Here is a 288,358-nt window from a genome sequence, read left to right on the forward strand (position 1 = left end):
CAAAATACAGGGATATACAATGTAATACTGACATATAATCACACACATAGGTTGGACTTGATGGACTACTATGTAACTATGTATGAATGGTTTTGTTTTTTCATATATAGTACGTAAAAGTGGACTTACATTCTAAAGATATAAAAAGTATTCACAAAAAATGTATATTATTTTAAATGTCATATGTCATAAAAAATGCATAAGATGACATATTTAATAGTTAATCCCAACGAAGCTCAGTTTTTGTACATAACATGTAAGTTTTCATTTTCATGGCAGCCTTTTTCAACCAGGGTGCCATGGCACCTTGGGGTGTCGCCTGGGTTGGTCAGGGGTGGTATCAAATGACAGCACCCTTGCTGTTGGCATAACATAAATGTGGCATCAAGAAAGTGGGCTTTTTGCCCTGACATTGCATATATGCGGCATGTGTTTGTGCTGGGAACATGCTTAGTCACACACTCCCAGCATTGAGAATGAGCTGTCATGCCGCGTACGCACGACCGGACTTTCCAGCAGACTAGGTCCGATGGAATCAGTCCGTCGGACAATCCGATCGTGTGTGGGCTAGTCCGGTCGTTTTTCATCTTAAAAATCCAACGGACCTAGAAATAGAACATGTTTCAAATCTGTCCGACGGACTCAATTCCTATTGGGAAAACCGCTCGTCTATATACTGGTCCGACGGACCAAATACGACGCTAGGGAAGCTATTGGCTACTGGTTATTAAACGTCCTTTTTTAGTCCCATCTTACGTCATCACGTTAAAAACGAACGGACTTTCGAACGGACTTAGTCCATTTGTGTGTGGCCAAGTCAGTTCATTCGGAAAGTCCGTCGGAATTCTGCCAAAAGTCCGTTGGGAAGACCGTCGGACCTAGTCTGCTGGAAAGTCCGGTTGTGTGTACGTGGCATAAGAGACACCTACTGATCTCAGAGTATCGATCAAAAGATGGTAAGACCAGCTCTTTGTCATGTGATTACTGTGATAGCCAATTACACTGAGCTCTAGTGTTCACTAGTGTTAGAACCCACACCTGTACTGCTTCTCCTCTATGGAGGAGAAAAATATGTAATGAGGGGAATTGATCAAAACTGGAACAACTGAAATCTGGAGCACCTGTGCAACCAATTACCTTTTCTTTCATTTTTAATGCGTAAAGAGGAATTAAACCCATCAATGTAACTGTTTTCCAAGACAGTTACATCCAGGCATGTTGTGAATCATAACTGTAATGCTGCGTACACAGGATCGGAATTTTGGCCAGCAAAAGACTGATGAGAGCTTTTGGTCGGAAAATGTGATCGTGTGTATGCTCCATCGGACTTGAGAGCATGTTGAAAGATTGACAGCATGTTCTCAATTTTTTCGGTCGGAAAAAGTTCCTATCTGAAAATCCGTTTGTGTGTATGCAATTCGGACGCGCAAAAACTCACGCATGCTCAGATTCAACTACGAGATGGAAGCTATTGAACTTCCTTTTTCTAGTCCCGTCGTACATGTTGTACGTCACCGTGTTCTTGACGGTTGGAATTTGGTGTGACCGTGTGTACACAAGACAGCTTGAGCAAAATCCCGTCGGAATTCCGTCAGGAAAACCACCAGAGCTTTTTCCAACCAAAATGACGATTGTGTGTACACGGCATTAAAGTTACTTCTGATCTCAACCACACTGTCAAATCATCAAATGACTGTTGTCATAGCTGATCACATGTGCAGCAACATGGCAGCTGCAGATCAAACAGAGGTTATGATGGCAGCTACCTGGGCTGCAAAGACAAGAGATGCTTAGCCAAATTAAACTTGCTTATACCTAACAGCCAAGAAAGCTGCCATCTTAGACTCTGATCTGCAGTTGTCATTGTACTGCATATGTGATCAGTTATGATACCAGCCATTTGATGGCTTGGCAGTTCAGTAAGGCCTCATGCACACTGATCACTTGCTCAGCTCTCCTGAACGCCTTTTCTCTTGTAATCTTTACTCCAAGCACTCCTACACCCTCCCTCCCCCCTCCCCCCTCTGTGCTCCGCACACTTTTAAGCCCTGCACTTTGTGCTCCACACACTTTTAAGCCCTGCACTTTGTGCACCGCACACTCCTGAACCCTGCAATCTGTACTCTGCGCACTCCTAAACCCTGCACTCCATACTTTGCACACTCCTAAACACTGCATTTTGTACACCGCACACTCCTAAACTATGCCATCTGTACACTGCACTCTCCTCCTGATCACTGCACGATTTACTCCACGCACTCCTAAACCCTCTCTCATCCCTCCAACCTCCCTCTCTCCTTCCCCCTCCCTCTCATTCTCCCCCTTCTCCCCCTTTCTCTCTCCCCCTCTCTCTCTGTGCTGTGGTGGGACCCCTCTCCCACTCTCTTTCCTCTATGGATGTGGAATTACTCAGTGACGCCCCATCCCCACTCTCCCAAGGCACAGGGGGAATTCCTAGAAGGGTTGTCACCTTGCTGGATTCTAGATGTTGTATTGGCTGCATATGTCTGATGGGTGAGGATGGTGCCCTGGAAGTGGTGCTGATTACCTGTGTGCTAGGTCCGTGCATCTTTCTGCAGCCATTTTTCTTGTTTGAAATTTTTCTTTCCCATTATGGGTGTGAGTGGGGTCTCATGTCTAAATTTTGCCTTAGACCTCACAAAGTCTAGAGCCGCCTCTGCTCCCAGGATGTTGCTATGTACTCCCAGGATGTCACTGCTCACCTCCACCATCACAGAAGTGAGCTCTTTCTCTGATTCAACCCCCCTCCCATGCTCTTTCTCTCCTTCATGGAGTAGCTCTTAGCTCAGTGTTTGATCCTGTGTCCTGGGAGTACTTAGCAACATCCTGGGAGTATTCCAGCCAGGCTTCATAAGGTATGTAAATTGCCCACACCTATATCAAGGGCTTTATTCATCTTTAGTCAGAGCTGCACAGTTTGTTTTTATCTACAAATGCCCCTTATTTGCATATGCCTTTAACCACTTCCCACCCGGCACTCTCTCCTTCTGAGTGGACGTTCAAGAACATCCCTCAGAAGGAGGGGGATTGCGCGCGCGCGTGCCCGCGCAGCGGCACGATCCCGATGCGCTCGTGTCACGCGGCGCATATCCGATCGGCAGGAGGGCTCTGTGATTGGCCCTTCTGATCACATGATGGCTGTGTCCAATCACAGCCATCATGTGATGTAAACACAGAGCCAGTTGCTAGGCAATCGGCTCTCCTCTCCTCACACAGTAGTTGTCGGTGAGGAGAGGAGAGGGGAGGGGATCGCTGCAGCCAGCTGGTGATCAGCGAGAATGAGCTGTTTTTTACAGCTTTTTACTCAATGATCACCAGTCTAGTGTCACCACACAACATGTTACCACACAGTGTAAACACACATGTCCCCACACAATGTCCCCAAAACACAATGTTCCCAAATAAAAAAACACCTGTCCCCCACATATGTCCCACTAAAATCACATGTCCCAATGATTATCTGCAGACATATGTCCACGATCACCTGCGCACATCTGTACATGATCATTTGCGTACATATGTCTGTGATCACATAAACCAATTATTATACACTTACCAAAAACATGTAGCAGAATACATTTTGGCTTAAATTTATGACAAAATTAAATTTTATTAGATTTCTTTTAAAATAGAAAAAAGAAAATATATATATATTTTTTTTCCAAATTTCTGCTCTTTCTTCTCTTATATCGCAAACAATTAAAAATGGAGTCATGAATAAATAACACCAAAAGAAAGCTCTATTTGTGCGAATGATATAAATTTAATTTGGGTACAGCGTAGCATGACTGCGCAATTGTCATTGAAATTGAGCGCTGAAAACTGAAAATTGGTCTGGGAAGGAAGGGGGAAAAAGTGGCCAGTATTGTAGTGGTTAAGGATGCGGCAGCCAGCTTCCTATTAGTATTTCGTTACTATTTCACAAAATTCACTAGATTTAGTATATTCATTACAATTTCATTACAATTTCATTACAATTTCATTTGGAAATTCGGATACATCGAATATCTGAATAACCAAAAATTCAACCAAATTGATAGTCAGACCAAAATAAATTGCACATGTCTAATCAGGGCTTTAAAGTGGAGTTCCACCCAAAAATGGAACTTCCACTTTTCAGATCCCCGCCCTACAGTGTCATATTTGCCACCTTTCGGGGGGGAGGGGGGAGCAGAAATCTGTATAATACAGGTATCTGCTCCTACGTCGGGCATAGATCGCCACAGGATCTCCGCCACGTCCGGCCCCTCCCCTGTTCGCCCCCCCCCCGCTGTCTTCTGGGAGACACACAGGTCCCAGAAGACAGCAGGGATCAAAGAGATTGCGCCGCAAGGCTTCACTTCCTGATTCCTTTACCGAAGATACCAGTGCCTCCACCCGGATCATGAGGGACAGATCGGCTTTGGGTGAGGACATCACGTAGGCCCTGGGCAGGTAAATGTCCTAATATTAAAAGTCAGCAGCTGCAGTATTTGTAGCTGCTGACTTAATTTTTTTTTTTTGCCGGTGGAACTGCAGGTAGAAATTTGGTGTTATCACTCTGACTCTCATACTGGTCACTGAAAGTTCAACATGGCACCTCATGGCAAAGAACTCTCTCAGGATCCGAAAAAAGAATTGTTGCTCTACATAAATATGGTCTAGGCCAGGGGTAATTAATTAAAATTCAAGGAGGTCCGGTCGCCAAAATTTTCTTTGGGCCAAGGCCCGAATCTCAAGTCTGCGCTATGACTCAGAAAGATTGTAGTCACTGCATATCTATCAAAAACATGAGAAATGTACAATTTCCTTAGCATTTCAACAATATTTATTGTCAAGTTTCAGTTACAATATTAAACATGTGGACAGTTGGAACTAGGATAGCTTTACATTTGCTCTTTACATCAGGTGTCCCCATCACAGTGTCCCTTTACATCGGGTGTCCCCATCACAGTGTCCCTTTACACCGGGTGTCCCCATCACAGTGTCCCTTTACACCGGGTGTCCCCATCACAGTGCCCCTTTACATCGGGTGTCCCCATCACAGTGTCCCTTTACACCGGGTGTCCCCATCACAGTGTCCCTTTACACCGGGTGTCCCCATCACAGTGCCCCTTTACATCGGGTGTCCCCATCACAGTGCCCCTTTACATCGGGTGTCCCCATCACAGTGCCCCTTTACATCGGGTTTCCCTATCACAGTGCCCCTTTACATCGGACCTTCCTGTCAGAGTGTCCCCATACATCAGATGTCCCCATCAGGGTGTCCCTTAACATAAAATAAGGGTCACGCTGATGGGTAAATTTTATGTTAAGGGTCATGCTGATGGGTAAATTTTATGTTAAGGGTCACGCTGATGGGCACATTTTATATTAAGGGGCACTCTGATGGACACAACAAAATGTGTCCCTTAACTTAAAATTTGCCCATCAAAGTGCCCCTTTAATATAAAATGTACCCATCAGTGTTAATCAGTGCTCTTAAAATAAAATGTGCCCATGAGTGTGCCCCTTTACATCAGGTGTGCCCATCACAGTGCCCATTTACATCAGGTGTCCCCATCACAGTGTCCATTTACATCAGGTGTCCCCATCACAGTGCCCCTTTACATCTGGTGCCCCCATCACAGTGCATTTTTAAATCTGGTGCCCCTTTACATCAGACATTCCTGTCAGTGTCCCCTTACATAAGATGTACCCATCAGAGTCCCCCTTAACATAAAATGTGCACATCAGGGTGCCCCTTAACATAAAATAAGGGTCATGCTGATGGGCACATTTTATATTAAGGGGCACTCTGATGGACAACAAAATGTGCCCCTTAACTTAAAATTTGCCCATCAGAGTGCCCCTTTTAATATAAAATAAAATATGCCCATCAGCGTGCCCCTTAACATGAAATAAGGGTCACACTGATGGGCGCCTATTATGTTAGGAGGCACTCTGATGGACAAATTTTATTTTAAGGGGCATGCTGGTGGGTATAGTTTTAATGTGCACATCAATGGGCACATTTTGTAGGGCACATTTTTTGTGCCCATCATCGTGCCCCTTAACAAAATATGCCCACCGATGTGCACATTAAAAATATACCCATCAGCGTGCCCCGTAAAATTAAATTTCTCCATCAGAGTACCCCTTAACATAAAAGGTGCCCATCAGCGTGACCCTTATTTTATGCTAAAGGGCACTCTGATGGACACATTTTATTTTAAGGGGCATGCTGATGGGTATATTTTTTAAGTGCACACTGATGGGCATTTTTTGTTAAGGTGCACCTTAACAAAACATGCAAATCAGTGTGCATATAAAAAATATACCCATCAGCATGCCCCTTACAAAAAAAGCCCAGCATTGTGCAAATTACAAATATACTTCTCAGTGTGCCCCTTAAAATATGCCCAACAGTGTGCATGATCACTTATGTGCCCACATACCTCAACTGCAGGAGGAAGGGCACAACTGAAGCTGCCTCAAGGAGAGCCAGGACCCGGGAATTGGGAACCGCGGGCAGCATGGGGGCGGGGCGCGCACGTGACGTCACACCCCCTACTGCCTGTGAGCGTGAGTGTCTTCAGCTCCGAGAGACGCGGCCAGGAGCAGGGGGCGGGCGCATGCGCACAGCGTCACTGGTTGCTAGGGAAACCCACGGTCCCAGCAAACCAGTGATTGCTGTAATTTACAATGCAGGCGGCATAGCGGTCCGGGCAGAAGCCCCGCTCGGTCCGGACTCGGACCGCGGGCCGCCATTTAATGACGGCTGGTCTAGGCCATAAGAATATTTTTGTAAAATTCTCCTTTAAGGGGGAGTAGCAAGGGGTGTGTCCTATGCCTGCATACTTTTGCTGATAGGTGTCCCTCATTCCCATCTCAAAAAGTTGGGAGGTATAGATACTGTACAGAGATGCTTGCATAAGCAGCTTTTATAAAAGATCCACAGTGTTAAATTGTAACCAATAGATAATAAATAATCATTATGGTGTAGATACAGCACTATAAAGCTTTGCTCTTATAGTGGGTCCTCCGCCTTGTCCATTAACAAATGTCTTGAAATCGTTTTTAATACAAGATTATCTGTGAATGGAAAATGTGTGGATGGTTGTCACAACCACACACACACACACACACACACACACACCTCTCCTCCTATCAGAGACCTTCTTTAATGAAAAGAATACAAGGTATTCTGTGAATGGAGGAGGTAGAGAATGAGCGGCCCGCTATCAAAGTTGTACTACAAGTGGACTTGTAAGCCCGGTGCTGAATATTTTACAGTACTTTACAGGCTGAATAAAAGTAAGAGTTTTCCTGAACACATCAACAGCCAGATATGACACAGGCATCAGCAGAGGTCATTCATATTTACATAGCAAATGTACAAAAATGTGTAGTAGGCAGAGTTCAGCTTTAAGCACAGATGCACATGTCTGCTGGTACAGATGTGTGGTCAAGTTTGCACACATGAATGGGGGAGATTTATCAAAACAGGTGCACACAGAATCTGGTGCAGCTGGTCATGGTAACCAATCATCTTCAGCTTGTTCAATTAAGCTTTGACCATGAACCTAGAAGCTGATTGATTACTATGCACAACTGCACCAGATTCTGTGCGCACCAGTTTTGGTAACTCTCCCCCATGATGTCATATACATAGGAGCTGTAAACTGCCGTAACCACTAACAACCAGGGTGACAGGTGCTGGATCCAGAACATACTGTATCTACTCTAGCTGGTGATTGCCACCTGAATAAGAAGGCAGTGTCTTTATTGTGGTGATTGTGGTGTTGTGACATGCAGTGCTGTGCATTGCACTGTGAAAAAATTCAGACCTGCTGAATTTGTATGCAGTGCATCATAACACAGTCGATGTGCCTTTGCATCGAGCTACGCAAATCAACGCATGTGAATGTGAACGGTGTGAATGAGCCCTTACAACATCTGCCTCCTTATGGCCATTGGACCCCATTCACATCTGCGTATTTCTGGAATACGTTCAAAACCTTGTACTTGTGTGCGGTGCCATTAATTGTTAGTCCCCATTCATACCTGCTAGGCACACTAAAGTGCTTTTTTTTTTTTTTTTGTGCAAAAGCACGGGGCAACCCATTTACTTGAATATAATTTCCTACGCATGACAAGCATGCCACAAAAGGTTACTGCTCCTTTTCACCTGGTAAGCTTTGCAAGCTTTTTTTTTACCAGGTTCTGGCGCATTTGTCTTTTGTTTCCTAGCCATATATGGGGTGCCATTAAAAGAGAAGTAAAGGAATTTTTTTTTTAGGGATCGTACTTCGTTGCATGCAGCATTGGTCCGATGCGGCATCTGTCCCCCAGCGCCTCTAACCAGTGGCGTCACTAGAGGGTGGCTTTTGGAGGGTATAGCCCCGAATCTGGGGACCCTGATGCAAGTGGGGGGCTCTCTGGGGATCCTGATAAAAGAGGGAGGCTTTTTGGGGACCCTGATTTTAAGGGAGAGGCTCGCTGAGGACCCTGATCTAAGGGGGAGGCTCTCTGGGGACCTTAATGTAAAGGGCACTCTCTGGGGACCCAGATGTAAGGAGGGCTCTCTGGGTACCCTGATGTAAGGGGGAGGCTCTCTGGGATATATACACACACGTATATATTACTGTATATACGTGTATGTCTGCCCAAGCGTATGACTTTTTTTACTACGATGCTATGGGCTCTAGCCCCAGATCTTTTGTAGACCTAGCAATGCCCCTGCCTCTAATGCCGCATACACACGGTCGAACTGTTTGACGTACTTAGTCAGTTGAAACACATTTCAGCGGACAATCCGCTCGTGTGTGGGCTTCAGCGGACTTTTTCAGCGTGCAGTCCGGAGTACTAAGAATTTCGGTTTTTCCAAAAATCTTTCCGTCGTACTTTGGTTTCAGCGGACAATACAGTCGTCAGTATGCTAGTCTGACGGACTAAGAATGGTGCATGCCCAGAAAGGATTTACAGGGCTTTGCTGTGTCTTGGACTTCCTATTTCTAGTCCCGTCGTACGTGCTGTACGTCATCGCGCAAGCTTTCGTCGGACTGTTTGTGTATCCGTGTGTGGTCAAGTCCGTTCAGTGGAAAGTACGCCAGATTGTCCGTCGGATTGTATGACGGACTAAGTACGTCAAACAGTTTGACCGTGTGTACGCGGCATAACACTGAGAACAGAGCGATTGAACATCACCAATTGCTTGGTTTTCAGAGCTCCATGAGCAGATAGGTGTAGACTCACCGGCTCTCTGATTTGCTCTGAGAGGCTGAGTCTGGTGTCAGTCTGAGCACCTGGCGGATCCAGACTTTACTGTCGGGATGACGCCGTGCCTGGACTGATATCCCTGACATCAGCAGAGAGCGCACTTCAGACCACTCTCTCTGAAAACGGGTCACAGAAATGCAAAACAGACTGCACTCCTGTGATCCATAAGAGAAGCCCAGCCAAACAAGCTTTGACTGTACTTCTTAAACAATTAATAGCCCTGCGAGCACGATGCACAGTTTTTGCGCTTTTTCTTCACATTCCAGGAAAGCGCAGGTATAAATGGGGCCTCAATGGCACCAAAATGCAGCTAGAAAATGTGCGTTTTTGTTGCCAAGATCTTTCGGTAACATAAGCACACAAAGCTCACCATCCAAAAAGGTGCAGAGATTTTTTTGGCACATTTGTCGTATGCTGCCATATGAAAAACGCACGAAAAAGATCACGTGGCACGCAGGTGTGAACGGAACCTTACTGCTTTGTGTACGTCTGGGTATTAAAAATAAAAATATTTAATGCCTTGTGAATTTTATTGCTCCAAAATCACAAATCCCCCCCCATGATGAAAGGATTGATCACCTGTCATAGTGTGCGAAGTGGACATAGAGATAGGAGTTGATGGAAGGTAACAGCAGAATATGAATCCTCCTGCTGAGTGATGGTGATCGGGATATGAATACATATTACACCTCCTATTATAGTACACAGCATGCTCGCAGTGTTGTCAGACCAATATTAGAACACACCTCACAGCTCCGGAAGTTTTACTTCTCGGTAACACCAAACGCTAATTCTTCTGTCTACCCCTAGAGCCGCCACCTCCCCCCATAGACCGATCGCATACCTTCCTCTGTCCTGGCAGCAGCACCGATCACCGGAGCAGCGGCGGCTGACATCACCATGGCAACCCCGGAAAACATAGTCGCCCGAAGCCCCGCCCACATAGCACAGTGACTTCCCAACTCTGCCCCATCTGAACGATCCAGATCTCTGTCCTCATTCCTCATCAATCTTCTATCTCTGGACACACATCTGTAGAAAGAAACGTTGTATTGCAATGCTAGAACTTGCATATGTTGCACTGTTCGACCATCCTGCAGATTAGTGCATTGTTTCAAAGGAAAATGCCATGCCAACCTATGCCAAAGAACAATACTGTATATGAACTTGTACCGAGAAGGAAAAAAAGTGCATTTACATACCGCCCAACTTTTTGAGATATGTATGAGGGACACCTATCAGCAAAAAGTATGCAGCCATAGGACACACCGCTGCCACACCCCCTTAAAGGAGAATTGTACAAAAAAAAACAAGATTGGTTATACCCACAAGTGCTTTTTTACCACTTCTATTTCTTTATATTGGCTTTTGGAATTTACAAATTCAGCAATTTAGAAATCGGATGTAAGGTTTAGCGCTGGAACATACTTTTTGAGAGATAAAAAGTGCATTTTCTATACATCTATATAGATCAGACCAAAATGAGGGATAAATGAGGAGGAGAGAGGGACAGAGGGACATTGCTCCAAATCAGGGACAGTCCCTCGAAATCAGGGACAGTTGGGAGTTATGCATTTATTACATTTTTTTGCGTTGCTTGGATGTGGGGGGTACAATGCTCAGGCTACTGTTGTCTATCCTCCAGTCAAGTGGCGGTTGGTGGTAAAAAATTTTTTTGGGGGGGTGCAAACCAGTGGCAGGTGGTGCTTCATTTTGAGGGGGGGCAGCGAACAAACCATCTGTCACCCCCCCGGTTGATCAATCAGTCAACCACACCACACACACACCCACCCTCCCTCTCTCGTTTATTAGGTCGCCCACCAGCCCCAAACTTACCCCATCTAGGTCACAGGCAGCATCAGCTCCTTCCTGCGTCTCCTCCTCTATAGCAGCTTACCCTACGTCTCCTAATCAGCGGCCAATACAACCGCTTCTCCTCTCGGCCAATTGGGTCTTCAGACCGGCTTCCTGGTTGGCTGAGAGGAGAATCAGGAAGACAATAGCAAATATCATTTCGCTATTGTCACGCAGCTGGGTGGGCTGAGGGCGCAGTGCGCCCCAAGCTCACCCTTTTTTTAAATCATACACTTAAAAAAAAAAAAAACATTGAAATCCATGCGTTCAGCACCTTGCATGTAGATTAGGGGGGTGGCGCCCCTGTGCCCCCTTATGGACGGGCCGCCACTGGTGCCAACAAACCCCTCCAGGTCCTCACTCACCAGAGCTGTCACGGCTCCTCTGATACCCGGCCGCTTCTGTGTTAACTCAGTCTTCTTTCTGGGTTCCAGATCAACCTCCTGATTGGCCTGGGACGAGAAGACGGTAAGCGGAAGTGACCCAATGGCGAATATTGATTTGCTCAAATCAAAAGTTGGAGAGTTTGGGGTGCAGAGGACAACCTAAGACAAGCTTAGAGCCTCAGGCTTTAATCACATGCTTGTCAAAAATTTACAGATCTAATAGACAGCCTCTAGTCCGGCGCCCCGCAAAGTGCACACACATAGAACTATTTCTTTTTAAATAAGTGATAGTGTGACTAACATTTTTTTACTTTAAAGAGGATAATTTGTAATAAAAACATCTTTACCATTCTGAAGCTTCCCTCCAACCACTTTGCATATTATTTTATATATACTACGATTCTGTACTTGCCAAATATGCTTCAGAAATCTCCCTCCACTGAGTCTGGCTGCAGGCATTTTACCTGTGGGCAGCTGAAGCTGCTGCCTGTTCACTTCCTGGATTTACTCAGACATACAGCGGCACACCTCCAGCATCATCTTTACCTCCAAGATTGTCTGAGACCAGCCATCTGGACAGCTGCTGCAACAATCGGTTTGAATAACCAAATAATTTCTGCACAAACTGTCAGAATCCATCTCAGGGAAGCTCATCTACATGCTCGTCGTCCTCATTGGGGTCTTGACCTGACTGCAGTTCATTGTCATAACCGACTTGAGTGGGCAAATGCTCACATTCGATGGCTGCCACTTTGGAGAGATGTCCTCTTCACAGATGAATATGTGAACAATATTTGAGAGAAATAGGCCTTTTGTGTGCATAGAAAAAGTCGTAGGCCTTTAAAGTAGTTTTAAATCCTTACAAAAAAAAACTGCAAGACAAAGGCATAATGAGCTAGTATGCATAGCATACTAGCTCATTATGTATTACTTACCTTACATCAAAGCCCCGCAACCATCCTCGACCCTCACTCCGGCCGTGGACATCTCTCCCGGAGCTTACTTCCAGGTATCGCAGCTCTGGCGCTGTAATTGGCCAGAGCCACGATGACATCACTCCCGCGAATGCGCGTGGGAGCCAGCGGTAACGGCAGATCTAACTGAAGCAACAGCACGACATGCCATTGCATCAGTGCGCATGTGCCGATCACTTCGGAACATGCAGACACAGGGAGATATCTCTTAAGCCCCGTACACACGAGAGGACTTATGTCTGACAGACTTCCGAAGGAGTTCCGTCGGAGTTCTGCTGAAGTTCTGACGGACTTTTCGGCTGAGCGGACTTGGCCACACACAATCACACTAAACTCCGACGGATTCGAACGTGATGACGTACGACTGGATTCGAATAAGGAAGTTCATAGCCAGTAGCCAATAGCTGCCCTAGCGTCGGTTTTAGTCCGTCGGAATAGCATACACACGAGCAAATTTTTCGAAGGGACCGGGTCCAGCGGAGTTCCTTCGGAAAAATTTGAAGCATGTTCCATATTCTAAAGTCCTTCGGACTTTGGCGAGTCAAAAGTCCGTTGCAGCCCACACACGATCGAATAGTCTGACGGACTCAGTCCGTCGGACTTTGGATGTTGAAAAGTCCGCTCGTGTGTACGGGGCTTTAAACAGTACAGGTTTAGGAGATATCCAAGGTAGCTACAGGTAAGCCTTAACATAGGCTTACCTGTAACATAAAGTTATAAAAAGGGGTTTACAACCACTTTAAGTTCAACAGAAACTGATATTGTGAATTTTGGGATTCTTTTCTGCTGCTTACAGTTGAAAAAAGGATTGCCTGGTTTACCCTGACCTGCTCTAACTCATATGCCCATTCTCTTCTTACCTCTCTCATAAATCAGGAGTTCCCAACTGTAATACATCCTGATGGCCACTGCCTCATTCCTTTCCCATGTAAACTCTAGAGACTGGTGTACATGAGAATCCCAGCAGATCAGCAATGACAGAAATACTCAAACCAGCCCATCTGGCACCAACATTCACGCCACTGTCTTACTACTGATATCACATTTTCCCCTATTCTGGTGTTTGTGAATATTGCTTAAAGCGGGAGTCCACCGGGACTCCGCGTTTTTTTTTTTTTTTTTTAAAAGCCAGCAGCTACAAATACTGCAGCTGCTGACTTTTAAATAGTGACACTTACCTGTCCAGCGCGCCCGCGATGTCGGCACCCGAAGCCGATCGCTCGCTCGGCTGCCGGGTCCCGCCGCCATCTTGGGTATGGGAATCAGGAAATGGAGCCTTTCGGCTTCATTTCCCGGTTCCCTACTGCGCATGCGCGAGCCGCGCGGCGCAATCCGGACGGTCCCCGCTGCCTCTGGGAGCTGTGTGTTTCCCAGCAGGCAGCGGGGCACTTGCTGAAGGGGGCGGGCGCTTGCGGAACGGGGGCGTAACCTACGCTCGTTCCGCAGAGAGCTAGCCCGGAAGTGGGTGCAGTTACCTGGATTATCCAGGTAACTGCACCCCCCTACCCCCTGAAAGGTGCCGATTGTGGCGCCGGAGGGGGGGGGATTCCGATGAGCGGAGGTCCATTTTAGGGTGGACCTCCGCTTTAATGTAATTGTCATACATGTAGGCCATTTGTGTAACCCTGCAAAGCCTTGCCCTTGGTATCACAGGAGAAAGCACCCTCCCAAGCTCAAAAGCTATGCATGCAGACTTGGGAATGCAAACAATGGAAGTTTTTCTGCTAGACGTAGGGGGTGCAGCAAATGGCCCACATGTATGGCAAATTTTTCAAAACTGCAATGGATATTAACCTACTGGGGCCCTTTGGCAGTATATTCTATTTTACTGACTAACCCTTTAAGTGTTCTGTGAGCTGTCATTTAAGGGCAGCTGAAAAATTGTGTAATTCAAGGTAGAGATAAGATAATGATTCTTAAAAAAAAAAAAATGAAACAAATAAGAAATAAAGCCCTTTAGAAAGTTTTGTAATGTGTAAAGAAATTCCACACTTGTGCACTATTTATTGATGTAAACTGAACATTCAGTTAAGAATATTAAATGTACTAAACCAGCAACTGGAGCAGACTTTATGCCATTTTCTGATTTTAACCCCAGAATTCACCCTGCTGAGCCTTCTAGGAGTTTACTGAGCAGAGAACAGCGATGAAATCATCTCCCACCTATGCCTGTAAAAGGTTCTCAAGCTATCCTGGCCATGGTATATCTAGTATCAGTTAGTCACATTCAACTGGGCTTGTTTGGTCATTTTCAAGATATTTTGTATCTTTTCCACACCACATCTGCAGCTCTGAAGAGTGGCAGGCAAATATTCCAGCATTTATAACCACGCAGCTAGCAATGGCACCTCAGTCCAATCACCATGGAAAGGAAAATGTCTAAGAGCAGGATGGGAGGTGTGAAAATTGTGGAACCACTCTTTACATTAACTGGAAATAGCAGAATGCCCCAAGGGATAATACGGGCAAGAGACCATGACCAGGATATTCAGAAAAATACAAAAGTATAAAAATATATACATTTATTGAGTATATAACAATATGGACATCTAAAAGCATAAAGTGGAACTGAGATATCAATATAGAAATACAGTTTGCTCAATACTGCAGTGCATAAATGGAATTTAAATAAAAATAATTATTACACTGTAAATAATGCAGAAAAAACCCTACATGTTTCGGAAACCAGAAAATAGATTATTTCCTTTTTGTAGCATATCTGCAGCGCCAGTGCAGCCACACAAGTAGTGGCCGAATCCACCCCACTTCAACCATCTGTTATACCGAAAATTCCAGTGATATTTTTTCCCAAAAAACAAGGGAATCCCATTGCATCTCCACATCCTATTCCTCCATAGAGTCATCACTTCCCTCCTCACAATTAAATGTCATTAATCTCTTGGCATACATTCTCACTCCAGAGCAAATTACAGTTCTTTCTAAAGGTCTTACCTTCTGCCCAAATAATAAATTGGACAAGTTTGTAGCGATTAAAGAGCTACATCTACCTTATTTATCGGCGTATAACACACACTTTTTCCCCCCTAAAATTAGGGGGAAATTTGGGGTGCGTGTTATACGCCGATCCCCCGCCCTTCCTAATCTTTTCTGCCGCTCTCGGCAGCTTTCAGGTATCTTCTCTGCTATTTTCGGCCATTCTCAGCTATTTTTGGCGGCTTTCGGAAAGCCGAAAGCCGACAAGAACGGCCGAGTATGGCCAAAAATAGGCGAGAAGGACCAAAAATAGCCGTATGAAAATAGTGTACGATTTAAAATGGCAAGGAGACAAGCCTGCAAGGCTGCAATGCAAGGCTGCAATGGAATGCAAGGCTGCAAATGACTGACAAGGCTTCAAATGACTGACAAGGTTGCAATGCAAGGCTGCAAATGACACTGACAAGGCTGCATTGATGGGCATTAAAATGTAAGTTTTTTTCCTTAAACTTCCCTCCTAAAAGTTTTTTACTTTTACATTCCCTCCTAAACTTGGGGTGCGTGTTATACGCTGATAAATATGGTATATGCCCACAAATTACTACTTAAATGTATGTTTGAGAAGCATAAAGCTGGTACTGAAGGCTGTCGTACATTTAGCGAATGACAGGCCTTAGACAATCTAAATTCCCTCTTGGAGGAGAGTGAGCCAAGAGACCCTATTGACATTATTGATTTAGAATCTCTTCTGGATTTAAAACAAGATACTTCATCCATTACACCAGTTGCCAAATCTTCTTTGAAAAAAACATCTTCCATGTATCCAGCCCCAAGCTCCAATCACGGTGTCATGACTTTCTTTAAAATGGCCTCCTAGGAGATCAAATGCCTAGACTGTAAACTACCCCATTCTGGAAATTTATCTAAAAGTGAAAAATTTGCTTTACAGAATCTTTCCAAAAACCATACTATCACGATTAAACCAAGTGACAAAGGAGGCAACATTGTCCTTTTGGACAATGACCAGTATAGGAAAATGTGTGCCAATATCTTGAGTAATCGTGATTGGTACCGTCCACTGGGCTCTGATATTGTTGAGGCATTTAAAAAAAAGTTTTACTTGTTTGTGGATGAGGCTTTCTCCAATAAGATCATTTCAAAACAAACCTGGGACTTTATTTGCACCCCCTATCCAAAATTTGCGACTTTCTACACATTACCAAAAATTCACTAAAATACGACTGATCCGCCAGGCAGGCCAATTCTGTTGGACAATGGTTCAATTACTGAAAATGTATCCAAGCTTGTAGACGAACACATTAGACCTTTCGTCCTCACAATACGTTTGTACATTTATGACACCATCCACCTTTTACAAATTATAGAGGATGTACAAGTACCAGAGAAATGCGTCCTTGCCACTGTTGATGTGGAAGCCCTATATAGTTCGATGCCACACTCCAGTGGGCTGGCGTGCATCTGTAAGGTGCTGTCACAGATTAGTCATCACAAAACTCCATTTAACGAATTTATACTTTTTTCTTTGGATTACATTTTGAACCATAATATTTTTTCCTTTGATGGTAAACTATTCCTCCAGTTACAGGGACTGGCCATGGACACTTTCTGTGCCCCTGGCTACGCCAATCTGTACCTGAGGGAATGGGAAAATGAGATTTTTAGCAACTAGGATCTCTCTATGTACCTGTGCCACATTGTTATGTGGCACAGGTACATAGATGACATCTTCGTCGTTTTGGATGGTCCCCAATCCCTTCTGGATGAGTGTTTGACTGTGTTAAACACTAATGAATTTAATCTGAAATTCACAATGAGTTCTGATACCAACATTACTTTTTTGGATGTCAAAATTTACAAAAATGAAATTAACCTATTTTTCTGTAAATTATTCAGGAAGTCCACCGCAGGGAACACAGTCCTTCACTCATCCAGCTTTCACCTTAGATCACTCATTAATTCAATCCCATACGGACAATACTTGCGCATCAAACACAATTGTTCTAACCATCTTGACTTCAAACATGAAGCCAAGAATCTCAAGAAATGCCTTTTGGAATGGGGTTATAGTCAAAAATGCCTCAAAAAGGCCTCAAAAACGGATGCCAACAACAGGCATGAATTATTAGTCCCAAGAAAGGTGAAAACCTCCAATAAAAGCCATAGAATAATTACCACATATATGAATGATCATGAAAAACTCATGCAAATTTGCAAGAAGTATTGGCATTTGCTAACATCAGACCCCACAATAGGCCCCTTTGTGCCCCCTACTCCGATAATCACCTACAGACTGGCGACCTCTGTGGGTTATATGTTGGTCCAAAGTGAGTTTCAGGGCTCTAAGAGAGGCGATCCATGCAAAACGCTGGGAACTTTCCCATGTGGATCATGCCCTACTGTAAATATATGGATACCAGAAAAAAACATTTATTTACCTAATGGCATGCACGTCATCCCAGACATTATTCAAATTGTCAGACCATGGGGGTGGTCTACCTAATTTTGTGCATCTGCAACTGCTTTTATGTAGAGAAAACTGTACAAAAATTATGGTAGAGACTATATCGCATATCAGGGCTATGCAAACTGCCAACCCTGATCTCACATTAGGCAGACATGTTGCCCAGACACATGGTGGGGTATGCCCAAATTTGTCTGTTCTAGTACTGGACTGAGTACACCCAAGCCCCTGCGGCGGAGATTTAGATAAATATCTCCTGCAGCGAGAGCTTTGTGGATATCTAATTTAAACGGTACTTTTCCGTTTTTGTATCATGGGTTTTTTTTCCTCCTCTTTCTCTTCTCTTATTAATTTTTTCTTACTCTCATATTATATCTTTTTCGATGTTACCCTTGGTCTGGTTAAAACAGACAATACCATATTGATTGACAATTTTTTGCTTCTATAATGGTAATGTTGTTCTGTTGTTACAATATTGCCCACGTTCATGGCTTTCCATGTTCTAATGTTATTTCTGTTCCTTTTTTTCTTTGCAGATTTTGTTGCTATTCCTAAATTGCACAAAATATATGGATGGTGATCCCATGTCCTTCCCATCCAGCATCAGATGTTGTATTATAGCTTGCTATTTAGTTATACAGTCTGTCCATTTTTAAATATGTTTTGGGGGGCCAGATTGTGTTTATCCTCTTTCCCCCCATGATGTGGCTCATCGGAGCTCCCCGGCACAAAGGGGCCCCAATACCGCATTATCTTGTGGGTTGGAGGCATTCCCCTTGTTGTGGAGCATGACACTTGTGAAATTGAAAGGACATTTTATGTCCCGCACATGCGCACTGGCCTCTCTCTTCCATCTGCTAGTAGGTGCCGCCCACTTGACGTGTCGGCGGCCTGTGTTGATGTCATCGCATTACCAACGCGGTGACACCGGACGCCGTGCCGGCCGAGGGGTCACTGTTGGAGGGTCTTGTGTAGGAATATATGGACAGCAATATGACACCAATGTGCGGGCATTATCTCTGCACATTTGGTGCATTGTCTTATTACACCTGCTAACCCTTTAGGCGCCCTTTATCTTTTATGAGCTGCAATTGGCTGCCATCCTTTGTCCATCTTCACTCCCTAGCTATTTAATTCTTACAAGTGCAGTACATGATTGCTGCACAGCCTAGGTGGTCATTTCAACTGCATGAATTTGAGAGTAACAATACCAAAGGTGAGAGACAAGCCATGTGTTTGTCTGCCCTGTATATATGCTTTATATACTCCACCACTCTCTTTGTTTGAAACTCCAGCTTTTTGCTATATAGTTTTGAAGTCTCTCAATCGCTTTTCTGCTTTCAAGCTAGGAGATGATTCCTGCACAGCCCATTTCTGAGCACCTCATTAGATATATATATATATATATGCACATATTTATGCAATGTGTATATATACTATTTTTTTTTATTTGCTAGATCTGTGCTTTCCATACATGCTTCCCCCCTTTTTCTTGGTGGTTCCTGTGAGCTCTGACTTGCCATCCTGCGGGAGTGGAATCCGGCCTCCAATTCAGATCCATTTAATACTAAATTCTTGATATGCTTTAGTCAGTAGCACAATCCTAGTGATTAGGGTAGCATTCTATCTGCCCCTACCCCATGCTATACGACCTAGTGGAGCAATGATGCTGTGTATCATCTCTTTTTAAAAAAAGGAACATGTGATTTGTGAGTAAGGATGAGCCAAACACCCCCCTGTTCGGTTCGCACCAGAACCTGCGAACTTCGTGTGAACTTTAGAACCCTTTTAAAGTCTATGGGACTCGAACGTTCACAATCTAAATTGCTAATTTTAAAGGTTATTATGCAAGTTACTGTCCTAAAAAGTGTTTGGGGACCTGGGTCCTGCCCCGGGGGACATGGATCAATGCAAAAAAAGTTTTAAAAACGTCTGTTTTTTCAGGAGCAGTGATTTTAATAATGATTAAAGTGAAACAATAAAAGTGTAATATTCCTTTAAATTTCATACCTGGGGGGTGTCTATAGTATGCCTGTGAAGGGGCGCATGTTTCCCATGCTTAGAACTGTCCCTGCACAAAGTGTCATTTTGCAAGGAAAAAATCACTTTCCACTGTCGGCTCCCGTAATACAGAGAACACTCAATGAGTGTTCTCTGTATTAGCCGGCAATTCATTCATTGATTAAAAAAAAAAAAAAAAAAAGCGTGGGGGTTCCCCTAAATTCAATTACCAGGCACTGGTATGGATATTCAGGGGAACCCCGTGTCAAATAAAAAAAAAAATTGACGTGGGGGTCCCCCTAAAAATCCATACCAGACCCTTTATCTGAGCACGCAACCTGGCAGGCCGCAGGAAAAGAGGGGGGACGAGAGAGCGCCCCCCCCTCCTGAACCGTACTAGGCCACATGCCCTCAACATTGGGAGGATGCTTTGGGGGTCTGTGACCCCTCAAAGCACCATGTCCCCATGTTGATGTGGACAAGGGCCTCATCCCCACAACCCTGGCCGGTGGTTGTGGGGGTCTGCGGGCGGGGGCTTATCAGAATCTAGAAGCCCCCTTTAACAAGGGGACCCCCAGATCCCGGCCCCCCCCTGTTTGAAATGGTAAGGGGGTACAAAAGTACCCCTACCATTTCACAAAGAAAGTGTAAAAATGGTTAAATAAGACAAACACACTTTTGAAAAATTCCTTTATTAAAAAAAAAAAAAGATTCCAGCGGTGGTAATCCACTCTTTCTATCCAGCGATGGATGATCATCTCTCCGGGGTCCAGCGATGGCTGATCTGATCCAGCGACGGGTGATTTTCAGTCCAGCGCTGTCCATGTATGCATCCGTCTTCTGTCTCCACTGCGGGGATCCCAGCGCTGACGTTTCTTATATTAGGAGGGCGGGGCCACCCGTCACCTGACCCCGCCCCCTCTGACGCTGATGAGGGAAGCCATGGGGTTTCATAGTGACGTATGGGTGACCTCGCCCCCCTCTGATGTAACGCACCGGTCTCTTTAAGGTTCTTTCCACCAGGTTAAAGCTTCTCCTTTCTAGTATCTTTGGAACTCCAGGGGGCCGCAATAAATAAATATAAGAAATGTCAGCGCTGGGATCCCCGCAGTGTCTCCGCAATGGAGACAGAAGACGGATGCATACATGGACAGCGCTGGACTGAAAATCACCCGTCGCTGGATCAGATATCGCTGGACCCCGGAGAGATGATCATCCATCGCTGGATAGCAAGAGTGGATTACCACAGCTGGAATCTTTTTTTTATTTTTAATAAAGGAATTTTTCAAAAGTGTGTTTGTCTTATTTAACCATTTTTACACTTTCTTTGTGAAATGGTAGGGGTACTTTTGTACCCCCTTACCATTTCAACAGGGGGGGTCGGGATCTGGGGTCCCCTTGTTAAAGGGGGCTTCCAGATTCTGATAAGCCCCCTGCCCGCAGACCCCCACAACCACTGGCCAGGGTTGTGGGGATGAGGCCCTTGTCCACATCAACATGGGGACATGGTGCTTTGAGGGGTCACAGACCCCCAAAGCATCCTCCCAATGTTGAGGGCATGTGGCCTGGTACGGCTCAGGAGGGGGGGCGCTCTCTCATCCCCCCCTCTTTTCCTGCGGCCTGCCAGGTTGCATGCACGGATAAAGGGTCTGGTATGGATTTTTAGGGGGACCCCCACTGCAAATTTTTTTTTTTATTTGATGCGGGGTTCCCCTTAATATCCATACCAGACCTGAAGGGTCTGGTATGGATATTTAGGGGGACCCCCACGTCGATTTTTTTTTATTTGACACGGGGTTCCCCTTAATATCCATACCAGACCTGAAGGGCCTGGTAATTGAATTTAGGGGAAACCCCACGCTTTTTATTTTTTATCAATGAATGAATTGTCGGCTAATACAGAGAACACTCATTGAGTGTTCTTTGTATTACAGGAGCCGACAATGGAAAGTGATTTTAAAAGACTTTTTTTCCTTGCGAAATGACACTTTGTGCAGGGACAGTTCTAAGCACGGGAAACATGCGCCCCTTCACAGGCATACTATAGACACCCCCCAGGTACGAAATTTAAAGGAATATTACACTTTTATTGTTTCACTTTAACCACTTGGGATCCGCGCTATTGCCGAATGACGGCATTAGCGCGGACCTAGATTGCCGGGACTACGTCTATTGACGTAGTCCCGGTTACGAGCGGCCTGCGCGCCCCCTGAGGGGCGCGCGCGGCGCGCTCTGTGATCGGCGAGTCCGTGAGACTCGCCTGATCACCGATCCGTGTAAGGGGTCGATCCCGACCCCTTATCACGTGATCAGCTGTCAGCCAATGACAGCTGATCATGTGATAAAACGGAGCCGGTAATCGGCTAGTATTCCTCCTCGCGCTGACAGCGCGAGGAGAAAAAAAAAAAGCCGATCGCCGGCGGCCGTGTTCGGGACATCAGTCCCGATCGCCGGCGGCCGTGTTCGGGACATCAGTCCCGATCACGGCCAGCAATTCAACGGACACCTGCCCCCTGCCAGTGCCCACCTGCCACCCGCAGTGCCATCCTGAAATAAAGTAAGTGCCCCCCTGTCAGTGCCACCCAGCAGTGCCCATAGTGCCCACAGTGCCACCCAGCAGTGCCCACAGTGCCACCCAGCAGTGCCCACAGTGCCACCCACAGTGCCACCCACAGTGCCACCCAAAATCTGCCTCAAAGGTGCTGCACCCCAGTGCCGCCCATCAGTGCCCAGCAGTGCCACCCATCAGTGCCGCCCATCAGTGCCCAGCAGTGCCACCTATCAGTGCCCATCAGTCCCATCTATCTGTGGTACCTATCAGTGCCCATCCGTGCCACTTATCCGTGCCACCCATCCGTGCCATCTTATCTGTGCCCATCTTTGCCCATCAGTGCCGCCTTATCTGTGCCCATCGGTGCCGCCTTATCTGTGCCTATTAGTGCCGCCTTAACTATGCCTATCAGTGCCCACCAGTGCAGCCTATCAGTGCCCACCAATGCAGCCCATCAGTGCCCACCAATGCAGCCCATCAGTGCCCACCAATGCAGCCTATCAGTGCCGCCTAATCAGCGCACTTCAATGAAGGAGAAAAATGACCCGTTTGCAAAATTTTATAACAAACTATTAAAACATGATTTTTTTTTTTTTTTTTTTTGCATCTTTTTTTGTTTGTTTAGCAAAAAATAAAACTCCGAGCTGTAACTAAATACCACCAAAAGAAAGCTCTATTTGTGGGAAAAAAATGATAAAAATTTCATTTGGGTACAGTGTTGTATGACCGCGTAATTGTCATTCAAAGTGCATCAGCGCTGAAAGCTGAAAATTGGTCTGGGACTGAGGGGGGTTTAAGTGCCCAGTAAGCAAGTGGTTAATCATTATTAAAATCACTGCTCCTGAAAAAACTGCAGTTTTTAAAACTTTTTTTTGCATTGATCCATGTCCCCTGTGGCAAGACCCAGGTCCCCAAACACTTTTTAGGACAGTAACTTGCATATTAGCCTTTAAAATTTGCATTTTAGATTTCTCCCATAGACTTGTACAGGGTGTTCCGGCTTTTCGAATTTGCTGCAAACAGCCCAAATTGTTCACTGTTCGCTGAACAGGCGAACAGGCAATGTTCGAGTCGAACATGAGTTTGACTCGAACTCGAAGCTCATCCCTATTTGTGAGTATTTATTTGTATCAATACTACATGGATCTGCCTTTCTGAAAACAATTGTTACATGTTATATTACTGTTCAAGTATTGCCTGTTTATTTATACAAATATACTTCTCTTGATAGAAATATATCAGCAAGCTCTTATCCAACCCCTGAAGAAGGAAGTAGATATTCTACAAAAAGGAAAAAAAACTTTTTTGTGGTTTCCGAAACATGTAGGGTTATTTCTGCATTATTTACAGTGTAATAATTCTTTTGATTTAAAGTCCATTTATGCACTGTACACTGCAGTATTGAGCAAACTGTATTTCTATATTGATATCTCAGTTTCACTTTATGCTTTTAGATGTCCATATTGTTATATACTCAATAAATTTATATATTTTTATACTTTTGTATTTTTCTGACTATCCTGTTCATGGTCTCTTGTCCGTATTATCCCTTGGGGCATTCTCCTATTTCCAAATATTTTTCTGGGATGTGGCGAGGACCTTCAGGATCAACCTCTAGATAGTTTCTTTAGTATTATTGTTCACTCTTTACAATCCCATGCTTGCTGTCAGGAAGGCTTCATTGGTATTAACCCTTCACTTTACATGGCTGAGTTCTGGTTTACACCGAATACAACTTTTAAATCGCATTACTTCACTTGAAACGGCATTATTTCAAAGCCACATGTCAGTGCGACCATGATCCCTGGTATGCGATAAATAGGCCCAACACCATAGTATGATGCTTGCCCTACTATGCTTCACTGTCTTCATATTATACTGTGGCTTGAATTCAGTGTTTGGGGGTCGTCTGACAAACTGTCTGCGGCCCCTAGACCCAAAAAGAACAATCTTGCTTTCATCAGTCCACAAAATGTTCTGCCATTTCTCTTTAGTCCAATGTGTTCTTTGGCAAATTGTAACCTCCCCAGCACGTCATTTTTTTCAACAATGGGACTTTGTGGAGGCTTCTTGCCGATACCTTGGCTTCACATAGGCGTCTTCTAATTGTTACATTACTCACAGGTAACTTTAGACCTTCTTTGATCAACCTGGAGCTGATCGTTGCCATTTTGGCTATTCTTTGATCCATTCGAATGGTCATTTTTTTATTTTCTTCCACATCTTTCTGGTTTTGGTTGCTATCTTAAAGCATTTGATATAATTTTAGCCTTAGCAGCCTATCAGTTTCTGCACTTCTTTATATGTTTTCTACTTTCCAATCAACTTTTTAATCAAAGTACGCTGTTCTTCTGAACAATGTCTGGAACAACCCATTTTACTCAGATTTTTTAGAAAGAAATGCACTATGCTCGGCATGTACAACATTTGCTGCCTTCGCCTTAAACAAGGGCCACCTGTTAGACACTAGTTTTTTCACAGACAGAATTAATGATTCAATTACAGCGGGGCAAAAAAGTATTTAGACAGCAACCAATTGTGCAAGTTCTCCCAGGTATACCTCAACTATGAGAGACAAAATGTGGAAACAAATCCAGACAATCACATTGTCTGATTTTTTAAAGAATTTGGTTCTGGGATTTTTGCTCACCGTTCTTGTGATCATTTTGACCCCACGGGGTGAGATCTTGCGTGGAGCTCCAGATCGAGGGAGATTATCAGTGGTCTTGTATGTCTTCTATTTTCTAATTATTGCTCCCACAGTTGACTTCTTCACACCAAGCTGCTTGCCTATTGCAGATTCAGTCTTCCCAGGTTGTTGCAGGTCTACAATTTTGTTTATGGTGTCCTTCACCATAGTGGAGTTTGGAGTGTGACTATTTGAGGTTGTGGACAGGCTTCTTTTATACCGATAACAAGTTCAAACAGGTGCCATTAATACAGGTAATGAGTGGAGGGCAGAGGAGCCTCTTAAAGAAGAAAATACAGGTCTGTGAGAGACAGAAATGTTGCTTGTTTGTAGGTGACCAAATACTTATTTTCCACCATAATTTGCAAATAAATTCTTTCCAAATCAGACAATGCGATTGTCTGGATTTGTTTCCACATTTTGTCTCTCATAGTTGAGGTATACCTATGATGACAATTACAGGCCTCTCTCATCTTTTTAAGTGGGAGAGCTTGCACAATTGGTGGCTGACTAAATACTTTATTGCCCCACTGTATACGAAATCAGCTGCATGCATATCATGACTGTTGACTTTCTATTACTCTACTACACCTACTAGTACGTTATTTGCCATGTAGAAATTTCACCCAAAACAGTGATTGATCTGGTTAGTGATGTTAGACTGCTATTATTTTGAACACAACCATAATTGTTCCATCTGTAAATCTAGAGCATGTGCTAGCCAAAGCTGGCTTAAAGTTAGCATCTTCTGCTTCCCAAGACCCCTTTTAAGAAATCTTCTGCTTTCCAATCCACTGGGGTTTTTAAAGTCTCAAGTCTTTGAAAGACAGGTCTGTTTTCTTAGACACCATAGAGAGCGAAGCATTCAACCTTGAACACGTGTCCTAGAAATTGGCATATTCTTCCTTTAAAGGGGAACTAATCTTGAACTTGATTTTTTGGGGTCTGCCCATTTTGCAGCAATAGTTTCCTCCAATGGCTGATGTCCTGTAAACTGAACTTCCCATGAGCTTCTCTACCGTGCCATGTTTCTTGCTGATGATTACAGGGTAGCTACTAAAGTTGATAAATCTGAAAAAGTGTCTTGAATGGGGTGGTAGAGTCCTATGGGATTTTAGCCCGTAAGACTTTGGCCTAAAACACACAATGGGTTTTATTTACTAAAGTTGGAGAGTGCAAAATCAGGCTAATTTCTGCATAGAAACCAATCAACTCCCAGGTTTTATTGCCAAAGCATAATTAACTGCTTGTCACCCGCCCACCGTCAAATGACGGCAGGGTGGTGTGGCTCTCATTCTGAGATGCTGTCATATGACGCCGTCCCAGAACGGGCGTGCAGTGCGGCAATCGCCGCCATGCCATGTTGCTGGGACATGGCGCAACCCCGATCTCTGGAAAGAGCCGCGGCTCTTTAACCATGTGATCGGCTGTTTCCAATAACAGCTGGTCACATGTAAACAAGGAAGTGCCCGTAATCGGCGCTTCTCGCCTCACACTGACAGAGTGTGTGGCAAGGAGAGCCGATGAGCAGCATCTCCACATAGGGGGACATCCAGGAATGTAATCAGAGCACTGATCATCAGTGCCCTGATTACAATATTGCAAAATAGTGTTAAAAATAATTGCCCAACATTGCCCACCAATGCCAGCTATCAGTGCCCACCAGTGGCAGCAATCAGTGCCCACCACTGCCACCAATCAGTGCCCATTAGCGATACCAGTCAATGCTGGCAATCAGTGCCCAACAGTAATGCCCAGTGTCGCCCATCTGTGCCACCCATCAATGCCCATCAGTACCGCTTATCCCTGCCCACCAGTGCCACCTATCAGTGCCCATAAATGCGGCATATTAGTGCCTCCTCATCAGTGCCACCTAATCAGTGCCCACAAGTGCCGCCTCATCAGTGCCCACCAGTTCAGCCTATAAGTGCTGCCTCATCAGTGAAGGCAAAAACTGATTTAGTTATAAAATTTGCTGACAGAAAAAAAAAGTAAGAAACATTTATTTTTCAAATGTTTTGGTCTTTTTTTTTTTTTTATAAAAAACCCAGCAATGATTAAATACCACCAAAAGAAATTTGTGTGAAGAAAATGATTAACCTGCCTGTCGGTATTCCCGAGTCTGGCTCGGGGAGGAATTTCAGTACCACGAGCGGTAACCCCAAGCCATACTCGGGATCGCATTGCAGGATACAGGGAGACTTATTTACCTTGTCCGCTGGATCGTGCGATGTCCCCCCGCTGTGTGAGCGAGCCGTCCTCTGCTCGATTCACACAGTGCCCGAGTGCCGTTGAGCTCCGTTCCCTGCGACGTTACGATGCACGGGAGCGGAGATCGGTGCCAAATTCAAAAAAGTAAAAACACAAAACACATACAGTATACTGTTATCTGTAAGATTACAGTACTGTATAAAAAAAAATACACATCCCCTTTGTCCCTAGTGGTCTGTCCAGTGCCCTGCATGCACTTTTATATTATAAATACTGTTTTTTTCTGCCTGGAATTTGGAGATTGTCCATAGCAACCAAAAAGTGTCCCTTTATGTAAAAAGTGATTTTAGACCAACTAGAAAACAGCGATAATAAATTATAATCACTCGCAGAATTGAGCGATAGAGATTTGTGGGGAGATCCGTCATCAAACACTAAATCTAATGACAGCGACAATTCTGCAAATGAGCAAATTTCAGTGTTTTTTGGATTTGATTACATTATTGAATAATTTTTATTATTATTTGTTATCATTATTTATAGTTATTTATTATATTATAAACTTTATCATACCCGGGATGTCTACTAGACTCATTGAACAGATTTAAGAGAGTTATTCCTAAGAATTGCAGGCCTACAATATAAAACTCCAAATTTCCATTGTACCACTTTCAGCACCTAAAATCAGAAATAATCATACCGTCAGGGAGGTTAAAATTTTTTGGGTACAGTATAGCACAACTGCACAATTGTCATTCAAAATGCGACAGCGCTGAAAGCTGAAAAATGACTTGGGCAGGAAGGGGGTGTAAGTGCCCGGTAGGCATGTGGTTAAACAAGCTGAGGTTAGAAGCTGATTGGTTTCTATACTGAAGTGAGCCTGGTTTTGAACTCTCTAGCCTTAGTAAATACACCCCAAAGTGTAGCACCCTGTTATACATTATTAACCACATGTTTACTGGGCACTTAAACCCCCCCTCCTGCCCAGACCAATTTTCAGCTTTCAGCGCTGATGCACTTTTAATGACAATTGCGCGGTCATACAACACTCTACCCAAATAAAATTTTTATCATTTTTTTCCCCACAAATAGAGCTTTCTTTTGGTGGTATTTAATTCCAGCTGGGAGTTTTATTTTTTGCTAAACAAATAAAAAAAGATGCAAAATAAAAAATAAATAAAAAATCATGTTTAATAGTTTGTTATAAAATGTTGCAAACAGGTCATTTTTCGCCTTCATTGAAGTGCGCTGATGAGGCGGCACTGATGGGCACTGATAGGCATAGTTAAGGCGGCACTAATAGGCACAGATAAGGTGGCACCGATAAGGCGGCACTGATGGGCACAGATAAGATGGCACGGATGGGTGGCACTAATAGGTACCACTGATAGATGGGACTGATGGGCACTGATAGGTGGCACTGCTGGGCACTGGTAGATGACACTGATGGGCACGGATATGTGGCACTGGGGTGCAGCACCGTTGTTGAGGCAGATTGTGGGTGGCACTGTGGGCACTGCTGGGTGGCACTGTGGGCACTGCTGGGTGGCACTTATTTATTCCTGAGGGGGGCAGGTGGGCACTGGTAAGCTGGCCGTGATCGGGACTGATGTCCCGATCACGGCCGCCGGTGATCGGCTCTTTTTTTTCAGCGCGACAGACAGCGTGAGGAGGAATAATAGCCGATTACCGGCTCCGTTGTATCACATGATCAGCTGTCATTGGCTGACAGCTGATCACGTGGTAAGGGGTCGGGATCGACCCCTTGCTCGGATCCGTGATCAGGCGAGTCTCATAGACTCGCCGATCACAGAGCGCGCCGCGCACGCCCCTCAGGGGGCACGCAGGCCGCTCGTGCACGGGCCGACGTCAATAGACGAAGTCCCGGCAAAGGAGGTCCGCGCTGTAGCCGTCATTTGGCTATAGCGCGGATCTCTAGTGGTTAAGGGAGGACTACACCCAGTCTTCTTGCACTCAGGCATCACAGCACAGAGGACATCGGAATCACAATATTGGTTGAAATGGGGGGGTCCCATTTGGCCATGACTCAGCTCGGTTTTTGCTTATAAGTGATTGAACACACTTGTGTGCATGGCCGCACCACCATTGCATGCCTCTTCTGAAATTAGGCCCCTTTTACACACGCAGATCGTTTGTCTGTTTTTCATCCATCCGTTGGTGGATAAAAAATGGACAACAATGCATCTTTATGGAAAAAAGGATGATCATCCATTTGCATCTGCTTCCATCAACATCCGTTTTTTGGAAGGGATCAAAGCCCCTTTCGTCCGTTAAAAATGTATCAGATGAAAAACGAATGTAAACGGGCAAACGGAAGGTTTTGCATGAAAAAAAAAAGACTCTGGACTCTAGCTGGCGGATGTAAAAAACTGATTTAATAACGGATGACAAACTGATGTAAACTTCAATCGACAGCTGTTTTAAGTCCCCACCCTTCCCCTTGATCCTCAGTTTGTAGAGAAGTGACTCCTGAACCCGGTTCACAAGGGAAATCATTCCTCATAGGCACTCATCTTCTAGTGCTTTACAATTTTCCCTCCTCCAACGGGCGGGAAGTAGGCCTGCCATCCTGGAAGATTTCCCAGAAAGACAGCTAACGGTAAGTAACTGGTACCTTTCTCAAGTCCTCTTCCAGGACGGCACACCTTAGAGCATAAACAAGTACTTCAGGCCCACCTTAGGGTGGGGCCACAGCAAGACCCTCTTAGCGAACCTTGGTTCTGCAGTGAGCTTTACCTCCACTCCATATGCTTGATGAATGTATCTTAGCTGGATCATGCTGCTGATCTGCAGGTCTGTGTAGGGAGAAACACAATCAAAAACTGAGGATCAAGGGGAAGGGTGGGGACTTAAAACAGATGTTGATTGATTGTGTTCCTGTAGGGAGGAGCCTCTTATCTCTCAGGTGTGCTGTCCTGGAAGATGACTTGAGAAAAAGTCCTGCAAGCAGCATCTTTGCAGTGCTCAATGGGCAGCGCCGCCAAACCGCCACTGCAGCGACACTTTGTGGGCGGTTTCAACCCTTTTTCTGCTGCTAGTGGGGGTTAAAAGCGCCCCAACGGCTGAATAGTGCAGCTAAAACGACGGTAAAGCACTGCTATCAAGCTTTCAAATGACTGGTGCGGTAGCTGATCATGTATACGCCGAGTACACAGTGCGGGGGTACTCCACGTACACAGCGCGGGGGGCACTCCACGTACACAGCGCGGGGGGCACTCCACGTACACAGCGCGGGGGGCACTCCACGTACACAGCGCGGGGGGCACTCCACGTACACAGCGCGGGGGGCACTCCACGTACACAGCGCGGGGGGCACTCCACGTACACAGCGCGGGGGGCACTCCACGTACACAGCGCGGGGGCACTCCACGTACACAGCGCGGGGGCACTCCACGTACACAGCGCGGGGGCACTCCACGTACACAGCGCGGGGGTACTCGACGTACACAGTGCCGGAGTGCGCCACGAAAAGTGAGGGCATACGCTTCCTACAGTACAAAGTGTGCTCCTGCACTCTGTACGTAGCATACCCTGCACTGAGGTTAACTAAAGGCAAATATACTTCAAACTAGAAGTGCAGTTGCTCTAGATATGAAAGCTCTGCTTATTTCTATCATCCAATTATGTGCAAGCAAAAATGCAGTTTTTTAATTTTCCTTGTTCCACTTAGAACTAGAGCAGCTGCACTTGCCGTGAACAGACCATTTACCTTTAGTAAATCACCCCCTGTACGTACAGTAGCATTCCCCCGTACTCTGTACAAAGTGGACCCCCGCACTCTGTACACAGTGAATCCCTGCACTCTGGGGTTGATTTGCTTAGGGCAAATCCACTCTGCGCTACAAGTGCAGTCACTGTAGATCTGAAATGAGGGGAAGCTCTATTGATTTTTTTTTTTCATCCAATCATGTGCAAGTTTTTTATTTTCCTTGCATGTTCCCCTGGGATCTACCTTTGTAAAGAGTTCAGGAGTATGCTATGTACAGAGTGCAGAGGTTCGCTCTGAAGAGTGGAGGTTTTAGGGTGCCGTGCAGGGAGATCGCTCTCTATCTGGAGATCTTCTGTGAGGGTGTGCAGGGATCTGCTACATCCAGGAATCACTGAGAGCAAAGCTGTCCCTTGTAAAGTGACAGCAGGGAGAGGGAGCGGAGGGTGAGAGCCAGAGGCGGCAGAGTGGAGTTCTGCCATGTTCCAAAACTGGTTGCGAGGGCCACATGATCAGGCTCACAGGCCTTGCGTTTGACATACAGTATGTGTTCTAGTTGGTCTCAATGGTTGGCTTGTAGGCGGTGGGTCCCAGGAGAGCGATATCACAGACTCTGCACACATAGCCATGTGTAGGAAGCCATGATCACAGGACTTGGTCTGGGGGGAATATTGGGGTGTATTTACTAAAGCTAGAGAGTGCATAATCAGGCTGACTCCTGCATGGAAACCAATCATCTTCCAGGTTTTCTCCAAGGTTCACGCGGAGCGTTGGAATGATATTGTGTGAGTTCAGCTGAATTTGCACCATTTCAGTCCCGATTTCGGGGACGATTTCAGACATCTATGCGGGTTTCTGCACAGATGTCAATGGAAATGGCATCTCGAATCACCAAAAGTGGTACAGAATCTACTTCTGGAAATCGGTGTGGTGCTGAGAACGGGTGCCGATTGGACGATCCCTGGCGATCTGACGTGACAAATCACACCAATGTGAAGCAGGACTTGTGGAAGTTTAATTGAACATGCCGAGGTTGGAAGCTGATTGGCTCCCGTGCACAGCTGCACCAGTTTTAGTAAATCTCCCCCCAATGTCAAATCAACCCCCCCACCTCATTCCTTCCCCGTGTTCCCCCCGAGCTCCTCAGGTCAGTAAGCGGGCAGCCCAGAGCACCGCTCTCCATACTGGAGATGGAGTCACACCTCCTTCCATTCACTGAGCCTGACCACACAGGAGAACGGCAGCCAATTCCAGGGACCGGGCCGCTCTCCTTCAGGGGTTCCTAGTGTTGTGTGGTGGCGGAGGAGAGGAAGGAGCGAGTGTCCGGCTGGATCCGGCCAAGGACTGGGAAGGGGGGTGGGGGGGAGGAGATGCGCGCAGGGAAACCCCGGCCCCGCTCACTGGAATTCCAGGCGCTGCTTGACCACGGGGATCTCGCGAGATTTGCCCGCCTCTGCCTCCGCTGCCGCTTCTCTCCTCGCGAGATCACCGGGTCGCCATTCGTAGTGACGTCAGTGTGTATTGTTGTGAGGGGGAACGGGAGCATCCCAGAGCTGTCAGCTGAGTAGTGTCGCTGCCTCCTGAGCCAGAGCCGCGGCGGCCCTTCTGCTCTTCTTGTCACGCCGAGCCATTGTCTGCTGTGCCCGTGGATTCCCCACGTCACCAGAACCATCAATGAGATGCCAACATGAAAGACAAGAGGAAGAAGAAGGACCGCACCTGGGCCGAGGCTGCCCGCCTGGTAGGTCCTCTCCTTCCCGTCCTCCTCTCTGTAGCCGGATATGGGCTTTGTTATCATAGAGGGTGAGGGGTGCACTGCCAGGAGCCTGACCCCTCCATACACTTCTATCACCATACTGACCACTCTGTACACCCCTATCACTATACTGACCACCCCATACACCATTATCACTATACTGACCACTCTATACATCCATATCACTGTACTGACCCCTCCATACAGTTCTATCACCATACTGACCACTCTGTACACCCCTATCACTATACCGACCACCCCATACACCATTATCACTATACTGACCACTCTATACATCCCTATCACTGTACTGACCCTTCCATACACTTCTATCACCATACTGACCACTCTGTACACCCCTATCACTATACCGACCACCCCATACACCATTATCACTATACTGACCACTCTATACATCCCTATCACTGTACTGACCCCTCCATACACTTCTATCACTATACTGACCACTCTGTACACCCTTATCACTGTACTGACCCCTCCATACACCTCTATCACCATGTTGACCATTCTGTACACCCCTATCACTATACTGACCACCCCATACACCATTATCACTATACTGACCACTCTATACATCCCTATCACTGTACTGACCCCTCCATACACTTCTATCACTATACTGACCACTCTGTACACCCTTATCACTGTACTGACCCCTCCATACACTTCTATCACTATACTGACCATTCTGTACACATCTATCACTATACTGACCACTCTATACATCCCTATCACTGTACTGACCCCACCCATACACTTCTATCACCATACTGACCACTCTATACACCCTTATCACTATACTGACCACTCTATACATCCCTATATCTGTACTGACCGCTCTATACATTCCTATCACCATACTGACCGCTCTATACATTCCTATCACCAGACTGACCCTGCTATACATTCCTATCACCAGACTGACCCTGCTATACATTCCTATCACCAGACTGACCCTGCTATACATTCCTATCACCAGACTGACCCTGCTATACATTCCTATCACCAGACTGACCCTGCTATACATTCCTATCACCAGGCTGACCCTGCTATACATTCCTATCACCAGACTGACCCTGCTATACATTCCAATCTCCAGGCTGACCCTGCTATACATTCCTATCACCACACTGACCCCCTCCTTACACTTCTCTCGTCAGCATGACTGACCCCTCTATACATTCCTCTCATCACACTGACTAACCTCTCTATACACTCCTATTATCAGAATGACTGACCCCTCTTTACGCTGCTCTCGTCAGCATGACTGACTCCTCTATACACTCCCCTCGTCACACTGACTGACCCCTCTATACACTTTTATTATCAGAATGACTGACCCCTCTATACACTCCTATTATCAGAATGACTGACCTCTCTATGCAGTTTTATTATCAGAATGACTGACCTCTCTATGCACTTCTCTCATCACACTCACTGACCCCTCTGTGCACGCCTCTCCTCACACTGACTGACCCCTCTGTGCACGCCTCTCCTCACACTGACTGACCCCTCTGTGCACGCCTCTCCTCACACTGACTGACCCCTCTGTGCACGCCTCTCCTCACACTGACTGACCCCTCTGTGCACGCCTCTCCTCACACTGACTGACCCCTCTGTGCACGCCTCTCCTCACACTGACTGACCCCTCTGTGCACGCCTCTCCTCACACTGACTGACCCCTCTGTGCACGCCTCTCCTCACACTGACTGACCCCTCTGTGCACGCCTCTCCTCACACTGACTGACCCCTCTGTGCACGCCTCTCCTCACACTGACTGACCCCTCTGTGCACTCCTCTCCTCACACTCACTGACCCCTCTGTGCACGCCTCTCCTCACACTCACTGACCCCTCTGTGCACGCCTCTCCTCACACTCACTGACCCCTCTGTGCACGCCTCTCCTCACACTCACTGACCCCTCTGAGCACTCCTCTCCTCACACTCACTGACCCCTCTGAGCACTCCTCTCCTCACACTCACTGACCCCTCTGAGCACTCCTCTCCTCACACTCACTGACCCCTCTGTGCACTCCTCTCCTCACACTCACTGACCCCTCTGTGCACTCCTCTCCTCACACTCACTGACCCCTCTGTGCACTCCTCTCCTCACATTCACTGACCACTCTGTGCACTCCTCTCCTCACACTGACTGACCCCTCTGTGCACTCCTCTCCTCACACTGACTGACCCCTCTGTGCACGCCTCTCCTCACACTGACTGACCCCTCTGTGCACGCCTCTCCTCACACTGACTGACCCCTCTGTGCACGCCTCTCCTCACACTGACTGACCCCTCTGTGCACGCCTCTCCTCACACTGACTGACCCCTCTGTGCACGCCTCTCCTCACACTGACTGACCCCTCTGTGCACGCCTCTCCTCACACTGACTGACCCCTCTGTGCACGCCTCTCCTCACACTGACTGACCCCTCTGTGCACGCCTCTCCTCACACTGACTGACCCCTCTGTGCACGCCTCTCCTCACACTGACTGACCCCTCTGTGCACGCCTCTCCTCACACTGACTGACCCCTCTGTGCACGCCTCTCCTCACACTGACTGACCCCTCTGTGCACGCCTCTCCTCACACTGACTGACCCCTCTGTGCACGCCTCTCCTCACACTGACTGACCCCTCTGTGCACGCCTCTCCTCACACTGACTGACCCCTCTGTGCACGCCTCTCCTCACACTGACTGACCCCTCTGTGCACGCCTCTCCTCACACTGACTGACCCCTCTGTGCACTCCTCTCCTCACACTGACTGACCCCTCTGTGCACTCCTCTCCTCACACTCACTGACCCCCTCTGTGCACTCCTCTCCTCACACTCACTGACCCCCTCTGTGCACTCCTCTCCTCACACTCACTGACCCCCTCTGTGCACTCCTCTCCTCACACTCACTGACCCCCTCTGTGCACTCCTCTCCTCACACTCACTGACCCCCTCTGTGCACTCCTCTCCTCACACTCACTGACCCCCTCTGTGCACTCCTCTCCTCACACTCACTGACCCCCTCTGTGCACTCCTCTCCTCACACTCACTGACCCCCTCTGTGCACTCCTCTCCTCACACTCACTGACCCCCTCTGTGCACTCCTCTCCTCACACTCACTGACCCCCTCTGTGCACTCCTCTCCTCACACTCACTGACCCCCTCTGTGCACTCCTCTCCTCACACTCACTGACCCCCTCTGTGCACTCCTCTCCTCACACTCACTGACCCCCTCTGTGCACTCCTCTCCTCACACTCACTGACCCCCTCTGTGCACTCCTCTCCTCACACTCACTGACCCCCTCTGTGCACTCCTCTCCTCACACTCACTGACCCCCTCTGTGCACTCCTCTCACCACACTGACTGCCATTGATGACCACACATAGGCTACAATGACACAGTGCCTACCATACACCACCGCTGTACAAACTGCACTCCATGTATGTATATCCTCTCTCCCTTCATGTACAGGGTTATTCGAAAAGATTGAGCAAATTTCACCTTTTTATTTCAGAAACTTTAAGGGGTAGAAGCACATTCTGCACATCACTGGATAGAGGAAAGTTCAAAGTTCCAAAAAAAAAAGTTCAAAGCCCGCCCAGAAGTTCCATTCAGTCACACACAGCCCTGTATCATGTTCTTAAAAACTGTCTGCATGTGGAGCTGTACAAGTTGCAGGCATTGCATCCAGGCCGACCATAACAGAAGGTTTGAATTTTGCACTTTCATTCCGCTGGATGCGGAAGAGGATAATTTTTCTAAACAACTAATGGGATGAGTCAATATTTCATCTCTCTGGTAAGGTTAATTGCTACAATGTTAGAATTTGTGGCAGTGAAAATCCTTGCATAGTCATAGAACAGGAAAAAACTCACAGAAGCTGAACGTGCTTTCAGCCATTTCTGTAAGCAAAAGTTTACAGACCATTCTTTTTTGCAGAGCGATCTGAGATAGGAATTTCATATCTGGACAATCTACAAAACTGGTTGTTTCCCCAACTTCAAGAAGATTTGAATGACTTCATTTGGCGCCTTGCCTCACTTCCACCTGGAGGTTTGGCGTCATGTGACCCGCATCATTCCAGGATGAGGGATTGGAAGAGGCGGATAACAAGATCTTACTCGTTGTCTGTGGCCTTTCAGGTCACCAGACTTTCTCCCCTGCGATGTTTATATGTGAGGGTACATAAAAGAAAGGGTGTCTGTCCCATCTATGCCCGCTTCTCTTCCAGATCTTAGACATCAAATTGGTGAAGCTGTGAATTCAATAGCTAGAGACCAGTTGATTCATGTTTGGCAAGAAATGGTCTACTGTTTAGATGCATTTCATGTAACACATGGAGCTCATGTTGAGTGCATACAACCTCAAGGACCATAAAACTCAGAACTTTCCTCTATCCAGTGGTGTATGGAATGTGCTTCTATCACTCATAGCTTGTATGAAATAAAAAGTTGAAATCTGCTCCATCTTTTTGAATAATATCTTCTACAACCTGCACTCCCTTCATATGTATATCATCTATAGCCTGCTCTCCATGCATCTATACCAGTGATGGTGAACCTTGGCACCCTAAATGTTTTTGAACTACATTTCCCATGATGCTCAACAACACTGCAGAGTGCATGAGCATCATGGGAAATGTAGTTCCAAAACACCTGGAGTGCCAAGGTTCACCATCACTGATCTATACCATCTACAGCCTGCACTACATTCGTATATATACTCTACAACCTGTACTCCATTCATATACATGGGCATCTCATCAAATTAGAAAATCATCAAAAAGTTAACTTAATTCATAAAGTGAAATGCATATATTTGTATATACAGTAGATGCGTTACACACAGAGGGATATATTTCAAGCATTTCTTCCTTTTTAATTGTGATGATTATGGCTTACAACTAGTGAAAATCCAAAATTCATTATCTCAGAAAATTTGAATATTACATAAAACCAAAAAAAATGAATTTTTAATAAAGAAATGTTGGCTTACTGAAAAGAATGGCCATGTACAGTACATTATGCGCTCAATACTTAGTCAGGGCTCCTTTTGCATGGAGGCGATCAGCCTGTGGCACTGCTGAGGTGTTATGGTAGCCCAGGTTGCTTTGATAGCGGCTTTCAGCTTGTCTGCATTGTTGGGTCTGGTGTCTCTCATCTTCCTCTTGATGCCCCACAGATTTTCTTTGGGGTTTAGGTCAGGTGAGTTTGCTGGCCAATCAAGCACATTGATACCATGATCATTAAACCAGGTATTGGCAGTGTGGGCAGGTGCCGAGTCCTGCTGGAAAATGAAATCAACATCTCCATAAAGCTGGTCAGCAGAGGAAAGCATGAAATTCTCTAGAATTTCTTGGTAGAGGACTGCGCTGACTTGGACTTGACAAAACACACCAGCAAATTACATGGCTCCCCAAATCATCACTGACTGTGGAAACTTCACACTGGTCTTCATGCAACTTGGATTCTGTACCTTTCCACTCTTCCTCCAGACTCTGGGACCTTGATTTCCAAATGAAATGCAACATTTTCCACAGTCCGTTTATGAAAGTAGCATTTTGTTGCGCAGGGTCGTAATGGGGGCACCCAAGTAGGCACCCTCCTGAGCTGCTGATCTGCGTGTCCATTCTCACACAGAGCCATGGCTCAGCCTCACCCTCTATTTCTCCTCATTGGCTCACTGGCTGCTATTTCTCAGCCAATGATGAGGGAGAGACCCAGCTCCCATGCACAGTGCTAGAGAAGGATATGGCTCAGGTAGGTGTTGTGGGGCTGCTGCAAAGAGAAGAAATTTTTTCCTTCATGCATAGAATACATGAAGATAAAATACCTCAAGCCTTTAGAATCACTTTAAGGCAGAGTGAAGCCCTAATTTAAAGCAAATTCATACTAGAATGGACAGCTGTCAGAGGGCTTTACCTCTTTGGCAGCTATCCATTCCCAACTGTGGTAGGAGGTGCTGTACAGTGCCATGTGGTTCTGTACAGTGTGCTGCGATAACATGCAATGTGTTACATTGTGAATGGGACACACAGAAAACAATTGTTTTTGCAGTGACGTATTTTACTATGCAATATGTGAATTCACCTTAAAATTGCAGATCCCCCATCCCTTCAAGTGACATTGACAAGGATTGCAATATGCACAGAGTCAGCCCATATGCATTGTCTCTACGAACACCAGCTGTCTACAAATGCATCGGTGACAGCCAGGTTAAAGTGATACTAAAGTCTCTTTTTTATTTATTTATTTTTTCCTATAAAAATAACAAACATGTTATATAGGGCTAAAACAACTAATCAATTTATCGATTATGAAAATAGCAATCGATTCATTTCATAATTGATAAATCGGCCAGTAACATAAAGGGGTTAAAAAAAACTAAAATGATCCCTTTATAGTACAAAAAGAGCAAATAGTCACTACTGTAAATATTACTTTCACAGTTCTACAGTAGAAAAATAACCCCTTACAGTTGTGATTATCTGTGTTTTTTTTTTTTTTGTTTTTTTTTTTTTTGTACTATAAAGGGATCATTTTAGTTTAACCCCATTATGTTACTAAACATCTTAGACCTGGTTCTCAGCTATGTGTTTTTTGGTGCTTTTTGCAGAAACGCACTACAGTTCATTTACATGGTTTCCTATGGGACACGTTCACATCTGTGCTTTTTTCAGCCACTGTGTATTTGGGAAGAAGGGTCAGGGACTTTTTAATTTTTTTTTTTTTTACTGCAAAACAGTGATTTTTTTTTTTTTTGATTTTTTTTTTTTGTTCAATATACTTCAATGGAGAAGCTGCAGAAAAGCATGTAATGTGTTTTTGCAGCAATTTGTCTGTTTTTTTTAATCTGCCCAACAACAAATTGGCCAAAAAAAAAGCAAAAACGCAAAGTGCAGCAAAATCACGTGCACAAAAATCAAAATGCACAGCTAAAAGCACTGCAGAAACAGATCAAAAGCAAACTGCATAGGTGTGTACCGAGCCTCTTAAGCTGGCCACACGGATCAATTTTCAGCTGAAAAATATTTATGCATTCGCTGAATGAAAGAATGTTTGAAATTTTCACTTGTTTTCAACATTCTGTTTTTTAAAATGAATGTAATTTCTGAACGAAAACCACATACATTGTCGGAAAATTCCTTTTGATGAAGACATTTTCTATTTCCGAATTTTCCTATCACTGTAGTTGAAAATGAACGTCGATTTGACCCCACTAACTATTAGAAAATCAAACAAACATTCTTAAAATTACACTGAAGACATTGTTTTTTAAATAAAATAAAAAAAATTGATCTTTAAGTCTGATAATATTTACCAGATTCACCCTTTAATAGTATATACAGTATATAACTCCTCTAATAGTATATATCTCTTCTGTCTGTTATTCTCAGAGTGGATTAGATATTTTGCTCCCTAACCATATAGCTGATTATTTATATTTACCACTGCATAGAGATATTTAAGAATAAAATTGATTTAAAAAAAAAAAAAAACTTTGCATATTAACTAAATTATGCACCACACTTTTTTTTTAAGGTTATTAACCGGTTAATCAAAACAATCAGCCAACTAATCGATTCTGAAAATAATCGTTAGTTGCAGCCAAAATGTTATACTTCTCTGCTCTGTTGCAGTGGATTTGCAGAGGGCAGCCTAGATCCTCCTCTTCTCGGGTCCCTCCTCTGTGATTCTGGCCCCTTCTCTTCTGTTGAGTGCCCCCACAACAATGGGGGCTCCCGAGCCGCAGCTCCCTGTGTCCGTTCAGACACAGAGCCACGACCCGGTCCATTTTCTCTCATTGGCTGACCAACTTTCACAGCAGCGGGAGCCAATAGCGCCGTGCTGCTGTCTCAGCCCATGAGGAGGGGAGTCCCGAGCAGCTGAGACACTCCTACAACATCGCTGGATCTAGATGGGCTCAGGTAATTATTTGGGGGGGGGGGTGGCTGCTGCACACAGAAGGTTTTTCATGTTAATGCATAGAATGTAGTAAGATTAAAAAAAAAAAAACTTCTGCCCTTACAATCACATTAATGATTGTGCTATTATCCTGGTTTACTAAAGGAGAATGAAGGTTGTAGCTGTGCCCCTGGACATTCTGTAGGTTATAGGCTCCTGCCTAGCTTGCCCTATAGATCATCTGATTGCGGGGTGTGATAGGTGTACGTTCAGTAACAATAAATTTTTTTACCAATACCTTATGCTAGCAACTTACATCATCTATGACTAGTGTTTGATCATATTTTTCCATATGCACATTCCCATGCATTATCTCCCACCAGTGTACAGCCAGCACTCATATTTCTAGATTGTTTTCTATAAAGACATAATGATACCCACATGCATCATTTGGGACCAGTGTACAGCCAGTACTTTGTTTAAACATTCATTTTTCTGTATGTATATAATTACATTTTCATGCATCATGTATGGCCAGGTAGTGCATTATTCATACATTTATTGTTTACCCACATTACACTGATATTGAAACCAATCGGCTTCCAGGATTTATGTCAAAGCTTAATTGAGCAAGGTGAAATCAAAAGCTGATTGGTTTCTATGTAGAGCTGCACCACACTTTTCACTCTCCAGTTTTAGTAAATCTCCCCCATTGCATCATGTATGGTTAGCTAATACACCACACAGTTATTGTGCACATACATTGAACTCACTTTTATTGTGTAGGCCATTACTTATTCATATATTTCATTTTATTTACACAGTTATTACAAATATCCTATATGACCAGTACACGGCACACAAGTGACTTATTTTATACACATATTGTGTTATCGGTCATCAGTTATTTTCAAATCCTATTGTCTCATGTACCATGTGTACTCTCATTAACACACATACATGTATAGGGGCAGAGTTTGCATCCTCTTAGTTGAATGCATGACTCTGCATTCATTTTCTGTATTATGTGCCCACTTGCATAATTTAAGTTGCTACATAAATATTTAATCTGCCATGACAATATAAACAAAGCCTAGTTCCCATTAACTAAGTTCTGGGATAGCCGGCTTTTGTTTTCACTACCTTGCATTTGGTGTGTGTGTGTATATAAATAGAACATTTATTGGCTATTACTATACTTTTATATCATATTTGTGCAGTTGTTTGTGTTGAATTATATTCCAATATTCCCATACATATCATTCTGTATGGAAATATACAACATGTGCAATCTAATCATGATGATGATTACACACAAAACACTAAACAATATCACATTTGTGAAATTTCTTACGTTTAAGATATATGACAGTTTTCAGGAAGTCAGTTTTCAGATTTAAAAAATGCTTCATCTTTTCTGCCAGGGAGGATCCCTTATGCCCCGTACACACGTTCCGATTATTGGACCACAAAAGTCGCTTTCGGACAGATCGTTCGATAATCTGATCGTTAGTACGCAGCTTTCGACAGCCGATCACGACAGTCCGTCCAACCAAATCCGAAGGGACAAACAGGAAAACTTTGCTTGGATGACAGCCCATCGTACGACAATCGTGTAGCCAGTACAGTATGCGTCCGATAAAAGTCATTCGACAAACGCCACGCATGATCGGAAACATGAAAATAAACCAGAAGGACACACAGGTCACACGTATTTGACATTTAAAATACGTAGCTACGCACAACGGAAGATTTTTCCAGAATCGTACGACAAAAATCTTACACACATTTTGCACTGTTGTATTCGATCTTAGTTGTATACAACAAAATGTGACCGATCTGTCTTACAATAATCGGAACGTGTGTACGGGGCATTAGAACAGTGATTGCATCATATCCTCTTCTCCCTCTCTAACTGTAATTGGCCTACATTTCCCATGAATCCTTGGGATGGGAGTGAATGTGGGAGGTACACTAGGCTTGTACGTGTAAATGTGAACTCGCCCACTTCAACATAAGTCACACCCCTCATTCTGCAGCCAGCAAGCCATATATAACACACGGTATGATAAGTTACAGCCTTATAAATGCAAAGCATTTTAATCTAAATGCAAACCAGTGCAACGTGTCGGGACCACCACCAGAGCTGAATGTCGGGGACCAGCAGTGTAGAGTGGGGATTATTATTAGAAATCACTTGTATGACACAGCAGGGGCAGTGAATGGGCAGATTGGTGGCAGGGAGGAGGAGGAGGGAGGGGAGAGAAGGACACCTCCTCCATGTCTGCTTACTCCATGCTAGGACTACAACGGGGCGTGTCAGACCGCTGGCTGAGCTTAGGAGAGGGCTAGAAGTCAGCGGTCTTACAAACTGGATGTCAGCAGGCAATAATGTTTTTTTCAGCAAGTTCAGCAGCCTATTACAGAGGAACTACAGAGCTCAGAAGAACATGGGTGGCAAAGTTGGTGAAGGTAGATTGGCAACAAGAATGTGTAAAGAAAAAAAAAAATTGTCGAGTTCTGCTTTAAAAACCAGGGTCAGTCTGGCATCCTTAAAACCCTCAGTTTTCTGGGCGTTTGCTCTTTTCCTCCCTATCCATTTCTCCCGATCCTAATTTTTTGGTTGGTGAAATCGAGCTTCAGGCTCTGAGTGGACTTGGATGTGACTTGTTTCTCTGCAAAGTCGGACCCACTGTTGCATGTAAAACATTCAGGTGTGGCCCTCAAAGTTGGATCAAAGTAGCGTTTGAACTACTCTGAAGTTGTTGCGACTTTAATGGGCAGGTTACAATGTGACCCCATCATTTTAATACCCCATACTGCTTTACAGAAAACATTGAATGGCTTATTAGGGCCTATGGCAGTGATGGCAAACCTTGGCACTCCAGATGTTTTGGAACTACATTTCCCATGATGCTCTGGTACCTTGCATTGTAGTGGAGCATCATGGGAAATGTAGTTCCAAAACATCTGGGGTGCCAAGGTTCGCCATCACTGGCCTATGGTAACAGAATATTCCCTTAGCATAATTTAAAGAGTCTTAAACTGTAGGTTTTAGATGTTGTCCCATCCCAACAAACAAAAAGAAAAAAAAATGTTGTTAGGGTAACATTAAGATGAGATCAATTCATATTTCAGTGAACAAAAATCATCATTCATGATGGTAACATTTTCACAGGTTTGCATTTATTATAATTTGGAAGGACATTGAGTTGGATTACACAGCTGTTCAATGCTCACACAATAAAAGCAAATGTCATCGCGAGCATCCAACATATTTGTTGGGAAACAGGTGTATAGGCACTGCAAACTTTCTACAATATTTGTTGAGACACGAGAATTCATTGTTTTTTGTGATTAATTTTATTAATCAATGTATGTTTTTTAGTTTGCAATGATCACTTGCTACAAGGAGATACAGAACAGAGGTGATCAGCTCTGTCCTATCTTGTGATGACAGCCACACTTGAAATGCCAATGATGTCATAAATGTTGTCATGTAATTTCTGCTTTAATACAAAGCAGAAGTATTGAGGTGTTTTTTTTTTTTTTTTTTTTTTATATTAGTATTCTTTTATGGAATACCGTGTTGCAGGAACTCCAGTCTAGGAGGTAATTATTTCAACTCCTGGACATAGTGCTGAATTTCTGCTGTAATTGACAGCCAGCAGTTCCAGCTCTAAAGCCCATTGGAAGGCCCAGAACTCATTGTTCAGCTGTCTGGAGCACAACAGGCTACTTTTTGAGGAGCGGAGGACTTTTTAAGGCCCATAGGCCACGTTAGGCACCAAAGATAGAGGCACATCTAATGTCAGTTTTATCTCGGGGAAAAAGTAGCAGTTGGCCAAATTCTAGTAGTCCAACTGTTCTTGATAACAATCAGCTGTGAGTATACATTGATACGGATAGTCATAATAGTTATCACAATTAGACACCTAATCTACTGATCATCTAATGGCCCGTACACATTATCCGAAAATCGGACGAAAAATACTGCTTTTAACGCGTTAGTACAATAACCGGATCGTTAGTACACCGTTTTCGAGAGCCAATCACGACAGTTCATCCGATATTATTCGATCAGACGAGCACAAAAATTTTCCTCGTACGATACCAGAGCGTACAATTTTCGTTTAGTCGGTACAGTTGTCGTCTGAAAATACACTACAATACATGACATCACTTCCGATGTCAGCAGTGACATGTCTGCTGACTTTATCCAATTCTGTCCGTGATATCCAGATGGATAGAAACCTATTTTCTATCTGTCTGGAGGATGCGATCAGATGAAAACGGACAGGTGATCCATTCTCATCCGATCTCCCATAGAGGAGAGCAGGGCTCACAGTGAGTGGAGACGGACCTGTCATCTGTCTGCTCAGTGGGGATCAGTGCCTTGATCCGTCGCTGAGCAAGCGGATTCCGTGTAACAGACAAGCCCGGGTGAAGGGACCCTTAGGAAAAAATCCCCTGCAGGTCACCCGAATAATCAGCAATCCTGTATGTGCTGTTTGTTTTTTTTAGATACCAAGATAAACTATTTAATGTGGACCTTTTCCGTTAGAAATTACTATTAACTCTTTGTTAAGCTGAGTACACACAAATGGTCGGTTCAGCACGAAACTGGCTGAATTTCAGCCCGTGTGTATAGCTGTCTGTTCTACAGAAAAGGTCTTACGACCAGCCTCTGTTGAACTGGCATTCGTCCAGAATCTGATCAGCACTGGCAGCCAACTGACTGCGAGTGCTGATAAGTGTTCTGGCGGGGGCAGTCTCCCTGTCGAGAGACACAGGCACAGCTGGGGAAATCCATTTACCAAACATTGCTTGTGTGAGTACAGCGATATCTCAGTTTTTTTTTTTAATTATTATTTTTTTTTTCATTCAGCCCACTTGGGTTAAAGTAGTTGAAAACCCTTTACTACCACTTTTACCTACAGGTAAGCCTATAATAAGGCTTACCTGTAGGTACCGTAAATATCTCCTAAACTTGCACCATTTAGGAGATATTTACTATATCCGCCTATCCGTACTGAAGAAACATCTCACTCGTGCCGCTTCTTCAGTAGCTGTGCCATGACTGGCGGCACCTGGAGCCAAGTGAGGGAAAGATGGCCCCCACTGGTCTCTATAGCATTGGATGGCAGAAGCGACGTCCCAGTGTTCTTAAAGGGAACATTTTTTTTATTTGACATTTCAATTTTATTTTTTTCTTGCATCTAAATTGTAAATATGAGATCTGAGGTCTTTGACCCCAGATATCATATGTAAGAGGTCCTGTCATGCTTTTTTTTTCTATTACTAGGGATGTTTACATTCCTTGTAATAGGAATAAAAGTGACACCATTTTATTTATTTATTTATTTTTTAACCACTTGCCTACTGGCCACTTTAACCCCCTTCCTGCCCAGACCAATTTTCAGCTTTCAGCGCTGTCGCTTTTTGAATGGCAATTGTGTAGTCATGCTACAGGTTACCCAAATGAAAATGTTATGATTGTTTTCGCACAGATAGAGCTTTCTTTTGGTGGTATTTAATTACTGCTGGGCTTTATTTAGCAAAAAATAAAAAACAGAAAAGTGTCAAATTTCGAGAGAGAAAAAACAAAACCGCGTTCATAGTTTGTTATAAAATTTTGAAAATGGGTAATTTTTCTCCTTCACTGATGTGCGCTGATGAGACTGCACTGGTAGGTGACACTGGTAGGCAAATAAAATGCAGTCATGGCTTTCTGTGTGAGGGACCGATGTCCCTCTGACAGAAGCCAGCGATCGGCTTTTTTTCGTCTCATGCTGACAGCGTGAGCAAAAAAAAACCTACTGATTACCGAGCTTCTGTTTACATCATGTGATCAGCCATCATTGGCTGATAGCTGATCACGTGGTAAGGGGCTGGGATGGACCCCTTACTCAGATCTGTGATCAGCCGAGTCTCATAGACTCGGTGATCACAAGGCGAGCCACACGCGAACCTAGACAGCGCTTGCTAGGGAGGATGTCCAAGGCCCGCTCTGTAGCAGTCTTTCAGCTATAGTGCGGATGGCAAGTAGTTAAAAGAACAGTGTAAAAATAAAAGGTAAAATGAGAAAAAAAAACTTTTATTTTTTAATCGCACCTGTTCCGCCAAGTTCGCGTGCAGGAACGAATGCATACGCGAGTAGCGTCCGTATGTGAAAACTGTGTTCAAACCACACATGTGAGGTATTGCCACAATTGGTAGAGTGAGAGCAATAATTCTAGCCCTGGACCTCCTCTGTAACTCAAAACATGCTACCTGTAGAATTTTTTAAACATTGCCTATGGAAATTTTTAGGAGTAAAGGTTTGTCGCCATTCCACGAGCGGGTACAATTTTGAAGCGTGACATGTTGGGTATCAGTTTACTCGGTGTAACATAATCTTTCGCAATATGAAAAAAATTGGGCTAACTTTACTGTTGTCTTATTTTTTTTAGTTAAAAAAAAAAGTTCTTTTTTTTTTAAAGTGCGCTTGTAAGACTGCTGTGCAAATACGGTGTGACAGGAAGTATTGCAATGAATGGAATTTCTGATGTCAAGCGACTTGGGGTGACTTGAGGTCTGACAATCGGATCCCAAGTCACGGTAGTGTGAACCTGCACTCAGGGTTAGAGCTCTCATGGTTACACTCTCTCTGTGTAATCTCATGACTGAGCTATCTGCCTGCTTGGTCTTGCTCTGTGTTAATTTATAAATAAAAACTACTGTTGCTTTTATTTATGAATTACTTTGTGTAAAAAATAAAAAAAATCTTTATTATGAACTGACGTTGACATATATGTAGAAGCAGAAGGCATGTAGACAATGATAAGACATCATAATGCGTTTTAATCAAAATGCCAACTTTGCCATCAAAAAGTCATCTTTGTACACAGGGTTTGTGGGTAGCACATAGAGTCTCTCTGCCTTGCTTCTGGGACCCCTCTCTAATTGCATCGCTTTTGGTCATGTCGGTCAAATGATAACAATGTAAACAACATGCCATGAATGGCTTTCCATTTATGAACTGTTTGCTTTGGCTACTTTCACACTGAGCTTTGCAGGCATTTTAATGCTAAAAATAGCGCCTGAAAAACGCCTCTCATGCCTCCCCAGTGTGAAAGCCCGAGTGATTTCACACTGGGGCGGTGCGCTTGCAGGACGAGAAAAAAAGGTCCTGAAAGCCGCATGCCCCCCCCCCCTTTTTTTTTTTTTTTAATTATTTTTTTGTGAGTGGGAAAGCCTGCTGACAGCTAATGATCATCAGTTGTTAAGGACGCGGTCCCCGGCTTCCTGGCCCACATCTTAGCAACCAGCTTAATGTGGTAAATTGCCGCATTAATTCAGTATTTAAGTTATTTTACCACATACGATTAGCCGTTATTTAAAGTGATTGTAAAGTTTTTTTTTTTTTTTTCCCTCGAGTGCCCCCACGGAGAGCCGCATTCCATGGGGGCACGTGTGTGGGTGCGCTCCGGAGTCCTGATGCTGTGCCCATTGATACAGACAGCAGGACACGGCCATGCCCCTTGCTCCCATGTCACTGGCCAATGGCTCCATCTGCTATCAAGCTATCCAATGAGGACCCAAGACAGCAGCTGGCACTGCTGTGCTTTTCCCCATCGCTAGAACAATCGGGTTCAGGTAAGAAAAAGGGGGGGGGGGGGTTCTGCAATACAAAAGGTATGGTATGAGTCAGCTTGCATTGCAATAGATTCAGTGAGTCAGTGAAACGGGGAGAAGGTGTGGGTGAAAAAGCCCATGCAGACGTGATGGGCAGCTCTCTCCCTTTTTTGAGCTGGAAACACTTTCACACTGGGGCACTTGGCTGGCAGGGTGTCACAAAAAGTCCTGCAAGCAGCTTCTTTGCAGCGCTATAGGAGCGGCGAAATCAATGGGCAGCGCCGCCGTGCCACTGGCAAACCGCCGCTGCAGAGGCGTTCTGCAGGCGGTTAAAACCACCCCGCTAACGGCCAAATAGCGCAGCTAAAACAACGGTAAATCTGCACTAAAAATATCGCTGCTTTACTGCCCGGGCCCCGGCAGTGTGAAAGCACTCTTAGTGAATCTACCCCATTGTTCTCATGACGCTTATATGGGCTTTGATAATTTTTTTTTTATCAGCCTGTAAAAGCACCTGTAGGGACTTGGCCTCTCATAAGGTCTCATGCTACTTATACTGGCTTTGATCGTGTGTTTTTTTTTTTTTTTCATCAGCCTGTTAAAGCACCGCTGTGTAAGCCTGTGTGTCCATGGACCCATAGGCATTTATAGACGTAGTAGAAGAGGGGTGTTTACAAGCAGAAAAAAAAAAAAACATTAAAGCGGAGGTCCACCCTAAAATGGACCTCCGCTCATCTGATCCCTCCCCCCCTCCGGCGCCACAATCGGCACCTTTCAGGGGGGAGGGGGGTGCAGTTACCTGGATAATCCAGGTAACTGCACCCACTTCCGGGCTAGCTGTCTGCGGAACGAGCGTAGGTTACGCCCCCGTTCCGCAATGCCCCGCCCCCTTCAGCAAGTGCCCCGCTGCCTGCTGGGAAACACACAGCTCCCAGAGGCAGCGGGGACCGTCCGGATTGCGCCGCGCGGCTCACGCATGCGCAGTAGGGAACCGGGAAATGAAGCCGAAAGGCTCCATTTCCTGATTCCCATACCCAAGATGGCGGCGGGACCCGGCAGCCGAGCGAGCGATCGGCTTCGGGTGCCGACATCGCGGGCGCGCTGGACAGGTAAGTGTCACTATTTAAAAGTCAGCAGCTGCAGTATTTGTAGCTGCTGGCTTTTAAAAAAAAAAAAAAAAACGCGGAGTCCCGGTGGACTCCCGCTTTAAGGCCTCATGCACACTGGACGTTATAAAAATGGCAGTAGCATTAACTGTAGAATGAGTTTTGCAGTAATGTTTTTTTTTTAGTGTGGTTTATTTTTATTTTTATTTCTATTTTTTTTTCAAGCAAAACTACACTCCCACGAAAGCTTATGGCTCAAAAATGGTGATAAACTCCAAATAGCCAAGTTTATAAGCTTTTATCAGAGTTAGAGCGTTACTTTATTACAGCTGAAAAACTCCTCTTAAAACCCACTAGTTTTGTGGGGTTTTTTCCAGCCAGAAAACAACCATACCAAAAACTGCTGAAAACAGCCTATGTGTGCATGGATACATAGGATAACATGCTGGGGAGTTTACTGGCTGTAGAAAAAAACATCTGAAGCCAAAAACAGCAGCTGTAAAAACGTCCAGTGTGCATGAAGCCTAAGCCCTGGTTCACATTGGAGCGATTTGGCATGCGATTTGAAATGTCAAATCGGCGGCAAGTGCCGGGAATGGCAGCGTCCGAATCTGTTCGATGCCGCACAGAAAGATTCCCAAAAGTGGTTTCTGTACTGCTTTTGGTGATTTTTTTTTTCCATTTAATTTCCACATATCAGTCCTTTTCAGAGATATTCTATGTGGGTTGCAGCACAGGTGTCTCTGAACTCGCCCCCAAAGTCGGGACTGACGTGTGGGAATGAAATCATCTAAACATGATGTATAAAGGAGTATACAGATTAATGCATTTCAGTGGTCAAAATAAATATTCTGGCCTATAGAATGCATTTACACTCGGATGCTGTACATGCCTAAATGCGTGTGCAATATACAGTGCCTTGCGAAAGTATTCGGCCCCCTTGAACTTTTCAACCTTTTGCCACATTTCAGGCTTCAAACATAAAGATATAACATTTTAATTTTTTGCGAAGAATCACCAACAAGTGGGACACAATTGTGAAGTGGAATGAAATCTATTGGATATTTTAAACTTTTTTTTAGCAAATAAAAAACTGAAAAGTGGTGCGTGCAAAATTATTCGGCCCCTTTACTTTCAGTGCAGCAAACTCACTCCAGAAGTTAAGCGAGGATCTCTGAATGATCCAATGTTGTCCTAAATGACTGATGGTGATAAATAGAATCCACCTGTGTGTAATCAAGTCTCTGTATAAATGCACCTGCTCTGTGATAGTCTCAGGGTTCTGTTGAAAGCGCAGAGAGCATCATGAAGACCAAGGAACACACCAGGCAGGTCCGTAATACTGTTGTGGAGAAGTTTAAAGCCGGATTTGGATACAAAAAGATTTCCCAAGCTTTAAACATCCCAAGGAGCACTGTGCAAGTGATCATTTTGAAATGGAAGGAGTATCAGACCACTGCAAATCTACCAAGTCCTGGCCGTCCCTCTAAACTTTCAGCTCAGACAAGGAGAAGACTGATTATAGATGCAGCCAAGAGGCCCATGATCACTCTGGATGAACTTCAGAGAACTACAGCTGAGGTGGGAGAGTCTGTCCATAGGACAACAATCAGTCGTACACTGCACAAATCTGGCCTTTATGGAAGAGTGGCAAGAAGAAAGCCATTTCTCAAAGATATCCATAAAAAGTCTTGTCTAAAGTTTGCCACAAGCCACCTGGGAGACACACCAAACATGTGGAAGAAGGTGCTCTGGTCAGATGAAACCAAAATCTAACTTTTTGCCCACAATGCAAAACGATATGTTTGGCGTAAAAGCAACACAGCTCATCACCCTCAACACACCATCCCCACTGTCAAACATGGTGGTGGCAGCATCATGGTTTGGGCCTGCTTTTCTTCAGCAGGGACAGGGAAGATGGTTAAAATTGAGGGGAAGATGGATGCAGCCAAATACAGGACCATTCTGGATGAAAACCTGTTGGAGTCTGCAAAAGACCTGAAACTGGGACGGAGATTTATTTTCCAACAAGACAATGATCCCAAACATACAGCAAAATCTACAAAGGAATGGTTCACAAATAAACGTATCCAGGTGTTAGAATGGCCAAGTCAAAGTCCAGACCTGAATCCAATCGAGAATCTGTGGAAAGAGCTGAAAACTGCTGTTCACAAACGCTCTCCATCCAACCTCACTGAGCTCGAGCTGTTTTGTAAGGAAGAATGGGCAAGAATTTCAGTCTCTCGATGTGCAAAACTGATAGAGACATACCCCAAGCAACTTGCAGCTGTAATCGCAGCAAAAGGTGGCTCTACAAAGTATTAACGCAAGGGGACCGAATAATTTTGCACGCCCCACTTTTCATTTTTTTATTAGTTAAAGTTTAAATTATCCAATAGATTTCGTTCCACTTCACAATTGTGTCCGACTTGTTGGTGATTCTTCACAAAAAAATAAAAATTTTATATCTTTATGTTTGAAGCCTGAAATGTGGCAAAAAGTTGAAAAGTTCAAGGGGGCCGAATACTTTGGCAAGGCACTGTATGGCTTTTTATGCATTATTTTCATGCCAGGAGTTCTGACATTTAGAGGGGCTTTTACAAATGCCCCATGTGCATGAGGCCTAAAACATATTTTCAGAAACCAGATTTCTGTCCACCTTATTTTCAGCTGTGAGTTGACTAACAAGAAATAGAGCACAGGATATTCATAAAGGAATTATATACCAACATGTGAGAAGTGTATACTGGTAATTTGCCTCAACAACCAGGAGATCAGCCAAGGGTTTGGCAGTAAAGACCCATATCTGGGTCCAGTCTACCACTGTAATAGGCTTTGTTTATGGCTTTCCTCAGAGGGCTGAGGCTGGGGAAGGCCAGGAAATCAGAACAATTTCAGGTGTTTGGAGGTACGGTATATATATATACGCCTGACTTAGCTGACTTATATTAAGCTCAGGTGCAGGTAATGAGGTAAGTCGGGTACAAAGGGGACCTGCTAGGAGCACACAATGTGGTGTGTATACTACACTATTCATGCAGGCTTGAATTGTGCAATGAAAGGAAGATTCACAAAAAAGAATTCTAGTGGAATATGTATATATTGTTTATGGAATGGGCTCACTAATTTCTGATTGATAAATTGAACATCACCGTCAGGTGGTGTTCGATATCACATGCTTGAGGTGATACTGGTCACTGGGTGAAATATATTATTTAGATTAATTGCTGCACTGTCTTAATATACTGCTAATATACTTAATATATACCACTTTAACATAACACTAACTAGACGATTCTGACTAAAATAAGAATCTCAACTTTTTTGCTTAGAATAAAGAAAACAGGGGATCTGTTAAAGCAGGGCTTGACAAATTTGCTTGGAATCTAGGAGCCAGCTAAAAAAGTTAGGAGCCAGGTCGGTAACGGCAATCCGGACCTGTCCCTGGCCTGACATGGAGACGAGTGAGGGGAAGATAGAGCGGGCCCCCCCACCTGTCTCCAAGTCATTGCCCATAGCTCTTAGAGGGACATTTTTATTTATTTTTATTTTTTTCAAATGACAATTTTTAAAAAAAAAATTTAAATTGCATTTTAGTGTAAATATGAGATGTGAGGTCTCTCTGACCCCCAGATCTCATATTTAAAAGGACCTGTCATGCTTTTTTCTATTACAAGGGATTTTTACATTCCTTGTAATAGGAAGAAAAGTGACATTTTTTTTTTTTTTAAAGAACTGTGAAAAAATAAAAAGTTAAAATAAGAAAAAATATTTTTTTTTAAATGCGCCCTGTCCCGCCAAGCTTGCGTGTAGAAGCTAACGCATACGTGAGTAGCGCCCGCATAGGAAAGCGTTGTTCAAACCACACGTGAGGTATCGCTGCGTTCGGTAGAGCGAGAGCAATAATTCTAGCCCTAGACCTCCTCTGTAACCCAAAACGTGCAACCTGTAGAATTTTTTAAACGTCGCGTATGGAGATTTTAAAGGATAAAAGTTTGTCGCCATTCCATGAGCGGACGCAATTTTGAAGCGTGACATGTTGGGTATCAATTTACTCGGCATAACATTATTTTTCACAATATAAAAAAAATTGGGCTAACTTTACTGTTGTCTTATTTTTTTTTAATTAAATAAATATTTTTTCCCCAAAAATGCGCTTGTAAGTCCGCTGCACAAATACGGTGTGACAGACAGTATTGCAACGACCACCATTTTATTCTCTAGGTTGTTAGAACTCCTAAACATTATATATATTTTTTATTCTAAGTAAAGGTGAGGAGATGGGCGGGCAGTGAAAGCTCCATTAACATTGCTGGCTGTCATACCAACAGCCACCACTAGATGGCGCCAGATTACAGAAGGAAACATAGGACCGCAGAAGGCCTCAAAGCCGCGGCCTCAATTACCGGCTGGCGGCGGCGTGGCCAGACACGATCACGCCGTGGGGGGGGAGAAAACAGGATACCCCCCGCTGTGCTGCCCCAGGTCGCTAATTCTAGTCGCAAATGCGACCTGGCACCCGGGGTTTGTCGAGCCCTGTGTTAAAGGGGGCAATACACTGTATTAAGAACTGGGGTATGTAAACTTTTTATCAGGGTCATTTGGGCAGTTTCTGTTGTCATTATGATTTTGAAAGAGTTAACACAGTTGATTGATAATAAATGGCTTCAGCCAAACGCTAACCATGAGTGAAAGAAAAAACGTGTTATCATTCATATTCTCTGAAAAATGGCCAAGAAATCATAAAATCTGCCAGGGTGTGTAAACTTATGAGCACAACTGTATATCTAAAGTGCATGTTATTAGACATTTGGACAAACTCATGTAAGAATACATTATTTCAAATGGTACACATTGTGATGGCCTTATGTTTAAAGTGGATGTAAACCTGATTTTTTTTTTTTTTTGGTCATCATAATGTAGAGTATAAGATTTCCTATCATTTGAGCCCAGTCTTGCCACAAAGAGTTATTCCATCTCTGAGCAATCATCTTTTATTGTTCAGGGATTTAAATCTTGACAAACAGAGAAAAACTTTGTCAAATCCTCCCCCTTGCTGTGAGTGACAGGTGATTTATATATCTCGTGCACTAGCCTAACAGACATGCATTATTTTTTTTAATTCCCTCCCCCACGCCTTTCTTCTGCTGCTCTGCCAGGATTGGATGTTCCCCACCTCAGCATGATTTGGCATGCTGAAGTCATGTGGTTACTTTCCTGTCTTTTCACTGGATGTTAGAGATCATAGCAGAAGTTCAGTGTAAGAAATACACAGGAGAAATGCATATTAAGGGCAGTGTAGAGGTGGGCGGGGAGTCTACTGACATCACGACTCCACCCACCGAGCTCCAGACAATAGACCCGCCCACAGAATATGCAGTTTTTCGGGTCTCATAGCAGACAGAGGTGAAACATTTGACTGACAGGTAAAGATACATGCAGGAGGCATGTATATCCTTCTAGATAACCCCTATGGCAGTAGTTTAGAAAGGATGACATTGGGTTTACATCCACTTTAATAAAACCCTACATTTGTAAAAAATAATGCATTTAAGTAGTTTAGTGTACAGTATATAGAAAAGGGGTTAAAGCAGATAAAATGGAACTGATATTTAATAAAAAAATAAATATATAGATTGCTGAGATGAATATTTTGAAGAACTAACTAATATAATATCAAATATTGAAAATGGGTAACTGTTTTTTGGTACAGAAGCAGAATTGGAAGTGCTATGGCTCTAGAAGCAGAAACCACTATTAAACAACTGAAAAAGGATAACACTTCAGGGTAATATACTATAGGTTCAGAATTAGTAAAAACAACTTCCTTAATTCACATGTATTTTTTAAGGAAGTGTATATATGAACCAATGATTAAGCTACAGGGGGCAAAAATACATCCAGCCCATTTTGACAATTGACGAAACATATCGGGCCTGGTCCAGATAATGTATGGCTTTGTTAACTCTCTGTCCTGTTTTGGCAATGCAGCTTTTTAAAGTAATTTGATTTGTCTTAAACAAACATAATTGCAATCTCTACTGAATACAGTGTGTTTAAATAGGAAAAATGTCCCGCAGTAAAATTTTATCTTGAATATCTTTTATGCTGTAGGTGAAGAAATCTATACCTGACGACAAACTTGAAAATTGTTATTAAAAGGAAATGCACAACTCTGCTCCAATGCTGCCAGATTTTCGACTAGGGATCGAACTTGAGCTTTCCACCCATTACATTATACAGCAGTGACAAGGAGGTCAGCAGGTGGAACCTGTGAGGGCCGCGGTCCCTTCCTAGTTTGAATGTAATAAAATTAGGTCCTCCATGAAAGCTTGGAGAACAGCCCACTTAAAACGATGCCACAGGGAAGTTTCTAGTCTTAGCGAGATTAGTAAAGGACATTTTCAAAAATGTATTAATACATATCAGTTCCTTTAGTCTGTAATGGTGGCATCAAAATAGCTGCAATTATTTTACAGTATATCTGTACAAGGAGCAGTAACATCAGTGTCTCTCCTACTCTTATGGAGGTAAATTGACAGCATAGTACCAGCTGGTGGACCATATTTTTCTTTACTATTTCTAAACCATTTTGTCTGGCCCACAATCTTTTTTACATGACTGCCAGTACAATGTATCTTGGCCACACATTACCGTTGCACCGATACTGATTTTAATGGTATAAGTGTCGATACTAAGGATTAACACGTGTAAAATACTTTTACTCGTGTAAATGCTCTGATACTAAAACGTATACTTTTAAGTCCACAGATTGTAACTGCCACCTTTAACCACTTGCTTAGAGGGCACTTAAACCCCCCTCCTATCCAGACCAATTTTCAGCTTTCAGCGCTGTCGCACTTTGAATGACAATTGCGCGGTCATACAACACTGTACCCAAATGAAATTTTTATATTCCCCCCCCCCCCCCCAAATAGAGCTTTCTTTTGGTGGCATTTGATAACCTGCGCAATTTTTTTTTTTTAAACACCGAATAAAAAAAATAAAACAATTTATTTTGTTTTTAAAATGTTATTAACGGGTAATTTTTGTCCATTATTGATGGGCACTGATCAGTTACTGATAGGCAGCACTTCTAGGTGGCATTGATAGGTGGCACTTTTGGGCATCAATAGGTGGCACTTTTGGGCACTGTTACTGTTTTATAAATGAGGCATAATTGCCTCTTCCTTTTCGGGACCGATGTCCCTTTAAGATAAGCCGGTGATCGGCTTTTTTTTTTCTCCTCCGCTTTTCTCCTCCGCTGTCAGCGTGAGGAGAATAAAAAAATGTTCACGAGCTTTTGTTTACATCATGTGATCATCAGCTGACAGCTGATCACATGGTAAGGGGCCGGGACCGGATCAGTGATCACCCCAGTCTCCGGGAGCGTGCACAGTGGAGGCCATCACTAAATGCAATGCGGCTAAGATCAGCACAGTAAGGATGCGTTGAGCTTTACAGATTGCACGGTTTCCTTTTTATTTACTTTGTTTTTCTTTATTTATTTAAAAAAAAAAAAATCTTGAAATATCACACTGAATCAGTTCAATTGCTGAATATGTAGTGCAAGGCAGTGGGTTGCCTCACACTGTGCTTCACTGAAAAAAAGACTGTATTCAGTACTTTTTTTTTTTTTTTTCCTAACGCATCATGCCTACCACACCATTGGTTTGAACCTAGCACATAGGGGACAAGGCATTTTGCTTAGTCCATGCAGAGGGACTGTGTTGGTGTAGCCACCCAATGCAGTCCCACCGCATCAAGTGTGAGGTAGCTTTATCTGTAACTGCCATTAACTGGCACCTATACTGCCACTAACACTGCCACTTAATAAACTAGGTCAAGTACTAAACTATTTAATCCTTTTTTTTTTTTTTTATTACATATTTTTTTAATTTTTTTTATTTCTCTTCCAGAAAGGAGGAATATATACAATGTATCTTTTCCTTCTCCCTAGCAGGAATTCTGTTTTTCTCCTATTCACATGAGACAACACAGGGAAGGGCTGTAGAATGATTGATCACTTTGACAGCCAATCGGAGGTACAGCAATCATGTGATTGGGATTCAGTTCGCCCGGGTCCATCTTTGTTAGAAGACTAAAGCCCCATACACACTCTGATTTTTGGCTGATTTTTGTCTTCAGATTTACCAGTTACTTATTGCTATTTTTTTTTTTTTTTTTTTTTACCATATGTAGAATACATATCGGCCTAAACTGAGGAACATTTTTTTTTTTTTTTAAACTTGGCATATTTATTATAGCAAAAAGTAAAAAATATATATATATTTTTTCAAAATATTTCTTTCTTTATTTTTTGTTTATAGCACAAAAAAATAAAAAACACAGAGGTGATCAAATACCACCAAAAGAAAGCTCTATTTGTGGGGAAACAAAAATTATAAAAATGTAATTTGGGTAGTGTTAGGTAGCCCGACTTTTCCTTGTGGCCTAGGCTCTTGGAGATGGCTCAGTGGAAGTCCTCGCCGGCGAGATAACCAATGACTCATACACAATTGTGATGCTGAAATGGTTACAATCTTTAATTCTGGTTTTGCCGTTTTTATACTATTTTTACAAGACTCTGCCCCAATTTTTGGGGACCAATCAAAATTATACACATTAGCTCACATTATTCATTAGCTCATTATTCTGTAATGTCTTGTGACCTTAACCTTAACCTCTGTATTTCAAAGCTTATCCCAGTTCAATATTTCCTTACTTTTTGTCACCGTCTGCTGATCAGCCACAACTTCCTAAAAACCAAATCTAGCCTCAGTAACAGTGTACAGAGAGGAAAACCACAAACAGATGCTTTAAGATGAAGACATTTTAACAGAAATAGATCATGAGATAATTCAGTATTAAGCAATACTATCATGAGATAACTTCTTGAATTGTATTAAGAAAAGTTTCTTTAAAATCACTTAAGCAGACAAGCATAAAAGCAATAATCAGAATCAACAATCAATAATGCAATGTATTATGGAATCTCCTTACAATCCTCCCTTTGACCATTCGATATTATCGAAATGGTCATTCTCTACCTTTCTGTTTTTAGGCCTCATGAATTCATATCCTCCGGCCTCATGTTCCTGACTCTCGTACCATACAGTGGGATCTCTGGGAATGGGAGTCAGCTTCATGGTTTCAGAACGTGCTTCGCTACCCTTCCTGCAGAGGCATTTGAGTAACATGAAGCATGCATACAAGAACAATAGGGGGTGTTCCATTCAGGAAAGGAGTGATGTTTAAGGGAATGGCCATTAATGGGATTCTGGCTGTACTAGGGTGGAGTTTGCTGCATATCCAACATTTCTTAAAACCAGACTTTTGTGCATAACTGTACTTAAACTTTAACAACAACATTCTGTCGGTGAAACCTGAAGGGGGTTCAGTGGGGTGTATACTTCTTTTATATTTTAAACTAGGTGGTGCATTGGCTGTCTGCGCTTTCCCACATATGCCTTCTAGTAGCCCTGAATCTTCTGGATGGTACACACAATTTGCTATCAACCAAACAGGTATGAATACTATCAGAATCAGACATGTCCAGAAGCATAATGTTTTTCCTGACACAAAAGTGGAAATCATTTTTGTCAGGTACTGTGTACAAAGTTCTGCTACTCGTTTCTTCCTGTGGGTGAGGGATTTGTCTCGTCGTTCAGAGAGATTTGCTTTATGCCTTCTTGAACGTCCTTCAAGTCTGGTTGCTGTTCCTGGTCAGAGGAGTCCTGGGGTGCTGGAGGCGGGTCTGGGGTCTGGGGTTGCTGTGGACACTTCTTTAGCCGGCTGGCGTGGATCCAGGTGTTTCCTAGATCGGTCAGTACAGCAGTTCTTCTCTATCTTCCAAGGTCCAGAGTAGATTGGTCCGATCCTCTTTTTGTGGGCCAGTTGCTTGACTAGCACTTGATCTCCTGGGATGAAGGGGTGTGTCGGCTCTGTGGAAAGAGGAGAAAAGGTGACAGAGACATGTTCGTTCATTTCCTGTAGCATACTTACCAGATTTTTCACGTACATTTCCTGTTGGGAATAGATGTTAATGTCAGTGTTTTGATCTAAGTTGTTTGTACAGAAAGACTTTGTGTATATGTTTGTTAGGGCGGTGGTACCTATATGTCCTGGACCATGGAGATAGGAAAGTATGAGAACACTGCTTGCTTCTGGTATGCCCAATATCTTCCCCTCTTTTGACCAAAGACCTTCTTGGTCCTTGGTCAAGCCATCCTTGACCCAAAAAGAAACATCCTCCCCTGTAGCTAATCCCTGTATTTGTGCCACAATGGTTTTAAAATTGGGTGATGTAAAATGTTCTTTGAAGAACATTGTTGTGGGGGCTGGCTGACCAATGTATTGGGCAGCGGCCTTTTTTGCTTCCCTGTCTGCCAGCGCGTTTCCTTTGGAAATTCTGCTGTTATTTGATGAATGTGCCTTTACCTTGATGACCGCTATCCGCTTTGGGAGAAGAATCGCCTGCAAGAGTGCTTTAATTTGCGTAGAGTTAGCAATTGGCTTGTTGTCAGCAGTTCTAAATCCTCTATTTGCCCATATTACGCCATAGTCATGCGTGACCCCAAAAGCGTACCTACTATCTGTGTAGATGTTTACCTCCTGATCTGAGAAAAGTATGCAAGCTCTTGTGAGCGCCTCCAATTCTGCTACCTGTGCCGAGGAAGGTGGTAAAGCTTTTGCTTCCAACACCACATCAGGAAGTTGGACAATGGCGTACCCTGTCAGGAATGTTGCATCAGAGGGGCGGGAGCAGCTGCCATCTATGAAAACGTCCTGTACTCCTGGTAGGGGAATGTCAGTGAGATCTGGGCGAGGGCTGGTTATTGCTGCAACTTGTTCAACACAATTGTGCTTTTGATCAGGGTCTCGTGGCAGCCTAAGCAAAGAATGCAAAAGGCGGACAGTGGGATTACTTGGTGGTGCATGTTTGAGAGTGAGGTTATCAGTATTCAGAAGTGTGATCTCATACCCACTAAGCCTTTGTGTTGTCATATGCTGCGTGTTCATGTTTTGCAGGAGGTAAGTCACTGAATGAGTAGTGTAGAGAGTCAGCTCATGGCCTAATACTGATTTGTTAGCTTCTTGAACTGCCATTGCACAAGCAGCAAGGTTTTGTAAACAAGATGGCATCCCTTGTACTTGGGTAGGCAACTTTTTTGAGAGATAGGAGACTGGTCGGTACCCGGTTCCATGTTGCTGTGTTAAAACTGCAGCAAAGGAATTTCCCGACACCACACAGTATAATTGAAAAGGTTTGCCATATTCTACCAATCCCAGGGCGGGGGCCTGAGTCAGACTTTTTAACAAGGCCTGAAAAGCATGGAGCCTTTCTGTTGTCCAATCTATTGTCTTTGGGGCGGTGGATAAGGTAGCCTCCCTCAGAATGCCATCATAATATGAACAATCTGGGATCCATTGGCGGCAATATACGATTGCGCCCAAGAATGACAGCAAGGTTGCTTTGTCTCTCGGAGGACTGAGAGCCTGCAGGGCTGCGGCACGTTTGGGGGATACTAGCCTGGTTCCCTCCTTCAAAATGCATCCCAGGTATTCTACCTGACTTTGACACCATTGTATCTTCTTCCGCGATGCTAGGTGGCCAGACCTGGCCAGGTGATGTAACAGAGATGTGGAATCGACCGCACAATCTTCAGCAGATCGACTGCACAGGAGCAAGTCGTCCACATACTGTATTAGTACCGACCCGCGCTCAGCAGTCCATGACTTAACTGTCTCATTAAGGACCATGGAGAAGGCTGCCGGACTGTCCACATACCCCTGCGGTAATCTTGACCAGGTCAACTGCTGAGCCTTTTTTCCCCATTGCCATGAGAACGAGAACATGGGCAATACCCCTTCATCGATCGGGATGCTAAAAAATGCATTTGCCAGATCCACTACTGTGTAGCAAAGGGAATCAGCAGGTATTTTCAAAAAGATGAAAGAAATATCTGCTACCAACGGTGGCAGAGGTATAACCTGCTTGTTGACGGCCCTTAGGTCCTGTACAAGCCTCCACTCCCCATTCGCCTTTTTCACAGGGTAGATTGGTGTATTCCAGGGGCTTATAATGTGTTTCAGAATCCCTTTTGCTATGTAATCATCAATTAATGGTGTGATGCCTTCAATTTTTTCGAGTGGCAGGGGGTATTGCTTGTGATATTGTACTTTGGCGTCTGGACGCATTTGTGGTGTGTAAGGTGTACAGTTAATAAAACCCACACTCCCTTTGTTTTCTGCCCATATGGCATGTGTTTCTAGAGTGGGTGGTAATGATGCAAAGAGTCCCCTGTAAGTGTGTCTCTTTGGAGCATGTAAATCGCAAAATGGTGAGCTGGCAGTGAGGGAGCCCCCTCTGTCAAATTTAATGGTGATATTCAGTTTTGAGAGTAGGTCCCTCCCCATTAAAGATACTGGACAATCCACAAGGACAGCGAAACTCTGGGTACATAGTTCCTGCCCTTCTGGAGTAGCCACGGGCAATGGTGGAGTGATGGGGTGGGTAATTGATGTCCCATTTATACCAATAGAGTTTCCCTCAGTACAGTGCGGTGTGTCATATATGGCATCATTCAAACTACTGAATGTAGCCCCTGAATCTAATAATAGACATATCAGGTGTTTGTCTACCCGCAATAGTACCTGCGGAAGACTTTTCCACGATGGATTATAACACACAAGGCTGAGGGACGGGACATTCTCTTGGCATCCCTATTGTGGGGTCCGCCGAGCGGATGGCCACTGCATCGGGATGCGTGGGGGTGGTCTATGAGGCTGAGGCTGGTATTGGGGTTGTGGTGGGTGAGGATACTTGATATCCTGAAGGCGATGTGGGGTGGTGTTTAGATTCCTACCTCTTCCTCTCTGAGCGTTTGTTCTAATTCTGTAGGGACATTGGGACTTCCAGTGTCCCAGTTCCCCACAGTTAAAGCATCCCTGGTCTGGTGGGTAAGCCTGATCTGGGGGATAAGATTGCATTGGTGGATAAGGTTGCATTGTCATTATGTGGGTGGGCGGAGTCTGGGTTGGTGTCAGGGAGGGAAAAATGCCACCCTTCTGCTCAAATACCCCTGATGTTTCTCGTGATCTAGTATCCTTTCGTATGCCTCTAAATCTTCCCTTTTCCTCTGTATCCTTTCTTCCTCTACCTGCTGTCTCTTATTAAATTCTTCCTGTTTCTCCTCCCATTCCTTTTCCCTGGGGCTCAACTTCCCGACTCCTTCCTCTTCCCCCTCTTTCAGGGTCTTTCCATCCCTTTCTTCCTTAGTTATCGCAGAATATTCTCTCATCTCACCTTCCCTCTTATCCAGCTCTCTTTTATACTCTTCCAGCTCTTTCTCCCTCCTAGACATTTTCTGCTCTAATTCCTCCTTTCTTTCTCTAAGCTCTTTTAACTTCTCTTCTAATTCCCTTTCCATTTTTCTAATCCTCTCTTCTTCCCTACTTTCTATACCTTCTGTCCGGACTTCCTCTTTCCTGCTTCTACTTTCGTTTTCCCATCGTGTAACTTGTGCCTGATCAGCTGCCCCATACACTATGGTGGCCAACACTGCTGAGTCTAAAGATGGATACAGCTGAAGACATGGACCCAATGTTCCATCTTCCTGTTTAACCATCACATAAGGGGGGGGGGTGGTGGTGCCTCAGGTTGCTGAGATAGGGCGGGTGAGTTTACAGGCTTTACTGTGGGGACTTTAGTTACATACTTTGTTTTATACTTGGCTAAGCATTTATTCCATGTTTTGTAACAATCTTTCATGTACTGGGTGTCTTCCCATTTCCCAGGTGGATAAGAGTGCTTGTGTACCTGACACACCTTGCCCACCTCTTTCCATTCATCCTCTGAACAGGGACCTAGTGGTCCTGGGTCATGTATTCCTAGCTGTTGGCACCGTTCTCTGACTTGTGTCCAAAAAGGTTCTACCTGTGGTCCCGGTAGTGTGTTTTTAACATACTCATAGGGGGATGGGTTGGCCGTGGTCTGGGTTGCTGCAGAATTCCCCATCTAATAACCTTGGTAGGGTGTGTCTAGTACAGGGACAGAGATGAAAGCAACCTGTTTGTGCTATAATCTGTTCCCTGACTTGTGAATATGTCCCCTCGTCTGTTATTGCTGTGGGGCTGATATAGCTATGAAGGTTAACCCTCAGTACTCGGTATAGGAAACCCCTCCTCGTGGTAGGATATACTCCCCTTGCACCAAGTCGGTATGAGAACCCAGTTGGTCTAGTAGTTAGCAGGATCCACGTCCTGTCAACACTAAGGAACAGTAAACCAAAGGTGCAACGTGGGCAGGCGGGCGCTATCTCACTACAATCGGGTTCCTGATTTATGTTGTTCATTTAGTGCATATATGTGTAATGCCTTAATTAAACCCTTCAAATCAATACAATACTTTACATTCAGTTGTCATACATATATATATACCATACACTTATCTCTAATTCTCTATACACCCTAAATACTTACGGTGGTACCTAAAAGAAAAACAAGCAAAATCTTATATATATATACAATGGCCAAATAAAGTTCATTACATCAACATGTCATTATAAGTGCACAATATTTCCCCCAAAAAAAAAATTGGGCGTCCACTCAGCCACTCCTTATACTGCGGGCGTATCCTATACTTCCCGAGTTTAAAACACACTTATTATATATACCTCTACCTCTACCTAACATACTCAATACAATACAGTCAGACCAGCCTAGTCAGACTACTCAAAAAACCCAAAATACCTGCGAGCCCCTCTAACCTTCCAAGGGGCCAGCCTAGCCCGTTGCGAAGGCACAGTTATGTAAGTGGGTGGATATACAAGGTTATTTGAACAAGGTAAGCACCAACACCAGTTACCAAAAAATAGGTAAAAAGGAGCAGAATGTGCCTTACCTGTTCAAACAAACGCAAGACCCCACTTTCCTGGTACCAAAACTGTTAGGTAGCCCGACTTTTCCTTGTGGCCTAGGCTCTTGGAGATGGCTCAGTGGAAGTCCTCGCCGGCGAGATAACCAATGACTCATACACAATTGTGATGCTGAAATGGTTACAATCTTTAATTCTGGTTTTGCCGTTTTTATACTATTTTTACAAGACTCTGCCCCAATTTTTGGGGACCAATCAAAATTATACACATTAGCTCACATTATTCATTAGCTCATTATTCTGTAATGTCTTGTGACCTTAACCTTAACCTCTGTATTTCAAAGCTTATCCCAGTTCAATATTTCCTTACTTTTTGTCACCGTCTGCTGATCAGCCACAACTTCCTAAAAACCAAATCTAGCCTCAGTAACAGTGTACAGAGAGGAAAACCACAAACAGATGCTTTAAGATGAAGACATTTTAACAGAAATAGATCATGAGATAATTCAGTATTAAGCAATACTATCATGAGATAACTTCTTGAATTGTATTAAGAAAAGTTTCTTTAAAATCACTTAAGCAGACAAGCATAAAAGCAATAATCAGAATCAACAATCAATAATGCAATGTATTATGGAATCTCCTTACAGGTAGAGTGTTGCATGACTGCGCAATTGTCATTCAAAATGTTGCAGCACTAAAAGCCGAAAATTAGCCTGGTCAGGAAGGGGTCGAAGTGGTTAAGGTCTGCATTTAGATTGGAGACATCCTGGAAGGATGTTTCCCACTAAATAGCTTGGTGTTATCTGCAGAAACAGACATGGTTCCCCTTAATCCCAAACTCATTTATAAATACTGTAGGGTAAAAAGTAAGGGTCCCAACACTGAACCTTGGGATACACCACTAATAACCTTAGACCATTCAGAGTATGAATCATTAATCACTACTTTCTGAATATGGTCTTTTAGGCAGTTTGTTTTCCCTTTTTTAAACTGATTTTTTTTTTCCCCCAAGCCTATAGACTAGTGATGGCGAACCTTGGCACTTCAGATGTTTTGGAACTACATTTCCCATGATGCTCAACTACACTGCAGAGTGCATGAGCATCATGGGAAATGTAATCCCAAAACATCTGGGGTGCCAAGGTTCACCATCACTGCTATAGACTTTAACTTGCAAATGCGAGGAACTGTAGAAAACACATTCACAAAGTCCAAATATACTTATCTATAGCTATTTCAATTTCAAATTTTTTTGCTTACTTTATCAAAAGAAAGCAAATTTGAAGCAAATTTGTTTGACAACGTTGCAGTCATTTTATTTCTAAAGCCCCATACACACTATCAGATTTTCTGCCGAGTTTTTCCTTCAGATTTACCAAAACCTTAGGAGTTTCAAAACTCGGCACAAAATCTGATAGTGTGTATGGGGCTTAACCAAAACACTTGTATGTGTTTTTTTTATCAAACTGACAAGTATCTTCCCTATAGATTTTAAACTATCAGGTCTTTATTTGCTTGGTAAAGTTTGTTTTTTTTGATCCCTAAAATAGTCTCTAAAAATTAGAAACCAGGGCTTTATAATTACAGAACTCATCTTTATGAGGAAATCTGGTCCTGGTTCTTTATCCACCTTTTATTTTCTCTAAATGTTTCTAGACCATATTCGTTTTGAACCATGGTGTGAGCTATTCTGTAGTAGTGACTGTCAATACTAATCCCCATTATGGACTTGAGCGTCCTCATTTTTCCTCCCATTCACAGGGATGAAGAAGGCATAAAATAAATATGCCTTCTCTCTGTGCCCAATCAACAGCCAACTGTGAGTTCTCTTGTTAAGGGCCCATTTGCTCAAATCTAACCTTCTTTTTTACTATTTATTTATAAAGGGTAATTGCATTTTATCTTTTAGAATTTTCTACACTGGGAATCATTTGTGTCAATGGGTCGCTAAGACCCCAAATTACAGTGTATCATTCAGTGCATGTGCGTGGGTTGGGTGTCTCAGCATAAACTATTCAAAAGTTGAAGTAAAAAGACTGAACATTTTGAATAAAAACATTTTTTCTTAGTTTCTGTTATAAAACTTTGCAAATAAATAACCTTTTCTTCATAAATTTTAGGCTAAAATATGACTAGTGTGGTGGCAATCGAGGTGACAAGTATTTTGTACATCCCTGTGCAGGCAGTCCTACTGATGTCTATTGGATTGCAACAGCCACAAGGACGCAGCTGCTGCATCTCAACAGACATCAATGGGACCACCTACACGTTTATTTCTGTGCACCTGTACCCATCAATAAGCCCCATGTGAATGAGGCCTTATGGTGACACTGGGATTAGTGTGACAGTTATCAGGGACATGTGATTGGTTGCACTAGCATACAGTGTCATTACCCCCTTCAATAACAGGCACTTAAACACCTTCCTGCCCAGACCAATTTTGAGCTTTTAGCGCTGTCGCACTTTGAATGACAATTGCGCGGTCATGCTACACTGTACCCAAATGAAATTTTTATCATTTTTTTCCCCACAAATAGAGCTTTCTTTTGGTAGTATTTGATCACCTCTACAGTTTTTATTTTTTGCTAAACAAATAAAAAAAGACCAAAAATTTTGAAATTTTTTGTTTCAGTTTCAAAACTTTGTAAATACAGTGGTGTGAAAAAGTGTTTGCCCCCTTCCTCATTTCCTGTTCCTTTGCATGTTTGTCACACTTAAGTGTTTCGGAACATCAAACCAATTTAAACAATAGTCAAGGACAACACAAGTAAACACAAAATGCAATTTGTAAATGAAGGTGTTTATTATTAAAGGTGAAAAAAAAATCCAAACCATCATGGCCCTGTGTGAAAAAGTGATTGCCCCCCTTGTTAAAACATACTATAACTGTGGTTGTCCACACCTGAGTTCAATTTCTCTAGCCACACCCAGGCCTGATTATTGCCACACCTGTTCACAATCAAGGCATCGCTTAAATAGGAGCTGCTTGACACAGTAAGGTCCACCAGAAGATCCTTAAAAGCTACACATCATGCCGAGACCCAAAGAAATTCAGGAACAATTGAGAAAGAAAGTAATTGAGATCTATCAGTCTGGAAAGGGTTATAAAGCCATTTCCAAAGCTTTGGGAATCCAGCGAACCACAGTGAGAGCCATTATCCACAAATGGCGAAGACATGGAACAGTGGTGAACCTTCCCAGGAGTGGCCGGCCGCCCAAAATTACCCCAAGAGCGCAGCGACGACTCATCCAAGAGGTCACAAAAGACCCCACAACAACGTCCAAGGAACTGCAGGCCTCGCCTCAGTTAAGGTCAGCGTTCATGCCTCCACCATCAGGAAAAGACTGGGCAAAAATGGCCTGCATGGCAGAGTTCCAAGGAGAAAACCACTGCTGAGCAAAAAGAACATCAAAGCTCGTCTCAATTTCTCCACAACACATCTTGATGATCCCCAAGACTTTTGGGACAACATTCTGTGGACCGATGAGACAAAAGTGGAACTCTTTGGAAGGTGTGTGTCCAAGTATATCTGGCGTAGAAGGAACACTGCATTTCATAAAAAGAACATTATACCAACAGTAAAATATGGTGGTGGTAGTGTGATGGTCTGGGGCTGTTTTGCTGCTTCAGGACCTGGAAGACTTGCCGTGATAAAAGGAACTATGAATTCTGCTGTCTACCAAGAGATCCTGAAGGAGAATGTCCGACCATCTTTTCGTGTACTCAAGCTGAAACGAACTTGGGTTCTGCAGCAGGACAATGATCCTAAACACACCAGCAAGTCCACAACCGAATGGCTGAAGAAAAACAAAATGAAGACTTTGGAGTGGCCTAGCCAAAGTCCTGACCTGAATCCTATTGAGATGTTGTGGTATGACCTTAAAAAGGCCGTTCATGCTCGAAAACCCTCTAATGTAACTGAATTAGGACAATTCTGCAAAGATGAGTGGGCCAAAATTCCTCCAGGATGCTGTAAAAGCCTCATTGCACGTTATCGCAAACGCTTGGTTGCAGTTGTTGCTGCTAAGGGTGGCCCAACCAGTTATTAGGTTTAGGGGGCAATCACTTTTTCACACAGGGCCATGATGGTTTGGATTTTTTTTCACCTTTTAATAATAAACACCTTCATTTACAAATTGCATTTTGTGTTTACTTGTGTTGTCCTTGACTATTGTTTAAATTGGTTTGATGTTCCGAAACACTTAAGTGTGACAAACATGCAAAGGAACAGGAAATGAGGAAGGGGGCAAACACTTTTTCACACCACTGTAAGTATGCTTTCTGCTTCACTGATGGACACCGATGGGGCTGCACTGACGGGCACTGATGGGCACTGATGAGGTGGCACCAATGAAGTGGCACTGATGGTGGCATTGATGGGCACTGATAGGTGGCACTGGGTGACACGGATGGACACTGATAGGTGGCACAAATTGGCACTGATAGCTGGCAGGGATTGGCATGGATAGGTGGCACGGATAGGCAGCACAGATGGGCACTGATAGGCGGCATTGTATTGTTTTGTACTGATGGATGCCAATCAGTGATACCTATTGTGGACACTGGCATCCATTGTGGGTACTGGCATCCATTGTGGGCACTGACTGGCATCCCTGGTGGCCTAGGGTGGCATACCTGGTGCTGGGCATCCCTGGTGGTCTGGTGGCTTCTCTGGTGGTGTCCAGAGTGGGCATCCTCGGGGGGGCTGCGCTGATAATCAATCAGCACAGACCCCCCCCTGTCAGAGGAGCAGCTGATTGGCTCTCCTCTACTCGCGTCTGACAGACACGAGTGAGGAAAAGCCGATCAACGGCTCTTCCTATTTACACTGTGATTGGACGCGGCTGATAACGTGGTAAAGAGTCTCCGTCGGAGACTCTTTACCGAGATCGTAGTTGCGGGGGGTCAGACTGATACACCACAACAACGATCGCGGCGATGCGCGCCTCAAAATCCTGAGGACGTCATATGACACCTAGTCAGGATTTTGAAACCACTTTGCAGCCGTCATTCGCCTATAGGGCGGGCGGCAAGTGGATAAAGCAGCAAGCCAGTGCCTCTGATCCCTAGCAATGCCCTCATAGTCGCATTACATTGCTCTGCTCACTGTGACTCTTTTTTTTTTTTTTTTTTTTTTTTTTTTTTTTTTTTTTTTTACATTCTGCTGAGCACTGCAGTAAAATTCTCTCACATCTGATTGCTGTGGGAGGAAATGTTTCAAAGTTTGCAACATGCAGCCTTTGTTTACAGATGTGATCGCTGTGAGTGATCATTTTATTGGCCCTATACCCGGATCTGTGATCCGCTGTGTCCTAACACTACAATCACTGGGCATGCTGCAGTGTTGTTGGTTGGTTGTTGGTCAGTGTTATACCTTTTTATATGATCTTAACTGTTTAACTGAATACATTTGGATTGATTTTGCACAGTTTATTCTTTTCACAGCAATGCTTGTTGTATGGATTATTGATGTTCAGATTTATGAACCTTTATTGATCTTATAGCATTTTTGTCTATATTTTATTTTTATATATTTATTGAAGCGTTGATGTACTGATTTAATGCACTTTTTATTTGTATAGAATATTTGTTATGATTTTTTATTTTATTTTTTTGAGTAGTGCTGTATGTTTGTGTGTAAAGTGTTTGATATCAACCAGATATTTATACAGCAGCTGTAAGATGGTTTAGGGTAAGCACAGATTTTTTTATTTTATTTTTTTGCATTCAGTTTCTTTTGTCCGTATTGGCTTGAAATATTCGTTATGAGCTTTAGAACTATTAATATTCTGTACTTCTTTACATATAATTTTTATTATAAGTGTATAGATTTTACTGAAATGTAAATACAATGCCTTTTTAGTGTGTGCCTTTTTTTTTTTTAATAACTTATACTTTTGGAAAAGACATTATGGAGATTCTATACAGGGACTCTAAAAATGCATAAAAATTTCAGACACTTACTGGCAGATTTGTTTTGAGGAATATGTTTTGTACATTTTAAATATCAAGTGATTTAGCTATCTCTCAAACTATTCTTCAAGTTCAAGGGCTATAACTCACGAAACAAGCTGCTCCCTCTATGAAAGCAGATACCTCAGGATATTCAGTGAGTGGTATAATGTAAAACTGTCTTTTTTTTTTTTTTTTTTTTTTTTTTTTTTACAAATTTTATTGGAATGTTGCTTTAAAAAATGTACATTTCTTTACCCAAGTTGTCTGTTTATAGCAGCCTTTCTCAACCTTTTCATCACAGAGGAACCCTTGAAATAATTCTTCGGTCTCAAGGAACTCCTGCTAAAAAATTAGAAATCCACAACTGATGATACAATAGTGTGATGGTCAGTGGGAAGAATGGTCCTTACACTTGTGGTTATTGGGAAGAATTACCACCTTACAGATAGCTAAAAAGATCAGTGGTGTGAGTGGGAACTTATCTAAGAGGCAGAAATTGCCCAATGCTGAAGGAACCCCTAGCAACCTCTGGAGGAACCCTGGTTAAGAATCACTAGTTTATAGGTTTATTTTATACACATCAATATGGGAAAAATCCAAAGTTTTATTTTGAGATTATTTGACCCCCAGATCCCAGCCCCCAACCCTATGTGTTCGAGTATGGGGTACATTGTACCCCTACCCATTCGCCTAAAAAAAAAAAAAAAAGCGTCAACAATAAAACCCATTACACATGTTTTTAAAGTAATTTATTAAGCAGCTCCAGCATCTTTTCCAATCTCCTCCTCTTCCCTCTCTGGCTCTTCTGTCTCCTCTGCTAACGTCTTCTGCCTCTGTTGGTTCTTCTCCTCTCTCCAGGTCTTCTCCGCTGTCTTCTCTCTCTTTTGCCTGCTGACTTCTCCCTCTGTTCTTCTTCCGATGTTTGACTCAAAGCTCTCTCCTGCTCTAATGCTGGGTGTGCCACTACTCATATAGGCATGGGGCGGGGTCATCGTGATGTCATCTGGAGGCCCCACCCCTTTTGACATCACTGCCCATGGCATCATGGGCGGTAACGTCATAAGAGGCATCCCGTCGGTGACCCTGCCTCATGCCAATATAAGTAGTGGCACACCGCGCACCCGGCATTAGAGCAGGGGAGTGTTAAGTCGACAGGGGAGAAGACCCAACAAAAGAGCCTCTTTATGATTTTGCATATGGGCAATGACATAATAAGAGGCAGGGCCATCTGGTGACCCCACACCTTTGTCTACATTAGTGGCGGGAGAAGCGGCACTTTCATTCGACCGTACCGCTAAAATAAGCAAGGGGGTCACTGATCACATCAGGGTGGTTTTTGAATAAAGTATTTTAGTTGATTTAGAATATAGTTAAATTGTTGTCTTTTTGGTAATAAATTGGTATTCAACCAAAAATTTCATATATTGCAGCTTAGCAATCATTAGATGTGGTGGCTGCATTGGTTCTCTTATTTTTATTTTTTATTATTTTTTTGGCTTGTTTTCCTCAGTTTTTTTACAGAGGTGATCTGGGCAGTAACACGTCTCCTGCATTTGCATACTTGCACTTTGGATGAAGGAGTAAAAGACACATTTGACAGCAGCAATGTTAATCTGGGGGGAAGGGGTATTAAATGCACTTGCAGATTTAGATACACTAATGCCATGTACACACAGTCGGAGTTTCCGGAGGAAAATGTGCGATCGGACCTTGGTGTCGGAAAATTTGATCGTGTGTGGGCTCCATCTGACTTTTTCCATCGGAATTTCCGACACACAAAGTTTGAGATCTGGATCTAAAATTCTCCCGACAACAAAATCCAATCGTTTAAATTCTGATCGTGTGTATACAATTCCGACGGACAAAGTGCCACACATGCTCAGCATAAATTACGAGACAAAAGCTATTGGTTACTGCCCTCTTTATAGTCCCGTCGTGCTTGTTCTACATCACCGCGTTCTGAACTAACTGATTTTCTGACAGCTTTTGTGCAACTGTGTGTATGCAAGACAAGTTTGGGCCAAAATCCATCTGAAAAAATCAGACGGATTTTGTCGTCGGAATGTCTGACCATGTGTACAGGGCATTACATATTGATACCAAATTCAAGCTAATGAATATATGCAGTTACAGCAAGAGTTTTTTTATTCCTTTTGGGATAAATGTTTTAGATAGATGAATAACCGCTGACTATTGTCAGGACCCCTGTAAGTGGTAAATGGTTTGTTTCAATCCTCTGACTGCTACATCTGCAGGATGACGTGCTTTGTTGAAAAACAATAGACTTACTGGCAGGCTCACCAGGTGAAAAAAAAACAACAAAAAGACCCTATAGAAGAAAATGAATGCAGCCGTCACATCTAACAACTAGTTACTAGTAAGCTGCAATATATTCCATGTTTGCTTTTGAGTTTAACACCGCTTTAATTGTGAATGTTCTTATTGTTTTAATATTTCACTTATGGCAGACTTGTCTAGTGGTTATGCAGAGTAAAAAAATTATAATATTATCTTGCCATTGCTTACCCATCTGGGTAATTTCCTAAAATACAATTCAAGATCTATAAATAAACTGTTAATATTCATAACATTAATTTGTATTGTGAAGTAATTTAGTTTTTACTGGGAAACCAAACCATGTAACCTCCAAAGACAAAATCTATAATTGCAGGCTGTAAAGATTTAGTTTGAAATAGAGAAATAATAACATCCATAAATTGCTTTCTTGAGGTTAAAACGTATTAGTGCTCTGCTTGTGCATTTCCTGCTCCTAATACTGGCATATACTGTATCAGTCCCACAGTTTGCACTGATGGGCAAATGAAGCTTGCTTTCAGATGCATTAAGTTTTTTTTTTAGGCTGCATTTATGCCTGAGCGTAGCAATTTACACTCAGTGACTTGCAGCTGCATCACGTTGCGAGGCTTATGGTCTAGGGCAGTGATGGCGAACCTTGGCACCCCAGATGTTTTGGAACTACATTTCCCATGATGCTCATGCACACTGCAGTGTAGTAGAGCATCATGGGAAATGTAGTTCCAAAACATCTGGAGTGCCAAGGTTCGCCATCACTGGTCTAGGGTCAAGGTCTGCTGGTGTTGCCCAGACTCTGAAGACCCCATTAGGGATAAACCTGACCTTGGAAAGGCAAAGATTAAGCTGGGACCCAGAAATAGTTCTGCACCTGAAAGACATCTGACTGGTAATTACCCCAGACTGCCCATTCTAATGTGCTATTGCTCCTGTTTTGTGGGGTATAGAGGTGTATTGACCATGGTTAGGGCTATGCTGCCACCAGTGTTTCACTTCCACTGTTGCAGAAAGGGAGGGGCAGGGCCTCTGCATCATGTATACAAACCCACCTAGCGGGTCATTCTGCACATGCACACGCCATTTTGGATTCTTCCTTCCGGGCTTCTGATCAGCACAGACACCATGCAGCTCTACCAGACTTCAGCAGCATATAACATAGGTTTTTTGGGGTAATTCTGGGCTCTGTAGACTTCACGTGTTTGAGCACAGCAAGACTTCCCTCTTCTCCATGTACTTGGGTCTAGGTCATGAGTAACCTTTTGGGGGGACACCTACATTGCAGAACACAACATTCAGGATAAAGAAGAGGAAATATTGAGATTCCCTTCGGTGTATTTTCCCATAGTATGTAACAGTTTGGAATTTCATGACCAAATATGGCTGCCCCACATACAAATATAATTTACGTATATAAGCAGACATTTTTACACATTAACCGCTTGATAGCACCATTCACTTTAATCTGAGGACAATTACATTAAAAAATATACATCTTGCTGCATTCCTTAATCTCTTCAGTTTTTTTTCTATTTTACACAGCGATCACTACAACTTCTTTGGCCAGTCACTGAGGCCTCATACAAACTGAGCATTTTTAACACTGCTGTTAGGGGTGTCTGCCTCTAAACGCCCCTACGTTAGCCTATATGTCCATGCAAGAGGAGTTTAGAGGCAGGAAAAAAAGCCACTGCCTGTGCATTCAGGAGAAGCAGCATTTTAGCAAAAGAAATGCTTGACACAAGTAAGGTGTGTTTAGCACGTAAGCGTTCATTCATTTCACTGGCCAGAATAAATTATTGTTCTGGCCAATCAAATGAATTAATGTCCAAGCGCTTGATGCGCCTAAAGGCGGTACACGCATTTACACGTGTCAAGCGTTTTTTCTGCCAAAACGCTGTTGCCAGGAGGAAAGGCATCTAGGAGAGATGGCCAAATGCCAGTGTGCATGAGACCTTAGCAAAAAATATTAACAAAATTAGGAAATAGGGACTTTGTCACATCGGCTGTGCTTTGCTGCATTATTTTTCTATAAATACATTTTTCATACCATATGTTGATATGCATACAAAGTAAACATTTTGCTAAAATGTTTACAAGACATTTTTTCCTTTTCACCGCATGGGTGATTGAATTCTGTTAAGGTACCTATAGAAATGAGTCTGTCTGTAAAGCACCCGCTACTACAGTTAGAGCACAGAAATATAGGGGGTTATATAGAGCAACAATACCAAGTTGATATGTATTAAAGCATTTTCCACCTTCATCAAGAATGTAGAATACTGCAGTCACGATGGTGGGGGGGGGGGGGGGGGGGCGTAAAATGCTAAAGGAGTTCTTAGACTTGCTAAATGAGCTGGCAGGGGAGCTGCTTGGTGTTTTTCAGCTTGTTGTAGTTTCCAGTCTCACAAATCTACTGAAATAATGGGTGTTCTGGTATGAAACTGGGTTGTGCCAAGAAGGCCAAGCAGCTCCTCATCTTTGGGAAGACTCAAAGCTGCTCTTGATCTTCACTTAAAATAGTAGATAAGTAGGATGGTGACCCCTTTTGTGTGTCATAATCATCCTACTGAAATGTATTTTCTTTTTCTTTCCAGAATGTTGCAAGCCCCTCTACAGTAAGACCTCAGAAAATGTATTGTAGCTGTTATAATACATTTAGGTATTCAATTCCACCTCTCTGGCTTAATAAAGTGTTACGCTGATGGTAGTTTACCTTTTATCATAAAGAGCCTCGGGTGCTTTTTTAGAAAACAAAAACCCCTTTTAACTCCTATATATTTGTTTCCTACTGTTTTCTTCCACACGGACCAAAAAAAGCAATTTTCAAATCTTTTTAAATAAACATAAAATGGCAAAAATAATGTCCAAATAATTTGTATTCAAATGATATCCTCCTTTTATTAATCTCTTTATTAATATCTCATTGCATTATAGCTTCTGGCTTTGCCTCTGGCGTCCACTCCTCCAGTAGCAGCATAAATGTTGTTAATTTGCTCCCCGCTTGTGACTGTTAATTTAATATTTTCTCTTCCCACTTTTTTTTTTTTACATTTCTAATTCAGGAGGTAGCATCTGCTGCCCTGTGGCTAAAGCAAAACTAAAACTTGTGTTATAATTAATTTCTTGGATGCTGTGATATTATTTAAATTGCAGAAGGTCCCCTAAAGCTTGAAGTCAATACTTCCTTTTTTTTTTTTTTTTTTTTTTTTTACAAATGTTTGTAACTATCTTTGCGTTACCTATAAAAAAAATGTTAAAATAGTTCACCTGAAACCTGTTTTAGAAAATAACAGAACCTCTCAGTTTAAAGGGTTAGTTAATCTTCAGTGACTTTTGCAAAAACATCCCTGTGCCTCACAGGGTCCACAGTACATTATTATACTGAGCTCTGTTTTGTAATAGAATGCTTATTTTAACCCTTTTGCTGCCAGAACAGGATTTGCATTTTTTGCACACATTCTTAAAAAATTGTTTTAGGCCTAAAGATGACATAACCCCCCCCCCAAAAAAAAAAACATTATATGTTTTCTGAAAGCAGACACCCAAGAGCAGGGATATGCAATTAGCAGACCTCCAGCTATTCCATAACTACAAGTCCCATCATGCCTCTGCATCTGGGTGTCCTGCTTGTGGCTCTCAGGCTTGCTATGCCTCATGGGACTTGTCGTTCTGCAACAGCTGGAAGTCCACTAGTTGCATGTCCCTGCCCTAGAGAATAAAATAGTGATCCATTTTTTTATGTCACACAATATCGCAAAGGTCTAGAAAAGGCAACATTTCAGTAAAGAATACACTAAAGTTAGGGCACACAGACACAATAAATCACCCAATTGTTTGGTAAAATATAAAAGATGAGGTTGCACAGAGTAAATAGAGACCCAACATGTCAAACCTTAGATTTGCATGTGTCCGTGGAATGGTGGCAAACTTGAGTACCCTATATTTGCTATAGGCGACACTTTAAAAGCTCCCTTTGGGTCATGAATTTAGTGTTGCGTAGGAGGTCTGGTGCTGGAAATATTGCTCTCACTCCGACATGCGCAGCGACATGTAACGTGTATTGCAATTGGTGTTGCGTATATGTGGGGGTGGGGAGGCCTCAAATTTTTTTGGGGGGGGGGGGGTTTATGTGCTTGGGTGTATGATTTTTTTTTTTTTTTTTTTTTGGTGACAAGCTCTCTTTAATGAGACATCCAGGGTCTAAAAGACCCTGGATGTCTCCCCTGTGCTCCACTGAATGTAATGCAATGCCGTTCCTACCACTATATCTATGTATGTATCTATCTATCTATAAGTGAAAATCTATTTCTTTTTTAGTGAAGCATATTTTTGCTAGAGGATAATGGGACTATTTTACAAAGAAGAGATGACGGTGACCTGGTTATGCCATGGACCGCATAGCTTGCAAATGTTTAGTGCTGTGTGTTTTGGCTATTTGTTTGGAAAGCTCAGTTGTATGTCTGTAGGACACTGTCATAGGAGATAACTATATCTAGTGAAGCGATACTAAGTGTAAAGGCATGTATGTCTTGATTTGTTTATTCCCAGGAATACTGTTGACAATCATTCCACACATTCTTTTATAAATGGGACATCTGAGTACCCGTTTACAAAATTTGCCCTATAGAATAAAGGATGGAACATGACCTTTCTGCTTTTGCGTCTTCTAAATATACTGAGATTAGTATTGAATTGTATATTTTCTATTTGTTTACCATATCAGTTGACTAGAAATAGTAATTTTACTGTGACATAATTATACTGGATAACAAATGTGTAAACTCTGACTTGAAACGTGACTTTATCCTAGAATGACTATTCTGGGAAAAAAATGGAATCTATGTTAATTTTTACACCTTTCTGTGATGTTTCATAATGCATTGTGAAATAATAACACATTTGCAGTATTCTACAGTTGATCATATGTGTAAATATTACCCTATTTGATCTGTTCAATAAATATATTTAAGTGATTGTAAACCTATTTTTGTCATACTTGCCTGCTCCGTGCAATTGATTTGCACAGAGCAGCCCTGATCCCCCTATTCTGCGGTGGTCCGCCTGCCAGCGCTCCTACCCCCAGCCAGGTGCCCCATAGTGAGCCACTCGCAATGGGGCACTTGAGCGGACTCGATCCTGAGCTGCACTGTGTGTGTCCATAGACTTGCAGCACCATTCAGCCCTGCCCCCCACTCTCCTCGCAGTCTGTGATTGACATCATCAGGAGCCAATGGCTGCTGCCTCTTTGTTTAGTGCAGAGAGAGATTCTGTTCTTGTGCGCAGCACTGGATCGAAATCGGGCTCAGGTAAACTTGAGGGGTGGCTGGAGGAGGGAGCTGCCCAGCATGCAGAGAATACATTTAGGTAAAAAAACCTTTTACCTTTACAGCCACTTTAACTGTAAAAATGTTACTTGTGAGTGGCATGTCTGAATAGAAATCATAATGTTCCACCGTTTGTTATCTGAAGCTTGAATCTGATTGTCTGCACCAGATCATCAATCTACTAACTGTGGCTAATCATTTTTTTTTATTTGCCTTTCTAAAATAAAAATAAAAATTAAATGGTCTATTTATCTTGATCGTACATACTAGGCTGACTATTCATAGACCTTGGGTTATAGGCTTATTCCTTCAGGTGATTAGTCACTGGCAAAGCTTTGAGGACATGCCTCAAGGGTGCCTCCCCTATAACTCTACTCCACTCCGTGAGTCCTCAGTTTTTTCATAGTGGCCTAAGGTGATGGATATTTTCCTTTTATAAAGAAACCACTCTTAGCTTAACTAGTTTATTATTTTATCTTTGGATTGTTCAATCAACTCATTCACTGTTCTCTAATGCCACAAGCTGTGCCTCCTGGTTCAGTGATGCTTCAGGCACTGGATGTTGCAAAAGAGGCCACCTCTGCGTTTTGTGCAATGGCTGTAGTCAGCCACAGGGTGCTGTTACAGGTCCAGGGCCGTGGTCCATTCCTATGGAACCCAGAACCTGAAATACTATTTAGAGGTAAGCCCACTGTGAAGGGTGAAGCCTGGACTCTATATAGGGCCCAGCATTGTGGCCATATAAGACAGGCTTACTCTGTATCTTTGACTGTCGCTATAAAAACCAGGACAATCTTTGGAATGTATTCACTTTACAGCGTAAACTTTTCAAACTTGGTTCTAAAACTCAACCACTTGGAACTTAGTCAAGCAGCCTTGAAGGAAGCAAAGTAAGCATGTCATAAACAGAGAGTCACTGCTTAGAGATCTCTGCGGTCCACATCTTAGGAGTGTACGAATGAAAAGTGGATTACCTCAGCCACCACCACCTAGATCAAGGGTAAGAGACCCTTCACCCTTATATATAAGAGATGGGGGCCCCAGAAATTATGGCCTTCACCTTTTAACATCAAACTACTCTTGTTAGTGGCCAGGACCCTCTAGAGCTGGCATCTGATACTTCGATAATCCTCTGGTTTCATTTCAGGCTAATCTATACCCCCATCTCAGGGCCCTCAATTCCATCCTGTTTCTCAGTCACAGGCTTTAGCGACATGGCTGTTGAAGCCCAGGTCTTAAGAGATGGGGGGGGGGTCAGTCTGTAATTTCCGCCTTCCTAAAAGCAAAAAAAGCCACTTTCAAAAAGATCTACTATTGTATATTGAAATACTGCTTTGCTTGGTGTGGACACAGCCACTTCAATCCGAGCCATGCAACAGGCTGCACGAGCACGGGAGGACACCATGTGATGGCCTCTCAGGAAAATGCTACCAAGCTGTAGTCGTCATTTGACTATATCACGGTCGCAAAGGGGTTAAGGAGCTGTTACTCGTTCTTACAGTAACAAGGTCGTTTTATGCCAAAGACCATCCTTTCTTCCTAAGGTGATATCCGTCTTCCACCTTATTGGAGACACAGCCCTGACATCCTTATGCCCTGCTCCAAAGCATCCAAAGAAATCACTCATTCATTGCCTGAATGTAGTCCGATTCATTAGAGTCTACCTCAAAGCAACAGCTCCAATCAGGAAGATGGATTCCTTATTTGTCCTATTTACGGGACCTCACAAGGGGTATCCTGCTTCCAAATCCACCATCGCACAATGCAGAACATGTCTGATCGTTAGAGCTTACACTCTCATGGAGAGATCTCCTGTGCTTTTACATTCCCACCAAGCCGGTGGGAGTTTCCTGGGAATTCCAGCAACAGGACCCTGTAGCCCAGCTTCGTAAGGCCAACACTTGGTTCTCTGTTTATACCTTTTCAAAGTTCTACCCGGTGGACATCTAGTCTTCTGCAGATGCAGCTTTCTTTTGCAGGGTTCTTGCATCTACAATCTGAAAGTTAGGCCTGTTGACCCTTGCTGTTGTTGGGCCTGTTGGCGCAAATAGAGCTTTTTTTTGGTGGTATTTGATGACCTCTGGGGTTTTTATTTTTTGCTAAAAAAAAAAAAGTAAAAAAGACCGAAATTTTTGAAAAAATAATAATTTTTTTCTTCGTTTTTTATTATAAAAAAATTATTTTCTCCTTCACTGATGGGCACTGGTGAGGCAACACTAATATGCAGCACTGATAGGCGGCACAAATGGAAAGTAAAAAAAGTTTTGAAAAAAAAAAAAAAAGTCTTTGTTGTAAAATTTTGTTTTCTCCTTCAATGACGCCCACTGATAGGTGAAAATAGGTGGCACTGATGGGCACTAATAGGCAGCCCTGATGAGGAGGCACTTGCAGCCATTACTGATGGGCACTGACAGGTGTTACTGATGGGCACTGGCATTTTCATGGGCACTGACTGGCATCTGATTGGCAGATGTGGTGGGCACCTCTGATGGGAGCTGAGCTGATAATGCACTGTTCAATGCGCTGTTCAATGCGCAGACTACCCCCTCTGACAGGAGAGCCGCCGATCGGCTCTCCCTGTCAGCGCAAACCGAGGAAAGCTGTTTACCGGCACTTCCTGGTTACAGCTATGATTGGTCACAGCTGATCACGCGGTAAAGCGCCTATCTCATAGGCATAGAGCCAGTCATTTTTATTGCTATCTGTGCCAATTTAAGGGGATTCACCCTCCTCTATTTGTCCTGTTTACCATTATCGGCAAGTAAGTAAAGGAAAATCCCAAATTTTGGGTTGCCCCCAGAAAAGTACTAGAGGGGAAATATTTTAATGTAGTCACTAGCTCTGGTGACCTGGAGATCCCCCAAGAGACTCCCTGAATTTGTAAAGATTTCCTCTCACTGTTTTGGCTATGGGACAGGAAGTGAAGGGACATTTCCCCAATGGGACACAGAAGGCAAAAAAATAAACTGACAGAAGTTTTGACCCTTCATTACTCAATCTAAAACCTGCTTTCTTAGATAAGACCTTTATGTGGCATTAACTTCTTACTGTTCAAATTTAAAGTGAGACACAACCGTAAGAATTTCAGGTATTCATTGAGCTCACAGTATATCCATTAGTATTCAGTCTTCTCTGAAGGGTTTCTGAAACTTGGAGGAATGAGAAGTTTTAAGTGCCTACAGCAGTTTCATCCCAAACAGACATTCCTTCTCCTACTCCAAGATGGTGGCTTTTGAATGATGTCTTGCAGGAGAATTGGAATCCGCTGTATTGAGTGCCAATCCTTTGTTAACTAGTATTGTCCTTGCTACCCTTTTTATATTTCTGTGTTTTCTAAGGGTACTATCTAGATGTTTTTCATATTCTTGTGAACATTTCCTCCCTATGGTGTTACAAGTGTATGGACATGCTTATCATCTTTATCTTGTGGAGGAGATTTCGTCCTTTGGGTTAATTTTTTCCTTCCTGAAAACCATGTTATCTGCTAAATCAATGTGCAAAATGTAATAGCCATGTCCCTAGTTTTATAAAACCTGTGAGCATAGTATTGGGTGCTGGGGACAATTGGATGGACTAAGTGCTCTCTTTAAAGCGGTTGTAAACCTCATACATGAAATATGAACAAAGCATATTCCTCTATAGTGTGTACTTCTCTCAATCCAGAGCACGAAGTGTAATTTCTGTCTGCTGGCTTGTTCAGAATGAGTCACTTCTGACAAGTTTTCCTGACACCAAGAGAAAAAAGGGGACAAGGGAGGGACCTTCAGCAGACTGACAGCCTCAGCTCTGTTACTGTGTGCTGTGTGGAAGGAGGTGTGTCTCTTCACTCCAATCAGCTCTCAGAGCTCTCCTCATTCATGTAACTTCAGTTTTCCACCCCCTGCTTTTCAGAGCTGAGATATCCTGCGTAAATTCTGCATTTTGAATGGCTATAGGGGAAACACGGCTGTAAATGATCAGGTATAAGTTACATAGGAGAATTTGTTTCATCTCTGTATTGCATAAGGTATCACGTCATTGGGTATACATGAGAGTTTACAACCACTTAGTAACAAATTAAGCCCTGTATGCCCTCATGTTGTAAAACGCTGCACAAACCATTAGAACAATATAAATCTTGTATAATTATAATAATGTATATGTTGAGGTTGCACTTGGCAAATACCTAATTAATTGCTTTAATTTTTCAATTTTTTATTTTCGTTTTCCAACCTGATCCAAAAAATGATAGCTGGAATTTTTGTTAATGTAACCAGTACTTCCTAATTTCTCCATTTATGTTTACACACCAACCCCATGATACAAGAAAGGGTCGTATCCAGTAGCTTATATCAGAAGCCAGATATAATTAGTCTATATGGCTAATTAATAAAAATTAGCAATGGCTAGTTATTAGAGTATAGAGTATACCAGACATTGCCTTAGGGGGATTAATAATGTATAAAACATGTTACTCGAGTTGTTGCATATTATGGCAGTATGGTGGCTTAGAAATAAGCACTGTAGCCCTGGAAATCGGGGACTCTGACCTCCATTCCAAAGAAGACACCATCTACTTGGAGATCATATGATCTTTACACATTTATGTAAGTTCCAGCCCATAATCCAAAAACACATGTTAATTGGCATCTTTCTTACAAAATTTGTTATAGAATGTAATGCGTCTGTGCGGCTGCGATTGAGACATGCTTCTGTAAAATCACATTGTTAGGTTAACTGACTTTTATCCAAAATTGGCCTTTCTGGTGTCTGGCTGCTGTAGAAATGCGTGGATTAAATTAAAATAAATATTAGCTGGAAAGTGAGTTCACAAAGTCTGAACTCAGTAAAGCCCTGTACGCTTTGAATTATTTTGCCATTTTTCAGAAGTGACAGAAGCAGCTACCAGCAGATACAAAGGAATGCTTTTAAAATAATGCAACAAAGCGTTTTTGTAAATGAAGAAACTTTCCAGAAAGTGCAATAAATAGAACAAAGATAAATGAAAACAATATATGCCTTATCCACTTAGGGACCGATTTTTATTTTTTATTTTTTTTTAACTAGAAATCTACTTGGAGATAGATATATATATATATATATATATATATATATCTATCCATCTAATATAAATTTTCAGAAACCCTACAGAATAAAATGATGGTCATTGCAATACTTTGTCACAGCAGGAATGTAAACATCCCTTGTAAAATTAAAAAAATCATGACAGGACCTCTTTAATGTTAGATCTGGGGTCAAAAAGACCTCAGATCTAACATTTACATTTTAAAAGCAAAAAAAAAAAAAAAAAAAAAAAATATATATATATATAATGTAAAAAAAAATTCAATTAAGAAAAAAAAATTGTCCCTTTTTTAAATCTCCTCCCTCGACTTCCTGCTCATCAGGGAAAAGCATCAGATCGTCTCCACTATTACCGACGGCTCCAGTAAGCAGAGGCGACCGAGACGTGGCGGGAAGGGACACCTCTCCTGTCCCCTATAAAAGTGATCTCGCGGCAAATCCGCCACAGAGACCACTTTAATCTTAAAGTGGACCGCCCGCCGCTGAAAAAAATACCAGGGTTTTTAATTATGATTTTTAATGTAAATTAGCGATGTATATCGTCAGAGGGCGGTCCGCAAGTGGTTAAAGGGTAACTCCACTTTGGTGTTAAAAAAATATATAATAGAAAATATACAATGGTGACACAAGTCGTATTGAATGGGAATGATTTTAAAATTGCCAATTGACTGGATAACTTGCAGAGCTCTAATTAGGAAAGCGGCAAGGTCTCTATCCCTTTAAACATGATTTCCTTTTGTGAGAACCTCACCAAAAATGAAATTTTTCTTGCAGGGAATGCCCAAAATCTGATTTGTATCTTACTGCAGACTTCTGGGCAAATCAGTAAGCCAATCACACAACAGGAAATTAAATTGCTGGGAGGGGCCTATCGTACACTATCTGTGTACAGAAGGCATCCAGGTTGCGATATTGCATTGTATTTTACAGAAAATGACAGAGCTGCATATAGAAAAGCAAAGGTAATTTTTAATAAAACTCAGTTACAGATTTACTCATGGACACAAACTGCTAATTCTTCAGAATAACAATAGGTTGGAACTTGAAACAATGTTTGTTAAAATCCTTGCAATGTACATAGATCACCCAGAGGTTTTTTTTTATTTTATCAACAAAAGTGGAATTACTCTTTAACCACTTCAGCCCTGGAAGGTTTTACCCCTTTCATGACCAGGCCATTTTTGTGATATGGCACTGCATTATCTTAACTGACAATTGCACGGTTGTGCGACGCTGTACCCAAATAAAACTGATGTAGTCCCCCCCCCCTCCCCTCACAAATAGCGCTTTCTTTTGGTGGTATTTGATCACCACTGTGGTTTTTATTTTTTTGCGCTATAAACAAAAAAAGAGTGACAATGCACTATCCATACTTAACCACTTGCTTACTGGGCACTTAAACCCCCCTCCTGCCCAGACCAATTTTCAGCTTTCAACGCTCTCACACTTTGACAATTACTCAGTCATGCAACACTGTACCTAAATGCATGTTTTTGTCCTTTCTTTTATACAAATAGAGCTTTCTTTTGGTAGTATTTGATCACCTCAAAAGACAGAAAATTTAAAAAAAATAAAAATAAATACATTTTCTCTTCGTTTGTTTCTGTAATAAAACTTTTAAAATCTAGTAATTTTTCTTCATCATTTTTTGCCCACAATTTATACTGCTACATATCTTTTTGGTAAAAATAACCCAAATTAGTGGATTTTGTTTGATCTGTGTGAAAGTTATTAAGTCTACAAGCTATGGTGCAAATCATAAAAAAATCACATCTTCAAGAAAGGCCTGGATTATTTCCTAAATGTACATAATATAAATGGGTACTAACATTTATAGGTAAAGTTGATCCGGGGAAAATCCGATTGCCTCTCGGGGAATCAGGAAGGAATTTTTTCCCCTGCTTTAGCAAATTGGATCATGTTCTGCTGGGGTTTTTTGCCTTCCTCTGGATCAACTGTGGTTATAGAATTGGGTATATGGGATTGTATATTATTATTATTATTATTATTATATATATATATATATATATATATATATATATATATATATATATATATATAAAATATATATATTTTTTTTTTTTGGTGGTTGAACTGGATGGACTTGTGTCTTTTTTCAATCTGACTAACTAACTATGTAACTATGTCACATCTCATGTACTGAAAATAAGGTAAACAAAAGATTACCTGTGGTTTTAGTAGCGCAGTGGCCGACAGGATGATGGCACTGGTCCAGGCAGCAGGCCGTGACTTGTTTAGCAACAGCGAGCACAATTGTCCAGGCAACAGGCAGGAATACTGTCCATAGTCAGTACAGGCAGCAGGCAGGGATACTGTGCATATACAGTCCAGGGAGAGATATTGTCAGCAATGGCAAAATATTGGTCTTGGTAGTAGGCAGGAACATGGTCTGTGTGGTGTGGTCAGTGTGACAAACTGATACGCAGGTGCAGTGTAGCTGCGGGTTACCTGCATTGAGCCATAGACTTCTGTTATTACCTGCGGGTTTGTTGCGCCTTCAGAAAGTTTGCCACGCCTGCAGGATATAATAGAAGTTTACGGCAAAGTGCAGCTAACCTGCAGAAAATTCACAGGTTCACTGCGCTGCACCCGCGGTTTGGGCAAATCTCAGCGCATCAGTGTGAAAGCAGTCTTAGGCCCCTTTCACGTGATTGGTCCGACCCAATCAGACTTACTATTCACCTCTATGGAGCAGCAGATGTAAACGGCCTACCTAAAAGAAATAGAAAGGGATATGCCCCTTCCATCTGGGCGAATCGGATTGGTTCAGAGGGCCCATAGAGTAGAGTGGGCTGTGTCCGTGGACATGAACCTGTCATCCTCCCACTCCGCTCATTGTGGCCCAAGACCAGTTACCAATTCGCTTAAGTGGCCCTCGCTCTTCAAAAAGTTGGGCACCCCTGCTGTAAACCCTAAAATTTGTCCTACATGGATATGTGCAACTGTTGATTGTTGGCTTATTTGTACAAACTCAATAAAACCTTTATCTGTTTAAAAAAAAAATACCATTTACAATATTGCACCATTAAGTGAGTATATTTACCAGACTTCTATACACCCTAAGAGACCTAGATTACAAAATGCATAATAGGCAAATATCAACCAGGATCTCTTAGGTTGAAGCTCTGTATGCCAGTACACAACATAAACTCTCTATTGCATGGGTGCTCAACCTGTGGCCCTCCAGCTATTGCGAAACGACCCATCATGCCTCTGCCTTTGGGAGCCATGCTTGTACCTGTCAGCCTTGCAATGTCTCATGGGACTTGTAATGCTACAACAGCTGGAGTGCCACAGGTTGAGCTCCCATGCTCTATTGGCTAGCAAGGCATGTTGCATTGATTGGAGGGAAGGGGGGGGGGGGGGGTGCTTGTCAGAGCTACAACCTCAAATCCAGAAAGGTACCATGTCAGATGGTGCTCCTTGGGCTTTGGTGCTCCATCAATACTCTTAAAGATTGATAGTTGTACATTTTGGCATCTACAGTTGCCTACTTATTTTTCAATGTTACATTTTATATTGCTGAATTATAACATAGGTTTGCTTTAAACACTTGTACATTGTCTAAAGCATTGGGGTGTTCAACCTTTATGATCAGAATTCCAGTTACTAACTGTAATTTTCTTTTATCCTTCAGGCTTTAGAAAAACATCCCAATTCACCAATGACTGCAAAACAGATCTTGGAAGTCATCCAGAAAGAAGGCCTAAAAGAAACCAGGTGTGTACAGCATGTCACATACACCATCTATGTTTCATGTTTAACAGTCTAAACTTGTGACAAACACATAAAGAATTGGACACTTCAGTGGCACTGTGAGCAGAATATTATCATAACCAAAATGTTGGGTGGCTGCCATGAACATAAGGTCATTGCACTGTCATAAACAATGTGCAGTACATCAGTGAAAGTTGTTGTAAGTGCACATGGTGCTTGTTCTTGTCAGCTCATGTTATGTGTTCCTCAAGAAAATAGCATAATGCCTTATTATTCTTGGCTGCCTGACTAAACAGCGGGTTACCGTATGGGGTCTATGTTGTATAGAACTCTGTAATAAAAGTCTTTGGCTTGTTGTTTGAAAAATAACCACATGCAGCTGTGGACTTAGATGATGACTTTGTGGGCCTAACCAAAAGCAAATATTAAAAGTCAACCCCACCCAAAACTGATATATTATTTTCTGGTTTCTGGCAAACTTAAAGTGATCTTAAAGGTTTATTTTTTTTAAATAAATAATAAACATGTCATGCTTACCTGCTCTGTGCACTGGTTTTGCACAGAGCAGTCTCATTTTCTTGTGGGGTCCCAGGATGCTGCTCCTGGCTCCTCCTCTTCGGTACGTGCCCCCATAAGCGCAGCATCACTGTGTGAAATGCATCTACCTGTACCTGCTTGCCTGTCCTGTGATATTATTCGTGTTACGGATTTTACAATAAAGAGCTTCATCACTACCTAGGTGTGCAGCCATCCATTCCTATTATCCAAATTGCATGGCTGGCGAGCCGAGGCTAGCACCCCTGGGAGGAGTCCATTCCTCAGCCTACCTGGTTTCATCACTCACCTGGAGTGGCATTTTCTTTTCCTATTGCTAGCCCGAGCCACCCTGTCTGCATCTATTGACACAGCATTTGGTTGACAGCAGCGAAAGGCCAAAGGCCCCTGCTGCTATCAATAGGCCCAGAGAGGAGGGACAGAGTCTGGCGAGCTGCAGCTCTCATGCACAGTGCTGGATTGATAATATAAATAGGAGCCTGGGGATTCTGTTACACTGAATGTTTTTACCTTAATGCATAGAATGCATTTAGGTAAAAAAAACCTTTAGAATTTAGGACCTTATAGGATGTCTCCAACCTCAATGCACTGTTTAATTGGGCAACTATGTGGCAAATGAGGTTTAATGTGGATAAATGTAAAGTTATGCACATGCATGCAGCATACATACTAGGGGAGTACAGCTGGGGAATCAGTGGTGAAGGATCTGGGTGTTCTGGTAGATCATAGGTTTAATAGCATGCAATGACGAGCTGCAGTTTCCAAAGCGAGCAAAATCCTTTCTTGCATTAAGAGAGGTATGGACTCCTGAGAGAGAGATATAATTTTGCTCCTGTACAAATCATTAGTAATATCTCATCTGGAATATGCAGTTCAGTTTTGGGCACCAGTTCATAAAGAGGATATTGGGGGACCGGAGGAAGTGCAGAGAAGGGCAACCAAACTGATAAGAGACATGGAGGAACTCTGCTATGAGGAAAGATTAGAGGAACTGAATGTAATCTCTCTTGAGAAGAGATTAAGGGGGGATATTATCAACATGTATAAATACATAAGTGGTCCATATAGTGAACTTGGTGTTGAGTAATTCACCTTCAGGTCATCACCAAGGACAAGGGGGCACTCTTTACACCTGGAGGAATATATGGAAAGGATTCTTCACAGTAAGAGCTGGGAAAATGGAATAGACTCCCTCCAAAGGTGGTTCTGGCCAGCTCAGTAGATTGTTTTAAGAAATGCCTAGATTCTTTCCTAGATACACATAATATAACTGGGTACTAACATTTAAAGGTAAAGTTGATCCAGGGAACATCTGATTGCCTTAGGGGATCAAGAAGGATTTTTTCCCCTGCTGCAGCAAATTGGATCATGCTTTTATTGTGTTTTTTATTTTTTTGCCTTCCTCTGGCTCAACTGTGGGTTTAGGATTGCATACACTCCCCCCCCCCCCCCCCCTTCTATTGGTTGAACTTGATGGACTTGTCTTTTTTTTTATTTTAACCAGACTAAATATGTAACTAGTTTTTGGAGACATCATTGGTGAGATACTATAACCAGAGTTCATATTTGTGCCAAATTACTTTGGCCACTGCAAAGCCTGATAATGGTGTGACATGCTCCACCAATGGATCTATGATACTAGAGAATTAACTAATAGTTGGGGAATCCAACTGAAGTAACGTGAAGAATCTGTGTTATGACTTTATGGTGGAGGCTAGAGGGCTAAAAGTGTGCAAAAATGATTGCGTTCTAATCTCTAAAAATTTTAGGCAATAAGGTGGAGATTTAACCTACCATTGCCAACCCAAAACTGTACTGTAACTTTTGGGTAGAGCTGACGTTTAAGAGCCTATCATTTGTGCTGGAAAGGGCAACCAATAGCTTCTATAGTGGAAATGCACAGTGATAAGCATATAGATAAAATGTCATAGGAGACTTCTTTCAAGTGTCCGCATGCACAGCAGCTTCAAGTAGTGAAAATCCTGGTTGGAAGGTAAGGCACATGAGAGGCTACAGTATATGTGTTCATGGTAGCAGTGGCTTTTCCTTTGGTGACCACCATAACAAAACATTATCGGAAGCACAAATTTAATATACGGTAAATGCATTTATTTAAAAAAATAGATTGCATTAAAATAGCTACAGAACCTGTATTTCAGTTGTAATGTACCCTATTTGAGCATCATCATAATATAGTATTAAATCATATAGTAGAGCAGGCATAGCTACCAATAACAATTATAATGTTACTGGCTGAGATCATGATACATATTACACTATTTCCATGACTACGTTACATTTGTTCTTTTTTGTGAGAGTTCTTTTTTTTTTTTTTCATCCAATAATATAGCAGAAGTGTATGAAATTGGGAATTCTAACAGTTGCTTTTGTAGTGAAGATTAATCTGGGAAACAAAGAATCTTTCCTGAACAATGCATACCCATACCCTATTTTTCACAGTCGGCACTATGTAATATAAGTCAGCTTTCTCATATAAATATTTAGAAAAATGCACATGGGGGAAAAAAAGTCTCTAAAGACACAAGATTAAATGTTTTTACATTTGCAAATAGTAGATTCAGCAGCATAAATCCTCTGGGATAGTGTACATGTTGGCAACATTAGGAATATATTGGCAAAGATAGTTAAGCACGCTGCTCAAAAACTCCAACTGTGCAGAGAGTCATTCTCTATAAGCATGAATTTTTAATGTTAAACATGATCTACTGAGGGGCATGCTTTGAAAGTGTGTGTCATTTAATGAAGGTAATTAAACAAACTTGAATTATACAGAAATGGGAGATCTATTCAGCGATAACTATTCAGATCAGTGTCATTAAAAAGTAGCCATAAGATTATCAGGAGGAGATTTACAGTATTATGCCCTATACATACAGTCGGAATTTCCGACGACAAAATCCGTTGGATTTTTTCAGACGGATTTTGGCCCAAGCTTGTGTAGCATACACACTGTCACACAAAGTTGTCGGAAAATCCAGTCGTCTGAACGAAGGAATGTAGATTACGTACAACGGGACTATAAACGGGCAAGTAGCCAATAGCTTTCATCTCATAATTTATTCTGAGCATGCGTGACACTTTGTCCTTGAATTGTCTACACACGATCGGAATTTAAACAATTGGATTTTGTTGTTGGAAAATTTTAGATCCTGCTCTCAAACTTTGTGTGTGGAAATTGCAACGGAAAAAGTTTGATTGAGCCCACACACGATCGAATTTTCTGACAACACAATTTCCGTCCGACCATGTGTACAGGGCATAAGACTGATTTTAGTGAAGCTGTCCTTTAAATATACCGCCTCCCCCCCTTTTATCATAGCCACCTAAATACTTGCTAGCCCAACATTTCATATTCATGATATGTGTCTGTTGTACCATGTACTTGTGTTAAAAAGTATCTTGTTCCCTTTGTATTGCTTCCTTTGTGTGAAATACCTGGTGTTCCTGCCAGTCTCTCTGCTTTCCTATAAAAAAAAATAGAATAGCCTGCCTGTCCTCCAATGATCAGGCTTGTGCTGATACACCCCCCTGCATAGCCATTCACTGGGAACATCGGTGTACTGCTATTTCTCCACCCCCACCACTCTAAACTCCTTAGGCCCCTTTCACACTGACGTCCCGTTCAGGCCCGCCTGTCAGTTTTTCAGGCGTACCTGAACGGGTGCTCCATAGAGCTCTATGGAGCGTCGGATGTCAGCGGTGACAAGTCCGCTGACATCCGACCCGCTCCGATCCGAAAAAGTGTAACGGAGGAAAAAGCTATTTTTCCATCCGTCTGCGGATCGGATCGGGTGACGACGGGCACTGCGGTCCGTCGTCATCCGTTCTCCCATAGGGGAGAGCGGCGCTGTGACAGGTCCGTCCCTGCGCAGTGTGCAGAGACGGACCTGTCATCTCCCTGCTCAGCGGGGATCGACGGAGCGATCCCCGCTGAGCAAACGGATATCCACGGGGCCGATCAGAACTGATCCGGCCCGTGTGAAAGGACCCTTATGCAGCTGAGAACAGAGATTATGTGTTCACTTATAGCAAAACAAATAAATATTTATAATTTTTTATTTTATTTTTATCTATACACAAATGTTTTGACTTACGTTTTCTATTTTAAACCGAATGAAAGTTTTACAAGGTTAGCGCTCACAAACACTTAAACGTTATCCCCACCAACAAATTCTTCATCAACCCTTGCAAAACCCTTACAAGAAAATAAGCCCTGATGGATTCTGTGCCTACGCATGTGCTCTGTGGTCCAGTTGATTCCTATGAATGGTCCATACTCTACCATAGGAGCACCATGGGTACAGTGGGTGGAAGGGTATATTTAAAGGAGACCTCCCTAAAAGCAAATACACAGCTGCTTTTTTTCTGCATTTTCTAATAATGAAGTTATTGAATGTACCTCTTTTCAGTAATTCATTTTATTTTGATAGATATCGCACGCTCTCTGCCTGCAAGACAGCCTAAGCTTAATTTTCATGAGAAGCATTAACCCAAGGTCTTACAGTAAGAACAGAAGGTTTTTCAACCAACTACAAAAAAACTTCTACAATGAAGGCACGACAATAAAAACCTGCCAAAAATTCCTAGCTTTCAACATTCTAACCGAAGCAGAAGACTGGAATTTCCTTTCAACTCTGTGTTAATGTACCTTTACATATGTACATATCCCAAATAGTTTTTCTTTTTATTGGTTTATTAGGAGGATCTCATATTTTGTCTTTAACACATAAGATGTCACCAGAAGAGATGCTTTGTTTGATGTTGCCTCTTTATGTGTTGACACAGACATGTCTCCTCTCACGTTACCATGGTGTCATCTGAACAATGTGCTGCAATTTCTAAATTTCACCTGCAGCTCCACCTGCTTACATATGCAGGCATTACAGCACAACCTTAACCACTTCAGCTTTGGAAGGTTTACCCCCCCATGACCAGGTCATTTTTTGCGTTTAACTACTTAGACTGCCCACCGCAGATATACTGTGGCAAGGTGACTCTATTGTGCGAAGCTACATATCTGTACGTAATTTCATGCAGTAGATCGTGAGCTGATTGGCCAGTGGGGAAGCCAATCAGCGGGTCCGGCGGATCTTTCCCTAAAGGAGCAGAACGGAGACTTGCCTATGTGAACAAGGCAGATCGCCATTCTGACAGGGAAAAACACAGTGATCTTGTGTTCCTGTGTGTTCCCCCAGTCCATCCATCCCCCACACAGAAAGCATCCCCTAGGGACACATTTAACCCTTTGATCGTCCCTGGTGTTAACCCCCTCCCTGCCGGTGTCATTAGTACAGTAATCGTGCATATTTTTAGCACTGATCACTGTAATAATGTCACTGGTTCCCAAAAAAGTGTCAGGTGTCAGATTTGTCCGCTGCAATGTCGCAGTCCCGCTAAAAAAATTGCTGATCACCACCATTACTAGTAGAAAAAACAAAACAAAAAAACAATGCCATAAAAATATCCCATAGTTTGTAGACTCTAACTTTTGCGCAATCAATCAATATACGCTTATTGTGATTTTTTTTTTTTTTTTTTTTTTACCAAAACTATGTAGTAGAATTTATATTGGCCTAAATTGGTGAAGAAATTAGATATTTTACATTTTTGTTATTGGATATGTTTTATAGCAGAAAGTAAAAAATATTGTTTAAAAAAAAAAAAAAAAACTGTCAGTCTTTTTTTGTTTATAGCACAAAAAATAAAAAGTGCAGGGGTGATCAAATACCACCAACAGAAAGCACTATTTGTGAGGAAGAAAGGACATCAATTTTATTTGGGCACAGCGTCGCACAACCCCGAAATTGTCAGTTAAAATAATGCAGTGTCTTATCGCAAAAATTGGCCAGGTCATGAAGGGCGTTGAAGTGGTTAACTGACAACTGCGCGGTCCTGCAATGCTGTACCCAAATAAAATGTATGTCTTTTTTTGCTCACAAATAGAGCTTTCTTTTGGTAGTATTTGATGACCTCTATGGTTTTTCTTTTTTGCCATATAAACAAAAAAAAAAAACCAACAATTTTGAAAAAAAAAATAAATATTTTTTTTTTGCAGTCTGCTATAAAACATACCCAATAAAAAAAATTTAAAAAATCGAATTACTTCATCAATTTAGACTGCATTCAAACCTGAGAGTTTCAAAGTCGTGCATTTTTATGGCAATTTTGTCGCGATTTTGTTCAGGTCACCAATGTAAAAGGCAGAAAAATACCTGTAATCTGCCCCAAAGAAGCTCGGTACGTTTTCAGGCATTTTGCTTCAGCTGACAAAACGCTCAGATGTGAGCAGGTGCCATTGAAATAAATGGTATTTTGCTTGTTGGGCATTTTTTCAGGTTTTTCTGGGGCGTTTAACAGGCATTTTATGAGCTGGAAATGCTCAGGTGTGAATGTAGGCTTAAGCTAATATGTATTGTGCTACATATTTTTGGTAACAAAAATCCCAATAAGCATATTTTGATTGGTTTGTGCAAAATTTATAGCGTCTACAAACTATGGGATAGATTTTTGCAACTTATTTTTTACTAGTAATGGCGGCGATCAGCAAATTATAGCAGGACTGCGTTATTGTGGCAGACAAGTCAGACACTTTTTGGAGACCAGTGAAGCTAATACAGTAATCAGTCCTAAAAAACATGCAGTCACTGTACAAATGACACTGGCAGGGAAGGGGTTAACATCAGGGGCGATCAAAGGGTTAAATGTGTTCCTAGGGAGTGGGAAGGCAGAGATCTGTGTATCAGAAATACAGGATCACAGCCTTCCCTTGTCACAGAATGGCAATCTGTCTTATTTACATTGGCAGCTCACTGTTCTGCCTGTCTCCCGAACAATCGGCCGTTTCCGGTGGACATCGCATCTGCTGGACTCGCTGATTGGCTCCCGCTGTGTCCAATCACATCTGGAGCGGGGCGCCGGTGGCATGCATGTGCTCCCCAGACCCGGAAGTGCAGAATCCTGTACAAGTACGTGATTCTGCCCAGAGCGACCGCCCTGCCACAGTAAATGTACGTGGGGCAGTCGGCATCTGGTTAAAGTGTATTTCCACTTTTGCAACCAAATTAGGAAAACACCTACTGCATTATTGTGACGTGTTCCCAATCACATAGCATAACTTTAATAATAATATTTAAAGATTGATGCTAACCTTTTTTACATGCTCCTTTTCTGGAAACTCCAGGGCTGAAAAATCCAGCACTCTTTATAAGGGGCCTGGACAGCTGTGTTTGCCATAATTACCCTACCTATACTTTGCTTTCATATCATCAGTTGTATACCAGATTTGAACACTATGGAGCAGTGTTAACTTAATTGATGAAAACCTTTTTATCATAATTGTTCATCAGCAGCATGTCTCCAGTGACGAAAACTAAGCTAAATTACCGTCCGTCCAGACCATTGTGCAGCATTATAGGCCTCCTCAGAGCACTGTGCAGCATTACAGACCTCCTCAGACCACCATTCAGAGCACTATGCAGCATTAAAGGCCTTCTCAGGCCACTGTCCAGAGCACTGTGTGCAAGCATTATAGGCCTCCTCAGACCACTGTCCAGAGCACTGGGCAGCATTTACAGGCCTCCCGACCATCCAAAGCATAGTGCATTACAGGTCTCCCGACCATTCAGAGCACTGTGTGCAAGCATTACAGGCTTCCTCAGCAGTGTTCCTTTCATCCACAAAAATATTTTCGTCGACTAAAACACTACTAAAACAAAAACACTTCACATAACTAAAATGGCATTTTAGTCAAAAGATTATGACTAAAATTAAATCAAAATTTAACATCAAAATTAACGCTTTTGGAGTTGATTTACTAAAACGGAAAGTTGCAAAATCTGTTGCAGCTGTGCATGGTAGCAAATCGACTTCTAAAGTTGGCCATAGATGGAGTGATTTTTATTTTCCCGCAACCCTGCAACTGACTGTGTTGATAGTGGAAACCCTCCTGTAGAGCTATTGTATTTTCCTTGCGGGAGAGCCGTCCTGACCAGGAGAATACACAGTAATTCTTGCTAGCGGCTGTAGCCGCTGGCAATAATCACATGAAAAATCAGATGGGTTGGTTGTACCCAAGTTTAACGATCAAAAAATTTGCATACAATCCGCCTGCCCATACATGGTTCAAATCTCCACTGGTCCCTGCTGAATCAGCCAAGATTCAAATTGTATATGGCTGGTTTTACTTAAGCTTGTTCAATTAATCTTTGAAAATAAAACCTGGAGCTAATTTGTTTTTACGCAGAGCTGCAGTAAACCGCAAAAAAAAGCTTCAGTTTTAGTAAATCAACCCCTGTCTGTCAGGGGTTAAATATTTATAAGCTAGGCTTCTCTATTGTTTGTTAATTCGATGTACCTCACCTCAAGCAATTCTATTGGGACAGATCACACTGAACGTTTTGAGAAATGCTTGCAGTTAGCAATGACGCCTTCTCCTCAGAAACATATAAAGGGCAAGACATGTTTATTTATGGATGAGGGTTTTTATTTTTATTTTTTCAGAGGTAGGGATTAGAAGGCAGGGTCTCCTGATTGATTTTTTATTTTTTTTTCCCCGAGCCAGCGACAAACACTAAAGTAACATAAAATAATTAGTATAAACCGGATCTTATACAGGATATATGTACAGTGCCACATTGGAGGGTTTTTGGGGCATGAACTGCCTGTTTAAGGTCATGCCACAGCATCTTTATTGGATTTAAGTCCAGACTTTTAATAGGCAACTCCGAAACTTTTTATAAGGACTGCGATATTGCAGTGGTCAGATCGAACACTGTTGACACTAGTTTGGGACTACTGACATTTATACAGCGATCAGAGCTAAAAATAGCCATTGATTACTGTATAAATCTCATTGGCAGGGAAGGGGTTAACAATAGGGGCGTTTAAGGGGTTAACTATGTTCCCTGGGTGTGTTCTAACTGTAGGGGAGGAGAGAAATAGGTGTTCATATTTTGTATGAACACACAATCTGTCTCCTCACCCCTGAGAGAACCAGGATTTGTGTGTTTACACACACAGATCCCGGTTCTCGATCTGTCACGAGCGATCGCGGGTGCCCAGCGGTCATCGAGCCCGCCGCACACACGCATTGGCTCTGGGGATGCCTGCTGTCACATCTTAAAGGAGTGACGTACAGATACAGTAATTTGCCTTGCCGAGCCAACCTGCCGCAGTATAACTGCGGAGGCTGGTCTGCTAGTGGTTACGTTTTTTTTCTTTATCGTACATCACGGGACACAGAGCACCATAGTAATCACTATGTGGGTTTATAGGCACCTTCAGGTGATGGACACTGGTATACTCAATACAGGAAGTTCACTCCCTATATAACCCCTCCTCTTACCAGGCGTACCTCTGTTTTTTCACCAGTGTCTAAGGTGTTGGTCATGAGTGAAGATGTGCTCTGAGGAGCTCCAGGAGGGATCCTTGCTAGATTTAAATAGCCTCCACAGACCGTATCCATCCAAAGTGCCACTGAGGCCAAGGTGGATGGTACCCGGGCCTTGTGTATGAAGTACGAGGTTTTGCCTGTAATGCCCCTCTTTGCAGGGCTAGACCCAGGGCTTTGGTCATGCCTACATTACCAAATTTTTTTCCTGGCGGGGTGCTATTACAGGTCCAAGGGAGTGGAACCCAGATAAAAAGGGTCCCGGTCCTTGAAGGTTTGCTAACGTAGCCCGCGATGATGGGTGAAAGTTGGATCTGTCTGTTAATTCAGCAGAATCCTGCGGCGAGGATAAGGTAAGGGAAGAAGCCTAGGAACTATAAAAGTCCACCAATGGTTTTCTTCTTTAGGGAAAAATGTTGTCATGCCTTAATTCTCCACTAGAGGGAGTATGTGCACATACCTTAAACTGTTGCCTTCACTTCGAGCTCAGTGTCAGTCTGTGTGTGGCCGCAGCAGCTTGCACAGGGGGATTCCTTTTGAGATCAGAGATTTGCGGTGCTCTTCTCCTCCCTGAAGGGACCAGGAGGGTTAGGGAATCAGCATTGTTGTACCCCCTTAGCAATACTCCCCACCCCCCCCCCCCCCCCATTGGGTCATTTGAATTTCAAATGAAAGGGGGCGGGGCCTAAGCACAGCACCATGTGTAGGACGCACGGCACAAGCGCAAGCATAAGAAATCGACTGGAGCATGGCTGATAGCGGAGGGAAGCAAGCTGGCTACACTCAGGACACAGGAGCGGTGGGGCACTAAGGGCTGCAAAGGCATTCCTAATATGGAAAGGACATTTCTCTCAGCACTAGACTGAACTTATATAGCGGCATCATACTGTTAGACTATTGGTCAGCAATTAGTGCATTTAAAGTGCCTCTGCTTTTTGTGCTTAGGACTATGTATGCCAAAAAGACACCACAAAAACCTCACAAAAGGTACCAAAGATTCCACCCCCAGGTGCTGAGAATTCCAGTCGTGCCTCCACACTGTCATGCCTACCTGAAACACCAGTTGGGGCAAGCCAGGGTGAGTCATTGGAACAAATTGGTGCAGCTGCTTCTCACATCTCAGCCCCTGTATACGTGACTGAAGATGCCTTTTCCTCCACCCTGCAGGGCCTAGAGGGAGGATTAGTAGCTTTAATCGCATCCTCCATCCAAATGGATAGGAAGCATGTTAGATCCCCCACCTTAGAACAGTAGGTACAGGATTAGGTGTTGCCCTCAGGCGATCAGGAGGTAAAACAAACAGGTTACTCCTCTGCGGAGGAAACCACTTTAGATGAACCCTTTTCCACCTGGCAATCTGAGAAATTGCTGGTACAGTCTCTTACGGAGATGGTTCATTCCACTTTCCTGCTACCCCTAACGGAGTCTGCTGAAAGTTCGGTTTCTTCCTTGGGTTCCTTAAAACCTTCACAGCCTTTGCATGCGTTTCCTGTCCATGCATTACTAGAAAAGCTTATTTATGCTGAATGGGGTCACCTGGATAAGCATTTTCTCCCTCCAAAGAGATTCTCAGTTCTCTATCTCATGGAGGAGAAATTCACCAAAAAATGGAATGTACCAGTAGTTAACGCTGCAATTTCCAGTGTAAATAAAAGTCTAACTTGTCCAGTAGACAATGCACAAATGTTTAAGGATACAACAGATAAAAGATTGGAATTCCTGCTAAAATCCTCTTTTTTTTTTTTTTTTTGCTTTGGCAGGTGCCATTACTCCCTCTAAGCAGTGGCGATGGCCTCCGCTGTCAGAGGAAAACCTCAGGGTCTGGCCCAGGCACATAAGAAGGCCAGGGGCCAGAAAACCGCAAAACAGAATTCTAAAGCCTCATGAAGGGCCACCCCCCCCCCCCCCCCCCCTTCACCAGGGTGGATGGAAGACTTCTGCATTTCCCAGAAGTCTGGCAAGAGGAAATTCAGGACAGATGGGTCATCTACACGGTAACTCTACGGTACAACCTGGAATTTCGGGACTTTCCACCATCTCATTTTCTGAGGTCAAAGGTTCCCAAAGGTCCAGAGAAAAGGCGATCTCCATTTTGGGCACTAGACCGATTAATGGCCCGGGGGTGATCATACAAATCCACACAGAACAGCAAGGTTTGGGGTTTTATTTAAACCTCTTCATGGTACCAAAACCAAATGGAGATGTCAGACTCATTCTAGATCTAAAAAATCGAAATTAGTTCCTGAACATCCGCTCCTTTCACATGGAGTCGATCAGGTCAGTGATTTCTATCCTACAAGGAGGAAAACTTCAGCAAAGGTTTCTGCGGTCTGACGTAGAACAACAATTTCTAGTTTGTAGCCATGCCCTTCGGGCTAGCTACAGCACCCCAGATGTTTACAAAAGTCCTGGTCCCACCTCTAGTCAGGTTAAGCACGTGGCATAACAGTCTTGGCGTACCTAGATGATCTATTGCTAATAACCCATTCGGTGGCTCGCTTGGAGCAAAGCGTACGCATTACAACCAGTTACCTGCATTCTCAACCTAGAGAGGTCTTCCTTAAAACCGCTAAAAAGGCTTGAGTACTTGGGTCTGATCATGGACACAGCCCAAAAAAAGGTGTTTTTCCTCGGACAAAGATCAATTCCATAAGAGAGCTGGTGCAGATAGTCTGGTCGAAAGGAGATCCCTCCATTCGCCTTTGCATGAGGTTGTTAAGAAACATGGTGGCATTCGAAGCAGTTCCCTATGCCCAGTTCCATTCTAGCCCAGTTCCATTCAAGTTGCAAAACAGTAACCTGTCTGCTTGGCAAAATCAAGCTTTAGACTTGCCAATGCGGCTGTCCCAAAGCCTCAGTTGGTGGTTACAAACCCAGAATCTGCTGAAAGGAAAATCGTTCAGACCGGTTATCTGGAAGATGGTAACGACAGATGCCAGCCTTTCAGGCTGGGGAGCAGTACTAGAAAAAACAACTGTCCAGGGACAGTGATCAAGAACCAAAAGAGCCTTGCCCATCAATATCCTAGAGATTCGGGCAGTGTGTCTGGCTCTGAAGGCCTGGACTTTCAGGTTAAGGGATTGTCCTGTCAGGATCCAATCCGACAATGCCATAGTTGTGGCCTATATCAATCACCAAGGGGGCACCAAGAGTCTTGCAGCGCAGAGAGAGGTGAACCCTATTCTAACTTGGGCAGAAAAAAATGTTCCTTGCCTATTGGCAGTCTTCATTCTGGAAGTAGAGAATTGGCAGGTGGACTACTTGAGTCGCCAGCAGTTATTCAGGCTGTCATTTTTCAGGCTGTTTGCCAAAGATGGGGGACTCCGGACGTAGATCTTCTGGTGTCCAGATTCAACATGAAGTTGGTAAACTTTGTGTCCAGAACAAGGGATTCACTCGCATACGGAACAGATGCGTTGGTGACCCCGTGGGATCAGTTCAAACTGATTTTTTTTCTAAATTGAACTGCTTGGCTATTGAAACCCACATTCTGAAAAAACATGGGCTTTCTGGGTCAGTTAATCTCCACCTTTTATTAATGCAAGGAAGCCAGTCTCCAGAACTATATATTATAGAGTCTGTGGGACTTAAGTTTCCTGGTGTGAGTCCAAGGATTGGCACCCTCGAAGGTATATCATAGGCAGAATTCTTGCCTTTCTACAATTAGGGGTAGAGATGAAGTTGGCCTTGAGTACTATTAAGGGTCAATTCTCATCTTTATCGGTCTTATTTCAAAGACCGCTTTCTTCACATTCATTAGTGTGGGGTTTTATGCAAGGGATGATGTGGCTTTATCCGCCAGTTAGATCACCTTTGAACCCTTGGGACTTGAACTTTGTTTTGTCAGTGTTACAAAACCAGCCATTTGAACCGATACAACATATTCCGTTGGCCTTTCTGACAAGTTAGTGTTTTTGGTTGCTATATCCTCAGCAAGGAGGGTTTCGGAATTGGCTGCTCTTTTTTGTAAATAGCCATACTTGATTATTCATGAGGACAGAGTGGTGTTGCGCCCTTGCCTAGGTTTTCTGCCAAAAGTGGTCTCAGGTTTTCACCTGAACCAAGATATTGTCCTGCCATTCCATTGTTTTTTTTCAAAACCATGTTCCAGGGAAGAGAAGTCACTACATTGTCTTGATGTGGTGAGAGCAGTCATGGTCTATTTAAAGACGACTACTCGGATCCAGAAGACCGATGTCTTGTTTGTACTGCCAGAGGGTTCTAAAGAAAGGACAGGCAGTATCGAAATCCACTGTTGCTAAGTGAATTCGCCAAGTTATAATTCAGACTTGTGATTTAAGGGGTAAGATTCCACCTTTTCAAGTCAAAGCGTACTCTACCAGGGCGGTTAGTGCTTCTTGGGCAGTGCGTCACCAAGCCTCCATGGCTCAGTTCTGTAAGGCCACAACTTGGTCTTCAGGACATACATTCACCAAGTTTTATCAGGTGACTGTAAGAAGGCATGAGGATATCGCCTTTGGCAGCAGTATATGTCCTCAAGTCTGGGGGTGCTCCTACGGGTTGTCTCCCTCACCTCAAATAGCATTGCTATGGGATGTCCCACATAGTGATTACTATGGTGCTCTGTGTCCCGTGATTTACTCCAAGAAAAGGATTTTACAGGTAAGCTGTTATAAAAATCCTATATTTTTTTTTTTTTTTGAGCCATTCATAGGTGGACTTGCTGGTGTGTTTCAGATCATTGTCCTGATGCATACCCCAAGTGCGCTTGAGCTTGAGATCACAAACCGGTGGCTGGACATTCTCTCAGGATTTTCTGGTAGTGCAGAATTCATGGTTCCATCAAATATGGCAAGTCGTCCAGGTCCTGAAGCTGCAAGGGCAGCCCCAGACCATCACACTACTACCACCACCATGTTTGACTGTTGATATAATCTTTTTATGAATAGCACATACTTTTGTCTCCTCCGTCCACAGCATAATTGCCCAAAAGTATTGGGGATAATCAAGATGTTGAAGATTAGCGCCTTTGTGTTTTTTGGTCTGCAGTGGCTTTTACCTTGGAACTCTCCTATGGATGGCATTTTTGCCCAGTCTCTTTCTTATTTTTGAATCATAAACTCTGGCACTTGCCAGTGAAGCAGGGGACAAGGCTGAGCCATGCTCTGTGTCTTCTAGACACAGAGAGCTGGCTCGGGAGCGAGCACGAACAAGTTTCCCCACAGCAAGTGGCTTGCTATGGGGGCACTTGGCAAGGGGGAGGGATGGGAGGCTCAAGAAGAGGACTAGGGCTTCTCTGTGCAAAACCACTACAAAGAGCAGGTAAGTATGACATGTTTATTTTTTTTTAAATACAATGTTTTCCTTTACAATCACTTTAATCATGTGACATCATGCAAAAAAAAAAATCAGGAAGAGGCAAATCACTCTATATCCTCCATCTTTTGTCACTCCTATAGCTAAAAACATCCTCCATATACACAGAGCAACTTATTTCTCTCTTTGAAATTATGGTAGTGGTACTTGCCCCTCTGATGGGTGAAGAATATAGCAAATTATGGCTTCTAAATCTTGTTTTCTCCTTCACCTCCTCTCCCCCTGCCTGTAAAGGAACAGTAAAAGCAGCAGATCATCCCTGTGCTCACCCACCCTGTATGAATGGCAACATTTGTTAGACTGGCAACACAATGTAAAGCAACTGAGCCCTGATTAGCAATGGTAGCTGAAAATGTTTAATTTTTGTCATAAGATAGTATATTGCGCTAACATTCTTTTGTGTCGTGAGTCAGCAGCAGGTTCTCTGAATTAATTGAAATATAAGGCAGAGCAATAAGTGTGTGTGTGTGTGAGAGACTTTATGAGCAAAAGTCTCACATGCACAGACCCCAAAAGAATTACAACTATTGAGACGGTTACACATTTTTATAGTGGCACATTGGAGAATTGCTGCTTCATTACTATGTCTCATCTCCTTGCTTCAGGTGTGAGATTAAGGCCTCATGGACACTGAAAGTTAAAATACCATTATAAAACGCCAGTAGCTTTGCAGTGAGTTTTTCAAAAAAATTTTTTTAAACTTTTTTTGTAATGATATTTTTTAGCATTTTTCAGCGTTGGTGTTTTATTTTTATTTTTTATCTTTATTCAAAAACAGCAAAAAATGCTGGCGAGCCACGTTTTTGAGCATTTATCTGTGTTTATCAGCATTTTTTGACGTTGGAACATTTGTACAGCTGAAAAACTCCTCTCAGAACCCACTCGTTTTTTAAAGCCAAAAAACACCCCAGCCAAAAACTGCTGATAAACAGCCTATGGTGCGTGAATACATAGAATAACATGCTGGGGAGTTGACTGTAGAAAAAAAACATCTGAAGCCAAAAACAGCTGCTGTAAAAATGTCCGGTGTACATGAGGCCTAAAAGCCAACATTAATCTTGCTGCTGGAGTGACCAGCTTTCATTTGCTGTGACCCCAAACACACCAAACCTATATAGTTCAAATGACCCAAAAAATAAGCTTTCACTCAAGGTTTGCAGAAATGATATAATTTATATTGTGCTAAGAAATGATCTAAAATATTTCTGAATTTATAGAAACAAACTAAACTCTTTCTCCTTCTTTTCCTTCACTTTTTGTGTCTCCTGCATCACTTGGATTTCACCTTTCCAGAAAGTAAGTAATTTTTCTACATAGTAATTGAAACATTAAAGTACATTTAAACTGAAGAACAAACATTTGATGCATTGCATTTTATCATTCCTGGAATGGGAATGTGGTTTCTGAATTAGTTTTCTGTTTTATAATTCCTTGATTTTGACCTAGGGAGACAGAGCTGAGGTGAGCATCATCATTCGTGGATGGGCTGTTTATCGCTACTACACAATGCGGTTGCTTTATTATAACTGGAGAATGCTAATTCTGATGCAGCGTTGCATAAAAACCAGTCCGTGTCTAACTTCAACTTGCACAATTAAGCTTTTACAAAATAAAACTTTGAAGCTGCAGCAGATTTTGCACTCTCTGGTTTTAGTAAATCAACCTCAATGCCTCCTCCTCTTCCTTTTCTTCCATAGCATCAAGATGTATTTCCTTAGGCCCGGTTCACATTGGTGCACATTCTCTCTGACATGGAGAGCACAAGTCGCACCCCAATAAGTGCAATGGAACAGTTATAATAGGAGCGACTTCAGTCATTCCGACTTAGAAAAAGGTTCCTGCACTACTTTGGCCAAAAGGGAGCAAAAAAGGGGTTTGTTTTTAGGGTTTAAAGTGGAAGTAAACCCCGCTATCGTTTTCTTCCACGGAAGCTGCCATCTTTTCCTCTGTTTAATCTTCAGCTGCCACGGTGCTGCACATGTGATCCATTATGACACCAGCCATTGGTTGGTTTGACAGTTTGGTTGAGAGCACAGCCAATGTGCAGTTAGCATTCCCGGCATGCCGTTTTTTTAAACTGTTTAAATTGATAGGTTTACTTCCACTTCAAGTATACATTGATTATACATCTGCAAAATGGTCAGTGCATTATTGTGGTTGTTTTGGTTATATTTTCAAACTGAATTCCTGTTGCATGTGATCAGTTATTTGAAAAAATATTTTCAATGCAAATTTTTTCAGTTTTTGCATATTTTGTGATGAGGTTAGAATGTTTAATAGAAACTGTAAGTTATTGTTTAGTAAAAGAAAATATCAATGTACTATATAAATATTGTGCTTGAAATGCCCTTTGATAATTCTTTCTACAATTTTAGCAGCCCCTCTTTTTAAACAACCCAACGTTGACCACCCCATAATAGGTGGTCAACGCTCTTTGGTAAGGGCACATCCTATTTTTTGGTGGTGGTCTTACAAGGTGGAGGAAGTTGGTGACACAACAGTCAAACTTTCACTTTATGTCACATTTGTGACTCTTGGACTCACTTGTTCATATAATTCATTTATTGTTTATTTTATTTAGCGCAACATACCTATTTACTTATTTTGTTTTGTGATAATATCTCACTTGATTGTTGCAGCTGTATAGTTATTTTTTTTTATTTTTATCATAAGCGCAGTTTATTTTCTGTTTTCACCATGATATGGATGAGCGGTGAAGAGGAGCAGCTTCAGGGGATTGGTAATACAGCAGGGAGGAAACCTGTGAAAGCAATTTATACGGTTGCTGACTGGAGTTTAGTTTTAAAGGTTTGGCAGGAGTGTTTGCTGTTAAGTGTTTAGTGGTTACTACAGCTAGCAGATTTTTTTTTACATTTTAATGATTAAGCTGGCCGTAGTGTAGCACAAGGAGATTTATAGATGTCCGCTGTATATGTATTCAATAGTAATTCCCGCTAATTTCTGATAACTTAATCTGCTCTACAAATTTCATTCAGCAGAAGAGAAACAACAAGGCTTATAGGTTTACATTCTCCCCAGAGACCAAGATCATGAAAACAAAGACTGATTTGGAAGTGGAACAGCTTAATTGTGTCTGTTTAAACATAAAAATCACTAAAGTTAATCCTGTTTGTAGGATAATCCTAAAATGTAGAAAGTCTCAAGTGGTTTGATGACCCTGCTCTTCTACAGAAAATAGTCTATTTAAAAAACAAAACAAAAAAAAACTTTACATTTACTGTAAAATGAAACCATTTTTTTTTTGCCAAAAAAGCGTTTCCTCATTAAAGAAAATAATTTAATTAAAACTGATTTTCTTGTGTCCTTGAAGAAACGTGAAGCAAACAAAGATGCTCTGGTCTGTTTTTATTTTTGCATATCAACCTGCAGTGAATACTGAACTGGATATGAAAATAAATGGAGCAAGGAGCAGAGGTTTTGCCCTATTTTTTGTTTTTCAGTCAGCCCCTGGGGGAGATTCAGAAAAACATTTGTGGCTATTTTCTGGTGATTGTTTCATTTAGAACTACTTGTTTCTAATTCAGGCAAGAATTTGTTCCAATTTCATTAAAATTACCACCTTCTATGCCCAGAACCTTTTGCTGTGACATCGTCAAGTTCTTAATCAATTACTGCAAGTTCGCAGATTAGAAAACTGGCCACAATAAAGACCAGCTCTAAACTGGTGTACGGAAATACACCAGTGCTCAGAGTTGTAGGGCATGTCTGTGCTGGGACACTGTAATAAACGTGATGACTTTCCACACAGGGTTCTATCCCTGGTCCACTTTGGCTGTCAGCCGGAAGATTCCGGAAGAATGTAAACAAATGGACCAAAAGGATCCATTTTGGTCATTGCCCAAATATGGCAGATATGGCTGTGCCCATATTCGGGAAATGGGCTGAGTCACAGGGAAGGCTGACCATACTGGGAACCTGGTTCCCATGGCTGCAGTACCTGTCAGATGGACAGAGCATCTTGAAGAACTGAGAAACTAGTTGCCCATTAGGTCCGCCTAACCTTTGATTGACAGCAGATTGCAGCAGGCAGATTTGAAAGCTGCTGTTGAAATGAATCATGGCTATGAATTTTCCCACTGCTGTGTGCTCACTGTCAGTCATCAGCAAGGCAGACCTTATGAGTATTAGTCCCTCAGTTTCCTATCGAGCGTCGCCTGGCGCACTACAAAACTCCTCAGCCATGTACCTGTCTGTGTGCCTGGCACCGTGGCCAAGGAGGGAGGACACTGAGGAGGAAATATCCAGTATGGACATCCAGTTTTAGTTTCAGACTTAGACAGATGTCTCTGACAATTACACAAATTGGGCACACACACCATTAGTTTTGGTGCCTCGTACCGAAGATAATTATATCTTTCATTTTCCCAGTGCAGCTTAGATGGTATAAGGTAGATTCCCATGTGTGTTTTTTATTTTTATATATACATATTCTCTCTTAACCCTAGAGCTATGCTGGCCAGAATGGATCATATCATCGTTCAGTTGCAGAATGCACCGACTTTTTTTTTTTTTCAAATCTGTTCTACGTGTAATAAAATGGCTAGTAATATTCATACAGATCTCAAAAATATTTTTTTAATTTAAATTGCTTTACCATTATAACAGTATCAGGACAGCTACCCAGTGTGACATTTTAGCTAATTTTTCTAAATTATATAAACATTTACAAATCAATTTAAAAGCCAACTGTCTCTTAGTGCAGTATCGGTTACCTTTTCTACTTTTGAACAGTACTTTTTTGTTTTTGTTTTTTATATATATATTTTTAATTCTATTAAAGTAGAACTATACAACTATAAAACTTTTTTTTTTTGTTCGTGGATAGAATAAGAGAGGGTTGCAACCCTGTGTTTTTTTTTTTTTGCTATAGCTAAAACAGGAAGTGAGAGGAAATCACTCGAAAATGATTTGCTCTTTGGTTGTCACCAGAACTAACGTCCCCATTGGAATATTTCTCCTCTTAGTATTTTTGAGACAGCCCAAAATGTGGGATTTGTATTCACTTTTAGCGATAATGGACAAATAAAGAAGGCATATATCGCTCCAGCAGGGGCACATACAGCAATAACAACCTAATCCCTCCCCAATCTATCCAAAATGAAAAAAAAAAAGTTTTGCCTTTATGTATACTTTCATTTTTTTCAAAAAAAAATTTCCACTGTATCAGGCTTCCCTGATTTAGTTATTTTTTCCTAAAAGTTTCAGTTAACCAGGCACAACTCAATTTTTTCATTCTTTTTGCTGTGCTTTTAGTCTGTATCAAATTTGTAACAATTAATGTGAAAAGTGTCTTCTAAATATATGAATGTAATCTGTTTACAGGTATGTAAAAACAGAAAAAAATCTATACGTCTGTAACGCAATATAAGGAAAGACTATAACTCAAAAAGATAGATTCCCCCAAATATCTACACAACAAATTCGCTTCGGTATTCAGTAAATGTTTAAGGCTCGGTTCACATTATTGTAGGTCCTGCATGCCGCAATTGCGTAGACGCAGCAGCCCAGTCATTTGAGTGAACAACAGTATCTGCAGGAAAAAGGTCCCCAATGCTGTTTTTAAAACGCAGCTGCATGGAATTGCGTGGTACTGCGGCACAATGCAGTTTTGCGCACCAAAAATGTGCTGCACGTTCAGATGCCTGGGGGTGCCATTAAGGGTGGATTTTGGCAACGGGTGCCTTTTTAGATGTGGGAACAGATTTACACACACTCCCACACCTGCGGTAGTGTGAACCTAGTCATAGGCAGCGATGAATAGCAGAAAGTTTAAAAAAGTAACAAAATAAAACAGCAGAATGTAACTTTGGTAAAATATAAATTGACAGGAGATGTTATCTGTCAGAAGCAGTCAGCATTACAAGTTCATCATAACAAGCATGAATATAAAAATCATATTCACTCACTCATCTGCCTGTGTATGTGGCATTCTGCTATCTCATAGCATTTTGGGTCGTAAGGTGGATCCCATTGGCAAGAACCAGGCAGAGTAGATATGGTCAAAGGAGGAGTTGGCCAGACCTGCCAGAGCCCCGGCCACCAGTCTCCTTAAAGGTAGGAGCAAAATGGTGAAAGTTTTGCAGGGAAGCTCAATGTAGTCTAAAACCTCTACCTGTATCGCTTCCTACGCGTTTCATTTGTAATGGCACTCATTATGTTACAAGAACTAACACAGGAATGTAGAGCCTCCCTTCTAAACCACATCCATCGTCCTGTAATAAGATTTACCTGCTTCATTGCTGCATCAATCTTCTTTTCAGGTTTTACAAATCCATCAGTGGAGTAATATTCCACAGAAAAGGGCAAAAAATTAAAATTATACTAATAAAAAAATAAAAAATAATTGTAGATGTTTTTCCAGACAATGCAAAAAGGGGAGGATCTGTGCATACAGGAGCAAACTGCCTTTTTACACAATGCAGACGATTAACCCCTTAGGTTGCACAGTGAGTATAAGGCCTCTTGCACATGATACTCCTGTTTGAGCATCGACTTTTTCAGACTTTCTTTTGGCATGTATTTGCACGTATTTATGCACATTTTGTGTATATGTATTCACGCATTTGTGCACAAATCCACACAAACTTATTTTCACATTCTGTTTCTGCACAAATGTAAATAAGCATTTGTGCATGTTTGTGAGAATTCACGCATATTTGCGTGCATGAGGTGTAAATTACTGAACAACACAGGTTTTTCTCTTTTTTTTTTTTTTTTTTTTTTACTGAAGAATGTGCTCGTTTTCATACCTGTGTGCGAAGGCACATTACAATTAATGGGCTGTATTTTAGCTCAGTTAAAAAAAAAAAAAGCTGTACTGAGCCTTTTCAAGCTGCAATGTGCAAGAGGCTTAACAAGCATTCTTTACTGCATATACAGACTGATTTTACTGTTGTGGGTTTTGTAACACTTTAGTTAAAACCCAAAAGCTCAGTGTCATTATTGTGACCTGCAGAACATTTTGTGGATGAAGTTGCCACCCCTCCAATCTTTCTTTTATGCTTTCTATTGCCCAGAAAGATGTCCTGATGCAAACCAAAATGGATTGTGAATTAAATATGCTGGTGCCTGCAGGTCTCATTGATATTTTCACTTATTATTATTATTATTATTATTACAACCATAATAATATTTAAAATAATTAGTAATTATTATTATTGTTATTATAATATAATATAATATTTTATTATAATATAATGTATTTATAATGTTAAACATTTTTATTAAAGTATCTACAATTAAAGTTCATCTTTTTATTATCTTTCACTGTACTTCTTCCTTTTTTTTTTTTTTTTTTTGTGAAACATTTCGCAGGCAAATTTGTGAAACTTGAACTCAAGAATGATGCAGCAATGAAGCAGTTAAACCTTTTTTTTTTTTTTTTTTGAGGAGGAGGATAGATGCGATTTTTAGGGAGGCTCTACACTCCTCTTTTAGACCTTGATAGAGAGTCATTACAACCAAAAAGTGCCAGAAGGGATACAGGTAGATGTGTGACATCACATTGAGCGCTCTCTGCTTCTACTATCTTGCTGCTACCTGTCAGGAGATCAGCGTCCGAGGCTCTGACAGGTCTGGCTCACCCCTCCTTTACCTACATCTATTCTGCTGGATTCTTGCCAATAGGATGCACTTACAGATTATCCAACGACGATTTGGCAGCTTGATGCCACACACACAGCCAGATGAGGGAGTGAACGATATGATTTTTTTATTCATGCTTGTTATGAGGAACTTACTACACTGACTGCTTCTAAAAGAACTCCTTCCATCATGGATATTCTAATACCCATCCTGCTGTTTTATTTTGATACTTTTTGATTCTTACTACTATTTAACACTGCCTATAGCGCTGACTGAATACCGCAGTTTACCAGTTCACAGATAAGTCTCATTTGGTAATTTAGCAAGAAGCTATGGCTGATGCGAGTTTATCTCATGAAGTTTCAGTTGTGTGCACTGCACATGAATATTCAGTTTGGGCTGTGTACTTCGTATGGAAAGATGTGTCATAGATGATGAGCCCGTGTAGGGCAGCTTGGAAAGCAACAGTTCTTGCAAAGACAGATTTGCTAAAGGCAATGTGCACAGCAAGTCTGTGTTTGCATAGGGAAGTATTCTCCTGCTCAGTGTTGTCTCCATTTCAGCTACAACCTTTTTTTGTCTTTTTTTTCTGAAAGGGAAGAGAAAACTGACCTGTATGCCCAATCCAATTGGACTTGATTTTTCATTTATTTGCTTTTTATTTTTTTTTTTCACTAAGCTGTTTTCTGTTTTCCCTGATGCTTTTTGATGCTTACACACCTCTTCAGACCGGCTGCAAACTCGAGCACGCAGAGAAGCAACTTAATTTTGACTCTTGAGGCAGATTTCTAAAGGGAGAATCATTACCACTTGTAACTTAAAACTGTTCTTCCGGGGCCTTTTCTCGCTCTGCTTTTGTTGCCTTTTATCCCACTGGATACAGCTGCCAATGAACTTGATTTTTTTTTTTTCCCCCTTCTGATCATTCATGTGCATCAGTGGCATTGTCTGCAGCATGTTGAAAATCCACAGCTTCACTGTGTTATTTACTGAACGATTTTACTTATATATTTGTACACTGCTTACTTGAAAGCGCATGGTTCTGCCGGTTTAATTTTTTTTGCATGGAAGAAATATAATTATAATGCACAGATTTTTCCCCTGAAGCCTATGGAGCAGATGCATTTGATTAGGATTGTTGAACCCTTTATTGTAATGTAGATGCTTTCAGGCTCCGAAGAATTTCTCTAAAGGGAAGCATGAACAGAAAAAAGGAAGAGGAAAGAAAGCCAGGGGGGAGAGAAGGCATTGTAGGATGTAGATGAGCTCACGTGTTTTACACTCATTTTCATGCATGCTTTTTCTTCTCTCTGTTTTGTTATTGTTATCTTGCATTGCAGTGGTACTTCTCCGTTGGCTTGTCTAAATGCAATGCTTCATACTAACACTCGTGTGGGAGATGGGACCTTCTTCAAAATCCCTGGGAAGTCAGGACTCTATGCTCTTAAAGTAAGTACATTTTTTGGACACTGACCTAATTCTATGTTCTGCTGCTTCTTAACAATGTAATGTAATGATTAATCAGCATTAAAGTGTGGGGTGGTGCTCTTAAAATTTAGGATGCAGGAACTAAAAAGCAGAATGTGCTAAATGTAACCATGTTACTGTTATATAAGGAATTTTCTTGAGGCAGATTTTAATGGCGCCAGACAAGATTTACCCAAATGAAAGATCTGGCTCACTCTAAACTATACAAACAGTACTATTTATTAAAGTGAATTGATTTACCAAAGGGCAAAAAAGCCATCTGATACAGTAATTCATTGCAGACTAAAAGATTTTAATATTCTGCCCATATTGGTGACAAATATGTATGACTGCTGTCATTTTCACATTGTATTTTGCGTTGTTATAACCTGAATGCCAAGTGTTTTCATGGGTTCTAGCACTATTAAGACAAAACTTTCACATATTTTCTTAACGTCATAGTACACTAAGCTAAAAAGCGTGGAATTATTTATTTGAAGAACATTCACGTTAGTCAGTTTAGATGTGTTTACCCTATTTTACAACTGTAAGAAAATTTTGTAAACCCATAGAAAGATTCTGGACTCCAGCATGAATGCCTTCTAAATAATGATCATGACGCCACAAATATTGCCAATTCCTTACTAGACAAATGCATTCAAGATGAAGGTCATTAGTGGGAAAGGGAAATGTAAATCTTTTGGCTAATGACATTTTAAAGATGGGTTCATTGGGCTATTGCAATCAGTGAGTCAAGTGTTTTAATCAATTCAGGTGTATGTTTGACCTGCCCTGTCAGATAAAACACACAGTTTTGCTGACCTGATATTTTCTGTTTAATCAGGCCAATGCACACTATGGCCTGATTAAAAAGAGTATGCAGAAGACCTAATGGCCCGTACAGACGATCCGAAAATCGGATGAAAAATACCGCTTTTGACGCAATCGTACGATAATCGAATCGTTAGCACAGAGCTTTCAAGAGCTGACCACGACAATTCATCCGATATTTTTCGATCAGAAAAACACAAAAATTTTCCTCGTACGATACTAGATCGTATGATTTTTGTTTAGTCAGTACAGTTGGCATCCAAAAATAGAAATACATTACAACACATGACATCACTTCTGATTTATTTTTTTTCTGTCATAAAAGAATATTCATGACTTTAGTAAACTATAAAATTTCTGCTTGTGACTATTAAGCGAAAAAAGTTGTATAATCTGTCGTACGATATTCGGATTGTGTGTATGGGCCATTAGAAAAGGTTATTTTTTTTTTTAAACCGGTGCATGCCGATAAACGTCAGCAGAATGGCACGGACAGGCAAATGGGCATACGGGTACGTCCCTTTAAATTTGCCGCCGTGCCATCTCGTGCATGTCGGCTGGTCGGGACCTCCGTGAGTCCGATCACGGGTCCCACGGACTCGATCAGCGCGGGGATACCTGCGACCGTCTCGGGGAGGAAGAACGGGGAGATGCTAATGTAAACAAGCATCTCCCTGTTTTGCTGTGATCGGAGCAGAGATCATACACAGCCAAGCCCCCCCCCCCCCCACAGTTAGAAACACTCCCCAGGGCTTACTTAACCCCTACACTGCCCCCCAGTGGTTAACCCCTTCACTACCATTTTCATTTACACAGGAATCAGTGCATTTGTATGTATAAATGACAATGGTCCCAAAAATGTGTCAAAAATGTCCGATGTGTCCGCCATAATGTCGCAGTCACAATAAAAGGCGCTGTAAAAAAATTATTTATAAAAATGCCATAAAACTATTCCCTATTTTGTAAACGCTATCATTTTGTGCAAACCAATCAATCGCTTATTGCGATTGTTTTTTTTTTTTTTTTGTTTTTTTTTTTACCAACAATATGTAGAAGAATATGTATCTGCCTAAACTGAGGAAAATAATATTTTTTTTCATATATATTTATTATAGCAAAATGTAAAAAAGAATGCGTTTTTTTTTTTCAAAATTGTCGCTTTTTTTTGTTTATAGCGCAAAAAATAAAAACCGCAGGAGTGATCAAATACCACCAAAAGAAAGCTCTATTTGTGGGGGAAAAAAAGGATGTCAATTTTGTTTGAGAGCCACGTCGCAAGACCAAGCAATTGTCAGTTAAAGCGACGCAGTGCCGAAGCGCAAAAAGTGCTCAGGTCTTTGGCCTGCAAAATGGTCCGGGGCTTAAGTGGTTAAAGCTAATAAGAATATAAAGAGGTATTAAAGATTCTTAAAGACTTACGTCTTCATCAGTCCACAGTGAGATCATTTACAGAGGACACAGTGGGTAGATAGCTGAAAAGTATCTGCAGGCATCTCTTTATTTTAATGAATCTGCAGCAAAGTGGTTGTAAACCTCTAACATGAGATATGAACAAAGCACATCTCTGTATAGTGTGTACTTGTCTAAATTCAGAGTGTAATTTCTGTCTCCTGGTCATCTTATTGATTTTTTATTTTTTTACAGCACTACTGGAACAGTTTTCTGTAAGGACATAAAATGAAATTGTGTTTGCAGAAATGCATACATACAAATACTGTACCCTAGCTGTGAAGCATGATGTAGTGCTAGTTTACTTATGATTAATTGTCTTGGTCTGTTTGGTTGAGATAATTGCTGATAAAGCCAGTCCATCTAACTGCTATGTAAAAGTATGTTTGTTTTTTTTTATTTTTTGTTTTTTTTACTCTTTGCATTAATGGCCTTGATCTCTTTAAAGCAGAGTTCTGCCTTCCCCTCAGAAAATGAAAATTCAGCAGCTAGACATGCCTGACATGACACTTACCTGTTCTGGAGTCCAGCGATATCGGCACTGGAGCTGATGTTTCCATTGGCTGTCAGGTGTTGCCACCGCCGTTGCCAGCAAGGGAACCCAGCCATGAAGCTTTTCGGCTTCACGGCCGGGTCCCTACTGCGCATGCGTGAAGCATGGCTGCACTTTTCTACTAGCCCGACAGTAGGGGAATGAGGAAGGGTCTGGACTTCTGACAGACCTCGCTGTGGCGAGGTCTGTTGGAAGTGGGGACAGGTGCCAAATGTGGCACCAGAGGGGGGGGAGGAGGAGGCAGATGAGCGGAGGTTCCACTTTTGGGATTTGAATATATGACAGTGTAATCATTATATATGTAATTTGTTAAATAAGACCGTGTTTATTTATCACTACAACATGAAGATCAGATCACACTAGAGCTTCTGTCACTGATGGAAAGGTGGCAAATTGCTGCATGCATGAGATGCAGACATCTAGAGGTGAATGCGCATACCTGCAGCAGTCTAGAAAGCTTTTATGTCATGGCCAATTCTCAGGAATTTCTTAGGCAAAGCTTTGTAATCTCCTGTTTGTACTAAAGCTTCCTACATTCTGCAAATTCCTATTGGCCACTGAGGCTGCCCATTTTAATGATGGGCTAGGCAGAATGTGTAGAACAGGACTTATAAGCAAGCTTCAACATTACTGGAGGATTGGCCTGAAATGTGCCAATTAAAGAAAGGTTTTAGAAATGAGGGTAGTAGAAATTTGTCGGCATCCCATTACAGAATCTCTTAGGCCCCATTCACACCTGGGCATTTTGTAGCTTGAAGCCTGAAGCTACAAAACGCTGGAGGGGAAAAAAAATCAATTTATTCTCTATGGAGATGTTTCACATCTCTACTCCAAAACGCCTGAAGCCAGAAGCTCAAAAATGCCTAAAGCTCAAACAAGTTTTGGAACTTTTTTTTTTAGGCAGATTTGGGCATTTTTCTTTTTCTGTTTACATTGGTGCCCTTTTGCTCTGCACAAAATCATGGTAAAACGCTGTAAAAAAAACACCACGAAATCGTGGTAAAAAAACGCTGCAAAATCGCATGATTTTCTGCCTGAAAACGCTATGCTCAGGTGTGAATGGGTCCTTAAAGCTGAGCTTCACCACTCTGTTTTACTTTTTTAATTCCCTCTTACCTTGTGCGCTGGTTTATCCACAATAAACATACTCGCACCCAGTGAAAATGACATTCTGGAGTAATTCAGTACTCTGTGCTGCTGTGCACCCAGTCCTGCACCTCCATCTTCTCTACTTGCATCACTGCGAGACTGCTGTTTCTTCTTGGTTCTTACAGCCATCATTGGGTGGCCAGCTGCAAGAACCAGGAATAGACAACCAGCTCCCTAATGAGGCATATTTGAGTGGCTCATTGACATGAGTATTCCAGGGGGCTGCATTTGGCTGCTGGGTACCTCATTCTAACCTTGGCAAGAAATCCAGAAGGGATAGGTAGGAGAGGTGCATGCTTACTTTAAAAAAAATATAAGAAAATAAATGGCATGACAGGAGGGGCAGGTGAAGAGTGTGAAGGTCCATTTTAAGCAAAGAGCCAAAAACAATCCTATGGGTTCACAAAATCTGTTTTTACTATTGGATTTTCAGTTAATTTGTACAACATTATTATTTGTTTATGTTAGCACATGATGACTTAGTGTATTTTCAATTGCAATTAGATTTTAGGTGCATTAAAAAAACAAAGGGTGTGCAGAGTCATAAAGTCAGCTTTGATTAGAAAGCAGCTACAGCCTGAGTAGAAATGCCTATCTCCTGCCTGCATACTGCAAAGGACCGGCCCTTGCTGTATGTGTGGAAGCAGTGGTCTTTCTGCAGAGGTACAATACGTCCCTTGGTGAGTTGGAGCTAGAGTCCTCCAATCAGCATGGAGCATAAGCTTCCACACAGAGAGCAATTGTCTGGCTTTTCTATTCAGGCTGTGGCTGCTTTCTAAAGACAACCAACTTCAGGTCTTTTAACACTTTTTTTTGCTTTTGCTTTTGATTTTATGTAGCCGATTTAAAACTGGAAGTTTTTAGTTGGGCTTTAAATAAGTGTGTACTTCTGCCAATCCTGCCTAGGGATTTTTCTTTAAGCTAAGTAGAGTAGTGGGTTGTCTAAAAACATATTTAAAAGGGTTGTTATCTTCAAATTTAGTTCAGATCTACTTTTTCTGTTTGTTTTACTATAATTTATGTCTTTTTTAATGTTTCTATCAGAAAGAAGAGTCTAGTTGTCCAGCTGATGGGACACTGGAGATAGGCTGTGAATCTGAGTTGGATGGGACAGAAATGGCAGAAGCAAGCAGCAATGGAGAGGAAAACGAAGGTGTGTAATTATTGGTAAATCCTCAATTTTCTGCGTGCTCAATAAAAATAAATATTTACAGGAAACTAACTTGTATTTTCAGTATGTACACATAAGCACAGATTAGCAGTTCTCCATACAGCTTTTTATATCTCCAGTGTTTGGGGGCAGGAGGTGGAACCTTAGCACTCCATGTGTGTTTGCTCCCCTATCCCATCTCTGCTTATTGCCTTCCATCCTTATTGTGTCACTGCACAAGTTGGCTTATCTTCATCTTGCTCTCTTGGATCCTCTAGATCAGGATGCCTTTCCTGTTAGGGAGCTGTTCAGGGAGTTTTACCCCAACCTGTTTATATTAGCAAATCAAGAGAGGATATGTCTTTATCTAGGATCAATAAGCTGTGCAAGTCTTCTTTTGAGTTCAGAAAATATTCCTGGAATCCACCAAATGTGTCTTCACCTCCCCTCACCAGGTAGATTTCCTGGCTTCTCTGAACATCAAAGCCAGGCATTTGCATGTCCCCATCTTCCGGTACTCTGTGTTTCCTATTTATGCTCTGTGGAACCTCTACTCCACATATTTGTAACATTGTCCTTCAGATGCCTTCCCCAGTAAATGCTCTGCTGCACCCTTGTAGCATACCCATTTTTGGGTATTTAGATGAACTTCTGTTAAGAGGAACAATCAGTACAATCTTCTGTTGGCCACCATGGCCTTGACTGTCCAGAGAATGCAATGGTTCAGGTGATTCATTACTTTCAAAATCATTGCTAGAAGCTACTCTTCAGTGGGGATTTTTGGGTTTAGTCTTGGACTCAGCTCAGGCATGATTGTTTCTTCCTCAGGAGGAACTTTGAACTTTCTGGTCTCAAGCTCTCTAATTTAGGAATCACCTGACTCTGGTTTGGCATGAGAACCTTGACCTGGATTGTAGCCTTCTTTGAGGTGGTCTAATTTTCCCAGTTTATCACCAAACCTCTAACATTGCATTATTCTGTCATTGTAGGACAAGTCTATCAGGTTCTTGTGTGGATTAATTCATAACCAAGGACCAGGTTGTGCCTGGCTTTGTGGTCTAGGAAGCCAGCCCTGGAATCTGGAAATGTTTACCTCCCCATCTTCTGGAAGATCCTTACTATGGATAACAGCATGTCAGCTTCTGAGAAGCCCTAGGCACACTGTTGCTGTGGGGCAGTTTGATGTTGTTAGTGTCTCATCTTTTGTCCAATGTCCTGTAACTTCAGGTGATCAACTACCTCTGTGGTGTTTAACTACCCGTCATCCCATCTGGATTCATTTAGACTATGCCATGGTCTTGGCATTTATGGACCATTAGGGTATTTGTTTACCACATTTTTATATATTATATATTATATATATATATATATATATATATATATATATATATATATATATATATATATATATATATATATATAAATGAAAAAAAGGCTGAAAATTTAGAAGAAAAACTATATTTTTTACTTTCTGTTATAAAAAATGTCCAATAAAATCAAATGTCTTCAGAAATTTAGGCAAAATTTATTCTGCTGCATGTCTTGAGGACACTATTCTATTGAGTACACCAGTATAGTTTTGATTGTGTTCAAGATACTGATCTGTGCAGACATTATACTAGTAATGGCGGTGATCAGCGGCTTATAGTGTGACTGATAATATGGAGCGAACAGACGTTGGCTGGGAAGGACACTAAGGCTACTTTCACACTGAAGGCAGATTTCAGTTGTTTTAGCACTAAAAGTAGTGCCTGAAAACTGCCTCCCATGCCACCCCAGTGTGAAAGCCCGAGTGCTTTTACACTGGGACGGTGCACCTGTGGGACGGGAAAAAAAGTCCTGCAAGCAGCATCTTCGTGGCGGTTTGGGAGCGCTGTATAAAGAGCTCCTAAACCACCCCTGGTCATTGGAATGAATTGACAGCAGTACTGAAGCGGCTGAAAAGCGATTTGGATGCGTCGCAACACATCGCTTTTAACCCTTTCTTGGGCAGTCAGCGGGGGTTAAAAGTGCTGCTAAAACGATGGTAAAGCATCAGGGAGAAAAAACAGCCAGATCGCTATCTACGTACAAAGTTCTGTGCGTTTATAAACACAGAACACTGTGCTGTGATTGATCACTGCTAATCAGCAGGTGTACAACACTAATCATTGGCTGTAACCTGCTGACAAACTATTGCTGTGTCCAATCACAGCACAGGTCAGCAGGGGGCTCACGCATGTGCACCACCAAACCAGGAAGTACACTGTGACATACGGGTACATTGCAGTGCCTGGCTGTGCCACCCACTTGCAGGAAATCTACTGTGAGCGGTAGCAAGTGGTTAAAACAATGACATGAAAAATTAGAAAATCTTAAAAAAAATTATAGAAAGTAAATCCTTCAAAATAAAACTTCAAAACACATACTTGCTTGATGGGGTTAAAAGCGGCCGAATAGCGACACTAAAATAGATTCGATTAGATTTTTACCAATTTACAATTGATAGTCTTTTTTTCCTTTTTAGCATATGTATACATCATGCAGTGCCATACGTCTCTGTGTGTCTGTATACTGTATTTCTAAAATATAAGAGAAGGGTACAACATATTGTGATAGGATTATACAAAAAATCCAAATTTATGGGAAGTCTGTAATATATACTGAACATAAATAGTATTCACCCCTTTATAATTCATATTATTTTAATTTCATACATTTAAATTCTTTTTTTTTTCTTCTTTTACCCTGGTCATCAGAAATAGATTGTTTTAAATGGATCCCTCAAAAGTGATTTAAATTAATTACAGTACAACAGAAGATAATAGATGCCACATATATAACACCCCCTGTACAATTACACATCAAAATAATTGCTTGCACAGCCAATTCTGTTCCACAGTTACATAATTAGTGAAATGGAGATCTGCTGTGTGTGCCAAGGGGTCTCAAGTGATTGCAGCATAAAAACGCATGTAAGTCAGTATAATGGTATAACCTTACACCGTAAGGACATAGGAAAATTCCACAAAAATGCATGGGAAAATTCCCATGCCAATGAATTCCCTTGGAGTACAGTTACTGTATTTATCGGCGTATAACACGCACATTCATTTTAAGAGGGAAGTTTCAGGAAAAAAACTTAAATTTTAAATAAGGAACTTTGAAGCAAAATAAGGGTCAGTGCCCATCTGCAGCCTCACCATTGCCATCAATGCAGCCTGATCGATGTCCATCTGCAGCCTCACAAGTGCCCTCAATGCAGCCTCATCAGTCCACATCAATGCAGCAGCCTCACCATTGCCATCAGTGCAGCCTGATCGATGCCCATCTGCAGCCATTTAGTGAGAATCTCCTATGATAGACAGAACAGTGGTCCAATGATGGCCCAGGAGATGGGACTTCCTATTACAGAGGCCGCCAAGTAAACAGGAGATTCTCACTGTATGTAATCTGATGATGCCTTTCCTGCCCCCCTCCCTGTCCCCTCGAGGCAGCTAAAATTGAAGCATTGGCGTATAACACACACACGCTATTTGCACCCGATTTTCATGGTGAAAAAGGTGAGTGTTATATGCCAATAAATACAGTAATTAAATCGATAAGGAATAAAGGAGTATAGCACAGCTCCAAAAACTGGACATGGGATTGCAGGCTACATGCTCACAATATCACAAATGCCATTAAAGAAAATATACACAGACTAGAAAATTGGACACAACACTTTATTGGTTTACAAAATAAAATGCATATCTAACGGATTTAATGAAACTAACGAATTCAAATGGTGTATTCTACTTAGGCTTAGTCAAAGGACTCAAGTCAGATAACAACAAAGTCTTTCAAATACAAGTCCCCCCCTTGATTTAAGGGTGACAAACCATATAACAGTGCCAGTGACAAGGGTGGGTGGGTGCTTGCTGTCCTGAGGTTGTCAGAAAAGGCCCGCTCTCCAGGGAAGGCTGCTTATATAACCTTCCCCCAGCCAAGGAAACTTCCAGAATGGCCTGTGATGAAGGGAGAAATCAATAAGACTGCTTTCACATTGGGGAGCTTTACAGGCGCTACAGCTCTAAAAATAGCACCTGTAAAGAGCCTCTCCTGTCTCTCCAGTGTGAGCCTGAGTTCTTTCCCACTGGAGCCTGGCACTTGCAGGACAGTAAAAAAAAATCAATGAGCAGCGCCGCTGCAGCGGTGCTTTGCCGGCGGTTTTAACCCTTTTTTGGCTGCTAGCTGGGGTTAAAAGGACCCCACTAGCGCCCGAATAGCGCCGCTAAAACGACAATAAACCACAGCTAATTATAGCAGCGCTTTACCGCCGACGCCCCCAATGCCTTAGGCTCGGTTCACACAGGGGCGACTCAGATCCGACCCTGGTTGCCTTAAGTCACGGTACATGTAAAAATCAATGTAAGTGAATGAGAGCCTTATTAATGCACACTACTGAAGTCGCTCCGACTTCAGAAAAGGTTCCTGTACTACTTCAATCCAACTTGTAGGCGACTGGTACCCATTGATTTTCAATGGAGGTCGCCTCCATGTCGGATCTCCGTCTATACGGAGGCAACTCTCTCAGAATTATCAGCTCTCGAGGAAACTCCACGCCAAATTTATTTAAATAATTTATTTAAATTTGGCGTAGGTTCCCCCTCCAAGAGCATACCAGGCCCTTAGGTCTGGTATGGATTTTAAGGGGAATCCCCTACGCTGAAAAAATGGCATGGGGGGCCCCCCCAGATCCATACCATACCCTTATCCGAGCACACTAACCGGCCGGCCAGGAAAGGGGGTGGGGACGAGCGAGCGCCCCCTCCTGAGCCATACCAGGCCACGTGCCCTCAACATGGGGGGGCCAATGAGGACAAGGGCCTCTTCCCGACAACCCTGGCTGTTGGTTGTCGGGGTCTGCGGGCGGTGGGCTTATCGGAATCCGGGAGCCCCCTTTAATAAGGGGGCCCCCAGATCCCGGCCCCCCACCCTATGTGAATGAGTATGGGGTACAATGTGCTGTAAAAAGAAAACAAAAAAAAACAAGATTTAGTCTACTATGATTCAAAGTTCTATGGCAATAAAAGGCAAATATTTTTTAATATTGATAACCTTTTATAGACACTGTAGTGTATAGGCATCAATATATGGTTATTTAAAATAACTAAAAAACTACTGTGTTCATTAGGAATTTTTGTGTTTTTTGTTTCACTGAGTCTATAGCAGCTGGGTCTGTGTTGTCAGATTGTCACTATTATGAGAATAATAATCTATAGACGTTAATTTTTTTAAAACTTAAAAAACATGTCATACCTACCTGCTCTGTGCAATGGTTGCACATAGAAGCTCCTATCCCCCTCTTTTTGGGTCCTCTGCCGACACTCCGGGCTCCCCCTCTTCAACCAGTGCCCTCAATAACAACCTGGTTGCTCTGGGGGTACTGGTGTGTGCTCGCTCCCGAGCCCTGCTCTATACATTCATCAGACACACAAAGCCACAGCTCTGCCCCGCCCCCTGCTCTCTGCTCATTGGCTCACTGGCTGTGATTGACAGTAGCAGGAGCCAATGGCTCCTGCTGTGGTCTCAGCCAATGAGAAATGAGAGACCCGGGAGAAGCTCAGCTCTTGTATACATCCCTGGATCGCAAGGGAGCTATGGTGAGCATTAGGGGGGCTGGGGGGGGGGCGCTAGAGATATAGAGAATGTTTGTTTGTTTTTACCTTCTTGCATGAAGGTAAAAAACAATGAGCCTTTAAAACTCCTTAAAATATGAACATGGTGAATTTGTTTGAAACATCATTTGCCCAAAATATAAAGAAATCTGTTTGCCAGTTGTAAGGTAGTAAATTATTTGAGTAGCATAATCCTCCTTAAACCCTGTACATGCATACAAAGGACGCACAAGCGGGGAGTGTAATTCACATTGACCTGTATGAAGAAGACATTCAGCTGAAATATGAAGAAAAGCCCATTTACATGAACCAATAGGCTGGTAAAATTCAGAAAATGATATTGAGGTGGACAATACTTAATTTAGTAACAGCTTCAAGCTTGCCAATTATTCTGTTTTCCAGATCTTATTTTAATGGCTGCACTCTGTAACTCAAAGGATTCAACAAGCTTTTATTGTGCAAGCTGGTTGATGACCCCTGTTGAAGAATGAAAGCTGTGTCTGATGGAGATATTATTAAAGCAGAACACAACTTATTTTATTTTTAATTTTTTTTGCTTTTATTTTAAAAAAAATAAGTAGAATACATATCGGCCTAAACTGAGAAAGATTTTATATATATATATATATATATATATATATATATATATATATATATACACAGTGGTGTGAAAAAGTGTTTGCCCCTTCCTCATTTCCTGTTCCTTTGCATGTTTGTCACACTTAAGTGTTTCGGAACATCAAACCAATTTAAACAATAGTCAAGGACAACACAAGTAAACACAAAATGCAATTTGTAAATGAAGGTGTTTATTATTAAAGGTGAAAAAAAATCCAAACCATCACTTGTTTAAAACAAGTAAATATGATATGCTTTCCTATATATTCACTAATGCTAGCAGCATAAGGGTTCAAAATAGTCTATGTTCATTGAGAGAGTGAAGTTCAGCTTTAATTATGACCGTTTTCAATCTTTAATTGCCATAGAGCAGATCTTGCATGTTGTGATCCAGTCATTAAACACCCCAATACCGGGTACCTTTACCCCCTTCCTACCCAGGACAAAGTTCAGATTTCATCGCTGCCGCACAATTACTCAGTCATGCAATACCAAATGCAAATGAAAAAATGAAAAATTCCTTTTTTTATTTTTAATTTTTTTTGACAGATAAAGCTTTATTTTGGTGATTTTTTTTTTTCACCACTGGGTTTTTAATTGTTTGCAATATAAATAAAAAAATAACAAAAACATTCGGAAAAAACATTTTCTTCTGAGATTCTGTACATCTACATTTAATTCTACATTTCTATTAATTCTACATTTCTTTGGTAAAAAATAACCAACGTTGGTGTATATTATTTGGTCTGTGTGAAAGTAATAGAGTCTACAAACTATGTGATATACAGTATATTTGAAAATTGATTCTGATGTACTGTCTGCCTATCTAATTTCTTGAGGTCCCAGGACAGTACACATACCCCTAAATGGCCCTAATGGGTCGGATGTGCATTCCTCTGCCCTTTTTGTTACTGATTTTCGTCCCTATATTTTATACTTTTATTCCTGCTGGTATTCTCACCCAAGGGAATTAAGGTTGGGCTTTCGCTATTTGATGTTAAGATGTTTTATACTTTGCAGCCTTTTGAAGGAAACACATTTTTGTATTTGCGATAACTTGAATACTTATTTGCTTTATTGATCTAAAAATGTGCTTTGTACAACACTATCTTGTTACTTTAATTAAAACTATTGAAATTAAATTAAAATAAATTGTGATTTTATGGCGATACCACACTATGGCGGCTTTTGTTTGATCTGAGCACTTTAGTGACTGGACAAGCTGAAACCAATCCCTTAAAGTGGTACACACATGATTTGATCTGGCGAGAGCTCCTGCACCTCTCAGTTCACCCTGATGTTTTGGAGAAGGTGTGCATGACCTGTATATATTTATGGGTCCATATTGTAAGGTGAGGGTACATCTTTACACAGAAGTGGAACACTATCGAATGTCGAGTGTGTCACTGGAGTTGTGGTATCACTTCCTTAACACAGTGTTTCTTAAAGCGGGAGTCCGCCGTTTTTTTTTTTTTTTTTTTTTTTTTTTTTTTTTAAAGCCAGCAGCTACAAATACTGCAGCTGCTGACTTTTAAAATAATGACACTTACCCGCCCAGCGCGCCCGCGATGTCGGCACCCGAAGCCGATCTCTCGATCGTCTCTCGGGTGCTGCTGCCGCCATCTTGGGTATGGGAATCAGGAAGTGGAGCCTTGCGGCTTCATTTCCCGGTTCCCTACTGCGCATGCGTGAGTCGCGCTGCGCAATAAGGATGGTCCCCGCTGTCTCTGGGATCCGTGTGTTTCCCAGCAGGCAGCGGGGGACCCTCGGAAAGGGCCGTAGATTCTGCGGAAAGGGGCGTACCTTCTGCAGAATCTACGCCGGAAGTGGGTGCAGATACCTGTACTGTACAGGTACCTGCACCCCCCTCCCCCCTGAAAGGTGCCAATTGTGGCGCCGGAGGGGGGGGGTCCAATGAGCGGAAGCTCCACTTTTTAGGGTGGACCTCCGCTTTAACTCCAGTCCTCAAGGCGCCCCCACAGGTCATGTTTTCAGGCTCTTCATTATTTTGCACAGGTGATTTGATCAGTTTCACTGCCTTAGTAATTACCACAGACATTGCATCTGAGGGAACTCCTGAAAACATGACCTGTTGGGGCACCTTGAGGACTGGAGTTGAGAAACACTGCCTTAAAGTGGTTGTAAACCCTTACAACCAACTTTCACCTACAGGTAAGCCTAGATTAAGGCTTACCTGTAGGTCCAAGAAATATCTCCTAAACCTACACGGTTTAGGAGATATTTGCCGAAAGACAGGCACCACTGTCTACGGCGCATGCCGCGAGTGTTGACTCCCGTGCGCATGCACGGGAGTGACGTCATCGTGGCTTCGCCAAATGACAGCGGCGGAGCAGCGAGACCCACCAAGAAGATGGATGCTCCGGACTACAGGGGACATCGGTGACTTCGCTGGCTCCAGTGTCAGGTAAGTGACACATAATGGGCTACTATGCGATGCATAGTAGTCCATTATGCTTTACCTTTGCAGGGAATCAAAGAGGAAGTAAACTCATCAGGGTTTACTTCCTCTTTAACACATAGAAGTAATATTGGACTGTATTGTGGAATCACATGGACATTGCACAGTGATATTATCTGGGACTGTTATTTGTTTGGCACCTTATATTTGTTTATTGCGTGGTTTATATACAGTTTATCGGATACTTCATGTACACTAATTCATTTACTTTGTTGATTGACGCAATTTATTTATTTCCTTTCAGCAGCGCAAAACACTTATTTTTTATTCATTCTACATAAACATAATGAGCTAATTTGATTGACATTCATTGGTCCTTTATCTCAGCATTGCAACACTTATTATTTATGTATGTTCTTTCATTTGTTTGTGAGCATCAATTCTCTTTAGGTGGCAGTGCATTAGGATTTTTTCGTTTATATTCCAAGTCCATCGGCAATGTAAAGGAGGACTCTCATGGGGACATCTAATGTAAAGGAGAACTCCAATGGGGACATCTTATGTAAAGGAGGACTCTGATGGGGACATCTTATGTAAAGGAGGACTCTGATGGGGACATCTTATGTAAAGGGGGATGCTGATGGGGACACCTGTTGTAAAGGGGGACTCTGCTTGGGATACCTGTTGTAAAGGGGGACTCTGGGATACCTGTTGTAAAGGGGGACTCTGATTGGGACATCTAATGTAATGGGGGACTCTGATGGGGACACCTGTTTTAAAGGGGGACTCTGGGACACCTGATGTAAAGGAGGACTCTGGTGGGGACATCTTATGTAAAGGAGGACTCTGATGGGGACATCTTATGTAAAGGGGGATGCTGATGGGGACACCTGTTGTAAAGGGGGACTCTGCTTGGGATACCTGTTGTAAAGGGGGACTCTGGGATACCTGTTGTAATGGGGGACTCTGATGGGGACACCTGTTTTAAAGGGGGACTCTGGGACACCTGATGTAAAGGAGGACTCTGGTGGGGACATCTGATGTAAAGGAGGACTCTGATGGGGACATCTAATGTAAAGGGACACTCTGATGGGGACATCTAATGTAAAGGGACACTCTGATGGGGACCTCTAATGTAAAGGGGGACTCTGATGGGGACATCTTATGTAAAGGTGAACTCTGATGGGGAAATCTGATGTAAAGGAGGGCCCTGATTGGGACACCTGATGTAAAGGAGGACTCTGATTGGGACACCTGATGTATAGGGGGACTCTGATGAGGACACCTGTTGTAAAGGTGGACTCTGATGAGGACACCTTTTATGTTAAGTGGTTTTATTTTCTTTTTCTTGAAATGTGGATGTGATTGGCCTACTGTGATGGGCACAGTGAGGCTGTAATTGATGGACACAGTTGTATCAAGCAGTAATGATACATATTCACCTGATAAATAGCTATTTACAGCCCTACATTACTAACAGTTTAATTTTTAAGTTTGTACCAAAAATTTTGCACACCAGCCGCCACTGATATAAAGTTACGTCCCAGCAGGTCACTGTAACTGTGCAAATTCATGTGGAATTCATTGTTAATCTCTGTTACCATCTACTTGTTGAAAACAAAACTCACATCAGTTGCATGGCCTGTGTATAAACTTTTATTTAGTAAGGGAAATTATCTCTCAAACCCCATACTCTACTAAACAGTGCTTATTCTATTAGTTAACAACTTTATATTAGTTTAAAGGAAAAAAAGGCACCTCTGCAAGTGCAGTATGCAAGTGCACAAAGTGCACTTACAAGATCTTTGAGTGTTTAAAAAGCATGATAAAATCAGGAGTCCTCTTCTGTTGCATTTGTCCATCCTCAGCACGGTGGTAGAGCGCAGTGTAGAGCCACCCAGCAGCTATAAAACGTTCTCATACGTGCTGGAGAGAGGAGGCAGCAGGGAAGCCTGTGTTCTGGGTTCACTGCGGGACACACCAGGCTGATGGCGTTATGGAGGAGATATGGACGGTAATGCATTTCAGAGCATGTGCAGCTCCTTCGTCAGACCTACGCCCATACTCCTCAAGCTGGCTTATGAATGGTGAGGGGGAGGAGTAGGGGGAGGAGTATGGGAGGATGTTGTATACACAATGATAAGGGAAGTGATAGGTGTATTACAAGGATGGCCAAGACAACCATGCACCCGCAAATTGGATCATTAATGTCAGTGCTACATACAATGAAGTCCTGAATGAATTTGACACAGAGGCACAGAGCACAGATGGCAGTGGTTAAATTGGCAATAATAAATAAGTATACAAAAGTAATGTTAACACTGAATCAGTATACAGACATGTTACATGGTCGGCGGGGCCTTCATATGCATGTGTTATAAAGGCGGCCGGGCGTTTGTACACTTGCAAATAAAGCCGTAAGTCTACTGTTAAGTTGACAATGAATAAATATGCAGCCGTGTTACAAGAACGCCTGGGCGTCTATACACATGCAAATAAGGTAATAAATCTGTTAAAAGGGGATTTTAAAAATAGAAATAAGCGATAGAATATAGTGGATGTTGTGTGAATTGTACTGATTATGACTGTAACAATGATAAAACAATGCTGAATATTTGACTATGAATAAGTGTATAGAGGTGTTACAAAGGCGGCCAGGCGGCTATACACTAAAGAGGTAGTGGATGCTTTTACAAATTGTATGAATTGTGCAGATTATGCCTGTAGCAATAATCTCAAAGGGTAAAACAGGGGTGGCTGGGCATCTATACACTACAGATGGGTAATAGGAGGTGGTGGATGCTTATCCAAATAGTACAGATTATGCCTGTAGCAATACTTGGGCGATAATGGTTAATAATAGACTGTGAATAAATATGTGGGTGTGCTACAGGGGCGGCCGGGCATTTACACACCCACAAATAAGGTCACAAATCTAATATAAAGAATTTACTCATAAGAATAGGTAATATGATATAATGGATGCTATACAAATAGTACAGATTGTGCCTATAGTTGGCGATAATAGATCATATTTAACTGTGACGGATGGCAGATATGTATATGTATATACATGTACAGGCAAAAACACCATGATGCATGGACATTATAATAAGCGGAAATGAATGATGGATGAGCAACTAAATGTAGTAGATCATTTAAATTACACAAGATAAAATTAGGAGGTTAGAGGTGGATAGTATACTAGTAGTGGATAATAAATAGACACCATAAAACCGCAGTCTGTATGTTAAATGTAGTAATATCTAGAGTAAGGTGCTAATTTCCAATTCTTCATTAATACCTCCAGGCGAAAGTACATCAAGAGCGTATATCAATAAGTCCCCCTTTGGCAGAGACATTTAAATCTCTCTGCCGCGGGGAGAGTGGCTGGTATGGATTTGATGATCCATACTTTTACACCGACGGTGGATTTAGGATGATGTTGGGTGAAATGTCATGGGACGCTATGGTGGTCTTTACCAGCCTCGATGAATCGGTGGTGCTCTCTAAAAAGATGGCATAGGGGGGCATATAATTCGGCCTATATAATGGAGGCTGCAGGTCAGGCAGTATACTACTTTGTCTGTGAAACAAGTGTACAAATCTGGAATTTTGTATGTTTTATTTTTAATCGTGAATGTTTTTTGACCATGTTGTACAAAACTGCATGTAAAGCCTCATACACACGATCGGACTGTCATCATACTTTTCAGTGGATTTTTGTCCGAATGGGCGTTGGCCATGAATTGTTCTGCATACACACGGCAGAATATTTTCAGCCAACTTTCACCAAATCATGTGGTTTTTCAGCTCTTTACTGCCACCTTTTGGGCAACTTCTGCTATTGTTGGCTGATTATTAGTATTGATTCTGAGCATGCGTGTTTGTACTTTGGACTTTAGTCCGATGGATTTGTGTACACACGATCGGATTATCCTCCATCGGACATTTGTCAAAGTTTGAGAGCATGCACAGCGAACATTTGTCAGTTGAAAAAGCAACAATTGTCCGATGGAGCATACAGACGGTTGGATTGTCTGATAAAACAGGTCCGTTGGACTGTTGTTGTCCAGAAGTCCGATCTTATGTATGGGCCTTTAGGCAAGGGGGTTTGCGACATTGATACATCCCAATCATAAAGAACAGTTGGAGTGAAGGTGATTTTTTTATTTAAGTTTGCTTGGGACAATTTTTCTAATGTTAGGCGCTTTCCTATATGAAAATATTATATTTGGTATACTGTCTTTGAGATGGGGATCCTGCAGTAAGTAGTATTGGCCATGTTTATAAACTATGAGTTCCATATTTCTGTATTTGTTATGAAATTGAGTTGTGAACCAAATGTCCTCTGATGAATCTGTTTTATGGATATGAGTATCAGGATTGACGTATGTGGTGTAGGCTTGTTCGATGAGTGATGGAGGATAGCCTGTCTGATAGTCTGACTGCATGGTGCAATTATGTCTGAGATGGCAGAATTTACTTTTTGGGATGTTTTTTTAACCGAGGGTGATTTCAACTATTGAAATAATAGGAGTTCCCAGCACTACATTTGCAATAATTTTTCGCATGAATGCAGCCAGTATCATGAAATAGATCAAGGTCTAAGAATGCTAGATGTGTTTTTATCATGCACGAATGTAAAGGCCCATGTTGTTATTACAATGGAAAACAAATAATGCAATATCATCAGTATTACTGTCCCAGATAATAATGACGTCCTCAATATAACAACCGTAAAATATGATCTTGGCCATGAAAGGTTTATTTGCCCATATGTATCATGTTTCCCAGAGACCTATAGTTAAGTTGGCATATGGGGGTGCAAAATAGGTGCCCATGGCGGTGCCATGGGTTTGAAGGTAATAGTGGTTTTCAAACATAAAATAATTATGAGTCTGGCAGAAGAATGTGACATCTAGAATGAATTTAACTTGGATTGGTTTGGATCAATGGGTCTTCCAAGAAAGTGTTGTATGGCCTGCATGCCAACATTATGGGAGATGGATGTGTATAATAATTGGATGTCCAGTGAGAGCCAGGTGTAGTTGGGCTCCCAGCGGTATGGACCTAATAGCGCGTGTATTCCATCTTTGATATGAGCAGATGCCTCCGGTACCCCATCACCCCTCCCCCTCCACCCGACCACCTTTCCCAGGACCCCTTGGACACTCCCTGCCACAAAAAAGGTACCTTGGGTTGAAAAAATGAGAAATGAAAAATTGACAAAAAAAGGGGGGGGGGGAGGGAGAAAGAAGAAAAGATTGTAAGTTGTCCCTGCCCCTCCTCCCCCTCTTCCTCACCTGTGGGTGCCACAGTGCCCAAAACACCCCCAGAACCCCACCACACAATTTGCATTGTGATTACTACTTTTGTTTCGCCAAGTATTTACTGCCGGAGTATCAAAAAACTGTACTATATATCCATCAGTAATGTGCAATCTAGCTGGGAACAACTTTGAATAAGTAATTTTTCAGCAATCATAATCTGCGTTTTAACCTCGACAAATTTCTCTTGTTTTCTGTACTTCGGCTGAAAAAAGACACTTTGTTACCATTATATTCAGTATTGCTCCGTTGGCATGTCTTAGATAATATAAGATCTCTGTCTCAAGAATTTAATAACTTGATGATAATTGGTCTGGGCATGTATCCGAGTGGCGGGGATTGACTGGGTATGCGATGGGCACATTCAGTTACAATATGATTTGTGTAGCAATCGTGTATGCTACAGTGCCTTGCGAAAGTATTCGGCCCCCTTGAACTTTTCAACCTTTTGCCACATTTCAGGCTTCAAACATAAAGATATAAAAAATTAATTTTTTGTGAAGAATCACCAACAAGTGGGACACAATTGTGAAGTGGAACGAAATCTATTGGATTTTTGAAACTTTTTTTAACTAATAAAAAAATGAAAAGTGGGGCGTGCAAAATTATTCGGCCCCCTTGCGTTAATACTTTGTAGAGCCACCTTTTGCTGCGATTACAGCTGCAAGTCGCTTGGGGTATGTCTCGATCAGTTTTGCACATCGAGAGACTGAAATTCTTGCCCATTCTTCCTTGCAAAACAGCTCGAGCTCAGTGAGGTTGGATGGAGAGCGTTTGTGAACAGCAGTTTTCAGCTCTTTCCACAGATTCTCGATTGGATTCAGGTCTGGACTTTGACTTGGCCATTCTAACACCTGGATACGTTTATTTGTTAACTTTAAATTCTCTTTATTTGTTTTACAACATACAAAAATTTCATAATATAAAAAACAGATTATATACAAGACAGTGAACTTTTTTTTGTTGGTTAGCTTCAACGTCTTCTGTTTTAATTTATCCCACATTCTATTACTCCCTCCTCCTCTCCCACCCCAACCCATCCCCCCCACCCCCAACTACCTTTCTTCCAGGTTGAACACTAGCTTCCAGTCTTGCCCTCCATAGTTTTTAAGTTACCTTATCCTTTATCTACCTTTTTCCTCTACTCCTATTGTTGATCAAGTGGGTACCCTATTTCATTCAACCAAGGCCTCCATATTTTCTCAAACCCTCTAAAATTTCCTCTACGTATGTATACAGTCTTCTCCTTCCAGATTAAGTCATTAATGACCTGGGTCCATTCACTCAAAAGAGGCGCTCTCTCCGACTGCCATTTCTGCGCAATCAATTTCCGCGCTTGAAATAGACAACGTATAACTGCAAGCGTAGTGTTTTTCTGTTCTCCCGTCATTTTCCTATATCCCAATATACAGATTTTAGGGTCTAGGTCCAACTTAGTCCCAAAAGTTTTATTTATGACTTCTACTATTCCTTCCCAGTATCGAAACAGCTTTGGGCACCTCCACATCATGTGCATAAGATCCCCATATCCTCGGCATCTAGGGCAATTGGCATCCGTCCTCCTTCCAAACAGGAGCAGCCTCTTAGGGGTGAAATAGGCCCTGTATATCAACATCAAATGTGACACTTTCTGTGATGGAGAGACCGATACCCATGGTCCCAGTTCCAGTATTCTCTTCCACTGTTCCTCTGTGATTTCACCTATGTCCTCCTCCCATTTCTTCTTTTGCTTAACTAAGCCCGGTTCTATTTCAGGAGCCTTACATAATAATTCATAAAGGGTGGATATAGCTCCCCGGGATTTATCTATTTGAATTATCTCCTGGGGCAAGGATGTCTTGTCCCATTCAGGTATCTGTGGGCCAAACTGCGCTGTCAGGGCATGCCGGAGCTGTAAATATCGGTAAAATGTCTTTTGCGGTACATCAAATTCCCTTTTTAAGTCCATAAATGTTTTCAAAATTCTGCCATCATATATTTGACTTAGCCTAGTTATACCCTTCTTCTCCCAGGTGCTGATTTTCCCAATTGACAATACTTCCTGCAGATTCATATTATCCCACAGAGGCGTATATTCTGACCATCTTTACATCCCAGCAGCTTTTTTACCAATCTCCATACTTTTCTCAACATGTTTGTTATGGGGTCCTTACGGTGGAGAGAGCTTGCCTCCAGTGCCTCCAGGGTTTTATGTGGGGCTCCTATCAACATTGCTCTACCATTTGGGTTACCCTCCCCCTCCTGATCACAACCCACCAGGTGTTGCAGCTGCGCTGCTAAATAATAATTCCTGGGGCTGGGCGGCTGCTGTAATGCCTGGCGGAGTCGGATTCTCGCCTGTCCCCCTTTCCAGATTAACTCCCGAAAGAGGGTTTCAAATTTTTTAAACCATTTTTTCCCTATCCACACCGGGGCATTATGCAGGACATATAACAATTGTGGTAACCATATCATCTTTATCAGGCTGCATCTGCCCGCTACCGACAGAGGAAGCCGACTCCAGACATCACAGCTTCGCTTAAATTTACCCAATAGCGGAACCAAATTTTTATCAACATACTGCTCTAGATCTGCTGTTAAGTATACACCGAGGTATTTCATTACATCTACCACTTCTAACCGCGGTATCCCCGTTGCAATCACTACGCCTGGGTTGTCTAGTTGAAGCAACTCTAACTTCCCCCAGTTTATTGTTAAACCCGTAAATCCTCCAAAGTTTTCTACTAATTTAATTGCCCTTACCAGGGATTGACCAGTGTCCCCTAAAAATAGGAGAACATCATCCGCATATAATGCGATTCTTTCCTCCCTGCCCTCTTCCCTTTGGAACCCTGATATCTCAGGTTCTGATCTAATGGCGATCGCCAGCGGCTCCATTGCGATTGCGAAGAGCAACGGGGAAAGTGGGCACCCCTGCCTTGTCCCTCTGCTCATTTCTATTCTTTCAGATTGTTCTTTGTTTATTCTTACTTTCGCACTGGGGGCACTATACATCATTTTAATCCATCCGATGAATGTGGGACCGAACCCGCACCCCTCCAGGACACGCCATAAATACTCCCACTCTAAACTATCAAAAGCCTTGGTCATGTCCAAGGACAGGATGGCCCTCGAGCCCACATTCATCGGAGGGGCCTGAATGTTTAAAAATGCCCTTCTTATATTCATACTGGTTGATCGTCCTGCGATAAAACCTGTCTGGTCTATATGTATAAGCCTATTAATAACCTTATTTAACCTGTTTGACAGTACCTTAGCTAGTATTTTAGCATCGGAACATAAAAGTGATATCGGCCTATACGAGGCTACCTCTTGAGGGTCTTTTCCTTCTTTAGGTATTACAATAATGGTCGCCTCCCTCATAGATGTGGGCAATCTCCCCTCTAACTTTGCCCCCTTTAAAGTCCTGAGTAATTCTGGGAGTCAAATTTCACTATATTTCTTATATATCTCCACCGGAAGGCCATCTGGCCCTGGAGAATTTTGGTTGGCCATACCTGTCACCGCCTGCTGTAACTCACTCAGAGTTAAAGGGGCTTCCAAGTCCTCCCTCTCCTCTTGAGTGAGGGTTGGGAGTTTCACTTTCTCCAAAAAAACGCCCATATCTTCTTCATTTCTCCGACCTCGAGCTCTATATAGATTCTCATAGAAAGCCCTAAAAGTTTCTGCAATCTCCTTTCCACTTGTGAGAACTGTCCCATTCATAGACTTAATCATTGAAATTATAGATGGGGGGGAGTTAGTTTTTACTAACTGGGCCAACATCCTACCCACACTCTCTCCTTCTCCAAAATAACGTTGCTTCTGAAATAACCACTTATTTTCTTCCCTTTTAATAATTACTGATCTATAACCCTGCTGTTTATTCCACCATATCCCTTTTTTTTCATAAGTGGGATCCTTAACATAATTCTCCTCTGCCTCTATTACTTCCTTCCTAATTTTTTCCTCCCAGCTCCTAGATTTCTGTTTAATTTTAGCCACCTGATGAATTAGAATGCCTCTGATGTACGCTTTTAATGTATCCCATGTTATATTAATTGGGGCGGTATCTATATTAAATACTAGAAACTCTTTTAGTCTTTTTGGGATTTCTTCTACATCCTTCATTAATTCAAGCCAAAATGGACTCCATCCCCCCGATATTTTTTTTTTTTTTTTCCCCTATACTCAGTGCTATTTTCAATAATGAGTGATCCGATATCCCTCTAGGCAGATACTCTATGTTCCTTACATCTTGTAACGCTTCCTCGTTACCCAGGGCCAGATCTATTCTGGAGAGTGTTGAATGCGAACTTGAAAAACAAGAGTATTGCTTGACGTTCACATTCCTCACTCTCCACATATCCAACAATCCTACTTCCTTCAGGAAGTGACTTAGTCTTGTTGACCCTGTCTCTCCCAATTGGAGTTTAATGGGGAATCTAGCAACCCATCTGTCAAGCACTTCATTGAAATCCCCCAACATTATAACTGGAACATCCTCCTTATCTACCAAGAAATCTATAAGTCTATACACCACCTCCATCTTAAACGGGGGCGGTACCTAGACACCCGCCAGAACATAGGGTTTATCCTCCAGAACACAATATAGAAAGACATAACGACCAGATTCATCAATACTGGCCTGTCTGCAGAAGAACCTCACCCCTGTTCCTATCATCACACTCACTCCTCTCGAATAGGATGTGTAAGTGAAATGGTACTGATTTTGGTACCTCCTGTTTTTAAGTTGGGGTATGGTTAATTTTGTTAAGTGTGTCTCCTGCAGACAGGCCAGTCCAATCCCATGCCTCTCCAACATGGAGAAAACCGTTGCTCGTTTAATCGGGCTCCCCAGGCCTCTTATATTCCAAGAGGCGACATTAAGTATTTTATCCTGCATTATTCAACATAGGGTAACAGTGAAGCAGAGAAGGGGGTGGAAATACAAATTTTGTGACAAATATCCTATAATATCTCATTCTACACGTGCTCCATCCCCATCCTCCTAAATTACAAAATCCCCACAGGTGTATCATCTTTATAATAATAACTTCCAATTTAACTACTATTTGTGCGCCCGCTGTAGTGTTCAACCTTCAACCTCTCATAATCCCCTAAATTCAAAATTTCTTGACCCCCTTCCTCCCTCTCTCCCTTCCCACCCACTCCTGACAACCCCCTCCCTCCCTACCCCCCCAACCCACCACCTATCTAGGCATTCCCCTAAGGGGGTACACATGGCCTTCTCACGCTCCTCCCTTCCATCCTTCCCTTCCTTCACTTCCCCACTCTTATAACACTCTTCCTCCACCAAGGAAGAGACAAAAACCAAAAGTGATAAAAAACAAATAACAAAAATTAACAAAACCTTTGGCCCTATCTCCCCTACTATCAATATTTCATACCTCATTTAAATCTCCCTCAGCTCTCTCCCCGTTTTCCGAAAAAATGCTCAAAAATAGAGAAAAAACCCCACCCCCTTAATGCGTCTGTAATGACTCCTTATTAGCCTCCAACCATAAGATTACATCGCCCGGGGAGTCAAACAACTGTGTTCCCCCCAGCGCCGCTATTCGCAAGCGCGCTGGGTATAAGAGGGCGTATGTGATCCCATGGGACCGTAAGGTACGTTTAACCTCTAGGAATTCAGCCCTACGCCTCTGCAGTTCTGGTGAGTAGTCTGGATAGAAAGAGATCTTCACACCATCATACATAACATTTCCCAGGTCCCTTGCCTTACGCATCAATGTCACTTTATCATTGTAATTGAAAAATTTCAGGATCATTGGCCTGGGATGGCCCCCCGGAGTTGGGGGTTTAAAAGGAACTCGATGAGCCCTTTCTATTGGAAAAAAAAGCTGAAAATTTTTCTCTGCCAAACTGTTCTATAAACCATGACTCTAAGAATTTTATAGGGTCAGGGCCTTCACTTCTCTCGGGTAGTCCCAGCATCCTTATGTTGTCTCTACGGAGTCTATTTTCTATTTCATCCATTCTGGCAGTTTGGTTAACTAGTTGTTTTCTCATGCTATTAACTTCTTGATGCACTGGATATAGATCATCTTCCATTTGACTTATTCTTGTTTCTAGCACTGCTGTTCTTTCTGCTGCTTTTTGCATGTCCTGTCTGATCAGTAACAACTCCTCCTTCATACTTTTAAACTGACCACATAACTCTCCCAACGAAGTTTTACATGTATTAACGGCTTGAAGAACCTCTCTTAAAGTTGGATCCTCCTCAGCAGGGGGGTTGCTCTTAACAGTAATTTCCGTTTCACCATGGGTTACCCCTTGACGTTTACTTGCCTTCTTTGAACCTGGTGCTCCTATAATATTTGAGGCTGATTGACCCTGGCTTTTTCTATCCACTGAGCCCCCCTGTTGCGGTTTCACTTGTGTAGGTTGGCCCAATAATATCGACTGCTCTCCTTTTGTTGGAGACTGGCCCGATGTACGAGTGTACCGTTCTAGTTTTGCTGCAGCTGCTTGTGCTACCTGTGAGTTCTTTTCTTTTAAGGAACGGAGATGTTGTGTCCCTTCACTCTCCAATAATACATGCTCCTCTCCTCGGCGCCTGGACATCTTTTATTCAGGATTATTACTAAAATGGAGACTTTAATCAATAAAGTAACACAGTTACAGCGGTGAGGAGAAAAAAAACGAATATTATAGCCCAGGGTACCTTAGGATAATAGGATAGACATTTCTTTGGCACAGCAATAGCAGCCAAGGCAAGGAGGCGGGGGGCGATTATAATGGAGAAGGGGGAGAAAAGGAAGTCCTGTATGCTGGGTTGACTAACTAAATATAAGTCCAGCCGAGGTCAGTCATTTTTCCTTCATTGATATCGTAGTTCAATGCCGGTATCTTATTATAAACAGAGTATACAGCACTTATGCCGTTTTTATGAGTAATAGCAATTTTTAAGCGACTGTAATTCCAAAGAAGAAAAAAAAAAAAACAGTCCGAGCGTTCACACAAACCCTGTGCTTTTCTAACAGGATTATCAGTTATTAACCAGCCTGGGGTGCTTGGAGGTGGTCAGATATCAATCCGCCTAGTATGTGCTTTTAGAGTCTTCCTTGATACACAGCTTTAATACCGCTTAGACTACATAAATCTTCTTGCCACAGAGCAGCTGGGTCTGGGGTGGGAGGCACGGGTATCACTTATTTCATTAATATCAACTGTTCTGATTCCTCTGCTTCTGTCCAGTCCCCCCAGTCCCTCGTCACATACCTCAAGGCTTTTAAAGCCTCCTCCTCACCACACCAAAGCCTTACACAGCTCCCGGCGTGTCCCTCAAGGCAATCCCCGACCGTAGCACATCCCGCGGGTGTCTCTCAGGCGTTTCACGGCTTCCACTGTCTTCCGTCTAGACTCGGCGAACTTCGGTGGGTCTCGGCAGCTTCCGGTGATTTTCGGAAAGCCTCGGCTCCCTTCGGCAAATTCCGGAATCTCCGCAGTCTCAGCGATCTACATACGTCCCGCCGGACACCGCTCAGCCACTCTACCTTCCCAGCCAGTGCACGTTGAACATCGGAGGCACAGGGAGAGAGCCTGTCAGTAGCTCACTCACATCTCACACACACCCTCCGCACCTTCCACATCTGGCCACTCCCCCTCCTTCCGACGGGATACGTTTATTTGTGAACCATTCCTTTGTAGATTTTGCTGTATGTTTCGGATCATTGTCTTGTTGGAAGATAAATCTCCGTCCCAGTTTCAGGTCTTTTGCAGACTCCCAACAGGTTTTCATCCAGAATGGTCCTGTATTTGGCTGCATCCATCTTCCCCTCAATTTTAACCATCTTCCCTGTTGAAGAAAAGCAGGCCCAAACCATAATGCTGCCACCACCATGTTTGACAGTGGGGATGGTGTGTTGAGGGTGATGAGCTGTGTTGCTTTTACGCCAAACATATCCTTTTGCATTGTGGGCAAAAAGTTCGATTTTGGTTTCATCTGACCAGAGCACCTTCTTCCACATGTTTGGTGTGTCTCTCAGGTGGCTTGTGGCAAGCTTTAGACGAGACTTTTTATGGATATCTTTGAGAAATGGCTTTCTTCTTGCCACTCTTCCATAAAGGCCAGATTTGTGCAGTGTATGACTGATTGTTGTCCTATTGACAGACTCTCCCACCTCAGCTGTAGTTCTCTGCAGTTCATCCAGAGTGATCATGGGCCTCTTGGCTGCATCTCTGATCAGTCTTCTCCTTGTCTGAGCTGAAAGTTTAGAGGGACGGCCAGGTCTTGGTAGATTTGCAGTGGTCTGCTACTCCTTCCATTTCAAAATGATCGCTTGCACAGTGCTCCTTGGGATGTTTAAAGCTTGGGAAATCTTTTTTTATCCAAATCTGGCTTTAAACTTCTCCACAACAGTATTACGGACCTGCCTGGTGTGTTCCTTGGTCTTCATGATGCTCTCTGCGCTTTCAACAGAACCCTGAGACTATCACAGAGCAGGTGCATTTATACAGAGACTTGATTACACACAGGTGGATTCTATTTATCACCATCAGTCATTTAGGACAACATTGGATCATTCAGAGATCCTCGCTGAACTTCTGGAGTGAGTTTGCTGCACTGAAAGTAAAGGGGCCGAATAATTTTGCACGCACCACTTTTCAGTTTTTTATTTGCTAAAAAAAGTTTAAAATATCCAATAGATTTCATTCCACTTCACAATTGTGTCCCACTTGTTGGTGATTCTTCACAAAAAATTAAAATTTTATATCTTTATGTTTGAAGCCTGAAATGTGGCAAAAGGTTGAAAAGTTCAAGGGGGCTAAATACTTTCGCAAGGCACTGTATATACATTTTTTGCTATTTTTTCCCCCTATGAAAGTAGAGTTACCGTTTTAAAGTGGTTGTATACCCGCACAATTTTTATTTTTTATTTTAAAACAAAAAAAACCTGTAAAGCGAAGGCATAATGAGCTAGTATGCAGCGCATACTAGCTCATTATGAAATACTCACATTAGAACGAGGCATCAGCTTTTAATCCCAGTCCACGTCGAGGAAGCTGATGTTTCATCCGGGTCCGTGGCTCCGGCGCTGTGAGTGGCTGGAGCCGCAATTACGTCACTATATATAGATCCCTTCAACTGGATCAAAATTGTTGGTTCCCACAGGCCATGAGTTGCTACTATGCAAATGGTATTTTTATAATAATATAATGCAGCTGAATGTAATATAGAAGGCAATCATGTTCTCACTTTTTTTTTTTTTTTTTTTTTTTTGAACGCTTCCTGAATTATTTTCTTTAAAGTAGTAACTGTGATGCTAGTGAACACCATGCTAACACATCACGTATATAACATCATATTTATAATAATACAGTAGGTCTGTAGAGTTTTAAATATTTTCTTTCTGGTATCTTGTTATAATATTTTAAATTGTTTAGTATTTTTTAAATGTAATGTCTTTCTTAAAAATAATTGTCATGGTTTGTTTTATGTGCAGTGTGCCTGAAGCAAGTCCCTGAAGAAGCATCTTCCAACCGAGTACAAAGCAAGCTAGTGTCTTCCTTTCAGCAGCACACTAAAAAGGCGCTAAAGCAGGTAGGTATACTTTAAAGTGTTTGTAAAGTCACTATGTGACTGTACATGTATCCCAGGCAGGTATCCTGCCATTAGCAAAAGTTTACTTGTTTTTTTTTAATGAAAAGGCTCAGGTCACGTGATCCCCCTTTACTGGCCGGCCCCAATCTATGGAGAGAAGCGGGAGGGGCAGAGATTCCACTGTGACATCAGTTCGCCAGCAGGGGGGAATATTGGCCCCTCCCACTTCTCTCCATAGATCGGGGCCTGCCAGCACAGGGGTGTCACGTGACCACACAGCTGCAGTGTGACAAAATGTGTTTCGCCTTTTAATTTTAAACAAACACATACACTTTTGTTAATGGCAGGATACCTGCATGGGATACCTTGATATGTGCTGCATTATGCAGCTGAATAGCAGCGGGAGGGGCAGGGAGGAAAGTGCAGTCATGCTCACAGGGAGGGAGGGGGAGAGACTGTCATAGGCGATCAGTGGATGACGGAGGCACATAAACTGACCACGGTGATCAGGGCTCAGCAGCCATGATGACCGTGATCAGCACGGACAGGGAAACACAGAAATTGGCAGGATCAACCAGGTTTATTACAAGATAAGAAGAGAAGAATTGCACAGCACTGTACTGTTATTCATGCCTTAAACTCTGGAACATAAGCAATTAATGTGTGCTTCATAGCCAGCACTGTCATGTTTGATTTTCTAATGCTACTAAACTTTAAAAATGCCCTTTCAATGGCAGTCTTAAAGTGATTGTAAAGCTTCAATAATTTTTTTTAAAATACCAAACATGTCATATTTACCTCCACTGTGCAGTTCATTTTGCACAGAGTGGCCCTGGCCAACGGCTTCTGAGGTCCCTCAGCGGCTCCTACCGACATCAGATAACCCCCTAGGACAAGCGCTCTCCCTGGGGGAGTGGGGTTTCCTTGCCGGTGCGCTTTAAGCCCTTGTACACACGGTCGGAGATTCTGACAACCAAATCCGTCGGATTTTGTCCGAAACTGTTGCATACACACGGTGGGACAAAGTTGTCGGAAAATCCAATCTTTCAGAACGTGATGACGTAATTTCGTTACGATGGGACAACGTTCAGGCTAGTAGCCAATAGCTTTGATGTAGGAATTTGATCTGAGCATGCGTGGCACTTTGTCCGATCGGAATTCTCTACACATGATCGGAGTATGTCCGATCGGAGCATTTTGTCGGAAAATATTTCCGGCAAGTTGGAAAATTTGGTCCGACGGATATTCTGACGGAAACAGTCCGATTCAGACCACACACAGTCGGAATATCCGACAAAACGCTCCGATCAGACACATTCCGTTGGAATCTCAGATCGTGTGTACAAGGGCAAATGTCCATGACTCCTGAATGTATGGCTCGGCCCTTCCCGCCGGCGCCCGTGCCATTGGATTTGATTGACGGCAGCGGGAGCCAATGGTTGTGCTGCTGTCCATATATCCAAGTAAATGCCGAGGACCCTGGGCAGAGGGACAGTGCATCCCCACCGTAGGAAATTCCAGGGCTCAAGTAAGTAACCTGAGGAGGGGGGGTGCTTGGATGCATTAAGGTGAAAAAATACAAAGGTTTACAACCCCTTTAATCTTACAGGAAATCCAAGTAGCTTTTACAAAGGGTATGTAGAGGCCATGTCTGCTCGCTGGCAGCATGCCCTGTCATGGCTAGATCTGTCTGTCCTTTTAACTTCATTGTCAGAACCCACATGGTGGCATAATCTCTCTCGAAGCTTAAGCAGAAAAAGAATTGCTGAATCGCCACAGAAATTTTACAACCTGCTGGCAGAACTTCATTTGACATCCAGCAATTATAATATAAGTACTTGTTATTCATAGGGAGTTTATACTTGCATGGCTGGACTTTCCTACAAGCAACATTTAAAAGCTTATACATATCTTTATAGTTTGTAAATATCTGCCAATGTGTGTGTCTGACCTAAAGCCACTGTTTTAAATTCCCAAGATGTTGCTGTACATGGGCTTCTACATGATGAAGGCATTTTTATGACAGTACTGTATTATGTTTTATTCAAAGTGTGTGATCTAGACTTCTAAGAGTAGGAACTGAAGTCTGAGTACAGTGGCAGTTTTCTGACCAGGGAGAGGTATTAACTTTGATCTCTATTTTAAAGACATCCAAGTCCTTTCAGGCATCAGACCAGATTACTGCATTGTGTATTCAGCCCCCTGTATTATATCTAGTTATTAATTACTCTGTTCCTGCCCAGGCCATGTTTCAGCTTTCAGCACTGTCGCACTTTGAATGACAATTGCACGGTCATGCAACACTGTACCCAAATTAATTTTTAATAATTTTCTTCAAACAGAGTGTTCTTTTGGTGGTATTTACTGCTGTTTTTTTTTTTTTTTTTTTTTTTTACAAAAATAAAAATAAAAGGCCGATAATTTAGAAAAAAAAATTCTTAGTTTCTGTCAGTAAACTTTGTAAATAAGTAATTTTTCTCCTTCACTGATGTGCGCTGATGAGGTAGCACTGATGAGGTGGCACTTATATGCGGCACTGATGGGTGGCATTGATGGGCAGCATTGATGAGCAGGCACTGAGAGGCAGCACTGACTGGCATTACCGATCGGCGCAGATTTGCTGACACTGTGCCTGCTACAGTAGCTGAATAAAATAGAAATTAAAGGTATTATTCTGTTTTGTACTGGTCAAAGGTGATTGGCTAACATGTGCCCAGCAGTCAGTTTAAAAGTAGCACGCACGGTCCCAGCATATACCAGCAGCACAGGTACCTGCTAGAGATGTCGCTTGGGAGGCAAAAGCAATAGCTCCCTTGCAGAGAAAAGTAAACCTGAACCTGTACAGAAGTTCTAAGGGATGCTTTCCCAACTACCACTAAAGGTCAACACTCAGTTGCAGTTTCCTATTGCCTTTGAGTTATTTTGGGTGCAGTTACATCAGATGTAATCCTGGACCGCAGTACAATTTAGCTGCTGACATCTAGTTGGAGCAGTAATATAACAATTGATGGTTTTCTGGGAAGTCCAGAAGAGGATCTTGGCAGAGAAGATGTGCCATAGCAGTGCTCTAACCCTCTTTGAAATGGTTATTTTATAGAATGAGAAAAACTAAAGAATATGGTTACCGTAAAAAGGGACTGCTTTGGACAAAACTGTATTGAGGAAATTCTCCAACTTCGTTTGCAGAAACGCTGCTCCAAATTTGCAAAGAACCTCCACCATGCTTCACTGTTGCCTGGAGACACTCATTATTGTGGCACTCTCCAGCCCTTCATTACCAAACAGTCTTTTGCTACAGCCAAATTTTTAAAATGTTGGCTCATCAGTCCAGATCACCTGCTGACGTTTTTCTGTACCCACGTGCCTATGTTTTCGTTCATAATTAAATCACGTAGCCTTGTTTCCATATCCTATGCATGAAAACATTGGAGCTGGGGTGCTGAAAATGGCAGCATATGCTCTGGACTGACGAGTCGAAATTTGAAATGTTTGGCTGTAGCAAAAGGCAGTGATGAGTGTAGGCAACAGTGAAATGTGGTGGAGGTTTGGGGCTGAGGTTTGAGGCACCCTCCCCTTCATTTGCTTTTTGTCTGTGACTGGCTGTTCTCTGAATGCTTTCTGACCAGCCGAGCTGCCTTTAGCAGATGGGTGCATTGGCCACCTTTAGTGGATGCCCCTATATACTGTGCTTTTGTTTTGTGGCATTATAACCTTAAAAGGTCGAAGGCCAAGACCTCAGCTGTGCCCTTTTTAATAAATACTACGCTATGAGACCTATCTTTTGTTTATGGCCTTTGGTACATATGAATGGAAGTCTACCATGTGAAGTGAGATATGAGAGGAAATCCTTGTATGGATACCCTTTGGACATCCCCATTTTCACTTTTGATGCTTCTTATGATCTTTTGTTCGGTGAGTGCGCATTGCATTGGGGTGAAAGCTGGTGGAGCCTGGTGATCATCAGTTGCATTTATAATTTATGCATGGAGTGTTACTCACCTGGATGTAATTTGTCAGAGTGGTAACAATATTACACCAAATTAATTTTTTTTTTCTTCTTTCTTTTCTGGCCTATCTGGAGTTGCAGAGATACGGATAAAAGGAGAGGATTCATCATGCTCCATATGAGGGACATTATCAAAGCGTGTTTGCTGCACTTTGTGTAGCCACAAATTCTAGAAAGCCTTCAATCCTTATGGTGGTCAGACACCACTTTTTGCACTTACTGAGTGGAAACATTGGACTTTTTTGTTTTACACAGAAGTACTTTTTTATATATATTTTTTTTTTTATGTAACTCAAGTTTATAATCATAGCGCTGAATATTTTATGTTCATCATAGATACTAGCTTCTGTGAACAGCAAGGATGTATACTTTCAGATCCCCATTTTCCCAGCGCACCAGAGCTACCTCTGTTTTGCTGTGGATGTTCAACACTGCTAGTTTGTAACCCTACCATTTTGTCAGTCCCCTGCACACCACGTGGTTATCAAACTACTTGCCCTTGTGCTAACCTCACTACGCTTCCAGGGCATACCCATTGTTGGAGACTGGACAATCTCCCTTGGGGTGCAGTCAGCACAAATTCTGACCATTAGTTTGAAGCAGATAGTCTAAACCTTAAAGATTTGTATGGATTCTGAAATATTGTACTGCTTTGAATATCTGTGCCTCGCCTTATGCACAGCTCATGACTCTTCTGACTCTTAACTAATGACAACTTAAACCCTGAACTCCCACACCCCGACTCTACAGTCCAGGAGCTGTCCAACAATTTTATATGAGAATTCTAGGCTTGATGGTAGCCTCCTTTGATGAAGTACCATCTGCTTATTTGTACTTCATACCTCCACAATACAACATTCTGTTGCTGTGGAACAAATTATTTCAGTCTCTAGACAAACTTACTCACCTGACACTGAAGACCTGGTTATGTCTGTGTTGGTTTTTCAAGAATCTAACTCTGGAGTTTGAGAAAGCCTTCCTCCTACTGTCTTGGAAGAGCCTAACATAGGATACCGGCGAAAGAGATGGAAATGGATTTTAGTCATAGGAAAGCTATCTGTTACAGCCCTGTCCACTATTATGTGGACTATTGGCTGGCAGACTACTTCAGCCAGCAGCAACTGGTCCCATGGGAATGTTCCCTATCTACAGAAACATTTCAGGACCTGTGTGACATGTGGGGGAGGCAGTTTGTGGACCTTCTAAACTCCATGTTTAACAACAAACTGGACAGGTTTGTCTGTAGATGAATAGATCCTCGGTGGCTCAACGGAAACAATAGAGTCTAATCTAAGCCTTTCCTCCTCTACCTGGCACGAGCAATATGGAGGGCATTTTGGTGAGCCTCGTAGCTCTAAATTGGCCCAGGTAGATGTGGTGCTCAAACCTGACAAACTTCTGGCAGACACCTTGTGCATATTTTAGATTGATTGGTTAACCACCCTACTTCGTTGTTTCTGACTTCAATAGTGTGGCTGCTGATGGTCTTGAAAGAAAAAAGTCTCTCTGATTCAGCCATTTCCATACTCTTAGAAGCTAGGAAGTTTACCTCCCACAAGATCTACTATCGCACATGGAAGGCTGGGAAGAATATTTACCTTTCTGCAATCAAATCTGAATTAACAATCGGCCTTGAGTACCATCAAGAGGCACATCTTAGACCTTGATATCTTATTTCAAAGGATGCTGACCTCCCATTGATTGATCAAGACTTTTGTATAAAGTGTCTCTCATTTGGTTCCTTCTGAACAACCACCTGTGACACCATAAAATTTGAACCTATTTCTTTTAACACTTCAAAGATGGCTTTTCATACCAATCAAGGATATTATTCTTTCTACTCTTACTCGCACGGTTGCATTCCTTGTTGCTATCACCTCTGCAAGGCTTGTGTTTAAGCAGGTAGTGTGTCCTGTAAAGGAACCTGTCTGGTCTTAAACAGGCATAATCGAATGTTGAGACCTAGAGTCTCCTTTCTTCCCAAGACTGTTTTGGCCTTTTAGCTCAACATGGACATTGTTCTTTATGCTCTTTGGCTTCAGGACAGCAAAAGAAAATTTCCCTTTTACTGCCTAGATGCAGTTCATGATGTGTAGATTTACCTCTCGACCACTGCATTTATTAGAAGGATTGACTTTTTGTCATTCCTGATGTTCCTTGTAAATAGAAATCAGTCTCTTGCTCCACCATTACTCAGATGACTGTCCAAGCGTAAGGTCTTAAAGATTGGGTTCCACTTTCTGCCCTGTTAAAGCTCACTCTACTAGATCTTCTAATGTTTCTTGGGCTTTTTGTAAAAGAAACGTTTTCCTTTCCCAGATTTGCAAGGCTGTCACCTGGCCTTCTGTTCACCATTTTTACCAGTTGAATGTTCAGGCTTCATCTGATGATGGCTTCAGATACAAAGGTTCATCAGACAGCTGTTTGAGCTGTAGACTGCCCTCTGTTTTATTTTATTGGCCTGTTAGTTATTTTTTACTGTTGCCCACCCCTCAGTGACTGTCAGTCAGGGGCTCTCTGCTCTTCCCTCCAGCGCTCACTGGAGCACTGTGCTGTGGAGGGGGCGGGAGAGGCTGACTCCCAGGTTCTTGGCAGATCGCTGAAAGGCTTTGCAGTGCCTGGACCGCTTCTGTGACATCAGCTAACAGTAAGCTTTAGCCCACTATCAGCTGAAAACAGGTCACAGGAGTGAAGAATGGAATACACTCCTGTGATCCATAGGAGAAGTATAGCCAAAAAAGCTTTGGAAAAAATTGTCCTTTAATTAGTCTCAGCTGTCCACAAGCCATTTTGAGATTGCTTTCACACCAAGCTGCCCACAGCATTGGCGGTAAAACTGCGCTATTTTTAGCTGCGTTTTGCCTTTGGATTTGCAGTGCATTTTGCCACTAGCGGGGTGCTTTTACCCCCTAGCGGCCCGAGAAAGGGTTATAACCGCCCACAAAATGGTTGATTTCAATGGGGAGCAGCAGTGGAGGAGCAATGAACACACCACTCCTTCACCGATCCAAAGAAGCTGCTGGCAGGACTTTTCCTGACATCCTGCCAGCGCACCACTCCAGTGTGAAAGTACTCAGGCTTTCACACTGGAAACAATGGAGCAGCAGTTTAAGGGCAGATTGTAGGCTCAATTTTAATGCTATAGCGGCTGCAAAACGCTTTCTGTCTGAAAAGGGGTCTAAATGTGAACTGACTGATGCTCAGGACTCTCTCTCTCATGCTTCGTCTGCTTTAGAGCCTGTTGCTTGGTTAAAAGGCTGAGTGCTGACAGAACACCAAAAAGGTACAAGGGTTGCCTGCTTGTTTTGGGGAACATATTGGTGAGTACCCTGTTAAGTCGTAACTGGCATGAGTTTAGTTAGTGGCTTTAAGATATACCTAAAGTGACGTCACTGGTTTACAGCATGTGGTCTGGCTGTCAGGAGAAGGAGCTTATCTTCCTGCTTGTGTAATAGATGAGTTGAATAACCTGTTGGGAGATTGATGCCTGCGGAAGTTGACTTAAAACAAATGAATATGGGTTGATGTGATTTTAAGGATTTTATTTCAGCTATTACTTTGATCAGTAATTTTTCATTTTGAATGTTTTTTTTAGCATCTTTGTTTTTCTTTAAAGCTAATAGTTAAATGTATTTTGGATATCCACATGTGATTGGTTTACTGCCCTTTCACTTAGGTGGTCCATCTACCTGTTTTGTGACCTGAAGTTAACCCGCCCAACTCCCAGGTTAACTTTGGTCCGTCAGACTGGATGGAAAAAGTTTGGGCTCAGACCCATTTTTACTGACCAGACCAAATGTGGGCAGATATTAGATGCAATAGAGATAATAAGAGTCCACTTACATCTGTCCACCCACGGATCTGTTTTTGACATGGAGGAATATTCTGAACACACCCGCTTCTGATCCAGCCTAGCACGGGACCTGCCCAGGATCCTCTAGTGAGACTGGACAGACTGCTAAATTAAATAAGGGTTTTAATGTAATTGATGGTATTTAATATATGTTACTATTTAAAAAAAATGTGTTTTTTTATTTTTTGTTGGAGAAAGCCAGTCAGTGCTTCCCACCTTGTCTAATCACTGTACTTTTGCCCACTCCATGCATGGCTAGCTGTCTGCTTGGTCTTTAGCTTGACCTGTGTATTAGTTGTATTTCAGCAGTTGTTCAATAAAAGTGCTATTTGATCTTTTGTTACATGCCAATAACTATTAAGGTAAGAATGACCAAATCTCAATATAAAAATGACCAGGCATATAAAAACATGAAAACTTGTCAATAATTACATTCAGATAAACTTTTCAATGACACATACTGTATACGTCATATACTCACAAAAAATCCACTATATTTTCCCTATAAATGGCCCGTATATTTTGTTTCTGCTGCACTTTATAGTGTAATTGAGGCATAGCTGCTAGTGGCCCTGCTGTGCAATTGCTCAGAAGCTACAGACTTTGTAGAACAATGTGTGTTCTTCCAGCACATTTAATGTAAGCACTCAGAGATACTGACTGAGAGCAAATTCCTGCTTCTTTGACTTCATATGTCATATGAAATACTGTCAAAGGATTGGTATGGCAGAGAAGTGACAAGCCAAAGTCATTTATGCTTTTTATGACTTGAAATATGAGAGCAGATTTTTGGAAATGCGAAATAAACTCCTTAGATAGAATAGTATCTCCGGGCTTGTCATTATTTGACACTGCTTTATCATTTGTCAAATTGGATGGGATTTTTATTGTACCTGTAAACATTACCATTTTGTTTAAGATATATTTATTTTTGCTAAATGCTTCTCTTGTGTCAGTTTGCTATTGTGTGGAACAGTCTCATGTCATTAAGCCAGATCTTCTCTTTTGGTTTTGTTTACATTGGTAAATTATTACATATTATTACCACTGTTCTTGTGATATAAAAAAATCTATATTTTCAAGCATGTGCAAAACTGTCATGCTATATTTTTTGTTAAGTGAAATTATAATATTAAAAAAGGAGGACACTTATCTGTAGCCCTGAGAACTAACCATTTTGGAGTCTTCACAAATTCCTATTCCTGATTTTAATATACAGCATGGTATACCTGCTAGTATCTAACCTGTAATTCAACATGTTTGCCAGTCTTTGGAAAATTTCTTCCTTAATCTGGTCATATCCATGACTGTGTTTTTTAGCCAATTTCATCCACTTTTGATTCCACCAGTAAACACGATGCAGTTAAAGTGGAATTCCTGCTTACACCTAACTAGCCTTAAAACTGTCCCCTCCCTTCTTGTTAACATCTATGCTAATTAACCCATGTAAGAAAGATGCATATACTTACCTATTTTCATGCCACATCTTTCGTACACAGGCTAGTTAGCATAGGAGGGGAGAGGGAAAAGTTTTATGGCTAGTTAAGTGTATAGCTGACATTCCACCTTAAAATGTATTCTTCACACTCCTTGCAATTTAAATATGAGTTAAATTGACTACCCAAGTTGAGTTGATTCTGAAGTGAACACTGGCCACCAGCATTTCTGTGTATTGACTTAAAGCTGGATCTTTGCATTTTGACCACTATGTTTTGGTGCCATTGGCAACCCAGGGACGGCCCTTGCTAGTGGCCAGGCCCTCTCCCCCACAACTCCTAGGTCCAGTCATCTCTACCCTAACCCTACTTGGGGTTGCTGCGGCAGAGTTTCTGAATGGCAATGGGATCTACCACCACCAGCTTTGCTGCATTTCCTCTTTCCGTTGTGGTAAGGAGATAAGCTTGACCATGGGCGGTTCTTGTAGATCTTAGAGAGCGATACAGTTGGATCAGCAGCTTTGTGATTCTGTGCTGCATTAGTGTCCTGCCTGTAATTCATCAGGCGCATTCTCTGCTGGGCGAGTTGGTAATTTTTTATTTTTTTTAATCCTGCTGGTGGAACTCTCCTTGCTTGTACACATTAGCAGGTTGGTGGCATAGTAAACTGGGCATTCGGGGGGGGGGGGGGGGTTCATTTTTATCTACTTTGGTAAGTTGTGGGTTGTCTAATTGTGTAATCCTGATCCACTTGTTTTTGCTCTACTTGCAAATTGTATCCTATATTATATTAAAGGACTCTAAAGCAGCCTAAGTCCCTTTCCGGTAGGTTTCTGATACCTCAGACCCACCTTTTGACATTTTACACTTTTTATTTCTGCTTTGGAGGGCTTTGTATTCCGGCTGGAGAGGGCCTTTTCTCTGAAGACTTCTAAGTCTGCTTCTGAAGATTCTGATGAGAAACCCCCTCCACTTGCGGGCCCTGATCTGCAAAGCAGATCTCAGCCTGGCTTTTCCAGTCATAAAGATGAGGTGCCATCTGCAAACCTGGCACAGGAGATCCATTGGGCAGAAAGACAGAGTATTATTCGCTCTATGTACACCATCACTGGAGCCCTGAATAGACCAATGCTCGTTTCAGCCCTAGTTATCATGTTCCTAACTGAATAGGCTTAGCTTTTACATCAAGGTTTGGCTTCAAAGCAGGTCTCTCCTGTGTATGTCGAGTTGGCAGTCCAACTGATTTGGGGTCTTGCATATGTATGTGACACAGCTCTTGATTCTGGCCAGTTGATCTCTAGCCTGCTGTCTTAGCAGTTTTCCTTCTCTGTTTGTTTTGGCTCAAATGTTGGTGGTTGGATCAAGGGTCCAAGAATCCCAAGGTGAGGTGATGTCTTCTATTGATTGCAGTAAACACCAACTTGGACAGCTGGGTTCAAGAGGTGATTTTTTTTTCTGGCTACAAAGTAGCAGTTCCAGTCTGTTTTTGATTCGAGTCTTTGTCTTTATCCCCTACAATTAGCGAACATAACCTACATTCTGTGGTTCAGGGGAATCTCACCTAAAAGGTGATAGTCCCAGTTTCCTCATACGAAAGATTTAGTTTATTTTTTATTAATTTCTATTTACATTTCTGAAGAAAGAGGGAATTCTGTTCTAGGTTTAAAGGCTTTAAATGCCTTTGTGAAGGTGCGTAAATATCCGATGGAACTGGTGCGGTCAATCATGGCTTTCCTGCACAAAGAGGACTTCATGGTTTCAATTAACATTAAGGATGCCTGTCTTTATTGGGGATCATTTGTCTGGTCGCAGATGTTCCTTGGCACCTACCACTACATATGGATTTTCAGTGACAGGGTCCAATCATCCATCTTGCTTTACTATCTCTGGCTTTACAGCATGGTTGTTGAAAGCCCAGTGTTAAAGTATTCTTCTCTATGTTGAGAACTCTTAAGTCCCATTCCCAGATGATTTAATACTATTTTGCTTGGTCTGAATCTTCTGAGTTTAATCCTTGAAAGTTCTCTGTTCCGATCTGGGTGTACCTTCAACGGGGGGTAGATCAATGACTGGCCCTGAGTTTTTTTTCCTTGACTTTCCTCTTCTAACACCTTTGGCCGCTCACTTCGTTCTTTCATACCATATCTGAACCTGTGACCTCTGCGGTGTCTCTCTGGAGCTTTGCTCGCTGTGCTACTTGAGATGCTGGACAGCTCCCTATCTGATCCTTTGCATCTTGTTTCTGATGAACCTTAAGCTCTTTGTTTCTTCCATGAACTTCCTGATATAGGCCATATGTCTGCACTTTCTGTTTGTCAGATATTATGCTGTTCTCCAGCCGATATCCTGCTGCTTTTACTCCCGCTGCCATTCATATCTTCATTACCACTCATTACCGACCTTTGGATTCTTCCTCGACTACACGCCCGCTTGATCCCACCCTGCAACCATTTGTTATTGATCTTTAGCTTGTTGCTCGACTACACTTACACTTAATCTCTACCTGCAACCACTTGTTACTGACCTTTGGCTTGTTTACTGACTATAGTCTGCTTGATCCTTACCTGCTACATCTGCTACTGGACCCTGGCTTGCGGCTTGCTCACCCCCTGGTGCAATCCTGAGGACCATGACCTGGCACTAGCCTGTATCAGGAGCTCTGGTGAAGTCCGGTTAGTGCTTAGACCCTGTGCTGTTGAACTGGGCATTATGGCTGTGGTATTGAAAGAAAAAAATGAGTACTTAGAGATTAGAATATTGCACTAATGAGTGAAGGAAATGGAAAGTAATGATTCCAGGAACCATATAATTCTGAGCCTTGAATGGGTCACACAAGGTAAAAGAGGCAGGAATATTTTTGGAACATTAAATTGGTGAATGGGTATATGGAGATTTATGTGTATATGGTTTGTTTCACCCTCTCAACTGCATAATGCCAACTTGCACAGTGTACCATAACTAAAGTTTCTGTTGGATCTTTGGGTCAGAATTTTTTTTCTCATTTAGGCTTATTCAGCTATGGTGTACTGTTGTGGAAGATTTGCCTTATGCTAGTTATGTTTTTTTTCATTTAAGACGGCTTGGTAAACCACATAAACCATCATTTTTTTATTTATTTTTTAATGAAATATCTATTTATTTGTTGTAATACAGCTATGGTCATACAAAGATTGATAGGAGCTACTTTAAAGCTTGACACAGCATAGCCATGAGATGATTCTTACCTTCTAGACTGGTTTAAAAAACCTGTCCAGTCATGAATGGTTTGTCCAAGTTGTGCCAGGGGTAACAGATCACTCTTTCTCTTTACTGCTTCATTCATTTAAATGTGTATGCTCAGATATACACATGTATACAGGAGTATGTTTATTTGAATGCCTTTAGAAAGAAAGCTTATAGAATGGTTGGCCATTTGAACGTTGTCCACAATTGAGATTATTTTCAGAACCCAGAAAGTATATTTTTAAATGTGCCAACAGACCTGAATGAATGAATAACTTGTATAGCGCTACATATGCAAACTAAATCGCCTCAGGGCTGCTGAAATGTGAATACACTGCTTGTTTTTTTCACAATTTTTAAAGTACCTTGTTAATGCACCTGTTGAAATGATTTTATTATGTAGCCCTTGAACTGAACCTATAAAAGAATCCTATTATATGTTTATGTTCTGCCCAGTAATATGTAATCATTTGTCTTCTAAATGTTCATTGGCTTTTAACAGACTGCTACCGTGCTGTGCGCTGATAATTTCCCTGAGATAGATTCCCCTGTAATTTACTTTTCTTCTCTGGATATAATTGGTTCAGGGTTTAAAAAAATGTGCAATAAAAATGAAGCTGTGGCAGTACAAATAATAACAGAATCATGATTGAATTTGTAGCCCTATTTCATGATGCTATGAAATGAATGCAAACTATCAGCGGTACATTTTTTGCATTGATTTAATATCAAAGGATGTATCACTGTGTTTCCATTTTTTTTATTTAGCATAGAAGAATTTCCCAAGCTACTTTGAGCCTTTATTCGTATTGCAGAACGGTCGAGTTCCCGTTGCTTTGCCGTAGCTCTTTGTCTTTGATCAGTATTGTGTGAAATTTCAAAGGTTATCTTTCATGCTGTTTTTTTTAATTTTCTGGGGACATTAAATTGACATTTTGGAACAGTAGTGACAAAATAAAAGAGGTTATCACTGCAAAGAAAAAAAAATAAATACTTGAATGATGTCTTAACAAAAGTCGCAATTGGTATATCTGTAAAACATTTCCTAAATAGCCCACCTATTGTGCATGGATGGCATATAAAAAAAAAAGGGACTGAAAATCTTTTTATTTTTTTTCCTTAAACATGTATCTTTTTCGCTAATGAGCCCAGGAAATCTCTTCATGTACTAGTAAATTATTCAGTGTTTACAGTCTAAAGGAATCCAATAACTTTTTCCACTTGTGTTTTAATTAAATAAATTTTCTGACTTTGCCAAATATTTGTGTATAGGGCCTGTTATACAAAAAGCCTATTCTAAAAGCTGACACTCCTTTATCAATGTTTTCTTCCGCTAAACACAAGGGCCTACACATACATGGTCACATGAATTTTTTTAAATGTCTAGTTACAGTATTTCGTTTTCCCCCCATAAGTATAGAAAATTGTTATATAATCCTATTGATTTAAAAAAATGTTTTTTGATTAATGGGAATGCATATGTCTGTAGAAGATATTTTAACATGCTGGCCTACTACCAATTCTGGAATCTAGTTACTTCTACTGAGGAATCCATAAGACATCTGAAAATCTCTCATGTCTGTTTGTACTCTCATACATATTTGGGAAATGCTAACTTTAATATATAGAAAAGCAACTTTTAACCATGTCTGTCATTTAAATAATGGCGTCACATTTAGGTGTGGAATAGAATACTTTTCCAATTCGTATTGTGTTACTATAATATTCTATATTTTACACACATCAATGCATCATTTTATACATTTAAGGTGTAGGCTGCCATTTTGTGGACAGATTTATTAATGTTTGTCCTACTTTCAACTAGTGTCATTACTCGTAAACTAGACAGGTACCTTGTGTTTAAATAAACTTGCCTACCTTTTAAATTGGAAAAAAAAAGGTCAGAATAGGATCAGAAAGGCAAAGAGAAGAGCAATCAGAATGGCTTTTTTTTGTCAAGGATGACAACAGGAACTACAAGCTAGAATTTATAAGGATGAGAGCCGCACTTCAATATTTGCTATTCTTGGCATTTTTATTCAGCTATCAATGAGGCAACTGCACACATAGTATCTCCATCTAAACGCCACACTTCCTTAACCACTTGCCACCCAGGCCAATTCTGCCATTTCTTTCCTACATGTAAAAATCATACAATTTTTGCTAGAAAATTACATAGAACCCCCAAACATTGTATATGTTTGTTTTATTTTTTAGCAAAGAACTTGGAGAATACAAATTTTTGGAGAAAAAAGTTTTGTGCTTTAAAAAAAAAAAAAAAAAGAAAACCGTAAAGTTAGCCCAATTTTTTTGCATAATGTGAAAGATGAAGTTACGCAGAGTAAATGGATATCTAACATGTCACGCTTCAAAATTGCACACGCTTGTGGAATAGTGCCAAACTTCGGTACTTAAAAATTAAATTTTTTTACTGGTTATATGTTTTAAGTTACAGAGGAGGTCTAGGGCTAGAATTATTGCTCTCATTTTAACGTTCGCGGTGATACCTCACGTGTGGTTTGAACACCATTTTCATATGTGGGCGGGACTATTCATTCACTTCTGCGTCCGAGCACACGGGGACAGCGCCACTTACATTTATTTATTTTTTTGTTAATTTTATTTTATTTTTTGACACTTTAAATAAAAAAAAATAAAAAAAATGTGATCACTTTTATTCCTATTACAAGGGATCCCTTGTAATAGGAATATGGCATGATTGGTCCTCTTTACAATGAGATATAGGGTCAATAAGACCCCACATCTCGCCTCTAGGCTAGGAAGCCTGAAAAAAAAAAAAGAAGCCATCTCCGCTTCCCACCTGAGATGTCGCTGTTTATTTGAATGCAGAGGCTGGGCGTGAGGCCATAACATCGCGCCCGGCCTCCGAACAATCATAGAGACTCCGGCGACCATCTGGTCCACCGGAAATCTCCATTGTAAATATCCAGGGCCGGCGGATCCTGTCTCTGACTCACCAATGCAAGCAGTGAGTCAGTAGAAGCATCGGAGGGTGGCAGGAGGGGGGGCATCCCCTCTCACTGCCCGTAAGAATGATTAAGTGGCGGAATAGCCACTATGATTGTTCTTATGGTGTTGGGAATCACCGGCTGAAAAAGCCGATATCTGAATGATGTCTGTAGCTGCAGGCATCATTCAGATATACCCACACAAAGTCAATGACGTCATATGACGGCCGGCGGGCCGGAAGTGGTTAACAAATTTCACCACCGTTGGCTTGCTTACAAGGACAAATTAAGTTATGGAAGGGAAGGAATTTATATTGGGGGAATAGATATATGCCATTTTTATTATTATTATTATTATTATTATTATTTTTTTTTTTATTTTACTAGTAATGGTAAGCTGTGATCATGCGATTTTTATCAGGGCTGCGATATACCATTTACTCACGTATTCAAACCACTCTCTGTGCAGCCCAAATCCTTTCCATTGATTGGGGACAAAGCAGGAGCTACAGATTCAAGACTTAGGCCTCTTTCACACATGTGGACCGTTTGTCAGTTTTTCATCCATCTGTTGACGGAAGACAAACAGGCATCAATGCATCCCTGTGGAAAAACAGATGTAAATGAATGATCATCTATTTACTGCCGATTAAACCTGCTTCCGTCAATATCCATTTTTTTGGAATGGCTCAAAGTCCTATTTTTTCTTCAGTTAAAAAAATGGATTGGACAAAAACTGGATGTAAATGGACAAATGGTAAATTTTTGCATGAAAGAATAGATTTGGGACTCAAATGGTTAAGGACAGGCAGATGGGGAAAAAACGTATGTAAAAACGTGACCAAACTGATGAAACGGGGGCGGCACAGTGGGTAGCACACTCACCTAGCAGTAAAAAGGGTCGCTGGTTCGAATCCCAACCACGACACTACCTGCCAGGAGTTTGCATGTTCTCCCTGTGCTTGCGTGGGTTTCCTCCGGGTACTCTGGTTTCCTCCTGCACTCCAAAGATATGCAGGTATTTTAATTTACTTCTGTCCAAAATTGGCCCTAGTATAAGAATGGGGACCTTAGATTGTGGGCTCCTTGAGAGTAGAGACTGATGCGAGTGTTGAATGTACAGGGATAGGGACAATTGTAGACACTCACTCAGGTTGAACTGGATGGACTGGTGTCTTTATTCAACCTTACTAACTATGTAACAGTCCACAGGTGCGAAAGGGACCTTAGTTTCAAAAGTTTAGAGGCTTACAAGTTTCTTCCAGAAATTAATTTGACTCTTTCCAGCTTGCAAGTGTTGTCTGATCCTGGGTGCTCTTCTTCAGAGTGGATCACTATTAGACTATTTTAAACCTTTTTTTTGTTTTTACAGACTTTGTGTAAGTCTGATTAGTTATGTGGAACCTGGTCTCTGAATACTGAATTATCCATTTTTAACAGTTTGAAATGCTGGTAATTAAGCATACATAATTCATTTATCTGTAATGCCCATGTTTGTGTTCTTTGCTTCCTTGCTGTGTGATTCAGTGATCAGCCTTGCTATATTTGGAACACAAGCTGTTCAAAATGTACATTACTGATTTATACCAATCTACAACTGGTATTGTCTAAAATGAACATTGAAACTAATACTGAAAAGATCTGTCTTGCACAGTCCAGTAGTAAGAAAGAAGGAAACCTTGTGTGAAGCCCTGCAAGTGGTGAGCTTGCTGGAGAAATTTCCATATGTAGCACAACAAATATGAACTGATGATCAGTGAAAGAATTTTTCAGTTGGACTCCCAAAGCTTTCATAACTTACACTGAGTAGACATCTTGCAGTACTGGCACAACGCCTTAGCACTTTATGTATGAAGGCCATACATTTTTTTAAATTTTTTTTTACATTGCTGGGATAAATGTAAACAAAAATATATTTCTGACACAGACTATTCTGTTCAGTGGAACAAAAATAATGTACAGAATGTGTAAAGCTTCTCTAACTCATTATGTAAACCGTGTTTGTTCTCTGTCTTGCGCTGGCAGGAAGGTGTGAGGTCAATGTTTGTAGAGATTTCTTGTTTACTGGAATACGTAGTGCAGACTAACCAAAGATGAAAATGCTTACAGAAATACATGTACAAGCAAAAAGATTCTAATGGCAGGGTGATTTAGTTCTCTAAATATAACCTAATAAACATTGTCTGCTTATATTGGGAAGGCTGTTCATATGCAAATAGATGAACTCCTAAATGAGACATGCTAAGTGTCTGTGTACCATCCCCTGGAGCATCAACCACAGGTTTACCATTTAATTGTTTGTAAAATAAGTGTTTCTTATTAGAAATGTTAGCAAATCGTTTTATTTTCTGGAGGCCCTATAAAAAAAACGACTTGTGCAGTAATTGTTGTCTGTACTTATCCTAAATCATTTAGGGTTGGTGGAACTAAGGCCGTAGTTGAAAATGTTCACAATAATGTGTGTGATTATTCACTTCAAGTATCCAATCGTGTGTGTGTATATAAAAAATAACTGTTTTTTTTTTCTTTTTATACGATTGGATAAATAAAATGAATCTTCCCGCAATTGTGTGAACTTTAAGTCGGCCTTACTATGTCCCCTCTCCACCATATCCTAACCATTCACAGACTAAGCACAGGAAGAAAAATATTCTGTTGTTTTTTTTTCTATTGTTTTTATGTTTCAGACCTTCTTGCTTATGACATGCTGACAGTCAGAAGTGGACATGCTAAGGTTATAATTGTTGAATTTGTCCACGTGTGTGAATTTTATGTTTAATTAAGGTAGTTTTTTCATCAAATTGTGCATATCAAGTGGTCGAAGTAAGTTTTTATTGTAATACTGTTTGAACATTAAACTACTTTTATTGAACATACTTATTATTTGACTTTTAAGCACTGCTTATGTCTTCTAATTCGCATGCAGCATTTCTTTAGCAACAGTAAGCTATCTCCCCTGACATATTGATTTCATAGAGGGCAGCTCATAATAAATATGTTCTAAGAAATATGAATCTGCCTTGCCACTTGTATCTGCAGCTAATGATTATATCTGAGACGATTGGAATCTCCAATTTATTATTGCTTTTTCTTAGAGTAGCCGAGATAAAGCAAGCAAAGATTACTCCTGCCTTCTGGTAGCCAAGAACCTAAATCCTGAGATCATTTATTATATGAGAAAAAACACTGTTCACTTTGGAGAGGTCTGACAGTTAACTGAAAACATGTTTTACTCTCTAATCTTACAAAATAGAAGTATATTGTTTTTATGTAATGGCAGTTAGGCATTGACTGAGCCATGTACACAAGCAGGTCCCAGTGAAGTGTGTGAGAGGTTTGCAAAGCTACATTTCCTTGCTTTGATATGTTATCAACAAAACAGCACAACCCCCCACCCCCAATCCCCCCATCCTTTTAAACAAAATTCTGCAGTATCATGAAATACTGTTAAACGCTTGTGATTGCCACATTTTAATTGATCTGGTCACTCGGCTTGGCAATATATGATAAACGTTGTCCAAATTATATTTTATATGAAGCAAGCAAAATCCACCCTTTTCTATGTATATTTATAGAACATTGAATGTGACATTTACCAAACACTCAATGCAGGTAAAAACTTACTGGTGCATGTGTTATAAGTGACAGTGATTGATTCACCTGCAGTGAAGTTTTGGTGAATGTCACAAGCACTGCTCTATAAATAAAAAAGTTGAATGAATATTCACTATGTTCCAGGGCCATTACGTTCCTAAAACATATACAGTGTTTGTTAGCATTACTGGCTGGAACCAAGACTTGGACTTCCTCAGTAAAACAAAGAAGGAAAATACAGTAACCTTGGCAACTAGTAAGATTTCATTATTTACTGAGTTGACTCCAGTTAAATGGAAATCTGTAGGTTACTGCACTTTCAGTATCATAATTGCTCTTCATATTGTTTTCAGGGTGTCAGTTTCACCTTAGAAAATTGACAGCTTGCTTTCCATTCTGGAAACGTATCTAGGGTCCGAGGAGTTTGAAACCATTTTGGGGGATAAAAAAAACCTTAGTTGTTAGTGTTTTATATATTTTAGGTCTTTAGTTCCATTTATATCTTTGCCTTCACTTGAGAGGCCCTATTGTCTTGTACTATTGCATAAATGAAAGAAAATAGTTTTCAGCTCCTACACTGCATCTTATTGTTATGGTTGGCTGGTTATCCAATGTAGACAGTGAATCTAAGTTTTAAATCTGAAGTAGGAACTGAATAAGATGGGTCTTATCTTATTTAGTTCTTATGCAGGCTACCTAAAGTGAGATTTAGACTTTTTATTCTGGTTTTCTATGTTGTTCTTTACAGGTTACTATATTTTATCTAATGTAGACTGTACATCTAATGACTGTATGAATGATTATTCATTTATCAATCTTTACAAACAATCTCTTTGGCAAATATGATAGTTTGATGCAGCAAAGATAAGAATTCTTTTGACCAAATCGCCAATATATCATGGTCAATTCCGATTTCTTTCATACATTTCTTTCACAGAATTGTTTGCCAGCATGAAAATTTTCTGCCCAAAGTCACTTTTAAATAAGTTCCTTTTAAAACTGAAATATGAATGGCTTCTGGCCATTGGGCTTCCAACATTTACTGGCGTTGTCAGATGGAGGTAGGAAATATGGTAGAACTGAATAATTTAATCATTTTGGAGCAGGGTATGAAGAACCATATCAGAATGTTCAATTTTTTGCAATAGAGAATAAGCCTGAAATTATACTCTATATGATGGAATCTAACTATAATCCTGGACACTCAGATTAAAGCAGGTAAATACTGCATTCTTTTTAAAGGATTCTAATTTTAAGTAGATGTAAAGCCAATCAATAAAATGTCATATAAGCTTTACCGTGTAATTGTAATCTCAAAAGCAATTTTACATTTTTAATTCTTTCATTCAATTAATATTATACTATACATTTGTTATAAAATATATAAATAATGCCTTGTTCAGGCATTACCTGTTATGTGGTGTCCACACTCTGTCGCTCTCTCCTTGTTGGTTTGCAGAGTTGTCACCATGTCTGGTGCTTTCAGTGGAGACGTTAAACCACCAAGCACAGGCATGTTCTGTTGGCAACAGTAGGAAATATATACTAGTATTGACATGCAGCCACCACTGGAGAGGGAGATGTGGAGTGACTGAAAGAGGATGCAGGAGATCAGCAGCAATGAGATGTAAAAAAAATAAAATAAAAACACTTTTCCAAAAGAGGTAAACATTGAAGCTGTTGATGTTCCATGGTGCTTTAGCAAACTTCACTCATCCAGTTAGGATTTACTTCACCTAAAGTAATTGATATCTCTAATCACTATACTCCTTAAAGCAGTGACTAATCTGGTTTATTTCTTCCTTATTATTCCCTTTCCTCATTATTTTATGTATCTCCTCTTAAACCATTTTTCTACTTTTGCATCCCCCCAACCTTTTCCCCTTTATTTTATTCTGTCTTTTTCCAATCTCTAGAACTCCTTATTAACATCTAACAATCACAACATCAAAGTCTTCAGTTATTATAATTCTTTACTTAGAAAACACCATACAAGTTGATAAATGATAAATATGTACAGAGGATCAAATTTTTATTAATAAGGCATTGATTTGTCACCTTTATATGTCAAGCATTGATAAACAATATAGTCAATGTTTTTTTCTGTATTTCTCTGTTCCGGGCTTAGGTCAACATTTAATGAAAATATCTTATTTGTTAAAAAAAATGTATGACTTTTAGCATTTTGTTCAATTGTTGTGTTTAAAAGAAATTAATAAGAGACCAACAGATTAGCATATATTGCCACTTTGTTAATAATTACCAAGGGTTAACGGAAAGAATCAAAGTTATTATCATGGAGTATAGTCTGTAGGAATACTGCCTGGGGCTTTTACTTCTTCTGCTTCTATTTCCGTGAGACATTTTGGACAATTGGATCTGAACATTGATCGTGAATGTATTGTTGTCAAGTTTAAACTTTTGTTTTGTGTCTTTTCATTGAAGCATATTTAGTTTTGCCTTTTTTTTCCTCTTCTTCTTTTTTGAACCACCCTCAAGGGTTCATAATACACTGTTATTGGCCCGCGTTCCCCTCCCAAATTGAGAAGGAATGGAAGCAGGAATGAATGCCTGTTTTATAAAGAGCTGCTATTGAAGGGCATGAATAATTTGTCTTGTAAGCATGGATTATATTGGTAACAGTTGGGTAATTTTGAAAAACATGAGTAGCAGACTTAATGTGCATAACTATGCGTAAAATGTGCTGTTATGTGTTGATGGTTTTATAACGTTACACACTTGAGCAGTCCGTTGTGTCATTTAAATATTTCTTTCCATGCTGCGATCGTCCTGTCAGTTTATTTGCTGATGTGTTCATCTCTGTTGATTTGTGCTTTTCAGTTAAAAACAGCTTGCTGGGAAAAATACAAACAAAAATTAACTGACTTGTCATACATTGCCTTGAATTAGTAATCTTTTACAATTGTATCCTTAGAAACACAAACAAAGAGCACTTGAGTGATTGAGCTCTTGGCCTGTTATGGATAATGAACAGATCTTTAGAAAACATTAGCTCATCTGAAGCAATTTCGTGCTTTGTCATTCGTTGTTGGCGAGAAGAATCTATTATTTTTTTTCCCCCCCTTTCAAATGGTGGATTTTTCCAATCATCTCCTGTTGGTAGCTTGAAGGTTAATCCCCAAAGCAAAAGCAGACAGAAGCCCTGCAAGAGCTGCAAGTGTTCCAAGGCTGGGAGCGATTCCTTCCCTGAAATAAACGATTCCTGCCTTGTTCAGTGATTTTTGTGCAGCACTCCACACGGCTGAGCAAGTGCATCAATACTGTAGTCCTTACATGCTGTACATACTGATGACACTCTCTCTGTTTAACTTGATTGACTGAGCAGGATAGCGAAGCAGAAGCACCTGCGAGAGATGTGCAGCCATATACAAACTGGTCTCCAGCCTGCTTTTTTTTTTTTGTTAACACTTAACGCTGTGTATTTGACTTGAAAATCATGGTGTGGTGAACTGGAGGTAGTACAGTCAGCTACAGATGCCTTTGTTGTGATGAGCTGTGACAGTAATGCAGTTAGGTGCCGTCTGATTGTGTTTGGAAGTCCAAGTTTTCGTTTTGCTTTGTCTGGGGTCGAGCAGTGTATCGTTCATGAGGGCTAGCACCTGTAAAACAGACAGAGACAGTATGCTGTGAATACAGCTAATGTGCTGGTGATTGAATGCTTGTTTTGATATTGTGCCGGCTGGTATTGCTGGTAAACCTAACACTGTATTCTTTCCTTTGTTTAGGCTTTGAGGCAGCAGCAGAAAAGAAGAAATGGGGTCTCTATGATGGTAAACAAGACTGTCCCTCGTGTTGTCCTGACGCCTTTAAAGGTGTCTGATGAGCAGTCAGATTCACCTTCAGGTAAAGATGAAACAGACTACACATTTGATGTGAAAATCCACTCGCTAAAGCTTTGTGGAGGGGGGGGGGGGGGGTGTTGAGATAAGGGGGGAGCTGAATAATAAGGCAGATCTGCTGCTATTTTCCTAGTTTTCTAAAATTCACAGATAGTTATTTGTAGATATTGGCTCACACCTATACATGCATAAGTATACATTAGAATTCAGAACACATAACATAACAGTCCGGCTGCAGCAGAAAGATACAGGAATCCAATCATTGTAGGTTGGTTGAAGAAATGTAATACCGGACCACATGCTGGCGCTAAATGCCTGCAAATAGAGCTCAGTTACACACTGTTATTTTGTGTGTTTGCCTTTGAGAACCTTAACAAATACACCATGTGTGTATTTGTACTTGTTGCTGACTGATATTAGGCTGGAGTTTATTCACTATGTACACCTAGTTATCACAATATTATTTTTTTTCTATTTCTTCCTTTTTTCATCTTTATGCAAGCATGGCTACACACAATGTTGTTTTTGTATTTCATATATGGAAAAGTAAATATGTTTTTATATTCCACCTGTATTTTTACCTGTTACTTTATAGCATTATATCTGATTATTTAAAGTTTTTTTTGACCACTGTAGTGTTTTTCTTCAAATGGTGATCATGACTGCCTTTTTATGTTGTCTTTATAAGTATTTAATCATAATTTACTGTTCTTGTTTTACATTTTTACATGAGTAACATTTTTTAATTTTTTAAAGGTAGAATGGTACAGTTTTTTGATTTTTGAGATTGGATGCAGGACACATTTTTTTGCAGAAACTGTTTTCCTATCTTTTTTTTTTTTTTTTCCTTCTTTTATAACCAATAACTGTTAATTTATAAAAAAAATATAAAGTACACAATAAGGATGGTAACATGTATGCCACAAATTCCAATGCTGCTCTTCAAGTCATGACTGTATGTGTGTAAACGGCACTGAAGATAATGACAGTGATCGGAAGGGGATAACTGTTCTACTGGCTTAACAAGGATAATACCAGGAGCAAGAACATCCTCTGTGGGGATAGTCTTCAAAGCAATGCATTAGCAGGACACAATTTCTCTTATCTATTGTAACACTCTCTGCAAGTTATTGATTACGTTATTTTATCTGATTTCACATCCTCTTGTCTCTCTTGTATGTAGTGTACTGAAAGAAATGGATTTAAACATTAAAAAAATGATCGTTTGGACCAAATAATAGACACTACCAAGATGACCTCTTTGTGTACCTATGGGAACCATATAAATTTGAATTTGCATTTTTTTTCCTCCTCCCCAAGGGTCTGAATCAAAAAACGGTGAAGCAGACAGTTCTGATAAGGAAACCAAGCAAGGGCAAAAATCACCCCCTGGCAAACAAATAAGCCAGCACTTGAAACGGCTTAAAAAATCAGGTTTAGGTAAGTAATAGTAATGCATGCTTTCTTATTCACCATTACTATCTAGTCTCCACATTACGTCACTGTGACAGTGCATGTAAAAGAAGGACCTGAAAATCGTGTTGTCCTACTAAAATTTGTAAGAGATCTATATATATATATATATATATATATATATATATATATATATATATATATATATATATATATATATTACTTTGTAATTGCCATTTATCCTTTTTTTTTTACAGAAATTATTGCTGCACGCATTTTGTACCTTGTGACAACTCCAGAGCCTATAACATTTAATAATCACCTTTATAAGGTGATTTTGCTGATTTTACCAGGGTAACTGGGCCTTGGCTGTATGGACTCATTTAGAGACTTTGTACTAATACATTTACAGAGCTTCAAAAAGTTTAATAAATCCACCTGTGTGTATTGTATATATGTCTAAGCATTACAGTGTCATTTAATCCAGCACTGAGTATACCTATTCCACAGCTTCAATTTTTTAACCAAGTAAATTTCTAAACCTTTAACTTAAAAAAAAAAAAATAACAAACATGTTATACTTACTTGCGCTGTGTAATGGTTTGCACAGAGCAGCCCCAATCCTCCTCTTCTTGGGTCCCCACCAGCATTTCTTGCTCCTCCTGCCTTCCGAGTACCCCCCTCCCGAGCATTGCCATTGGCTCTAGCTGCTATCAATCTGCCCTGTAAGGAGGGAGAGAGTGGAGAGAGACGCTGCTGGATTGAGATCACACTCTGGTGAGTATAAGGGGGATGGAAGGGGAGGGGTGGGGATCCTGGACACAGAAGGTCTTTTAACTTAATGCAGCGCATGCATTAAGTTAAAAAATCTTAAGGCTTTAGAAACCCTTTAAGGATTTTTATCTTAATGCATTCTCTGCAATAAGTAAAAAATACTTCTGTGCTGCAGGATCCCCCCACCCCCTTTTATGTACCAGAGTCTGATCTTGATCCACGTCTGTGCCCGAGAGCAGTGGATCTTTCAGCTCTCTCCCTCCTTGCAGGGCAGATTTGGCTCTGGCTGCTCTCCATCAAATCCTAAAATGAGGGAGCGGGGGTGGGGCAATGCTGGGAAGGGGGCTGCTCAGAAGGCAGGAGGAGCCAGGAATGCTGGCCAGGGACCCAAGAAAAGGCTGATCAGTGCTGCTCTGTGCAAAACCATTACACAGAGCAGGTAAGTATAATACGTTTATTATTTAAAAATGAAAGTCAGTCTATTACTATCGCTCACTTGAGTGTATTCTAGCACTATAGACCCCCCATGTTTTTGAATGCCTTGCTGCCTCTGCCTAAATCTTCAGGTGATAATGTGGCTGGGAGCACACAGGTAATTTATAATCGTGCAGTTATACAAGTTTTAAGTTACTAGCGATCAATCACTATATGCCACAGGACAGTAGCACATGCTTCAAATCAGTCGTATTGTGAACAATCATTGCGTTCAATAGAGAGATGTGATTAATCCCATGCTGTAGTACTGATGGGAAACAAAGAATACTGTACAAGAAAATAGAAAGAGGAGGAGTGGAAGGCTCCACCCATGGCTCACAGAGAAAAATAACTACTAAGACAGACTCTCATGGGTAGCAATTGAAGAAAAAGTGACAGAAAAAGGCCACAGGTACTGTTGAAAGCTGCAGCATGTATACACCAGCTGTAGGTGGAGTTGCACCTTAATTTTATAAAAATGCTTTGGGAGCTTACAGTAAATATATAATTATACCAAATATGTGTTTACAAGCTAATATAGATTAAAAAATTAACCTTTTTTTTTAAAACAGTAGGCACATGACAAATTGCTAATTAAACCTAGATCTAAACAATCAATGCACCAGACGTGCTACTATGCGTTACTAGGGTAACAGAGTAAAACTATCCTGCTTCTGTCCCAGGTTTATGGCAGCATGAAGCTTAAGACCTATAAGTTGGTTTAGTCAGAGTCTCCTGGCTACTTGCCGCCTTCTCGCCTTCTGTTCTATAAAAAGAAGGCCTCAAGAGGAAAAAAGAAAATTATATAATATATATATATATATAATTTTTTTTTTTTTTTATTGGGTAAATAGACTTAAACTTGTATATGGGAGCCATAAAGATGGAAAGGGGGGGGGGGGGGGGCACTTACATTAGATCCATCCTGCCGTATTGAGGAAGAAAGAGAGAGGTATGGTCTTCTCACCAGTGAAGAAAAAATGTATATTCTTTTGATTCTACAAATTCGTTTCTGTAGAACCAGGTTTTTGTGGAATCACAATTATCAAAGCAGAAATTAGGTCTTTCATTTATTTAATATTGTTGACAGGCTTAATATTTTTGACAAAAACCTGAGGCCTTGTTCTCTCAGGCGGTAAAAATGGGCAATTTGACTGGGTTTTTATTGCTTCTTGACCACCAACAAAACCTTAAGGCAACCAGGAGGGGATTGTACACATGCCCTGGCTGCAATACTTTGCAAATGTAACTCTTCTTGTTGAGTTTGACAGGAGGCATCACCTATCAGACTAGCCCATTAAAAAACAGATATGTAGGAGGTGGCATTATCAATTTCTGAAACCCTGGAGCTGCTGCTCTACCGTATTCTGAAAAGCATTCCACCACAGACTGCTTTTCAGAGATTGACTGTGTGTACCTGGTCTAAGGGTGCAGTAAGCTTCAGTCACAGAGAACTAAGCACTTTTAAAACATACATTTTTATATATTTTGTTATAATTGATAAAAGGAGATTTATGGTATTGAATATTTCTGATAAATGGCATGCACTTTTGACCAAAAGATGCTTAACATAGGACAGGCACAAAAGATACAATCCCCACAGCCATGTGCTATTTTCAATAGAGATTTGAAATAGCAGAATTTATTGAAGTGTAATATTGGTCTTATATCAAAACAATATTGACACACTGTTTTCAAAAGTGCAGTATTTTCTTTCTTAACCTCTTCATACTGGCAGCATGCATATAAGCGGCCGCATATAGTAGTAGCAGAATGTAAACAAAGCTGTGCCAAGTGCATATGCCCCGCTCGCTCCCGGCACCGTTATCGGCGGCTAATGGAAAGTTCCCGATCTCTACTTGCGATCCGGAGCTTTCTGATTATGTGACCACTGTGATAGTCATTCACGGCGGTGACTTCATCAGAAACCTCTTTAAGAGCCGTGAGGAGCTGGCGGTAAGGGCCTAACCACTTCGACACTAGGGCAATTTTTTTTTATTTTGTGCACACATAAAACTACAAATTCCTGGCCATGAAATTGCTTAAACCCTTAGATCATTATACATTTTCTGAAAGCAAAGAGACTTTAGAATAAAAAGATAATAGTTGCAGATTTTTGTGTCGCTTGATATTTGTGCGACTGTTTATCAAATGTAAATTATCAGGAAAAATATAATCAAATGAATTTTGGTGCAAACACACACAATATAATACAATTTTTTTTGGTAAAATATAAAGGGCTTGCATTAGGTAAATAAATACCAAACATTCTAAGTCTTCAAATTGTGTGCACCCATGGTAACTCAAAAAAACAAAGGTGCTCAAAAATCTCCATAGATGACCTGAACCCGTGTAAAAGGCACAGTAACGCAAATTCTGAGACTTCTGCAACCAGTATTAACCGATTTAGTTCAAACCGCTTGACAAGGCAGTATTTACATACAATTATGTTATCAAATAATAGCAATTATATTTTCCTATAAAATCACTTTCTTTCCCATAATAAATATTCCATGTTCCTTTCAGTAATCCAGTTAATTGGCTGTAGGTCCACTATAGCTGAGATGGGGGCAGTTAATATGCTGACCCATACAAAGCTGAATGTAAAGATTTAAGAAATAGCATTAGACTATCTGTATTGTCTGTAATGAGCGCATAATGAGTACTATCCTTCTGAAAATTAGGTAAAAAACTATTTCCTCTTAATGACTGATTGCACCATTCCTTTAAGCCTATTAGAACTACATTTTAGAACTACTAATACATGTGTCTTGCAGTAATTAGTCTTATTAACTTTGTTTTTCATACACCAGGGCACTTGAAATGGACCAAAGCAGAAGACATTGACATTGAAACTCCAGGATCAATTTTAGTGAACACTAACTTGAGGGCTTTAATAAACAAGCATACATTTGCATCTTTACCTCAGCATTTTCAGCAGTACCTCCTTCTCTTACTCCCGGAAGTAGATAGACAGGTGAGTCCTTCTACTTGCATAAAAGCACTGTCTGTCTTTTTTTTTTTATCTTGTATTTCATAGACAAACCATTTTTAAAGCTGCAAACTGTGTGAGGTAGAACTGTGCGCTCTTTACTGTCAGCCCCTTCCTTCAATATTCTGTTGAACAGAGCATTAACAATGACTGAAAATACTTGTAGAAGCTCTCTTTCCTGATCTACTCGGATCAGCTATCGCAGTGAGAACAACAAAAACGCACCAGATATATTGATCGTAACAATTACTCGGCATCTCAAGGTTGATTTACTTGAATTCTTTCTAGTACATGCTATGAAGGCTTTGTAAGTAACAAAGAAAACATAAGGATGGAAAACTGCTTGTGTAGTGAATGCAATTCAGATAGAGTACATTTTCATTTGGACTTCAGATAACGGTTTCCAAGTAAGTGTTAAGGACCAAAACATTGATCATATTCCAAGAATTATTTAATTGTGTTGCCTCTATTGCTGACTGCAAAGGTGCTCTGTAGTGAACACTTTTATCTCTAAAACACTATTATAAACTACTACTGACAGTAAAGTTGAGCATCTGGCGGTGCTGCTTGTATTGCAGTAATTCTTTTATTTCTATAGCGGCAATAGTACTGGTCCTTTTTAAGCTGGTAGGGCCTCCTATATTATGTCCAATTGCCTATGAGCACGGAGACTATATTTTTTGCCATATAGAAAGTAGAGCGGGGCAGTTACCCTGCTTGATATAGAACTTCCATTGCTAGACAGTCGCCACCAGTGTGATAAGCTGTAAAGATCAGTAAAATAAATCTACCAACATAATTTACTAAAATAAAGGCAAAAACGTTTCTTACAGTACAATCAGTTATATCACAGAAAAAAAATGTTTCTTTATGCAAAGCATGGTAACGCACTGACTACCGCATACCAATGTGCAGAATACTGCTTCACATTGGTTTGAAGGGGACCTAAAAATGCTCCTGTCTCGTAAGCCTTAGCATTGATATTAAGGTACAAACCTGTAGTCCATTGGTTTTCGCTTAACTAGTTGTACTTTACTTTGTTTAGTTTTGACCCAATTGTATGACTCGCTATAACTAATTGTCTTGGGCTTTAAATAAGGTAGATCTATACAGAGACAGTATTCTATGTCTGAAAGCCATCCTAAATAATAACTATGCACATGTTGTACACCTTTGCTTCAGACATTTATTCCCCTTTCATATGGGCAAGTGACGACTCCAAAACTGCAGCTCTTGTGGGATGTTCCCAGTCTACAGTGATCAAAACTTACTCAAAGTGGTCCAAGGAAGGAAAACCAGCGACAGGGTCATGGGCTGCCAAGGCTCATTGATGCATGTGGGTAGCAAAGGCTGGCCTTTGTAGTCCAGTGCAATAGAAGAGCTACTGTAGCTCAAATTTCTGAAAAAGTTAATGCTGGTTCTGATAGATGTCAGAACACACAGCGCATTGCAGTTTTCTGCGTATGGGGCTGTGTAGCCATGGACTGATCGGGGTGCTCATGCTGATCCGTGTCCACAGCCAAAAGCCGCTACAGTGGGTACGTGAGCCTCTAGACCACAGGAGCAATGGAAGAAAGTGGCCTGATATGATGAATTCAAGAATGCTTTGAGAAACACAGCAAATAGTTCAAGTTGTTGATTTGATCCTAGATGCTCCAAATCACATTCTAAATGAGCATCTGTGGGATGTGCTGGGAAAAAACAAGTCAACCATGGAGGACCCAGCTCATTACTTACAGGATCTGCTACTAATGGCTTGATGCCAGACACCACAACAAACCTTCAGAGCTCTAGTAGAGTCCATGACTCAACAGGTCATGGTATGTGGTCATATTGTTATGGCTGATTTGTGTATATTACTACAAGTGTTCTTGATTTTGTTTTCTGTGTACATTAATAACATATTGATTGCAAGTAACGTCACAAAATGTTGTTATGAATGTAAGGTCTATAATCTTAATATTGAGTGTTACGGATTTAATGTAAAACAAAAATGTACCCATATCAACATGGCATATATTGCTGCCTGTCTTTATACTCTAGCTACATAATTGAATATTTTAGCCATTTCATTATATTATGTTTTGGTCATTTATTCATGAATATATTCAACAGACCTTTTGCTATGCATGGAAAAACCATTCTAGTTACAAAAAGGGCACTTCAGTCATAACTTTTCTCCTGTTCCCCTTCCAGATGGGAAGTGATGGGGCTTTACGTCTTAGCAATTCTGCACTGAATAATGAATTCTTTGCATATGCTGCACAAGGCTGGAAGCAGAGACTGTCAGAAGGTAAAGTCCTCCTTTTTTTTTTTTTTTTTTTTTTTTTTTTTTTATTCTGCTAACATTGCTATGTAATTGATGCACAAAGCTGCAGAACTTGATATCTGATCTAGGAGCTGTTTATTTAAAGGATAACTAAGTTAATTCCTGATACTGGATGATAATAGTGTGGACCTCAAACGTATAATTGCCCTTATGTACCTTGTTTGCAAAAAAATGCTATTATAGAAGACTGTGGCCTGTAGTATCTGAGTCTTGGGTACAAATCTTTGTCATTACTCCTGCTTGCCTGCACATGTGCTTGCAATGAATAATGTCCAATCCGATACAGAACCTGCTTCCCTATCTACCAACAGCACACTAGAGGAGATTAGGAGTAATAGTTTTTCTAACTTGCATATGTAAACATAGGAGCAGATGAGCACAGGCCAGAAACATCTAAATTAGGGGTTTCCTTGCCCCAAAAATGTATTAAACATTCAGCAGTTAAACATTTCCTCATTTAGTATGACCAATGAAGTTGTAGTGATGCATTAAATGTGCATGTTTCTCATGGCTTGTACACAGTGTGTAATTATCAGGTATTGTGCAAATCTGTGTATTGTGTGTGTGTGTGTGTACAATCTTTACAAATTGTCAAAAATATTTTATATTGGAATAAGAAATGAAAGTAAAATAGATTAATAGTTTGCCAAGCCTCTTTTCTACTGAAATCTGCTAGGATTTTGAACCAGTGGGATGAAAAGCTGACTCAAGCCAATTTGATATGTTTTGATCCAAACTACTATTTCATTTAAATATAATATTAAAAATTCTTGTTGGCCAATACCTCTCCTGCCCCCACTAGTTCCTGGACTAAATGTCAGTCACAATGCCAGCATCAGAAGTGTGAAGTGGCTTTGTCTCAGAGAAAAATTAGAGTGGCACCAAAGAAGGTCAGTCCGTGCCACTACCAAGGCTGCCAGGGAATGTCAGCACGGAGATTGTACAGCATGCTGGAGCAAAACCCAGGGCCTCAAGGATGGGGCTTTTGTTTTCAAATCCTCTTTTTTTTTTTTTTTTTTTTTTTTTAACTTCAGCCGAGCTGTCATAAAAATTACTTGAGGGAAGTAAACAATTAAATAGTAATAGGGTTTTTTAGAAACGTACTATGCAATGCATAATTCGATTTCTGTTAATGCATTTGGGACTTTTGGTGTCATAACCTTCTTGCTATATACTGGCCATAATTTATTTTGTTTTGTGGTTTTTCTTCTTTTTTTTTTCTTTTTTTGCTAATTTGTGTGATTGCTGATGTAGGCCATTACTGTCATCTCATTTTACAAATGTATGTTCTGGCTGTCATGCCGAGTCATGCTGAGTATTGCCTCAGTACCTAAAATCTCTACTCTGACTTTTCACATATTCACGCTTTTTCTTGGTCAGCGACTCAAAGCATTGCAGCCACAGGTTAAACAAAACAGCCTTTCAACAATTACTTTTAGTAGGTGGCCAGCATTAGCAGTCCATATATTTCCCCTAGGAAAACTGTATGTTAAATGGGTTTGTCACCTTACCATGTATACACTTCGCCAAGCCAGTGGGATTTGGCATAGAGGGGATCTTCTTTTGCAGATCTGCATCTCAAATAAGTACTGCAAAAGATCTTCCCACAATTGTCTTGCACTGACTTGCCTGAGCTCAAACATATGCATTATATAGCATAACTAAAAGTTATCTTATATGGAATTGTAAAGCTGTGATATCAGTTCATTACAGCTGTGATACATCTAGTTTAATTGCACTGGTGAACCCTATATAGTAGGATGGGTTCAGAAAAATTTGACAAGGAAGTAGGGCTCTGTGTTGGTGAATATGAAGAAAGTGTACACAATTTTGTTAAGCAAGAAAGGCCTTAAGGCTGAATGTCTACCTTACCAGAATTCCTTGAGGTACATGTTCAGTGCCTTGAAAAAGTATTCATACCCCTTGAAATTTTCCACATTTTGTCATGTTACAGCCAAAATGTATTTTAGGCCTAAAGGCAAAACACTATGTGTGGTGGATAACTAACACTGCATATCACCCTGAACACACCATTGTGAAACGTGTTGGTGGCAGCATCATGTTGTGGGGATGCTTTTCCTCAGCAGGGACAGGGAAGCTCTTCAGAGTTGATGGGAAGATGGATGGAGCCAAATACTGGGCAATCTTAGAAAAAATAAAAAATAAATAAAGTGCAGCGCTTGTTCAATAAATAATGATTAAATAATCGCACAAGTGAAACGTGCAAAACTGGTGACAATCCAAAACCAAAATAAAGTGGCACTCAAACTAAATCAATATTAACATGTAAATGTGCAATAAAAAATTTATAAAAATTAATTCATATTTGAATCCATAAATCAGAAATAAATGTCCATAGAAATATCAAAAAATCCAACAGATAGTGTGACTTGATTGAATAAAAATAATATACTTGACCACGTGGGACCCGTCACCTTTAATCACCACTAATAAGATGGTGGCTTACCAGATCATCAGCAACCCCCTGTTTAACCACTTTCAGACCGGACCATTTTGCTGGTAAATGACCAGAGGTCTTTTTACAATTTGGCACTGCGCTGCTTTAACTGGTAATTGCGCGGTCATGCTATGTTGTACCCAAACAAAATTTGCGTCCTTTTCTTCCCACAAATGGAGCTTTCTTTTGATGGTATTTGATTGCCTCTGCGATTTTTATTTTTTGCGATATAAATGGAAAAAGACCGCAAATTTTGAAAAAAAATTATATTTTCTACTTTTTGTTATTAGAAAAATCCAATAAACTCAATTTTAGTCATACATTTAGGCCAAAATGTATTCAGCCACATGTTTTTGGTAAAAAAAAAGTCAATAACTGTATATTTATTGGTTTGCGCAAAAGTTGTCACATCTACAAACTAAGGTACGTTTTCTGGAATTTACGCAGCTTTTAGTTTACGACTGCCTATCTCATTTCTTGAGGTGCTAAAATGGCAGGGCAGTACAAAACCCCCCCAAATGACCCCATTTTGGAAAGTAGACCCCCTAAGGAAATTGATAAGTGGCATGTTGAGCCCATTGAATATTTTATTTTTTTGCCTCAAGCGATTGAATAATGACAAAGTTGTCACTAAATGATATATTGCTCACACATGCTATGGGCATATGTGAAATGACACCCCAAAATAAATTCTGCTGCTTCTCCTGAGTACGGGGATACCACATGTGTGGGATTTTTTGGGAGCCTAACCGCGTACGGGGCCCCAAAAGCCAAGAACCGCCTTCAGGTTTTCTAAGGGTGTAAATATTTGACTTCACTCCTCACTACCTATTACAGTTTTGAAGGCCATAAAATGCCAAGATGGCACAAAACCCCCACAAATGACCCCATTTTAGAAAGTAGACACCCCAAGCTATTTGCTGAGAGGCATGTTGAGTCCATGGAATATTTTATATTTTGCCACAAGTTGCGGGAAAATTACAAACTTTAATTTTTTTATTTTTTTTTTCACAAAGTTGTCACTAAATGATATATTGCTCACACATGCCATGGGCATATGTGAAATGACACCCCAAAATAAATTCTGCTGCTTCTCCTGAGTACGGGGATACCACATGTGTGGGATTTTTTGGGAGCCTAGCCGCGTACGGGGCCCCGAAAGCCAAAAGAACCGCCTTCAGGTTTTCTAAGGGCGTAAATATTTGACTTCACTCCTCACTACCTATTACAGTTTTGAAGGCCATAAAATGCCAAGATGGCACAAAACCCCCACAAATGACCCCATTTTAGAAAGTAGACACCCCAAGCTATTTGCTGAGAGGCATGTTGAGTCCATGGAATATTTTATATTTTGCCACAAGTTGCGGGAAAATTACAAACTTTTTTTTTATTTATTTTTTTCACAAAGTTGTCACTAAATGATATATTGCTCACGCATGCCATGGGCATATGTGAAATGACACCCCAAAATAAATTCTGCTGCTTCTCCTGAGTACGGGGATACCACATATGTGGGACTTTTTGGGAGCCTAGCCGCGTACGGGGCCCCGAAAACCAAGCACCGCCTTCAGGCTTTCTAAGGGCGTTACAGTTTTGAAGGCCATAAAATGCCAAGATGGCACAAACGCCCCCCAAATGACCCCATTTTGGAAAGTAGACAGTCCTAAATTTAGGGGTACACTAGTGAGACTAGGTAATAAATGGCGGGTGCCCTGAAACTATAAAAAAATAACTAACCAACCAGCGTCACCTGTAACCGTTATATGGTGATCACTGGTGAAAGGGTTAACTAGGGGGCAATCAGGGGGCTTTATGCGGTAGTATATGGGGGTCCCTGGCGCTATAAAAAGCTGCGGCGAACCTAAATACCTACCTGCCTAACTAGCGTCACCTGTGACACTAATACAGCGATCAGAAAAACGATCGCTTATTAGGCTGGGTTCACACTGGAGCGATGCAGGAACGCCACAAATCCGCGGCGGGTTCCCGCATCGCATGCCTCCCGGCGGCAGTTCACACTGCCCTATGCGAACTGCTGGGAGTGTCAGTGAAATGTTAATGACACCCCCAGATCGGTTCGCATATCGCAGTGCGATCTGCAAACTCGGATCGCATGGTGTGAACACCCATGCGATCCGATTCTGCTGCGGACCAAAAAAAGGGTCCCGTGCGAGTTTGCGGCGGGTGCGACACGAATTCAGCCATACTATCCGTATGGCTGAACTCGAATCGCACAGAGATCGGATGTGATTTGCACTGCAGTGCGGTGCGAATCACATCCGTTCTCAAACCGCTGCAATGTGAACCCAGCCTTAGTGACACTGGCGACGGGGGGTGATCACGGGGTTAAACCTTTATTGGGGGGGTTAGGGGGGTACCTTAGAACTAAAGGGGGCTAACCCTAACTGCCCTAACAGTTATTACAGTCACAAATGACACCAATGCAAAAAAAAAAATGCAATTGGTGTCACTGTGACTGAGGGGGGCAGGGGTAATTGGGGGGGTGATCGGGGGGTAAAGGGGGGGTGTGAGTGTGCCTGGCATGTTCTACTGTACGTGTGGTGTGTTGGTGCAACTCACCGATCCTCTCTCCTCGGTGCCGGAACGAAAAATACCGACACGGAGGAGAGATTACATCACTTCCTCTCCTGTGTTTACATTACAGGAGAGGAAGTGATGTCACGGAGCATTTCTATTCGTCGGGAGCGATCGCGAGGGGGTGGCCATGAATGAATGGCCGCCCCCTCATCCCGGATCGCTCCCGAATGAATACCGACCGCCGCAGGCACCGGGGGGGGGGCCCGATCGGGCCCCCCACCCGCGGGAAGGCAGGGACTTATATATACGCCCATATGCCTGCCCGTGCCATTCTGCCGACGTATATCGTCGTGCGGCGGTCGGCAAGTGGTTAAGGGAGGTCGGTCAGCGCGTATAAAGTCACAAATTCTGTCTCAAGACGATCAGATGTGAAAAAGCGGGTGTCTCCTCTCTGCAGACTCCGCAGCTCAGGTGATCAGTCACCGCAAACTTTCCAAATATTTGCCAGTGTGAAGGCTCATGCAAAATAAAAAGTGCTCCAAATCATGTAATATGTTTTAACACCAAAAAAGTTTTTTCTTTATTACGTAAAGTCAGATGCTGTAAAAAGGACTCCACCGAGTCTCCAATGTACAGATAGCGTTTAAAATACAAACCGCGTTGAAAACGAAAAATAAAATTGCTAGCAGATAAAAAAACCTGTATGTGGTTTTAAATTGCGATCGCACAAGCGCAGGAGAAAACCTGTTAGAATCTGCAAAAGAGACTCATGTGGAGGTTCACCTTCCAGCAGGACATCGGCCCTAAACATACAGCCAGAGCTACAATGGAATATTTTAGATCAAATCATATTAATGTGGTAAAAGTCCAGACCTAAATCAAATTCAGAGTCTGTGGCAAGACTTGAAATTTGCTGAATACAAATTCACGCCACACTTCACATATTTATTTGTAAAAAAAAAAAAATTGAAAACCATTTATATTTTTCCTTCCACTTCACAATTATGTGCCAATTTTTGTTCTATTACATAAAATACCAATAAAATACATTTACGTTTTTTGTTGTAGCATGACAAAATGTGGAAAATTTCAAGGGATGGGAATACTTTTTCAAGGCAGTGTAGGTCCAACATGCACTGTCATTGCAAATAAACCCCCCTCCCAGTTTCATGAAATACCCTAATTGTAAGTAAAAATTAGTTCCTTTGATTAACCTTTAGTCACCACATCAGCACCAGATGTTAAAGTAGAACTATAGACAAAACTTCTTTTTTTTTTTTTTGGATAGAGCAATGGAGGGTTCTGTCCCCTGTCAGGTTTTTTTTCATCTTCTCTGTCCCATTGCAGAAATTTTCATTCACTTCCTGTCCCATAGCCAAAGAGGAAGTGAGAGGAAATCCCCTAGAATTAGTGTCCCCATTGAAAATTTCCCCTCAATTACCTTTCTGGGAACAACACAAAATTTGGATTTTCTTTTACTTTCACTTTCAATGATGATGGTAAATATGACAAATAGAGAGGGTGAATCTGCTTAACAGGAGCACCGAGGGCAATAAAAACTGACAGATGTTCCAATTCATCTCTACTCTATCCAAAACGAAAAAAAAGCTTTGGCTTTTAGTTATACTTTAACCGCTTACAGGGCGCCCCACTTACTTTTACTGCGGCAGGGCGGTCCGTTAGCGCAAAATCACTTACAGGTACGTCACGGCTTCTTCTGGGTCTGGGGCAAATGCACATGCCACCGCCGGCCCGCTGTGATTTGGACACAGCAGGAGCCAATCAGTGGGTCCAGCAGACCCAAAGTTCGCCTGCGATCTCTCCTGAGAGAAGAACAGCCTATGTAAACAAAGCAGATCACCATTCTGTCATAGGGGAAGATGGAGATCTTGTGTTTCTGCTAATCAGGAACACAGATCTCTCTCTTCCCCCCCCCCCCCCCTGGTTAAAGCATCCCCCGCACAGTTAGCAAGCACTCCCTAGGAGCACATTTACACCTTTGATCACCCCTGATGTTAACCCCTTCCCTACCAGTGTCCTTAGTACAATGACAGTGCATTTTGTTAGAACTGATCACTGTATTGGTGTTACTGGTCCCCAAAACCTGTAACTTGGTGTCAGATTTGTACGCCGCAATGTCGCTGTCCCACTAAAAATCGCTGATCGCCGCCATTACTACTAAAAGTCTAAATACCATAAATATACCCCATAGTTTGTAGACAAGATAACTTTTGCGCAAACCAATCTATAGATGATTATTGAGATTTATTTTACCAAAAACATGTAGCAGAATATATATTGGCATAAATTGATGAAGAAATTAGATTTTATCCTCCCCTTTTTTTTTTTATTGGATGTGTTTTATAGCAAAAAGTAAAAAAAAAAAAAAAAAAAAAAACTGCAGAGGTGATCAAATTCCACCAGCAGAAAGCTTTATTTGTGGGGAAAAAAGGACAATTTTGTTTGGGTACAGTGTTGCATGAACATGCCAGTCCTCCTGATTTACTGTTTCAAACTGACCAAGCTAGGGCACAGTTCTTAACTGCTTCCTGACCAGCACACGATGATGTACGTCGGCAGAATGGCATGGACAGGCACTTGGGCATACAGGTACCTACCTTTAAATGTGCCGCCTTGCCATCACGCGCGCACTGGTCGGGACCTCCGTGAGTCCGATCGCAGATCCCATAGACTCGATCGCCGTGGGGATACCTGTGATCCTCTCACGGGGAGATGCTAAAGTAAACAAGCATCTCCCCGTTCTGCCTAGCAACAGTGACACTGATCTCTGCTCCCAGTGATGTGTAAAACACAGCCACGCCCCCCACAGTTAGCAACACGCCCCTAGGACACACTTAACCCCTACACTGCCACCTCCTGGTTAACCCCTTCACTGCCAGTGTCATTTACACAGGAATTAGTGCATTTGCATAGCACGGATTGCTGTATAAATGACAGTGGTCCCAAAAATGTGTCAAAAATGTCCAATGTGTCCTCCATAATGTCGCAGTCACAATAAAAATCGCTGATTGCCGCCATTACTAGTAAAAAAAAAAATATATATATATTAATAAAAATGCCATAAAACTATCCCCTATTTTGTAAACGCTATAACTTTTGCGCCAACCAATCACTAATCGCTTATTGGGATTTTTGTTTATCAAAAATATGTAGGAGAATACGTATCAGCCTAAACTGAGGAAAAATATAGTTTTTTTTATTCATTTTTGGGGGATATTTATTATAGCAAAATAAAAAAAAATGTGTTTTTTCAAAATTGACACTTTTTTTTTGTCTATAGCGCAAAAAATAAAAACCGCAGGGGTGATCAAATACCGCCAAAAGAGAGCTCTATTTGTAGGGAAAAAAATTACGTCAATTTTGTTTGGGAGCCACATCACACGACCGCGCAATTGTCAGTTAAATCGAAGCAGTGCCAAATCGCAAAAAGTGTTCTGGTCTTAAGCCAGCAAAATGGTCCAGTCCAAAAGTGTTTAATTGAGAAACATTAGTGTACTGCTGTATCTCTGCCTCCTTACACATCCTCCTGCCCAGCTCTGTTTTTTTTGTTTTTTTTGTCTCAACGTTTTATGGTGGACTGTGTCTTTTCCCTGTTCAAGCTGCTGCTGCCGCATCCCCTCTATAGTCACGAGGAGTCTTCATCCCTTGTGCAGAGAACATGATCTCTGAAAACAGAGATCATGTGATCACTTAAAAAGAAAGAAAAAAGTATTTAGAATGATATACTGTGTGTGTATGTGTGTATATGTAGGTATATACAGTGGATATGATGTCTATACACCCCTGTTAAAATGTCAGATTTCTGTGATGTAAAAAAAATTAGACAAAGATACATTAACAACTTTTTCCACCTTTAATGTGACCTATAAACTGTACAACCCAATTGAAAAACAAACTGAAATATTTTAGGGGAGGAGGGTGGGAGGAGGAAAAATGAAAAACTAAAATAATGTGGTTGCATAAGTGTGCACAACCTCTTATAACTTGGGATGTAGCTGTGTTCAGAATTAAGCAATCAGATTCAAACGAATGTTACATAGGAGTCAGTACACACCTGCCATCATTTAAAGTGCCTCTGATTAACCCCAAATAAAGTTCAGCAGTTCTAGTAGGTCTTTCCTGACGTTTTCTTAGTCGCATCTTACAGCAGAAGCCATGGTTCGCAGAGAGCTTCCAAAGCATCAACGGGATCTCATTGTTAAAATGTATCTGTCAGGAGAAGGGTACAAAAGAATTTCCAAGGCATTAGATATACTATGGAACACACTAACTGTGACATTACCAAGAACTGGACGTCCCTCCAAAATTGATGAGAAGAAAACTGGTCAGGAAGGCTGCCAAGGGGCCTACAGCAACATGTCTTATTCTTCATATGTCTGGGCTATGGGGTAGAATGGCAAGACTGAAGCCTTTTCTTACAAAGAACAACATCCAAGCCCGGCTAAATTTTGCAAAAACGCATCTGAAGTTTTTCAAAAGCATGTGGGAAAATGTGTTAAGGTCTGATGAAACCAAGGTTGAACTTTGTGGCCATAATTCCAAAAGATATGTTTGGCGCAAAAATAACACTGCACATCACCAAAAGAATACCATGCCCACAGTGAAGCATGGTGGTGGCAGCATCATGCTTTGGGGCTGTTTTTATTCAGCTGGATCAGTGGACTTAGTCAAGTTAGAGGGAATTGTGAACAGTTCCAAATACCAGTCAATATTGGCACAAAACCTTCAGGCTTCTGCTAGAAAGCTGAACATGAAGGGGAACTTCATCTTTCATCATGACAACGACCCAAAGCATACATCCAAATCAACAAAGGAATGGCTACACCATAAGAAAATTAAAGTTTTTAAATGGCTCAGCCAGAGCCCAGACCTGAATCTGAATGAAAATCTGTGGGGTGATCTGAAGAGGGCTGTGCACGGCAGATGCTCTCACAATTTGACAGCTTTGGTTTTGCAAAGAAGAGTGGGTAAATATTGCCAAGTCAATATATGCCATGCTGATAGACTCATAAACACTAAGTGCTGTAAAACAATCAAAAGGTGCTTCAGCAAAGTATTAGTTTCAAAGTGGATGTAAACCCCATTTTCTTTTTTTTATTAAGGCTTGCAGCTTGTACAGTGTAGGATTTCATGTCATCTGTGCCCAGTCTTGCCACGAAGAGTAAATCCAGCTCTGAGCAGTCCTCTAATCTTTTTTTCAAAATTTTCAAAAATGGAAAGACAGAGAAATGGGAGTCCATTCCCCCCCCCCCCCCTTGCTGTGAGTGACAGGTGATTTACGTATCTAATGCACAAGCCTGAGAGAGACATTCTGTGTACTTCAGACCCCCTCCTCCTTTCTTTTCCAGCTCTCCCAGGATTAGCTGCTCCACACCTCAGCATGATTGGGCATGCTGAAGTCATGTGGTGAGTTTTCTGGGTTTTGACTGGATGTTAGTGATCATAGCAGAAGTTCAGTGTAAGAAATACACAGGAGAAAATGCATGTTGACAAGGAGTGTAGAGGTGGGCAGGGATCTACTGACATCACGACTCCACCCACCGAGCTCCGGACAACAGACCCACCCACAGAATCTGCAGTTTTTCAGGTCTCATAGCAGACTGAGGGGAGACATTTGACAGGTAAGGACACATGCAGGAGGCATGTATATCCTTATAGATAACCACAATGGCAGTAGTTTAGAAAGGATACGAGTGGGTTTATATCCACTTTAAGGGTGTGAACACTTATGCAACCATACTATTTTATTTTCTTTATTTTTGCTTCCCTCCACCTAAAAGATTTCAGTTTGTTGTTCAACTGAGTTCTACCGTTTATAGGTCACATTAAAGGTGGAAAAAGTTCTGCAATGATATATCTTTGTCTCATTTTTCTTTTTTTTTTTTTTTTTTTTTTACATCACAGAAACCTGACATTTTAATAGGGGTGTGTAGACTTTTTATATCCGCTGTGTGTGTGTGTAGATACTGTATGTGTGTATATATATATATATATATATATATATATATATATATACACATACAGTATCTCACAAAAGTGAATACATTCACAATGTATAGTAGTGAGTGTACACCTTGTATAACAGTTTCAATTTGCTGTCCCCTCAAGATAACTCAACACACATCCATTAATGTCTAAACCGCTGGCAACAAAAGTAAGTACATCCCTAAGTCAAAATGTCCAAATTGGGCCCAAAGTGTCAATATTTTGTGTGGCCACCATTATCTTACAAGTACTGCCTTGTCCCTCTTTGGGCTTGGAGTTTACCAGCGCTTCACAGGTTGCCACTGGAGTCCTCCTTTGGTTTGAGGATGCCCCACAGATGCTCAGTAGGGTTTAGGTCTGGAGACATGCTTGGCCAGTACATCACCTTAACCCCCTAGCTTATTTAGCAAGGCAGTGGTTGTCTGTGTTTGGGGTCATTATTATGTTGGAATACTGCCCTGTGGCCCACCCCCGAAGGGAGGGTATCATGCTCTTCTTCAGTATGTCACAGTGCATGTTGGCATTCATGGTTCCCTCAGTGAACTGTAGCTCCCCAGTGTCGGCAACACTTATGCAGCCCCAGACTATGACACTCCCACCACCACACTTGACTGTAGGCAAGACACACTTGTCTTTGTACTCCTCACCTGGTTGCCGCCACACACGCTTGACACCATCAGAACCAAATAAGTTTATATTGGTCTCATCAGACCAGAAAACACAGTTCCAGTAATCCATGTCCTTAGTCTGCTTGTCTTCAGCAAACTGTTTATGGGCTTTCTTGTGCATCATCTTTTGGAAGCAACTTCAAATTGGTCTGCATGGCTCTCGATCCAAAAAGATGTAGTGTGCGGCGTATAATCTGAGCACTGACAAGCTGACCCCCCACTCCTTCAACCTCTGCAGCAATGCTGGCAGCATTTATACGTCCATTTCCCAAAGACAACCTCTGGCTATGATGCTGAGCACGTGCACTCAACTTCTTTGGTGGACCATGACGAAGCCTGTTCTGAATGGAACCTGTCCTGTTAAACCGCTGTATAGTCTTGGCCACCATGCTGCAGCTCAATTTCAGGATCTTGGCAATCTTATAGCCTAGGCCATCTTTATGTAGAGCAACAATCCTTTTTTTCAGATCCTCCGAGAGTTCTTTGCCATGAGGTGCCATGTTGAACTTCCAGTGACCAGTATAAGGGAGAGAGCGATAACACCAACATTTAACACACCTACTCCCCATTCACACCTGAGACCTTGTAACACTAACGAGTCACATGAAACCGTGGAGGGAAAATGGCTAATTGCGCCCAATTTGGACATTTTCACTTAGGAGTGTACTCACTTTTTTGCCAGCGTTTTACACATTGGCTGTGTGAGTTATCTTGAGGGGACAGCAAATTTACACTGTTGTACAAGCTGTACACTCACTACTTTACATTGTAGCAAAGTGGCATTTCTTCAGTGTTGTCACATGAAAAGATATAATAAAATATTTATATATAAATATATAGTGTATATATACAGTATCTCACACAAGTATTGGGACACCCACCTTTACACGCACATGAACTTTAAAGTGTTCCTAAACCCACAACAGTAAAATCAGTCTGTATATGCAGCAAAGCATGCACATTATACTCACTGTGGAACCTAAGGGGGTTAATCCTCCACATTGTGTAAAAAGAATAATTGTTCATGGCTTCTCTGATCCTCCCCTCCTTCCACTGTCCCCTGATAATTTCCTGATAACACAAATTCTAGACTGCACATGCTCAGTTTGGTATATATTGCTAGAGAGTTGTTTTTTTTCCTGGGGAAAGTGCATGAAATCAGCACAGGGGCAATTAGCACTGTGCAAACAGTGGGCCATGGCTCTTGCAGTCTCATTGGGCAGTCAGAAAACTCCTCTTACAACCTTTAACCAGTGCTTGGCTAGACACTGATAAAAGTCACAAGACTGTCCTAACTGCTGATGAGAAAAGGTATTTAACAGTTTATATTTACTAAAATAATTGCATTTCCATGTTCTGTGTACTGTGGAAGACCAGATATAGCGAATGCAGGGTCCTGGGTTTAGTAACACTTTAATGGAATCCCAATCTTCGCCCGTAGGGTTCAATATTGAGTTGGTCCACCCTTTGCAGCTATAACAGCTTCAACTCTTCTGGGAAGGCTGTCCACAAGGTTTAGAAGTGTGTCTATGGGAATGTTTGACCATTCTTCTAGAAGTGCATCTGTGAGGTCAGGCACTGATGTGCACGAGAAGGCCTGGCTTACAGTCTCCACTCTAATTCAGCCCAAAGGTGTTCTGTCGGGTTGTGGTCATTACTATGTGCAGGCCAGTCAAATTCCTCTACCCCAAATTCGCTCATCCATGTCTTTATGGACCTTGCTCAACCCGATAGAACACATTTGGGATGAATTAGAGTGGAGACTGCGAACCAGGCCTTCTCGTCCAACATCAGTGCTTAACCTCACTAATGTGCTTCTGGAAGAATGGTCAAACCTTCTGAACAGTGTTCCCAGAAGAGTGGAAGCTGTTATAGCTACACAGAGTGGGCCAACTCAATATTGAACCCTGCAAACTAAAACTGGGATGCCATTAACCACTTGGCGCCCATACTACGTCTATTGACGTCATGGGCTTTCAGTGGTTATATCTAAATGATGCCTGAGGCCACAGACATTATTCAGATATTGCTGTTTTCAGCCGGCGATTTCCTGCACCATAAGAACGATCATAGCGGCTGTTCCGCCGCTTGATCGTTCTTGCGGGAGGGGATGCTCCCGCCGCCCTCCAGTGCTTGTACCGACTCACTGTTTCCATCAGTGAGTCAGTCACAGGATCCACCGGCCCCAGCAAGTTACCATAGAGATTTCTGGTGGACCAGATCGTCCCCGGAGTCTCTATGATCGTTCGGAGGCCAGGCGCAATGTTATGACGTCACGCCCGGCCTCTGTATTCAAATTAACGGCGCCGATCTGGCTAGGAAGCCAGGATCGTTTTTTTTTTTTTTGTTTTTTTTTTTTATTCTTCCCAGCCTAGAGGTGAGATATGGGGTCTTATTGACCCCATATTTCACTGTAAATATGTCTGATCATGCCATATTCCTATTACAAGGGATGTTTACATTCCTTGTAATAGGAATAAAAGTCATCAATTTTTATTTTATTTTTTTTAAGTGTAAAACTAAAAAAATAAAAATAAAATTAACAATAAAAATAAAATTTATTTAAAGCGCCCCTGTCCCCGTGAGCTCGCACACAGAAGCGAACGCATACGTAAGTCCCGCCCACATATGAAAATGGTGTTCAAACCACACATGTGAGGTATCTCCGCGAACGTTAGAGCGAGAGCAATAATTCGCCTATGGGGATTTTTAAATACCAAAGTTTGGCGCCATTCCACGAGCGCGTGCAATTTTGAAGTGCGACATGTTGGGTATCTATTTACTCGGCGTATCCTCCTCTTTCACATTATTCAAAAAAATTGGGCTAACTTTACTGGGTTTTTTTTGTTTTTTTTTTTAAGCGTGAAACAGTTTTTTTTCTGAAAAAAACATTTTCTAAAAATTGCTGCGCAAATACCGTGCGAGATAAAAAGTTGCAACGAGCGCCATTGTATTCTCTAGGGTCTTTGCTAAAAAAACATTAAAAAAAAATTAGGAATTTTACATGTAGGAGAGAAATGTCAGAATTGGCCTGGGCGCGAAGTGGTTAAAGTCCATGTCCATGTCCATGTCAAGGCAGGTGTCCCAATACTATTGACAATATAGTGTATGTATATAGTGTGTGTGTGTGTGTGTGTGTGTATATGTGTATATATATATATATATATATATATATATATATATATATATATATATAATGTATATGTGTGTGTATGTATATACAGTGGTATGAAAAAGTGTTTGCCCCCTTCCTCATTTCCTGTTCCTTTGCATGTTTGTCACACTTAAGTGTTTCGGAACATCAAACCAATTTAAACAATAGTCAAGGACAACACAAGTAAACACAAAATGCAATTTGTAAATGAAGGTGTTTATTATTAAAGGTGAAAAAAAATCCAAACCATCATGGCCCTGTGTGAAAAAGTGATTGCCCCCCTTGTTAAAACATACTATAACTGTGGTTGTCCACACCTGAGTTCAATTTCTCTAGCCACACCCAGGCCTGATTATTGCCACACCTGTTCACAATCAAGGCATCACTTAAATAGGAGCTGCTTGACACAGTAAGGTCCACCAGAAGATCCTTAAAAGCTACACATCATGCCGAGACCCAAAGAAATTCAGGAACAATTGAGAAAGAAAGTAATTGAGATCTATCAGTCTGGAAAGGGTTATAAAGCCATTTCCAAAGCTTTGGGAATCCAGCGAACCACAGTGAGAGCCATTATCCACAAATGGCGAAGACATGGAACAGTGGTGAACCTTCCCAGGAGTGGCCGGCCGCCCAAAATTACCCCAAGAGCGCAGCGACGACTCATCCAAGAGGTCACAAAAGACCCCACAACAACGTCCAAGGAACTGCAGGCCTCACTTGCCTCAGTTAAGGTCAGCGTTCATGCCTCCACCATCAGGAAAAGACTGGGCAAAAATGGCCTGCATGGCAGAGTTCCAAGGAGAAAACCACTGCTGAGCAAAAAGAACATCAAAGCTCGTCTCAATTTCTCCACAACACTTCTTGATGATCCCCAAGACTTTTGGGACAACATTCTGTGGACCGATAAGACAAAAGTGGAACTCTTTGGAAGGTGTGTGTCCAAGTATATCTGGCGTAGAAGGAACACTGCATTTCATAAAAAGAACATTATACCAACAGTAAAATATGGTGGTGGTAGTGTGATGGTCTGGGGCTGTTTTGCTGCTTCAGGACCTGGAAGACTTGCCGTGATAAAAGGAACTATGAATTCTGCTGTCTACCAAGAGATCCTGAAGGAGAATGTCCGACCATCTGTTTGTGTACTCAAGCTGAAACGAACTTGGGTTCGGCAGCAGGACAATGATCCTAAACACACCAGCAAGTCCACCACCGAATGGCTGAAGAAAAACAAAATGAAGACTTTGGAGTGGCCTAGCCAAAGTCCTGACCTGAATCCTATTGAGATGTTGTGGTATGACCTTAAAAAGGCCGTTCATGCTCGAAAACCCTCTAATGTAACTGAATTAGGACAATTCTGCAAAGATGAGTGGGCCAAAATTCCTCCAGGACGCTGTAAAAGCCTCATTGCACGTTATCGCAAACGCTTGGTTGCAGTTGTTGCTGCTAAGGGTGGCCCAACCAGTTATTAGGTTTAGGGGGCAATCACTTTTTCACACAGGGCCATGATGGTTTGGATTTTTTTTCACCTTTAATAATAAACACCTTCATTTACAAATTGCATTTTGTGTTTACTTGTGTTGTCCTTGACTATTGTTTAAATTGGTTTGATGTTCCGAAACACTTAAGTGTGACAAACATGCAAAGGAACAGGAAATGAGGAAGGGGGCAAACACTTTTTCACACCACTGTATGTATATATATATATATATATATATATTGCCCTGCATTTGTTTTAAACTGAATGGTTTGTTAACGATAAATGCTCACGTATACATGATATGCAGACAGGGGGTCATAGAAAAGCATTGCTCAAATGTTTTATTTGATTTCAGCTTTAACCCTTTGACCTAAATATTTACGTGTGTATCAAAGTTATTACTAACAATTGAAGACATCTCTGATCTTAAAATACCAGAAGAGCCAAGGATTTGCCTGCTCCACGGGGTCAGTATGTTCATTAAACAGTATAGGACAATTTTGATACCCCGTCTCCTAAATGCAGCAAAAAGATTAATCCCCGTCAGTGGAAAGATCCAGAGAGCCCCTCTCTGAAAAGCTGGTTATGTACAATTAATAACATTTATAACCTAGAGCTTTTAAAGTTTAGTGGTCAAATAGGAGAAGTAGGGTTCAAAAAAATATGAAAAGATTGGGTAAAATATAAGCAATCAGCGAGATACGCCAAAAGGATGGCAGAAGTTTTACAGCACGATTAAGACCCCTTTCACACCACACCACCCATAGCGTGGGCGGTAAAGCACCGCTATTTTTAGCAGCGTTCTACCGCTGGATTTGCGGCGCCTTTCGGCCGCTAGCAGAGCGTTTTTACCCCCCCGCTAGCGGTCGAGAAAGGGTTAAAACCGCCGGCAATACGCTGCAATAGCAGCATTTTGCCGGCGGTATTACAGCGCTGCCCCATTGATTTCAGTGGGGAGCAGCAGTGGAGGAGCGGTAAACACACCTCTCCTTCACCGCTGGCAGGACTTTTCCCTGCTGGCAGGACTTTTCCCTGACGTTCTGCCAGCGCACCGCTGTAGTGTGAAAGCCCCCCGGCTTTCACACTACAAACAATGGTGCAGCTTTTTTAGGAAGGATTGCAGGCGCTATTTCTAACGCTATAGCGCCTGCAAAACGCCCTAGTGTGAAAGGGGTCTAAGGGCCGAAAGGGTAGGACTTTAGTTATTTGGGGAGACCGTGGGGTGGGGGTAGGGGGTTGGGAGGGATAACATTTTGCAAATACATGTATATAGTGAACTGTTTTGTATGTAGTCTAAGACCCCTTTCACACCACACCGCCCATTGCGTCGGCGGTAAAAAGCCGCTATTTTAGCGGCGTTTTACCGCCGGACTTGCGGCGCATTTCGGTCGCTAGCAGGGTGCTTTTACCCCGGCTAGCGGCCGCGAAAGGGTTAAAACCACGGGCAATATGCCGCAATAGCGGCGTTTTGCCGGCGGTATTACAGCGCTGCCCCATTGATTTCAATGGGGAGCAGCGGTGGAGGAGCGGTAAACACACCGCTTCTTCACCGCTCCAAAGAAGCTGCTGGCAGGACTTTTTTCTGACGTCCTGCCAGCGCACCGCTGTAGTGTAAAAGCCCTCGGGCTTTCACACTACATACAATGGTGCAGCTTTTTTAGGGCGGATTGCAGGCACTATTTCTAACGCTATAGCGCCTGCAAAACGCCCTGGTGTGAAAGGGGTCTAAAGGAAAAAAATATATATATATACTTATCAAAGGATATTTTATTTGATATTTAAAGATTTAGATGAACATGTGTCACCAGTACACATATAAAACCATTTATGTTACTTGCAACTACTTTGCAAGAATCTGCAAAATAAAGTAAAAAATCTGCCAAACTACCCTGGGTTTCTTTTCTTATGTCCTTTTTTTTTTTTACTTTTTTTTTTTTAGGAGAATTTACTCCAGAAATGCAAATGCGAATCAGACAAGAAATTGAAAAGGAAAAGAAGACAGAAGTTTGGAAAGAAAGATTTTTTGAGAAGTTTTATGGAGAAAAGTAAGGAAGTTTTTATTTCAATTATTAATTGTATTTGTATTGTAAAATGTATGCACTGCAACCAACAAGATTGAACAACATATTATTATTATTATTATTATACAGGATTTATATAGCGCCGACAGTTTACGCAGCACTTTACAACATTAGGGCAGACAGCACAATTACAATATTCAATGCAGGGGGGAAATCAGAGAGCCCTGCTCGTTAGAGCTTACAATTTAGGAGGGAGGGTCAACTTATAAAAAAGGGTAATAGCAGTGGGGGATGAGCTAATGGAGAAAATAGTGCAGTTGTTAGATGGAGGCAGGATAGGCTTCTCTGAAAGGAAAGTTTTCAGGGATTGCCTAAAAGTGGATAACTTTGGAGATAGTCTGGCAGATTGGGGTAGCGAATTCCAGAGGATGGGCGAGGCTCGGGAGAAGTTGTGGAGGCGGATGTGGGAGGAGGTGATAAGGGAGCTAGAGAGCAGGAGGTCTTGGGAGGAACAAAGAGGGCGATTAGGTTGGTATTTTGTGACTAGGCTAGTGATGTAGCTGGGGGCAGAGTTGTGGATGGCTTTGTAACTTATTGTTAGTATTTTGAATTTAATTCGTTGGGCAAGTGGCAGCTAATGGAGGGATTGACAGAGAGGGGTAGCAGACACTGCAGTTTGTAAGGTGTATGAGTCTGGCAGCAGCATTCATGATGGACTGAAGGGGTGAATAGTCTATTTAAAGGTAAGCCAATGAGGAGGGAGTACATATTTTCCCCAGTCCCCATGCAAGTCTTATACTCACATGTCCCTAATTCGCTAAGATATCACCCATGTAGCTGCTAAGTCTTGTCAAAATCTTTTGAGCCAGGCCCACGCATGTGCAGTATACTCTCCATTTCTATGGAGAGTTCGAACTTTTGCTGGAGCATGGACTTGGAACAAAGAGTGTACTGTGCATGTGCGAGCCGGCTCAGAAGGGTTTGGCAAGCATCTCATCTCTAAGCCCCTGTACACACGGTCTGAAATTCAGACGGAAAAGATCCGATCGGACCATGTTGTCGGATAATCCGACCATGTGTGGGCTACATCAGACTTTTTCCGTCGGAATGTCTGACCAACAAAGTTTGAGAGCTGGATATAAAATTTTCCGACAACATGATCCGATCGGACTTTGTCCGATCGTTTGTAGAGAATTCCGATTGGACACAGTGCCATGCATGCTCAAATCAAATTACGAGACCAAAGCTATTGGCTACTAGCCGCAACATAGTGCCGTCGCAACGAACGTCATCACGCTCTGAACGATCGGATTTTCCGACAACTTTTTCCGACCGTGTGTATGCAACACCAGTTTCGGACAAAATCCATTGGAAAAAATCTGATGGATTTTGTTGTCGGAATGTCCGACGTGTGTACAAGGGCTTAAAGCGGTAGTAAACCCAGTTTCAAAAAACACTTGCGTTCCCGGCATTCCAGAAATGCTAACTTTCACATTGGTTGTGCTCTCAACCAAACTTTCAAACCATCCAATGGCTGGTTTCATAACTGATCACATGTGCAGCATTATGGCAGTTGAAGAATCATTAGAGGCCAAGATGGCAGCTTCCTTGACTGAAAACGATAGAAGGGTTTACTTCCGCTTTAAAGAAATATCCTCTAGATCTTATTGTGGAGCTGCATATGTTCACTCCTCTTGCTTGGTATGTTTAGTGGTATAAAACATGGGCAAATGTACTGTACATTTATTGCAGAGATGTACAAAATATGATTGTTATATATTTTTGCCTGGACATACACCATAATTACATGCCCTATTTATGATTATGTAATAATGTTTATTAATCATGAATTATATCATTTTTATTGCTAGCATTTAGTTTTTTTTTGTTTGTTTTGTTTTTTTAATAAAGGAGTGCCTTAATCTCTTGTCATTTCTAAAATTCTAAAATACATTTTGTGCAGCAGTTGATGCTATATCACACTTTTAAATTTAAATTGCCAAAGTGCGTAAAATAGGTTATGACCAATACTGTATACCAGGTTGCCTTGTAAAGTAAAAAAAAACATGCACCTGTTCAGTTCACGTCAAACCAGTTACTGTTTTTAGTGTTCCACTGACAGTTATTAACTCTAGCTTTGCTCTGCTCCTACTCTCTTCTTTTTCTCTATTTCACACTTTATTCCATTACATTAATAAATTAACATACTGTACATCCAACCCATTCGTGGGCAGACTGGAGACATGTAGTCTGCTGCAGACATGTAGTTTTCTTATGTATTCTGTCATTGAGAACTGAGAGGAGAGAAGTGGGAGCAGTTTTTCGCTGGGGTGAAAGGACAGGTAAGGGGCCACTAAGCATCGGGGTAGACCCAAGGACTGATAACTGTATTTGACTATCACTGGACACACACAGTGGCCACCATTACCACTAAATTCAAAAGAAAGGGATATGAGGGTGCTGAAACTGCTATTTGAGTCCAATATCACCAGGGTAAAGTATTTCTGAAATTCACTGGCTCTGGTCAGCACCTCTCATAAACCAGGGGAGATCTCCAATTGTAAGCTGGATGGAGTCCGGAAGTAGGTAACGTAGAATCCAATTATTTTTTTTTTAAATAATTGGTATGGTGCTCTTTTATCAATCCATTTTTGAGCAAGTTTTTCAGTTTTAATCACTTGCCAAATGCAATACGTGCGTGTGCGTGCGTGTGTGTGTTGCGGATTGTAAGTGGTTTACAGGGATTATGGTCGAAGATATCAGCCATAACCCCAGTATTGTTTATGGCATCCGGCAGCTGGCTTTCTCATGAAAGTATTCTGGGTGGTTTATGAATCGCTGCAATGTTTTCAGAAGCAGTGTAGGGAACATGTGTCGCCCCCCACCCCTGCTGCTCGCCGGTGTTTTTCTGGCTTTCACTCATTCGCCCAAGAAACATTCCGATGGGGCCGCCGGCTGATCACACAGATCAAAGACAGACACAGGTGAAAAAACAGTAGATTCGCTTTGATTGCCTCTATGGCCTTGGAGGACTGGAGCAATGTCATGACATCACTTCCGGTCCAGGCTGGAAGTAAACAATTTAATTTTTTTTTCATATATTTTGCTTTTAACAGTAAAGAAGAGATTTGGGGTCTTTTTGACCCCAGATCTCTCCATAAAGAGGACATGTCATCCTTCTCTCTATTAAAGTGGATGTTTAAGGGATTAAAAGTTAAAGGGACAGTGTAAAAAATAATAAAGTCAAATAAATGAGAAAATAATATTTAATGCGGCCCCATGCCTTCGTACTCGTCTGCAGAAGCGAACGCATACCTAAGTCACGCACACATTTGTAAATGTTATTCTCACCACACGTGAGGTATCGCCGCAAACGTTAGAGCGAGAGTGATAATTCTAGCGCTAGACCTCCTCTGTAACTCTAAACAGGTAACCTGTAAAGGTGTTTAACCACTTCAATACAGGGCACTTAAACACCTTCCTGCCCAGACCAATTTTGAGCTTTCAGCGCTGTCGCACTTTGAATGACAATTGCGCGGTCATGCTACACTGTACCCAAATGAAATTTTTAGCATTTTTTTCCCACAAATAGAGCTTTCTTTTGGTGGTATTTGATCACCTCTACGGTTTTTATTTTTTGCGCTACAAATAAAAAAATACCGAAAATTTTGAAACAAAAAATGTTTTTTTTTGTTTCAGTTTCAAAACTTTGTAAATAAGTACGTTTTCTCCTTCACTGATGGGCACTGATGGGGCTACACTGATGGGCACTGATAAGGTGGCACTGATGGGCACCAATGTGGCACCAATGAAGTGGCACTGATAGGCGGCACTGATGGGCGTCACGGATGGGCGACACGGACGGACACTGATAGGTGGCACAAATTGGCACTGATAGCTGGCACAGATGGGCGGCACGGATGGGCGGCACGGATGGGCATGGATAGGCGGCACAGGTGGGCATGGATAGGCGGCACAGGTGGGCATGGATAGGCGGCACAGGTGGGCATAGATAGGCGGCACAGGTGGGCATGGATAGGCGGCACAGGTGGGCACTCATAGGCGGCACAGGTGGGCACTCATAGGCGGCACAGGTGGGCACTCATAGGCGGCACAGGTGGGCACTCAGGCGGCACAGGTGGGCACTCATAGGCGGCATCGGTGTTATAGTAATGGATGCCAATCAGTGCCAAACAATAATGCATGCCAATCAGTGATGCCCATTGTGGCCACTGATTGGCATCCATTATGGGCACTGATTGGCACCCATTGTGCTGACTGGCACCCTGGTGGTCTAGGGAGGATTATGGATTTTTATTACCTTTTCCCTGGTGGTCTAGTGGTGTCCCTGGTGGTCCAGTGTGGGCATCCTCGGGGGGGGCTGTGCTGATAATCGATCAGCACAGACCCCCCCTGTCAGAGGAGCAGCCGATCGGCTCTCCTCTACTCGCGTCTGACAGACGCGAGTGAGGGAAAGCCGATCACCGGCTCTTCCCATTTACACTGTGATCAGCCGTGATTGGACACGGCTGATCACATGGTAAAGAGTCTCCGTTGGAGACTCTTTACCGAGATCGTAGTTGCCGGGTGTCAGACTGACACCCCGCAACAACGATCGCCGCGATGCGCGCCCCCGGGGGTGCGCAGCGGCTCATAATCCTAATCACGTCATATGACGTCCGGTTAGGATTATGAAACCACTTTGCCGCCGTCAATTTGTAATAGGGCGGGCGGCAAGTGGTTAAAGTGTTGCATATGGGGATTTTTAAGCACTGTCGTTTTATTGCCTTTCCACAAGCGTGCATCATTTTAAAGTGTGACATGTTGGGTATCCATTTACTTGGCACAACATTTTCTTTAGCATTTTCCAAAAATTTTGGATAAATATTGTTTAGCTCTTAATTGTATTAACTACTTCTGACCCCTACATAAAGCATATGTTAATTTAAATATAAAAAATAAAAACACATATGCAGTATGCAACACCTACACATTTCCCATATTTTGTCCCTTTAAAAAACCCTTCTGGAAAAGAGGAATACCTGTTGATCTCTTATTTTTCTTATTTTGGGATGACAACACACAGGATTTTGAAGAATGAGTAGTGTCAGCTCCACCCACTGTATTTTGTTAAACTGTTGTACCACTCCTGCTGTTTTTTAATCCACTGCATAGGGACTAATTGACTTCTTGTCCAAGATGAGAACAGGAAGGACTAAACAATCACTCTGAGATTACACAGGCAGAGAGCATAGGACAGTTCTAATTTTCTGGCAAGATCAACATTTTTTTTTTTTTTTTTGCACTTGTAAAACAGACATTACAAAACCCATTCATTGTTATATTTAACAGACCAGAAGAGAGGATATAAGAGAAGACAGGAGAAATTACCAGGAGGAACCACAACTATTGTCAGGATATGACCACTGCTTCAACTTGTGGAGCAGTAACAACTATCTAGGGAATTATTGTTACTGTACTTAGGAAGCGGTTATTGCTTTCCTGAGTAAGGACCACCACGTTAACAATGCTACACTTGGGAAATACCTGCCAGTAATCTCAGGAAGTGTCCAACTCTTTAACTCTGCTATAACTAGGCAGTGACTGCCTCTATAATCATAACTAGACCCTGGAAGGAACTACCACAGCATTACCGCTAGAGCTACTACCAGAATGAACTGGGTCTTGTCCTTTTGTTAGGACACTCATAGAATTAGATGGTTCCTGCTTTGCTATTTTTAGTACTGTTTATGTAACAGAATGATTTACCTGGCTCTCAGAATGTGGAGCAGCTTCCTGTTGTAGGGCACATTTGCCAGGCCCTGTTTTTAAAGTAGAACTATAGGCAAAACTTTTTTTCATTCTGGATAGAACATGGGAGGGTTATAACCCATCAGATTTTTTTTTCGCCATCTGTCCCATTGTGGAGATTTTCCTTTACATCCTGTCCTATAGCCAAACAGAAAGTGAGAGGAAATTCCTACAATTTAAGGGCATTCATTGGCTACCCCCAGGTCAAAAGAACTAGTGTTCCCATTGGAAGATTTTTCCCCTCATACTTTTTTTTTTTTTCTTTCACTTTCAATGATAATGGTAAACAGGACAAATAGAGACGGTGAATCTCCTTAACAACGACACAGACAGCAATGCAAAAGGGACAGGTGGTCTAATCCCTCTCCACTCTATCCAAAAGTGAAAAAAGTTTTGCTATTAGTTATACGTTAAGCTTTTTTAAGTTCAGATTTTAAAACTACTTTTCTTTTTAATAATTTGGTTTGACGGCTCTGAGATTCTTTCCCTTTTCTTTTGTATGTAGGTCTGGAATGTCCAAAGAGGAATCGTTACAACTCACCTCTGCACAAAACAGCAGTGAAGATGAATGCAGTTCTCTAGAAACATCTTTGAATTTACCTGGTCCATCTACTCAGTTTGAGAGTAGCACACCAGCTAGTGATGAAACGCCTGCTGTGTTGGAAACTGAAGTTGTTGAAGAAACTGTGTGTAACCTTGTGTGCAACATGGATCAGGTTACATCCAAGGATGTGATGGGAGAGGGAGAATTAGAGGACATACTCATATCTGAAGAGTCATTAATTCATGAAGAGATTGCAGAAGAGGTGGAGACCAGCATTTGTGAGTGTCATGAAGATGTTGATAAAGATGAAGTAGAGCTTGCTGAAGAGGTAACAAACCAAGACTCACAGAATGGAGATGAAGAAGAGCCTGCAGAAAATGTTGAATCCTGTGTTGTCATGGAGGATGAATTGGTGCCTAATTCAGAATGTAAAACTGAGGAAGAAGTTAAATGTGATGAGGAGCAAGGAACCCCCCTGGAAGTCACAAGTGATATAACTGATTGCAGGTCACCAACTCCTTCTGTGTCCTCTCATAGTTCCTCTGGGGAACCAGCTGAACAAGATGCACCACCAACTGAAGATTTACATACATCAGAGGATAATGGTGCATGCAGTGCAACCGCTGATTCTACATGCATTGAGGAGAATGCTGCTGTTGAGATGGAATTGATCAGTGAGCCAGAGGAACAGTTTTCTGAAGCTGCATGTGTTTCTGAGACATCCTTTTCTTCCCAAAGTCCAGAAGGAGGATGTGTAAGCCTGGCTTCTCCTGGAGGTGACACACAGTCTGCTTCAGAGGAACCTTACACTCCTGCATCTGTTGAAGCTGCTTTTCTGTCTGAGGTGTCAAGTTTTGAAAATGCTGAGTCAGAAAGTCAACAAAAAACAACTGCAGAAAGCCCCCCAACTTCTGTAGCTTCAGATGTCTCACCACTTTCCACCTCTCCAGTGTTATCAGAAGCATCTCCTGCCTCTAATCATCCACTAACACCTGAACCGTCTCCAGCATCTAACTTGCCATTAACTTCTGAAGCCTCTCCCATGTCAGATGTACCTTTAATATCAGAAACATCTTCTTTATCTTCAATAGCACTTGCATCTGAAACTGGACATACAACAAATTTACCTGCAAATTCAGATGCGTCTTCTGCATATAGCCCCCCTCCAAATGATCACCTCTCGCCTAGGCAAGCAAGTTCCCCAACTTCATCTGATGAATCTCGATCACCCTCAAAAGACGAGACTGATGCTTACTCTGAGGCATCACAAGCAGACACCATTGGTACAGAGCATGAAAGCTCTGAAAACCTAAAATATAATTCAGAAACTCCAAATTCTGATACTTCTTTGTCAGAAGATGCTTTGACTCAAAAACATTATAAGACTGAGACAGACCAGGAGAAACAAAGTGTCTCATCTGCCACTGAACTGTCACCACCTGATACCATAACAATTAAAAACAATTCAAGTCATTATAGGATTCTTGATAAAAAATATTTATCTCCCTCTCAAGAAGGATTTGATGGAATCCATTCTAAGAACAATGAGTCTGTTCACTCAAAGTCTCACGATAAACCTTATTGTACCTCAGCAGAAGTATCTGGATATTATGAATCTTCCAGAAGTAAATCTCATAAACAGCAAGCCGGCTCCCAAAGCAGTTCCCATTGCAAGTCATATGAACATAGTAAACAGCCTGAAACAATTAGTCGTGAACCTGAAATTTCAAAAAGAAAAACGGCAGAGCTGCATACTTTTGGTAACTACAAAGAGAAACGACCAAGAATAGATGATGACCATCCAACTCGATCATCCTCCAATTCTAGTCAAGCTGACAGGGAGCACCCACCTAGGGAAGAGCCGCGAGTTCCACCTCTCAAGGTAAAATGCCTGACTATCTGTAAATTTCCTTTTCAGAATATAAGAATAATGTGTGAAAATCACACGCTAATTATAAGTGTAAACTGCTGCATTTATACCACTTCTTGGATACAAGGAGATAATGGGAAAAAAATTATAACAACAGTGTTATCAACTGGTGTTAAATAAACAAGTGTCCATGTGTATCAAAAAATATTCCATTGGTATTCCATCAACTGGATGTGCTATCCACCGTTCCCCGTGATAATAAAGTATAACAATCCAAATGAAAATGAAATTGGCCTCTTACCAACTCCCGATCTCTAGATCTAGAGATCATCTAACCTGCCTGGCCACATCCTCTGTGTGCCTCCCGACCTCCAAGATGAATAGATGGATCCAACGCTCAGCATCCCCGCACCACTCACTCTGGACTCTGACTCCACACTGACAGTGTACTCCACAGCATCCCAGCACAGCTTGCCTCAATCAGGATGATCACTGTGCTTCACTCAGGTGTGTATGCAGGATAAGGGAAGACAGAAAAGAAGGCTCATCGCATAGTATGTGAAAACAGGGGGTTTAAGCTAAAATTTGCACTTACACCAGATATACTAATATTAGGCAGTAGAGAGGATGATCCAGCATGGAGATCACCAACAAATCTGGATGTTCAATTATATATAAATATATAATTTATTAAGTAAAAAATATAATTAAAAAAAGTAAAATAGGTTTATATTAAAACTAATGATGATGAGTATTGATTAAATCATCAGTCACATGGATAATGTTATCTATAGAGATAGACCCCAGCTCCATCCTCCATTCCCAGATGTACATTGTTAAGGGAAAACGCGTTTGGAATCAGATAGGAGCTGTGACATGATGAGCATACAGATTTGTTGGTGATCTCCATGCTGGATCATCCTCTCTCTACTGCCTAATATTATCTCTGTTGTAGGTGAATATTTTAGCTTAAATAAACCCCCTGTTTTTACATACTATACATTGAGTAAATAATTGAAAAATGGTATGCTTATTCTAACATAAACCAAAAACAGAACATAATAAATATAATTGCATAAAGTCCCATAGATATGTACCGTATTTTCCGGACTATAAGGCGCACCGGATTATAAGGCGCACTAGCAATGATCGGCTGCTAATGGGATATTTCCATATATAAGGCGCACCGGACTATAAGGCGCACTGGATTATAAGGCGCATTTAATGAAACAAAACTCTGATGCGGTACCGTAAGTCAAATTTTATTCAACTCTTTAGCAATAACCATAAAATGGTCTATAACAATAACTCTTAACACTGTTCAGTTAAATACAAAACCAGACACTCACTTTTTCACTTTATTCTTCAATAACTCTTAACACTGTTCAGTTACCGGTGAATACCGTACAAAACCAGACACTCACTTTTTCACTTTATTCTTCTCCCGCAAATCCATCAAATTCTTCATCTTCAGTGTCTGAGTTTAACAATTGGGCGATTTCGGCATCAAGCACGCCCGTATCCCTCTCATCATTCTCATCAGTATCCGAGTCAGGCTCGTTGCTGTCATCGGTACCGGTACTTAGCTGTTCAGTGATAATTCCGGACTTCTTGAAAGCTCGGATTACACTGGTGACTGATACCTTCGCCCAGGCATCCACGATCCACTGGCAGATAGTGGCGTAACTCGCCCGGCGTTGCCTCCCTGTGTTGGTGAATGTGTGTTCGCCTTCTGTCATCCAATGCTCCCGCGCAGCTCGCAATTTAACTTTAAATGACCTGTTGACACCTATATCTAGTGGCTGCAGTTATTTGGTTAATCCACCCGGAATGATGGCAAGCACCGAATTAGTTTTCTTCACTTGGGCTTTGACAGTATCTGTCAGATGGGCGCGCATGGAGTCACAGACCAAAAGGAATGAAGATTTGTGGAAAAAGCCACCCGGTCTCTTGACGTAAACCTCTCTCAGCCACTCACTCATCTTCTCCTCGTCCATCCAGCCCTTCGGGTTAGCCTTGATGATGATGCCAACCGGGAACTTTTCTTTTGGCAGTGTCTTCCTCTTGAAAATGACCATGGGTGGTAGTTTCTGGCCATTAGCCTGGCAACCGAGAACTACAGTGAAGGATGACTTCTCGTTTCCTGTAGTGCGTATAGATACCGTACTGGTCCCTGTTCTCTCGACAGTACGGTTTACAGGGATATCAAAGGTAAGGGGGACCTCGTCCATGTTGGTGATGTGCTCTGGCCGGATCTTCTGTTCATTGATCTTGTTCTTGCAGTAGGTACGGAAAATGGCCAGCTTTTCTTCGTAATCCTTTGGCAGTTGCTGTGACATAGTGGTTCTTGTGCGGATAGAGAGATTCCGCCTTTTCATGAAACGGAAGCACCAAGAGGGACCTCCTCGAAAGCCGTTGATCTCCATGTCGCGTGCGATCGCTGTTGCTTTGAGTCGAATAGAGACAGTAGAGACACTTCTAACTGCGGTTCTCTGTTCAATAACCCACTGTTCAATTTTGTCCTCCAACTGTGGCCATCTTGCTTTGTTTCCTCGGAAACTCAGTTTGGTCTTCTTTACCTGGCGCAGGGCATCTTCTTGCTTCCTCCACTTCCGTACCATTGATTCATTAATGTTGAATTCTCTCGCAGCTACTCTATTTCCATGCTCTACTGCATGACTGATAGCCTTCAGTTTGAAATCCGCATCATAAGCATGTCTCTTAACAGGAGCCATTTTTGGGGCAGCGGGTATACCGTAGAAAATGAACGAATGAATGCGCACACCTCCTGACTAAGATGGCCGTAATGCCCAATCCAAGAAGTGCAGCTTCCTAGCTTTGGTAATCCCACGAAGCTGCACTGCTTGGATTGGGCATTACGGCCATCTTAGTCAGGAGGTGTGCGCATTCATTCGTTAATTTTCTACGGTATACCCGCTGCCCCAAAAATGGCTCCTGTTAAGAGACATGCTTACGAAGCGGATTTCAAACTCATTGCTATCAGTCACGCAGTAGAACAACCTGAGAGAGGTTTACGGTACGTCGGTTTACGGTAAGAGACCGGGTGGCTTTTTCCACAAATCTCCATCCCTATTGATCTGTGACTCCATGCACGCCCATCTGACAGATACTGTCAAAGCCCAAGTGAAGAAAACTAATTCGGTGCTTGCCATCATTCCGGGTGCATTAACCAAAGAACTCCAGCGATGTCAACAGGTCATATATAAGGCGCACGGTCGATTTTGTGAGAAAATTTAGGGCTTTTAAGTGCGCCTTATAGTCCGAAAAATACGGTAAATAATAAAGTCCTCTTAATGAGTTAATAGTGACTTCTTAAGTGTTCATACGTTGCTCCTCCAAACGTTTCCGTGACCATCCTCCAAACGTTTCCGTGACAAGTGACACCATTTTCACCACCGAGTGCAATGCCCACTCACCTTAAGAGATGACCCCACTGGGTCAAGTAGTGCCTTTAAAATATAAAATCTTAAATAGTCCCAAAAACATGGGTGTGCTGCTGATGAAGGTAGGTATTCAGTGTATCCTTTAGTATGTAGATCTCAGCTGTTCTCTGAGGTTGCTCACAGTGCATAAAGAAAGGAAAACTTTCATTGCGCAATATTATAAGTAAAGCACGGATTAATTGCAATATTACACTCACACAATTTATCGTCTTATATATAACATCAAAATTCTATAAGGCAAATCGGGGAGATCTGAAGCTCTGCTCCTCACCGCTACTACAGGGTAACAGACACTGGAAGTGATGTCACCAACTCCTTCCGACACGTGCCACAGATCACGTGACTTCTTCAAGGGATCACTCTTAACCCATTAAGAGGACTTTATATAATTTATATATTTACACATCTATGGGACTTTGTGCAATTATATTTATTATGTTATGTTTTTAGTTTATATTGGAATAAGCGCAACCATTTTTTAAAATTATTTACTTATTTATTCTTAAAGATCATTCTAATGGTACAGCTGTTCTATTTGGATTTAACACTGTTTGCTTAAAACACACATAGTAGCGCTTCAGTATTTTGTATCACATACTATGCGATAAGCCTTCTTTCTGTGTTCCCTTATCCTGCACACACACCGGAGTGAAGCACAGTGATCATCCTGAGTGAGGCAAGCTGTGCTGGGACGCTGTGGAGTCAGAGTCCAGAGTGAGTGGTGTGGGGACGCTGAGCATTGGATCCATCCATCCATCCATCCATCTTGGAGGTCGGGAGACACACAGAGGATGTGGCCAGGCGTCGGGCATTTACATACCTCATGCATTAGATGATCTCTTATAATCATCGGGAGTTAGTAAGAGGCCAATTTATTTTTCATTTGGATTGTTATAGTTTCTTATCACTGGTAATGGTGGATAACAAACACATCCAATTGGTGGAATACCAATGAAATTACATTTAATACACATGGACACTTGTTTATCGAACTCTTTATTTATCACCAGTTGATACAATGCAGACAAAAACTCACCCAAGCTCTACCGCATGTTTATAGGATGATGAGCTGAATAACGGTGCTCAGGCCATTGTGTCCCATACACCAAAAATGTGTAAAAATATTAAATCAGAACCTTCTTCTATTCTGAGAAACCTCTTATCAAAAAATAACAAATGCATTGTATCAACTTTGCAAAAAGAATGCCGGCAACTCGATTGCTTCTTCTTAAATCTTTATTGAGCACAAACAGCAGTGCAGCATCAAAGAGCTAACATGTTTCGGCAAAAACCTTCCTCATAGCATTGAGGAAGGCTTTTGCCAAAACATGTTGGCGTTTTTCATGTCGCACTGCTGTTTGCGCTCAATAAAGATTTAAAAAGAAGCAAACGAGTTGCCGGAATTCTTTTTGCAAAGTTGATGCAATGCATTTGTTATTTTTTGATGAGAGGTTTCTCAGAATAGAAGAGGGTTCTGATTTAATATTTTTACACATTTTAATTGGAGAAATTCCGACTGGAGCATGACTGCTTTCTGTGCTTAATCTAAACCCATTTTATTTCACAATAAAACGGAATTCCTTGTGATATCTGTGATCCTAGTAATAGAATAATTTATCACCTCTCTGGTCCTCACTGGAACTACAGGATTTATTTTTTTGTTAACATCTTCAACATTTAACACCCAGTATTATTTATTAGTGTGTTAACACAAAAACATGTCTTCTAGACTGCCTACTTTATTTTAACAGTGACATTGATCCTTTATATTTTCTTTTTGCTATCAAGGTCCTATGTTTAAACTCCAGCTCCACCTTGTGGGTAGGAAAGTTTCTTAAAGCGGAGTTCCACCCATTTAAAAGTCAGCAGCTACAAAAAGTGTAGCTGCTGACTTTTAATAAACAGACAATTACCTGTCACACAGTCCTCCTCTCCACGGCGCCAGCTTTGTAACTGTGGGCGCCCAGCTGTGGCTTCACAGCCAGGTATGCACTGCGAAGGCAGAAAGAAGGGAGAGCCTGGTGCCTGTTAAAACTGGGTACCCGATTCCCCCCCCCCCCCCCCCTAAGAAAAATGACATACCAAATGTGGCATGTCAGGGGGTCACCAGTACTTAAAGCGGAAGTTCCATTTTTGGGCACAACTCCGCTTTAAAATCACATGTGGCATAATAATAAATAATGACTTTTCATTTTCTGGATTGTTTCCTATAGTTCCAATTACATTTTCCTGTTGGCTAAAATAGCACCTAACAAATATTTTTGACTACATTGGTTTCTGTCTGCTAACAGTATTTCCTGCGGTCACTATGGAGTCCTCTCCCCATTAATTTGAATTGGCTGCTGTACCTGCAGGAAACGCAGGGGAAAATGTCCTGATCCTTTTTTCAAAATGAAGCCACATGAAACCATGCACTTTTGCAGACTCGCAAATGTGACGTTTTCTGAAACGTAGGGGCACCGATATAAGGGGCTCCTCTCGCACAACCATATCATTTATTTATAGCACTCTGAGTGTGTAAACTACAAGCCCCTTGTGCCACCATGGTAGACAGCTTGTAGTTTTCAATCGACTGTGAGGGTTCAGTGACATGTTCACTTCATAGCAGGCACCAATAATTTTGTATCATTCCTTCCCTGTGCTTCCTTACTGACCTAATTCAGTCACCTCAGTTACAATTTTTACTGCTACCTACAGAGTACAGTGTCTCAGTGGCAATAGCCAAGTAAGTTCATTTTTAGACCGTTGGATTATGTTTCACCTCAACCTTCCATAACCCCTACACTCTCCACAGTGCTTCAATTTTTTGCTAGTGTCCATAGGTGATGGACCTGGACTACTGCTTTTGTCTTCTGAGCCTTTGTGCTCTATAGCAGCAGAAATTTGGATTGGTCCCTATGGATCTTCATATTCCTAGAGGGCTTTATCCAGACAGTGGTGTGAAAAAAAAGGGAAGGGCTATTACTGGCATTGGATCCTGCTTGTGTTGCTCACCTTTGCCGGTAGTTGCATCATGAGTTAGCTGGAGGGGTGCTTTGCAGATCCAGAGATGTTGTCTTCTGCAGCAGAGCCTAGTCCCTGAAGACCCTGTTGGGTAGCCTGACCAGGATTGGCAAAGATTGATCTAATTGCAGCTCTGCTGTGTACAAAGTTGTGTTGGCTCCCTGCCTTATGGCTGTGGGAGAGGCTTTTAGTGTGATCAGCAGTGTCCCTGCTGCTCCTGGGATCTATGAGGTTTCGAGGATACCATGGTGTTGCATAGCTATTCTTTCTTAGTCTCTTTAAGTGCCAGGTGAGTGTCCAGATGGAGACGAGGAAGGCCTTTGGACTGTGCGCCGGTGTGGCCCACTGCCATCTGCATATACGTGCATATACAGCCGAGAGGTTGCACTGCACAGGTATGGGCACCATGTTAGCCTTTAGCCCTTTTCAGATTGGAAGCGGAACTAGCAAGGATGCAGTAGAAGCAGCTCATAAAATTTGGCATGGGCCAGGAAGCAACCTGGGTCTTCTGGCCTCCAGGTGGTGGACACTAGGAGGCCAACACTCCCCTAATGATCTGGTGCTGTACTGCATTAACCCCCAACCCAGATGTAGCAGAAATGAGAGATCTGATGCCCGGGTTACAAGAAACAAGGGTGCCTAAGCTCCAGCATTGCCATTAGAGACGGTCTGCTTTCCACAAACTCCTTTCTGGGATAAAAGACGGGCTGTAGCTTGAAAGCAGCATCCATTTTTTCATTCACTTCACTTCCTCTAGGACTTCTTTGTGTCCAAAGTGGAATTTTCAACTGCTTCTCCCACTTTGCTGGAACAGTTGACATATATTCCTAAGAATTTATGCCAGAAAGACCATAAACAGTCTAGGTCTTCTTCAGTGCAGGCACTGCCTTTTGAGGGTCCTCTCCCACCCTTGGAGATCAGACTCCTTTTGAGGTTGACGAATCCTTGGAGGAGGACAGCCCAGCCTCATATATAGTTTTCTCATAGGGCGGTCCATAAAAATCTGAAGCTGTCACTAACTGCACCCTCTGGGCCTAAGGCTTTAGGGTTTGGAGTCTTGGAAGCATTCAGGCCAGCTAAGTCCTTTTCGATGCATCCTAATACTGAAAAGGACCTGTGAAAGGGCTGGGCCCATTTGGAAAGGTGTTGAAGTTATTTAAGCAGTTTGCGTAAGAATACCCAACAGATGACAACTAATGCTGCATACACACAACTGGACTTTTTCATGGACTAGGTCCGACTGTCTTCCCGATGGACTTTTGGCGGAGTTCCGACTGACTTTCCGAACAAACGGACTTGGCCACACACAAGCACACCAAAGTCCGACAGATTTGAGCGTGATGATGTACAACCGAACTAGAATAAGGAAATTCATAGCCAGTAGCTGCCCTAGCGTCTGTTTTCATCCGTCGGACTAGCATACAGACGAACGGATTTTTAGACCGGACTCGAGTACGTCCGCAAAGATTTGAAACGCATTTTAAATCTAAAGTGCGTATGATTTTTAGACAGCAAAGGTCCGATGAAGCCCACACGCGATTGAATTGTCTGGCGGGTTTGTTCTGTCGGACCTAGTCCGTCAAAGTCCGGTCGTGTGTAAGCGCCATCACAGTACCACTGTCATGGTTATGCTATAGAGTTTGTCTGCTTACTCGTTTCCATGTGTTCATCTCTAGAGACCAGCCGGCCCTCACCTGACTGCTTTTGTAATCCATCCTCTGGCATGGCTCCACCCTAGCTCCTATCAGAGAACTCTATATTAACCTGTGCACTGCAGGCCAACCCTGCTGATCAACCTTTGTGTGTTTAGCTTCCTGTTACCTGCCGTGTGCTCTTCTGTTGTTCCGTTACCGACTTTGACGTGTCCTTGACTATCCCTTTTTGCCTGTGATCCTGACCTATTGGCGTGTCCCTGACTATTCCTGTCTGCTTGTGGCCCCCAACCTTGGCTTTATCCCTTACTATCCCTATCCTCCTGTTGCCTACTGTGGGTGCGAGCTGGGGGTCGCGACCTGGAGCCAGTTGCAGCCCGGTCCATCCTCACCACTAGAGGCTCTGGTGAACACCTGCTGGCTCTTAGACTCCGCACCCCAGGGAATCTTATGCTCTAACCCCGGTGGGATCTGTCTTGGTGTTCTGGAGGCCCTGCCTTCCTTATCACCTTGACTCCCCTCCGCAGCAGTCAACCGTAGGTTCCACAACTTTGCGGGGCACTCCTGATCCCTACAGTGTGCATCTGTCACCTGGCCTCAAGGTGACCTGACAGTTTGATCAGCCATGGACCCGTCTGACGTGCCGCTTCCTGCAGTCGATCCGTTGCAGGGCATAGTTCAGAGACCCGAGACCCAGGAATCTAATCAGACTCAGGTGATGCGATTCCTTCAAGATCTGGCTTCCCGCTTTGAGCAGCTACAGGCTTCCTTGGGAACCCCGAACCTGCAGCCTCAAGTACAGTCAGCAGCTGCACCTATCGCACCAGTTGCATCCACGCATGCATTATTACTGCCAGCTCCGTCCCATTTCTCTGGAGACTCCAAGGCCTCCAGGGGCTTCCTCAGCCAATGCACCATTAGTTTTGAGCTCCAGCCTCAAAACTTTCTGTCTGATCGGGCAAAGGTAGCCTATATCATTTCTCTCCTCTCCGGTGAAGCTTTAGCCTGGGCTGCTCCCCTGTGGGAGAAAAATGATCCAGTGGTTTCCAGCCTGTCCAACTTCTTGAAGCTCTTTCGTAATATCTTTGAGGAGCCAGCTCGGGTTTCTTGTGCGGCTAGTGCCCTTTTACGCCTTCGCCAAGAATCTTGTTCAGTGGGACAATATGCATTTCAGTTCCGTATCCTCACAGCTGAATTGAGCTGGAACAATGAGGCCCTGGTCGCAACCTTTTTACATGGCCTCTCTGACCGAGTGAAGGACGAATTGGCAGGAAGAGCTATCCCCGCCGGTCTGGACCTTGTAATTTCCTTATGCAATCAGATTGACATTCGTTTCCAGGAGAGGTCCTTAGAAAAAAGACGCCAGCACCCCCTAGGTCCTAGTCAGCCTGAACTTTTTCCCCGTCGCCCTGTGGAGCATCCTCTGTCTGCTGAGGAACCCATGCAGCTGGGCCGGACCAGACTAACCCCCGAAGAACGTGCTAGGCGCAGAACTCTGGGCTTGTGTCTTTATTGTGGGGGCAAGGGTCATTTTCGTGACTCCTGCTTGCTTCGTCTGGGAAACGCTCGGGTAATACATTTGGAAGGTGGCGTATTGGACCCAGAAACATCACCTTCTTGTCTTCTTCTTCCGGTGTTCCTCCATGTAGGCACTTCTCCCCAATCGGTCCTAGCATATCTGGACTCCGGGGCTGCCGGCAATTTTATGGACTGGAGAACTGCTTCTTCTATGAAGCTTACCCTTTCTCCCCTCGCTACTCCACTGGTAGTCTCGGCAATTGATGGCACTGTGCTCCCAGGGGGCCATATCCGTTTCCAGACGCTACCTATTAGGATGGTGGTAGGGATACTCCACCAGGAGTGGATCTCCTTCCTCATCCTACCCAAGGCCTCTACCCCCATTGTATTGGGCCTTCCTTGGCTACAGCTCCACTCGCCACATGTGAACTGGGTCTCTGGGCAGATCCTGACTTGGGGTCCTTTGTATTTCTCGTCCTGTCTTCTAAAGGTGAGCCCCAGGGGGAAACTTCCCATTGCTGCCACATCCGTATCGTCTGATCTTCCCGCGGCATACAGTGATTTCCGGGATGTATTCTGTAAGAAGTCTGCTGAGGTGCTTCCTCCCCACAGATCTTTTGACTGTGCTATTGACCTTGTCCCTGGAGCAATCCTGCCCAGGGGTCGTACCTACCCTCTGTCCATTCCAGAGACCCAGGCCATGTCTGAGTATGTTGCCGAGAATCTGGAGAGAGGTTTCATCAGGAAATCCTCATCGCCTGCAGGAGCAGGGTTCTTTTTCGTTGCCAAAAAGGATGGGTACCCTCAGACCCTGCATCGACTATAGAGATTTAAACGCAGTGACTATTAAAAACCGATACCTCTTAACGCTAATATCTGAGCTATTCGACAGGTTGAAGGGGGCTTCCATTTTCACTAAGTTGGATCTCAGAGGTGCATACAATCTCATTCGAATACGGGAAGGTGACGAATGGAAGACTGCGTTTAACACTAGGGATGGGCATTACGAATACCTGGTTATGCCTTTTGGTTTGTGTAATGCTTCAGCTGTGTTCCAGAACTTCGTCAATGAAATATTCGGGGATCTACTGTACCAGTTTGTTGTCATCTATCTGGATGATATTCTCATCTTTTCTGAAAGTCTGCCTGCTCACAGAAACCATGTACGCACCGTACTTCAGCGCCTTAGAGAGAACAAGCTGGAGAAATGTTCCTTTGAATGTTCTGAGGTCCTGTTTCTTCGCATGAAACCCGGAAAGGTCTCAGCCATTACCAACTGGCCCCTTCCCGCTAGCCTCAAGGCCACACAGCGCTTTCTTGGCTTCACAAATTATTATAGGCAGTTCATAAGAAATTACTCTTCCATTGTCGCGCCTATTATCGCTTTGACCAAGAAGGGTGCGAATGCCAAAGACTGGCCTCCCGAGGCTATCTCTGCGTTTCATGATCTGAAACAGGCCTTTGTCTCTGGACCTCTCTTGAGGAGACCAAATCCTGGGAACCCATTTTTTATTGAAGTAGACGCTTCTTCGATGGGGTGGGAGCTGTGCTTCTTCAGTTCTTTGAGAAGAAACGTCAACCATGTGCGTTCTTCTCCCAAAAATTTTCTCAGGCAGAGAGAAATTATGCCATTGATGATCGGGAACTTCTCGCAATTAAATTGGCGTTGGAGGAAAGGCATCATCTCTTGGAAGGTTCCCCTCACTCCATAACGATCTTTACTGATCACAAGAATTTACAGTACCTACAGAATGCTAAGCGTCTGAACCCCAGACAGGCCAGGTGGAGTCTCTTCTTTTCCCGTTTTAAATTCACGATTACGTACAAACCTGGTTCCTGCAGTAGTCGAGCTGATGCGCTCTCTAGGTCATTTGACACTTTGGACGAGAAGTCCACCCCTGATCCTGAGCCGATCATTCCTACCTCATGCATTGTTGCCCATTCTACCACCCTGGAATCAAAAATTCCTCCTGGCAAGACCTTTGTTCCCACAAAGCTAAGAGCTAAGATCCTTCATTGGGGACATGAGTCCAAGGTGGCAGGTCATGCTGGGTTCCTCCGATCCTTCCTGCTCATCAGTCGTCACTACTGGTGGCCTAATCTCTCACTATCCCTATCCTCCTGTTGCCTACTGTGGGTGCGAGCTGGGGGACCCTGGGGGTTGCAACCTGGAGCCAGTTGCAGCCCAGTCCATCCTCACCACTAGAGGCTCTGGTGAACACCTGCTGGCTCTTAGACTCCGCGCCCCAGGGAATCTTATGCTCTAACCCTGGTGGGATCTGTCTTGGTGTTCTGGCGGCCCTGCCTTCCTTATCACCTTGACTCCCCTCCGCAGCAGTCAGCCGTAGGGTCCACAACCTTGCGGTGCACTCCTGATCCCTACGGTGTGCATCTGTCACCTGGCCTCAAGGTGACCTGACAACCACTGAAAGATGTACCATGTTTAAGGATCCTACAGACAAAATAATTGAGTCCCCAATTCCATCCATATAACCTGCTATTATATCTATGGGGGTTTATCATCCTTCCCTGGTTTGGTCAAAGCACATGGCTAAAGTACATGGGGTTCTTGAGCAGCATTCCTTAGCTAGGCAGCACTTGGAGCTCCTTTCAAAAGCATTACGTTTCTGTGTGGATGTGTTGGGGGATTCTCTGCAGTAACTCTCTTGCCTGGGACATATGTTGGTTCAAATGAGGTGGGTGCTGTGGCTGAGCTCCCCTGCAAAAAAAAATATATGGAACACATGCCTTTTAGGGCAAAAGCCTTTTTTCCAATGCCTTGGACAAATTTATCTACAATATTACAGGAGGGAAGAGCACCTTCTCTCATTTGTTGATTGAAAAATAGTGCACATAATAGTAGTGTCCTGACCTTTGTTGCTAATTAGAAGAGCACTCTTTCACCTCTAAAGAAATTGCAGATGCCATCTTTGTTCAAAACCAGGAAGGGTCTATTGCATTCTTTTCAGCGCTCAGGAGCTAAGCAGAAAACTTTCTTTTGGAAGAAATACTAGCGCTCCAAGCCCACCAAGATTGGCAACAAACTTTCATCCCAGTGAAGGGGTGCCCTCACTTCTCTAGTGGGGGGGGGGGGGGGTTGCCTGGCAGCTATTGCTATTTTTATGTATGTTAAGAATTTTAGTAAAATGATTCTTTCTTTTATGAAGCAATTCATGGTTGCCTTTGTATATATTTACTCAAATGGATATCTGAATGGGAGATTCTGTTTTTATTATCATAGTTGATAGTGTGATGGAAGTGATTAGTGAACCTTCCTAGAATAATAGATTTGTGAATACGTTTTCCTGTTTGCTTTGCTAATATTACAGTTAATATGTTTGGCTATTATACAATGAAATATGCTAATAGTGCAGTTTAATAATTAGGACTGTTTTTAAAGGGGTTGTAAAGACTTTATTTTTTTTTTTTTTTATAACAAACATGTTATACTTGCCTCCACTGTGCAGCTAGTTTTTCCCAGAGTGGCCCCGAACCTAGTCTTCTGGGGTCCCTCTGTGGCTGTCTCGGCTCCTCCCAGCAGGAACTAACCACCTTCATGCGAGCTCTCTTGCATGGTGGTTAGTTCTTGTGGGCGCGCTTCCGTGATACGGCTGGCGGCTTTTGCCGCTCACTGTATCACTCGGCCCCGCCCCCCGGCGCACCACGTCATTGGATGTGATTGACAGCAGTGCGAGCCAATGGCTGCGCTGCTTTCAATCCATCCACTCTAGCCAATTAATGGTCAGGCTGAGCAGCGAAGCGGACATCAGGGGCGAGCACAGCAGGCACAGGTAAGTAAAACGGGGGGTGGGGCTGGGGGAGCCGGTATTGTCGGATGAATTACGGTGAAAAAACGCAAACCTTTACAACCCCTTTAAGGTATTTTAGTCTATTTATTATTAGGAATCATTAATAAATTGTAGTGTTTCTGAAGAGGGTTTTCCAACTCAGACTTTCAGACTTTTGATTACAAGAGTTGCTTGTGCTATAAGTTGTGGTTATAAAATACACATGTGATAGGAGCAACATGGGGAATACAATTGCTGGCCGCCTTTTGAAAATGCTAGATTTTAATACCTGTGTTTTCAGTGCAGCCATGGAACAAGCTTGCAGCAAATGAAGCCTTTAGGAAAGTCCGTATTCCTTGTATTTATCCTTGTTCTGGGCCACTATTAAATTCAGATACATCCAAATAGCTAGCATTTTCAGAAAGGCAGCCTTTATATTTATCTCATGACCGGTTTCACACAGTGAGGTCTGACATTCTCCACTCCTTGTAGCCTCTGCTAGTGTTTGACACATTTCTGAGAAAATTTCCCAGATACCCATACAGAATACTGAGGGAAATGGCAAACGAAGGAATTTACCAGCTGAAGTTTCTAATGGCAGGTGTCTAGTAGTAGAGAATGACCCTTATATCTTCCAAACTAATTTAGCACTTTTTAGGTGAAGATCTTTTTCATTTGTTCAAATTTCCCATCTATTAGCTCAAATACATGAATGTGCTTTTTTGATATGTTATTTTGTTGTTTTAGATTCAATTGTCGAAGATTGGCCCACCATTCATCATTAAAAGTCAACCTGCTCCAAAGCTTGAATCCAAGATTTCTTCTAATACATCTGTCAGTGGAGGCAGGAACACTGGAGCTAGAACCCTTGCAGATATTAAGGCAAGGGCACAGCAAGCCAGGGCACAGAGAGAGGCGGCTGCCGCAGCTGCTGTTGCTGCAGCTGCAAGTATTGTTTCTGGTGGTGTTGGAAGTCCTTCAGAAAGCAGCAAGACTAGAACATTGGCCCACATCAAAGAGCAGACAAAAGTGAAGCTGTTTGCTAAGCATCAGGCCAGAGCTAGTACACAACAGTCTTGCAGAGATGGAAAGTCAAAAGAGGGTATTTCAGGAGCTGAAGCATTATCCCCTCCTGATACAAAGGTTGAAGCCTCTACTGGTGTGATTATCATGAATCCTAACTGTAAATCTCCTAGTAGTAAGCCCAACCTGCACCGAGAATTGACATCCATGTTGCAGCAATCCCTCAGCTCTTCAACATCATCAGAAACTGACTCTGATGTATCTTTGCACAGCTCTACTGAAAATATTCATGTGCCACATTCCATTGACAAAGCTGTTACATCTACCTCCACTGAAGATTGCAGCATGCCAATGCATTATAGCAAAAATATAGGTTCAGTATCTGTTTGCCCCTCTGCCGATACCCCCTTTACAAATGCACTTGAAAATTCTGCAGTTTTAATGTCTGTTGACAATGAAAACACTACATCTCCTGTCTGCATGAAAAAACCCATGAAGGAAAGTGACATTCCTTTCATTACTGCTACACCAAAATGCACTGATGACAATACCAGTCATGCCTCCATAGTATCTGACTCTGTAGACGACAAGCGAGTGCCAGTATCAAACAATAATATTCATCCTTACACCACTGTGCCAGTTTCATCCATGGGGAGTAGTTTGCCAAATCTTCATCTTACAAACTCTCTAAGTTCACTGAGCTCATCAGTTGGCTCAAGTAGTAGACACTCTGATAAATTAGCTGCAGCCATATGTGAAGAAGATGTCTGCTCCTCTGTTCGAAGAATGTCAAACCCTGAGGAAACCATATTAGATTCACATGGTAGATCTTCAGTTCCATTGTATTCCAATAGCAGAACAGTGAGTTCGGATCCCTCCCTTGCCAAATTGCATCTTGATAATTTACACAATAGCTCATGTAGTAATTTAACCAGTCTTAATAGTAAAACCTTGCCTTCTGGTTTAATACAGACAAATAGATCTATCCCTTGCAAAGTGATTGTTGATCACTGTACAACTCCAAATTCATCTTATCCTTTCAATACTGAAAATGTTGAAAATACAGATTCCCAGAACAGAGTTGGTAAAACAGATATATCCATTCAAAGTAAAACATGTCCTCAAGTCTCTGTCATAAGTAGACAAGAGAATCTCATTAATGAAAGTGCTGAGCATATGCCAAGCCCAAACATTGCTACTAGGTTAAACCGAGATGACAGAAACAAGCCCTCCGCTTGCACTAGCCATTTGGAAACCCCTTACATGCAGCAAGAAAAGTTAAGCGTTTCTGTTCCATGCCAACGGACCTTTAATGAGCAGCTACATTCTACTTCATCCTACAAATGTGGAACAGACAATATGACCAACACTGAATATATTCCTAATAATAGAATCTGCTGGAGTGATAAAGAACAAATTAACAATGACGAAGTAGTTCGCAACCATTTAAATACACAAAAGCACATAGAGTACTGTGAGGAAAACATTGTGGACAATATAAAAAGTGAACCAGGAGGTTACCCACATGTCTCAAAACTTCATACACGTTCACCTGTCGCCAACAGTATTACCATCAAATCTGAAGCTACTGACTCCAGTAAGTGTTTTGGGATGGAAACAGAAGTTTTTTCAGGCCACAACACTACACCCCAGGCATCTGACTTGGATTTAGGTTTGTCATCATCCAAAACACCTATTGGGGTATCCAGAGAAGAACCGTTGTCATTAACATCAGATGGTTTGAAAAGAGTAACAGCTGCAGGAAACACAAGTTGTCGGCTGTCATCAGTTGAAGCAAACAATCCATTAGTAACACAGCTCCTTCAAGGTAACTTGCCTTTAGAAAAGGTTCTCCCTCAACCCAGACTTGGGGCAAAACTCGAAATAAGTCGTCTCCCTTTGCAGACTACCTCTGTGTATAAAACTTCATCAGAGAGATTGGTTTCTGAAAACCCCTCTTGCTCGCCTACTCCTGACAGCAAGGGGTACCCAATGGGTAGTCTCAACCCTTTGCAATTGAGGAAGCGTGAAAATCATCCTAAGAAAAGAATGGCTAGGACTGTGGGTGAGCATGCACAGATTAAGTGTGAATCTGGAAAGCTTTCTATGGACACTGATGCCAACTTGTCATCTTGCATGATGGGTTCTAAAATTAACTCTGTAGGCCAAGAGCAGGCATTTAAGCAAGAGTGGATGAACAAGCATTCAGTTCCAGCTAGGATGGTTCACAGCCCAGAGATAAAGCAGCAGAAGCGGCCGCTGCCTTCTTGTAGCTTCCAACAAAGTTTATTTAATTCTGATAAAAATGGCAGCTATCATGCAGAATCGAGTACGTTGCACAGGCAACATTACTACCAAATGTCCATGGCTCAGAGAGGACCAGGTCCTAATGTGTATGTGCCATCATCAGGTTCTGCAAAGGCCCAGAACAGTAACAACACTTTTGCTTTCTCTAGACAACCTGAGCAGAAGGTTTTGGGTGAGGCTAATGTATCATCCCTTCCTTTTAGAATGGGCAATGCCTATTCACCGAACATTCACATTAAAGAAGGCGATGACCTAAGCAATGCCCCACAGACTCTGCAAAATAAATTTTTAGTCCATCCTTCCTTATCTAATTCAGAAGTCCCTTCTGATCAAAAGCAGCCAGCAGTTACTATGGAAACCACTAAAAGACTCAGTTGGCCTCAGCCTGCGAGCATCTGTAGCAATATAAAGTCAGAGCCCATCTCTTTTGAGGATGGGTTAAACAACAGCTGTGAACTGACCATGAAACAATCTTCCTATGAGCAGAGTGAAGTCAAAGAACAGTTAAAAGCATTTGCCTTGAAAAATGCAGATTTTTCTTCCTATTTACTGTCTGAGCCACAAAAGCCTTTTTCTCAGCTTGTTGCACAGAAAACACAAACACAGCAGCTGCCACAACAGCAGCAGCAGTGTGGGAGTTATCCAGCAATTCACTTTGGTAGCACAAGCTTCAAAAGAGCAGCATCTGCTATTGAGAAATCTATTGGAATTTTAGGGAACAACTCTAAGCCTGTTTCTGGACACAGCAGTCAAAACACTCCCATTCCTGCACAAAAGTTTGCTGACAGCAGTAGTGCAGATGAACTGGAACTGAAGTGTTCTTGCAGGCTGAAAGCCATGATTGTGTGTAAAGGCTGTGGAGCTTTTTGTCATGATGACTGCATAGGCCCTTCAAAATTATGTGTAGCTTGTTTAGTTGTTCGATAGAAACTGAATCTAAGATGGAGTATCCCCTTTACAGCCTATATGTCTACGCCAAGAGCAGTAACAAATCTCCATTTTTTGTGTTATATTTTATTCTAGGTTTTTCCAGAGAAGAACAATATTTCTGAAAGAAAAATAGGTCTCACCCCCCCCCCCCCCCTTTCTAACTTATTCACTATTTGGATATTGAATTATGTTATTAGTAGACTATATCATGTGAAGCATTTGTGATGTTTCAGATTGATTTTTCATTGCAAAGCACCTGTTTGCATTTGATTTGGAGACATTAGGTTTCCCATAGATCTCCATTATGTCATTTTCGTGATTATTCATATTTTTCAGCTGATGGAAAATATCTTTGAGATATCTTGTTCCTGGAGCAATTTGCTCTCTAACACATCAAGCATTGTATATTGTGATTTTAATTAAGCCAGCTGTTCTGTCTACATCCCAGGGAGAGTTTGTTTTATGCATGTGGAGGATTAACAAACTCCACAATTCGATTCTTCACAATATCAATTGCAATTGAGAGTAAACACTACTTAGTATAAGACTCTGTATGCATTGTTTCAAATGCATACGAGTTTTACAGGCTCCTAGAAAAAAGGTGATATACGAGCACTGTTTTTAGCAGATACATTGTTTTTTTTAGGTACTCATTCTTTTAATAACAAAATTGTTAGGCCATAGTCCCATGGAAATACCACCTTCATGACAATTTACATTAGGCACATAATGTATGTGGTCAGCTTTATAGTTTAGGTCACATTGGTTTCTGAGGTATCCATTGCAAAAGTTTACTTAATTTAACAAATAAGATGATTCAATGGTCACGTCAACTGTGAAAAAGAAAATTTATTTCACTTACACATGATTTTGAATTCAAATTGAGCACCGTTTTATGAATTTAACATTTATTTTGCACAGTGAACAGACTCTACACTTTTAGTAAATCAACCCCACTGGGTCTAATTAAAAATGGTCAGAATGTTTGTGATAACAAAGGGTAACTTATTGATGTTCCCATAGCTAAAAGTAACTTATACCTTTTTCACACATGGGGCTATAAATTATTACTGAATTGAAGTAAAATATAGTTAATGAATTCTGTTTTTTTTTCCCTACTTTACACTAAACAAATTGTTAGAAACCTGGTCTTAACACATGGTAATAGTTGGCAGGCATCAGTATCTGTTCTTATAACTCAGTAAGCACACTCCTGACCTTTTCAAAAACAGTGGCAAACCTAGAAAATGGTACTTATACTCCATCAAGGTGAATTGAACGGTTTCTTCACAAGTTTTACTTGTTTTCAGCAAAGTTTTCTTTTTAAACAGGTGCATTCATTGGTGCAACTCTACACTTCTTACTGATCTCTGATTGTTTAAGCCTATTAACAAGCAACTGTGGCAGTAAATAAAAGGAGCTCAATCAGTTGCATAATAGAGATACTTGATAATTAATCCTTTAATACATTTCCTTATTCACTTTTGATGAAAAATAGGTAAAACTTTGCGGCTGGGCTGTGGCAATATGTAATGCACTCAAAAAACTGCTTGTATCTTCAGTGTCATCCATTTTACAACAAACTGAAATGATAATGGTTTTTACTAAGAAATCTGTACATTTTTTTTTTTTTCTCCAGTATTCTGTTGTTCCCATCGTTCTTCTGCCTCTTTGCTTTTCCCTTAAGATCCATAAGGTCCTACTAGGTCTTTTAAAGACCTCATTTTCATTTCTAGCTGGACACAATGCAGCTCTGTTTTTAATGAATCAAAAGTCCTCTTTCCAAGGACACATTTTATTGCATTCTATCGACAATGCTTTAGAAACATAGTACATAATGTTTTCCAGTGTGAATGCCCTAATATCAACAACCCTGTTGCCCAAATGTTGCTGTAATATTTAGTTGTTCACTTGAACTAAACAATGTGTACAACGAGCAGAGCAAGAGTCAGAATATATACTTCTAAATAAGGAGAAAGCGTGGTTTCATGTATTGATTACAACTGCCTAAACCATTTTACTGGCCATATTCACATGATGCATGTACTAGTATTTTTAGCTCTAATTTACCATACTCAGGCTTTGCCTGCTAGATTTATTTTAATTGATGCATTGCACAGGACCTCCGATGTTGCAGGGCACTTTGAAATCTTGCACTAATTTTAATCACATCATATAATAGTGTATGCTGTATACACACACATACATACATACATACATACATACATACATATATATTATATAATATATATACACACACAGTCGTGCTTGTACCCTGGCAGAATTTAGGATTTCTTGGCATTTTTCAGAGAATATGAATGATACAAAACTTTACTTTCACTCATGATTGGTGTTTGGCTGAAGCCATTTATTAATTAACTGTTTACTCTTTTTGAATCATAATTGCATCAGAAAATACCCAAATGACCCTGATCAAAAGTTTATATACCGCAGTTCTTAATACCGCGTATTGCCCTCTTTAACATCAATGACAGCTTGAAGTCTTTTGTGGTGTTTGTGGATGAGGCTGTTTATCTTCTCAGATGGTAAAGCTGCCCATTCCTCTTGGCAAAAAGCCTCCAGTTACTGTAAATTCTGGGGCTGTCTTGCATGAACTGCACGTTTTGAGATCTCCCCAGAGTGGCTCAATGATTTTGAGGTCAGAAGACTGAGATGGCCACTCCAGAACCTTCACTTTATTCTGCTGTAGCCAATGACAGGTTGACTTGGCCTTGTGTTTTGGATCATTGTCATGTTGGAATGTCCAAGTACGTCCCATGCACAGCTTTCTGGCTGATGAATGCAAAGTTCCTGCAGTATCTTTTGATAACTTACTGCATTCATCTTGCCATCAAATTTGACCAGATTTCCTGTACCTTTGTAGTCCACGCATCCCCAAAACCTCAGCGATCCAACTCCGTACCTTTCATCATAGGCCTTGTTGAATCCTCTCCAAATGTAGTGTTTATGGTTGTGGCCAAAAAGCTAAATTTTGGTCTCACCACTCCAAATTACTTTGTGCCAGAAGGTTTGAGACTTCCCTCTGTGCTGTTATTGTATTGTTAGTGGGATACTTTGTGGCATTTGCATAGTAATATCTTTCTTCTGGCGACTTGACCATGCAGCCCATCTGTCTTCAAGTGCCTCCTTATTGTGCATCTTGAAACAGCCACGCCACATGTTTTCAGAGAGTCCTGTATTTCACCTGAAGTTATTTGTGGGTTTTTATTTGCATCCCGAACAATTTTCCAGCCAGTTGTGACTGAAATATTAGTTGTACTACCTGACTGTAGTTTGCTTTCAACAGAACCCCTCATTTTGCACTTCTTGATTAGAGTTTGAACACTGCTGATTGGCATTCTCAATTTCTTGGATATCTTTTTATATCCCTTTCCTGTTTTATACAGTTCAACTACCTTTTCCTGCAGTTCCTTTGATAATTCTTTTGCTTTTCCCATGACTCAGAATCCAGAAACGTCAGTGCGGCACTGGATGAAAGATGCAAGGATCTGTCAGGAGTCCAGAATCTCGCTGACCTTTTATGCACACACACTAATTACAAGCAAACAGATGGTTACCTTTTAATAGCCATTCAAACCCCTTTGTGTCAACTTGTGTGCATGTTATCAGGCCAAAATCACCAGGGTATGTAAACTTATGAGCACAACTGTGTGTGTGTGTGTGTGTGTGTGTGTATATGTATATATGTATGTATATATATATATATATATAAAATTTAGCAGGGGCGTCCAACCTACAGCTCATAGGCCTCCCTGTGGGCCAACACAAAGAATTGAACTTACTTTAAAAAGGTTTTTTTTTGTGGGGGAGGGGAGCACACAAAGGACAAAATTAGTACCAAAATACCTGATGAGCACCTTGAGAATTGTTACTACATCCATTAAACCAGGTAATGATACGTTCCTTTATCAAAGACTGTCAATTATCGCACTAGCTTTATGTTGGCCTCTTTTACTTTTATAATAAAAAAATTACAAAAAAAAAAGAAGTGTTTTACTCAGGTACATTATCTATATCTGTGATTAACTGAGCTGCCCAACTTTTTCTGCCCATCGGCTAGCCATATTCTTAATGTATGTGTGGCCCAAGACCATTCTTTTTCCAATGTGGCCCAGGAAGCTCAAAAGGTTGGACATCCCTACTATAAGGTGTACATACGTACTACACATGTTCTCTCATTTCCTCATGTAATCTTTTCTGTTAATAACCTACTTAAATGCCAACATTTCATTTAGGTTTTTTCCTCCAATGTGCATAAATGTAATGCCCCAAAATATTTAAATGCACAGTATTTTATACTATTATAATACAGCCCTCTCCTCCTAAGGCCTATATCCCTGCAAGTGTTTTGTACAGTAATATTCAGATAAGTAATAACATATTAATGATTTAGAAATGTTGAAGATAAAATGTTCTACTTCGCAAGTTTCATATTGCACAATGCCCAGTTAATTTATGTCCCACATTTCAACAATTTACTGGTCTATTTAAAAATTAGGAAAGTGTTACATGGGTGAAAATTATATAAATGCGCAATGCCTACTTTTGTTTATTTTTTTTTTCCTTTCAAGGCTTTCATTTATCCTAGTACCTCACACTTAGTTTTGTCTGTTTCGTCTGTAACCATTTTAGAAACTCTTATGCATCAAGAGCACTAGGATGCTTTCATCGAATAAGTGGTTGTTAAATTATGTTTGGCTATCATTACTTAAATTTACCAAGTTGCAATTTGCTGTGAAATGTCCTTCAAGGTCTGCCGCTATTAGTAAGCATTCCTAAAATGTTTTGTAAGACAAGGCAGTAGGGAATATCAAGAAATGAAAATAATTCAATTTAGCATACCTGGAAATCCAGTACATCACTGAAGCCATGTAAGTGGTGTTTTTGCGTATACAACTATCTTCACCTAGAAGAAGCTGCATTCATTAATCACAGTCCAATCACAGGGTGTTCATGAGTCAGTATAGATATGACCGATTTCCATCAGGTATGATGCCTGTAAGTATACCTAAAGGTTGCCCACACTCCATTAGATTAGGATTTGAAATTTGGACCCTTTATGCTTATAATATCTCAAAGTAAATTTGGGCAACAAGTTTAATATAATATTATCTCCCACTCCTTTGGTTAGTTTTTTTTTTTTTTTTTTTTTTAATCATTTTCCCTCTTTCATTTCCTCAAGAAGCTGATCTTATTGGGTCTTAAATACAGCCGATCAATCCAGTTCTCCCCCACAGTGCCAGGAAATTCTGATAACAGCAAGTCTTCATAACCCAAGACATACTTTTATAAGGGTGTGGGTAAAAGGCCATTTCACAGCGTGAGCAGTCTTTCCTCTAGGACTTCATACAAGCGACTGTTAGATCAACAGTAACTGTTTTTTGTGAAGAAGTATGTATGGCGTATGTGCAAGAAATGATCCGAGTTCTGTTTTAGAATTGTTCAATAATCTGAAGGCGGACATGCAAATAAATAAGTCAGCCAATGGGAGATGGATACAAATATTCAGTTATGTGGGTCAATGTTTCTGTAAAGTGGAACTGGAGACATAAATAGCAGAGTCAACTACTGTATAAGGTTTTATTTGGAAGAACATGTTGAGTGGAAAAGTACAGTTGCCAACATATTTTAGATCTTTAAAGAAGAGTCAGTACAGTAGTATGGTACTACTATCTTTATAGTAAGTGAATCATTCTCTGCTTTTGCCCATTTTTATCATGGTATTTTAGTTGAACTCAAAACAAACTTTAACCCTACAGGCTCCTCTCTTATACTGAAATTGCTTACGCTGATATTACTGCACACTGTGAGCTGTTCAGAGTGTTTATTTAAAGCTGCAAGTCAGACTTGGCCTCATTTCCTTTATAATCATTTGGCTCTTTCCTCCCCAGCCTGACTGTCCCTGGTCCACCCCTTTCCTTAGTTGTATTTCAGTAGTCTTGATTGGTCTACAGTCTACCTCTGATTGCATTTTGATGCTTGCATAACTCCTACAAAGAGGAAGCTCTTTAGAGTTGAGATTTCTTGAAAAAATTATTGAGGCAACTTTCCCCTCCCACCAGCTATGATCTTCCTGCATTTCAAAGAGAAGTACAAGGACCCAGTGATGATGTCACTAGGTCTAAAATAGGTGTGTAATGAAAATGAAAAGGTTATATTTAAAAATGTAATGTGCATGTTGATGAGCTGGGGAAGGAACCAGGGACGGCATCATATAAGCAGATTCAATTTTTGCATTAAAATAAGTACTTGTGAGAAACAGGAACAATATTCTTTAGCTAGCTAAAAAAAAAAAAAAACAATTAAAAGTTTCAAAACAATTAAAAATGACAAACATATACCGCAGGTTTTTTTTATAATTGGTGAAATAATTGATTCATTTTACAGCAGTTTATCCTAGTTGGTTTGATAAATTGCAAGGTTGCAATGTCAAATTTAAGTGAAAGAAATGGTGTAAAGGTTGACTGCTAAAAAAAAAGTCATAACAGGAGAAAAACTGAGAATTTGAAATAAAAAAAAAAATTACGTAATTTTTTGAAAGGTTCTTTCTTCTGCTTCACTTCACTAGAAATAACAGCAGTTCCTGGCTTAGAATGTCCTAAAATTATTTGCAACATTACTTCCTAAAAGAAATGACCTAAAGTCTTTATGAATTAGTTACGTTTTATGCAAAATAGATTTTGTTGGATTATCATCTTAGGAAATGTATGGTGAAAATGAGTGGAGATTTAGCTAAAGGCCACTTTAGAACAGAGTAAAACTGTTGTGAAGGTTTCCCATGGAAAAAATGATTTTGACTTTTAAAAATACAGTACAGACACTATTTTATCCAAATAAGTACTTCTCAAAGATTTCAATTACATGGGCAGCACTTTATGTACTATTGTGCAATGCTGACATCATGTGGTCATGCTGAATTGTGATCCATACAACACTCCCCAAGGATACTGTCTATTGTGCAGAATCATACCTTGTTATGATACAATAGCTCATTCCTGTCTTGTCGCAGCACAATGGTGTGAGCCAAATAACGCATAGTATGCAGTATCAATAAGTAACAAAAGAGAAATGGCTTTTTTTTTTCTTATTATCAGTACATTGTGCAAGCAGCAATTGTGTGCACTAACTGAGAGCAGCCAGTTACAGGTAAGCTTGTGCTAAATTTAGATTGAATTGACTACAATAAGGCTACAATAACCATAGCCCTTTGTGCTGTTTTCATAAATAGTAGCAAACTGCACCCAGCTATTTTATCAAGAAAAATGTGGTTGTAGGAAAAAAAACTAAAAATGAATGCATTTGTTTTGATAACGTATAGTGTAAGGTAGCTACGTATTAAATATTATCTAAGACCATAATGTTTACTCTGCCATCTTTAAAAAAAATAAGCCGTCACACTTAATAGCAGCTACTCTCCCTGTTATGTAGTTTTTCATGTAGTTTTCATCCCATACATTCAGTTCAGTGACTTAAGTAGAAGGGGGTGTGGACGTTTTCTGAGAGACGTGGTTTCTTTTTATTCTGTGCTGTGTTCTAAATTATACTTTTATTATTAATATTTTCTTTTATTTTGTGGACACTCTATGATTTGATTTAATTTTATTTATTTTGCATTTTATTCAAAAACATTAGTGGCACCATGCATTTTGCTTCCGTCAAAGGTTCAACAGAATTTTTAGTTTAGTTTTTGTTTCAAATTTACTATTTACCTGTATTCATACTGATGCTACATTTTTATTTCTTTTGCCATACATGGTTGTTACATACATTTCCATGTAATCATTTTCTGGCCTATATTGTTATCACACATTATTTGTGTAGCTAATGTTTTGATATAATGTGAGCTGTTAACTTTATATTTATTGACCATTGGAATGATATGGAGTGTAAGTAATTTGGATATTGATAAATGTTTAAGAGTAAAGGGAACTAATCAATTCTGGGCTTGTATGAAAAAGGTCCAATTTTTTTATTGTTAATTTTGTTTGTGGTGCTTTTGTGTGAAATTGATGTATTAAGATTGGCTGCGTTTATGTAAGAGTTCTGGCCTCATATCTAATAAGAAAAAAAAGTATACATAATATGAAATGCATAACACTTTCTGATCTAATTGCTGTTGGCCTGTAAAAGGTGTGAATTCATTTTCTGCAAATGTGTTTCCAGTATGTTAAAGTGTACCTGTAAGCCATACACAGTGGATACAATACATTTATTTGTTTGCTGTTCATGAACTCTAGCTATCAGTTCATGCCACATTGATGTGGGCCATTAGTCTTAAGGGAGCAGCGAAATTGATGTCTCCTGTATGTGGATAGGGGTATACTTTAATGTGCCAGTTTGCCCTCAATTGTCAGTTGCCTGGATGATGGTGAACAAATTCGCCCAATAGCTTCCTATAGCTCTTAGGAATGACATTGCTCTCCCTTCACCATGGAGGTCTGCTTGTCCCTCCGCAGCATTGCAATTTCCCTGCTGCATTTTGAATTTTATTTAAAAAAAAAACTTGCAAAAGCACCAATAGAGGGTTTTATGGCATTCAAACCAAATTGTACTAAACATCTGTTAGAAAAAAAAAAAGAATACCCTTTACAAAAAAAATAAAAATAAGGGTGGGTACAGAGGATGCTTTTTACAAACAATCTATCTTAATATTCACTTATTTTTAATTTATACTAAATACGTAAAAAAATAAATAAAAGTTAAATGTGTTACAACAAATGGATAATTTGTAACCACGCTCTGTCTGACCCCCCCCCCCCGCTCCCCACAATTATACTCATGTAGTTGTCTTACTCTGTGCTTTTTAGAGTGGAAGTATGACTTGATTTGATATATATACATATTATATTGGTGTTTTTGGAAGATATGATGGGGCCTTATAGGATCCCTGCTGTTTAGATCTCAGGTTTTGGGACTGTGGATTTTCAAATTTTCCTTATTTTCCTTCCTAGTATATGACAAATCCACCAAGATATGTGTAATCTCATCATACCAACTGTAGCATGTTGTCCTTCCCTGAGAGATATAAAAAGTTAATGGGTTAGTCAAACCACCGCATCTCCCTAAAATTCATGTATTAGTTGGTGGTCTGACCCTTTGATTTAGTTTCAATAAACATATGAGGTTGTATAGGAAAAAAAAGCTGCTTATCTCCAACATATTGGGCTATGTGTGTCCTATATCTATTAGTAATTGTATATTAGAGTTTCTAGAATATCATTGTACTGTTAATAAGTGTTTAACGCTTCAATCTGTTGCCATATTCCATGAGTTTTGTACTGATGTAAAATATTTTTTCCTCAAACAGAAATAACAGATGCGCCTTTTCCCTCATCACAGGGTTTTTGTTTTTGTTTTTTATGTCAGTATTTCTGAATGTTTACATGTTTCCTGCCTCTTTGCAAGGAGTATTCTATAGATTTGCAGTTTTAATAACAGCAGGTTCCTGTGTGTAGCCCAGTGCTGGAACTATCCTCTTTGCATTGCTGGGCAATGCATTACTAACCCTTCACTGCAGCAAAGCCTGATATTTATGCTTACAAGGTTCATTTTTTTAAGAACAAGCATGTGATTGTCAGCTGGTTTCCCAAATCCTGTAAAGCCTTATTTCCATGATTGCAGTCAGAGGTGAAGGGGTTTAGCTGTGTATGTACCTTAATAATGTTCTTCGCATGAAATGTCCCCTTCTTTTTCCTACCAAAGACATTGTTCTTACACTACAGACTTATTAGTATTTAATTTATTCAGAAGAGAATAGAGCTCATTCCTCTTATGATAAAAACAATCTCTTCTGACTAAACTTCTTTCCCTGCATTATTACCTGGCAACCACATGGCGTAGTACAATTACACATTTCTTTTTCCACAATAATATTACAACAGTATTTTATTTTAGAATTCAGGGATCATGTATTTTTTTGGTGCTTTTTTTTGTTTATGGTTTTCAGACATTGCCTGCAGTATCGACTGCCCACACAGTACTCTAACTTATATACTACAGGACATGTTCCCCCATTCCTTCAGTCTCCATCAAGTTTTAAAAAAAAGTCTTCTATGTTATTTTATTCACAAGAAAATAAAGAAATTAAAACAGTATTTACTTGTATCTTTCTTTCGCATCTGGGTTTTATGTAATTGTGTACCGAAAAATTATTTATGTACCAGTTTAAACTGGAAGATCAGCATGGATTTCAGGAAAAGATTATCTGACAGGACCAGTGCATAGGTGGCTATATATGGAGTATTTGACCACCGTTTTCATATGCGGGCGCTACTCACATATGCGTTTGCTTCTGTGTGCAAGCTCGTCGGGACAAGGCGCTTTAAAAAAAAAAAAAATTCTTATTTTCCTTGATTTTATTTTTTTACTGTTTAAAAAAAAAAAAATGGGTCACTTTTATTCCTATTACAAGGAATGTAAACATCCCTTGTAATAGAAAAAAAGCATGACAGGTCCTCTTAAATATGAGATCTGGGGTCAAAAAGTCCTCAGATCTCATATTTGAACTAAAATGCAAAAAAAATAAAATAAAATGTGCCTTTAAGAGCTATGGGCAGAAGTGACGTTTTAACGTCGCTTCCGCCCTCCTATGGTATGGAGACAGGTGGGTGCCATCTTAGCCTCACCCGCCGCCGATAATGCTGATCTCGTGGCAAATCCGCCGCAGGGACCACCATTATCGTAAAGAGGACCAGCTCCTGAAAAGATGGATATATCGGTTGTGGCAGCAGCTGCTGCCGTTACCGAGATATCCATCTTCAAACTGCCAACGTATATGTACAGGAGCCGGTCGGCAAGTGGTTAATAATAAAGCGCCACACTCACCCCCAACCTTTTATATACTGTAAAAACTGGCAATGTTTTCAAAATATCCCCTAACTCTAGACCCCACCCAAGCAAGCTTTTTAGATTCAAAATAAAAAAGTATACAAAATCTATCCACAGAAGGCTATACCGAAGATATTGTGCGCTGAATGTTACCAGTATTTCTGAGATATTGAGATTAACTACTGAGTACCAGCCTGTAGTTTCCCTTCATTGCCATGCAACACTGTACCCAAATGCATTTTATATAATTTTGTTAAAACAGATAGCTTATTATGGTATTATTCAGTAACTATTGGGTTTTGTACTATATTAGGGGGGACAAAAAAATTATCCACATCTTTAGAAAAACTTTTTTTTCTGTTAGAATAAAAATGTCAGTACAATATGAACACCCACAAATTGACCCCTTTTTGGAAAGTTGACACCCTAAGATGATCTCATCTTTTGCCACAATTCTCAGAAAATTAAAAGCAGGATGCTATCGGGGGGGGGGGAGTTAAAAGGGAAGAGCAGATGAAGGGGATAGTATATTGATTACATAAAGACAAGTTAGATATCAGTAGGGTAGGAGAGGAGGGGAAGTGAAAAGGTTAAACTTTATTTGCAGCTGCTGTGATGTGCACAGTACTGATAAATTAATAAATGAATAATTCATTCATTAGCTTCTATTTATGCCCCTTCCTCCATTATAAGAGGAAGGAATGGACTCACAGATGTAAACATTACATTGTATATATGTGGTTGCTGTGATGTGCCCCTATAACCAATCACAGTGATTCCAAGGTACAGAACTGCTTGGATCGGCTCTGTATACCGTATCTGTGAACCAAGCCTTCAAATGCCTCAGTTCACATGAATTAACAGGTGGAATGGTCACCCAGTGCCATTTATACCTGTCCACCACTTAACCATTTTTAGGTGTACAGAAGTAGCAAAGTGGTTGAAGTGCCCATAGCAATATGTATAATATTAAACCTGGGTATCCCAGTAGAAAGGTGATCCCTCACCTGGAGAGTATTTTCCTCAAAACCAATCACCTTGTAAAACAACCCATTCTGTTTAAAATAAATATGAAATGCAAAACAATTTTGTATACAGTATTTCACAAAAGTGAATACAACACTCACATTTTTGTAAATATTTTATTATAGCTTTTCATGTGACAACACTGAAGAAATTACACTTTGCTACAATGTAAAGTAGTGAGTGGACAGCTTCTATAACGGTGTAAAGTTGCTGTCCCCTCAAAATAAATAGAAAAGGGGAAAAAATACTGCGCTCCTAATTACCTAGTGAAAAAGAAACAAACCTATATAGCAGCAGCTACTAAGCGTGATACACACCAAATATAGTAGAGAAAAAGAAAAAGCTGCGCTAGTGCTAGTTATTCTAAAAATAACCTTAGTTATTACATATATCTCTAAATGAAAAAAAAAGATAATCCAACATTCAAGTGAAATTAATAAATAAAACTAAATAAATACGTTGGATGCCAATAAATAAAAATTTGATATAAAGATTTTTTTTAAATTAATATATATATATATATATATATATATATATATATATATATATATATATATATATATATATATATATATATATAAAAATAATAATAAAGGGAACAAAGTCCCAAGTGATAAAGGAATCTCAATTGAAATCTAAATATGTGAAGCAAATCGTGCAATCTTCCGTCACCACAAAGTGCAAACACTGCAAAGAGTACATGCTTACCAGATGGCAAGCATCAACAGTTCGCAAACACTACCCGTCAGGCTCCCAGTAGTAGGTCACACGTAGCAAGACAGCAGTTCAGGAATAAACACCCGATGATAAGCCAGGGAGTCTTTTTGAATCGTAGAGTAATAAGCAAGACATAAGATAAAAGCAGCATGTATGCCGGCCGGCAAGCGAGCGCACGTTCACTCAACATCCCAGCGTGACTACCTCAGCACGTCCTAACCACCGACGCACGTTTCATCACACGATGACGTCGTCTGGGGTTTTCTCTTTTTCCCTCAAATACCCACGATCGTCTCACGGAGAGGAAGAATTGGAGATGCTAATGTAAACAAGCATCTCCCCGTTCTGCCTAGTGACAGTGTCACTGATCTCTGCTCCCTGTGATCGTGGGCAGAGATCAGTGATGTGTCGCACGTAGCCAAGCCCGTCCCCCCAGTTGGAATCACTCCCCAGGACATACTTAACCCCTACACTGCCCCCTAGTGGTTAACCCCTTCACTGCCAGTGTCATTTACACAGGAATGTGTCCGATGTGTTTGCCATAATGTTGCAGTCACAATAAAAATCACTGATTGCCACCATTACTAGTATAAAAAAAAAATATTAATAAAAATGGCATTAAACTATCCCCTATTTTGTATATAACTTTTGCGCAAACCAATCAATAAATGCTTATTGCGATTTTCTTTTTTTTTACCAAAAATATGTAGAAGAATACGTATCGTCCTAAACTAAGGAAAACATTTTTTTATATATTTTTGGGGTATATTATAGCAAAATGTAAAAAATAATGCTTTTTTTTTTCAAAATTTGTTTATAGCGTAAAAAATAAAAACCGCAGGGGTGATCAAATACCACCATAAGAAAGCTCTATTTGTGGGGAAAAAAAGGACATCAATTTTGTTTGGGAGCCATGTCGCAGGATCGTGCAATTGTCTTTTCGCATTGGAATTAATCCGATCAATAGTCTCCATCCTACAAGGAGAACTTCTGGCATCAATAGAAATCATGGATGCATACCTGCATGTCCCTCTTTTTCCCACTCCTTAGAAATATCTGCGTTTCGAAGTAGAAAAATTTCATTTCTCTTTTGTTCATTGACGGACACCGCTCCGGTAATCTTGACCGTAGGGTTATTACGCCACCTTCAGAAGAGGACTAGGCAGAACATGTAATACACGTGAAAACAACAGAACTTTACAGTTCCGCCCAGGGGTCGGTCCCAGTGGTGATAACCTCTCAGCCTGCTTCCTGCAGCTCAGTTTTTTCTGCCTAGTGAAGAAGGACCTAGGCTCCCTGTGGAACCATCGGTCCTGGGATTGTTTTGCTGAAGGTTTGCCTTTTGCGCAATATTTTAAGATCCTGTGATCTGCTATCAACAGCCGGCTGGGTGACAGGCTGGATAATCTAGATCCTTGTAGTCTCCCCAGCCTGGCCATCAAGCGTGTGCAGACCCTAGCTACGTGCTGGGTCGCCTACGACATGCCCCTCAGGCTCCAGGGGCGGCCAGTGCAACGCTCCGGGGTACACATATGACCGGATTTCCGATGTCCTTGTCACAGTGTGCTGTGGCCAGCAGCCACCCTGTACTGCTTGGGAGTGGGTCTGTGATTGGATGTCCCCAGCTCTTCCGGATGGTAAGTACAGCTCCTCTTGCCCAGGATTGAGCAGCTGGGCATTCCCTTGGAGGTCGATTAGGGGGTCCCTCTCCTCCCTATCTTCTCTCCCTGTCCCTATTTTTCTCCCCCCCATGGGGGATGTTGCATGATGGGCTGCTGAGCGGTGTATGTAACTGTAGCCAGGGGTCCTCTGGGGGACTCTCACCTTAGATTGGGGGCTGCGCTGGAGGTCTGCATGTGCTGAACGCCATATCGCCGTTCTGCTGCCATTATCTCTGTTCTTTCACTGTGTACAGTTGTTTGTCAGCCATTTTTTGTGTGCCTCAGTGAAAAGCATGGTCGGGGGCCATTTTTCTGTAGCTTGATGGACATTTTCCTTGTGATTGTGTCCCTTATACAGGGGGGCCAGCGGCCATTTTGTTGTAGCCTAGCGTGTTTTTTTATCTCCAGCGCTGGTCCCTGCTGCTCAGAACACTTTTTTTTGCTCAGGACACCTGGGAGCTGATACTAGACGCAGACACCTATAACTGAACGGCGCAGCACTTGGTCGGGGTGGAGAGTCCTGCGGTGGATGCAGCAGCTAAGAGGGTGGGACTGTGCACCTGTCCTAAGTCCCCAAAAGTGGCAGACAGGGTGGGTCAGCATGGCTTCAGAAACTGGTGTTTCTTCCCCAAAACTCCCTGCAATTGCAACCGGCTTGTCTGCAAACAGTGCAGTGCCTTTGGTTGCTTTGTCGGCGGTCCTTGAAATGTTCGATGCCAGGGTGGAGGCGCTGTGTGGGGCGTGAAGGTGTTAAAAAGCGGCCTCTGCCCCCAATCTCCGGGGAGGACTCTGATGCAGACTTGGGCCCCGCTGAGACTGGCAGCCCCTGCTCTGTTTCAGATGACGCTGACCAGGACAGTGAGGATGAGTCCCTGTTCGGGCCCGCACAAGACAAAGTGCTAGTTGGAGCACTTATCACAGCTGTGCGTGATACCCTGAAAATTTGGGATACAGCAGGTTCCTCAGCTGAAGTAGCGGTCCCTTTTGGGTCCCGCAAGCCAGCCCATACACCTAAGGTGTTTCCGTATCTGACTTATTTCAATAAGTTCATATACAAGGAATGGGGAAGCCCGCAACGAACCTTCTCAGTCCCTAAAAGAATGGAGGTGCGCCACCCCTTTGAGGAGAGCCTTCTTAAAAATGGTCTACCACGATCCCGGTAGAGGGGACTCCTGCATTTAAGGACCCTACCGACAGGAAGGCCGACTTAGTGGCCCGTTCCTTATTTACGGTTGTGGGGTCAGCGATACGACCAGTACTGGCCACAGCACTAGTGTCGCAGACACTTACTGAATGGGCAAAACTTTTGCACCACAAATTGGAGAAGCAGCAGGCTACTCCTGTCTGTGTGGAACTAGCAGACCAGTTAGTGCACGGCCTTAAGTACGTTTTGATGCGGCCCTGGATACGCTTCCTTTGTGAGCGGCTTTTTGGAGCCTCGTTGGATGACATTATTAAGAATCTCACAGGTAGGAAGAGTACCTTGCTCCTACAGGCCAGAAAGACTAAGGAGCCACGCCACAGGCAAGGGCCCTCATTTTCCGCTCAAAAGAGGCTTTTTTGTCCATCCAGGACTTCGGCTAAACACTCCCAGTCCGACAGCTCAACCTCTGAGGGACAAAAGAGTCTCTGGACCAGCAAGCCTGCGAGCAAAAGTGCTACCGCATGAAGGTTTGCCCCCACCTGTCTCTCGGGTGGGGGGTCGCGTTCGGGAGTTTGCAGCCCGGTGGGCCTCTTGGCTGTCCGACCAATGGGTCTGCGAACTGATTATCTCTGGCTACAAGATAGAGTTCCTCTCTTGGCCACCAAATAGATTCTTCCCCTCCAGCATACCCTTACTCCCAGCTTGCCGAGAGGCCCTATTGGGGGCAGTAAGGGAGCTGCTAAGCCACGGGGTGATAGTGCCTGTTCCCGGAATCGGAAAGGTTTCAGGGGTTCTACTCCAATCTGTAGTCCCTAAAAAGGAAGGGGTACATCCAATCTTGGACCTGAAAGCCCTCAATTGCTTTGTAAAAGTACAGAGGTTCAGAATGGAATCGGTTCGCTCAGTTGTCGCTGCACTCCATCAAGAGGACTCCCTGGCCTCTTTGGACATCCAGGATGCGTACCTGCACATACCCATATGCCTCAGGCATCAGAAGTTTCTGCGATTTGCAGTAGGGGAAGACCACTACCAGTTTGGCTCTCCCTTTTGGGTTGGCATCAGCATCCCGAGTCTTTACCAAGGTATTGGCTCCAATTTTGCAGTTGTTGCAACAACGCAGGATCGCAATCATAGGTTACCTAGACAATCTCCTCCTGAGAGCAACTTCCGCCTCAGAATTAAAGGAGGATGTGGCAATCACCATGCAAACCCTACAGGAATTTTGGTGGCTGTTGAACGTCAAAAAGTTGGTGCTTATACCCACTCAGCGCTTAGAGTACCCAGGCTTACTGCTGGACTCCGTGGGAAGCGAGATTGTTTCTCCCTTCAGACAAACTACAGACTCTCAGAGCCGCGGTAAAGCTATTGATGACCTGCAGGTGGTTGTCGCTGCGTTTCTGCATGCGAGTCCCGGGCCTCATGGGGGCCTCCTTCGAGGCGGTACCGTATGCCCAGTTTCACATCAGAGTCTTGCAGAAGGAGTTATTGACAAAATGGGACAAATCTCCTCTTTCCTTGGATCGACAGATTTGGGTGAGCCAGTCAGTTAGGGACTCCCTGCTCTGGTGGCTGAGGTCGCCGGCACTTCGGTCTGGGAAGTTGTTCCTACCTCTGCATTGGACAGTGATCACAGCGGACGCCAGTCTGACCGGCTGGGGTGGAGTACTGGGAGTACAGTCGACCCAAGGCCTCTAGTCGGGGAGGAATCCAAGTTGCCGATCAATGTGCTCGAGCTCGGATCGATCAGGCTATGCCTCTCCACATGGTCGATGAGACTAAGAGGACGTCCGATCAGGATTCAGCCAGACTACTATGCCACGGCAGTGGCATATGTCAACCATCAAGGAGTAACAAGAAGCTCGGCTGCAGCACGGGAGGTCACTCACATGCTTCGGTGGGCAGAGTGACATGTACCGGCCCTATCGGCCATTTATATCCTGGGAGTGGAGAACTGGCAGGCGGACTACCTAAGTCGCCAGATGCTGGACCCGGGAGAATGGGCGCTGCATCTGGAGGTGTTCAGGTAACTGTGCCTGCGATGGGGCACACCAGACGTGGATCTCCTGGCTTCCCATCTAAATCGGAAGGTACCAAGATTCGTGTCCAGGACAAGAGATCCTTGCGCAGACACATCAGACACGTTGGTGGCTCCATGGGGTCAGTATCAACTGATCTATGCATCCTATCTGCTAAAACTTACCACGTCTGCTCCACAGAGTGGAGGCCGAAGGGATTCCAGTGATACCGATTGCCCCAGATTGGCCTCGGCGTCCCTGGTACGCCGACCTAGTATGCCTGGTTGCGGACGCTCGCTGGCGACTACCGATGCGAGAAGACCTTTTGTCTCAAGGTCCGATTATCCATCTTGCTTTACCATCGTTGGTTTTAACGGCATGGCTGTTGAGAGCCAGGTGCTAAGGAACCGGGGCCTGTCGGACTCTGTGATTTCAACTATGTTGAGGGCACGAAAATCTTCTCGGAAGATATACCATCGTACCTGAAAGGCCTACATCTCCATGTGTGAGGAGAAGGGGTGGTGTCCGCTCACCTATTCAGTTTCCAGGATCCTGCTGTTCCTACAGCGAGGAGTAGACCAGAAATTGGCTTTAAGCACCGTTAAGGGACAAATAACTGAGTGGTGTCTCACTCTAGTGAGCACTTTTATACAAGGGGTCCGGCATGTAGTCCCTCTGGTGTGTCCACCCTTGCCCCCATGGGATCTGAACCTGGTGCTTTCGGCACTTCAGAAACCACCGTTTGAGGACATCAGGGAAATTCCCTTGTTGACTCTTTCTCAGAAAGTGGTCTTCCTAGTGGCCATTACATCGGCCCTGAGGGTTTCGGAACTGGCGGCCTTGTCTTGCAAGTAGCCCTATCTGGTTATCCACAAGGATAAGGTGGTGTTGCTTCCGCAACCTTCTTTCCTGCCGAAGGTGGTTTCTGCGTTTCACATCAATGAAGAAATTGTGTTACCATCTCTGTGTCCTAAACCGACACATCCTAAAGAGGTGGCCCTTCATTCCCTGGACCTGGTCCAGGCTCTAAGGGTATATTTGTCTGCCACGGCTCCCTTTCGGAAGTCAGACTCTTATACTGAAACAAAACTGTGAGCTATCATTTACAAGAAAATGTTTAATTTAAATGTTAGCAATCTGAATGTTGGTTTTAGATAGAGGATAGCCATACTGCATGATTAATAGAACCCTAACGCCCTTAGCAATATTCAGTCCTATTTGTTAGTGAATAAATCTGGTAGCGGCTTGATCTTTTTACATTTGCAACTTACTTTGATTTCTACTAAAATATACCATATAATTAGTTTGACATACACTAAAATACACATTTAATGGCTGTATTTTGTCTAGTCTGCTATAGACCAATATAAAGGTAGCAGCTAAGAGAAAAAAGACTAGCTAGATCTTTGTCCTGCAGCTTTTTCTGAAATGAGGTAGTATTAGTCATATACAGTGCCTTGAAAAAGTATTCATATCCCTTGAAATTTTCCATATTTTGTCATGTTGCAACCAAAAACCTTTTTTTTGGGGGGGGGGGGGGTGGGTTTATGTGACATGTGACAGACCAACACAAAGTGTAACATAATTGTGAAGTGGAAGGTAAATGATAAATGGTTTTCAAAATTTTTTACAAATATGTGAAAAGTGTGGCATGCTTTGTATTCAGCCCCCCTGAGTCAATACTTTGTAGAACCACCTTTCGCTACAATTACAACTGCAAGTATTTTTGTGGATGTATCTAACAGCTTTGCACATCTAGAGAGTGATATTTTTGTCCATTCTTTGCAAAATAGCTCAAGCTCTGTCAGATTGGATGGAGAGTTTCTGTGAACAGCAATTTTCAAGTCATGCCACAGATTCTCAATTGGATTTAGGACTTTGACTGCCAGGGGTCTCCAAACTATGGCCCTCCAGTTGTTCGGGAACTACAATTCCCATCGTGCCTAGTCATGTCTGTGAATGCCAGAGTTTTACAATGCCTCATGGGCTGTGTAGTTCCGCAACAGCTGGAGGGCTGTAGTTTGGAGATCCCTAATCGAAACCATTCCATTGTAGCTCTGATGTTTAAGGCCGTTGTCTTGCTGGAAGGTGAACCACCGCCCCAGTCTCAAGTCTTTTGCAGACTCTTCTCTTTTTTTCTAAGATTTCCCTGTATTTGACAATGTGGAAAATTTCAAGGGGTGCGAATACTTTTTCAAGACACTGTATCTTTGAACACTCAAGAATTGAATTTTTATTTTTTGCTTAATGGACCACTACAGATATCATTTAGTATAATAGCCACTTCCTGCCCACCCTATTGCCAATTGACAGCCGCAATGTGGCTTCATTATCCTTACACGTCATATGACGTCCAGCAGAATAAGCCGCTCTTGGCACAGTGATCTGTGGTGCTTTGTGTCACTTATTCTTTTATTTTATGTTAGTTTAAATGTAATTGTTTAGTGGGTATGTATAGTGTACTAGTTTATTTGTAAATTGAAAAAATGTTTTCTCAATAAAAAAAATTGATTTAAAAAAAAAAAAAGAGCCTGAGACGTAGGCTCTTTACCACGTGATAAGCTGTGACCAATCACAGCAGTAGCCAGGATGTGCCGGTAAGTGGCTTTCCTCGGTTTGCGCTGACAGGGAGAGCCAATCTGCAGCTCTCCTGTCAGAGGGGGGATCTGCACATTGATTATCAGCTCAACCCCGATCAGAGGTGCCCAACACATCTGCCAATCAGTGCCCATCAGTAACAACTGTCATTGCCCATCACAGATGCCAATCAGTGCTGTATATCAGTGCCACCTATCAGTGCTGCATATTAGTGCCTCTTCATCAGGGCCTATTAGTGCAGCCTCATCAGTGGCAGTCAGGGAAGGAGAAAAAAATTATAACAAAGAAAAATAAAACAATTTTCTAAATATTTGGTCTTTTTTTACTTTATTTAGCAAAAAATAGAAACCCCAGTGGTGATCAAATATCACCAAAAGAAAGCTCTATTTGTGGGAAGAAAATTATAAAAAATGTAGTTTGGGTGCAGCGTTGCACAATTGTCATTCAACGTATGACGGCGCTGAAAGCTGAAAATTGGCCTGGGCAGGAAGGGGGGAAAGTGCCCTCTATTGAATTGGTTAGAATCAAACTATAGGCAAAACTTTTTTCTCATTTCAAATATGGTAAGGAACGATTATAACCCCTGTCAGATGTTTTTTCCTATCTGTGTCCCATTGCAGAGATTTCCATTCTCTTCCTGTCCCATAGCCAAACGGCAAGTGAGAGGAAATCCCTGCAAATTAAGGGAATTCCTTGGGGACCCCCAGGTCACCAGAACTAGTGTCCCCCTTGGAAGATTTGCACTGTATTACTTTTTTGGGGACAAAACAAAATTTGGGATTTTCTTTCAATTATAATCTCTTTAACACAGACACAGACAGTTTTGTTCATATACTTTCATCAATACTTTTCTCCACATTTTTTTGTTCCACAGACCAGCAAAAGTGACAGTTGGGACAAACTTATATGGTGAGAGGGGTGTGCTTAAGACTTAAATAGCAAATAAAAAATAATAATATAGCATATACAATTGCGACACAAGTCATATTGTAATTAAATGTTATTAAAAATTACCTTTTCCTTTTCAATCTGCAGCTCTGTATTTTTCTATAAAATGTGATGCAATATGGCTACCTGAAGGTATTCTGTACACATAATGTGTACAGAACGCCCCCTAGAAACATAATTTCCTGCTTGTGTGATTGGATTATTGATTTTCCAAAAAGTCCACACTAAGGTACAAGTCAGATATTGGGCATCCCCTGCAACAAAAATGTAATTTTTGGTGAGATAATAGGAAATCACATCTAATGGGATGCGGACCCTGCACTTTTCCTCATTAGAGCCCTGCAGGTGCAGCGGCTGGTTGATAATTATGAAGCTACTCCCATTAGGTTCACTTTTCTACATGGATACAAACACACAGGGATTTCTTCAGAATAACAAAGGTAGGAGTTTGTAACAAAGTTTGTTAAAATCCTTGCAATGTACATAGATCACCCAGAAGGGAATGTTTTTTTTTTTCTCAACAAAAGTGGAGTTACTGTTTACATTTTTTTTTTCTCTTGAAACAAAAATGCCCAGACATTGCTTTAACTGCTTAAGAAAATTGTTAACTAAACTGTCTTTAATTTTTACTTAAGCTGACCATACTCGGGGCGTTTTTTCAACCAGCAGATCAAACAGCAAAAAAAAACACACCACACATTTGAGGTGGATGGGGGAATCCTCCCTGATGCACTATTGTATTCTGGCAGTGGGGAGACCACTGTCAGAACACACAGATCAGTGCTGCAGTCTCTTGCCAACAGTACTGATCGAGCAGCTTTTATCTACCACAGTGGTTGAACAGAAGTTAATCCGTAGACCAATTTCTGTTCAACTGCAGTGTTCACACATGGATCAAAATTCTGCTGGTCCCTGTTGAACCAGCCAAATTTTGATCCATGACTACATCTGTATTTGAGACTACCTTGTCTACAGGGTTACAAAACTGCAGTGATTTCATTACAGAAAGAGCAGTGTTGTCACCCTCAAAGAATGTGGAAATTTAATGGATCTACTGGCAAAACCAAAATTTCCTAAAACTATATTATGAGGGGACTCAAAAAACAAATATCACTGTGTTAATGCTGCTGTTAGACTGCATCAAGTAAGCATTTTTAATTTTGCCCATTTGTTCCACTTTAATTGCTTTTACTGTGAAAGTCTTGTGGTTTTTGGCAATTTGTCTTCTATATTAAAAGCTTAACAGTAAAAACTTGATTAGTGCAAATATATTTCTTCTCAATTACAAAAACAATAATAAGTACACATGCTCATACATCCAAGTACCAAAATTAAGAGTTTAGTGCCTAATATAAAAACAGCACTTTGAGCCATAATTTGACAAATTTTATTATAATCTCAAGTGGTGTTCACTAAAGTTTGTATTTTATTTAATTTAATAGATCTGTTTGCAATTCCTGGTCCAAAATAGAATTGAGACTTCTAACTGCCATGAGAATTTTCTTATAAACAATGGACGTGTATGACTCATTAGTAGGTAAAATAAATATTGGGTGGTTATGGATTCCCCCTATGTATTATAAACATGTACTAACTTGTGTAATTAGCTAGTCTAGCATAGTTCTGATAACGTTATTGGTGATGGTACAAAAAACAGGGTTAGCTATAAAAAAAAAAAAAAAAAAAATATATATATATATATATATATATATATATATATATATATATATATATATATATACTGTTTAAATAAGCAAGAGTCTCATTAATTTCCCAAGAAAATAGGAATGCTAACATAAAACACTAAAAGAAAATATTACAGGGTGTATGAAACAAAAGAAGATCAATGATACTTTATGTAAGGTCGTCCTTTGTGTTCAGTATCTTCAGCTGGGCTCAATGACAAGAGCAGAAAAGAGGAAGAACTTTAGGTTGATCATTACTTTTAACCACTTGCTTACTGGGCACCAAAACCCCCCTCCTGCCCAGACCAATTTTCAGCTTTTAGCGCTGTCGCTCTTTGACAATTGCGCAGTCATACAAGACTGTAACCAAATTACATTTTTATCGTTTTTTCCCCACAAATAGAGCTTTCTTTTGGTGGTATTTGATCACCTCTGGCTTTTTTTTTGTCATTTTTTAATTTAACCACTTTCAGACCGGACCAATTTGCTGGTCAAAGACCAGACCACTTTTTGCGATTCGGCACTGCGTCGCTTTAACTGACAATTGCGCAGTCGTGCGACGTGGCTCCCAAACAAAATTAACGTCCTTTTTTTCCCACAAATAGAGCTTTCTTTTGGTGGTATTTGATCACCCCTGCGGTTTTTATTTTTTGCGCTATAAACAAAAATAGAGCGATAATTTTGAAAAAAACGCATTATTTTTTACTTTTTGTAATAATAAATATCCCCCAAAAATATATAAAAAAACATTTTTTTCCCTCAATAAGCGATTATTGATTGGTTTGCGCAAAAGTTATAGCGTTTACAAAATAGGGATAGTTTTATAGCATTTTTATTAATAATTTTTTATTATTTTTTTTTTTTTACTAGTAATGGCGGCGATCTGCGATTTTTATTGTGACTGCGACATTGTGGGGGACCCATCGGACATTTTTGGGACCATTGTCATTTATACAGTAATCACTGCTATATAAATGCAGTGATTCCTGTGTAAATGACACTGGCAGTGAAAGGGTTAACCAGTGGGTGGCAGTGTAGGGGTTAAGTGTTCCTAGGGGTGTGTTACTAACTGTGGGGGGGTTGGGCTTTCATTTAGTGTACACTGATCTCTGCTCCAATCACATGGAGCAGAGATCAGCGTCACTAGTTGCTAGGCAGAATGGAAAAATGTTGTTTATACAGCATTTCCTCCATTCGGCCGCTCCGTGAGACGATCGCGGGGATGCCCGCGGCGATCGAGTCCGCGGGTCCCGCGACCGGACTCACGGGGGTCCCGACCAGCGCGGGAGCGCGCCGCCGGCGGCGCGCTCCCGATGGCACGGCGGCAACGAATATTGGACGTACATGTACGCCAATATGCCTGCCCGTGCCATTCTGTCGACGTACATCGTCGTGCGCTGGTCGGGAAGTGGTTAAAAAAGACCAATTTAAAAAAAAATCGAGAAAATGTTTGATATTTTGTTAATAAATTTTCCAAACCAGTAATTTTTCTCCTTCATTGATGTACGCTGATGAGGCTGCACTGATGGGCACTGATAGGCTGCATTGATGGGCATTGATAAGGTGGCACTGAGGTGGGACTGGTGGGCACTGATAGGTGGTATTGGGCACTGAGAGGTGGCACTGATGGGCACTGATAGGCAGCACTGCTAGGTGGCACTGATTGGCACCACTGTTGGGCATTGGTAGGTAGCACTCGTGGGCATTGATAGGTGGCACTGATTGCTGGCACTTATGCACTGGTGGGCACTGATTCATGGCACTGTGGGCACTGACAGGCAGACTTCACCCCTTCCTCTTCGGGACCTATGTCCCTTGCACAAAAGCAGGTAATCGGCTTTATTTCTCCTCATGCAGTCAGCGTGAGGAATAAAAAAAACGATTACTGATCTTCTGTTTGCATCATGTGATCAGCTGTCATTGGCTGACAGCTGATCACGTGGTAAGGGGCATGGATCTAGCGCGGATCTGACGAGGTTAGAGCCCACTCAGACACCCCCCCCACACAAACACCCACTGTCCAAAGAAAAGTAAATAGTAGGCAATCCTTAATATATTCTTTTTCTGTCCATCCTCTAGGAAGCATGCTGTAGTGCCCACTAGGGGCAGCAAATAGTCCATAGTTCTGATTCTAACCCGGGTCATCTTTCAGTAACTGATTTTGAAGTTCAGTAACAGGACATTTGAATTCACACCTCTCCAGGAGGTCTTATCTGGTGCTTCTCTATCCCCATACCTCACACAGGGGCAGATCCGGGGGGCAATGGGGCAATTCCCCCCCCCCCCCGAAAATGGTACTGACTCCAAGGCTTTCTCTCTCCACCACATCACCAAATTTGCGTTATGAGGGATCTAAATGCTGCAGGAACTTTATTTCTGCTTCCCCTGGCTTTCCCAGAGTCCCAGGTTACCTAAAATATATTCCCTGGGCCCCATCAGGTCATTTAGAGGGGGCCAGTGGCATCACTCTGGGGGTCTGGAATCTATGTGACACCAGGGCCACTGCTACATGCTGGCAGAGTTGCAGAAGAGCGTTGTGAGTGTCACTTCACTTCCCTGTCAGGCGGAGTGATCTCCTCAAGACAGGAGCTTCCTAGTCCCGGCTGGTGTGATGTCACTAATCAGAGGCGCGCAGGATTGAAGACAAGATGGACTTGTATAACCACAGCACCTGTATTATCATGATGATAATGATGATATTTAAAGACAGAAAAATTCATCTTTAGACTTCATTCACACAGGGCGTGCTACAGACATGCGTCTGACATGCAGGGCTGTCTTTTACTGGCTTGGGGATGCATAAAGTGTTACATGAGACACACAGCCGCTATATCCCAATATGTCATGAGTGCGGATCCCAGAATGCATGCAGGGTTTATTAAAGGACCCACAGCATGTCAGATTGGGATATACAACGGCTGTGTAGCGGCTCAGTAGAAATAAATGGGATAAAACCACCGCGCTAGCGGCCAAATAGCGGGGCTAAAGCGGAGCATAAAAATAGTGCCGCTTTACTGCCGACGCCCACCCACCCCAGTGTGAAAGTAGCCTTATTTACTGGCAGTGCCTTTCCCTGAGACTAGATTCTGGATCTGCCCTGACCTCACATCAGGAAGCCTGCATAAACATCCTGTCGGAAATTAATTCCCATTTTTCTGATCCTTCGTTATCAACACCTGCTGGGTGAACTTGCTCTGCTGGCATTTCAGGCCAGGTGTAGTCAGGTTTCAACCATCCATAAACATCTGAAATTAAAACAAAAAAAAATGTTGCCTTCCAATATATGCAGCTTTGTGCCTGAAGGGCACACATCATCCTTCTTCAGAGACATCTTCTATGGAACAGTCCATAAATGTTTGACCTTAACCACTTCAGCCCCGGAATGTTTTACCCACTTCCTGACCATTACAGTTTTGAAGGCCGTAAAATGCTAAGATGGGACAAACCCCCCCAAAAATGGCCCCATTTTGATAAGTAGACACCCTAAGCTATTTGCTGAGACGCATGTTGAGTCCATGGAATATTTTTTATTTTTCTACAAGTTGCGGGAAAATTACAAACTTTTATCAATTTTTTTGTTTTTTGCACAAAGTTGTCACTAAATGATATATTGTGCAAACATGCCATGGGCATATGTGGAATTACACCTCAAAATACATTTTGCTGCTTCTCCTGAGTACGGGGATACCACATATGTGGGACTTTTTGGGAGCCTAGCCGCATACGGAGCGCCGAAAATCAAGCACCGCCTTCAGGATTTCTAAGGGTGTACATTTTTGATTTCACTCCTCACTACCTATCACAGTTTTGAAGGCCATAAAATGCCAGGATAGCACGAAATCCCCCCAAATTACCCCATTTTGGAAAGTAGACACCCCAAGCTATTTGCTGAGAGGCATGGTGAGTATTTTGCAGCTCTCATTTGTTTTTGAAAATGAAAAAAAAAAAGACAAGAGAAATGTTTTTTTCCTTTTTTCAATTTTCAAAACGATGTGATAAAAAGTGAGGCCTTCAAAATACCATACCTCTCAGCAAATAGCTTGGGGTGTCTACTTTCCAAAATGGGGTCATTTTGGGGGTTTTGTGCCATCTGGGCATTCCATGGCCTCGGAAACTGTGATAGGCAGTAAAGAGTGAAATCAAAAATTTACACCCTTGGAAAGCCTAAAGGCGATGCTTGGTTTTCGGGGTCCCGTATGGGCTTAGGCTCCCAAAAAGTCTCACACATGTGGTATCCCCGTACTCAGGAGAGGCTACAGAATGTATTTTGGGGTGTAATTTCACATATGCCCATGGCATGTTTGAGGAATATGTCATTTAGTGACAACTTTGTGCAAAAAAATAAAAAATAAAAAAATTTGTCTTTTTCCCGCAACTTGTCACTATATAAAATATTTCATGGACTCGACATGCCTCTCAGCAAATATCTTGGGGTATCTACTTTCCAAAATGGGGTAATTTGGGGGGGTTTTGAACTGTCCTGGCATTTTATGCACAACATTTAGAAGCTTATGTCACCCACTCTTCTAACCACTTGAAACCACATGAAAAAATAAATTTTTTTGCAAGAAAATTACTTTGAACCCCCAAACATTATATATATTTTTTTAAAGCAAAGGCCCTACAGATTAAAATGGTGGGTGTTTTTTTTTTGTTTTCTTTTTTCACACAGCATTTGTGCAGTGATTTTTCAAATGCATTTTTGTGGGAAAAAACACACTTTTTTTAAATTTTAATGCACTAAAACACACTATATTGCCTAAATGTTTGATGAAATAAAAAAGATGATCTTAGGCCGAGTACATGGATACCAAACACGACATGCTTTAAAATTGCGCACAAACGTGCAGTGGCGACAAACTACATGCATTTTTAAAAGGCTTTAAAAGCCTTTACAGCTTACCAGTTTAGATTTATAGAGGAGGTCTATTGCTAAAATTACTGCCCTCGATCTGACCTTCGTGGTGATACCTCACGTGCATGGTTCAATTGCCGTTTACACTTGACGCCAGACCGACGCTTGTGTTCGCCTTTGCTCGAGATCAGGAGGATACTTTTTTTCTTTCTTGTTTTTTGCTTTTTTTTCTTATTTTTAAACTGTTCCTTTCATTTTTTTATTTTTTTTTATTGTCTTCTCAGGGAATGTAAATATCCTCTATGATAGCAATAGGTGGTGACAGGTACTCTTTTTAAAAAATAATGGGGTCTATTAGACCCTAGATCTCTCCTCTGTCCTCAAAGCATCTGACCACATCAAGATCGGTGATAAAATGCTTTTCCAATTTCCCAATGGCGCTGTTTACTTCTTGCGAAATCTAAGTCATAAAATGCTTGTAGCTTCCGTTTTCTTAGGCCATAGAGATGATTAGAGCCATGCTGGTCTCCGATCAGCTCTATGGTCAGCTGGCCGAATCATCGGCTGCATTCTCAGGTTCCCTGTTGGGACAGGAGAGCCAGAGAAAAACATGGAAGACGGTGGGAGGAGGGGGTCATTTCCTCCCATTGCTTGTAAAAGCAGTCTAGAGGCTAATTAGCCGCTAGGATTGCTTTTACATGAAAGCCAACCACTGGCTAAAAATAATGATACCAAGATGATACCTAAACCTGCAAGCATTGTTCTGGTATAACCACTCAAAGTCCAGCAACATACCAGTACGTTGCTGGTCCTTGTTGGGCATATATTGTAATCTTTTTTTCATGCAGCCTGTGGGCTGAATGAAAAAAAAGAGATTGATCAGTGGGTATGCACACCATTGGAATACTTCCCTTTATCCACCCACTTCGAATGATGGGCATACATGCACCATTTATATATGCCGAAGTATGGGGGCATCCGCCCCAAAAGGTAGTAGAAAATCGCTCGTCCTCCCCTGCTGCCCCCATGCTTCGGCATATATGTTTTTTTTTTGTTTTTTTAACTGTGGTGGTGAAATCACCTCCTCCAGTGCTGGAGTCACGGCTTTATGTATCATGAGAGCAAACGCTGTTGCTGTCAAGATAAATAAATCCGCGCTGCAACTGAATGCATTTTCTAAGCAAATGATGGTTAGCAATTGTCAGGAGCCATAAAACAGACAGAGACAGAAGTACAATCAAATCACACTTGTTTATTAATAAAAATAAAAAGGTAAATAGGAAAAAGTGTAGTGAAGCAAGCCAGAGTCCAGTAGCCAGATCGAGTAGTCAGCCAGTCCAAAGTTCATAAACCAGATTGGGTAATCAGCCAGTCCAGACGTCAGGGATCCAAGGAAAGCAACTGCAAGCAGGATGGAAGCCAGGGGGGATGTCAGCAAGCCAGTCTTGAAATAACAGCAGGAGATGGTTCCTAGTGATGTGACCAAACGTGAAGGCAATGGAGAAATGAACTGGAAGACTTTATATAGGCAGGCCAGATGAGCATCATCGGGAACAGCTGGTAACTGTGGAGAGAGAAGAGAGCTGGCAATTAGCCGACAGCTGAGCGGCCAGCCCAGAGGAGGAAGGGCTAAGCCAGCCCTGACAGCAATAAAACAAAGTAACATTACAGTATAGCAGTAAGTAAAAAGTAGCATAGTTAAAAAATAACACTTTTTTAACGCAATCTGTGCCTAAAATATATATTTATATATAATATGCCGAAGCATGGGGGCATCCTCCCACAAAAGGTAAGAGCAAATCGCTCCTCCACCCCTGCTGCCCCCATGCTTTGGCATAAATGCTCTTTTTTTTTAACTGTGGTGGTGAAATCACCTCCGACAGCACTGGAGTCACGGCTTTATGTATCATGGGAGCAAACGCTGCTGTTGTCAAGATAAATAAATCCACTGTGCAGCTGAACGGCATACCTGAAAACAAAAAAATGGTTAACAATAAAACACCGTAAACGGTAAAGTATAAAAAAAAATGCATACCTGAAAAGCAAACATGATAAAATATAATAACAATAAAACATTGCAGAATAGAATACAGTAAAAAAGAGCAGAACAATATAGAGAATTATTATTAATTAATAATACTATTTTGTTTTTTACACTTTTTTTTTTTGTAACTGTAATGGTTGTAACAGTTGTAATGGTTCCAGCGGTTTGGGTCTCTCAAAATGGGATGGCATCTTGGGAGACTCTGTGAAAGTGTGCCTAGTCTGTGCAATGCTGTACCTTATGCTAAAACTCAACTAGTTTATGGTAGCGTTCAAAACATTCACCCATGCAAAGACCCAGATTGTCAGGACAGGAGGGACAAAAATAGTGGGTGTCACGCCTATATCTGCACTTACTGCAGACATGACATCTTCTTTGGGGGGGTTCGTTGGGGAGGGGTACTCAGGAGGACATAAGGAAAATGCTTCTCATGCAGCCGGCTTACTGCATTTGGTTGGGGAAGGTGAGGTGGAGCACTGTCTGGAAACAGAAGGGCTCTGACGATCTCTTCCTGGAATTTAAGGAAGGATACAGTCCGTCCTGAAGCTCTGTATAGCACATGAGTGTTCAGCAAAGCCAATTGAAATAAACACTTTCTTGTACCACCATCTGGCCTTACAGGCAAATGGGTACGGCGCCAACAACTGGTCGTTGAGGTCCACCCCTCCCATATTTTTGTTATATTCCTGGACACAGTGGGGTTTCTCCACAACACCAGTCGCCGTACTAATTTGGACCGTCGTGTCTGCATGAAGGGAGGTACGAAAGAAAACATTCTTATTATCCTCTACTTCATAGTGAGCAAGTTATTACACTTGAAGCAGGCTCTCTCCCCCAGCCTAAGATGGGAATCTACAAGCCGCTGGGGAAAGCCCCGGCGATTAGGTCGCACGGTGCCACATTCTCCAATCTGCTGATCAAACAAGTGACTAAAAAGTGGCATGCTTGTGTAATAATTTTCCACGTACAAGTGATACCCCTTTCTGAATAAGGGTGACACCAAGTCCCACACAATCTTGCCAGCGCTTTCTATGTAGTCAGGGCAGTTTGTCAGCTCTACGTGACTGTCTTTGCCCTCCTAAACCATAAAACTACATGTATAGCCTGTGGCCCTGTCACAGAGCTTACACATCTTGACCCCGTATCTGGCACACTTGCTGGGAAGGTACTGTTTGAATGACAAGCAGCCAGAAAACTTAATCAGGGACTCATCAATGCAGACAACTTGATGAGGAGTAAACAAGTCTGCAAAACGTTGGTTGAAGTGGTTTACGAGGGGCCGAATTTTGTAGAGCCAATCGTATCCAGGGTCTCCACAAGGACGACAGAGTTCATTGTCATTGAAATGCATGAACCACAAGATCTGCTCTTATTGTGCCCTGGTCATGAAAGCAGAGAACAAGGGCATATGGTGAATTGGGTCAGTGGACCAATATGACCACAACTCACTCTTTTTGGTTATGCCCATGTTGAGGGAAAGGCCCAGTAAGGGGTTAAATTCGGAAACCGTAATTGGTTTCCAATCTCTGGCAAGGGAGGACTGGGGAATAGTGGTGATGTGTTGACCAGCATACAAATTGCTTTGGTCAACAATAGATCTATAGAGATCTTCGGTGAAGAACAGCGAATTAAAATCAACTGTTTCCACCTGAATGCTGCTGGGTTGGCCAGTGAATAGGGGAAGTACGGGTGCTGCAGAATTGGTGGGTTCCCAATTAGGACTGGCGAATGCAGCAGGAAAGGCATGACAGGCCTATGTTTATCTTGGTGGCAGCAGGACACTACTTGTGCTTGCCACCTCACCAGCTTGAACTGCACTTATGGGACTCGCCACGTCACCGCATGCTACTGCAGTGCTGGTTTGACTATGACCAGGGTGTACTAGGCCGCTGGGGCTTGCCAGTTCACAAGAAGGATGAGTGGCACCAATACTGCTCTGTTCCATATGAGGGACCTGTGTTTGAGAAGAGCTTAAATCTATTTGTAGTTGTTCCCCTTTCACTGGCATTACCTGTGCAAGGTTCTGACCTCATAGGTCAGACCTCAACCAGGCTTGTCTCCCCCATGTCTAGTTCTGGTGTCCCACATGTCCAGTAACCAAGAACCTCTCTGTAGGATTGATAAGACTGAGATACCACCCCCTTAGGGAAATTTTCACCCTGTTAATGTGCCATCTGGAGCTCCCTAGTTTGGCCAACAGACAAGTTACTATGACTAAGTGTCAGCCCCCTGGGCACCTGCATCATGTCAATTTGGTTATGCCAATATATGCCAGACACAAAAACCTACTTCCCCTCTTTTAATTCCTCAACAAAAACCCCATATCCTATGTCCTTTGAATCCAAAAGATTGGATATATTAGAATTTTTACCTAACCAATAACCCGTTGCATTCATGTATATAGTTGCATCCAGAAACAACTGGAGGGATTCCGGCATGATATTCTGCAAGTCTTGTTTATATGCAAGTCCTCCTGATGTTGAGTTAGGATTAAATTGTCCAAAAGAAAAATAAACTTTGTATTGCAAATTGCCATGGTGACTCCATTGATAAGTCTCTGGTAACTTAGGACCCTCTGGTATAATCCTAACCTTTCTCCTTCTCTCAATTCCCCCCTGCATCCCCTTATGACCTAACCAGTCCAACATTGATGACACAACAGAAGTGGATGCATAGTTCTCCCCTGGATTTTCCCTTTCCACATCATCCCCTGAATGTTTGTTTGAATACATTTGAGATTTTACATGGCTCAGATCGCCAACATGATAATTATGATCCTTCCATCCATCCTCCAGAGACCTTGCCAATCTTTGCTTCACTAGGACTCTGGAAACATAACAAGAGCAGAATCAAATTGGTATCTAAAATATCAACTCACTTGATATATTTACTTATGGTTCCTCCCTTGGAGCCCAGGAACTAAGTTTTCCTGGCTTCTGCAACAAATTTTCTGAACAAATGATCAAAATAACCATGATTTTTTTAGGCTGAACCCACTCTAAACTGGATGCCCATGATAAGATAAAAAAAAAATGAAAGTGAATGTTGCTTCTCAAAATTCTCATTTTAAATGCCAGAAAAACCCAATAGATTTATCTGTTCCTTAAGACATATGCACAAATTCCCTTTTCAGGTGGACAAAACTTAAACATTTTGGTTTTTTTTCCACATGAATGAAAAAAAAAAAACCTACAATATCTCCAGCAGCTTTCTACCAACGCTTGTCTTAAACAAAATGTCAGCTGCTAATTGAGAGCATAGCCAGTGTCGCACCTTTCAGGTGGACTAAACCTAACAATTTGGCATTTTTCCACCTGAACAAAACAAAAAATAAAATAAACAAATAATAATAAAAAAAATAGCAAAAAAAAGAGACTAAAAAATAAAAATCCAGAGGCTTATCCTTGAAAATACTAAAAATACTTCAAGGTCCTCTATAATATTCCAAACAATGAGGCCAAATCTCTGAACCTCACATCTAAGCCTTGTTCATAGCAAAAAAAACATTAACCAGAAAATTCTTACCATCCATGCAACTCACTAAGGGCTACTAACAAAAGACTTGTTTCCCCCCGTGCTATACTTTAATGAACATGTGGCTACCTCCATTTTGAGTAATTATTCAGCTGTTCTACATACTGATGCCTTAGCTGCCATAACTGACTATTTTCAGTTTGTAGTCTCATCATTTGGGCCTTAAAAGGGACAAGGGTTTGATTACTATGGCCTCTATGCTTTGGACTGCTAACCCATCTTGCAGAATAAACTTCATAATGCCTTATTGTAGTTTTAGGGTAGTGCGATTTCCTTTGCATATTATTATTATTAGCCACCAAACAATACCTAGCTATGTGACCCCCCTTTTTACAAACAAACATTTGAGAGCTGGTCTCCCTGCCTTCTCTGAGCATATGGGGATGGAGACTCACATTGCTGCATAACACTACTATGATTGGAATCAACAGACTTTACACTTTCAGTGTCTGAGGAGTAGTCACTAGCAATGGACTCATCAGAAGTCTCCACAGTCATCGTGTTACTATTCTTGAAAAGATTAGGCCTGTTTTCAATTTCAACTCCTGAATCAATTTCAAGAGCGGTTGCAGCACTTTTTTTTTTTTTTTAAATACTCTACATTCAGAACTCGAACATTGATTCCCATTATAGCAACATCACTTGCAGGAATAGGAGCATTAGGCTTCCTAACCGTTGCTCTAAAGCCTCTGTCTGTGCTGAACAGTTAGACTGCTCAGCCTTTGTATATTTGGAGGATAACTCGATTATGGCAGACTGTGCCTCTTGTAACTCCTTCCTAAGCAGTATCATGTCATGAATCTGACAGAGGCAGAAAATGCAGTAAATATCACACCATTTACTATACTGGTAAAAATGGTATAAATAGTAAGGGTGGGTCAAAACATAGCCAGGGTTCGGTAAACAAATTGGGTAGGCAGAACAAACCAGGAAATCAGGGAGCCAGAAATCAGCGTAGCAGCAGACAGGATCAGGAACCAGAAAGGATGTCAGACAGGCAAGTCTTCAACAGGGACACAGCAGAGAGTATCTAGATATGTTGGCCAAGGCGAAGTCATCAGTGATCTAATCCACACAGCTAAATAGCCAGCAGGGCTTGTTAATGAGCAGGATATGATCACCAGGTGGGTCACTGAGGAATGATCAGTGCTCGCAATTAACTGACAGCTGAGCAGCCTGAGCTCTGAGAAGGGAGGGCTGAGCCCAGCCCTGACATATTAAAATACTGTCTCAAACCCTCTTTGATTTAAAGAGGCAAAACGACTTTCTCTTAGATTACACGTTTCCTCTAATTCATCCATTTTCTGTTCCAATACATACTTCTCAGTTACCAATTATTTAATCTGATCACTAACATTTGCTTCTGCCTTTGAGCTATTGCTAATATATTTTTACTTTCACTTTCTATCTGATCTATTAATTGTGTCTTCTCAGTATGCCACTGAATCTCTTTCTGCTCAGCAATCTCCATTCTTAATAGCATGCATACCACATTCGCCATTCCCACTTTCTTGCCTTTCTTAGATGACGGTTTATGCTTTATATTATTATTTTGAACATTACATTGTTTTAATAGATCATTAAATCGGTGAATCAATGCATTTTCTTTGCAACTGTTAAAATTGTCAAAGGCGTGTCCCCTAAGAAAATCTTCAATGACCTCTATTGATATGCTAATTACATTCACATCGGAGCTCTTCTGACCAGTTCTTGCACTAGCTGCAGACCCAAGACACACACACAGACACAGCTTTTCCCAAGCTAATATGGACTTGTAGTCTTACAAGAAGCTCTCTCCTTACACTGACTTTAGCCCTCTTATCTCAGATCATAGGCCACATTGATCTTCTGTTCGAGTAAAGTTATTTCACTTTCCCCTGGATACAAAAAAATATATAAACTATATTATATATATATATTATAAATCTATATTTCTCCCACTTTCCCCTCAAAGATGTCTGGTTTATCCTATAAATCTGCAGGGTACATCAGTTAACCAAGGGTGATCAGCCCTTCTTGCTTGCACAACTGAACAGCTAACTGGCCTAAAACAATTTGCATAAACAATACTATAAACTTTAACACATACACCAGCCAAAATTCTCATCAGATCTGCGCCTCCGCTCACTGATGGAATATTTCACAGAACTTTCAGGACCACTCAAGCAGAGCTTCACGAACCAGCGTAATCCTTGTCCACAGTAGAGGAATGCTTTCTGCTCTGGGTTTCTTGTAGAGTTGAGGACTCCTTAGCTTATAGGAGCTCAAGACAAAAAAACATTAGGTTTGGATTCTGTGCAGAATTCTTAAATCCCACACTCCTGTTTCTGGGGTGCCAAATTAAATAAATATTGGGTGGTTATGGATTCCCCCTGTTTATTATAAATGTGTAGTAACTTGTCTGTTCCTATAATTAGCTAGTCCAGCAAAGCTCTGATAAATTTAATGGTAATGGTACAATAACAGGGTTAGCTACACAAAATAAATCTACTGAAACAAAAGAACATCAATGATACTTTACATAAGGTCGCCCCCTGTGTTCAGTATCTTCAGCTGGGCTCAATGGCAAAAACCAAGAGCAAAAAGAGGAAGAACTTTAGGAAGATCATTACTTTTAAAGCCCACTCAGACCCCCCCCCCCCACACACACACACATGACAATTGCGCGGTCATGCTACATTGTACCCAAATGAAATTTTTATCTTTTTTTTCCCACAAATAGAGCTTTGTTTTGGTGGTATTTGATCACCTCTACGGTTTTTATTTTTTGCTAAACAAAAAAAAAATACCGAAATTTATTTTAAAATATGTTGTTTTTTTTGTTTCAGTTTTAAAACTTTGTAAATAAGTACGTTTTCTCCTTCACTGATGGGCACCGATGAGGTGGCACCAATGAAGTGGCACTGATGAGGTGGCATTGATGGACACTGATATGTGGCACTGATAGGCGGCACTGATGGGCGACATGGATGGGCACTGATAGGTAGCACAAATTGGCACTGATAGCTGGCACGGATTGGCATGGATAGGGGGTACGGATGGGCATGGATAGGTGGCACAGATGGGCACTGATAGGCGGCATGGATGGGCACTGATAGGCGGCATTGTATTGTTTTATACTGTACTAATGGATGCAAATCAGTGCCAAACAATAATGCATGCCAATCAGTGATGCCCATTGTGGGAACTGATTGGCATCCATTATGGGCACTGATTGGCATCCATTGTGGGCACTGACTGGAATCTCTGGTGGTCTAGGGTGGCATACCTTGTGCTGGGCATCCCTGGTGGTCTGGTGGCGTCCCTGGTGGTCCAGTGTTGGCATCCTCGGGGGGGGGGGGCTGTGCTGATAATCGATCAGCACAGACCCCCCCTGTCAGAGGAGCAGCCGATCGGCTCTCCTCTACTCGCGTCTGACAGACGCGAGTGAGGAAAAGCCAATCACCGGCTCTTCCTATTTACACTGTGATCAGCCGTGATTGGACATGGCTGATCACGTGGTAAAAAGTCTCCATCGGAGACTCTTTACCGAGATCGTATTTGCGGGGGGTCAGACTGACCCCCCGCAACAACGATCACCGCGATGCGCGCCCCCGGGGGCGTGCAGCGGCTCAAAATCCTGATCACATTATATGACGTCCGGTCAGGATGTTGAAACCACTTTGCCGCCGTGCTTTTGTTATAGGGCAGGCGGCAAGTGGTTAATATAGTCTTCTTCTATCCATCCTCTAGGAAGCATGCTGTAGTGGGGGCAGCAAATAGTCCATGAATCGCTGATTCTGACCTGTGTCATCTTTCAGTAACAGCTGGCTATCGACGTTCAGTAACAGGACTTTTGAATTTGCACCCCTCCTAGAGGTCTTATCTGGTGCTTCTCTACCCCATACCTCACATCAGGAGGCCTGCGAGAACATCCTGTCGGAGATTAATTCCCATCTATTACTCTTCGTTATCAACACCCTGCTGGGTGAACTTGCTCTGCTGGCATTCCAGGCCAGGTGTAATCAGGTTTCAGAAACATCTGATATTAAAACACAAAAACATCTAACTGTTAAAATAAAAAAATAACATGTTGCCTTCCAACAGTATGTTTGTAAGCAACACTTTTTCTAGCAATTTTTACCTTACTTTTTGGTGTATCTGTTTTCAAGCAAACAAAGTTTGAAAACAACCTGACACAGTTTTCAATGATTTGCAAATAGAAATTAAAGGCTACATCCACCTTTAAGAAGAAAATAATAAATGCATATAAAACGAGGAACAAAATGTGCATTTGTTTTTTTCCACAGGAGCCTGCAAAGCATTGCACAGTGATCAAATATGGACAATGAATACGGGTGTAACATGTTGCTAAAGGTGGAGTTAGCCTTTAATAAGCTTTCCAAAATCACCAAGATCCTTTGAACAATTAGAGTGTTTCCCCTTTAAAGTGGTATTCAACCCAAAAGCGATAATTTAATATATTGCAGATGACCAATTCTTACATGTGATGGATTTTTTTCTTTTATTTTCACTTGTTGATTTGAGCATCTGTTGTTTTTCAAAAGAAAAAGCTCTCCTGGAAATGTAGCCAAGACAAAGGTGCTTACAATGATCAGCTTTTAATGATTGCAAAACCTTTATCCTAAAAAGTCACACAGGTCCCCCCTGCTTCAGGTGTATTGCCCCTCCCTTGAAAAAGCATGGAGGGGTGATGCACATGAGGCGGGCAGGACCTGTGTGATGACATCATGCTGCGAGGGGCCAGGTGCTATCTGGCTGAGCTGACAGATCTACAGTGTATATGCATCCTTTGAATAAAATACACTTGTATGTGTCTCTGCGCATTGTGGGTGTTACTCCTTTTTATTCTTTTATTAAAACTCTTGGATCTTCTTTGCATATATCACTTTGAGCTTTTTTATGCACTGTGGAATATGGAGATGTGACCTGGGTGCTGCTGACCTATTGCCTATTTGATTAAAGGGCTTTTGACCACCTTTAATATTTTAAGGGGTCCACCACATCAGGTGAGGAGACCCCCAATTAGGCACATGGGTGATACTTTTTGTTGGCAGTCTATGGTGGAAGATTTCTGTTACTGTGGAAGATTTACTTTTACATATGGCACATATTTTTTTGGACACATAATCTAATTGGCTGATATATGGGACTGTTCTGCCATCTTATTTCCAATCTAATTGGATGATACAGTATCTCACAAAAGTGAGTACACCCCTCACATTTTTGTAAATATTTTATTATATATTTTCATGCAACAACACTGAAGAAATGACACTTTGCTACCATGTAAAGTAGTCAGTGTACAGCTTATATAACAGTGTAAATTTACTGTCCCCACAAAATAACTCAACACACAGCTGTTAATGTCTAAACCGCTGGCAACAATAAAAGAGTACACTCCTAAGTGAAAATGTCCGAATTGGGCCCAAATAGCCATTTTCCCTCCCCAATGTCATGTGACTCAGTTGTACAATATCTCAGGTGTGACTGGGGAGCAGGTGTGTTAAATGTTGGTGTTATCGCTCTCACTCTCTCATACTGGTCACTGGAAGTTCAAAATGGCACCTCGTGGCAAATAACTCTCTGAGGATCTAAAAAAAAAAAGAATTGTTGCCCTACATAAAGATTGCCAAGGCCCTGAAACTGAGCCAGCATGGTGGCCAAGACCATACAGCAGTTTAACAGGACAGGTTCCACTCAGAACAGGCCTCACCATGGTCGACCAAAGACGTTGAGTGTACATACTCAGCATCATATCCAGAGGTTGTCTTTAGGAAATTGACATATGAGTGCTGTCAGCATTTTTGCAGAGGTTGAAGGGGTGGGGGGGTCAGCCTGTCAGTGCTCAGACTATACGCTGCATCAAATTGGTCTGCGTGGCTGTCGTCCCAGAAGGATGCCTCTTCTAAAGATGATGCACAAGAAAGCTCACAAATGGTTTGCTGAAGACAAGCAGATTAAGGACATGGATTACTGGAACCATGTCCTGTGGTCTGATGAAAGCAAGATAAACTTATTTGGTATAGATGGTGTCAAGCGTGTGTGGTGGCAAACAGGTGAGGAGTACAAAGACAAGTGTGTCTTGCCTACAGTCAAGCATGGTGGTGGGAGTGTCATGGTCTGGGGCTGCATGAGTGCTGCTGGCACTTGGGAGCTACAGTTCATTGAAGGCACCATGTGTCGCATGGTTCTGCGCCTCGGGGCGGCTGGCCTGAGGCTTTGCAACTGAGAGTGTAGGCCCAGGAATGTCTTGGGGCCTACTGATCCAGGGGTGATCCTGTGCTGTCTCCCCTGCGGGGAGAAGCCAAGAAAACTGGAGGAACCAGGGGAGGACTTCTCAGGTGGAGGACCGAGCGCAAGGCTGGTGTCTCTGGAGGAGCCTGGAAATTCAGGTGGAGGATGCAAGCTGGATCAATATCCTTACAGTATTGCCAGGTCGGCTGAAAGAATCTGTATTGTACTGTACTGTGTGGTAGTTCTTCCTAAAACTCTCAAAATCTCTAATTGACAAGAATGTGGCAGAGACTTTGTTGAGCATCTCATCGGCTGCTAGGTCAAGTGAGAGGGGCCTATCCAGTAATTGCTGGATCCAGGCTGTAGAGCAGTTTGTCCTCTGGATCTGACCAATACCTCTAACCCGCAATTACTAGGTGCCTGAACTTCCCTTTTGTCCTCTAACCCTCTATTGAAGGACTGTGTTCTCTTTATTTCTTTTGTGTTATCCCTAAATAAATCTTCAAAAAGGACTAAGTGTTGAATCTATCATCATTTGGGCTACTTTCCAACGGGACCCCTAAGACGAAGAGGCGAGCAGGTGAGGTAACGGTAAGCCTGAATAAAACCAGCAGCTCCTTTGGTGGTTAGTGCAACATATATAACCTAATTGGATGATATATGGGATTGTTTTGACTTTTTGTTTTATTTTTTTCTGCACATGATTTTTGATTGTGTAATTTATGAACTGTTGTTTACATGCACATATGTCTACATTTGGTAATTTATTCTAAAGAGCGCTTTGCTGTTAGTAGGTATATATTTATTGATATTAGTGTGGTGATTGCACTGTGGAGTTATACAGTGCCTTGAAAAAGTTTTCCTACCCCTTTAAATTTCCACATTTTTCAGGTCGCAACCAAAAACGTAAATGTATTTTATGTGATAGACCAACACAAAATGTCACATAATTGTGAAGTGGGAGAAAAATGATGTATGGTTTTGAATTTTTTTTTACAAATAAATATTTGAAAAGTGTGGCGTATATTTGTATTCAGCCCCCTTTACTCTGATACCTCTAACTAAAATATAGTGGAACCATATGCCTTCAGAAGTCACATGCTTAGTAAATAGAGTCCACCTGTGTGTAATTTAATCTCGGTTTAAATACAGCTGTTCTGTGAAGCCCTCAAAGGTTTATTAGAAAACCTTAGTAAACAAACAGCATCATGAAGACCAAGGAACACACCAGACAGGTCAGGGATAAAGTTGTTGGGATGTTTAAAGCAGGGTTAGGTTCTAAAAAAATATCCCAAGCTTTGAACATCCCACGGAGCACTGTTCAATCCACCATCAACCCGAAAATGGAAAGAATATGACACAACTGCAAATCTACCAAGACATGGCCATCCAACTAAGCTGACAGGATAAGCAAGGAGAGCCTTAATCAGAGAAGCAGCCAAGAGGCCCATAGTAACTCTGGAGGAGCTGCAGAGATCCGCAGCTCAGGTGGGAGAATCTGTCCACAGGACAACTATTAGTTGTGCACTCCACAAATCTGGCCTTTATGGAAGAGTGGCAAAAAGAAAGCCATTGTTGAAAGAAAGCCATAAGAAGTCCTGTTTGCAGTTTGTGAGAAGCCATGTTGGGGACAAACGTATAGACAAAGATGCTCTGATCAAATGAGACCAAAATTGAACTTTTTGGCCTAAAAGTAAAATGCTATTTGTGGCGGAAAACTAACACTGCACATCACCCTGAGCACACTGTGAAACTTGGTGGTGGCAGCATCATGTTGTGGGGATGCTTTTCTTCAGTATGGAAAGGAAAGGAAAGCTGGTCAGAGAAGATGGATGGAGTGAAATACAGGGCAATCTTAGAAGAAAACCTGTTAGAGTCTGCAAAAGGACCCTAAACATACAGCCAGAGCTACAATGGAATGGTTTAGATCAAAGTATATTCATGTGTTAGCCCCTGTACACACGGTCGGAGATTTCGACAACCAAATCCGTCGGATTTTGTCCGTCGGATCTTGTCCGAAACTGTTGCATACACACGGTCGGACAAAGTTGTCGAAAAATCCGATCTTTCACAACGTGATGACGTAATTTCGTTACGATGGGACTACATTCAGGCTAGTAGCCAATAGCTTTGATGTAGGAATTTGATCTGAGCATGCGTGGCACTTGGTTCGATCAAAATTCTCTACACATGATCGAAGTATGTCCGATCGGACCAGTTTGTCGGAAAATATTTCCAACAAGTTGGAAAATTGGGTCCGGCGGATATTCCGACGGAATCAGTCCGATGCATACCACACACAGTCCGATTATCCGACAACACGGTCCGATAGGACACATTCTGACGGATTCTCCGACCGTGTGTACAAGGGCTTAGAATGGCCCAGTAAAAGTCCAGACCTAAATCCAATTGAGAATCTGTGGCAAGACTTGAAAATTGCTGTTCACAGACACTCTCCATCCAATCTGACAGAGCTTGAGCTATTTTGCAAAGAAGAATGGGCAAAAATGTCACTCTCTATTAGATGTGCAAAGCTGGTAGAGACATACCCCAAAAGATTTTTCACATATTTATTTGTGAAAGATTTTGAAAACCATTTATCATTTCCCTTCCACTTCACAACTATGTGCCACTTTGTGTTGGTCTATCAGATAAAATCCCAATAAAATACATTTAGGTTTTTGGTTGTAACATGACAAAATGTGGAGAATTTCAATGGGTATGAATACTTTTTTTTTAAGGCACTGTAGCTGCTTTTTTATGGTAATGTATATTTTTATAAAAAATAAAATACATAATAGCACGGGGGTTGTATTAAATGTTACTAAGGTTGAGCACTGGTAGAGCTCAGTTGCCACTGCCCCCTGTTCAGAGAACATACCTGGGGAGTGGACATGTACACAAGCTAGGGGGCTCCTATGAAATTCCCCTGTTCCACATACTCTTTTTTTTTTTTTTGTTTCTAGCCCTAGCGTTCTTGATGGCTATGACACAAGTGGCTCCTACTGCCTCGCGTCTTTGCTAGAACACAGGCGGTGGAGCTGCACAACTTCATTTGTTGTTGTGCAGGTGGCCTTCTGCATCCTAGCACCCAAGGAAGCTGTGCCACAGGTGTTACCTTTATCCTAGCAACCAATAAAAAGACATGGGGGAAGACGGGAATTTCCCCTCCATACCTAGTGACGGAAGTGCCTGATTCCCAAGATAAATGCTATAAATCAAATATTTTTATGCTGGCTAGATGTGTTTTCAGAAAGTGTTTGGGGTAGGGGGTCCCTGTCAACAACACTCACCAATGAGACATGCTAGAAAGACAGAAAAAAGTGCCACATGCAAGTTGTCACCTGGGGGACAGAACAAAAAAAATATAAGACTAACTTTTTGCTTCCCATGCAAGAACAAGACAGTTCACAGCTTTTGACAAAAGTTAACCAACAGTCTGCGCAACAGATGTCTCACTTTTCCATGACAACTATGTAATTATAGACCTGAATTGTTATCGTAGTGTTCAGAAAAATCACTGTGTCCCTGCACACATCTAGGCATATGCCTGCTGTGTTTTAACTTTGAATTAGAAAACATTTAAATGTTAAAATCTAAAAGCTTTTATATTATCCAGATGCCTTGTAGTAGAACATCCCTAATTAACTGTAAATTGACTATTTCAGTTTATTGAAGGAGTGCAGTAATGCTTAATATAGATGGGAAATGTTTTTGTCCTCTCTGTAGCTGTATACATTACATGTTTGCACATTTCTTGCTAGAAATAGATGTGTATAAAGCTTGCCACCGCTGTTGTGCTGATATAGCATATATGCCTTGTAGGCAAAGCTTAAAGCTGTTTGGGAAACCTTATATTATTAGCCATCGTGGTGATTGTTAAAACTTAAGAAACATTGGTAAATGGTATTATATAGCTTCCAACCGTTCCTTATCTGGAAGAACTGTCACTTCTTTCAACCCATATCTTTCTGTTCCTCTTTCCTCCTCACCCGACCCTCTTTTTTGTTTGATGTACAGACCTCAGAACAGTTACATTTAATTACTAAACGTATTATACTGCACTAAAATTGTAATCCAACATATAATTTATTGCATTAGTTTTTGTTCATTTTCAATAGATTTCCATTGAAAAAAATGTAAGTTACAAAAATAGAATAAGATAACTTTTTGAAATTGCCAATAAGCTATTAGACAGCTGGAACGTAGCTGCCAAGAATGTAAAAACATGCTACAGTATAAATAGCATATCAATAAACAAAACGTGTAGCCTACAGAGTAGGTATCAATGAGCAAGGTCAATTTGTCGCAGGTGAACAATAAGCAGATCAAGACATCAAGTCTTAATAAACAATATGATTTGTAAAAAGGAAATAAGAAAGAAGGAAAGAGGAAGGAAGGATATCTACAGTTGGAAGGTAAGGTGGTAAAGAGAGGTTGGGTAAGGGGGAAGGGCGTGAGTGTCAGGAATGTCCAAAACCAGCACCCCAAAGCTGGACTATTATATTGAGTTATAGCTCTCCGTGGACAGTGACCTATGGGCATATTGTACCCACGGGCTCCATATCTCTGAGAATTTATTTTGCATGTCCAGCAGGATACTGGTCAGTTTCTCACTGATAAAGAACCCATCGATCCCCTGATGAACTTCCTCAAAGGAAACAAATTGTTTCTTTCAGGCTTTGGCAATTCTGTTTTGCTGTTAACAAAATGTAGGTTACCAATTTGAATTGGGCTTTAGTAAGATCCTGGGTTTTAAGGTGTAATAAGACATACCAACGATCTCTGGGGAAAGGGCGGTCATCAAAGAATTAATAAGCTTCAAGGTCTTGGTCCAAAACTGTTTGAGCATGGGACATGTTCACTAGGTATGTAAAATGTCACCTGGCATTGGGCAGCCACGAAAGCACAGACCAGTATGGGAAGGCCGAAGATGAGCTACTAGGACCAGGTATCATCTGGTAACTATGACTGACTCAATAGTATTCACATTATAGAACAGGAGGCTATAGTGGCCCAGATTTGCAAACAATCTGCTCTATCTCTGCTGTGCCAGAGGGCTGTCTTACAGTTTTTTTTTAAAAGCCAGGGAACGTAGCAGGAAAGGAAACACTTAAGAGTTGAAACAATTATTTTTTCATATTAATTCTACTTGGTTTATCAGAAGGGGGCAGGGCAGGATTTTTCCTTGCCCACATACTTTACACTAAAAGGTTTCAGAAGTCAGAAGGTAGGCTTGTATAATGTTGAAATGATTTCTTAGTGCAGGGGTCTCCAAACTTTCTAAACAAAGGGCCAGTTTACTGTCCTTCATTTGTTTCAGTGGGAGTAGTTGTGCCCCATCATTGGCATCAGTGGGATAAATTATGCCCCATTGTTTGTGTTACTGGGAGGATTAGTGCCCCAAGGGACAGATAAAGCCACTAAAGGGCCACATCTGGCCTCCGGACTGCAGTTTGGAGACCACTGGTTTAGGGCATCGAAGCATGCAGCGTGTGCAGAAAAGGGAACCTTTTACATAATTTGTGCATGTTGATATGTCCATTAAGGACTAGTTACACTTGTATTTTGTGGTGGAATACTTTTCAGAGAATGGTACAGGAGTGACATTCAGAAGGCGATACTGCCACCTCCTGAAATGTTTTTATTTTGATAGCTGAATGTGGTCTTTGAATGAGAATACCATGGCACAGCCCTATTCACTTGAATAGGCTGCCTATTTGTGCCGCAAAGAATCATGGCTGCGCTACATGTACAACCCCCTCCAGCAACTGTGTTGGATTAAGGAGGAAAACGCAGCTCGACCACCTTCTTTTTTTTTTTGCTACCCTCTGACCACTAGTGTAAACAAGTTTTTGGAAGTTTTTACTGAAGTTCATAAACTGTTCAGACATGCAAAACTATGCAATACTTTAAAAGCTGTTTTAGAACAAAAAGCTGTGAGCATGGAAATTACCAAACTTCATTTGACTCCTTTGAAATTTATTGAATTCAGGCAAATAATCCCCAACATGATATTAAGTCCACACAAAACAAAAATAATATTTTAAGTAGGGATGGGCTGAACAGACTCCTGTTCGGTTCACACCAGAACTTTTGAACACCGCGAAAGTTCGGACCCAAATAACTAACTCCATTAAAGTCAGTGGGACCCGAACGTCAGAAATCAAAAGTGCCCATTTTAAAGGCTTTTATGCAAGTATGGTAATTGGGCATACAATTGTTATAGGGGTCCGGGTCCTCCCCTGGGAGACATGTATCAATAAAAAAACTTTGTGAAAAACTTCATTTTTAAATGAGCAGTGATTTTTATTTTTTTTGATTTTTAGATTGAAACCGTAAAAATAAAAAATTCCTTCCAAGATAGTAACTGGGAGGTCCCCTTAGTCTACCTGTAAAGTGGCTGTTCTAGAATCTGCTGCAGCAAAAATTGCATTTATAAAGCCAAAAAAAAAAAATTCCCTACAAGCTGCCTTTACTTTGCTCAGCAACAGCTGGGGAGCTAGTGTGTATGATAAGGGCCACAATGTAGGGCACTGGGAATAAGATTAGAGATTTTTTAGATATATTTTGGTGTCGCTTTGACTTTGGTTAGAAGTAACAGGTGTGTAAAAATTAGTCTTTGGGTGTTGTGGTGCCTTCCCACCGTAACCCTATAGAAGTACCCTTGATGAAAGCAAGAATTGGCCTTGCAATTGCAATGATATGCACCTGTCAAACAGGTGCAGAACAATTACTGTTTGGGTGTCGGGGGTACCTTCCCACCGTAACGCTATAGCGGTGCTCTTGCTGAAGGCAAAAAAAATTTCAATGATATGCCCCTATCAAGCAGGTGCTGAAAAATTGGTCTTTGGGTGTTAATTGTGCCCATGAAACCTATACCAAAACCTTACTTCCAGATGAAATGATTGAACACCCTCAAAGCTAGGCAGCCTCAAAGTCCTGCAGAGATTCCACATCCCAAAAAGACTTAATCAGTGACATCGGGATAAGGGGCTTCATAGCTGGTAATTCAGGACTGATTTTTTTTTTTTTTTTTTATAAAAGTCAAACGCTCCACAGAGTCTGTGGACATATGCGTTCTATGATCAGTAACAAAACCTCCTGCAGCACTGAATGCCCGTTCTGAAAGGACGCTGGATGCAGGGCAGCCCAACAACTCAATAACATACTGGGCAAGTTCTGGCCAGTGGTCTATTCTCATGACCAAGTAAGTCAGTGGATCGTCAGCTGGAAAGCTCCCCATCTCTGTTTTGGCCCAGAGGTAACTGTCCACCATGTGATGCAGACGCTGCCGATGGGATGTCGTAGCTGACACTCCTGGGTGGCGAGGACTAAAAAAATTCCAAAATGCCTCACTTAGACGGATGCCTTCTCCAACCCTCCTCTCTTGACCAACAGAAGACTCAAAACTACATTTTCCACGACACTGTAACCTACTGGAGTCAGGAAAAATGTTCGATCAAATCCTCTTTAATGTGTCCTCAAGAGATTTACATGGTATGTATGAATGAAACAGCCTCAGTGTAAAAGGAGTCTAAAATAGAGGCTAATTTTTTCTTTAAAAGGGGGCTTCTTAATGACAAGAGGTAGTGACTGCTTCCAAAATTATATAAAAAATATTTGATGCTGCGCAGCTTACTATATAAAGTAATCAAATAATGACAGTGAACACCCTAAAGAGGCAATAACACCTGAGAGTCAACAATCCATGATGCGAAAGAAATAATGAATGTATCAGTGAAAACTGAATTCACAAACCATACTATTCTGTGCACAAAGTATTGTGAAAAAAATAACACACAAAAAGGCAAATACCTTCCAGAGGTGTAACCCCGACAAATAAATAAATGATGGAGATACAGCATACAAATTAATAATCTGACTGTGCGCATTATATATATATATATATATATATATATATATATATATATATATATATATATATATATATATATATATATATTACAGTGAGGAAAACAAAAAAAAATAGTAAATGTCCTCCAGGGGTACAATCACTCAAATAGGAAAATGTGAATACTTTTTAAAAATGTAGTACCATGAAACACCACAAGTGGGATAGTAAAGTATCTTCTCGTCAAACAATATAAATATAATTTAGTAATTAATAAGTATCCATAAATTAGACATAGTGACTGTGATCCTCCACTTCCCAGCATACACACTTACCTCCAGCAAAAAACCCCAAGGGTCAGATGACACTTTACAATCAGACTCCAATGCTGCCCACTCAGCTTAGCCAAGGGTGAAGTGAATCCTCTCAATCGCCTGATAATCCCAAGTAATCGGCTCAAAAAAATAAAGCAGGTGCTTCCATAGTACAGTAAATGTATTTAAAAGGTTAGAAACATAATAAAAAGCCACTCACCGAGGTATGTGGAACATCAGACTCAATGAAATATCACAGGAGTACCAATATGGTCAACTTTCGGTCTGGAGAGGAAGTGTTGTCACCCTCTACCATGCTGACGCATTGCGTCACATGACACGTGACTTCATCCCCAAACTTAACCAGTCCTACCATATAACCATTCCAGGATATTGGAACATTATAGTTCATTCTAATTAAGGTAAAAGAAAACCCTAACTAAAAACTTGAAAATGTTTCCTCACTCTTCCTCCTAGCTATCCTACCTAACCTATATATAAAAGAAGATCTGTGTACTTACCTATCTTCAGTCTGCTCCGGTCTGGTCATGTGATCCTGCAGTGCTCTACAAATAAACACAGCTCTAAACAGCTCTACAACAGCTGTGAATTCTGGGCACTGTGATGTCACCCATAGGTTCCCATGTCTCAGCTGTTGTTAGCACTCCCTCCACTGCAGCAGCAGCTCACTGGCACAGTGGAGCCAGAGATGTGGGATCACTTGACCAGACTGGAGTGGATTCAAAATACAGTAGTTAAGTACACAAATAATTTTAGACAGGTAAGGCAGGATGGGAGAAGGAACATTAAGAATAGGTATAGTTAGCATGTTCTACTTTAATAGTGTAACAATTAATACCAAGTTCCTTGGAACTGGCAGGAGGTTCAGGAGGCCGAGGAGGGTTGCCACCTGTCCGGAATTGATCCAGACAGTCCGGGTTTTGAATCGTGTGTCCGGGTTTCAGTCTGCCTGAAACCCAGACACATTCAGACTGGACTGTGGCTCCCTCTATGCAGACTTATGGGAGAGTTGGTCTATTGCAGAGCGATGAGGATGAGAAGAAGTGGCCAGTATAGTGTACAAACTCCTCCCTTTACAACATGGGCTGCTCACCGCAAAGGCCCCTTCCTTGTACACAGTCTCTGTACACTGTCACTCTGCCCTGTTTACTCACATACCGGCCAGTGCAGACCCCCCGCCCCACTCTTATTATCTGCAGCTGCATGCATGTCCAAAATTGTCTCAGGTCTTTTACAATCTTCGACCCTTTTCACACTGGGGCATGCGGGCATTAGTGGTAAAGCACTGCTAGTTTTAGCGGCGCTTTTCCCGCTGTTATAGCTGTGTTTTTCATTTTTGTTTTTTCACACTGGGGAGGCATGAGAGGCGCTTTACAGGCGCTATTTTCATCGCTAAAACACCTGAAAAGTGCCCCAGTGTGAAATGGGTCTTAGTGTATACTACAGAATAAAAATCCCAGTGTTCGGGTGTGGCTTGAAGAAAAGGTGGCAACCCTAAGTCCGAGCCAGTATAGGAATACCTGCTTGCAGGCAGCAAGGTGCCATGGCATATGAAGTCCTTAGAAGAATCTGCAAAGCATGCTGGGAATCCAGGAAGAGATGTCCAGCAGACTTATATTGAATTCTCGAAAATACCTATTGTTTGTATTGCTATGAAAAGCCTAATCTAATGTTATGAAATAAAAAATGTATGCTCTCTTTTAAGTGAGTTTTCACTTCTCTTAGAAAAGGCAAGTAAAAAATCACTTGGCAATGAATACCCAATTGAGTGTATGCAATATTAAAAAATATATATTTTTGCTCACACCTGGCTGGATAATGTAATCAGCATGGCTTCACCTCATTCACTAAGCTAAGGAAAAAAATATTTTGTAAAGTGAAAATGTTGTACTCCTTTAGAAAATCAATCCCAGTGAGTTCCAGCTCACTGCACACTGTTCCTATTCTTATATCTGGTGCAGGAAATCGCTTCTAGTCTACTTTCTTTATTAATGTTTACATGGAATTGTCCTTATAGGTGAATGAAAACAACACACTACAAATGTGGTCTAATCTGCAGGAATTGGTTCTTTTTGGCAAAATAATTAAAACATATATACCAGATTATCATAAGAAGGTGAAAAATAGGACGAAGGGTCAACTTCTGGACACAATGAGTCAACCCATTTATTGTACAAACTCAACATCTGCTGTGTTAAGGTAATGTAAAAAGCGGGCACATCTATTTTGGCCCGCTTTCTTGGGATTGGGGCCATCCGACCCTGTTAGTACATTTTAATGGGTTAACGTGTTAGGGGACACTGTACCTTTAAGTATTTCTAAAGAGGGATCTGGGTTCATCCAATGGAAATTCCTGGAAGTTTCTGGAATTCCCTGAGTAGGTTATATAAGGCAGTGGTCATCAACCCCTGTCCTCAGGGCCCACTAATAGGCCAGGTTTGCAAGATAACTGAAATACATCACAGGTGATATCATTTGCTGCTCAGTGATTGCAGTAATCTAGTCTGCATCTCCCCAAGGTAATACATAAAACCTGGCCTGTTAGTGGGCCCAGAGGACAGGGTTGATGACCACTGATATAAGGGCTGAAGAGGGGTTATAGCTTCCTCTGCCACGGTCAGCACCAGGAAAGAAGAGCTGTGAATGGTGCTGTCACAGTTAGCATGGAAGAGCTGGTCTAGGGTTTCCTGGAGAGAGCGGAGAGTTGAGGGGGTGAAGCCTGGCGCCACCGCTTAGAGCTGCCTGCGGTGGAGGAGGATCGGCGTGAAGTGATGGTGGTGGAGGCACAGCAGTGGCAGGGCGGGCACAGGACAGCACAGCCTACCCCTAGTATGCCTCCTGAATGGCCAGCGGTGGTGGCAGCCTGGGCAGGAGGAGAATGCTCGGGGCCTGGTGGCGGCTTCCCCTCAGCTGTTGGCTCCTCAGAGTGACCTGCTCCTGGGTGCACTATTTAGCATGCTACAGCCAAGCCCTAGTGCTCCAGCACCAGCTCCTGCACCAGCTGCAAAGGGTGAGTCTGTATTGCATAATGTTATTCCTGATATCCTGGTTTACCTGTCTGCTACCTCTGCTGCGCTCTCTTTTGCTGGCATTCCTATCTCTGTGGGTTTTCCTGCTTCTTCAGCTGCATCCTCTTTGGGGTCTTCCTCTGTTTCCTGTCCTGCTCCTAATGTCACTCCTCCTGCTTCACCCAGCCAGTTAGATAGCACACTACACAGTGCAGTTTTACACTTACCCACTGAGACAGCTAGATTGTCAGTGCCTGAATCCAGTATGAAGGAAGTGATGCCTTGTGAGATGTCACCTTTAGGTTACCACTTACCATTGTCAGTGAAGGAGAAAATTTGGGCGGGGAGTTTGTGGATGTGTTATCCTTTTTCCAGGGTCAAAGGATTTTATTTTTAAAAATAAAAAGAAAGGGGAGGATAGACAGGTGGAGGATAGGCATAGGCCTATATGGGGCTCTTTTAATAATTGTCTGCAGACATTTTGTGTATTTGCCAGCGTGCTGGTAGAGAGGCACCCTAGCTTGAGCAGAGCCCTTTTTCAGCACATAGATCACGTGTTGGAGGCATAAAAAAGTTTTGGCGGGTTGGGCTGGTACTTCTATGATGAGTCCTTTTGCCAGAAGCTTGTTGTGCGTCCTTCCCTGAGGTGGGGGATGAAGGATGTGGGCCTATGGCTTACCTTGATTCTTGCGCAGAGAGCAAATGTTAGTAAGAAGAACACAGTTAACCCTGTCAGCTTAGTGTATCGCAGGGATTGTTGCTTTGCTTTCAATGAGAATCTCATTTTAATGCGGTGTGTAAGTATAGACACGAATGCTTAGTCTGTGCAGGGCCCCATCCAGTAGTGAAATGTTTCAAGAAAAATGTGGGGTCAGGGTATCAGTCACAGTGGGATATTTTTCCCAAAAGCCTGTACACCAGTGAGGCTGGGAAACATGCGCCCCTGGTTGGACCTGAAAACCTGAGGGGTTTTCATTTTGGTTTTACCCTCCCAGCTTTTTTTTTGGAAAAGGATGTGCTGTGTTAGAGAATTTGAAACCTGTACGGCGTTTTCTGCAGGTAGTACAGGAAAAGGCTTTTAAGGAGATGGGGGTAGTTCCTAAGAGGGAGCCTAATACCGCATACACACAATCGCATTTTCGAACCAAAAGCTCTCATGTCTTTTGCTGGCCGAATTTCCAATCGTGTGTATGCGACATAACACTTTCCGCTTAATTCAACACCTCTCTTTCCCTAAGGGAGGGTCTTTGAATGATGACATTGATGAGGCTTTGTGTTCGGTTGCTTTGCAACCTTTGAAGAAGCAATTGTCAAGGTTAAGGCGCGCGTCAGGGGGGCCTTTCTTGCTAAATCAAGTCTTCTTTCTGGCTTTTGCCAATTGCCCAGTCGACTTTCAGCTCTTTAGGTTTTTGTTTTAAGGGATTAAATTTTTTTGACAAATGCCTCCCTATGGGGTATTCTTTGTCCTGTACATATTTTGGGTTATGTGTTTTGAGTCGGGTCAGGATGCAGTAGTGCACTATTTAGACAATTTTTTATTTGTCGATCCAGCGGATTCGGATTTCTGTTCTCGGTTGTTGGGTCTATTCAGTGGTGTTGCAGAAAATGTTGGTGTTTACCTGGTGATAGAGAAGACTTGTCTCTCTGCAACCTTGATGGAATTTTTAGGAGTTCATATTGACACGGAAGCCATGGAGTTTAGTCTGCCACAGGCTAAGATTGTGAGAATGAAGGCCCTTATTGTCTTCTTTTTGAGAAGTTCTTTTGAAAGAGATGCAGTCATTATTGGGCCTTCTGGCTTTTGCTTGCAAAATTATGCCAGTAGGCAGGATTTTTTCTTGCATTTGTATCTCTCCATTTCTGGTTTGAAGTCCCCTTTTGCACACATCCACTTGACGGAGTCTCTCAAGGACGATTTGGTGGTGTGGGCTGAATTTTTGGAAACTTTCAATGGTAGGACCTTTTTTCAGTCTGAATTTATTTGTGCACCGGATTTTCGCTTATTCACTGACGCTGCCGGTTCCAAAGGTTTTGCGGCCACCTGGGAGTCGCCCTGGCAGGCAGCTTGGATCCGAAGAAGGCTATGCGGGGCATTGTGCTCCTTGAGCTTTTTCCGATCCTGGTGACTGTGTCGCTTTGGGGCAGTTTTTTGCCAAAAAACGCATTTTGGTGGAGACTGATAATAAGGGAGTCCTTTTTGCGGTTAACTGTCTCTTTTTTTTGGGTTCTTTATTTGTTGTCAAAATCTTGCACCATTTGTTTTTTTTTATGGCTAAAATTTAACATATGGATTAAGGCTAAATACACACCAGGGGTTTTGAATGTAGTAGCTAAACCTCTCTCCCGTTTCCAGATGCAGCGCTTTTGACAACTGCTTCTGGGAGCGAACACAGAAGGCACGTGATGCCCAGACTACCTTTGGGAGCTGATTTGACCGGTTTTTGACGTTATTGGGCAATCTGTTGCTCCTCATACATGGTTAGATTATTCTAATGCTTGGAGGAAGTGGATGTCTTTTGCTGGCTGTGCTGGTTTTGCTTGGGATGCACCAACTGAATATGCTATCCTGTCTTTTCTCATCTCCCTGATGGATAAACAACTTTCTTATAGCTACAGTACATTGCAAAGACCCTAGCAGGGGTATCTTTTTTTTCTTTCTCCTACGGTGGCTCCTGCCTTGCTCTAGTTTTTTTGGTGAAACAGGTGTTAAAGGGGTACAGGAAGCAACATTTTGCTCTGGACTGGAGAAGGCCCATTTGTTTTGATATGCTGAATCAAATTTGTGAGACCACTTTGGTGGTCTGCTTTGTGAGTTATGAGGCTTTGCTTTTCAAAATGGTCTTTGTGTTGGCTTATTTTGGAGCTTTTCGGGTTTCGGAATTGCTTCCAGTTTCCAAGAGGAGTCCTCTTGGGATATTATCTGAACATGTTTTGGTAGAACAAGGGAAGGGGTGTACCTTTCCTTGTGTCGATTAAAGGTGGACCAGTTAGGTTGCGGGGAATGGATTTCTTTATACGCATGACGGCATATCTTGGTGTGCCCGGTGGTGGTTAGCTGTTTCTTAGCTGTTCATCGGGGGGGTTGGCCATTTTCTAGTCCATTTAGATTTGTCCCCCCTCACAAAGTATCAGTTTACTTATGTGTTCAAACGCTGTCTGTAAAAATTGGGTTTGCACAACTTAAAGTTCTAATCTCATTCCTTTAGGAGAGGGATGGCGTCTGACGCTGCTGCAAAGGGTCTCCCTGCCTCGGCCATAATGGGTATGGGTAGATGGAAATCCAATTGTTTCAATATGTATATCAGACCTAACCTTTCTCTTTGATTTCCATAGGTTTTCATCATTATGTATGGATTCTGGGCCGCTGCGATATATATTGGGCACGGAAGCGTGCAGCTCAACGCAGGTACTCGTTAATCTGTCATTACAGCTGGAATCCTTCACTTTGTACTGGACGGGTGTGTGAAGTATGTAGTGGCACCATGTATATTTTCACCTGTCCCAATTGTGTCCGATTTGGCTGCCTCCCACTATACTAATCATCCATCTGGGAGGTAATGATTTGGGGTGCTCTCACACCTTGGATCTTTTGTTTACGATTAAGAGGGATCTTTATCATTTTAATTTAACTTCCCCTGGTACAACTATTGTATTTTTGGATATAGTTCCTGTTTGATTTGGCTGTCTTCCCCGTTGCATCGAGTAATGGAGAAAATGAGGAAGAGAGTCAATTGGGCAATCGCTAAATTGATGCCATTTGTGGGGGTTTGCGTAACGGCATGTGGACCTGGAGGGCGGAATCCCAGGCTGTATAGGCAAGACGGGGTCCACCTTTGTGATGTAGCTGTCGATATCTTCAATTTAGGGATACAATACAGCATTGAGATGAGCGCGTATGTGGGGTAGGCTGGGCTTGTTTCACAAGTCCGGCTGGTGGGGACGTATTCATTGTTAAATAAAGTTTAATCACTTGCCAACCAGCCGCCGCAGTTGTACTGTATAGAATGGCACGGGTGGGCGAAGCAACATTATGTAACTTCGCTTCGCCCTGTGGCCACTAGGGGCGCGCGCCCCCGAGCCAATGCGAGTGCCTGGCAGTCACGATCGCCGTCAGGCCCCCGCGATTGCCAATGACACACGGAGGACCGGAATCTGTGTTTGTAAACAAACTGTTTCCGGGTCTCTGAGGGGAGAAGAGACAGATCGTCTTGCCCATACAGAGTATGAACAGCGATCTGTAATCTCCCCTGCACAGTCCCCTCCCCCCTTCAGTTAGAACACACACTAGGTAACCCAACCCCTTGATTGCCCCTTAGTGTTAACCCCTTCACTGCCAGTGACATTTTTACAGTAATCAATGCATTTTTTTATAGCATTGAACGCTGTATTAATGCCAATGGTCCCAAAAATGTGTCAAAATTGTCCGATGTGTCATAATGTTGCAGTTCTGATAAAATTCACAGATTGCTGCCATTACTAGTAAAAAAAAAAACACATAACAAAAATGCCTAAAACTATCCCCTATTTTGTAGACGCTATAACTTTTGCGCAAACCAATCAATATATGCTTTTTGCGATTTTTTTTGTTTTTGTTTTTTTTTAACCAAAAATATTTGGACGAATAGATGTCTGGCTAAACTATTTTTTATATATTTTTGGGGGATATTTATTATAGCAAAATGTAAAAATGTGTTTTTTTCAAAATTGACGCTATTTTTTGTTCATAGCGCAAAAAAAAAACGCAGAAGGGATCAAATACCACCAAAAGAAAGCTCCATTTGTGGGAACAAAAGGTCGTCAATTGTGTTTGGGTGTAACGTCGCATGACTGCGCAATTGTCAGTTAAGGCGATGCAGTGCCAAATCTCAAAAAGTGCTCTGGTCAGGAAGGGGGTAAAATCTTCCGGGGCTGAAGCGGTTAAGCTGCCCAAGTTCTGGTAACTGGGCAAAGCCTATTTGATGATGTAATGTTTATGTAATGCAAGTTGGATTAGTTATAATGGTTGTTTATAAGCATTGTAAACCAATAAAGTGCCGCAGCCATTTCTGCTAAAACATGGTGTGGTGGTGTTATGGTTGTATCTGGGGAATAGGTGTGAGCGGATGTGGCCTACAGTCCCATGTAAAAAGTGAGCACACCTATTTGGGCCTGCTTTCTTGGGAATGGGGCCACTTGGCCCTGTCAGTACATTTTAATGGGTGAAGGTTAGATAGCGTGTTAGGGGACACTGTCCCTTTAAATATGTCTAAAGAGGGATCTGGGTTCATCCAATGGGAATTCCTGGAAGTTTCTGGAATTTCCTGAGTAGGTTATATAAGGGCTGCAGAAGGGTTATGACTTCCTCTGCAACAGCCAGCACCAGGAAAGAAGAGCTCCTTCCTCCCTTCCCGTTGCGGCATTTTGTGTGGTTGGGTCACCCCGGAATCTGGGGGGGACGTATTTATTGTTAAATACATTTTAAGCAGCCCAAGTTCTGATAACTGGGCAAATCCTATTTGATGATGTGATGTTTGTTATGCAAGTTGGATTAGTTATAATGGTTGTATATAAGCATTGTAAACCAATAAAGTGCCGCAGCCATTTCTGCCAAAATGTGTGCTGTGTGGTGGTGTTATTAGGCCTCATGCACACGAGACGCAGATGAAACCTCTGTTAAAAAAAAGCTGAAACGCGCGTTTAGAAACGCGCGTTTTGCCGCGTTTGCATGCCGCGTTTAGACGCGTTTAGACGCGTTTAAACGCGTTTAGACGCGTTTGCGTTTAAACGCGTTTATAAAGATAACATCATGTAGACCCTCCCCAAGCTCTCAAAGCATTTTTTTTAACTATTTCTGCTATTTTGATCAGAGTGAGCAGCAGCAGCATAGAGAGCAGTTGTACACTTGCATTTGCCGTGTCACTTGCCACGGCACCTGCCACAAGTTGTGGATTGTCCACTTGCCACGTCACTTGCCACAAGTTGGGGATTGTCCACTTGCCACATCACCTGCCAGGTCACCTGCCACAAATTGTGGATTGTCCACTTGCCACGTCACTTGCCACATCACCTGCCACGTCACTTGCCACGAGATGTGGATTGTCCACTTTCCACATCATCTGCCATGCCACCTGCCACAAGCTGTGGATTGTCCACTTGCCACGTCACCAGCCACATCACTTGCCACAAGTTGTGGATTGTCCACTTGCCACGTGACTTGCCACATCACCTGCCACGTCACTTGCCACATCACCTGCCACAAGTTGTGGATTGTCTACTTGCCGCGTCACTTGCCACATCACCTGCCACGTCACTTGCCACGTCACCTGCCACAAGTTGTGGATTGTTCACTTGCCACGTCACCTGCCACGTCACCTGCCACAAGCTGTGGATTGTCCACTTGCCACGTCACTTGCCACAAGCTGTGGATTGTCCACTTGCCACATCACTTGCCACGTCACCTGCCACATCACTTGCCATGTCACCTGCCACAAGTTGTGGATTGTCCACTTGCCACGTCACTTGCCACAAGCTGTGGATTGTCCACTTGCCACATCACTTGCCACGTCACCTGCCACGTCACTTGCCACGTCACCTGCCACAAGTTTTGGATTGTCCACTTGCCACGTCACTTGCCACGTCAGCTGCCACGTCACTTGCCACGAGATGTGGATTGTCCACTTTCCACGTCATCTGCCATGCCACCACCCACAAGCTGTGGATTGTCCACTTGCCACGTCACCAGCCACATCACCTGCCACAAGTTGTGGATTGTCCACTTGCCACGTGACTTGCCACATCACCTGCCACGTCACTTGCCACATCACCTGCCACAAGTTGTGGATTGTCTACTTGCCGCGTCACTTGCCACTTCACCTGCCACGTCACTTGCCACGTCACCTGCCACAAGTTGTGGTTTGTTCACTTGCCACGTCACCTGCCACGTCACCTGCCACAAGTTGTGGATTGTCCACTTGCCACGTCACTTGCCACAAGCTGTGGATTGTCCACTTGCCACATCACTTGCCACGTCACCTGCCACGTCACTTGCCACGTCACCTGCCACAAGTTTTGGATTGTCCACTTGCCACGTCACTTGCCACGTCAGCTGCCACGTCACTTGCCACATCACCTGCCACGTCACCTGCCACAAGTTGTGGATTGTCCACTTGCCACGTCACTTGCCACATCACCTGCCACGTCACTTGCCACGAGATGTGGATTGTCCACTTGCCATGTCACTTGCCACGTCACCTGCCACGTCACTTGCCACGTCAGCTGCCACGTCACTTGCCACAAGATGTGGATTGTCCACTTGTCACATCACCTGCCACATCACTTGCCACATCACCTGCCACGTCACCTGCCACAAGTTGTGGATTGTCCACTTGCCACGTCACTTGCCACATCACCTGCCACGTCACTTGCCACAAGATGTGGATTGTCCACTTTCCACGTCACCTGCCATGCCATCTGCCACAAGTTGTGGATTGTCCACTTACCACGTCACCAGCCACATCACCTGCCACAAGTTGTGGATTGTCCACTTGCCACACCACTTTCCACGTCACCTGCCACGTCACCTGCCACAAGATGTGGATTGTCCACTTTCCACGTCACCAGCCACATCACCTGCCACAAGTTGTGGATTGTCCACTTGCCACGTTCCTTGCCACGTCCCCTGCCACGTCACCTGCCACAAGTGGATTGTCCACTTGCCACATCACTTGCCACATCACCTGCCACAAGTTGTGGATTGTCCACTTGCCACATCACTTGCCACCTGCCATGTCACTTGCCACAAGTTGTGGATTGTCCACTTGCCACATCACTTGCCACAAGTTGTGGATTGTCCACTTCCAATTGCAATTGTTTAAAATATTTTTCTAATGGTTTTTCATCATTTGCAATCATTTTTGAGATTTTTAATGTAAAAAAAAAAGGTCACCTTTAAAAACGCATATAAACGCGGCTAAACGCGGGTGCCGCGTTTAGCCGCGTTTAGCCGCGTTTTGCGTCTGAAACGCGGAAATTTTTGTTTCTGAACGCATTTTTTTGCTTCTGGAAAAACGAGATTAAACGCAACTGCATATAAACGGAAAAAAACGAGACTGTGTGCATGGACACATAGGATAACATTGAATGAGTTCAGGTGCAGTTGAAAAAACTGTCCAACTGCATCTGAACGCGCGTTTAACTGCGTCTCGTGTGCATGAGGCCTTATGGTTGTATATGGGGAACAGGTCCGGGCAGATGTGGTCTACAGTCGTTTCAAGCTAATGGAATTAAAGTGGTTGTAAACCCTTACAACACACTTTGACCTACAGGTAAGCCTAGATTAAGGCTTACCTGTAGGTCCAAGAAATATCTCCTAAACCTATGCGGTTTTAAGGGATATTTGCCAGAATACAGGCACCGCTGTCTATGGCGCATGCGCCGTAGACAGCGGTGCACTGAGCGCGGCATTTTCAACGATGGAGCTGCCGCGCAGGGTTTACTCATCAGGGTTTACTTCCTCTTTAAGAACTTCTCCAGGTGACATTTCACATCTAGAGACAGGTGGAAACACCTGCTGACAACAGACCTAGACTAGTAGTAACCTATAATATATACTGCCTTGTACAAGTGAGATATTGTGTTACGTAGGTCCTTTGTTGTATTATCTGTACTGATCAGTATTCAGGGACAAAACATAACTATATTGGACACAGTTGCACAGTTTCCCAATGTTGTATATGAATGCTATTGTTAATATATAGCTATAAACTGTGTAGTCATGCTGTTTTGTTTTAGCGAGTGAATGTGAGGATTCCCTAAACAGTAGGTAGAGTTTAAATTGATGATTTTTAGCGCTGTCGCGTTTTGAATGAGAATTTATCTTTTTTTTTCAAATGGAGCTTTCTTTTGGTGGTATTTAATCACCACTGGGTTTTGTTTTGTTTTTGTTTTTGCAAATGAAAAAAGCCTGAAGATTTTGGGGAAAAAACAAAACTTTTTTGCAAACAGGTAATTTTTCTCCTTCGCTGATGAGGCTGCGTTGATGGCCACTGATAGGCTGCACTAATTGGCACTGATAAGCTGCACTGATGGACAATGAGGTGGAGGCACTGGTAGGCAACACTGATAGGCATCACTGATAGGAGACACTGATGAGCACTGATTGGCGGCACTGGTGGGCACTGATTGGCAGCACTGGTGGGCACTGTTGGGACTGCACTGATAATCAATACCTGATAATCAGTGCCCTGATTATAAGTTTAGATGTCCCTTTCACACAAGCCGGTTATTGGCTCAACTCTCCTCACACTGTCAGTGTGAGGAAATAAATGGCGATAACCAGATTGTGTTCAAATCATGATCATTGGACACAGCTGATCACGTGGTAAAGGGCCACTGTGAATATTTTTTTTCCCCCGATTTGTGATTAGCTATGTTCTAAGGACACATCGATCACACAGCATGCTCTAGGAGGCGCGAGGGCAGCGCAATTACAGTAGGACATCCATGGATGCCCCCCCCCGGCAATGTAAGCCTGCACTGTAGCCGTCTTTTCGGCTATAGCGCGGGCAGGAACTGGTTAAACTGTGATGACAAAAACAGTAGTAATTAGTGTCGCTACCCGTGAAATCCACTCCTGTACCAAAAAAATGATGGTTCTGCAATAGGCAGCCTATAGCCTCTTAAGCATTTGCCTGTTGACAGGAGCTCGATTCTCTGACTACTCCAAGTGTGTGGGTGGGGTCTACTCACCCTGTGCGCGGGGGTACCTTTAGCACGCAGTACGCTCACCAATCAGTAAATAGGTAGAGACTGCGGTCATGGGAAGAATCTAACATTAAAGTGATACTTAAGTCTTAAGTCGTTATACTTACCTGCTCTGTGCAGTGGTTTTGCACAGAGCAGTCCATTCAGACACAAAGCCACAGCTTGGCCCCACCCCCTCTCTCTCTTCATTGGCCCACTTACTTTGGAAGCAGTGGGAGCCAATGGCGCATCGCTGCTGTCTCAGCCAATGAGGAGGGAGAGTCCCGGACAGCCAAGTCTCTCATGCAACACTGCTGGTTCGAGATGGACTCGGGTTAGTATGAGGGGGTATGCTGCCTTCTGCCTTTACAATCACTTTATGAGAGGGGCTGCTACCTTCTGCCTTTACAATCACTTTAAAGTAGAACTATAGGCACTTTTTTTTTTCATTTTACAAGGGAGTAAAGGAGAGTTATACCCCTGTCAGTTTTTTTTTCACCATCTGTGTCCCATTGCAGAAATTTGCCTTCACTCCCTGTCCCATAGCCAAACAGGAAGTAAGAGGAAATCCCTGCAAATTAGCAAACAAACAAGGGGAGAGTTTTGGGACTTTGAATGAGACAGATCCCTGGTGAGATCTCATGCCTCCATCCCTGTCTACATGAAAAAAAGTAGGAGGCGGGACTTTAAATGAACCACGCAGTCAACAATGAAGGGTAAAAAAACTAGTATATTTAATGTATGTCATGATGAAATTCATACAAAATGATAATAGTATAATTGATCTATATACATATAGGAATATGATAATACATGACAGTGGAGACAAATTGCATCTACACCAACTTCCTTTTACATTACAATTTATTGATGATCATAATAAAATACTTGTTTTAATTTAATTGTTCATGTTAATTAATTGTTCATATAAGTAAAACTGAACACATGATCGGTTTAGACATTGCATGTACCTAGGGCTCAACGTGGAGTTTTATCCACTCTTCGGGAGCAGATGTGTATATCTGAAATGAATATATGGGTTTCTAAATCACTGGAGAAGACACATATCCATGAAGTGGTGATCCCAGAGGTAATTATACATGTAGCCACAAACATCTTGGAGGGCTTCTAGGAAAAAATATGAACGTGTATAATTTAACATATATGTCAAATATCCCATGCTTAAATATAGAGCAGGGTAGCAGAGCTGTAGCTATGATAGTGTCAGTGAAGCCCGACTGAAAAAGAATAAGGGATTGAAGGAGTGATATAAAGAAACCAATGCCACCAAGGAGAGACTCAAGTACCCAATATGTGGACTGCCAAAATATAAGTGAATTCATATTGCTAACATGATACCTGGTGCTGAGTCATAGGAAGCTGTCATACAAGGTGATAAGTGCTATCCATATGGTGAGGGTGAACCGACAGGATGGTTAAGCCACCCCAAATGAAACCTATATAGGCCCTCATGCCAAACACTCCCAAACGCCAAACCAGTGTGCAAGGCGAGGGGGAGGTGCCAACACCCAAGAGGTCACTCTGCACCTGGCGCCAATAATACCTACCATAAGCTGCAGATGGAAAACACTAATGGCGTGTGAGGGTGCTCAGAATGAACAAAAGGATGGAAGGCGATTGGGGTGCCATTAGAAGTAATGGGATTGAAAACGCGTCCTGCGTTTACCGGAATGTCCGGAATGACCAGGTGTGAATGGAGCCTAAAGGCCAACTGAGTATGTTAATATTTTCCTCTAAGTAGGGTGTGTTGAACAAGGTTTTTTGTTTATGGAAAATGTTTGCTCATTTTACCATATAGATTTAGGCTGATAGGTCATTTCAACTTTCAACTCTTATCACAGTAATTTTTCGTGCTCTTCTCCCTACCTACTAATGTAATTTTCCAACACAGCAAGATATATTCTATGTTCTTTACACTTGTATCATCACAAAATGAAACCTATAAAGCCACACTAAACCTATATCTTGTGATAAACACCTGAATGCCAGAGCTTGAGACATCATCAACCTGATCCCCCTGTCTTGTTTGCTTCGCATGGGAGCTTATGTACTACTGATCCATATAGCATGATCCTTTCTGACTTTGCTCCAGCTGTCTTTGTGAAGAGAAATGAAGAAAACTTCATGCATACAAGAAATGCTTTCATTGTTCTCTATTTAACGAGAGGCACATTAGATGCAGGCAACTACTGGGAAAAATGAATATTATGGAAAAGGAGAAACAACATGCGCCTATAAAAAGTATTTACCCCCTTGGAAGTTTTGTTTTCTTGGATTTTTTTTCAAATGATCAACAAAAAAATCTACACTTTAATGTCAAAGCATGTGAAAACAGATGTCTGCAAAGTGATGGTTGAAATGGAAAAAGAACAAAGCATATTCTCATATAGTGTGTATTTCTCTCAATCCATAGCACCTAATGTGAATCCTGGCTGTTCTCTCCTTACTCCCGACATCAGGCAATCCATGATGATAGCATGATTAACGCCCCCCCCCACCCAGCACATGGTTGGTAAATTGACAGCCTCGGACATATTTCTTTGTGTGCAGAGGGGTGTGTGTCCCTTCCCTCTACTTAGGTGTCAAATTACACTCAGCTCTCTACTACAAACTGTGAGGGCGTGATGTCAGATTCTGGCCCCTGCATCCTGGAAGAATAGCATCTAATACCATCAAATCGTGCCACAAACTTTTTTTTCTGTTTCCTGGGCTTTCCTGGGAGGTCTGAGGGACCCTCTCCTGAGCAATTTCCCCCCTCCTGGCTCAATCAACAATCTGCCTTGCCCTCCCCCCTCTGGAGCCCCTCTGCTGCTGCTAATTGCTGAATCCTCAACTGTCAAGATAAAGTTGTTGTCCTCAAAGCCACCCAATCTGATTTAGGTCTGGGCTCTGACTAGGCCATGCAAGGACATTCACTTTCAACCACTGTCTGGTCATTTTTGCCCTGCACTTGGGGTCATTTTCATGTTGGAATGTAAATCTTCTTCCCATTGACAACTTTCTGGCAGAGGGCAGATATTTTCTTTAATAATTGAATGATATTTTGCTCCATCCATTTTCTTCTATCCTGACAAGTGCTCCAGTCCCTGCTGCAGAGAAACATCCCCATAACAGGACATTGCCACCTTCATGGTTTATTGTAGGAATGGTGCTATTTGAATGGTGAGCAGTGTCAAATTTACAACAGATTTATTGTTTGGTGTTGAGGCCAAATAATTCACTTTTAGTATCATCTGTCCATAACACCTTATGAACCCACGTACTGTATAACACAGGGGTCAAACATGCACTCTTGAGGGAATGACCTCAAACACGAGCTCCCACCACTGGAAAAACGGTAAGAAGGGTTCCACCCAAAGCTGAATGAGGACTTTAAGATATCCATAATGGGCTCCAAAACCTGCGATGAATCTCATCAAATGGTGTGCATGAAAAACAAATAATCCACACTTAGTGTGATACTGTTTGACATTTAATGGTAAAAAAAGGGGGTTTACACTTACAAAAAATCTGATAAAACCAGCTTGTAATTAAAATTAAGTATAGGCCATGATTCCAAGAGCACCACCCAACATATTTCGTCCTATTGGACATCTATTGGACATCATCTGGAGTCACTTAAACAAGGTGACGTTGCATCTGGTGGGCAGCCGCCAAGGGGGATTTCTCCCTGGTAGGTCTACCAGAATGAATATTCATAGACTTTTTCTTAACCTCCAGTATCCCCATGCCTACTCACATATGTGAGTAACTGTGTCTGTCTTTATACGTTTGTAAAGTCTTTGGTAGTGTTGAGTGGCCATATCTATTTCGGTATACTACAACATTATGGCTTTGGTCCATTAATGATAGCTTGGATTTGGCTACTGTATAGTGCCCCTATTGCAAATGTATGAGTAAATGGTTATAGCTGCAAAGGGTAGGCCAACTCAATATTGAACCCTACAGACTAAGTCTGGGATGCCATTAAAGGTCATGTGCATATAAAGGCAGGTGTCCTAATACTTTTGACAATATAGTGTATGTATTTATATATATATAAAATTTGTTTTCTGGTCAGAGGTCAGTGCATTTGCAATGCTGTTAAAAAGGATTTGACCCTTCTCTGATTTTTTATTTTTTTGCCATATTTGTCACCCATAAATGACAGATCATCAAACTAATTTTATTATTACACAAAGATAACCTGAGTAAATACAAAATTCAGTTTTTAAATGATGGTTTAATTTATTAAGGCAAAAAATCTGTCCAAACTTGCCTGGCTTTATGTGAAAAAAGTAATTGCCCCTAAACCTAATTATTATACAGGATTTATATAGCTCTGATAGTTTACGCAGTGCTTTACAACATTAAGGCAGACATTACAATTACAATACAATTCAATATAGGGGGGAATCAGAGAGCCCTGCTTGTTAGAGCTTACAATCTAGGAGACTAATAAATGGTTGTGCCACTCTTGGCGGCAACAGGTGCAATCAAGCATTTGCAATAACTGGCAATGAGTCTTTCACATTGCTGTGGAGCAATTTGGACCCACTCTTCTTTGCAGAATTGTTTTAATTCAGCCACATTGGAGGGTTTTCCTGTGTAAGGTCATGATATAGCATCTCAATTGGATTTAAGTCCAGGCTTTGACTAGGCCACTTCAATACCTACATATTGCTTGAACCATTTGGAGGTGGACTTGCTGTTGTGTTTCAGATCATTGTCCTGCTGCATAACCCAAGTGCACTTGAGCTTGAGGTCACAAACTGATGGCTGGACATTCTCCTTTAGGATTTTCTGATAGAGCTCAGAATGCATGGTTCCATCAATTATAATAAGTCATCCAGGTCCTGAAGCTGATGTCTGACTGTTCGTATGATGTTCTTCTTATGAAATGCTGTATTACTTTTATGCCAGATGTAACGGGGCGCACACCTTCCAAAAAACTACATTTTTGTCTCATCGTTCCACAGAATATTTGCCTAAAAGTCTTGGGGATAATCAAAATGTGTTTTGGTAAATGTGAGATGAGCCTTTGTGTTCTTTTTGGTCAACAGTGGCTTTGGATGCCATTTTTGCCCAGTCTCTTTCTTATTGTCGAATCATAAACACTGATCTGTAGATGTTGTTCTGAGTTCTTTTATGACCTCCTGGATGAGTATTCTTCATGCTCTTGGAGTAATTTTTGTAGGCCGGCCACTCCTGGGAAGATTCACCACTGTTCCAAGTTATCTCCATTTGTGGATAATGGCTCTCCCCATGGTTCACTGGAGTTCTAAAGCCTTAGAAACCCTTCCTAGACCGATACATGTCCATTACGGAGTTTCTAATCTGTTCTTGATATTTTTTCGATTGTGGCATGAAGTGTGGCTTTTTGTAATATGTTAGCATGCTTTACTTTGTCAGACAGCTTCTATTTATCTGATTTCTTCATTCAACAGGTCTGGCAGTAATCAGGCCTGAGTGTGGCAAGTGAAATTTAACTCAGCTTTCCAAAAAATTGTGGTTAATCACAGTTCATTCATGATTCAGCATGGGAGGGGGCAATTACTTTTTCACATAGGGCCAGGCAGGTTTTAACTGCTTTTTTTCCTTAATACATTAAATAATAATTTAAAAACTGCATCTTGGATTTACTTGGGTTATCTTTGTGTAATATTACAACTTGGGGGTAAATACTTTTTCACAGCACTGTATATCCGCTGTCTTAGGAATCCCTAATGTATTACACCCCAAAAACTATTCCTTAGGCATTTTTGGAAATCTGTGTATCTTAAAATATGTAAAAAAATTATTATGAATGCTTTATTTTTACGCTAAAAAAAATAGTCCTGTTAACATGGAAGGGCAATTCTTCCCTGTCACTTGACACCTGGAATGTTCTGATCAATGCCAGTCTCCCACTCTACAAACTAACTTAGAAAGAAACCACAGAAAATTTATAAATTATGGGATCAATGGGTTGAGAGCCCACACATTCTTGCCTCTTTAGACCCAGTTCTTGAACATGTTACATAACTGTCCTTTTGATGTGTCACTGACCTTGATATGTTGTGCGCTATGTATGATTTACTGTATCTCTACTGAAATATTATGTGGAGATGTAGGAGGCTTTGTTTTTTTTCTGTCTGTAAGATGTGTTTTCTTTAAAGTATGTTCAATAAACATATTAAAAAAAACAAAAATGTAATATATTGCAGAATGGACATTGGGCATGTTTAAAAGCTGGATGTTCTACCAATGAATTTGATAGCTACCTCAGTATTACTTTTAATTTAATCACAATGAAAGTGATTTCAGTTTTAAAATACATTGATTTTTTCTCACAAGGATTTAGGAATAATTTGTAATTTTTTCTTACTAGGGTGTAGGAATTCACCAGGAAGTAGTGCAGTTAGGGAAATATTTGGAAAAGGGTTATGTATACTTAGGTGAACTGGGTTGATATCCATTGGTAACTACCTTATTATTCACTCTTAATTTAATCACAATTAAAATGATTTCACTTTTGAAAGGAGGGAAATGGAAAAATAAGGGAACAAAAAAGAAAGGAAAGTTTTTGTATTTTTTTTGGGGGGGGGGGGGGGGAGATGAGGAATAATTATATATTAAAGGATATTTTAAAGATTTTTGTGGTATGTCTACTCTAGGTATGTTATATGTAGTTGGGGGATGTAGGAATGTTATATGTTATTGTAGATGTTTTGTAATGGTATTTATTTCAATGAAAATGAATAAAAAGATTTAAAAGTTCATGCAAAGCAGAGTGACAGCGGAGTGAATAATGACCTCAATGGTTAGCAGCATGATGCATTGACACAGGAGCAGCTGCAGCAGTGTGAGCGAGGCTCAGAGGATTGCTGGAGCTGGACTGACTGTACTAGGGGTTCTGCTGGTACAGAGGTACTGAGATAATGTGAGTAACTGGGACAGTGTAAGTAACTGGAGTATTGAGGTGCTGTAACTGGGGCCCTGTGAGTTTTGAGGTACTGTGTGTAACTGGGGCATTGTGAGTAATGAGGTACTGTAACTGTGGCACTGTGTGTACTGAGGCATTGGGTCTACTGGGGCACTGTGAGTGGTAGCAGGAGGAAAGGATGCAGGGGGCCATAGGAGCAGAGGATGCTCGGAACCGTGGGATCAAGGAGAAGGTGTAGAGGACGCCGGGGGGCTGTGTGATCAGTGAACAGGTGCAGAAGACACCAGGGGCTGTGTGATCAGCAACCAGGAGCAGAGGACACTAGGGGTCATGTGATCAACGAGCAAGAGCAGGTGGAGCAGATGCAGAGGAACTTGTGTAATCAGTGAATAGGAGCAGAAAGAGAAGACGCTGAGACCCATGTTTTACTGGAGAATGAGAAGAGGAGACAGGGGGTTGTGTTATCAACAAATGGGAGCAGGGGAAGAGAACACTGGGGGTTGTGTGATCAGCAAGTAGGATCGGACACCGGGGGTCATGTAATTAGGGAGCAGATTCAGGAGGAGAGGATGCCAAAGACCATGTGATCAAAGAGCAGGAGGAGAGGACACCGGGGGTATGTGATCAGTGAGCAGGAGCAGGAGGAGAGGACACCAGGGGGTTGTGTCATCAGTGAGTGGAAGCAAGAGGAGAGGACTTTGGGGTCCATGTGATCAGTTAACAAGAGATCCCAAACAGTTATGCTGCGTATACACCACCGGACTTTTCGATTGACTAGGTCCGACGCTCTTCCCGACTGACTTTTGTTCGGAGATCTGACAGACTTTCTGTACGAGCGGATTTGCGCACACACGAATGGACTTTCCCGCAGACTAGGTCTGACGGACTTCCAGACGAACTTTCAAAATGAACGAACTTGCCCACACACGGACTAAAGTCTGTTCTTTTTTAAACGTGACTCCAGGTACGACGGGACTAGAAAGCTAACTAGACACCTTTCGAACCCCATCGCCTAGTATGGATTTTAAGGGGAACCCCCTATGCCAAAAAAATGGTATGCAGCCTGGCGTGTCAGGAAAGAGGGTGGGGATGAGCAAGCACCCCCCTCCTGAACCGTACCGGGCTGCATGCCCTCAACATGGGGGGGTGGGTGCTTTGGAGAAGGGGGAACAGAAGAAGGAAGAAGAAGGCGGCAACGGCGAAGGAGAAAGCCGGGCCACTGCTAGCAAAAGAGCAGAAGATAGCGGAAGAGACCAGCAGAAGAACCGGAGAGTGGGAGAAGAACCGGAAAGCGCAGAGAACTCAGAAGAGACCCCCGAAGAAGGAACAGACCCCCATAGGTGCCTAAAGAACTACTTTAAAAACTTGTGTAGTGTGTTTTTTTATTGACACTTTTCCCCCAGATGAATGGGTAGTGGTACGATGTACCCCACACTTATTCACATAGAGTGGTGGGCCGGGATCTGGGGTCCCCCTTATTAAAGGGGGCTCCTGGATTCCGATAAGCCCCCTGCCTGCAGACCCCGACAACTAATGGCCAGGGTTGTTGGGAAGAGGCCCTTGCCCTCATCAACATGAGGCCAAGGTGCTTTGGGGTGGGGGCCACAGGGCGCCCCCCTCCCCCAAAACACCTAACCCCCATGTTGAAGGCATGTGGCCTGGTACGGTTTAGGAGGGGGGGCTCGCTCGTCCCCACCCCCTTTCCTGGCCAGCTGGGCTGCATGCTCGGATAAGGGTCTAGTATGGACTTTGGGGGACCCCCGCGCGTTTTTTTCAGTGTAGGGGGTTCCCCTTAAAATCCATACCAGACCCAGGGACATTGCTGCCTATCTCTCGCTGCAATAGGAAAATGTGTTTTTCCTATTGCAGCAAGTGCAAGATGTACAGTATCCTGCAGCCAAGTACCAGCACGATAGGATTGCGCTGGAAACATGGTCATGGGCAGGTGCTGTAGTTGCCCTTGCGTCGTATTTGGTCAGTCGGACCAGCATACAGACAAACGGGCTTCCCGATAGGAATATTGTCTGGTGGACCAAGATTTAAAACATGTTCTATTTCTAGATCTGTCGGAACTTTTGGGAAGAAAAAGTCCGGAGCCCACACACGATCGAATTGTCCAACGGATTACGGTCCGCCGGACCAAGTCTGCTGGAAAGTCCGATCGTGTGTACGTGGCATTAGGGAATCGAGTAAAATTAGGAAGGAAGATTAACGAAAAAGTTGTATAAAATATTATTACAAATTTTTCCTGACTTATTCCTGTTATGTTAGTGTTTGACATGTCCAACGGGAATGGTGACTCAGTGCACATCCTATGCATTATATATGTTACTTAAAAAACAGTTCAAGGCTGAATACTATTGCAAAAAATGTGAACAAGTTGTTTCTTTGGAAACCCAGATCCTGAATCTAAGGAAGCAACTGGCAACACTGCAAATTATTGCCAACTTGAAAGGGTATTTGAACAGTATCCGCCAGGTACTGGTAGGTGTCAGTATAGTGAAGGATGGAAATATGGATGTGCAAGAACAAGGGTAGTTGGGTGACAGATAGAAAATGGAGCAGAGGGAAAAGTGTTAGCCCTTGTACACACGGTCGGAGAATCCGTCGAAATGTGTCCTATCGGACCGTGTCGTTGGATAATACGACTGTGTGTGGTATGCATCAGACTTATTCCGTCGGAATATCCATTGGACCCAATTTTCCAACATGTTGGAAATATTTCCCGACCAACTGGGCCGGTCGGACATACTCCGATCATGTGTAGAGAATTTTGATCGGACCAAGTGCCACGCATGCTCAGATCAAATTCCTACATCAAAGCTATTGGCTACTAGCCTGAATGTAGTCCCATCGTAACGAAATTACATCATCACGTTCTGAAAGATCGGATTTTTCGCCAACTTTGTCCGACCGTGTGTATGCAACAGTTTCGGACAAGATCCGACGGACAAAATCCGACGGGCAAAATCCGACGGATTTGGTTGTGGAAATCTCCGACCGTGTGTACAGGGGCTTAGAGAGGCTAGTCCTGAACTGACATACCCAATAAGTACTCCTAGTTGCATGAAGTTAGGGATATCTATTCAGAAGTGGCATTGCTGGAGCAAAGTGACTACCCTGGCTACCAGGGGAACAACTTGTTTACCGTGCACTCATTATTTGGTGGGGCTGGGGAGGACCCATCTGTCATGGTATATATTGGTACCAATGACAAAGTTAGAGGAAGATGGAAAATCCTAAAAAATTTGTTCAGGGGCTTAGGGGCTATACAGGACCTCCGAAGGCAGTATTCTCAGAATTACTGCCTGTACCTCAAGCTACTCCAGAGAGGCAACAGGAAAGGAGGGTTTTGGGTTCATTCACAACTGGTCTGTTACTGACTCTGTGCAGGGACAGACTGCATCTAAATGGGGAGGGTGCAGCTCTGTTAGGGGAGAAGATAACCATAAGGTTGGAAGAACTTTTAAACTAGGTTGTAGGGGGGTGGGATCAGAGGAAGGTTAAGTTAGAAATGACAGAAAGGCAGGGCAATGTTATTATGGGAGAAAGCAAACCCCAACTTAGAAAACAGCAATCACAGAGTAATTATGTTCAATGTAAATCAGTTTAAATACTTTTAAAATATATTAAAGCGATATCAAAGTCTTGTATTTTTTTCTATAAAAGTAACAAACATGTTACTTTACTGCTCTGGGCAGTGGTTTTGCAGCCCAGATCCTCCTCTTCTCAGATCCCTCATCGGCGCTACTGGTCCCTCCCTCCTGTTGAGGGCCACCCACAGCAAGCCAAGCCGCAGCTCCATGTATCCATTCAGACATGGAGCCACGGTTCAGCCCTGCCCCCTCTCTCTCCTAATTGGCTAACTGACTTTGACAACAGTGGAAGCCAATGGCGCCGCTGCTGTATCATCAGGTGAGAGAGAGCCCCGGACGGCCGAAACACTCGTGGACATTGCTGGCTCTAGACTGGGCTCAGGCACTTAAGAGGGAGGATACCGCACACAGAAGGCTTCGGTGAATGCATAGAATGCATTATGATAAAAAAAAACTTCTGCTTTTACAACCACTTTAATAGTAAAAAAGGCGAGGTCAGAGCATATTGGCCCCATAAAATATAATCAGGAAGTTGGTTACAAGCGATAAGCAGAAGGCAACTGTATTAAATACATTCAAGGTATTTTTATTTGTGTGTCATATGTGTCACTCAGATATGATGATGATCCATTTTTAATATATGTTGCTATTATATGAAGTCTTATGTGTTTTATTTTAGATAGTGAGACCTGTTTTCTCCAACAATCCCTGAGTGTGTCCTGATGAAGCTAGACAGTGAAATGCATTGACGCACAGGGACTCTGACTACTATATATACTATGCATGTTCATCTTTGTCATGTATTGTGTATAGAGTGTATCATATATTTTAAATTCTTTACTTTTTTTGCTCTTTTTGTACCACATACTGTTATACATAATATATATATTTTTATATCTACCACTGTCCATTGTGCCTCTAAAGTCCAACCTTGGGATATTCCATCCCCAATTTTTTATTTTGTTGTATTAAATCCTTATACGGATGTAGCCATAGGAGTGTTCATTAAAAAGGGTATCTACTTAAGAGATAAGACTATAATTCTAGCACTTTACAAAACTCTGGTTTGGCCATATCTTGATTAAGCCATCCACTTCTGGTCACTAGTCCTCAGGAGGGATGTGCTGGAACTGGAGTCCAGAGAAGGGCAAAAAAAAGCTAATAAGGTTTGTGTTTATTTAACCTTACCATTTATGCAACTTTAAGTCCTTAGACGTGGTGGCTGTATTTTTTTAAGCTTTTATTTCTTTTTTATAACTGGTGATCCAGCCAGTAACACAATCTCTGTGTTAGGCATCAGCAGCAGGGAGCAGGGATGGCCAGATCTGCGTGTCTACTCTCGGGAGACTGGAACTAGACTGTGTATGCTGCAAATGAGATTTATTTACAGTGGAACAAAAATCCATCCAAAGAAGCACACAGCAAACTTAAAAACATAAGCTAACCAAAAAGCCCAGTGACAGAAGTAATTAAGTAAGTAATCAAACTAACAAACAGAATGTCTAACTACATCTAACTATATACAATATTGGATATCTCACCGAGCAGCATATAAACATAAAAAAACAAACTACAAATCAGCATGCAACAAAATAATATTAGTCTACCTGCAGCCTCCTTAGTAATTCAATCTGGATAAAATGAGAAATCTTTAAAGTTAATAGATTTCAAAGGCGCTGGATATCAAAATGTCTCTGAATTATAAGTGCCAAACAGCTCCAACAAAGAAATGAAGAATAGTGAAGTTAGTGTCAGAGAATCAAACATGCAGATCTCTCACTTCAAAGTTCACCCAAATTGCTACACTAAACCCCCATTTTGTGAATAACTCATCAGACAATCTTGCCTCCCATGAAATGCTTGGCAAATAATGCTTGGATTAAACACTAGTCCTGATATTTCATCTGGTTCCTGGATATTCCACGTTTTTCAACAATTCCTATTCATAAGTTCCTCAAATATCAGAAAAGCTCCCATAGTGTATTACCACAATAAATTATTAAAATGTATTGATCATAAAACAAATTAAACTACTCGTGCACAAACAAATTGAAAACATGAGCATGACACATCTTAGAATCATGCAACATTCCTTCCTAATCAATCATCCCTGTGTCTCCCACTAACCAGGTATATTGGCATCTCACTTGACTGCTTGACACACTCTGGACCCTAGATCACTGACAGGATGGCGCATGACTTCAGTGACTGCACTGACAACACAATTGATCCTGACCAAATTTCAAACTCCATTTGCAGAAATGCAGCCCCACACTTGCAAGGAACCTCCACCATGCTTCACTGTTGCCTGCAGACACTCATTATTGTACCACTCTCCAGTCCTACGGCAAACAAACTGCCTCCTGCTACAGACAAAGATTTGAAATTTTTACCCATCAATCCAGAGCACCTTCTGCCATTTTTCTGTACCCTAGTTCCTATATTTTCATGCATAGTTCAGTCGCTTATTGGAGGTATGGCTTTTTGGCCATAATCATTCCATGAAGATCACTTCTGGCCAGACTTCTCTGGAGGGTAGATGAGTGTACCTGGGTCCCACTGGTTTCCATCAGTTCTGTGCTGATGGTACTGCTGGACATCTTCCAATGTCAAAGAGAAGTAAGCATGATGTGCCTTTCATCTGCTGCATT

General features: G+C 42.0%; 2 protein-coding genes across 3 annotated transcripts in view; one reads left to right on the forward strand and one right to left on the reverse strand.

The window, feature by feature from the left end:
* CCDC178 (coiled-coil domain containing 178) overlaps positions 1-10,363 on the reverse strand; it is a 447,704-nt gene extending 437,341 nt beyond the window's left edge. The window contains exon 1 of one of the 2 annotated variants that reach the window (XM_077492627.1): positions 10,106-10,363. In XM_077492627.1, coding sequence (XP_077348753.1) covers positions 10,106-10,334 — 229 coding nt within the window. In that variant the 5' untranslated portion in view covers positions 10,335-10,363. The remainder of the gene's footprint in view (positions 1-10,105) is intronic. The other variant, XM_077492628.1, reaches the window with a different exon arrangement.
* Positions 10,364-32,576: 22,213 nt separating this feature from the next.
* ASXL3 (ASXL transcriptional regulator 3) lies at positions 32,577-225,071 on the forward strand. Its single transcript, XM_077492629.1, has 13 exons — positions 32,577-32,811; positions 86,665-86,747; positions 88,219-88,221; positions 110,991-111,099; positions 116,144-116,252; positions 139,705-139,802; positions 162,629-162,746; positions 164,063-164,182; positions 168,217-168,380; positions 170,592-170,688; positions 188,965-189,070; positions 195,363-197,283; positions 211,444-225,071. The coding sequence occupies exons 1-13, from the start codon at positions 32,758-32,760 to the stop codon at positions 214,951-214,953; spliced, it is 6,492 nt and encodes a 2,163-aa protein (XP_077348755.1). The 5' UTR covers positions 32,577-32,757; the 3' UTR covers positions 214,954-225,071.
* The last annotated feature ends 63,287 nt before the right edge of the window (positions 225,072-288,358 follow it).

The sequence above is a fragment of the Lithobates pipiens genome, unplaced genomic scaffold, assembly GCF_037356315.1.
Source record: "Lithobates pipiens isolate NorthernLeopardFrog02 unplaced genomic scaffold, aLitPip1_a1.2 Scaffold_19, whole genome shotgun sequence".
NCBI lineage: Eukaryota > Metazoa > Chordata > Amphibia > Anura > Ranidae > Lithobates > Lithobates pipiens.

Excerpts from the sequence above, each read along its gene's own strand:
- ASXL3 (XM_077492629.1), top strand. The coding sequence starts at position 32,758 with ATGAAAGACAAGAGGAAGAAGAAGGACCGCACCTGGGCCGAGGCTGCC. Across the intron at positions 139,803-162,628 it reads CTAAAAAGGCGCTAAAGCAG|GCTTTGAGGCAGCAGCAGAA; the intron begins GTAGGTATACTT and ends TCCTTTGTTTAG. Across the intron at positions 168,381-170,591 it reads TCCCGGAAGTAGATAGACAG|ATGGGAAGTGATGGGGCTTT; the intron begins GTGAGTCCTTCT and ends TTCCCCTTCCAG.